Source organism: Pinus tabuliformis, chromosome 4_1, assembly GCF_031772625.1.
Source record: "Pinus tabuliformis cultivar Carrire ecotype Pingquan chromosome 4_1, CPIR1, whole genome shotgun sequence".
NCBI classification, from domain to species: Eukaryota; Viridiplantae; Streptophyta; class Pinopsida; order Pinales; family Pinaceae; genus Pinus; species Pinus tabuliformis.
This window is the reverse complement of record NC_142303.1, coordinates 151,911,547-152,199,904: the sequence shown is the minus strand read 5'-3', so window position 1 is coordinate 152,199,904 and position 288,358 is coordinate 151,911,547. Positions and strand designations below refer to the sequence as shown.

The 288,358-nt window shown below is 39.0% G+C and overlaps 1 protein-coding gene across 1 annotated transcript; it reads right to left on the bottom strand.

The window, feature by feature from the left end:
- Positions 1 to 120,630: 120,630 nt before the first annotated feature.
- On the bottom strand, positions 120,631 to 226,263 carry LOC149174642 (zinc finger protein CONSTANS-LIKE 9-like). The gene is made up of 5 exons (XM_089419368.1): positions 225,202 to 226,263; positions 193,784 to 194,176; positions 174,301 to 174,528; positions 121,275 to 121,600; positions 120,631 to 121,104 (listed from the first exon to the last, which is right to left on the bottom strand). The coding sequence occupies exons 1-5, from the start codon at positions 225,769 to 225,771 to the stop codon at positions 120,975 to 120,977; spliced, it is 1,647 nt and encodes a 548-aa protein (XP_089275494.1). The 5' UTR covers positions 225,772 to 226,263; the 3' UTR covers positions 120,631 to 120,974.
- Between the last annotated feature and the right edge of the window lie 62,095 nt (positions 226,264 to 288,358).

Sequence of the window (288,358 nt, the reverse complement as noted above, 5' to 3'; positions counted from 1 at the left end):
AGAACAAAAATTTGAGCAACACTTCCACATCAAGTGAACAACTACAAAGGAACATTGTTGGTAAAGGACATAAGGCAAAAGAAATGGATAATCAATCAACAACCTATCAGAAACCACACTTCTTTAGAAGACATGATTATCAAATTTCAAGATGGTTAGATTCTCAAACAACATCCACTACTAGGTACAGATATTTGTTTTATGGATATTTTTACTGCTGTAAAAATTTTGGACATAAAGCCATAAATTGTAGAGCTTATGTTAAGAGAATTGATTTTGGAAATTTTAAGATGAGAAAGAATGGATTCACAAATGTTAAAACAAATATGAATCTAGACAAAAATGCATTTTCTCCTCTCCTTAATATCACAAAATGTTTCTATTGTCACAACTTTGGTCACAAGTCATATGAATGTCAGCTTAAAGACAATAGATTAACATCTCAAAATATGCATAAAACAATTAGATGCATGCAATGGAGAAATAAGGTAGAAGAAAAGAAACCTGACAAGTGTGACCTAGTTATGTATGCTCAAGATAAAAATAGTAAATGGTATGTGGATAGTGGTTGCTCTAGACATATGACAAGAGATAAAAGTAAGTTTGTTTCCCTGAATGAACATAAAACTAGAAATGTCACATTCAATAATGATGAAGCAGGAAGAATTAGAGGAAAGAGTATAGTCAGTCTGAACAATGGAAAAGAAAAGGCTCAAGATATATTGTTTGTAGACGGTCTAAAACATAACTTGTTGACTGTAATTCAAATGTGTGACAAAGGTTGTGATGTTCTTTTTAGAGCTCGAGGCTATGAAATCAGGTCAACATCTACAGGGAAGGTTCTGTCTAAAGGAGTTTGAACTGAAAATTATGTATACATCTTGAAAGAAGAGTATAAGGAATGCTACATCAACAAACAAGATGAATCTTGGCTATGGCATAGGAGATTGGAGCATCTCAACTTTGATCACATCATCAAAATCAGCAAGAAGAAAGCAGTCAAAGATCTACCAACAATAGAGAAGCCTCAAAACATTATCTCCAACTCATGTCAAATAGGCAAACAAACAAGAACATCATTCAAAGTCAAATATAAACTATCAAATAGTAAGCATTTGCAGCTAGTTCATATGGATTTATGTGGGCCTTCCAGAATAGAAGCACCAGGAGGAGAACAATATTTCATGATGGTAATCGATGAATATTCAAGATTGACTTGGGTGGAATTTCTCATAAATAAGTCAAAAGCATTTGAGAAATTTAAAACATTTAAGGAATTGGCAAAAAATCAAACAGGGTGCAAGATAAAGTGCATAAGGTCAGATAGAGGAGGTGAAATTACATCAGATGAGTTTGTAGACCGATTTAATGAATTTGGGATAAAACAACAATATACTATTGTAGACACACCACAACAGAATGGAGTCGTAGAGACACAAAATAGGCCTGTTCGGCAAATAGCTAGAGCCATGATGCAAGAAAGAAACATTGCTCAAACTTATTGGGCAGAAGTGGTGCATATATCAGTACATATTCTCAATAAGGCACATCTCAGACCAAATTGTGATAAGACACCTTATGAACTGTGGCATGGGAAACCAGCAACAATCAAACATTTTAAAGTATTCAGAAGTAAATGTTATATCAAAAATAATGATGAAAATCTAGGAAAGTTTGATGCTCGATCTAATGAAGGAATATTTTTTGGATATTCGTCAAAAAGTAAGGGATACAAATGTTATAATAAAAGATTGCATAAGATTGTGGAATGCATAGATGTAAAGGTTGATGAAGAGCTACCCAATAAGAACAAGAGCACAGGTTTTATCAATCCTCCAAATCATCATCATCATATCAGTAAGGAGAATGAAGTACAAGATGAAGAATTAGAAGATATTGAGACTCATTCAAAAGGACATTCAAGACACACTCAAAAGAATCACCCTGAAAATCAAATTATTGGAGATAAAAGTGAAGGAGTACAAATGAGGAGGCAACTAGCAGAAAAATATGAGCAAGTTCATATAGCCATGTTGTCATAGATAGAGCCAAAGAACTTTGAAGAGGAAAGTAAAGACAAAATTTGGATAGATGCTATGAATGAGGAGTTAGACCAAATTGAGAAGAATGAGACTTGGGAACTAACACCAAGACCTATCGAAAAGAATATCATTGGCACAAAATGGGTATTCAAAAATAAGATGAATGAACAGGGTCAAGTTGTTAGAAACAAAGCTAGACTCGTGTGTAAGGGTTACTCACAAGTAGAAGGACTTGATTATGAAGAGACCTTTGCACCAATTGCGAGATTGGAGGCAATCATGATGTGATCCGAATTGGATCCATGAAGATTATCAAAGTGCCATGACCGTATCAAAATAGGACAGACTTCGAATTTATGAACAAAAAGTAATCATGAAGACCTCTGGACAGTGGCAGTTTGCAGCCAGCAAGGTATGACCAGGACCTCGGTCAAAGCGCGCTGACCGAGGCCCATGGAGGCCGCACAGGAGGCAAAACTGGCAGTTAGGAAGCCCAGATCGGGAAACGAAGGCCATTTAATCGCGCATCGCTGGGCAAAACCCCTCGAGAAGGAAAAGCCCCGAAGCACTCGGTCACATGGAAGCCGGGAAAACCGTGGGGAAAGCGCTAAGGTGAAAGGCGGGTCCTGCGCTCCAAAACTGGCAGTATATCGGGGGCACCCTTGGGCGGTAAGCGGATTTGGCTGAAAACGAGCGATTCCATTCAGCGCACGATGCGTGTTCGGCAGATGAGAGAGAAAACCACCTCTCATCGCGCGCTAACGGTCGAGCAAGTCAACCACGCAAAATGAGCGAACACCATAGGCTTTGGAGGCTCTAGATCTAACGGCGGAGATTGCGCCCAATGGAGGAATCGAATTTGACAGGGGATTAAGCCGCAATACATAAAAGTCTGAATTCCGATTTGACCGTTGAGTTGGCAGATGAATCATTTCACAATGTAACCGAAAAACCGAACCGTCGAGGAAGAGCTGGCACAGTTTGTGAGAGGACAAGTGGCCACTCCCTGTGAGACGTTGGCGATGACACAGAGGCAGGGAACTCCAAGCGAACAATAGCAGGCAATACGAAGGGGTGGAAGAGGAAGCAAACAGTCAAGGACAGATTGGCTTTAAGCATGAACAGACAGAGAATAGAACAGGAGAGAAGACAAGGAAGAAGCCGAGAAGGAAACAGTGAAAGAAAGATGAAAGAGACAATGAAGCAAGAGGCAGAAAGACAGAGGGCCGAGCTAACCTGCAGCATAGGGCAGCATCGAGCAGATAGAAAGCTTGAGAGATTCAGGCAATCCCTATCAGGATCTGTTGGGAATTAAGTACCATATTGGGCTCCTCCCATTAAAGACCAGAGAGGTTGAGACTTGGTAAGGAAAAGAGTCTGTGCACTATAGTGGCTTAGGGAATCCAAGAACCACCCTACTAAGCATCCTTTGTTTCAGGAGACTCAAGTTGAGCTCCTCATTGTAAATCTCTGCTTTAAAGACACAATAAAAAAAGGCCACCACTGAAAGCTAGATCGGAGACGTAGCCCTGGAGAATAGGGTGAACTCCTTATTAATTTGTTGTGTTCTTGTATTTGCTTACTGTGTTTCTCTTACTGTTTTCCATTTTCCAGTGTCTGTGTATTTTGCAATCTGATCGATCTGTTGCCTAAAATAACATAGACACACACCAACACATGAGTCTGTAATACCTTCATTCATTAATTAATTAACTGAGGTCACTCAAGAGTGATTTTCAGATCAAGTGGTATCAGAGCTTTAGGCTGTCAAGGTTAGACAAGCTTGTGTTGGTTTAGCTGTTGAATGCTAACTAGATCAAAGCTCAAATTAGGAGAAGGAGAGTTGGTTGAAACTAATCCTGAAATTGGGAGAGTCTATCCTCGGAAGACAATGTCAGAGGAAGGTTCTATGGGACCAGATCCTCAATTCATAGATACTTTCCTAACCATAAAACCCATGGTAGAAGAAATGTATAGGGACTATAGAAAACATAAGGATGAAGATTCATCAAGGTCTAAACAAGACAAAGGAGAAGATGAATCTCACTTCCATGACCACTAAAAAGGCAAAGGGAAAGAAGAAAGCTTTCTCACACCTCCTAATAGCCCTGAACATAAAAATAAGGCATCTTTGATTAAACTAGATGTTACATTTGATTTACCTATATATGATGGAGAGTTGAATGCAGAAAATCTGGACAATTGGATTAGAAAAATTGATGTTTATTGCAGAGTGTAGAATATCGATTCAGACAAGAGCAAGATTCAGCTGGCAAGCCTACGCCTTGGAGGCACTGCCTTGGTTTGGTGGGAAGGCAGGACCCAAGCTGACATGAAAAGACATGGTAAGACTATCTCTGTCTAGAGTGAATTTGTTTCTGCAATCAAAAAGAAGTTCTATCCATTGGCCTACATGTAGCAAGCCATGATGAGTTGGAAAACTCTTCGACAGTTGAAAGGGCAAAGTGTGCAAGGGTACACTCAAGAATTTAGAAAGAGATCATTGATTCTAGGAATCTCATTAGACTCACCTGAGACTCTGTTGAAGTACATTGGTGGTCTACACAGCTACATGAGGCACACTATCCTCATGTTTAATCCCACTAGTATAGATGAAGTATCTGTACAAGCTACTCATCTAGAAGCTAGAGGAAAGAATGGGAGTCCAGAAGTTGGGGGATCATCCCAACTCACTACAAGCAAGAATAAGGAGAAAATCAAAGCTTCATGCACTCACTATAAAAAGGATGGGCATGATCATGAGCATTGTTGGATTCTGCATCCAGTACTGAGACCTAAGAAGTTCGAGGGAAAGAAGAAGAAGACTGCTACAGCTATTCAGAAAGATTTGGGGTTAGACTCAGGAGATGAAACAACTATTGCAACCACAGGTATAAAAGGTAAGAATTCTGAAGCATCTACTAGTAATTCTGCACAATCTATTATTGATGAAGAAAATGAGAGAAAAAGACATGAGCTTTTCCATATTCGAGTTATTTCCAAACATCAAAAGATTGATACTTTGTTTGATAGTGGCTCACAAGTAAATTTAATTTCTGAAGCAATTGTAAACAAGTTGGGATTAGTAACTACACCTCACAAGAAACCATACCCATTAGGATGGTTGAATGATAAAGCACAACTACAAGTGACTAGACAGTGCAAACTCAAGTTTTCTTTTGGGTCAGCATTTGTAGATGAGGTTGAGTTAGACATAATTCCTTTGGATATATGTGGAATTGTTTTAGGAAGTCCTTACTTGTATGACAGAAAAGCTATTTTCTATAGAGCCGAGAACAAGTATCTACTTGTTAAAGATGGAATCGAATACTTTGTAAGAGCTCATAAGCTCAAGAATAATTATACTCTCATAAACTCAGGGCAGATGAAACGAATGATAAATTCATGTAAACAATTCTTATTGATGGTTGTAAAGAAAAAGAAACCTGATAAAACCAATGTATTTGAGGGCTGTAATGCTGAACAACAAGCGAATTTAGAAAAGGTTGTTTCAGAGTATGATATCTTGTTTCAAGAACCAAAAGGTCTGCCACCCAAAAAGGAAATAGTACATGATATTATTTTGCAGCAAGATGCTCCATTGCCTAACATTGGAATGTATAGGTTGTCTGCTTTAGAGGATGTTGAAATCAAGACGCAGGTGTAGGAGTTGCTCGAGAAAGGGTTCATCAGACCTAGCACATCACCATGTGGGTCACCAATTGTCTTGGTGAGAAAGAAAGATGGCTCATGGAGAATGTGCATTGATTACCGAGAATTGAATAAGATAACAATAAAAAATCGTTATCCCCTTCCTCGCATAGATGATCTTTTAGATCAATTGAAAGAAGCTGTTTATTTTTCCATGCTAGACTTGCACAGTGAATACCATCAGGTCAGAGTTGCAAAGAAAGATGCATGAAGACTGCTTTCAAAACAAAGCAGGGATTGTATGAGTGGTTGGTTATGCCTTTTGGCTTAACTAATGCTCCTGCTACTTTCATGAGATTAATGAATGATGTACTCAGACCTTTTCTTGATGATTTTGTTATCGTATATCTGGATGACATTCTGATATTTAGCAAAACATGGGAAGAACACTTAAAGCATGTTAAGCAGACACTAGATGTTTTGAAAAGAGAAAAACTTCATGTTAAACTCTCAAAATGTGAATTTGGCAAAACATCTTTGAATTATTTGGGTCATATAGTATGGGGTGGTGAATTGAAGATAGATCCCTCTAAGGTGGCAGTGATTGTAAACTGGCCTAAACCCAAATCTGCTACAGAAGTAAGAAGCTTCTTAGGGGCAGCACAATATTGGAGAAAGTTCATTTCTAACTTGTCCTTAATTGCAACTCCCTTACATGCTTTAACAGGATTGAACAAGGTGTTTTAGTGGGGAGGCAAACAACAGAAAGCCTTCGACACCTTGAAAGAAAAGATTAGTACAGCACCTGTACTAGCACTGCCTGATCTTCAAAGATCATTTGAAATCCAAACAGATGCCAGTGACTATGCCATGGGAGCAGTGTTGACACAGCACAGTAAACCTATCTGTTATCATTCTGAGACATTTAATTCTGCAGTAGTTAACTATCCTACATATGATAAAGAATTGTATGCATTAGTACAGAGTGTGAAAAAGTGGAAACATTACTTAATGGGCAAAGAGACAGTAATACATACTGATCATCAACCACTTCAATATCTGCACTCCCAAACTAAGTTGCAACAATCAAGACACTATAGATGGATGGGTTTTCTACAACAGTTTCATTTAGTCATCAAATATAAAAAGGGCATACACAATAAAGTTGCAGATATGTTATCTAGACCCATTATAAATGCATCTACTATACTTAAGCATAACTCTGTGTTACATGAGAGATACATTGAACAGTATGCTCAAGATATAGACTTTAAAGATGTATATGAAACTTTAAGTCAAGGCAAATGAGTAGAAGAATTGGATTATCATGTAAAGTACTAACTCCTATATCATTGTGGGAAGTTATGCATTCCACAAACTGAAAGAGTGAAGATAATTCGAGAAGCACACACTTCTATAATATCAGGTCACTTTGGGGTAAGTAAAATAGTTGCACAGCTACAAAGATTTTGTTATTGGCCAAAAATGAATGAGACAGTTTCTAGATATGTAAGAGGGTGTACTATGTGTGCTAAAAGCAAGCCCAACAATAGAAAACTAGCCTTGTACACTCCATTGCCAGTTCCTTCTCACCCTTGGGAAAGTGTTTCCGTGGATTTTGTTGGAGGACTGCCTAAATCTAGGAAAGGTCATGATTATCTATATGTTATTGTGGATAGGTTCAGAAAAATGTGTATTTTGATACCTTGTAATAAACAAATTACAACTGAACAACTGCAAAACTATTTTTTGAACATGTATGGGTTCATTTTGGATTACCCACTTCCATTGTATCTGATTGAGAAACCTGATTTGTGGGGAAGTTTTGATCAATTTTGTGGGAACTGATGGACACCAAACTGAAGAAGAGCACAACTTTTCATCCACAAACTGATGGCCAAACAAAAGTAGTCAACATGACAGTGATCCAGTTGCTCAGGGGATACTGCAGCAAGCATCCTAAGCTTTGGGATGAACATTTATGTTATGTGCAACATGCTTACAACAGAGAAAAACATTCTTCTACACAGAGATCTCCTTTTGAGACTTGTTTTGGTTTCACACCAAGGTCTCCTTTGGATTTTGTCTTTGGTAAAGACACCACAGTTGAGGGACACAGCGATGTGGACAGGGCAACTAGGTTCATTGGACAGATCTAAGAGATCCACCAGGCAGTACAGGAACAACTGGAAAAGAGCCAAGCCAAATACAAGGCAAGGTGCATTAGATGGAGCATAGTTTCCAAGTTGGTGACCAAGTCTGGCTGTATATCAGCAAGGACAGGATTCAAGGTGAAGGTAAAAAGCTAAATACTATCAGGTATGGACCTTTCAAGATACTTGAGAAGATTGGTGAGAATGATTTTCGCCTTGATCTATCAGCTTATATGCACATCTACTCGGTCGTAAATGCAGATTTCTTGAGATTATTTGAACCTTCACTAATTGAGGATCCCGAAGAGTAGAGTCAATTGCCTTCTATTAATGACCTGTTACCTGAATATCTTAATGAATTGTAGGAAGACACAGTTCTGGACAAGAAGGTGAGGACAACGCGCAGAGGAGATCTTGAGTACCTCAGAATTGGGCTCAAGGGTTCAAAGCTGAGTAGTGCAAAGTGGATTGAGATTGGACAAGTGAGACAATTGTACCCTCACTTAGTCGATGCTTGAAAAGCAACTTTTGGTGGTCCAAAATCTTTTTCAGTGGGAAGGCCGTGATCCGAATTGGATCCATGAAGATTATCAAAGTTCATTGACCGTATTAAAATAGGAAAAACTTTGAATTTATGAACAAAAAGCGATCAGGAAGACCTCTGGACAGTGGCAATTTGCAGCCAACAAGGAACGATGAGGACCTCAGTCAAAGCACGCTGAACAAAGCCCATGGAGACCACGCAAGAGGAAAAACTGGCAGTTAGGAAGCCTGGATCAGGAAACGGAGGCCATTTAATCGTGCATCGCTGGGAAAAACCCCTCGAGAAGGAAAAGCCCCGAAGCGCTCAGTCGCATGGAAGCCGGGAAAATTGTGGGGAAAGCACTAAGGCGAAAGGCGGGTCCCGCGCTCCAAAACCAGCGGTATATCGGGGGCACCCTTGGGCGGTAAGCGGATTTGGCTGAAAATAAGAGATTGCATTCAGCACACGACACGTGTCCGACGGATGAGAGAGAAAACCACCTCTCATCGCGTGCTAACGGTTGAGCAAGTCAACCGCGCGAAATGAGTGAACAACGTAGGATCTGGAGGCTCTAGATCTGATAGTGGAGATTGCGCCTGATGGAGGAACCAGATTTGACAAGGGATTAAGCCGCAATACATAAAAGTCTGAAGTCCGATTTGACTTCTGAGTTGGCGAATGAATCATTTCACAATGTAACTGAAAAAGTGAACCGTCGAGGAAGAGCTAGCGCAGTTCGTGAGAGGAAAAGTGGCCACTCCTTGTGAGATGTTGGCGATGACGCAGAGGCAGGGAACTCCAAGCGAACAACAGTAGGTGATCCGAAGGGGCGGAAGAGAAAGAGAACAGTCAAGGACATATTGGCTTTAACCCATGAACAGACAAAGAATAGAACAGGAGAGAAGACAAGGAAGAACCTGAGAAGAAAACAGTGAAAAAAAGACGAAAGAGACAGTGAAGCAAGAGGCAGAAAGACAGAGGGCTGAGCTGACCTGCAGCATAGGGCAGCATCGAGCTGACAGAAAGCTTGAGAGGTTCAGGAAATCCCTATGAGGATTTGTCAGGAATTGAGTACCATATTGGGCTCCTCCCATTAAAGACCAGAGAGGTCGAGACTTGGTAAGGAAAAGAGTCTGTGCACTCTAGTGGCTTGGGGAATCCAAGAACCACCCTACTAAGCATCCAATATTTCAGGAGACTCAAGTTGAGCTCATCATTGTAAATCTCTGCTTTAAAGACACAATAAAAGAAGGCCACCACTGAAAGCTCGACCAGAGACGTAGCCCTGGAGAATAGGGTGAACTCTTTATTAATTTGTTGTGTTCTTGTATTTGCTTACTGTGTTTCTCTTACTGTTTTCCATTTTCCAGTGTCTGTGTATTTTGCAATCTGATCGATCCGTTGCCTAAAATAACATAGGCACACACCAACACATGAGTCTGTAATACCTTCATTCATTAATTAATTAATTGAGGTCACTCAAGAGTGATTTTTAGATCATGATGTTTTTGGCCTTTGCATGCTACAGTGCATTAGGGGAATTTTGAGGTCTAAAATGAGCCTCCTAAGAAAAATGTACAACTAAAATAAACTTTATAAGAACTAATAGGATTAAAGATGATGATGTCAACCATGGGGGATGATTCACCATTTTTGGAATTAAAAAGTACAAAGATTAAAAAATAATAAAATAATAAAACTATTTTTTCAACTCGTATTTTCAACTTATCTCTTAGTTTTTACTCAAATTTCAAGCGGGAGTACTCGTTGGATGAAAAATTTAATTCCTCATCCAAGGAGTACTCATGTTGCATACTTTCGATGGACCCTACTACACGAAAAATGAGAAATACATGAAACAACGTGATTGCAATCACATTTTTCATGTATTTCTCATTTTTCGTGTAGTAGGGTCCATCGAAAGTATGCAACATGGGTACTCCTTGAATGAGGAATTAAATTTTTCATCCAACGAGTACTTCCGCTTGAAATATGAGTAAACCCATAGGGGGATAAGTTGAAAAAATAGTTTTGCTTTTTTCCCTCTAAAATTTGATGATGTAATCTAATCTTATTTATTATTTCCACTATTATTTTATAATTTCCTTAGGAGGCCCATTTTAGACCTCAAAATTCCCCTAATGGATTTCAAGGTGTATCAAATGGACGTGAAGTATGATTTCCTAAATGGTGATCTTGAGGAAGAAGTCTATATGGAAAAACCTGAAGGTTTCTCATTGATAGATAAGCCTAATCATGTCTGTAGGTTAAAGAAAGCACTATATGGTCTTAAACAAGCACCACGGGCGTGGTACTCTAGACTGGACAAGTACATTCAAAAACAAAGGTTCAAGAGAGGAGGAGATGACAATAATATATACATAAAAGCTAATGGAGATGAGTTATTGATTATAGTTGTGTACATGGATGATATTATGTTTGGTAGCAATAAACATCATCTAGTAGAATGGTTTGCTAAAGAGATGAAGACCGAGTTCAAAATGTATATGATTGGAGAACTTACCTTTTACCTAGGGCTCCAAATCCTAAAAAACTCTGGAGGCATATTCATTTCTCAAGAGAAACAACTAAGAGATATCTTCAAAAGATTCCAAATGGAAGATTGTAAACCTGTCTCAACCCCCATGACTACGGGATGTAAGCTATGTGCAGATGATGAATCACCTAATGTGGATCAAAAGCTATATAGACATATGATAGGAAATATGCTATACCTAACAACTTCTCGACCAGATATAATGTTGGCAATCAGATTAGTAGCAAGGTATCAATCAACACCCAAATAAAGCCATTTGTTAGTGTTATGAAACCAGCTCATAAAAAGATAGAAAAGATAGATCAACGACTTAAAAATAAGCCTCTTTGAGGGGGCAACCTCCTTTGCATTACACAAATGAACAATTCTTGGATGATACAAATTAGAAGACCTCCTTTCTATATATAGGAGTCTAAGGGGTCCCAATACAATCAAAGCCTACATAACAATAATATTGTAGGGGCACAACAATAAAAATAATGGTCTTCTATGGCGCATAATAATAACAACATGGGGACTATATGGGCACAATAATACAATAAGGGGGTTGCACTAATAACAATAAGGGGTTACACTAGTAGTATAGGGACCTAACATGCCCCTCTCCTTCAAAAAATGTTGTCCTCAATGCTTGAGTAGTTTTGGATGCTTTTGTATAAAATTCTCATCCTCCCATGTGGAGTCTTCAGTGGGTAAGTTCTTCCACTTGATTAGATACTTTGAAATTGATCAATTTCGTAGTTGTCAGGTTCTTGTTTCCATGACTGCTTCAAGTTCATGTATGATTTTTCCTTCCTCGTCAAGTTCCGACAATATTGTTTGAACTGGGACCTTGTCACCTATAACCTTCTTTAAGCATGAAACATGGAAAACTAGGGGCACTTGGGAAGATGCAGGAAGCTCCAATTTTTATGCCATAGTACCAATCTTTTGCAATACTTTATAAGGACCATAGTACTTTGGTGATAATTTATTATCCTTCTTAGCTTGCTTGAGGGACATTTTTTTATATGGTTGTAGTCCTAAAAATACACAGTTGCCTATGTCAAAACTTCTTTCGTTGCGATGTTGATCTGCCTGTTGTTTCATTCGATTCTGCGTGAAAGTGAGGTTATCCTTTTTCTTTTGATATGTGCTTCTATCTTGAGAGTTTCAGGAGTGGTAATTCTTGCCAATGCATTACAATATATGATCGGATTGATTTCTTCTTTCTCTGGGGTTGGTTCCTGGTGTATATCCTCTTATTTTGACATTTCTTAATCCTTTTCTTCCTCCTCTTCACAATCAATGTAAAATAATTTCTTCTCAGCACACTTATGACCTTTAGTGTATTTTCTATCACAACTGTAACAAAGGTAATTTTCTCCTTTTTCTTCCAATTGTTGCGGTGTCAACCTTGTAGGTTGCAGAAGGCTAGGTGAGTGGTAGGATTTCTTGTTGCCATAATTTTTCTTTCAATTTTTCTTGCCAACCTGAATGCCTTCTCCAATGAATCAAGTTCCCAAAGACGAATCTCATGTTGAATGTTATCCTTTAAAGTCCCTATGAATACATCAATCCTTTACTTCTCTGGAATATCATTTACCCTTATATTCGATTTTTGGAAGTCTTGAATGTGCTCTACCATTGAACCCTTTTGTTTGAGATTTATCAATTGGCTAAAGAAGGTGTTGTTCTTTGTATCCTCATAATGTGATATCATTTCCTCTATGAAAATTGACCAGGTGACAAGTGGTTTACAAGAAAAAATCTCTTTATACCATAAAAATTGATTCGGTTCTAAATATAAAGATGCAATACATACCTTTTGTAACGGTTGCACATCATGCAGATCAAAATATTTCTCCATCTATATTATCCATGTTATGGGATCCTTGCCATCAAACTTCCTCATATCGATCTTTGGAATATGTTGGGTCTTCAACGTTAGATTCTATGAAATCATGATTAACATTACTTTTGTTCTCATCATGAGTTTCTTCTACTACCTTTTCGCCATTAGGAGGCCTTTCTTGTAGCAACTTTGTCCACCTTCCTTCAAACCTTCCATGTATCTCTTCAAACCTTCCATATCTTTCTTCCAATATGCTTCCATACCAATGATATTAGCTTCCATGCCATAGATAAAACTATTTATCTTAGCTTCGATCACATTCTTCAAATCATCCATCCAATTTTGATTACTAGGTGTTTCTATTTTCTTGATTCGAGTCATTCTTTTTCTTGCTTTTAGGATATCAATCTTGAATCTGTTGTATCTTTGAAAGTTCCGATCTCCAATGTCTGGAATTTCAACCTGCAGTAGCCCTCTGTGTCCTCCTCCCAATGCCACAATTTTGATCGAAATTGGATTCTCCAAGAAAGAGTTATGCCCAATCTCCCAAGATGACTTGATTATATACTTTTTCAGTAGAGCAAACTTGTACGAAGTGCCACGTGTCATTTTTTCGACCTTCGGACTTGAAAATGATACAACGAGCAGTAAAGTCTATCATATTTTTGTAAATTCTTACGAAATTTCAATCAGATGCTCAGAGATAAAGTTATGACGATTTTCCCAAGGTCACATGTTTGGGATGTAATTCGAGAGCCTGCAAAAACCCTTAATGTCTTGGACTATATATCTGAAAATATAGTGAAACAAGATCTGAAACAAAATTACAACGAAAATTCCATGATGACTGTTTGAGATGGAATTCTGGAGCTTGCAAAAACCCTATCTTCCTCATATCATATCTCTGAAACTATAGCAAGACAAGATCTGAAATTCATATATGAAGTTCAAAACAATTTATGCTCAAATCGATTTTTTTTTTAGCTCCTGAAACTTTGTAGTGAAAAAGGTATAGCGAAAACGCCATGATGACCTGTTTGGCGCAGCGAAACCCTAGAATCCAAAGCTCTGATACCAAATGTTATGAAACCAGCTCACAAAAAGATAGATCAACAAATTAAAAATAAGCCTCTTCGAGGGGGAAACCTCTTTTACATTACAGAAATGAAAAATTCTTGGATGATACAAACGACAAGACCTCCTTTCTATATATAGGAGTCTAAGGGGTCCCAATACAATCAGAGCCTACATAACAATAATATTATAGGGGCATAATAATACAATAAGGGGGTTGCACTAATAACAATAAAGGGTTACACTAGCAGTATAGGGACTTGACAGTTAGCAACAAAAACAATATTTAGGTACTTGAAAGGGACTACAAGCTATGGTCTATGGCATCTGAAAAGTAATGATTTTATATTGACAACATACACAGCTGCATATTGGGTGAGTTGTGTGGATGATAGAAAAAGTACAAGTGGTGGTGTATTCTACCTCAAAGAGTATTTGGTGGTATGGCTAAGAAAAAAATAAACCACAATTTCTCTATCTACTGTGGAAGTTGAATTCAAAGCAACGATAGCCTATTGCACACAAGCATTGTGGATGAAACAAACACAACAAGACATAAAAGTAAATTTTAATGAACCTATATCTATCAAGTGTGACAATACAAGTGAAATAAGCATTTCAAAAAATCATGTGCTCCATTCAAAGACTAAACATATCCATATAAAGTACCACTTTCTTAGAGAACAAGTGGTTGAGAAAATAATGAAGTTGGAGTACATACCCACAAGGGAACAAATAGCAAACATATTTGCAAAACCCCTTGCTAAAGAACCATTTGAATATCAGATAAACAAGTTAGGGATAGTACCTACTGACTCTTTTCACTAATTTGACTTCAAAAGGAGAACCTAAAATACTGTAGAGTATATGAAATTGAGCACGATCTAAGGGGGAGATTATAGGAGCAAGAAGGAGTAATGAAGAGGAACACGAGGCTTATGATCATATCAAGAATTTGAAGCAGTTAAAGAAGCAACAAGAACAAAAGCATCATCAAAGTGGGAAATCAAGTCACGTTCTCTAGGAGCTAACAACATCAATCAAGTTCACCATTCAAAAGTCCATTCTTCAATGATTTTTTTTTTTCACATGTATATATCTGATACATAAACATGTAAATAATTTTTTGCAAGTATACACAGTACTAGTACTGCTAAGACAATTGCATATCTATTCAAATCATGTTGGAAGCTAATTGTATAATTGCATCATCATTTTTTCTCAATATTCTTCATTTTATGAATGCATCAATGTACATTATGATGATCCACATTAAACATCTGATGTATGAAAATTTGAGAGCCATTCGACGATAAGCATGGAATCAAAAGCAAAGAGATTGAAATCAAAGCAGAGGAACGAATCCTATATATATGCAAGAAAAAAGGGGGGTATTTCCATCAAGCCGAGGAGAAGACTCTATATATGTTTATGTTTGGTTTATAGATGCATTCATCATGTATCATCATGAGATCTACATCACAACCTTATTATTGGCAATCTCCATGTGAAGACTTTTATCTTAGCAAGTAATCAAATATTGTACCATTTTCATTGCATCACTAGGATTTTTTTAAATCCTTCAGCACTATTATTGTGAACAACTATGAATGCTTGAAGAAGTAAAATGAATTTATCAACAAAAGATGAAATTTCTGAGGTACTTCAACAACTTAATTGAAAAAAGTACAATCTATTGAAATCCACATGCTCATAGGGACAATGCATCAAGATCTCATCAACGCATCAAGATCTCATCTCTATGTCCAGTGAAATCAACAATATCAGCGGGTTCTTGACATCAGTATATAATCAGAATGACTAATTTTTTTCAGAAAAGAGAATAAGATCAAATACAAGCAAAGGCTATTTTCAAAACCTCTAAAAAGACATTTTTTATTGGCACAATACTTTGTAGACCCTTGAAGCAAATGAACAAGTTAATGGAAGCCATAGTTAATAAACTCATTTAAAAAAATACAGATATTGAAAGGAAAATTCTAAGTGCTTGCCAATGGAAATAAAGAACCAAATGCATTACTCTCTAGCTGCATTGGATACATTTTTCACAAAAGAACTTGGAGAAATTCGATAATCCTGAGAAATTCCATCACTAATTGGTTCCCGAAAAACAATATTGTTGACATAGATTTCAATTTCAAATATCTATCACCCTGAAATTGTTGAAAGAGTCAATGCATACTTGTATACTCGGTGGTGAAATCAAACAAGGTCAAATGGTAATAAATAAAACAAACTGAGGACAATGGAATGTAATGCATGAGGAGCAGGAGCAGGAAAGATATGGGTTGAACAAGAGCGGTTTTACTCCAGGATTAAATGCAGCAGCATGGACAGGGTTGATTCATCCATTGGCAATTGCAACGAATTAATAGTTGGTTGAAGAGCATTACAAATTGTGCGCGGCACTAAGGTACATCTGCAGGCGTTAGCGGTGCTAAGAAATAAGAATCTAATGTGCAGCTGTCATTAGTAGAAGCATGGACAGGGTCGATTCATCTGTTGGCAATTGCAACTAATGAATAGCTGGTTGAAGGGCGTTACAAATTATGCAACACTTAGGTACATCCGCAGGCATTCACAGTGATGACGAATAAGAATTTAATGTGCAACGGTCATTGGCATGAGAGAAAATAAAATTGGAGCAGCGTTGGTGGTGTTTTAGGGTTTTATGCCCTAAGACGTGGCAGGGATCATTCGTCAACGCATGGTAGTTTGATCATCCAGGTGTGATAATCTGATAATCTGGAGCATTGGCCCATTGTTCTCAACGCCCAACGCATCATCCCATACACACCCATTGCTAGATTGCCTCACAATCCATAAGCACATACGAGGCCATAGCCATCAAACATTCAATTCAAGAGCCTCGGATCTCCATAAAGACGTGTAAAGGAAATTGTATTCTTGTCATTGTCTAAGAAGCCCAAACTTCTCGAAGAAAAACTAGTGCCTTTGCCCCTATGGAATTATATGAGTTTGTATTTCCTTTTTAATATGCATTGGGGACAGACCAAAGCTTATGTTGTGATATATATATATATATATCCCTTCTTTCATTTGCTGAGACACCAACTTAGGCTTTGTTTCCGATAAAGTAACCGTAGGTGGTTCAGAGAAAAGGCAGTTCTTTTAGTATGGGCATGAAAGAAAGTGTATCGAACGGGGCTACGGAAAGCGCGGCGGTTATAGGTTTTGTGTTGAATGGTTGTTGGGTTGCCCAGGAAGATGAGCTTTTAAAGGGGAATGACCACTGAACTCACAAATTCTTGGACGCCAGCTGATTCATGACGAATGACTATTTTTTAACTTCCAACAAAGTTGGAATTAAATAATTACAAGCTCACTTGAGGCTGGACATAATACAAAACAAGGAGGCGATAAGAATAATGGAGGACCACTTAAACCAAGGCTTGTGGCACCAATAACTATTTGAGTGTATCATATGCATTCATTTTGATATATAAACGTGTATCTGGTGGCATTGATAAAGTGGAGAAAATACGATTCTGATTGGTAGTTATAGGATAGTGGGCTCCATCGTAGTTAATGAAGATGATTGTGTGAATAATCGATTCCAATCAAATGGTTGAATTAAAGTGCAGATCTGAAATAAAACACAAATAAAACATAGGTTTGAATTAAACGCAGGTTTGAGTGTCACTTGGCATTACACAACAACGTTGAAATATTAATGGTATCACTTGGCATTACACAATAGCGGTGAAATATTAATGGTATAACTTGGCATTACACAACAATGTTGAAATATTAATGGTATCACTTTGAAATATTAATGAGTTAATGTATTGAACTATCACTTTGAAATTTAATGCATTGAACTATCAAGGATGGTATCACTTTGAAGTATGTGTTAAACATTGAATTATTAATTAAGTTTAGCGAGGGTATTGTATTGTTAACCGAATGAGATCTTCGATTCTGGTATTGTTAAACTCAATTTTAATCTGGCCAAAGGAAATCTTGTAGGGTCGGTTGATATAAAGGAGTGTGTTGCCGCGTCCAAGTCGTGCGGTGATATATGTTTAAGTGATATTGTTTTGTTCTAGAAAGGTATTAATGCGTTGAAGTATTATTATTGTTGCAACATTAATGCTGAGGGAATGCAGTGCGAAGTAGTGAATGCAGTGTGAAAACGCACTGTGAAAATGAAGAACGCAGTGTGACAACAGGGTCAACATGTTATTGTCGACATATGTAGTGATAATATTGCACTTTTATTATTACAATGCATTATTATATTCCAGCTTTCATTGCAATCACTGAATTAATATGCAGACATATTATTATTATTATTATTATTATACCTCTTATATTCAACCATGTTTTCAAAAACCTTATAAAGCCATCAATGCAATGCCTTACAAAGTGTTCTCCCAACAAAATTCTTACAATGATTTTACAATGATTTGCAATGTTTCTATCCAATTCATTCTTTCTACTGTTAATATATGTTGAAGAAAAATTGGAATAACATTCATTTTCAAGTAGAAATCTAGAGCAACCCTAATTTTTCATTTGTAGCAGTGTTCATTCAAACAGTGTGTCAACAATTTGATGGTCCAATTATCTAAATTCCATAGTGCTCAACATAAAGAATTACACAACATGTGAATGAATTTACATTGAAGGAGCATTACATTGAAAGTGCATTACAACTTTTGCATATGCAATGTTAATTTCCTTCATTATTATATGCAACGTTATTATATATGCAACATTCTTGGGTTTCATTGACCGTCCTGGCAGCATTCCTTACTCATTAATATTCTAAGGTGTATTCATATTCACATGCTTGGTATTCCTAGGTGTATTCATATTCACATACATATGCTTCAACACATTCATATGCAACATTATTCGGATCTTTGAGGGCATGGAACTCAGAGACTAATTCATCACAGCCACTCCGAGTCATTGATGTCAAAAGGGGAGGCATGAGACAGATGGAGGCAGAAGAAGAGATATTATTTTTTCCCAGGAGGAAGAATAGTAGTGTTTCCATCAATGCCAAAGGGGGAGAATGTTGAAAATATTGGCATTGATGTCAAGTTAAGATGATTGATTAAAGTCAATGAATGTTATTGATGTCACTAAACACATTGGTGATAATTTATGTTGAATGGAAAGTGTACATAAATGTTGAATGTTGAATATAAAAGTTTGAAAGTGATGTGAAGTGCAAAGGCTATGCTAATCAATGTGAAGGCTAAACATTGAGACAAAAGTTGAAATACATATATTTCTTTGAACAGAAAATGTAGATAATACAAATTTGATTTGTCTCTTGTAATTATTACTAAACGAGATATTAGTTCAACTCTATTTTATATTACAAATAATTTTCAGAACTGAAAATGAAAAGGGAAGATACCTCGAGGAGATTTACTTCCATAGTTGTAGTTTTCTCCATTCCTTCTACAATATAGGGGCCTAGAATATATTGATTCTGATATGCTTGGGCTGAGGACTTCCCTTCCAATGCGATATTTGAATTTTGTACAATATTATAATATTTACGCTGAAAGGGTTCTTGCAAGAACCATTCCTTGAAATTGTAGACTTTGGAAGGGTGCAAGCATACCCCTTTTTTCATTAATAAGAAGTTTGAGAGGAGATAGTAAGAGATTCTCTTACCCAGAAAGTCGAGCACTTCTCGCAAGAACTCTTAATAAAGATTTGAAAATGAGAATTAATAATTTTCTCTATTTATGGAAGTGAAGTCTTAGTTCGAAGCAAAATGTAAGGTGCTTTGTGATGAAAAACCATCGAAGGGGGTCAAAGAGGGAGAGCCACCCCCACCCCTGAAGTGCTCAAAATCGTGCATACAAACGGGATGAAGGAAAAGGGTACATGGGTCGGTAGAAGACCCACTGGAATAAGCACCCATTCATTTGGACACAACCATCATGCACATATATTGTAACCCAAGGAAACATTCAGAGTAGTAAAATGGTAAAGAGTAGCTACCGACATAGGAAGGAGATGCCAACAGATAAACCTCCCATAAATGACCATGAAGGTTAATCACACAACGTAGCTTGTGAGAGAAATATCCCTTGAATTCCTCGATAACAAATGAAATGTGACTTTGAGCACTTGATAACCATGTATCCATTATGGCATCCATGGTGCAAGCACCATTGACCTTGTGACAACATGAAAAGAAAATGAAACATGTGAAACCCTTCTCTCCATCAAACCCTCCCACCAAATAGAGGAAAGTTGATACTTGAACCAAAAGTTATAATTGAAATTCTCTATCTCTTCAGAATATAACCATTATGGAGTACCTAATCAAGTGGAAGAATACACCTCTATAATAAGCTACATGGGAAAATGAATAGTTCATCAAGAAACACCCTTACTTATAGGTTTTCAAGCCAAAGATTTTTTAAGGAGGGGGATAGGTTCAGACCCCTAAATCCCTTATGTTAAGTCCCTAAGTAGCATTCATGATTAGTTATAAGTCAATATTAGGTTGGCTTAGTGGTATGCTACATTGTGGTCATGTTATCTCATATTTAAAAAAAAATCATTTATATAAGCATATAATTATTGGATTCATTGTAAATAAGGTTCCCCTGTCGAAGTGGATCATGATTAATTGACTTCTTTCATCATCAAGGCATGGAGTTTATTATTCTTATTATTTTTATAATACTTGTGAAGTTGGTCCATAACAAACACAGTGACCTTGTTGGTTAAGAACCCATATCACCATGGAGTTCATCTTGACTTCATTAATTAATATTATTATTAATAATATATAAAAAATCCATTATGAAATATTACACATATCTTAATTATTAATATCAATATTAATTATCCTTAGTTTATATTAATTAATATTATTATTAATATAAATTAATATTATTATTAATATAAACAATCATTATTTATATGTTATATTTCCATATTTTACGATTCTTTCTATATTGGTTTTTTCCCACCTAATCCCCCTTCCATTTCCTATTTATTACTACTTGGCATGATCATATTTTTTCTCACATTCTCATCCTAATGATGAACCTCATAAGAAGGTTTGAAACATCGAAAATCCAAACTCTCATGTGATGGATCCAAAAACGAATTCACAAGTAGTTTATGACTGAAATTATTAACTATGATCAAAATTCCTTGAATTCTATGGATTATGGAGCTAGTAAATCAAATAAGAGGGAGTAAATTTCACTGTTAATCAATCCAAAAGGTTGAAGACAAGCAAGATATACATTTAACAATTGAGATATACTACCAAATACATTTTACCTTTATTTCAAAGATGTAAAGTACTATAAAGTTTGGGGATATTAGTTTCATTTAAAATCTCTTGAAGGGGTGTCAAAAAACTTCCAAAGCACCTTCTCCCATCAATTCTTAAGGATGAATTCACATGAACAAGGCATATGACTCCATTGTTTCTCATTGAAAATATGATCTCTCACACTAATAACTCAATAAAACAATTAACAACAATAAGATCTAACCTATCTCCTCACAACCCCTTTTCCCTTTATAGAATAGACATAGAGGTTTACAAAATATCATATATTTTCACAGGGAATAGAACCATCACATGCCAAAGAAAATCTCCTCCAAAGAGGGCATATGGGCTCCTAAAGGGGAAGGTATTATCCTGGTTCAAATTTTGATAAAGTCAAGTTTTCTCTTCAATGGAATTTATTTCTTGAACATGATGTCCAAAGAAAAAATAGGAAAGTTCACAAAAGTAACCCTCTTCCAAAGCACAAAATATCTTCTCAAAGCATGTACATCACGAGAACAATAAACACTAGTGTTTCTACAAAACATCTCCTTTTAGCATGCACTTGCTTAATTGGATGAAAACATCATTTGCAAAGGGAAATGTCCACAAAAGAAGCAGCCTTTTGTTGATGCATACATTTTCTTCCTTAATGAAAGTCTCCTTAATCCATGTGCTACACTCCCCACGAAATGCTCTAATGTGTGGTGTGAATCATGACCCAAGGATGTAAGACCAAAATACAATGTACACGCCAACTAACCACACCCCCCACCCTTGAAAATAAAACCTCCTTAAAACCCCTGAAATTTGGCCAAACATCAACCTTCTCATAATGTGGTGAAATCTAACCCACATTCCATATGCCATATAAGGTTTTCAAAACTAGTGATAATCCTAAAAAATCACATTTCTAAAAATAATCCAAATTCAACAAGTTTTTATAGCCACAAAATTTCATCCCTACACTTTACTCAATATTGGGTCTTCAAAAATATGATTATATTTTAACATTGAAACTTTATACTTTTAGAGCTTAGATTTGACCAAAGTTGACCAAATTTGACCAACGTTGATCAAGGCCAAAAACATGTTTATACTTCACTAAAATGGAACTCAATGTAAATATCTATAATGGGTATCCAAATCCAATTTACATTTCAAGAAAGATGAAATTTTTAAACCTATAAACTTTTAAAGATTGTAAATATTGAAATTATGGAAGTACCCATTTGAAGAAATCAATATTCAATCACCAAAACTATCATCGACTTATGAAAAAGATAATTTTTTTAATAACAAGATATTCTAAAAGTAGAAAAATCAAATCCATACAAAAGACTCATTAATTACCATGCGCCGCTATACATCTTCCAATAAATTAACTTGGGGAAAACTGTTAAAAATAAGATTAAAACAATGCTAAAATAGCATTTCCAAGTTGTGCCCATGGAATATTGTTCTCCAAACATCCCCAAAAACACATATGTTACAACTCTTGAATAAATTAGTTTTGGAACAAATCTCTCCAACTAGGTATCCATATGGCTAAACTACTTATGCACTATCAATCTTGAATAGTGAATGATGTATGTTGAACTAAATATGAATAATATCTGCAAACATATGACAGGAACTAACTTTCAAATCTAGGTAAGCAAATTTGATGTTAATCTAACCCATATTCATGGGGTTTATCTTGAGCTTGATCCCCATATGGCGCTTGTACATCACTACGAGTTTGAATATAATTCCATGGCTTGAATTTTTACCAATGGCATGGGTACCTTATTGAATGCCTGATTTGGGATTTTAGTTGGACCCATATCCACAAGAATTTGGTCTTTAGTTTCAATGTGAACATGCATATAAAATGACATCAACATTTACTGTAGTTCCTGTATCACTCAAACTAGCAAGGCACCTAAGAGGGAATCCTAAAAGCTCTATTGTTAGATCAAGGGAAATGATGGAGACATAACCCACTGTCACCTCAGCTAAGGCTCCCTAATCTTTACGGATTTTCACCTATGGGAGGAGAGTCACTTGTGAAGGATAACAACAATGGATATGAAGTGACCTCAATGATCCTTTCCTAGAATGGAGTCAAGAGTGGGGTTTGCTTGATTCCTAAGAAAGGTACAAGGCTTTCAAGGAGGAGGGGATGATTTAAGATCTAGGTTAAAGGACTGTGACTTGTGAAGGAGCTACCCAATCCCTAAAATCCTTGGAAAACTTGGATTCCTAAGTGATCTTTGAAGAATTTATTTTGATGAGAAATGGGATCGCACGGGACCAAGTGGACCCATCTTAGGTTAAGAGGAGGGAGTTTAGCAATCAATGATGATTTTAACCTAAACAAAGAGGGGAAAAGGATCAAAGAAATAATTTCCACTTAAATATTCTAAATGATCCTATGAGGTGCTAGCCTTAGGGAAACCAAGGGCAAAGTTTGATCTCAGGGCTAGGGCTTAGGATATCTCACAATACCACCGTCGTAATTTATTAAAATTTCGAGGAGAACTTGAGGACACACCAACGCAAGAGACGCCAAGAGATCAAAATTTTTCTATGGGTATTTTTTGGGGAAAATGATTCCCTAGGGACTCGGCGTGGCTAAAACCAGAGAGAAGGAGGAAAAGGTGAAAAAAATATGCTTTAAGGTGATCACCTATGGAGGACCAGTGAATAATTCTTTGGGAGAGATGGAGTCATGGAAGATCAAGAGTTTGGATATATTTCCACTTGTCAAGGAGGCCCAAAAAGCAACTTTGTTGGGCATTAGGGCTTCATGGAAAGAGCTTCAAGGGCTTTATACTTCGTTCAACAATATTTCGTGACTTATCAAGAAACAATGTCTCTAGGAACATTCATTCATTCAAACATGGCACATACATGATATATCACTATTTAGAGATTCAATTTCCACAATTTCATTCTAAGAAAAGCAACAAATTAACCCTAAAATAGCGAAAATCCCAATATCATGAATGCAATAACATAAAAATAAAAATAACATTAACATAGTACTTATATGTAAGAATAATATATCCAATCACCATGATATACCAATCAAGAAGCTCAAAGACAAAGAAGATTAACCAAACATCGAAATTCATCCATTCATCCCAAAAATCCCATCCTCAAAAGATAGTGAAAATATCACAAGTAGATATGATCCAATCTAAGTGATGATTCAAAATGAATTCACCTCACTCCTATTTATACCCTTCTTAGGAGTTCCAATTACCTAATTAAGCCTGCATTATGCCCTAAAATGAAATAAAGTGCAAAATAACTAACTTTTGGTGACAAGCCCACCAAACTAACTCAAAAACAAAATAATAAGCCTCTCAAGAGATCAAATGATGAATAATACATGTCGTTGGGCCCTCCAAGAGGTCTGATGAAGTCCATAAGTGACATACTAATGAATAGGACACTAAAAAGTGATGGATAAGGGGTTGGCCCCTTGTTCTCCAAACAATATACCTGTGGTGCTCCTAGTGGGCGTGGGGGCACCCAAATAACCTCATAGATCTCCAAGTAGATCAAAGATGCATGTAGACCATCTCTAAGGGCACAGATGATTGGGTCATCTGCCAAGTGCATGGTACAACTATGGGGTCGACTAGGCATGATGAACCAAATGCATCCTCCTCGACTAATGGGTGAATCTTGAGCAATCTCCTACCATCTCTAGGGATCCATATAGTGTTGTCTACTATTATGGAGGTCCATGGCTCTCTACACCACCCTACATGTGCCAATGTAACCCTCTGGAGAGTTAGGACCCCGCATAGGGAGACCAAACTCAGAATGGAAACCATCTTCAATCCTGCATAAGATCCAATGCGTCCCCTAGCCTTCCAACACAACAAGTCATTAAAGTAATCGTATAAAAGAGCTTACAAACCATGGACAAGAAATGGACACTTCATAATTCTATGCCCTTCCATAGTGGGCGTTGGCATGTGCTAATGTCTCCAAGCTCAAAATGGGGTTAACCAAGCACCTTATTAGGTGGTTTCTACCTCTAGAGGGGATAATATGTCCAAAGTAAACCCTTCAAATGGTGGTGGCTTCTGAAAAAGGGGTGAATGGAATAGGGAATGAAGAGGGGCAATCTTGGGCCACATATCGAGGCAGAAGGGTAGCTAGAAAAAGGGAAGCCCACACTTGGGTATATATTGTATAAGAGGGAGAAATCGTGGTACACGAGGTGCCCCGACCTTGATTTTTCCACCCTTATTTATATGCCTTTTTCCTTTAATGATTTTTCTTTTATTAACTACTCAGGGCTCAAAGGATAAGGGCATGATGTGTAAGATATATTAGTGAATACCCCATTTAAGGTAGGGCAGTTCATTACCCACCAAGGGTTGGGACAATCGTGGGTTCCTGAATGATAAAGGAGGCTCATCTAGGGCCTATGGAACCAAGGTTATGACCATGGATATTGGGTAGAGCTCATCTATTGGTTTTTTCCCACATGCTAAATATATTTGTCTCGACCATATTTTTCATATTTTGGTACATTTTCCTATTGAATGTGGCCATTTATGCTTTTATTTTTTTCTTTTCAGCTGCTTCAACCTCCGAGACATCATTCCAAGCCTAGCCCAAGGTGGGGGCAAGGGAAAGGGGAGACTAACCATGTGTGGACCCAATAAGGAAATGTGGACCCAAGTGGGAAAGATGATGAATGGGGTTATAATAAATGGAAGGGGAGTGATATACGTGGATGAGGGAGCGAGAACACGCAACCAAAATCGGGGTTTCCCATGTAGTACCACCCTAAAACCAAATGGTCAGTGAAGGAGGTACTACGGGACTAAGACCCAAGAGTAACATCCAAAAGAGGTCTAGGGGACATAAGCACAAAACTATCCCATTATTTCTGTCAAATTCCCCCATTAGTTCATGCCCAGAAGTGTTCATTATAAGTAAAATCAATACTCAATTACCAAATGACAAGACATATCTTTAGGTTTAAGAGGCCCACCTAAAAACATACGATCAAGACAAATGGGTGAGGGACCACATGGATGGCTTAGGTGGTGAAGAAATGGCACAATGAGCTAGTTGGTGGCTACAATGGGGTTGTTGGTTGTCGGTTGAGGACCACCTTGGAGAAAAAAAATTCTCCTAGGGATATCACCCACGAACTGGTGTGTAACAGTTCCTTCTTTGCCTTCACATATAAAGAGATCTCGAATTGTTCATGGTTCATGAAGACGCTCTACTCCTATGTCACTTTCTCTTGTAGCTAACCAAATTTATTATTATTATTATCATTATTGAAATGCTTCATATATTACTTTATAGAACAAACAAGTACATCAAAATTCAAGGTGGTTATAATATAGCCAATAAATTTGTTAAGGAAAGCCACTATACAAATTTGTCGATGTATGAACCAAATCTTACACAAGGAAGGACTTAACATCATGAAAAAATGCACTAAGATCAAGTCTCAGGAGTAGAATCAACTCTTGCTTAAAGCTCCTCAAATCCCCTAGATTAAGGTGGCTAAAAAACTCATCAAATGCAACTTTACAACAATGTTTTCACAAAGCCAATTAGAATCAACAAATTGAATGCCAAAGAAATTTGCAATTGTCTTTAATAATCCAAGGATCCCCGAGGAGGGGCCCCTTCCATAAGAGTAGAGTTATAAAAGGGGAATGGAATTCAACATCAATCCATGCCCAAAACATCATGATATTCCAACATTTCCAAAAGAACATGTTGAGCTATCTAATCTTTACCAAAATATGCCCATACTAATTTAATAATGCCAACTTTTTGCAACCTACTTTTGACAACTAAACCTTGATGAAGTGGTAGCATCTCCAAAATTTTATGTTTAATGGAGGCATGAGCCTTTCAAATGCACTAATGCCTCCTCAGTGAACACTCTACTAAGGGCCAATTCCTCATCTTTTATTTAAGCGAGTACCTATATTGGAGGAGTGTGTAACCAACCAACTCATAAAGATTCTTCATCTCATAGATATAAATTGGTTTCCTACTTCTCCATCGTCAATCCTTGCATACAAGGGCATCCTCATGCATGTGTTTTCTATATAAACAACTTTCTAGAATCATATAATATAAACCCTCCAAAACAATATTTCCAACACCAAATAGCTTTGAGCACAATTAAGAGTCATCTACATGTAGCATTATTAAATCTATTTCCACCAATCCTTCCCAAAAACCAATACTTTCCTATCCAACCTTTTACTTGCATTATTTGTTGAGTGTTGAATCAATACACTGAACACTGAAAGATTCAGATTGGTCAAAATGCCAAATCTCAAGCATCATAGAGTCCCTCATACTACTAATAGAGAAATCCAAAGACTATATACCAAGTTGTCCACACCCTCTCAAATAGAATTGAACTTTGGATTGTAAATGCATTTACATTATCAATAATGTCACAACTGTAAAAATAACCCTATAATCCCTCAAATACAAGTCCTTCCAGATTCAATGACACACTAAATGTTATGCAACCAACTCACAAATAGATAGATCAACGACTTAAAAATTATCATCTTAGAGGGGGGAACCTCCTTTACATTACGTAAATGAACAATTATTGGATGATTCAAATGAAAAAACCTCCTTTTTATATATAGGAGTCTAGCGGGTCACAATATAATCAAAGTTGACATAACAATAATAATGTAAGGGCACTCTGGTTTTTGCCTTAAACATGGGTACTAGTCTTATGTATGGTCTTCCTTTGGTTATGATCTCGGGTTATCTGTTTGGTCTTTTGCCATGTCAAACTAGTTTCCCCAAATATGGGGCAATTTAGACTTTTATGATGAACTCCAGTGACATCAGTTGAGGCAAGGCCTCGTTGTAAATATATATTTTTTTGGTTTTTTAATAGAATTAGCCTTACGGAGAAAAAAATAATAATAATGTAAGGGCACAACCATAACAATAGTGGGCTTCTATGGTGCACAATAATAACAATATGGGGACAACATGGGCACAACAATAACAATAAGGGGCTACACTGATAATAAAAATGAGGTAATACGCTAGTATTATAGGGACCTAACATTACCCTCTCTTTCAAAAAAGTGTTGTTCTCAACGTTGTTGATCACTGATTATCATTGATGTCAACCTAAGCAGCACCAGGGGCTACCTCGATCTTGCATGGGAATTTTGAATTGACAACTTACTCTATTCTGAGTCAAAGATTTATATATGGATTCTACTCATCTAGATGTTTCCATTGATATATGGCACGCCACGTAATTCTTTAGGATTTGAGAGATATTTGTGTTTGAAGTTAGTAACCCTAGTTAGTGGGCTAAAGCCCTATGGGGTTGTGGCATGGAACTCATAATTGGTTGTCGTCATTGAATAATCAATAATCAATAATTATTTTTTTCTCCTAAAATCCCTCCAATGTTCACTTGTTGAGGACCCTCTCAAATCAAGAGATTCATCTAAGTAGTGACCCTCATACCCTCCTCCAGTAGGGATTTTGTGGCTTCAAACAGGTCACCGTGGAATTTTCTCTATAACGTTTTTTCTACAAATCTACAGACGCTGAAATGAAAACCCATTTGAGTCCAAATCTTAATGAACCTTGTGACCAAATTTCAAATCTTGGTTTGCTATATTGTCAAAGATATGATCTGAGGAAGTTAGGGTTTTTGGAGGCTCCTGAATTCCATGTCAAACAGGTGACATTAGGAAAATCGTCAAATATTTCTCTCTGAGCATTGGATTCAAATTTCGTAACTAGTGACAAAAAGAGGACGAACTATATTTTGTTGGGTATCATGTTCAGGGCCGAAGGTCGCAATAGTGACACGTGGCACTTCGTACAAGTTTTCTTTACTAAACTAGTCTATAATCAAGGCATTGTGGGAGATTAGGCATAACTCTTTCTTGAAGAATCCAATATTTATTAGACCTATTGGGTTGGAAAGAGGATTCAAAGGGCTACCATGGGACAGAGTTTCAGACCTTCGAGATCCGAAATTACATAGATACAACAGATTCAATATCGAGCTCCTAAAAGTTAAGAAAAAGCATGCATTCAACAATTACTGTAGTAAGGACCACACATCAACAGTCGAGGGTAAGTTTCCTACAACAAGGTATGTATGATTACTGTTTACATTTGAATTTTTAGTATCATCTCTGACATATGTTTTTTCAGGACAACATAAGCATATAAAGTGTCTCAGTCATATCTCTATATCTCTGTATGTCACAGTTTGTTTTGATACCACATTTCAAATGTCCTCTTCTTGATACTACATATTTGATGCTACATATTCTTGATGCTACACCAAGTCAACTAAAACCATATGATGTTGTAAGTTCATGTTAATTGTCTTGTCATAGTTGATCGAATCGTCCCTATTGTTGTACTTAGAACTTGTTCCATCACAAGCCTAGGGTTTGTCATCAGTTTTTATTGTATATATCTTTAGGTCAGTTTTAGATATAGTCTTGCATAGAGTCCAGGCCTATATCAGGAGTGGAAGTCATTGTCTATTGCTACAACAAGTCAAAAAAAAAAATTGACAAGCACACTTCAGGTACACATTTTAATTTTAATTTGTATTTATTCATTATTATACACTTACATGTGTTTACGAGGCAAAGGTAAGTTGAAGGGTATTTCTTTTTGTTTCGGGATTGGTTTTGCTAAGAAAATGTTGCATGCAGGTAGAAGAAGATTCAAGTACAATATCAAGAAAGAATTCAAGAGCAGAAGTATCAAATCAAAGGAAGCATTACAACGAGACATCCTTGAAGGCATGACAACCATCCATATATCGTGAAGTATTGTTAAGGCCAAGAGTCATCGTTGTAAAGTTGTAAAAGATTCATTTATAAAAGAGTCATCATTGTAAAAGAGTCATCATTGTAAAGTTGTAAAAGAGTCATCATTGTAAAGATTGTAAAAGAGTTATTTGTGAAAGATTCATTTTTCCTAGGGTCGAAGAGGCAGTTTTGGGAGGTATAGAAGTCATTGTTGGGATGATGTCATGGTTGGGTTGCAAGTCATAGAGTGATTGGGTATTTGTTCAAGTACATGAAAATAATTGTACATCTTATTATATTGTGGATTTTTGTCCCTCGTTTGGGAATCCACAATCTTGTCTTATTTCAGTGATTATAGGATGGCAGGGAGGTGCTAGGCAAGTGTGTGAAGTCACCCACAGGTTGGGTACTATGAACATGTCAGTGTGGTAGGGTGGTTCTGCGGTGAGTTGTGGATCGCTAGGGTGTTGGGGCATCCATTCAGTTGATTTTTGAAGAAACCAACATTGGGGCATCCTTCCAGTGGGAGCTGCAAAAAAATGATTTTCTAGAATTCTAGGAAGTTTTTGCTTTCATTTCAGTTGGGGCTGAAGATTAAAGAATTTATTAGAAAAGTGTTTTGTGGTTTTTGACCCAAAGGGAGTTTTCCACCTAAAATTCGTGTGCCTACTGTGTACTTTTATTTGTTTTTATTAATGCATAAACACTAATAATAATTGAAGATTGACTAATGCTCTCAAAATCTTTATAAGTTGTAATCGTTGGAAATACTGATTTACCCCCCCCTCAATATTTCCAATAATTGGTATCAGAGCTTGGTTCCTTCAATAGCAGTCTAACAACTTGAAGGAGATCATGGAGTATACTAAGAATAGAGTTCCTTTGTTCAATGGAAATAACTATGCACTTTGGAGTGGAAGAATGCAGGTTCATTTGTTGGCGCAAGGATACGAAGTATGGGAAATCATTGACAAAGGCTTAACACCGACCCAGGATAAACAAGGTAAGAAAAATATGGTATATGATGCAAAGGATAAAGATCTTATTATCAAGGGGCTTATAAAATCTTTTTATCTTAAGGTATTGAGTTTCAAAAATGCTAAGAGGTACGGGGAAAGCTTTAAAATATATATTCACGTGACTCAAAGGTGAAAGAAGCAAAGCTTCAAATTTTCAGGGCAAAATTTGAGGAACTCAAAATGAGGGAATATGAAGATATTGTTGCATACTTTTAGCATGTTGATGAAACAAAAAGTACATTGGAAGTTTTGGGAGAACATGTTGAAATGAAAATTGTTTTCTAAAAGATCCTCATAACCTTGCCAACAAGATTTAACCCTAAGGTATTTGTCTTGGAAGATAGATCGAATCTGACCAATCTCAACATAGATGAATTACATGGAATTCTTACGGCATATGAATGAGAATTCAAGAAGAGGATGTCACATATCACTTAGAAAAAACATTTTTCGCATCCAAGAAGAATAGTAAGGACAAGCAGACTCCGAAAGAAAAAACTTGCAATTGTAAGGATGAGGAAAAAGAAGAATATGAAGAAGAATTCTCAGATAAAGAATTTGCCTACTTCACGTGGAAAATGAGAACAGGTATGGGAAAATTCAAAGGTAAACTTCCATTGATATGTTTTGATTGTGGTGAGGTTGGGCATTTCGTAGCTAAATGTCCTCAAAAAAATGGGGGTGTTACGAAAGAGAAGAAAAGTCCTAAGAAGTTCATTGAGCAAGGCAAGATGAAATGGTTTAAGAAAAGTTTCTTCTCCAAAGAAGATAGTTCCTCATCTGAAGAAGAGAGTGATAACGAAGAAAAATTCAACGAAAGAGTATTATTTATGGCCAAACACAATAAACAAGAGTTACCTCAAGAAGAAGGAGACAAAGAAGAAGAAATGACTGAAGTCGAATTTCAAAACGAAGTAATCAGGGTTGTCAAAGAGCTCAAGGCTGAAAAAAATGCATGTTAACACTCTTGAAGACGAATTGAATACAAAAAGGGAACAGGTCTTCAATCGTAAAATCAAGTTTGAAGGATATAAACGAATTGAAGAATCTCTCAGGAAAAGAAGTGAAGGAAAACAACAAGGAGAGAGAAGAATTGGAAGCTGAAATAGTTTTTCTGCGAAAGGAAGTAAAAAGTGGAAAAACTCTTCAATACTACGCCAACATTTCAAAGTCTTTAGACAAACTCATCAGCGACCAACGATCATACAGTGACAAGATTTGTCTTACTTACAAAGAGAAATCCGAAAAGGAGTCAAGTCCTTTTATGACAACTAAAGAAAATGGATATGCAAAAAGGGTAGATCCCCCAGCTAGATCAAGAGATCAAGACTCATAGGAAGAACCTTGGAAGACAGTTCCTCGAAGAATATTTCCTCCCAAGTATCAACCTATCTTTTATGATCATTGTTATTCATGTGGAAGGTTTGGACATAGAGTTGTAAAATGTCGCATGTATGTTTGAAATGAATATAATTCCAAGAGATCCTTTAGAAATGGATATTCCAAAACTCAGCATAATATCAACATATTTAATCATTTTAGAGATGATGTCGAATGTCACAAATGTAACATTTTTTTACATATGGCTAGGGATTGTGAAGTTCCAGGTAGGTATAAATATTATCGGCAAAAACCTATAAACAAATTTGCAGGATCACAAGATAGACACTAAACGAAATCTTCTATGAATAAAATCGAATGTTACACATGTCATAACTATGGACACATAGCTCGTAACTGTAGGTACAATATGGAATCAATCATGAATGAAAATCTTGAGGACGAGAATTAGAAGGTTTGGAAAGGAAAATAGGTACATGATGAACAAGTATAAGATGAGCAAGAAAAGAAAGAAGGAAATAAGGTCCCAACAGTTATGCTTTCACAATTCATAACGGATTGTGAGGAATCAGCATTTACTTCAGTTAATGACTCGAGTCAAGACGGTCCGTTAAATGACACACTATTATGAACAATTCAGCTTATCGACTCCTTGAAATTTGAAGATGAGTCCATGCAACAGTATATGACACAAGTCTACGATTGACAGATAAGTATTTTGAACAAGATGGCAGTTTCATTACATGTTCACAGGGAGAAGAATAGTTGAAGTAATACAGATTCAAGAAAGGAAGCGTTGACAAAAAATCTCAATGTGAAAGTGGATTAAGACAATCTAACGATTATCAAGATATCTCAACAGGATAAAGGAATATTCATATATATCAAATCAAGTACATCAAGGAAATGCTCAAGAAATTCCAAATGGAAGATTGCAAGTCAGTCCTTACCTCCATGGTAACAGGTTGCAAGTTAAGATTAGAAGACTCATCAAAGGTTGTGTACCAAAGATTGTATAGATCCATGATTGGTAGTCTCCTGTATGTGACAACCTCTCGGCGAGATGTGATGCAGGCAGTTGGACAAGTAGCACGATTCCAAGCAACACCAAAATAATCTCATATCATTGTCGTCAAAATAATTCTTCGATATCTTAAGGGCACAATGTAATATGGTCTCTGGTATCCCAAAGGACATGATCTGGTCATCCAAGCTTATACCGATGCAGATTGGGTAGGAAGCGTTGATGATCGTAAGATTACCAGTGGAGAAACGTTCTACCTAGGTGGTTTCCTTGTCTCATGGTTAAGTAAAAAGAAGTATTCAATCTCATTATCCACAGTGGAAGCATAATACATTGCGGCAGAAACTTGTTGTACTCAAGTTATCTGGATGAATCAAACCTTGAAAAATCTTCAATTTAAGTTTGATGAGACTATTCCCATCTTCTGTGATAACACCATTTCCATTGGTATCTCCAAAAATATTTTGATGCATTCCAAAACGAAGCACATTCTGATCAAATATCATTTTGTTAGAGAGCAGGTCGTCGAAAAGAATATCAAGCTTAAATATGTTGGCCTAAAAGGAACAAATTGTTGACATCTTTTCCAAACCATTACCTCGTGAAGCATTTCAGTATCTTCGCCAAAATCTTGGGATTCTCCCAAGTTCTCATTAGAATCTTTCTCTTATCTAACTAAGTAGAAAGGGGGAGTGGAGGTGTGTACAGGTCCACAGGATGACAGTTTTTCAGGGGGAGTTACCCTTTTCCATTGATGACAAAGGGGGTGAGAAGGCAATAGGAAGAGGTGTCATGATCAAAGGGGGAGTACTTGTGTTGCCATCAATGCCAAAGGGGGAGATTGTTGATTAGTGGTTGTCATTGATCTTAACACAAGAAGGACCGGGGGCTACCCCGATCTTGCATAGGCATTTTGACTTGACAATTTACTCTATTATGAGTCATGGATCTTGTATATGGATTCTACTCATCGAGATGTTTCTGTTGATATATGGAACCCCACGTAATTCTTCACGGTTTGAGAGATATTCGTGTTGGAAGTTAGTAACCCTAGTTAGTGGGCTAAAACCCTGTGAGGTTGTGGAATGACATTCATAATTGGTTGTGGTCATTGAATAGTAAATAATTAATAATGTTGTTTTTGCTCCTAAAATCCCTCCAACGTTCACTTGTTGAGGACCCTCTCAACTCAAGACATTCATATAAATAGTGACCCTCATCCTACTTTGGTAGGGATTTTGTGGCTTCAAATAGTTCATCGTGGAGTTTTCACTACAAATTTGTTTCTGCGAAGCTTCAGAAGTTGAAATTAAAACTCATTTGAGCCAAAATCATGATAACTCTCATGACCAAATTTCAGATCTTGGTTCGTTATATTGTCAGTGATATGATCTGAGGAAGTTAGGGTTTTTGCAAGCTCCCGAATTCCATGTCAAACAGGTGACGTTGGGAAAAACATCATAACATTCTCTATGAGTATTGAATTCAAATTTCGTAAATAGTGACAAAAAGAGATCAGACTTTAGTTTGTTGTATATCATTTTCAGGGCAGAAGGTCACTACAGTGACACATGGAGCTTCGTACAAGTTTTCTCTATTGAACAAGATTATAATCAAGTCATCGTGGGCGATTGGGCATAAATATTTCTTGAAGAATCCAATCTTGATCAAACCCATGGGGTTGGAAATAGGTCTCTGAAGGATACCACAGTACTCAATTTCAGACCCTAGAGATCCGAAATTACATAGATACAACAAATTCAATATCGAGCTCCTAGAAGGCAAGAAAAAGCATGCATTCAAGGATCACTGCAGTAAGGACCACACATCAATAGTAAAGAGTAAGTCTCCTATATTAAGGTATGTATTATTATTGTTTACATTTGAATTTTGAGTATCATCTCTGACATATGTTTTCGCAAGACAACATAAGTATATACATGGTCTAGGTTATATCTCTATGTCTCTATATGTCACAATTAGTTTTGATACCACATTTCGGATGTCCTATTCTTGTGTGGTTATGTCTTCCGGATCCATCGCATTTTACTGTTTTTTGTATCAACGTTTCGAACCATCCTCTGTGGTTCAATCCTGATGATGAACCATGGAGGATGGTTCGAAACGTCGATACAAAAAATAGTAAAATGTGATGGATCCGGAAGACATAACCACACAAAATGCAGATTGCAGAAGTCTCAAATCTATTATTGTCCTATTCTTGACACTACACATTTGATGCTACACCAAGTCTGCTAAATCTATATGATGTTGTACGTTCATGTTACTTGTCTTGTCATAGTTGATAGAATGGTCTCTGTTGTTGTACTTAGAACTTTGTCCATCACAAGTCCAGGGTCTATCATCAGTTTTTATTGTATATATATTTAGATCAATTTTGGATATAGTCTTGCATAGAATCCATGCCTATATCAAGAGTGGGAGTCTTTGTCTACTGTTGCAACAAGTCAACAACAAAAGTTACAAGCACACTTCAGGTATGCATTGTAATTTTAATTTGTATTTATTCATTATTATACACATACATGTGTTTTGCAAGCAGAGGTAAGTTGAAGGGTATTTTTTTTTGTTTTGGGTTTGGTTTCGCCAGGGAAATTTTGCATGCAGGTAGAAGAAGATTCAAATACAACATCAAGCAAGAATTCAAGAGCAGAAGTATAAAATCAAAGGAATCATTGCAACGGGACATCCTTGAAGACATGCAACCATTCAGATATTGTGAAATATTGTTAAGGCCAAGAGTCATCATTGTAAAGTTGTAAAAGAGTCATTTATAAAAGAGTCATCAATGTAAAGTTGTAAAAGAGTCATCAGTGTAAAGATTGTAAAAGAGTCATTCTGCCTAGAGTCGAAGAGGCAGTGTTGGGAGGTATAGGAGTCATTGTTGGGATGATGTCAAGGTTGGGTTGCAGGTCATAGAGTGATTATGTATTTGGTCAAGTACACAAAAATAATTGTACATCTTATTGTATCGTGGATTGTCGTCCCTGGTTTGGGAATCCACGGTCTTATCTTATTTCAGTCATTATAGGGTGGTAGGGAGGTGCTAGGTAGGTGTATGAAGTCGCCCATAGGTTGGGGCCTGTGAGCACTTCAGGGTGGTAGGGTGGTGCTAGGGCAAGTTGTGGCTTGCGAGGGCGTTGGGGCATCCATTCAGTTGATTATTGACGAAACTATGGCATTGGGGAATCCTTCTAGTGGGAGCTGGAGAAGAATGCTTTTCTAGAATTCTAGGAAATTGTTACTTTCATTTCGATTGGGGCTAAAGCTTAAAGAATTTATTAGAAAAGAGTTCGGTGGTTTTTGACCCGGAGAGGGTTTTCCACCTAAAATTATTGTTCCTACTCTGTTCTTTTATTTACTGTTATTACGACATAAACACTAATAATTATTGAAGATTAACTAATGCTCTGAAAATATTTAGAAGTGTTAATTGTTGGAAATACTGATTCACCTCCCCTCCCAGTATTTCCAACAATTGGTATCAGAGCTTGGTTCCTTCAATAGCAGTCTAACAACTGGAAGGAGATCATTGAGTATACTATGAATAGAGTTCCTTTGTTCAATGGAAATAACTATGCACTTTGGAGTGGAAGAATGCAGGTTCATTTGTTGGCGCAAGGATACGAAGTATGGGAAATCATTGATAAAGGCTTCACACCAACCCAAGATGAACAAGGTAAGAAAAATATGATATATGATGCAAAGGCTAAAGATCTTATTATCAGTGGGCTTATCGAATCTGTTTATCTTAAGGTATTGAGTTGCAAAACTGCTAAAGAGGTATGGGGCAAGCTTGAAAATATATATGCAAGTGACTCAAAGGTGAAAGAAGCAAAGCTTCAAATTTTCAAGGAAAAATTTGAGCAACTCAAAATGAGGGAAAATGAAGATATTTTTGCATACTTTTAACATGTTGATGAAACAAAAAATACATTGGAAGGTTTGGGAGAACCTGTTGAAACAAAAATTGTTGTCTGAAAGATCCTCAGAACCTTGCAAGCAAGATTTAACCCTAAGGTATCTATCTTGGAAGATAGATCGAATCTAACCAATCTTAGGATAGATGAATTGCATGGAATTATTACGACATATGAAATGAGGATTGAAGAAGAGGATGACACATCTCACTTAGAAACAACATTTTCCGCATCCAAGAAGAATAGTAAGGACAAGAAAACTCCGAAAGAAAAAACTTGCAATTGTAAGGATGAGGACAAGGAAAAATATGAAGAAAAATTCTCAGATAAATAATTCTCCTACTTCACGTGGAAAATGAAAACAAGTATGGGAAAATTCAAAGGTAAACTTACATTAATATGTTTTGATTGTGGTGAGGTTGGGCATTTCGCAGCCAAATGCCCTCACAAAAATGAGGGTGTTACGAAAGGGAAGAAAAGTCCTAAGAAGTTCAACAAGCAAGGCAAGAAGAAATGGTTTAAGAAAAGTCTCTTCTCCAAATAAGATAGTTCCTCATCCGAAGAAGACAGTGGTAATGAAGAAAAATTCAACGAAAGAGTATTATTTTTGGCCAAACACAATAAACAAGAGGCACCTGACAAAGAATGACACGAAGAAGAAGAAAATACTGAAGTCAAAAGAAGTAATCAGGGTTATCAAAGAGCTCAAGGCCGAAAAGAAGCATGTTAACACTCTTGAAGATGAATTGAAGACATAAAGGGAACATATTCTCAATCTTAAAATAAAGGTTGAAGAATACAAATGAATTGAAGAATCTCTCAGGAAAGAATTAAAGGAAAGCAACAAGGAGAGAGAAGCATTGGAATCTGAAATAGTTTCTCTGCGAAAGGAAGTAAAAAGTGGAAAAACTCTTCAGGACTATGCCAATATTTCAAAGGCTTTGGACAAACTCATCAGCAACTAGTGATCAAACAGTGACAAGACTAGTCTTGGTTACAAAGAAAAATCTGAAAAGGAGTCAAGTCATTCTATGACAGCTAAAGAAGATGGATATGCAAAAAGGGTAGATCCCCCAACTAGATCAAGAGATCAAGACTCGCAGGAAAAACCTTGGAAGATAGTTCCTCGAAGATGATTTCCTCCCAGGTATCAACCTATATTTTATGGTCATTGTTATTCATGTGGAAGGTTTGGACATAGAGTTGTATAATGTCGCATGTATGTTTGGAATGAATATAATTCCTAGGAGATCCTTTAGAAATGGAGATTCCAGAACTCAGCATATATCAACAAATTTGATCATTTGAGAGATGATGTTGAAAGTTACAAATGTAACAATTTTGGACATTTGGATAGTGATTGTGAAGTTCTAGACAAGTAAAACTATTATCAGCAAAACCCTAGAAGCAAATTTGCAGGATCACGAGATAGACACCAAACATAATATTTTATGAATAACATCGAATGTTACAAATGCCATAAATATCAACACATAGCTAGTAGTTGTAGGTACAAGATGGATTCGATCATGAATGAAAATCTTGACAACGAGAATAAGAAGGTTTGGAAAGTAAAATAGGTAAAGGATGAACAGGTACAACATGAGTAAGAAAAGAAAGAAGGAAATAAGGTCCCAACAATTATGCTTTCACGATTCGTAACGGATTGTGAGGAATCAACAGTTGCTTCGGTTAATGACTTGAGTCAAGACAGTCTATTAAATGACACACTATTCTGAACATTTCAGCTTATCGACTCTTAGAAATTCAAAGAAGAGGAGTATATGCAACAGTATATGACACAAGACTACGATTGATAGACACGTTGTTTGAACAAGATGGCAGTTTCAGTACATGTTCAGGGGGAGAAGAACAGTTGAAGTATTATAGATTCAAGAAAGGAATTGTTGACAAGCAATCTCTATGTGAAAGTGGATCAAAACAATCTAATGATTATCGATATATCTCAGCAAGATAAAGGAATATTCATATATCAAATCAAGTACATCAAGGAAATTCTCAAGAAATTCTAGATGGAATATTGCAAGCCAGTTCTTACCCCCATGGTAACAGGTTGCAAGTTAAGCTTAGAAGACTCATAAAAGGATGTGGACCAAAGATTGTATAGATCCATGATTGGTAGTCTCCTATATGTGATAGCCTCTCGGTCTGATGTGATGCAGGCAGTTGGACAAGTAGCATGATTCCAAGCAGCACCAAAAGAATCTCATATCATTGTCGTCAAAAGAATTATTTGATATCTTAAGGGAACAATAGAATATGGTCTCTTGCATCGAAAAGGAAATGATCTGGTCATCCAAGATTATATAGAAGCAGATTGGGCAGGAAGTGTTGATGATTGTAAGAGTACTAGTGGAGTAGTGTTCTACCTAGGTGGTTTCCTTGTCTCATGGTTAAGTAAAAAACAACCTTCAATCTCGTTATCCACAATGGAAGAAAAATACATCGTGGCAACAACTTGTTGTACTCAAGTTCTCTGGATGAAGCAAACCTTGCAAAATCTTCAAGTTACGTTTGGTGAGCCTATGCCAATCTTCTGCGATAACACCGGTGCCATTAGGATCTCCAAAAATCCTGTCATGCATTCCAAAACAAAGCACATTCCGATCAAATATCATTTTGTTTGAGAGAAAGTCGACGAAAGGAATATCAAGCTTAAATATGTTAGCACAAATTGTTGACATATTTACCAAACCATTACCTCGTGAAGAATTTGAGTATCTATGCCAAAAGCTTAGGATTCTCCCAATTTCTCATTAGAATCTTTCTCTTATCTAATTAAGTAGAAAGGGGGAGCAGAGGTCTGTACAGGTCCGTAGGATGAAAGTTTGTCAGGGGGAGTTACACTTTCACATTGACAATAAACGGGGAGAGAATCCAGTAGGAATAGGTTTCATGATCATAGGGGGAGTACTTTTGTTGCCATCAATGCCAAAGGGGGGGATTGTTGATCAGTGGTTGTCATTGATGTCAACCCAGGTAGTGCCAGGGGCTACCCCGATCTTGCATGGGAAATTTGACTTGACAAATTACTCTATTCAGAGTCAAGGATTTTCTATATGGATTCTACTCGTCGATATGTTTCCTTTGATATATGGCACGCGGCGTGATTCTTCACGATTTGAGAGATATTCATGTTTGAAGTTAGTGGGATAAAACCCTATGGGGTTGTGGCATGGCACTCATAATTGGTTGTGGTCATTGAATAGTAAATGATTAATAATGTTTTCTTTGTTCCTCAAATATCTCCAACGTTCACTTGTTGAGGACCCTCTCAACTCAAGACATTCATATAAATAGTGACCCTCATATCCTCCTCTAGTAGGGATTTTGTGGCTTCAAACAGGTCATCGTGGAAGTTTCGCTATAATGTTTTATCAGAAAAGCTTCAGAAGATTAAATTAAAACCCATTTGAGAAGAAACATTGATGATATGAGGAAGTTAGGGTTTTTACAGGCTCCTGAATTCCATGTCAAATGGGTGATGTTGGGAAAATCGTCATAACTTTTTCTCTGAGCATTGGATTCAAATTTAGTAAATAGTGACAGAAAGAGTATGGACTGTAGTTGTTTGGGTATCAATTTCAGGGCAGAAGGTTGCAACAGTGACACATGGCACTTCATATACATTTTCTCTACTGAAGCAGTCTATAAGCAGGCCATCATGGGAGGTTGGGCATTACTTTTTCTTGAAGAATTCAATATTGATCAGACCTGTCAGGTGGGAAAGAGGAATCATAGGGCTACCACAAGGCTGAAGTTTAGACACTGGAGATTTGAAATTACATAGATACAACAAATTCAATATCGAGCACCTAGAAGTCAAGAAAAAACATGCATTCAAGGATCACTGCAGTAAGGACCACACCTCAATAGTCAAGGGTAAGTGTCCTACAACAAGGTATGTATGATTAGTGTTTACATTTTAATTTTTAGTATCATCTTTGACATATGTTTTTTCATAACAACGTGAGTATATATAGGGTCTCGGTTATATCTCTATGTTTCTATATGTCACAATTAGTATTGATACCAGATTTCAGATGTCCTATTCTTGATACTACACATTTGATGCTACACCAAGTCAGCTAAATCTATTGATGTTGTAATCTCATGTTACTTGTCTTGTCATACTTGATAGAATGGTCTATGTTGTTGTCCTTAGAACTTGGTCCATCACAAGTCTAGGGTCTGTCATCTGTTTTTCTTGCATATATCTTTAGGTTAGTTTTGGATATAGTCTTGCATAGAGTCCAGGCCTATATCAAGAGTGGAAGTCTTTGTCTACTGCTACAACAAGTCAACAACAAAAGTGACAAGCACACTTCAGATACGCATTGTAATTTTAACTTGTATTTATTTATTAATATAAAATCACATGTGTTTTGCAGACAGAGGTAAGTTGAAGGGTATTTTGTTTTGTTTTGGCATTGGTTTCATCAGGAAAATTTTGCATGCCGGTAGAAGAAGATTCAAGTAAAACATCAAGCAAGAATTCAAGAGAAGAAGTATCAAATCAAAGGAAGCATTGCAGCGGGCCATCCTTTAAGACATGACAGCCATCCAAATATTGTGAAGTATTGTTAAGGCTAAGAGTCATCATTGTAAAGTTGTAAAAGAGTCATCAGTGTAAAAGAGTTATTTGTAAAAGACTCATCATTGTAAATATTGTAAAAGAGTCATTTGTAAAAGAGTAATTGTGAAGGTTTTCAAAAGAGTCATTTGTGAAAGAGCCATTTTTCCTAGAGTCAAAGAGGTAGTGTTGGGAGGTATAGGAGTCATTGTTATAGACATTTTTGTGCCTTACAACTCCAAGCATGAAATGTCCATAAAACAAGGGCTCCTAAGTCCCTAAAAGTGTTGTTCTAACCCCTAAAGGAACAAGGTCAACAGATTACAGCTTCTCCTAGAAGTTCTCCACCTGAAACTGCTCATAATAAGTCAAAACAGGATCATTTCAGCTGCTCCACTGGCTAGGTGCGTTGCATTGCACCTAAATACACTAGCTAGGTGCGTTGCAATGCACCTAAATACACTGTGAGGGTGCGTTGGGCGAGAAATGACAAATGGCAGTGTCATTCCGCGAGGTGGAGAGACAATGGAAGCTTCCAGAATCTTCTCCTATGACACTTGCCTCACTGAATTCGACCAAGGATGAGTAAGAGGCCTTCAGTCTCCAAGTGGAAGCAAGAACTGACAAAGAGAAGACACTAATCAAATCACAAGCTGACTCATCCTCCTTACACATATCTATATAGGGGCTTCTTTTCTAGGAGGTTGATGCTGGGTCAGGAACCATCGGTTGTAACTCCTCCTGGATCTTTCCTTGTTTATCAGTAGAAACTATTTGAGTTTTTCCTCCATACTTTTGTATCATTGATGCTTGTTACATTTGTATGGTTAACTTAAATCTGATCCTAAGTTGTTTATGAATATAGATCCATGTCTTTGTATAGTGTTCTTCTTCTGTGATATTACAGGTACTTGGTGAAGCCGGGCAAGTAAGGGAGTAGGTAGCTGGAAGCTGTCAAAGAAGAGAGGGATTGGATCAAAGGATTAGCGCAAGACACAGGTTGGTTCTTTCTATTCCTCTCTATCTATAGTTCATAAAGGAAATACAAAAGTAGTTTTTCTCTGTTTGTTTCTAAGGCAGCTGTCACACCTTAGTGGGATAGAGCAATTCTAAATAGACACTTTTCCCGGTAACAAAATGGCGACTCCATCGGGGAATGTCTAATTAGTTTGTTTGTGTATCTCTTTGTTGTTTGTTTCATAAACTTATAAGTAGAATTCGAACTGCATTTGCCATAACAAATGCAAAGTAGACATCTGCTGCTTCAATCCATTCACTGGATCTGTTTATGATTTGAATAGCTGATTCACAAACTATCTGATTGCCCTTGTGATAGCTCTTAGACCCTCCTTAGATCTACCCCTGATTGTGCATTACTGATTGCTTTTACTCGGCCAAAAACCAAAGACTGAACTGCAAACTATGACCCAGAACCCGGACAGATTCTCGTTTCTGGCCCAGCGCAGGTACTGTTAAGAGATCCTGAATTTCAGCGCACTTCCCGAAAGGGCAACCTGCGCTGCATTGCAGTTTCTCTGTGTTACAGGTGCGCTGATCAGACTAGCCCTGTGCAGCTGTGGTTCTTGTGCTTCATTCTTTCCAGTTCTGTCTCTGAATTTTGCTGCCTGTGATCAGTATATGTCTGTTTAAAACCCCTTTTCCTTGTTGTTATTCCGCCTCCTTTGTACAAAAGAACTGTAGATGTTTTTGTGTGTTTGTTGAGTCGTTTACAGTTTTCCATTGCAAAAGTAGAATAGTCGTACTGTCGTCCTTTGATTTAGATCTGTCGCAAGTGTCGATTTCGATCATAGGAGAAAGTTTGATTGCTGTTGATGGTCGATTATACTTTTACTATTGCCTTTGGTCTGAATTTGTGATTTTCTAGTGTCAAGTACAAGTGTTCATTTCAAAATCGCAAGGTGTCGTAATCATCTCTATCTTTTGATTTCGAAAAGAAGCTTGTTTGTGTTTGTCGCTTGAAAGCAAATTCAAATTTGTACATCAACTTTCTTTTTAGAATCAATACTAAGAAAGTCGAAAACAAATACATGCATGTGCATTTGCATATAGGCAGTTTGTTTGGCTTGATTTAGGAAAGTGCATTTATAGTGTGCTCTTTGCTCTTTGTGAAAAGATTGTGTCTTTCTTTTCCTCTAGTAGCTAGGATTTTCATTGCACAAAAGAGATAAAAGTTTGTTTATCATCTTTAGATTGCATTTTAGGAATTACATCTACATCTCGTGGTGAACCCAAAAGGAAAACTTCATAAGCAAGATCAACTTAAAATAAATTCAATGAATCTAACAACGCTTTGGAACTTAACGCACAACATTTAGAGGTATAGGCTAGAGACGTATTCCGACGTCGTAAAGCCTGGTAACTGTTGTCCTCACTGATGGTTGGGTGATTCCTCCACTTTGAGACGATAAGTGCCAGTACGGACTTGTGCTCCCATGTACCGTCGAGTATATTTTGGGAGACCCCTATAGGCTTAAATCCTTTATCCATAGGAATCCGTGTCTACTGCCCTATCGATCGCAATGCACTGAACACAGCATTCGGGAAGATTGACTGCCGTACCGTAAAAAGGATTCTGCAGTTTTTCGATTGGTTTGGTACTCCCTCTACCTAGACCTCCAGAGCAGTCCCTTTCATTCCTTTTCAGACTCCTTAACGGAAAAGGTCCATCTGAGCACTTGTCACTTCAGGCTCATTAAATATCGAAGGAGACTAGAGTTATCTTTTGTTTTTTCTCGACTCTTAAAAACTGAAAAAACAAGTTGTGTCAAAGCGTATAAAAATTTATTTTAAACGGAATATTCATTACCCTTTCCTACGTTGATCTTGGGTTGAGAAAATGGAGTCTACCAAACAAGGAATTCCCCTTGGAGGAAATCCTAGTCCCTTCTCCTCTTGGGGAGATGTTGGTGCGCCCCATATGGCCACATTGTCGCTTCCAGGGCTGACAATTGGTTTGCCTGTATGGCTCTTCTCAACCTCTATCGTTCAGAACACCACTATTCCTGAACAATCGAATCAGCAATTAGACGAGTCCAGGGTTGCCCACCAACCTTCTACTTCCTCTAATTCTGCCTATCCTCCTTCCTCTTCGCTTGATGGGGCTGGTAAAGCCAAAAGTCAAGTTCCTGAGGAGAAGAAGGAAAAGAAGAAGAAAGAGAAGAAGAAGAAGGAGCCAAAGGCGAATGGGGGAAAACGAGTGTCATCTAACGAAAATCCACACACTGCACCGACCAGGCCTAAATCGCCATGTGTCATTTGCAAAGGAGACCATTTTCACAAAGATTGTCCTTGCATCCCTCGGATCTTAAGGGACTGGTCTCCTCGTTTGCACAACACGGTGTCGTCAACCTCTCATGATCATGTTGAAAACACACCGTCGACTAGTGAAAGTGAAGCCCCAAGACAAAAAGGAAAATATAGATTTCCTTGTAAAATGTGTGAAGGCGATCATGTCGTTCACCATTGTCCCTTCATAGACGAAGCTAAAAGAGTTTTGGATGATCGTCCGGTTTCACCGTTACGACTTCCTCCTGGATATAAAAAACTCTTGCCGAGTCCGTCACTAGTCGAAAATCCGGCTGACCCGCTCAGGTGGTCGGCCGAAGCATCTGTCATTGAAGATGAACCATCTAAATCCACACTAGACAAAAGTCAAAAGTTCGAGGCGGCAGTTGACCCGGTTTTTCCTTCAGAAGTTCCATCTTCAGATGATACAATCACTGAAGAGAACAAGGATGACACTGTCCAAATTCTTTTCATAAGCACAGACTCCAACGAACATGGGGGCAATTTACCCGTTCCTTTACCGCAGGAAGGAAGTTCGTCAGAGTCGTACCCGGCCGTCTATTTGGTCCCACCTCCAAGCAACCTAGTTGTCTCCTTCAACTGGAATCAACTAGGCAGACCCCGTTTACCAGCTAGTGTACCATTCCGAATTATTGTTCAAATATATAGAATGGTTATGGCTGGTACCATCATAGATGAAGGGGCTTCTGTGAGTATCCTTTCCTCAACTGCTTGGAAAGCGCTTGGTTCGCCATCGCTTTTGCCTGAGATGAGAAATCTGACAGGCTTGGATAAAGGAACCAGTCGACTGTTAGGGATCCTTCCCGATGTGCCCATAACATTGAGAGGGAAAGCCGTTCGCATGAATGTGATGGTAGTTCAAGGACCCCTGGATTACAATCTACTCCTTGGATGAGACTATATTTATTGCATGGGAGCCATTGTCTCCTCACTCTTTAGAGTAATGTGTTTTCCGCATGAAGGAAGAGTGGTCAAGCTCGTGGACCAGCTTTCATTTCCCGGATCATACAGAGCAAATAGTCATATACCATCCCTGAATGGTCTTTTCACGCAAGAAATGTCTCAATCTCCAGTCCGTCCTCCCGATGAGCGCGAGTAATTCAGAGGGATATGACTGAAACCCAGGGGGCATGCACCCTGGTCTGCTTCGGCAGGAAAACTCTGGGTATAGGGTAGGTTTCCGCGAGAGAATATGACTAGTCTGTACTCCCGTCCGTGATTGGAAGAGGGGGTTATTCTGGAACAAGATCCTCTTGTCAAAGTTATGTCAGGGACGGTCACACCATACCATCCACTCACCTTTGTTTATCTCGGTAGACATTGCCGAAGAAGTCTTTTGTTTGTGCTGTGAATAGAACAATCTTTGGGTAACCTGTAAGAGGTATACCCTTCCTGATAAAACAAATGTTTTTTCAGCTCGAATAGAGGGTGACCTTGAAACTCTGTTTTATACCTGGGGGCATGCAAACCTTTTGGAGTGCAAGCAAAGAGCGATTATTTATCTGTTTTTTGGATTAGTCGTTTCCTAACTTGCATAAAGAAAGGATGTGGGTCAAAACTCTAAAAGTTTCCGTTTTATATGAGACATTCTTATCATACGACTGGATTAAATGAGCAGTTTTAGCACATAGTTCAAGCTCGTTAAAAAATAAACATAAGACATGAGCAAATGTTTCCACCCGCGTTTAAGCTCATTAAAAAATGAACTATTCCCCCGTAAATAACCACTGTGAATGTAGTACTTCAGCCATTAAAGCCTTGGTCGTGTTTGCACCGTCACCTCCACTTTTTCATTGGCCGATCATTCACCTCCACTTGATTGTTTACCCATTTTTAGGAACAGCTGCGAAGAGTGATTTCACTAGCCATCCTTGTGACACTACCGTGATTGGAAAATTCCAAACCTTACCCGGAATCAGCTGCTACCCGTTTTATCACTCGTTCCTCAAAAGACGAGTCTTCTTTAAGCTCTTTTCAATTGACTTGTAAAATATGAAAAGATTGCCGAGTCCTTGGCCTTCCAGCTCGTTAAAGGGATAGGAAGTGCTATCCCTCATCTAGATTTTAATCTTTTTGGACCTGAGGGACTATTGCACAAAAATATCGAGCGCTTGTTTTGTTCGGCTCGTTAAAACTATCGAAAATTCATCCCTTCTATATTGTTTTATACTTTTTCGGACTTAAGGGATTAGATGACGAAAAAGGATTTTTGGAGTTACCTTTACGTACCTTTTCAGACTCTCTAAAATTGAAAAGGACCAAGTTATCTTTGTCGTTAAACTCGTTAAAAAGATTAATAGCGACAAACTTGTCTTTAGACGAGAACGAGTTTCACTATCGCTAGGCTCGTTAAAACATAGCGATGGGTTTGCCCGAAGGGAAAATTATAGAACAAGCATATGTTATCCTCCTCAAGCTTGACAAAAATAAAGAGGTACTAGTCGGCAATGACTAGGGAAAAATTGGGAAGAAAACTCAAAGAATCTTTATTGGTAGCAAGTCGCTCTTGAACATGACACTTCCACTCCGTGTTTGAGTCGGGTTGGGTTGTTTCATTCACCGGTCACATCGCCATGGTCACACCATACCATCCACATTTGGGGTTAATGCTACCAATCCATCACATCAGTGTCGCCGACATGTTCAAGAGAAGTCATTCAGAGAAGCCACCTGTGTCTCACCCACTACCATACATTATACTCCATTCTTTCATGACCGCCACCCTGAACCGTATATCATCAGATCGTTTTCACCTCCATCAAAATCATTTTCTCCGTTCCATGTCATTGATGTGGGATTCATTAAGGCCCTCCTGTGACGGATCACTTCTTGTCGACATCAGCTCATTATCCAAGAACTTGGTCTAGGAACACCCCATTCAGTACTTTGAAGCTTGCATGCCTCAATGGAAAGTTTCTCACTTCCGGCGACAGGTTTACGTCAATGACCTTCGACCGAAAGATTTTGCGTGGTGTTCGACGCCAAGTCCTTTATTCACACCACGTGAATTGTACTGCAGTACCTTGAGGATCATTATCATTATCGGTGATTCCTCTCGCGCTTGTTAACAGTTTACATCATTGACTGGTAATCAAGCGATGTCTTTCCATGTTCGACTTCGAAACATTTCTCACATGGATCAACCTGTACTTTGAGTGAAGATCGGACGAGATTGAAGACCCCGGATCTAGTTTCACCCATCCGGGCTGCGATATATATTCAGGGAAATAAAGACATTAAATGTACAGCATTGCAGCACAGATAATCATCCTACCAAAAGGATGATGGCTCTATCAGAATCATCAGTCTACACTCAGACGATTGTCTGTCCTATGTACATAAAAATGAATTTATAAAACTGAGCATGGGAATGCCCGCCTCAGCTAGATCATGAAAACAGTATGAAGATAATGTATTGTATTGTATCTTATTACAGGTCTCCTCCCAGCATTGAAATAACTTCGGATCCTCATAATAAATCATTTCACCCGACACCAAAAGGTTAACGGCCTCATGCTTTAGGGGGCAACTGTTATAGACATTTTTGTGCCTTACAACTCCAAGCATGAAATGTCCATAAACCAAGGGCTCCTAAGTCCCTAAAAGTGTTGTTCTAACCCCTAAAGGAACAAGGTCAACAGATTACAGCTTCTCCCAGAAGTTCTCCACCTGAAACTGCTCAGAATAAGTCAAAACAGGATCATTTCAGCTGCTCCACTAGCTAGGTGCGTTGCATTGCACCTAAATACACTGGCTAGGTGCGTTGCAATGCACCTAAATACACTGTGAGGGTGCGTTGGGCGAGAAATGACAAATGGCAGTGTCATTCCGCGAGGTGGAGAGACAATGGAAGCTTCCAGAATCTTCTCCTATGACACTTGCCTCACTGAATTCGACCAAGGATGAGTAAGAGGCCTTCAGTCTCCAAGTGGAAGCAAGAACTGACAGAGAGAAGATACTAATCAAATCACAAGCTGACTCATCCTCCTTACACATATCTATATATGGATCCCTCATCCCAGAGATCCAGAGGCTGGAATTTTGCACATTGTAAGGAATTGCTGTTGGTTTTGAGACAAACATCAGAGTATTGGGTGATCTATGCTTTGTTGGAGGTGAAGAGGGGCTTATTTGCTGGGAGGTTGATGTTGGGTCAGGAACCATCGGTTGTAACTCCTCCTGGATCTTTTCTTGTTTATCAATAGAAACTGTTGGTATCATCCCATGACCCCCTTTTTCCTCCTAAAACATATCATTTTCCCATTCCTTTTCATCATATATCTCTTAGAATCCTTGAAAATTGATTAGTTAATAGTCCTATAGTTATTAAAATGCATTGAAATTGATTTAGGAAGTTTATGTTAAAGAATTAGAAGTTTTTGGTGAAATGGTTACAGGAAGTTCCAACATCCTGTAATTAGCTCATTGTTCGACATGTGGCACAACAGCTGTGCTAGAGCGAAAGGCATGGATGAAAAGTAGAATGTCCAAGCATGGACGAATACCTATCCCACAGCAGAATCGACCCTCCTACATGCGCGGTCAACACAGGTCAAAGCATGGCACACTGGCGACAAAGGCAACAACAACAGCGCATTCTAATTTGATTTAGCTTTTGTTCTTTTTGAAATCAGTTAGGATAGAAACATTTTGAAAATATCGATGTAGTAAAAGCGGCAACAACCATATTCCGAATGTACATTCATTTTCGAAATAACATGGTTGTAATGGACATATGTAAATACAGTTCAATGTAAGGAACGATGGTTAATCGTTGTATCATTCTGAAACAGAGTTTTTGAACTTAATACTAAGAATCCAGTTACAGTTACGACTCGTGTCTTGTGCATTGATTTGATCGTCGGTTGAATATAGTCCAGTATACCTCTGGAACGCGGACGGGCCCTGCGTTAAACCGGTACACTGTCCTTTTCATTTTATTTGCACTTAGGGTATCATATGGTTTGCACAGTAGTTACGATTGGTTTCCGATTTCAATAGCTCTTGATTTCAATTGAATGTATACGGTTTGCGTTTATGGTCATGCTTGAACAGTCATCGCTGAGATCTTGAAGCGCGTCCTGTAAGGGATTCGATCCCTGTGTGTCTTTTAAAAGCAATGTCATGAACCTTGTTTTCATTTCAAAATCCATTTATGATCTCTGTATATTTTTATCTTGTATAAATATTAGTGAATGTTGGGTGTTTGCAGAACAAGGGTTTTATGTGTGATGTCTCTGTAAGGAGATCGAAAACTTGGTTTGCAGCGATACACAATGTTTAGGTTCAGTATTTAATTTGGTAAAAGCATTTAGTGATAGTATTGTAATCAGGTATGGTAGCAGAGTGACCTGAGTGTTTGCATGATAGGTAACATACCCCAATCTTCCGTAAAGAAGTACTGTGACCTACATCATAACCACTTAGTCAACAATCCTTTATGTCTATATACTTTAGACGCATGCCTCTAAGCTTACGCATCCTGGTCGATAATAAATATAGTCTAGTCTAGTACCCTAGCTAGAACACTACATTTTGGCGCCGTTGCCGGGGAGGCATACTTAAAGGATTCAGACAAAAAGAAAAATTTCAACACACAAAAATAAACAAAAAAAAAAAAAAACACAGTTAGAAATCATGTTCATTTATGCATAGATTTAGAGACAGTCAAGGTAGATTTGTAAAAACCCCCCACCATCTAAAAACTAACCCATCATCATCAGGAGCAGACTCTCTAGGGAACACAACACCAGTCGAGGAAGTTATCCAAACATTGGAAGAAAAATTTTATTCAGGACAGAAACTTACTCTTATTGAGAGGGAAACTTTATTCACACATAAATCGCAGAAGAAGCACTTTCCTAGACCTTCTACACAAGGAGAAAGTAGTACAGTTACCGAACAATCTTCCTTTCTCCTTTTTCCACCAAGTGACACTGACACAGAGAGATCAATTAGAATGGTTGAGGAAGGATCTGGATCAGTACCACGCCAAGGAGATGAAGAGGAGTCAACTTTTAAGTTCCCTATACATGAACCACAGGAGGATGAGGAGATCAAAATGAAAAACATACCCCCATCTGTGCTACCAAATTTCTATGGTATGGCTTCGGAGGATCCAGACTCATTCTTGTTCGAGTTTGACATTGTATGTCGAACTTATGGCTATACAGATGATGCCCATAGGCTCAAATTGTTCCCAGCCACATTAAAGGCATCAGCCTTAAAATGGTTCATGGGGCTTGGTGAGCATGCTATAGTTGATTGGGATGGCATGAGGAGAATATTTCTAAGGAAATATCAGCCTTATTGCAGATCCAAAGACTCTAAAGATGATATCTTTAGAATGAGCCAGCAAGAGGATGAAACCTTAGAGGAATATTTAGAACAGTTTGTCTACAACTTACAAAAATCTAAACACCGAACTATGCCTCCTGATCTGGTCCGCACAATATTCTTGAAAGGTATCCGAGAGGAATACATGGATGATCTCAACTTGATGGGCAAAGGTGAAATTTCTGCCTTACCCTTTGAAGAAATCGTTGAGTTGTGCGAAAAGTATTCGAGTAAAGCTAAAATGGGAAAGAGAAGCCTGTCATCAAGGGTCACAAAATCTGCCTCTGCAAGTGTCACAAGGGCCAAAATAGGGAATCTTTTAGAAGAGTTTAAAACAGATCTGTTAAGCACTCTAGGGAACCAAATTGACACTTTAAAAGCCAAGAAGAAACAAGAAGATGAAGATCATGTCATGGCTATCTTCTGCCCAAAATGCCGAAAGAAACATGCATTAAAAGATTGCCCTATAGAGAACATCCAAGTTTGTGCTTTCTGTACTGAACATCATGATATGTTTAACTGTCCTAAAGTTAAAGTTTTGCAGGACTGTAATATGGCAGCCAATATAGAGATGGAAAACGTGTATTACATGGGCACAAAGCGACCATGGCAGCCAAGGCCATCACCCCAAGGTATGTTTCCAAATCAAAATTTGCAATTTCCTATGAATGATCAAATGTATGCACAAAACTCATGGAATGTACCCATGCCATGGCAGCACCAAAACCAACCACAACACCAATGGAGACCGTCTCAACAGTACTCCCAATCTTATCATACATATCCTCAATCATACCCACCTTACTCACAACCATATCAACAATACCAACAGCCGTATCCATCACATTCTCAACCATATCAGCAGTATCCTCAGCAAGTTGTCTATCAGCCCCAACCTCCTCAACAAGCATTGCCTGCTCCTCCACCAATAAATGCACCACAACTGCAATTTCCAGCTAACTCACAATGTTGTGGGGAAAAATGCCTATGCAGGACGATCCTATCCACCTAAGGTGTGACAGCTCCTTAGCAACAAACGAATACAGCTATTATGATTTCTTCCTTTATGAAATGTGAAAGAGGGGAGATCGGCAGACTTACCGTTGTCTTCCGGTTGTCCCTCGATCTAGATCCTCTTCTCTTTGTGTGTCCACAGCTACTCGTCTCCTTGCTTGCTCAAGAGAATAGCTACTTGAATCCCACGAGGTCACAAGAGAACAGCTACCTGTGACAAGAGAACAGCTACTTGCGACAAGAGAAGAACACAATGCAAAGGCAAATATACATATTCATAAATGATTCAGGATTAGAAGTAAATCAAATACACTAATGCAATCATACAAAATACACCAGCATATAGGAAAGAATCAAGATAGCTTTATTAATAAGTAACAGGGTTCAGGAAGAGATACAACCCATAGGGCTCCAATCCAGCATCTCCTTCCCAGCAGAATGGAATTCCTTCTTCAGCTCCCTTCAAAGCATTAAGCACCCAATGTTTCCAGCCACAAACCAACAGCAATTCTTTGCAATCACAAAATTCCAGCCTTTAGATCCCATGGAGGAGAGATCCATATATAGATGTTTGGAGAGAGGATGAGTCAACTTGAGATCTGACTAGTGTCCTCTCCCTCTCTTAGTTCTTGAGTCCACTTGGAGGTTCTTGCTTCCACTTGGAGATTTGGAACCTCTTACTCATCACCAGCCGAATTCCCTGATCCAAGTGTCATTTTGGAAGCTTCCTGGGCATTGACACCTTGAGGAATGACTCTGCCACTTGTCCAAACTCGCTCAGCGCAGGTACCCTTTGTTGGAGTTGACATTCAACGCAGGTAGACAGTGGAGCAGTTGACATTCAGCGCAGATGCTCAGTTGAGCAGTTGACATGATCCAGAATTGGCTTGTTTTTTAGTGTTTTCAGGTGGAGAACTTCTGTGAATTGCTGTGGTTAGTTGGCCTTGTTCCTCTAGGGGTAGGAACAACATGTTTAGGGACTTTGGATCCCTTAGATTATGGACATTTCATGCTCGAGGCTGTAAGGCACAAAAATGTCTATAACAGTTGCCCCCTAAAGTATGAGGTCGTTTATCGGGTGAAATGCTTTATCCAGGAGGGTCCGAAGTTCATCCATCTGCTGGGAGGAGACCTGTAATAAAATACAATACAATACATTATGATTCATACTGCTTTCATGATCTAGCTGAGGCGGGAATTCCCATGCTCAGCTTTATAAGTTCATTTTTGTACATAGCACAGACGATCGTCTGATGGTAGACTGATAATTTTGGCAAAATTATCATCCTTTGAGTAGGATGATCATCTGCTGCAATGATGTACATGTCAAATGTCTTTATCTTTCCTGAATATATATCGCAGCCCGGATGGATGAAACTAGATCCAGGGTCTTCAAACTCGTTCGATCTTCACTCTAAGTACAAGTCGATCCATGTGAGAATTGCGCTGAAGTCGAACATGGAAAGACATCGCTTGATTACCGGTCAATGATGTAAACCGTTAACAAGCGCGAGAGGAATCACCGATAATGATAATGACCCTCAAGGTACTGCAGTACAATTCACGTGGTGTGAATAAAGGACTTGGCATCGAACACCACGCAAAATCTTCTGGTCGAAGGTCATTGATGTATACCTGTCGCCGGAAGTGAGAAACTTGCCATTGAGGCATGCAAGCTTCAAAGTACTGAAGGGGTTGTTCCTAGATCAACTTCTTGGATAATGAGCTGATGTCGACAAGAAGCGATCCGTCAAAGGAGGGCCTTGATGAATCCCACATCAGTGACACGGAATGGAGCTAATGATTTTAATGGAGGTGAAAACGATCTGTGACATATGATTCAGGGTGGCGGTCATGAATGGATGAAGGATAATGTATGGCAGTGGATGGGACCTGGTTGACTCTTTCTGAACAACTTCTCTTGAACTTATGGCGACACTGATGCGATGGATTGGTAGCATTACCCCAAATATGGATGGTATGGCGAGACCATGGTGATGTGACCGGTGAATGAAACAACCCAACCCGACTGTGGTACGGAGGAAAAGTGTCATGTTCAAGAGCGACCTACTACCATCAAAGTTTTCTTGATTTTTCCCCAGTCATTGCTGACCAGTACCTCTTTATTTTTGTCAATCTTGAGGAGGATAACATATGCTTGTTCTATAACCTGCCCTTCAGGCAAGCCCATCGCTATGTTTTAACGAGCTTAGCGATAGTGAAACTCGTTCTCGTCTAAAGACAAGTTTGTCGCTATTTAATAATTTTAACGAGTCTAACGACAAGGATAACTCGGTCCTTTTCATTTTTAGAGAGTCTGAAAAGGTACATAAAGTTAACTCCAAAATTCCTTTTTCGTCATCTAATCCCTTAAGTCCGAAAAAGTATAAAACAATACAGAAGGGATGAGTTTTCGATAATTTTTAACGAGCCCAATAAAACAAGCGCTCGATCTTTTTGTGCAATAATCCCTCAGGTCCAAAAAGATTAAAATCTAGAGGAGGGATAGCTCTTCCTGTCCTTTAACGAGCTGGAAGGCCAAAACTCGGCAATCTTTTCATATTTTGCGAGGTAGTTGAAAAGAGCTTAAAGAAGACTCGTCTTTTGAGGAACGAGTGATGAAGGTTAGCAGCAGATTCCAGATACAGGTTGGAATTTTCCAATCATGGCAGTGTCACAAGGATGGCTAGGTGAAATCACTCTTCGCAGCTGTTCCTCAAAATGGGTAAACAATCATATGGAGGTGAACGATCGGCCAAATGAAAAGTGGAGGTGGCAGGTGCAAACACGACCAAGGCTTTAACGGCTGATAAATTACATTCACAATGGTTATTTTACCGGTACTGGGTTCATTTTTTAAAGAGCTTGAATGCGCCAAAACACTGCTCAATCTTATGTTTATTTTTTAACGAGCATGAACTATGTGCTAAAACTGCTCGGATCTTGCGTTTATTTTTTAACGAGCATGAACTTTATGCTAAAACTGCTCGATTACCCAGTCATATGATAAGAGTGTCTCATGAAAGATCCCATTTTTTATAGAGCTTGCGCCTTACCAAAGCTATGCTCACTCTCCTTTCTTTATGCAAGTTTGGAAACAACTAATCCTACGAGTTTAAAGGGTTAGAGGTCCTAAAAATTTTAAAAATAAATAGTTGCCCCTTGCTTGCACTCCGAAAGGTTTGCATGCCCTCAGGTATAAAGTATGATTTCAAGGTTACCCTTCAATTTGCAGATAAAACATTTGTTTTACCGGGAGAGGCCTACCTCTTTCAGGTTACCCAAAGATTGTCTCGTTATTCTTTCAAACAAAACACTTCCTCGGCAATGTCTACCGAAATTGACAAGGGTGAATGACTAGTGTCAAACACGTAACTTTGATAAAAGAATCTTATTCTAGAACAACCCCTCTCCCATCCACGGACGGGGTACGGACTAGTCATATTCTCCCGCGGAAGCCAACCCTATACCCAAAGTTTCCCTGCCGAAGCAGGCCAGGATGCATGCCCCCTGGGTTCCAGTCATATCCTCCTGGATTACTCGCGCTCATCAGGAGGACGGACCGTGGGTTGAGACACTTCTTGCATGAATAGACCATTTAGGGATGGTACATGACTATTTGCGATGCATGATCCGGGAAACGAAAGTTGGTCTACGAGCTTGACCATTCTTCCTTCATGCGGAAAACACATTACTCTAAAGAGTGAGGAGACTACAGCTCCCATGCAATATATATAGTCTCGTCCAAGGAGTAGGTTATAATCCAAGGGTCCTTGAACGACCATCACGTTCATTTGAACGGTCTTCCCTTTCAATGTTACAGGCACATTGGGGAGGATCCCTAAAGGTCGACTGGTTCCTTTATCAAAACCTCATAGATTTCTCATCTCAGGTAAGAGTTCTGGCGAACCAAGCGCTCTCCAAGCAATAGAGGAAAGGATACTCACAGATGCCCCCTCATCAATGATAGTGCCAGCCATTACCATTCTGTATATTTGACAAATAATTCTGAATGGTATACTGGCTGGCAACCGGGGTCTGCCTAGTTGGTTCCAATCAAAGGACACAACCAGGTTGCTTGGTGGTGGGACCGAATATACGGCCGGATAGCGCTCTGATGAACTTCCTTCCTGCGATAAAGGAATGGTGGCATTGCCCCCTTGATCACCAGAGTCAGTGCTGATGAAGAGAATCTGGACGGTGTCGTCTTGATTCTCCTCTGTGATGGTGTCATTCGAAGATGGAGCCTCTGAAGGCAAAATCGGGTCAACTGCCGTATCAACCTTTTGACTTTCGTCAGGCATGGATCCAGACGGTTCATCTTCAATGACAGGTGCTTCGGCTGACCACTTTGGCGGGTCAGCCGGGTTCTCAACTAGTGAGGGACTTGGCAGGAGTCTTTGATATCCAGGAGGGAGATGCGCTCGTAAAATCGGGCGATCTTCCAGAACTCTTTTTGCCTCGTCTAAGAAGGGACAACGGTGGATGGCGTGATCGCCTTCACACAGTCTGCAGGGAAATTTAGCTCTCCCGCTCTGTCCTGGAGCTTCACTCCCACTAGTTGATGGTGAGCAGTCGACATGGTTATCAGAGGTCGATGCTACCGAATTGTGCAAACGGGGGGACCAGTCCCTTAGTATCCGGGGGATACAGGGACAATCTCTATGGAAGTGGTCTCCCTGGCATATGACGCATGGCGATTTAGGCCTTACGAGTGCGGTGTGTGGATTTTTGTTAGATGACACTTGTTTGCCCCCAGTCGCCTTAGGCTCCTTCTTCTTCTTCTCTTTCTTCTTCTTCTCCTTCTTCTCCTTAGGAACCTGTTTTTTAATTCGACCAGTTCCGTCAAGCGAAGAGGAAGGAGGGGAGTAAGATGAAGTTGAAGGCTGGGAGGCAACTCTTGTCTGATCTAACTGTTGACTCGACTGTTCAGGAATGGTGGTATTCTGAACGACTGATCCGGATTTAAGCAGGAACGCAATAGATTACAGAGATAACCATAAATACAGAGATGCAATAACCATAAACACAAAGATGCAGCGGAAATAATGCTTCATTTCATTAATGGAAAATACTGAAATATGCTTACAAATAGAAATAACCCAGCTAGGGCGATGGTAGCTTATCTCTGAGAAGAGATGTGTTGGCTACATGCCTCTGAACTGTTTCGAACTGTGTTACAATGAGGCTCGAAGGCCTATTTATTGTTGAGAAACAATGAAAAACCCTTCACATCCCGAAACCTAACCCTAGAAGATGAAACGCCAAATTGTGGGCCCCGTTTGGGTAAATTGGTACATCAATTTCCCGGGGTCGTAACTTTGGCATACGATCTCCGTTTGACGCGTACGATAGCTCGTTAGAAAGATCTATCCGAGTACTACCACTTTGGGAGGCAACATGGGTCCATGGACCCATGTTGCCCTAGAATCCCAAAAAAACGTCGTTTAGGGCCTCAAAACGGCTCCGGAAGTTCAGGACCCGAAAAACTGCTAAAAATAGTAAAATGTGCTACAATTTAGGAAACTGAAAAGACTGAAAGAGACAGTTGTGAGGGTCCAAATGGGTTGGTGGGTGGCCACCAACATCCACCTGGATCATTCCTCCCCCCTTAGGAAGCAATGGTCCCCATTGCGTTGAGTTCCTCCATCTGCTGAACTTGTCCTGCAATCTCTGATGTGTCCAGTGATGGTGGGAAGCATGGTCGACGATGGTCCACGTTGAACATTTGGTGCAAGCGAAGGAATGGAGGAATGATGTGCTCCAAAGCATTGTTCCCCATAGCCTTGGTACTGCTGTAAGGACCATGTCGGAGTGGTCTGAGCTTCTGATGGGTTCTGGTAAGGCGTTCTTTCTGCAGATGTAACCAAACTTTGTTGCCCACCTGAAACTTATGTGGTACCCCTGTGGGTGAGGAGAAGTTGTTCCTGTGTGTTGTCATGACCGTATCCCTTTGCTGCTGCTGCTGCGTGGAGGAACCCTTTGCAGGGGTCATGGATGTAGCAACGATCTTCCCCTTACTTTGGGAGTGAACCAGACAAATGAATTTCCTGGTCTGTGATATGAGCTTGCTGCCTTTCTTGGTAGTAATCAAAGATGTGGCGGTAGGTGGGGCTACCTCCGGTATCCTGTATAATGAATTATTCAAAGAAATAATGACAGCACGAGGCCTGGACTCATACACAGCATGTCGCCTCCACAAGTATGGCTGGCCTAATAATACATCACAAACATCCAGAGGTGTAACATCACACAATACCTCGTCTATGAAGGGCTTGATGCTGTAGGGAAGGCGGCACTGTTGGCGAACTTTGAGATCTCGTCCTTCATGAAGCCACCCGATACTGTACGGCTGCGGGTGCGGTGTAGTCGGTAGGCCCAACCGCTTCACAACCTCTGCTGAAATGAGGTTCTTTTGGCTGCCACTGTCGACAATGAATTGTAGCGGCGAACCCTTCACCCACATCTGTGAGTGGAAAAGACGCTCCCCCTCTTCTGGATTTTCGGGCTCATCTTTCTGGATCTTGGCGGTGGCAACTGTGGCGCTGGGATCCGCATCGATGATCTGCTTCCCTTTTCCATTCCCCTTGTCGGGTTCTGGCTCAGGGTCAGAACATGCATCTGATTCGGAAGCCTTCAACTCAGCCACCAGCGACTGCTTGGTCCGACACTCACTTGTGTTATGAGTGGGACTCTTGTGGAACTCACACCACTTCCCTGTGTCCTTCTTCGGCTTCATGGTGTTGTTCGTTTCTTGCGGCTTCGACGGGTTGTCTTGGGTCACCCCGCCTTGGCTTTGTCCTTTGGGCTTCGGATTTGCAGATCCAAAGTCTCGCTTCTTCTGTTTGAACTTTTGCTCGATTTTGACAGCGTATCGGTATGCTGTGCCGAGTGAGGAGATGTTCAAGAACACCATCTCTTCCTGGATGTATTTGTGCAGGCAGCCACGGTATTTGAGTACCAGATGCAGCTCTGAATCTTTGATACCCAACTGTGTGCGAAGGGTATGAAAAATGTTTGTGAACTCTGGCACATCTTGGTCTCGTCCCTGCCGCAGTGTGGTCCATTTGATGTATTTGTCCTCATAGCTTCCGACAGGGTAGTACTGCTCCTTGATGGCATCCCGGAAGTCATTCCAAGTGGGTGTGGCTGAAAATAGTGAGCCTGTACTTTCATTCTTCTGCTCACAATAGGTTTCCCACCAGTCCTTGACGTGGGGAGCTGCTTTGAGAAGAGCAAAAACAATCTTTTCCCGACTTGAAAATTCGTGAACAGAAAAATACCCATCTAGCAGATTTAACCATTTATCTACGGCATCTGCGTCTATTTGACCCTCGAAGATGGGGATTTCAAAATTAACTTGTACCTTGAAGGGTGTGGCATTTCCAGAGTCGCTTTTGGAAGCCGATGCGTCGGCTCTGGGTAGCCGCTGAAGGATCTGCGCAAAGCTATCCATCATCGCGTTCCTTTGCCGCTCGAGCGCTTCTTCGAGCAAGATTCTGATAGGATCTCCTGCCCCCTCGTCTTTCTTCTCGTCCGCCATGGGAGGCCGTCGGGATTTGCGAGGCTGGTCTTGCAAAGGTTCAACCAGTTCAAGCCCTAACTCCTTATATCCCGACCTTGTTGGGGACATGCAAAGAAAAACAGAGAAAAAGCAGACCGCTCTGATACCACTGATCCGGATTTAAGCAGGAACGCAATAGATTACAGAGATAACCATAAATACAGAGATGCAATAACGATAAACACAGAGATGCAGCGGAAATAATGCTTCATTTCATTAATGGAAAATACTGAAATATGCTTACAAATAGAAATAACCCAGCTAGGGCGATGGTAGCTTATCTCTGAGAAGAGATGTGTTGGCTACATGCCTCTGAACTGTTTCGAACTGTGTTACAATGAGGCTCGAAGGCCTATTTATTGTTGAGAAACAATGAAAAACCCTTCACATCCCGAAACCTAACCCTAGAAGATGAAACGCCAAATTGTGGGCCCCGTTTGGGTAAATTGGTACATCAATTTCCCGGGGTCGTAACTTTGGCATACGATCTCCGTTTGACGCGTACGATAGCTCGTTAGAAAGATCTATCCGAGTACTACCACTTTGGGAGGCAACATGGGTCCATGGACCCATGTTGCCCCAGAATCCCAAAAAAACGTCGTTTAGGGCCTCAAAACGGCTCCGGAAGTTCAGGACCTGAAAAACTGCTAAAAATAGTAAAATGTGCTACAATTTAGGAAACTGAAAAGACTGAAAGAGACAGTTGTGAGGGTCCAAATGGGTTGGTGGGTGGCCACCAACATCCACCTGGATCAACAACATTGGTTGAAAAGAGCCAAACTGGTAGGCCAATTGTTAGTCCTGGAAGCCACAATGTGGCCATGTGGGGCGCACCAACATCTCCCCAAGAGGAGAAGGGACTAGGATTTCCACCCAAGGGAACTCCTTGGTTGGTGTGCTCCATCTTTTCAACCTAAAGATCAACGCAGGATTAAAGGGTGATTGTTCCATTTAAAATAAATTGTTAACGACGCTTTAGACACAACTTGCTTTTTCAGTTTTAAAGAGTCGAGAAAAAGCTAAAGATGACTCTAGTCTCCTTCGATGTTTTAACGAGCCCGAAGTGACAAATGCTCGGATGGACTTTTTCTGTTATAGAGTCTGAAAAAGGCCAAAAGAAACTGCTCTGGAGATCTAGGCAGAGGGTGTGCCAAACTTTTCGCAAAACCACAGAATACTTTTTACGGTACGGGTGGTCGATCTTCGTGAATGCTGTGTTCACTGCATTGCGATCAGTAGGGCGGCCGACACGGCTTCCTAAGGATAAAAGATATATGACTATAGGGGTCTCCCAATATATACGCGACGGTACGTGGGAGCACAAATCCGTACTAGCGCTATCGTCCCTCAGGAGGAATCACCCACCTTCTCCGAGATCGACAGTCACTAGGCTTAACAATGCCGGAACACGTCTCTAGCCTAGACCTCTATGTTGTGCGTTATGTTACAAAGTGTTGTTAGGTTCATTCAGTTTATTTTAGGTTGATCTTTTTTAAAGTTTGCCTTTCAAGATTCACCACGAGATGTATGATACAAATTCCTAAATGCAGTCTAAGATGATAAGCAAGCTTTATTATCTTTCAACTTTGAAAATCCTAGCTACTAAGGGAAAAGAATAACACTATCTTTTCTCAAAGAGCAATCAACACACTCTAATGCACTTTCCCTAAATCCAACATGCAAACTATCAAATGCAAAATGCACAATGCAAGTGTTTGTTTTCCACTTTCTTAGTATAAATGCCTACAAAGAAAGCTTTTTGCACAACTTTGAATTTGCTTTTACAATGATCAATACAAACAAATTCACTTTCTTCGAAATCAACAAGGGTAGAAGAGATTACAATCACTTTGCGATTTTCGAAATAAAGACTTGTTTTGACACTTTGAAAGAGACAAATTCAAACCAATAAGCAAAAGTAAATCTATAATCAATCTGCAAACAGCCAATGAACTCTCTTCTAAGATTACAATCAAATCTGAATCAAAGGCTACAGGATGACTACTTTACTCATGCAAAGGAAGACTGTAAATGACGCCACAAACACATAAAAACATTCACAATCTTTTTGTACAAAAATGAGGCGGAATCTAAGCAAAGAGAAAGGTTTATCAGACTGGTACCTATGCTGGTTAAAGGCTGCAAAAACAGAGATCAAAACAGGGCAACAGAGGACAAAGAACCCCAGCTGCACAAGGCCACACTGGTTCAGCGCAGGTCTAACACTGTCAGTTTGACATTCAGCGCAGGTAGCCCCTTCGGGACCTGCGTTGAAATGCAGACTGCCTTCACAGTGTCTGCGCTGAAAGAGAAAACTCTCGTTTCCCTTGGTTTCTGGGTCACAAAATGCTCAAAAATCAACTGTTTCAGGCCAAATCAGAAACAAAAGCAAGGTATAAACAGAGGGATGCTTTGAGAGGGTACTAAAGACTATCACAAGGATCATAAAATCATTTGTGGATCTAGTTTAGATCATAGACAAGTCCAACAACTGGGTCAAAGTAGCAACTTTCTACTTTGCATCCGGGAAAGATGCAGTTCAATAGTTGCTATCAAGTCTATGAAGTAAACAAATGACGGAAACACAAATGAAATGAATAAACAAGTTCTTCCCCAGCGGAGTCGCCAATTTTTTGTGGGGAAAAATGCCTATGCAGGACGATCCTATCCACCTAAGGTGTGACAGCGCCTTAGCAACAAACGAATACAGCTATTATGATTTCTTCCTTTATGAAATGTGAAAGAGGGGAGATCGGCAGACTTACCGTTGTCTTCCGGTTGTCCCTCGATCTAGATCCTCTTCTCTTTGTGTGTCCACAGCTACTCGTCTCCTTGCTTGCTCAAGAGAACAGCTACTTGAATCCCACGAGGTCACAAGAGAACAGCTATCTGTGACAAGAGAACAACTACTTGCGACAAGAGAAGAACACAATGCAAAGGCAAATATACATATTCATAAATTATTCAGGATTAGAAGTAAATCAAATACACTAATGCAATCATACAAAATACACCAACATATAGGAAAGAATCAAGATAGCTTTATTAATAAGTAACATGGTTCAGGAAGAGATACAACCCATAGGGCTCCAATCCAGCATCTCCTTCCCAGCAGAATGGAATTCCTTCTTCAGCTCCCTTCAAAGCATTAAGCACCCAATCTTTCCAGCCACAAACCAACAGCAATTCTTTGCAATCACAAAATTCCAGCCTTTAGATCCCATGGAGGAGAGATCCATATATAGATGTTTGGAGAGAGGATGAGTCAGCTTGAGATCTGACTAGTGTCCTCTCCCTCTCTTAGTTCTTGAGTCCACTTGGAGGTTCTTGCTTCCACTTGGAGATTTGGAACCTCTTACTCATCACCAGTCGAATTCCCTGAACCAAGTGTCATTTTGGAAGCTTCCTGGGCATTGAAACCTTGAGGAATGACTCTGCCACTTGTCCAAACTCGCTCAGCGCAGGTAGCCTTTGTTGGAGTTGACATTCAACGCAGGTAGACAATGGAGTAGTTGACATTCAGCGCAAATGCTCAGTTGAGCAGTTGACATGATCCAGAATTGGCTTGTTTTTGAGTGTTTTCAGGTGGAGAACTTCTGTGAATTGTTGTGGTTAGTTGGCCTTGTTCCTCTAGGGGTAGGAACAACATGTTTAGGGACTTTGGATCCCTTAGATTATGGACATTTCATGCTCGAGGCTGTAAGGCACAAAAATGTCTATAACACACAACCTCCCAGACCCACTCAAATTCCTGCTCAAACTGTCCCAAATCCTAATAATAGAGCAGAGAGGCCAGCCTATAATGTAGAAGAAGGAACCTCATATTCCACACTGCCTTTGCAAAACATTAATTTGAGGTCTGGTAGGGTGCTCCACAAAGATTCTCCAATAACAGATAAGCAAGAAGAAAACTCAGAAAAGGAAAATGAAATGACAAATCAAACAAAACCAAACAATGATACCAAAGATAAACAGATGCAACCACTGCATCCACCTTTTCCAGACCGATTGGTCCAAATAAAACCACCACTGTCTATACCACAGTTTGATGTCTTAGATGAACTCAAGAATGTCTACATAAAAATTCCACTGCTGCAAGCTATAAAAGACATTCCTATCTATACCAAAGCCATCAAAGACATGTGCCTCAAGAAGCCTGCTAGAAAAAGGATTGATCCTCAAACCATTCATGTTTTAGGAAATTTAGCAGGCCTTATGACCAATACCATCTCCATGGAGAAGTATGTTGATCCTGGCATCCCCAAAGTGACCACCATCATTAAAAACATACGAATTCCAAACACTTTGATAGATCTTGGAGCCGCAATCAATGTCATGACGCTTGAAACCATGAGAACACTCCAGCTCATAAATTTGCAACATACAACGATTGTTCTAGAACTAGCTGATAGGTCCAAAGTCATTCCTGAAGGGATTTTGGAAGACATCATTGTCTCACTGGACTCTTGGGAGTATCCAGTGGATTTCTTAGTCCTTCAACCCAAATCCAATTTAGGAGGACACCCTATCATCCTTGGTAGGCCATGGTTAGCGACTGCTGATGCATTCATAGGATGTCGATCGGGCAACATGATCATTTCAAGAGGGACCGAAAGAAAACAACTCACCCTTTATCCATCGGCACAATCACCAGCAGTAACACACAATTTGTGGCTTGATGATAAATTTAATGATAAAGAAGAAGTACAATCTGTTTTTAGCATTGACCAAATCTATGATTTCCAGGAACAAGACAATAATGATTTGGTAGAATTATTCCTTTCTCAACCTGATATGTCTGAAAATTTGAGAAGTGAACAATACCATGCTGCAGATGTACTTTTGGCCCAAAACTTTCAGGAAACATGCACCATCCAATCTTTGCAAACTACATTTCACGACATTTTTCCAGTTCAATCCATCACCAATACACAGAGTCAGATCATAGAGATTAGTCCAGGGAAAACTCTGAACATAGGCAATCACCTAGACTCATCTCAGCAAGAGAAATTGATTAAACTCTTGAGAAATTACCAAAAAGCCTTTGCTTGGGACTACACCGATATGCATGGGATTCACCCTGACACATGCACTCACCATATTTATACAGATAGCACCATTAAACCAGTGAGGCAACCACAGAGAAGAATGAACCCCATGCTCCAAGATATTGTCAGAGAGGAATTGCAAAAACTTTTGAGACTTAATTTTATATATCCTATTTCTGACAGTCAGTGGGTATCCCCATTGGTTATAGTGCCCAAGAAAAATGGTAAGTGGCACATTTGTGTTGATTACAGACAGCTAAACAAAGCAACGCTCAAAGATTATTTCCCACTGCCATTTATTGACCAAGTGTTAGACACCCTAGCTGGCAAATCATCATTTTCTTTTCTTGATGGTTTCAGTGGCTACAACCAGATCAGGATCGCCTCAGAAGACCAGGACAAAACCACATTCACCTGTCCTTGGGGCACCTATGCTTACAATGTTTTGCCATTTGGACTTTGCAACGCTCCAGCTACATTTCAGCGAGCTGTGTTAGCTATTTTCGCTGATTTAATTCATGATTGTGTTGAAGTTTACATGGATGATTTTTCAGTATATGGCAATTCATTTGAACATGCATTAGAAAATCTTGAGAGAGTTTTGAAAAGATGTATTGAAGCTAACCTGTCCCTCAGCAATGAAAAGTGCTTTATGATGTTAAACGAAGGGATAGTGTTGGGCCACTATATTTCTTTTCAAGGCATCCAGGTTGACCCAGCAAAGATCCAGATCATTGCTGATTTGCCAATTCCACAGAATCAAAGAGAGGTAAGAAGTTTCCTTGGGTATGCAAGCTATTACCGGAGATTTATTGAAAATTTTAGTAAGATAGCTTTACCTTTGTTTAAACTTCTAACCAAAGATGTACTTTTCAACTGGAATGAGAACTGCCAACAAGCATTCGAACAACTCAAAAAGAAGTTATCAACCGCACCAGTCTTGAGAGGGCCTAATTGGAGCCTACCATTTCATATCTTTACAGATGCATCTGACACTGCAGTAGGTGCATCATTAGGCCAAAAAGAGGAATCTTGTACTTATGCCATTTATTTCATTAGTAAAAATCTAACACCTGCAGAGTTAAACTATACAGTTACAAAAAAGGAAACACTTGCCATCATTTATGCTGTGAATAAATTCCGACATTACATAACTGGTTATGAGGTATTTGTACATACTGATCATTCGGCCATTAGACATTTAATGAATAAACCAATAACTAGTGGCAGAGTTACCAGATGGTTACTATTGTTACAGGAATTTAACATCACAGTGTTAGATAGACCAGGCAAAGAGAACCAGGTGGCAGATTTTCTCTCTAGACTGCAAAATCCAGGTGAGGTTGTTCCAGTTGAAGATTCTTTTCCAGATGAAAACTTATTTGCAATTTCCATAGTAACTCCTTGGTATGCTGATTTGGCCAATTATTTGTCTACAGGAAGGACACCTCCACACTTTACTGCAAAGGAAAGGAAGAGACTAGTCAAACAAAGTGCTAGATATTCATGGCTTAATGGCGATTTATTTTACACTGGTTATGATATGATTATTAGAATATGTGTAAGAAATGATGAGGTAATTGATATTTTAAAATCTTGCCATGATGAACCTTGTGGTGGGCATTTTGCAGCGAAGCGGACAGCATTCAAAGTTCTTACTCTTGGATACTACTGGCCATCCATTTTCAAGGATGCCAAGAAGTATGTAAAGAGTTGTGACAGCTGCCAAAGAATGGGCAGGCCCACAGTTACCGATGAGATGCCCCTTCAGCCCCAAGTTCACTTAGAGCCATTTGAAAAATGGGCTCTAGACTTTATAGGACCCATTAACCCAACCTCCAATGGTAAGAAGTACATCTTAGTATGTACTGATTACGTCACAAAGTGGGTTGAAGCAAAAGCACTGGTTAGAGCAACCGAACACACAGTAGTAAATTTCCTTTCTGAAGAGATTTTTGTGAGGTATGGAGTACCAAGGGAAATTGTGACTGATCAAGGTACTCAATTCACCTCAAAGCTAGTGAAGGACATCACAGACAAATACCAAATCAAGCATAGGAAAATTACCCCTTACCATCCACAGGCCAATGGGCAGGTGGAATCAACAAACAAAACCTTGGAAGGCATCATTACTAAAACTGTTGCAATGAACAGGAAAAATTGGGAAGAGAAGCTCAAAGATGCACTCTGGGCTTACAGGATTACCTGGAAAGATACTACAGGATTTACACCATATCAGTTGGTGTACGGCAAAGAGGTAATGCTTCCTATTGAGTTCCAAATACATACTTTTAAACTGGCTGCAGATTTACAAATTGATTTGGACCAAGCACAAAAAGAAAGAATTCAGCAGTTGAACCAGCTGGATGAGATGAGGCAGTAAGCAGAGGAAACCACAATCCTCATGCAAAAACAAAGGAAGCAGTGGCATGATGCACATATTAAGAAGAAGCAGTTCAAGGAAGGTGACTGGGCTTTACTTTTTGACTCTAAATTCAGAGATCATAAAGCCAAGTTCACCACCCATTGGATGGGCCCATACCAAATTGTTCAGGCTTATGACAATGGTTCAGTCAAGCTCAAAACTATTGATGGAGAGGGTCATTCCTTTACTGTCAATGGTCATCGCCTAAAACTATACACGAAGCCCATCAGCAAGCAAGATTTTCTCCATACACTATCTCAGCAAAGAGAGGTTGAGATACTGCAGCCCTCAGCTGCAGTACCACTGCCTTAGTTTCTTTTATTTCAATTTCAGAGTCAAAAAGAAATAATAAATAATAATAATAATAAAAAAAAAAATTATATAAAACTAAAAAAATATATAAAAAATATTAAAAAAAAAATAATGGGTTAGATGTGAAAACCAGCCTCTGGCACACTCTAACCCCGAATTCCTACTTGAAAACCAATTCGTTGGTGGGTAAGAATTCTCTTTCTTTTGTTCACTGTTTGATTTATCAGCTGAATCATGACTTGAGGACAAGTCAAAATTTTAGTCGGGGAGAGAGGCATCAGCATTTTGTTCTTTTATCTCTCCATTGTAAATTCTTAAAGATTTCTTATCCTATATCTTCACTGTAAATTTCCAAAGCAGCTTGTTCCAGCATTCCAAACTTCAATAAATAAGTTGTTTTGTCATTGTTTTATCTCAGAGGGACCTGGTTATAAACATTATGCAGGGGGACCTGTTCTGTCCAGACATCTATGCTACCAACACCAGCAGTAAGGGGACCTGTTTAAGACACCCAGAAGGGACCTGTTAAAGAGATTGACACCAAGGGCTACTTCAACAAAGTTTTATCAAGTTTCTACAAGGATTTGGGCACCAAGACTCCATCAAATGCCCAAGTTCAATGAACCTGTATACATATAAGGAGCTGCATGAACATCTTCAAATCTTTCTCAAGGGACCTGTTACATCTTCAAATATTTCTCAAGGGACCTGTTACATCTTCAAATCTTTCTAAAGGGACCTGTTATATCTTCAAATCTTTCTAAAGGGACCTGTGCATTCAATCTTTCTTAGAGGACCTGTTACAACAAGCAAAAGAACAGTCAAAAGGGACTAGTCCTACTCAGCATGTCAATACAACAACAACCAACAAAAGAGTAATATGTTTCTTATTCTTAAACATTTAATTTCTTAGATTGATTTTTAATGTAAATTTGATGACTGTGAACTGTTATGATCGATTTCAAGGACACCTACATTTCCTATCATCCCTTATTCCACCGATTCTCATCATTTCTCATACTTCAACCTATTCATACTTCTAAACCCATTACCAACACATCAACCTTGTCATACATCCTACAGTCATACCAACATCCTCCATCTGACCGAATACCAACCGAAACAGGACACGTGGTGGATTGTGTTTTTAAATAAAAAGGGAAAGAAACAAATGTAAAGCGGCCTGGCTATTGTATTCCACATGGCCAAATCATGACTCCACCACCCAACGTACCCAAGTGATTCAAGGGACTCCCCGAAATCATACCCAGCATTATATATATACGCTCCCAGCGCTCTTGTGGTGACATCTATGCAAGCGTACAGCACTCCTCTGTTCTAAAAAAATGAATACGCTGTGAGTAAGTACAGCTGGTTATCCCACCATCATTTTCGGGTTATCTTACGTTGGCATTTGATTTCCCGTGACTTTCAAAGTAGAATCAGAAGCAGTGAGCGCCGAAAGAAGTATTATCATTTGGGTTCGACTTACACAGTGAGGATTGGAAGCAGTGAGCGCCGAGAAAGGGAAATATAACCACTCTGTTTCGACTCCCACCACAGTCATGAGACAATCGACCGACCGAGCATCATATTGAAGATTAAGGGAAGCGATACACCAGGTAACAAATTTGAAATTTCTTTGTTGAAATTGTAGAAACATAAACAGAGAAGGGTTAGAGCATGACCCTCTGCCACTATGACTAATAGGGTCGAGCCGAGTGTGTTCGACAGTTCACAATATCATGAAGATTGCATTGAAATTCTCAGAGAGATACAGTGGTTACCATTCTTAGAGAAATTTCATGGAAGTAATGAAGAGGTTACCAAGCAATTTGCTTTCACCTTCAATGGAGAAAAAGCCCTGATAGGTAACTTCTCATTCAGGGTTTCAGAGGATACTATAGCTCAGTCAATAGGGATTAGTCCAGAAGGGGAGAAGTACTTTAAAACCAAGCAATTTAAAGAGAAATCGTGGACACAGTTTATGTCTAGATCCAGAGTCTCATCAGTTAACTGGAAGAAAGGTGTTCCCAGAAGTTGGTTGATGCATCCCTGGGATGAGATGGTCTACATCCTTCAAAAATTCATAACCTGCGAAGGTCGTTACAGTATTGTCTATCTATACCATATTAAACTACTGCTCCACTTGAAGAAACAATGTGTTATCAGTCTACCATATTTTCTATTACAAAGCTTAACCAAGATGTCCAAGACTATCCAGAAGCAGAAGGGGAATGAAGACAAGAGCCTATATCACTTTGGCTTAATTAAAATTCTTATTGAGCATGAATTGCAGAGAAGAGGGAAACCGTGGAAAGAATTCCTAGCTGCTAATCAAATTAGAGATGAGGAAGATAAAGAAGAAGTGCAAGAGGACTCAGGGTTCATGAAGGACATTGATGAATAAATCCCAGTATCCAAAGCCAGCAAGGCACCTCTACCTGTGGGCAGCATATGGACCAGGAACATGAGAAAGGAAGATGCTAAGAGGGCCGAACAAGATAAAATTTTCACCACTTACTCACGAAGAACAAGGAGGACACCAAAAGCCCAGTTACAAGAAGACCAGCTTGTATCCAATGCACCTGCACAAATGGATGTTGAGAGTGGTGACCACTCACTACCAGGACCAGAAGTTGATATAGAGGTAGAAAGCAATAACAAGCAGGAAAAATGTTTGCCACCTCCCATTAAGAGACAGAAGAAATTGGAGAAACAAATTGAAGAATTAAAGGAAGAGCTCATGGAGGCTAATATGCTAGAAAAAGTTATCAAGAGAGAAAATGAAATGCTCCGGGCGCAGAGTAAAGAAACTCAGAAGAAGAATGAAAAGTTAAGGGAGAGAATCAGTGAACTGGAGGCTGAGCAAACGGAGATTTCTAACTGGGCCACTAAGTGGTACAATCAGAAGAAGACCCTCAAAGAAAAATACAAAAGGTTAAAACAGGAGCTCAAGGGTCAGAAAGATAACCAGGTGAAAAAGAATGTGGACACATTGCTCAAGGCAGCAGAGATCCAGGCAGGGACAGGGTTCAAGGTAAGCACTTTGGGGATAGCGTGAGGACATGCTAATTCCTTAAGTCGGGGAGAGATGTTGGTATCATCCCATGACCCCCTTTTTCCTCCTAAAACATATCATTTTCCCATTCCTTTTCATCATATATCTCTTAGAATCCTTGAAAATTGATTAGTTAATAGTCCTATAGTTATTAAAATGCATTGAAATTGATTTAGGAAGTTTATGTTAAAGAATTAGAAGTTTTTGGTGAAATGGTTACAGGAAGTTCCAACATCCTGTAATCAGCTCATTGTTTGACATGTGGCACAACAGCTGGGCTAGAGCGAAAGGCATGGATGAAAAGTAGAATGTCCAAGCATGGACGAATACCTATCCCACAGCAGAATCGACCCTCCTACATGCGCGGTCAACACAGGTCAAATCATGGCACACTGGCGACAAAGGCAGCAACAGCAGCGCATTCTAATTTGATTTAGCTTTTGTTCTTTTTGAAATCAGTTAGGATAGAAACATTTTGAAAATATCGATGTAGTAAAAGCGGCAACAGCCATATTCCGAATGTACATTCATTTTCGAAATAACATGGTTGTAATGGACATATGTAAATATAGTTCAATGTAAGGAACGATGGTTAATCGTTGTATCATTCTGAAACAGAGTTTTTGAACTTAATACTTAGAATCCAGTTACAGTTACGACTCGTGTCTTGTGCATTGATTTGATCGTCGGTTGAATATAGTCCAGTATACCTCTGGAACGCGGACGGGCCCTGCGTTAAACCGGTATACTGTCCTTTTCATTTTATTTGCACTTAGGGTATTATATGGTTTGCACAGTAGTTACGATTGGTTTCCGATTTCAATAGCTCTTGATTTCAATTGAATGTATACGATTTGCGTTTATGGTAATGCTTGAACAGTCATCGCTGAGATCTTGAAGTGCGTCCTGTAAGGGATTCGATCCCTGTGTGTCTTTTAAAAGCAATGTCATGAACCTTGTTTTCATTTCAAAATCCATTTATGATCTTTGTATATTTTTATCTTGTATAAATATTAGTGAATGCTGGGTGTTTGCAGAACAAGGGTTTTATGTGTGATGTCTCTGTAAGGAGATCGAAAACTTGGTTTGCAGTGATACACAGTGTTTAGGTTCAGTATTTAATTTGGTAAAAGCATTTAGTGATAGTATTGTAATCAGGTATGTTAGCAGAGTGACCTGAGTGTTTGCATGATAGGTAACATACCCCAATCTTCCGTAAAGAAGTACTGTGACCTACATCATAACCACTTAGTCAACAATCCTTTATGTCTATATACTTTAGACGCATGCCTCTAAGCTTACGCATCCTGGTCGATAATAAATATAGTCTAGTCTAGTACCCTAGCTAGAACACTACAGAGACTATTTGAGTTTTTCCTCCACGCTTTTGTATAATTGATGCTTGTTACATTTGTATGGTTAACTTAAATCTGATCCTAAGTTGTTTATGAATATAGATCCATGTCTTTGTATAGTGTTCTTCTTCTGTGATCTTACAGGTACTTGGTGAAGCCGGGCAAGTAAGGGAGCAGGTAGTTGGAAGCTGTCAAAGAAGAGAGGGATTGGATCAAAGGATTAGCGCAAGACACAGGTTGGTTCTTTCTATTCCTCTCTATCTATAGTTCATAAAGGAAATACAAAAGTAGTTTTTCTCTGTTTGTTTCTAAGGCAGCTGTCACACCTTAGTGGGATAGAGCAGTTCGAAATAGACACTTTTCCCGGTAACAGTCATTGTTGGGATGATGTCATGGTTGGGCTGCAGGTCATAGAGTGATTGGGTATTTGGTCAAGTACACGAAAATAATTATACATCATATTGTATCGTGGATTGTTGTCCCTAGTTTGGGAATCCACGGTCTTGTCTTATTTCATTCATTATAGGGTGGCAGGGAGATGCTAGGCAGGTTTATGAAGTCGCCCATAGGTTGGGGCATGTGAACGCTTCAGGGTGGTAGGGTGGTTCTAGGGCGAGTTGTAGCTCACTAGGGTGTTGGGACATCCATTCAGTTGATTATTGAAGGAACCAGGGCATTGAGGCATCCTTCTAGTGGGAGCTGGAGAAGAATGTTTTTCTAGAATTCTAGGAAGTTGTTGCTTTCATTTCAGTTAGGGCTGAATATTAAAGAATTTATTAGAAAAAAGTTCGGCGGTTTTTGACCCGGAGGTGGTTTTCCACCTAAAATTATTGTTCCTACTGTGTTCTTTTATTTACTGTTACTTCTGCATAAACTCTAATAATAATTGAAGATTAACAAATGCTCTGAAAATGTTTAAAACTGCTAATTGTTGGAAATATTGATTCACCCCCCTCTTAGTATTTCCAACAATTGGTATCAGAGCTTGGTTCCTTCAAAAGTAGTCTAACAATTGTAAGGAGATCATGGAGTATACTAAGACTATAGTTCCTTTGTTCAATGGAAATAACTATGCACTTTGGAGTGGAAGAAAGCAGGTTCATTTGTTGGTGCAAGGATATGAAGTATGGGAAATTGTTGACAAAGGCTTCACACCGACCCAGGATGAACAAGGTAAGAAAAATATGGTATATGATGCAAATGATAAAGATCTTATTATCAGTGGGCTTACCAAATCTGTTTATCGTAAGGTATTAAGTGGCAAAACTGCTAAATACGTATGGGGAAAGCTTGAAAATATATATGCAGGTGACTCAAAGGTGAAAGAAGCAAAGCTTCAAATTTTCAAGGAAAAAATTGAGCAACTTAAAATGAGGGAAGATGAAGATATTTCTGCATACTTTCAACATGTTAATGAAACAACAAATACATTGGAATTTTTGGGAGAACCCATTAAAATGAAAATTGTTGTCTGAAAGATCCTCATAACCTTGTGAGCAAGATTTAACCCTAAGGTATTTGTCTTGGAAGATAGATTGAATCTGACCAATCTCAACATAGATGAATTGCATGGAATTATTATGGCATATGAAATGAGGATTGAAGAAGAGGATGGCATATCTCACTTAGAAACACCATTTTCCGCATCCAAGAAGAATAGTAACGACAAGAAAACTCTGAAAGCAAAAACTTGCAATTGTAAGGATGAGGAAAAGGAAGAAGATAAAGAAGAATTTTTAGATAAATAATTTGCCTACTTCACGCGGAAAATGAGAACATGTACGGGAAAATTTAAAGGTAAACTTCCATTAATATGCTCTTATTGTGGTGAGGTTGGGCATTTCGCAGCGAAATGTCCTCACAAAAATGAGGGTGTTACGAAAGGGAAGAAAAGTCCTAAGAAGTTCAACGAGATAGGAAAGAAGAAATGGTTTAAGAAAAGTTTCTTCTCCAAAGAAGATAGTTCCCCATCCGAAGAAGATAGTGATAATGAAGAAAAATTCAACGGAAGAGTATTATTTATGGCCAAACACAATAAAGAAGAGGTCCCTGACGAAGAAGGAGACGAAGAAGAAGAAATGACTGAATTTGTATTTCAAAACGAAGTAATCAGGGTTATCAAAGAGCTCAAGGCTGAAAGGAAGCATGTTAACACTCTTGAAGATGAATTGAAGACAAAAAGGGAATAGGTCCTCAATCTTAAAATCAAGGTTGAAGAATACAAACGAATTGAAGAATATCTCTCAGGAAAGAAGTAAAGGAAAGCAACAAGGAGAGAAGCATTGGAAGCTGAAATAGTTTCTCTGCGAAAGGAAGTAAAAAGTGGAAAAACTCTTCAAGACTACGCCAACAGTTCAAAGGTTTTGGACGAACTCATCAGCAACCAAGACCATACACTGACAAGACTGGTCTTGGTTACAAAGAAAAATCTGAAAAAGAGCCAAGTCCTTCTATGACAACTAAAGAAGTTGGATATGAAAAAAGGGTAGATACCCCAGCTAGATCAAGAGATCGAGACTCGCAGGAAGAACCTTGCAAGATAGTTCCTCGAAGAAGATTTCCTCCTTGGTATCAACCTATATTTTATGGTCACTATTAGTCATGTGGAAGGTTTGGACATAGCGTTGTAGAATGTCACATGTATGCTTGGAATGAATATAATTCTAGGAGATCCTTCAGAAATGGATATTCCAGAACTCAGCGTAATATCAACAAATTTGATCATTTGAGAGATGATGTCGAATGTTACAAATGTAACAATTTTGGACATATGGCTAGGTATTGTGAAGTTCCAAACATGTACAACTATTATCAACAAAACCCTAGAAGCAAATTTGCAGGATCACGAGATAGACACCAAATGGAATCTTCTATGAATAACATCGAATGTTACAAATGTCATAACTATGGACACACAAATCGTAACTGCAGGTACAACATGGAATCAACCATGAATGAAAAGCTTGACGATGAGAATAAGAAGGTTTTGAAAGAAAAATAGGTATAGGATGAACAAGTACAAGATGAGCAAGAAAATCAAGAAGGAAATAAGGTCCCAACAGTTATGCTTTCACAATTCATAACAGATTGTGAGCAATCAATAGTTGCTTTGGTTAATGACTCGAGTCAAAACAGTCTATTAAATGACACACTATTCTAAACAATTCATCTTAAAAACTCCTAGAAATTTGAAGATGAGGAGACTATGCAATAGTATGAAACAAGTCTACGATTGATAGACAGGTATTTTGAACAAGATGGTAGTTCTATTACATGTTTAGGTGGAGAAGAATAGTTGAAGTATTATAGATTCAAGAAAGGAAGCACTCACAAGAAATATCTATGTGAAAGTGGATCAAGACAATCTCATGATTATCGAGATATCTCAGTAGGATAAAGGAATATTCATTTATCAAATCAAGTACATCAAAGAAATGCTCAAGAAATTTCAGATGGAAGATTGCAAGCCAGTTCTTACCCCCATGGTAACAGGTTGCAAGTTAAGCTTAGAAGACTCATCAACGGATGTGGACCAAAGATTGTTTAGATCCACGATTGGTAGTCTCCTATATCTGACAGCCTCCCGATCATATGTGATGCAGGAAGTTGGAAAAATAGCATGATTCCAAGAAGCACCAAAAGAATCTCATATCATTGTCATCAAAATAATTCTTCGATATCTTAAGGGCATAGCAGAATATGCTCTCTAGTATTGCAAAGGAAATGATTTGGTCATCCAAGCTTATACAGATGCAGATTGGGCAGGAAGTGTTGATGATCGTAAGAGTACCAGTGGAGCAGCATTCTACTTGGGTGGGTTCCTTGTTTCATGGTTAAGTAAAAAGAAGTCTTCAATCTTGTTCTCCACAGCGGAAGCAGAATACATCGCGGAAGCATCTTGTTGTACTCAAGTTCTCTGGATGAAGAAAACTTTGAAAAATTTTCAAGTTAAGTTTGATGAGCCTATTCCCATCTTCTGCGATAACATCAGTGCCATTAGTATCTCCAAAAATCTTGTGATGCATTCCAAAACAAAGCACATTTCGATCAAATATCGTTTCGTTAGAGAGCAGGGTGTCAAAAAGAATATCAAGATTAAATATGTTGGCACAAAGGAGAAAATTGCTGACATATTTACCAAACCACTACCTCGTGAAGCATTTGAGTATCTTTGCCAAAATCTTGGGATTCTCCCAAGTTCTCATTAGAATCTTTCTCTTATCTAACTAAGTAGAAAGGGGGAGTGGAGGTGTGTACAGGTCCGTAGGATGACAGTTTGTCAGGGGGAATTACCCTTTTCCATTGATGACAAAGGGGGTGAGAAGGCAGTAGGAAGAGGTGTCATGAACGCAGGGGGAGTACTTGTGTTGCCATCAATGCCAAGGAGGGAGATAGTTGATCAGTGGTTGTCATTGATGTCAACCCAAGCAGCATTAGGGACTACCCTGATCTTGCATGGTAATTTTGACTTGACAACTTAATCTATTCTTAGTCAAATATATTATAGATGGATTCTACTTGTCAAGATGTTTCCGTTGATATATGGCACACCACGTAATTCTTCACGGTTTTAGAGATATTCGTGTTTGAAGTTAGTAACCCCATTTAGTGAGCTAAAACCCTATGGGATGGTGGTATGGCACTCATAATTGGTTGTGGTCATTGAATAGTAAATAATTAATAATTCTTTTTTTTCTCCTAAAATCCCTCCAACTTTCACGTGTTGATGACTCTCTCAAGTCAAGACATTCATATAAATAGTGACCCTCATATCCTCCTTTAGTCCTCCTTTTAGTAGGGATTTTGTGGCTTCAAATAGGTCATCGTTTCGCTATACTATTTTTTCTGTGACGTTTCAGAAGCTGAAATTAAAATCCATCTGAGCCGAAAGCTTGATGAACCTTGTGACCATATATTAGTTCTTGGTTCACTATATTTTCGGAGATATTATCTAAGGAAGTTACGATTTTTGTAGGCTCCCGAATTCCATGTCAAATAGGTGATGTTGGGAAAATCATCATAACTTTCTCGTTGAGCATTGGATTCAAATTTCATAAACAGTGACAGAAAGATGATGGAATTTAGTTTTTTGCATATCATTTTTAGGGCAGAAGGTTGCAGCAGTGACACGTGGAACTTCGTAAAAGATTTCTCTACTGAACTAGTCTATATTTAGGTCATCATGGGAGATTGGGAATAAGGCTTTCTTGAAGAATCCAATCTTGATCGGACCTATGGTGTTGGAAAGAGGTCTCAGACAGTTGCTACGGAACACAATTTCAGACTCTGGAGAGCCGAAATTACATAGATACAACAGATTCAATATCGAGCTCCTAGAAGGCAAGAAAAAGCATGCATTCAAGGATCATTGCAATAAGGACCACACATCAACAGTCAAGGGTAAGTCTCCTACAACAAGGTATGTATGCTTAGTGTTTACATTTGAATTTTGAGTATCATCTCTAACATATGTTTTTGCAGGACAATGTAAGTATATACAGGGTCTCGATTATATCTCTATGTCTCTATATGTCACAGTTAGTTTTGATACCACATTTCAGATGTCTTATTCTTGATACTACACATTTGAAGCTACATATTCTTGATGCTACAACAAGTCTGCTAAATCAATATGATGTAAGTTCATGTTACTTGTCTTGTCATAGTTGATAGAATGGTCTTTGTTGTTGTACTTAGAACTTATTCCATCAAAGTCTAGGGTCTATCATCAATTTTTATTGTATATATCTTTCGGTCAATTTTGGATATAGTCTTGCATAGAGTCCAGGCCTATATCAAGAGTGGGAGCCTTTGTCTATTGTTGCAACAAGTCAACAAAAAAATTTACAAGCACACTTCAGGTACGCATTATAATTATAATTTATATTTATTCATTATTATACACTTACATGTGTTTTGGAGGCAGAGTTAAGTTGAAGGGTATTTTGTTTTGTTTTGGGATTGGTTTCACTGAGAAAATTTTGCATGTAGGTAGAAGAATATTCAAGTACAACATCAAGAAAGAATTCAAGAGAAGAAGTTTGAAATAAAAGGAAGCATTGCTGCGGGACATCCTTGAAGACATGACAACCATCCAGATATCATGAAGTATTATTAAGGACGAGATTCATCATTGTAAAGTTGTAAAAGATTCATTTATAAAAGATTCATCATTTTAAAAGAGTCATTTGTAAAAGAGTCATCATTGTAAAGATTGTAGAAGAGTCTTTTGTGAAAGAGTCATTCTGCCTAGAGTCGAAGAGGTAGTGTTGGGAGGTATAGGAGTCACTGTTGACATGATGTCATGGTTGGGTTGCAGGTCATAGAGTGATTGGGTATTTTGTCAAGTACACAAAAATCATTGTACGTCTTATTGTATCATGGATTCTTGTCCCTGGTTTGGGAATCCACAGTCTTGTCTTATTTCAGTGATTATAGGGTGGCAGGGAGGTTCTAGGCAGGTGTATGAAGTCACCCACAGGTTGGGGCCTATGAACACTTCATGGTGGTAGGGTGGTGCTAGGGCGAGTTGTGGCTCGCTAGAGTGTTGGGGAATCCATTCAGTGGATTATTGAAGAAACCAGGGCGTTTGGGCGTCCTTCCAGTGGGAGCTGGAGAATAATTGTTTTCTAGAATTCTAGGAATTTGTTGCTTTCATTTTAGTTGGGGTTGAATATTAATGAATATATCAGAAAAGCGTTCGGTGGTTTTTGACCTGGAGGGGGTTTTCCACCTAAAATTCTTGTGCCTACTGTGTTCTTTTATTTAGTGTTATTACTGCATAAACACTAATAATAATTGAAGATTAACTAATGCTATGAAAATATTTAAAAGTGCTAATTGCTAAGGAATATTGATTCACCCCCCCCCTCTTAGTATTTCCAGCAAACGCTTGAGTAGTTTTGGATGCTTTTGTATAAAATTTTCATCCTCCCATGTGGAATCTTCAACGGGTAAGTTCTTCCACTTGATGAAATACTTTGAAATTGATCGGTTTCGTAGCTGTTGAGTTCTTGTTTCTGTGACTTCTTCAAGTTCCAATATGATTTTTACTTCCTCGTCAAGTTCTGGCACTATTGTTTGAACTGGGAGTTTGTCACCTATAACCTTCTTTAATCATGAAACATGGAAAACTGGGTGCACTCAGGAAGATGTAGGAAGCTCCAATTTGTAAGCCATAGTACTAATCTTTTGCAACACCTTGTACAAACCATGATACTTTGGTGATAATTTATTATCTTTCTTAGCTTGGTTGAGGGGCATTTATTTGTATGGTTGTAGGCGTATAAATACGCAGTCATCTACATCAAATCTTCTTTCATTGCGATGTTGATCTTCTTGTTGTTTCATTCTATTCTGCGCCAAAGTGAGGTTATCCTTTAAGAGTTGGAGAACTTCTTGTTGGTGTTTGATGTGATCTTCCACTACTTGAACCTTAGAATTTTATCTTAAAGATTATGTGATGGATAGTGGATGATATCCATAAAGTTCCATCAATGGGGTCATCTTTGCTGCAGTATGGAAGGAAGTGTTATACCATCATTAAGCCATAGGTAACCACTTGACCCACTGTGTATGTTTATCAGATACAAGCAACGAAGATATTGTTGCACACATTTGTTCACTATCTCAATTTTCCCATCAGATTGAGGATGATAATATGAGCTATGAGCTAACTGAGTACCCAGACAAGAAAATTATTCCGTCCAAAAATTTCCATTGAAAATGGGATCTTTGTCGCTTACAATAATATTTGGGTTTCCTTGTAGCTTTTGAATTGTTTCCATAAATGTAATATCAAATGTATTGGCTTTAAATGGATGAGATAATGCACAAACGTGTGCATACTTGTTAAGTCTATCAACTACCACCATGATGGCACTCTTTCCTTTAGACTTGGGTAAACCTATGATAAAATCCATTGAAACCTCCTCCCAATGTTGACTTGGAATGGATAAAGGTTGTAACAGACCTGGGGTCTTAATTATCTCAAATTTATTCTGTTGGAAAATCAAACATTCCACCACAAAGTTTTGAATATCAGATTTAAGGCCATCCCAAAAAAAATCTTTCTTAACCCTATGGTAAGTTCTTAAAAATCCTGAGTGCCCTCCTAATGGAGAGGTCTGCAATTCTAGAAGAATCTTTTGTTTGAGTTGGGAATTCTTACAAAGGTATAAGCAATCTTTGTACCATAATGAATCATTTTTCTAGCTAAATGTATCAGATGTATTGGGATCTTGTTGTAACTTTTGAATGAGTGCCCACACTTCTTCGTCATTCTTCCATTCATCCCTTGCTTCAGTTATCCAATTTGGTTGGATAATAGAAATGGCACAAAGAAATGCTTCCACATCCTCATCCTTTCTTGAGAGTGCATCTACAACAACATTTTGTTTCCCTTTTTTGTAGATGATTTCAAAGTCATAACCCAACATCTTTGTGACCCATTTTTTCTACTCTTCTGAAGATAATATTTGTTCTTAAAATTATTTAAGACTATCATGATTCGTTTTTACCTTGAAGTGTCTTCCCATTGGGTAAGGTCGCCATTTCTTAAGTACATGTAGTATTGCCAACATTTATTTCTCATAAGTAGCTTTGTGTAAATACATTCTTTTGATTGGATGACTTTCAAAAGCAATGGGTCTTCCTTCTTGCATTAAAACAACACCAATTCCATTTCTTAACGCATCACACTCCACAATAAAGGCTTTTGTGAAGTCTGGCGTAGCTAAGACCGGTGCTTGGAACATTGCCTCTTTAAGATGTTCAAAGGCCTTAGTTGCTTCTGGAGTCCAAGAAAATGCATCTTTCTTCAATAACGTTGTTAGAGGTGCTGCTATTCTCCCATAATCCTTAATAAACTTACGATAATACCCTGTCAACCTAAGAAATCCTCGCAGATTCTTTATGGATGTGGGGATTTTCCATTCCTTAATGTATTTAATTTTGCTAGGGTCTACCTTAACACCATCATGAGATACAATATGACCCAGATATTCCACCTCCTATACTCCAAAGAAACATTTGGAGGTTTTTGCATATAAGTATTTCTCCTCCAATAGTTTGAGCACCATCTCAACATCTAGAACATGATCCTTCAAAGCCTTGCTGCAGATTGGTATATCATCAAAAAATAATATATAAAAAATTCTAAGGGTTTGAAAATGGAATTCAACAAACCTTGAATGTAGATGGTGCATTGGTAAGGCCAAAATGCATGACCAAAAATTCATAATGACCCTCATGAGTTCTAAATGTTGTTTTCAGAATGTCTTCAGTCTTCATTTTGATTTGATGATATCTTGAACTAAGATCCAACTTGGTGAAGTAATTTGTTCCATGTAATTCATCCAATAATTCATCAATGACAAGAATGGGAAATTTATCTTTAATAGTGATCTTGTTGATCTCCCTATAATTTGGACACATGCACCATGATCTATCCATCTTGTGCACCAATACTACTGGAGCACAGAAAGAACTTTGACTAGGTTGAATTATACCAGCCTCTAACATTTCTGCAACCATGCGTTCAATTTCACTCTTTTGGGCATAGGGATATCTGTAAGGCATGATGTTTGGAGGAACACTTCCTAGAATCAAATGAATAGCATGATCATGATCACGAATATGTGGGAGGCCTTTGGGAGTCTCAAATACCTTCGAATGATTGTCCATGACTTTTTGGAGATCTGGAGAAATAGATGCTTTCGATGTGGGAACCTCTAGTGAACATAATTTTGCAATTACACCTCATTTTTCTTTCTTTATATTAAGCTTTATCATGCCATTAGAGCTGATTATCTTTCATGGTTTCCCTGCAATACCCCTTAATTCAACTTCCTTTCATTTCCAAAAAAAATTCAAGAAAAGTTCTTGAAAATTAAAAGTTATCGTACCCAAAGATTGTACCCATTGGACTCCTAGTACAACATCAACACCACCCATTGGAATGGAAAGCATTGGAATATTTAGTACATATTCTCCCATGGATAGCTTGATATTATGGCACTTTCCAGAGCAATTTATGGTTCCTCCTGTTAATTTTTGCAAATAGGTTCAAATTATATATTGGACAACTTAGATGATCAAGATAATATGTGCAGTAAATTCCTCCTTTTGAGAGGACCAAAAATGACCTAAAGATCACTTGATTCAGTCAAGCGGAAGTTAAGTTTTAAATTATTTTATTAATTTATTCATTATGGAATGGGTCGGCTCTAACCACATGAGTAACTTCTTGGGTCAATCTTAACCCCAAGTAAACCCTCAAGAAAAATTATAAAAGGAAGAGACCTAAAGCTCATTTGGACACACTCAATTAAGACATGTTTTGTTCTTCTATTTTGTTTTGGCTCGCACAGGTTCATCGATAAAAGTTCGTATTAGGTCTGAAATTACATGCATAAGGTTCGCTCTGGGTTTTGGTAATTCAGAGCTCGTTCGTTGTCATAGATCGGAAGTTTTTTATCCACGGTCGCAAGCACAAAGTGGTCAAGAGAGCGACTTTGGATTTTTGGTCACTTGGACACAGTTCAGAGGGAGCAACTCTGAGTTCTGAAGGCTTCAGTCCCTAGTCGCTCGCACCAGGAAGCCCTAGGTCGCCGACTCTGACAGTGCGGTCGGTGGAACAACTCATCCAGAAAGTGACTTTGGCCCTTTTGTTCGCTTGCATAACTCCTTTAGGGTGCGACTATGGGTTTTTACAATCCGTGGCTAAGGTCGCACACACAGTGACCTCCTGAGAGTGATTGTGCAGTTACAGTCGCACACATACAACCTTCATGAGATTGACCCTGAAGTTTAAGATGCCTGCAAACAGTGTTTATGAGGGCGACCCAACTCAAATCTAAGTTTTCGACATCTCGGCTTCAGTTATCTTCAATGATCCATTAGATCTAAGTTTCTCTGTTGTTCTTACAGATCTATAGATCTAATCTATTATTTTCTGCTACAAATTATATGTATTGGGATAATTGTAATCTCTGTTGTAAACTTTTCATGACGATCTACTAAAGAAGAAGATTTGAAAGGGATTCCCCTAGTGGGGATTTTCCCTCATCTTGGACCAATCTGTTGTCTCTTATGGTTGTGTTGTTGTCTTCTCTATCACTGCATATATTTTTCTTTCTTCAATTACGTTTATGATTGATTATATTGCTAACAAATTGGATGCATTGTTAATGAAAAGATAAATTGGGCTAAAGTAACTGATAAAACATTGAACAATCTGAAAATTTGACATGGTACCAGAGCTAAGGTGAAAGTGAAGCCCAAGAGAAGACAAATCTTAAAGCCCTCTCCTTCATAAAGAAGACTGTCTGATTCAAAGTTAAGATGTCATCCTCCTCAAAATAAATCGAAGGCTTCTAGGTATGAAAGTAATGCAGTAAATAAATCTGAATACATTCTCATTTCTGCTCTTACTAGTTCTTCTCCACCGGATTTGTGGGACAATTGGTTGGTTGATAGTGGGGCCACTCATCATTTCTCTGGTTATAAAGAAGTCCTCCCTGATCTGGTAGAGAGGGAGACTAAGTTAATGATCATTCTTCTAGACAACTCTACTCATCCCGTGAAAGGTTTTGGGTCCATCAAATTTCAGCTAAATTCCAGGGAATCAGTTTTGTTGCATGATGTCATGTATGTACTAGGATTAATGAAGAATCTAGTATTTGTATCTTCATTGGAAGACAAAGGGATGAGGGTTGCATTCATCAAAGGTAAATTTGTAACTTGGCCTGTTGATTCACCTATGAAGGATGCCTTCACACTAGGATCGAGATTTGAAGGACTTTATAGGGTCACTAGAAGACCTCTCCTTACATTAGCTCATAATACAAATTACTTGAGAGAATTATGGCACCGCAAACTGGCTCATCTTCACTATTATGCACTTCCAAAATTGAATAAATTGGTCTCAGGTATACCTGATGTTCAAACTCATCATGATGGAGTTTGCTCAGGTTGCGCAAGTGGAAAGAAAACAAGGGGACCATTTCCCTCAAGTAAGAACAAGACTCATGAAATCCTTCATCTCATTCATTATGATATATGCGGTCTGATGCCTATACATTATGTTGGTGGTCATCTCTACTACATCACTTTTATTGATGACTTCTCAAGAAATACATGGAAATATTATCTTAAGCACAAGGATAAATCCTTTGAAACATTCAAGGAATTCAAAGCCTTAATCGAAAATCAATCAGGAAAGAGAATCAAAGTCTTCAAGTCCGATAATGGAGGAGAATACATGTCAAAATAATTCATAGCATTTTGCAAGAAAGACGGAATCAAGAAGGAAACAATTATGCCATATACTCTTGAACATAATGGTCTAGCCGAAAGAAAGAACAGGTCTATATTAGAAGTTGTTTGTGCTATGCTACATTATCAAAAGGTACCAAAGTTCCCTTAGGCTGAAGAAACATCTACTGTTGTATATGTTTAGAACAGGGTGCCTCATCAAGCATTAGAAAACAAGACTCCTGAAGAAATATTCACAGACACTAAGCCTGATATCAACCATCTTCATGTATTTGGATGCCCAGTATATTTTTGTGTACCGAAAGACAAAAGGAACAAACTGGAAGCTACTGGTAGAAAAGGTACGTTTGTAGGATATTGTGAAAATTCTAAAGCACATAGAATTTATATTCCTGGTCAAAGGAAGGTTGAAATTAGTAAGGACGTAACATTTGATGAAGATGCATCTCTTTGTAAAGCAAGAGATCTTCCTCCACCTCCTCCTCCCAAGGAAGAGAATGATGACTGGGATATTCCGGATGGTCCATCTGCACCTAAGTCCAATATGGTTGATGATCCCATAAAGCCTATGGATCCATTAGATCCTCCTCCAAGTGATCCTCCCTCCAAGAAGAGACCACTTTGGCTTCGTGATACTTTACAAGGTACTGAAAGAAATGTCCCCATTCGCAGATCATTCAAAGAAAGGAAACAAACATGAAGGTATTAGGGATATGTTGTTGCAATGAGTACTATGATTCATGTTGAACCGTCCTCATTCGAAGAAGCAGTAAAAGAATAAGTTTTGAAGGATTCTATAGTTGAAGAATATGAATCAATTTGAAAAATGATGTTTGGGATATTATACCTAGACCAAAAGGGGAGTCTTGTAGAACTTTCTACAAATCCAGTTCTGATACCATGTAGAAAATCTGATATGTAGTTTAACCCGATAATGCAATATAAATCAAAGCAGAATACTATAACCTACTTATACTATCAATTTGCGGAAGCTTAAAGATAGATCTGAACAATATAACGAGAAGAAGAAGAATCAATCGCACAATACACATGAAAATACTTTGGGGAAAGCCTTAGCTAAAAACCCCACTATCTGTATTGTCATACAAGGTGGAAATACATAGGAATTATACAAAGCCTTAGCTCTCACAGCTAGCCAGCTCTCAGTACAATCCTCACAGATGCTCACAGGAAATCTTGGTTGCTCTCTAGCCTTCCTCTCTGCCCTCCAAGCTCCTACTTCCTTGCGTTGTTCCTCTGGGATGATTCTCCTTCAACCAAGTGGAACATTTTGATTGCACACACTGTCAGAACTACCTAATCCTCAAGGAATGATGCCTTGACTGCATGCATGAGTTTTCTTTATAAGAAAACACGTGAAACTGATAGTACATTGTCCTTGTCTTTAATATCAACTGTGTCTTTCTCAGAATAGACATGCATGGGTTTCTGATGAGGGAATCTTCAGTTAACTGGAGTACACTAGTTGAGTGCATGCATGCATCAACTTACTATTAACTCTCTATTAGTTCCTCAAATAGTTTGAAACTAATTTAACTGGACTTAACTCAGTAAACTGAGTTAACTAATTACAACTCAAATATAACTCAATCTTATCTCCTTAATTTAAGGCTTATCTCTTTAATTTAAGGGATAACTCTTGCATGACTTCAGAAAGACTTCTAACTTGAATTTATCCAACTAATTAAGTCAAATAACTTAATTAATTAATTCCAAGTAGTTGTTAAGACTAAATTCGATTTTAATTCATAATTTAATTCAAGGATAAATTAAATTGGAATATTCTTGTTGCCACATTTCAACACTCCCTCTCAACAAGAAAGGGATTATCTGCCACCTCGATCATGTCTCTATGGAACTCGAATTTACACTTTGAAAATGCCTTTGTCAAAATGTCAGCATCTTGCTCCTCTGTCGAAATATACTGCAACAACATGATCCTCCCATCATCAGCAGCTTGCTTTACCTTGTAAAGCTAATGGGAACTCACAAATGACTTGTTCTCCAGTCTCGGAACCACGTCCCAAACACTGTTATGAACTATGGAGTCATACTCCTCCACCATAGCATCAATCCAAATCGGCTGCTGCACTACTTCCTCAAAGGAAGATGGCTTGGTCTCAACACATTCCCTAGCAAAGGCCATGTATCCAGTGTACCTCTTAGATGACCTCCTCTGTCTGCACTGAAAAGATGGTGCTCCCACATTCTCTCTTGCATCCTCCAACAATCTGTCAGCTTCTCTTGTGCGCTTTCGTCCATCTCTGGAAGACTCTGCTTGAGTGGATGTCTCCACTCATAAAACCTCTGCATGCGGCTGCTCCACATCAGTATGAGGCTCCTCCTCCTTAGGAACCAACAGTTCCTCCACAACCTGTAGTTGGAGCTCCCTCTCAAGGGAAACTCGCATGGCCTTCTGCTCATCAAACTTGAGATCTCTGTGAACCACTGTCCTCCAACTGGTAGGCAAGTACACCCGATAGTTGTGAGGTGTATCAGTGTACCCCACAAGTATCCCCAACTCTGCTGTCGGCTCAAGATTCTTCCGTGCATCCTTTGTCACATGGCAATATACCGATGAGCCAAAGATCTTGAAGTGACCCACATCTGGTCTCTTACCGGAGAAATATTCCTCTGGTGTCTTCATCCCAAGTATGCGATGCGGGCTTCTATTCTGCAAATAGACTGTTGTGTTGCATGCCTCAGCCCACAAGTGAAATGGTAGGCCTTGGTCATGCAACATTGCCCGTGTTGCCCCTACAATAGTTATGTTCTTCCTCTCGGCCACCCCATTTTTTTGTGGGTTATGAGGTTCCATCAACTCTCGTTTAATTCCCTCTGCTGCACATAAGTCCTTAAACTCTTGAGAGACATATTCTCCACCGTAGTCACTTCTCAAGGCCTTGATCTACTTCCTTGGCTCTTTCTCGACCAAAGCTTTGAACTCACAAAACTTTGTGAAGGTAAATCCAGCATTTATGAGAATAGTCATCAATGAAAATCACATAATACCTTTGCTTCGTTGTGGACTCCGTTGAGAATGGTCCACACACATCAGTATGAACTCGCTCCAAGATAGCCTCTGCTCAACTGTCTTGATCATGAAAGGAAGACTTGATGTACTTTCCCAAGGTACAACCTTTGCATGTTTCAACTTGCTCAAGTTTACCTTTGGGAAGTCCTGTAGATATTTGTTGCATTATCTTCAAAGCCCCATGATGCAAATGGCCCAACCGCCTGTGCCACAACTCGCCAATGTCTTGGCTTTGCACCAATTCCGCTTTTGTACTCAATGATGCACAATCATCTACCTCTAGTTTATAGAGATTCTTCACCCGAATCCCTATCCTCTTGGTCTGACCCATGGCTATGTGTCTTAGGAACGCCTTTCCTTTACTGAAGACAACATCATAGCCTTTGTCCTCCAACATCGCGACCGATACCAATTCCTTCGTTAGTCCAGGCACATACATCACATTTGTCAAGGTGAGAGGAGCTCCATTCTCCTTCTGAAAAGCAACCGTGCCCACTTCTGAAACACTATACCTTCCGTCGTCACCCATCTCTATGCGCATCTTGAGGTCTTTCTCCTCCAAGGCATTGAATAACTTTTTATCACCGGTCATGTGGAATGAGGCTCCACTGTCAAGATACTAGACACAAACCATCATCGATGACACCATGCATGCGATGAGGGTAAAGTCCATTTCGAACTGAGAGGCTAATGCCTCACCTTCCAATCCTCCCGAGGATCCCTTCTTGGACTTCTTCGATGGGCATTTAGTCACATAATGTCCCATCTCGTGGCAATTAAAGCATCTCACTTTAGACTTGTCACCCTTCTTCCCTCCATGAGAAGAATTCGATTTGGAATGGGAAGCCTTCCCCTTCCCTTTCCTTGCCTTACTTGCTATGGCCAGATTTTCTTCTTCATCATCCTTGGATGAAGAACCATCTTGTGTGCTCCTCCTAATCTCCTCCTGCATGAGATCCAACCACAGTCGTTCCCAATTCGGCAGTTTCTACCCTCCATTCATAAAGTCTTGGTAGCTATTCCAACTCTTTGGAAGGCCAAGGAGAGCGAGGCTCACCATATCTTCATCGACAGTAGTTATTCCCACACTACCAAGCTCATCTCTACAAGTGGTGAGCTTGTTCAGATATGTGGAAATAGTATCGCCCTTCTCCATCTTGATTCTTCGAAGCTTATCCTTGAGCGCCAATTTCCTCTGGTCGCTATAGTTCTGGTAGAGGTCCTTCAATGTCTTCCACATTGAAAATGGAGTATCCTTCCCATGGATACTCGAAACAATATGGTCTTGAACTCCCTCAAGGATGATCTGTCTCGCCTTCGCCACACACTTCTTCCACTTAGCCAACTCTTTTGCATTAGTTGAAGCTGGCTTTAGGATTTCTTGATCAATGAATTCCTTCAAGCCATTGTCTTCTAATACAACCTCCCTTCTATCTTTCCATGCTATGTAATTCGAGCTACCTTCCAAGGCATACTCGAGTCTCAAGCCATAGGACTCCATTGGCCAACCTTGAAGTATGATATGAATTCGATTTGCACCGGCAACCCCGAAATTCAAACTTCGAATTCTCTTCTCAGTATACTGTTCACAGCTCCGATAAACTTGGCTTTGATACCATGTAGAAAATCTGATATGTAGGTTAACCCGATAATGCAATATAAATCAAAACATAATACTATAACCTACTTCTACTATCAATTTGCGGAAGCTTAAAGATCAAGCTGAACAATATAACTAGAATAAGAAGAATCAATCGCACAATACACATGAAAATGCTTTGGAGAAAGCCTCGACTAAAAACCTCACTATTTGTATTATCATACAAGGTGGAAATACATAGGAATTATACAAAGCCTTATCTCTCATAGCTGGCCAGCTCTCAGTACAATCCTCATAGATGCTCACAGGCAATCTTGGCTGCTCTCCAGCCTTCCTCTCTGCCCTCCAAGATCCTATTTCCTTGCGTTGTTCCTCTGGAATGATTCTCCTTCAACCAAGTGGAACACTCTGACCTCACACACTGTCAGAACTGCTCAATCCTCAAGGAATGATGCCTTGACTACATGCATGAGTTTTCTTTATAAGGAAACACATGCAACTGATAGTACATTGTCCTTGTCTTTAATCTCAACTGGGTCTTTCTCATAATAGACATGCATGAGTTTCTGATGATGGAATCTTCAGTTAACTGAAGTACACTAGTTGAGCGCATGCATACATCAACTAACTGTTAACTCTCTATTAGTTCCTCAAATAGTTTGGAACTAATTTAACTGGACTTAACTTAGTAAACTGAGTTAACTAATTACAACTCAAATATAACTCAATCTTATTTCCTTAATTTAAGGCTTATCTCCTTAATTTAAGGCTTAACTCTTGCATGATTTCAGAAAGACTTCTAACTTGAATTTCTCCAACTAATTAAGTCAAAATAACTTAATTAATGATTTCCAAGTAATTGTTAAGACTAAATTCAATTTTAATTCACAATTTAATTCAAGGACAAATTAAATTGAAATATTCTTGTTGCCACATTTCAACAAGTCTGTTGTGACTTCAAAATGGTTGTTTAAAATCAAGCATGGGAGTGATGGCAGCATTGAGAAATATAAAGCAAGGTTCGTGGCTCGTGGCTTCTCTCAAAAAGAGGGAGAAGATTATGATGACATATTTTCTCCTATAGCTCAATATATAACCATCCATTCTATAGTTTCCCTTGTTGCAAGTCAGGGATGGACTCTTCATCAGATGGATGTAAAGACATCTTTCCTCCATGGCATGTTACAAGAAGAAGTATATGTTGAACAACCTCAAGGATTTGAAGTGAAAAATCGAAGAACACATGTTTGCAGGTTGAAGAAGGTATTGTATGGTTTGAAGCAATCTCCCCGAGCTTGGTATGCATGTATTGACAGTGACTTAGTGAAGATGGGATTCACAAGAAGTAATGTCGATCCCAACCTCTATTTCAAGGTAGTCCAAGGTATGCCATTGATTTTGGTTTTATATGTTGATGATCTATTTTTGACAAGTAGTGAGCATCTGATGATTGAATGTAAGAGGAAGTTAGCCTCTGAATTTAAAATGAAAGACCTTGGTCTCATGCACTACTTTTTGGGTCTTGAAGTGTGGAAAATGTCTAGTGAGGTTTTCCTTTCGCAAGGAAAATATGTTGTAAATTTGCTGGAAAGATTTGGAATGACTGAATGTAAATCTATGGTCACTCCAATGGAAATGAGCTTTAAGAAATTATGTGGAGATGTTGCAGGACAAAACTTAGAAAATATGTCTCAATACAAACAATTTATTAGGGTTGTAATGTTCCTTGTGAACACTCATCCAAATATATGCTATGTAGTAAACACTTTGAGTCAATTCATGAATGAACCCCACCACTCACATTGGATAGCTGCTAAACACATATTGAGATATTTGCATGGGTTGATTACACTTGGCCTGAGATATTTTGCAGGAAATGTTCAACTTCATGGATACACTAATGTTGATTGGGTTGGAAACGTTATTCACTGAAAGAGTACATCTGGATGCTGCTTTAGCCTTGGATCTTCCATGATATCCTGGATGAGCAGGAAACAAAATTCTGTATCATTGAGCACAGTTGAAGCAGAATACATTGCTGCAAGCATGGCTAGCTGTGAAGCAGTCTGGTTGAGAAAGCTCTTTAGAGAGCTACTTGAACAGGTCCTAGATACTATAGTGATATATTGTGACAACAAAAGTGGGACCCGTTTGGCAGAAAATATCGTGTTTCATGACAACTCCAAGCATATTGAGATTCGATATCACTTCATTCGAGACATGATACAGAGAGGAGCTATCAAGCTCCATCATATATCGACAGATGAACAGATTGCTGACATTCTCACCAAGGAATTACCTAAAAAAAATTATTGGTCTTCAGAGAGCAACTTGGACTGATGGATATGGCCCCTCCGGATAAGGGGAAACACTGATCGAGAACACTGAGCCAACTCTTCCCCCCTGTTAGATCTCCTAGGGTGAGGAATTGAGGGAAAAGGGCTCCTGGGGTTTAGGGAACTCTGGACAATAGGGCACTCCCCTACTTGTTACCAATAGGGTTGAGGGTTTTACTCCAATGTCTAGTCTTTGCAGAGTATACGCCAGTTGGCATCATACCCACAAGAAGGGCTTGTTGGAAATTTTACTCTTCATTTGGCCAACAAGTTGAGGGTGCACTTGGGGTGTACAACCCAAGATGATTATGATGTAGGTGTTCTACCACATGACTTCTAAGAGTCATTTCTGGGAAGATTGGTAGGCAATAGGATTATGGGTTGAGGGTAAATCTCCCCGTTGAAATGTCAGGTTGAGGGTAAAGCTCCCCAATGAGATTCCAGGGTTGAGGGTTTACTCCCCTATATGATGAGTTATTCTATTGCTAGATAAGGGTGGAAGCTATTGCTCCTCAATTCTTCTTCTAGATCCGAGAAAGTTTCAGCATATAGTGTTGAGCAGAGACAGTCTTGACAGGTTGATCAGCTGACAGATATTGAAAGGTGGAATTCTTCCTAGTTGAGAGGGAGTGTTAATTTTTGCAACTAGGGTCAAATTCCACATTGGACAACTCAGATGATCAAGATAATATGTGCATTAAATTCCTCTTTTCGAGAGGAACATAGTTACTGATCAAACGGGAACTATTACCTCAAAACGGGTACTCGAGCCCAAAAATCCCAAAAAAACACCTTGAAATCAAAAAGTGTTGATGCCGGAATAAAGTTTTTTTTTTAAAGTAGATTTTCAATATTTTTTAAAAATAACAGTAAGTAACAATAAAAGCCATTTTGTTTGGTGCAAAAAACAACTTGAAATCGAAAAGTGTTGATGCCAGAATAACTTCTTCTTCTTCTTTTTTTTGCCCAGGGTACATTTTCAACACTCTTTAGTAATGACGTTAAAAACAAAATATCATGACTCTGAAAAACTTTAAATTTCCAATGATTTTCAAGCATGACATTAACAATAAAATATCACGTCTTTGAAAACCCTTAAAATTTCAACGATTTTTAAGCATGACATTAAATTTAAAATATCACGACTTAAAAAAACATTAAAAATCTTGACAATTTTTCAACAATGGAATTAAAACCAAAGATTATGACTACAAAACAATCTTAAATTTTCAAAATATTTTAAGCATGACATTATGGAAAAAAATTATGACTAAAAAAACTTTAAAAATGAACACCTGAATGAAAAAGTTATTATACCAAGAGTAATTTTTTTTAAATGTTAAATGTATAGCGATTTTGAAATCTTAGCCTAAGACAACTTGATACATTGCGAAAAAATTTAAAAATCAACTATCAAATTGACACACAGTGTAGGTGAGCTCAACCCATTGTAATGAAAACTTAAAGACCAACCATGAAATTAACACATTGTGGGGCAGACTTGATTCATTATAACGAAAAATTTAAAATCAACTATCAAATTGCACATAATGGGATCGGGTTGCTAGACAAGCATCGACACATACCCTACATATATATATATATATATATATATATAAGAAAACAAAAATTCAAAAAAAAAAAAACATGATAAAAAATTCAAATATAAAAAATATATAGTAATGAGATAAATATATATATATATATATATATATATATATATATAATGTAAAAAAAATAACTATACGTATAAAATTAAAAAAAGAAGAGTAAAATAAAATAAAAACTAAATAAAAAATTTAAAATTTAAAATAAAAATTACAAAAATGAAATACAACATTAAAAAAAATTTAAAAACTTAAAAAAGAATTCCCCAGCGACCCCGAGGCCCAACTGGCTAGGGGTGACAAGCGGACGATTCATGACAAAAAATAAATTAAATTTCATAAAATATATAAAAAAAAAATCAAAAAACAAAAAAAAATACCATAAAAATGTGAAAAAAAAAAACAAAAAACAAAATTAAATTGTAAAAACGAAAAATTTAAAGAAATAAATAAAACAGTAAATAAATAAAGATAAAAAATAAACAAAATTAAAATATATATATATATATATATATATATATATATATATATATAAATTAAAAAAAAAAAAAGAGACAATTGTTTAAGTTAAAAATAAAAAATAAAAATATCATTTAAAAAATGTTAAATAATTATCCAAAATATATATATATATAAAAAAAAAAATTAAATTATATTTTAAAATTTAAAATATTTTAAAATTATATATATATATATATATATATATTTTTTAAATTTAAAAAAAAAAAAAAAAAAAAAATTAAATTTAAAAATAATAAAAAAAAAGAAGAAGAAAAGAAAAACTTCAATTAAAAAAAAAAAGCAATTACAAAATACAAGCTCCTCCCTCTTCCTTCCCCTTTCCCCTCTCTCCGCTCCCCTCCCCCACCTGGCACCTACCCCTTTTTCCGCCCTCACCCCCCTGCCCTCGACTGGCGGAGGGGAGAGGGGAGTGGAGGGAGGAGGAGGGGAAGGGAGAGGAAGGAGCGGGGTGAGGTGGAGGTCAGGTTGGGTGGGATGGCGGAGGGAGGTGGAGGAGAGAGGAGGGAGGGCGGTGAGGGTGAGGGGTGCAGTGGGGACCGAGTGGGGGAAGTGAGGGAGGAGAGGAGAGAGGGAAGGGCCGACGATGGGGAGGAAAGGGATGAGACGGAACGGGCGAGAGGGGAAGGGTTGGGAGGATGGTGAGGGAGAGCAGCGGGCCAGATTTTTTTGGTGTTCTTTTTTTTTTTTTTTTTTAAATTGTTTTTTTTAATGGATTATTTTTAATTGTTTGTTTTTTAAATTGTTCTTTTTTAATTTTATTTTTTTTTAAATTGTTTTGATTTTTTAAATTGTGTTTTGTTTTTATTGTTTTTATTTTCATTTTTTATTTTAATTGTTTTGAATTTTTTTTAATGTCTTTTTTTTATATATATTAAAGGTTATTTTTTTATTTTTATAATTTTAATTAAAAAAAATTCTTAAATTTTTATTTTATTTAATTTTTAATTTTTAATTTTGTTTATTTAAATTATTTAATTTAAATATTTTTTATTTTTTATTTCAATTATTTCTTTTTATAGTTTTAATTTTTTTTTGTAATTATTTTAAGTTTTTTTTTTTTTTTTTGGTAATGAGGTTTTTTTTTATTACTTTTTTTAACCTAAAATTATAATAATTATTATTATTATTATTATTTTGTGTGGATCAATTTGTTTTTCTTTAAATTATATATTTTTTTTGCAAAAAAAAAAAAAAAATCATTTTTTTTTTTCAAAATTTTTTTTTTTTTTGTCGAATTAATTTTAGCTTTTTTGTTTTATTTTGCTTTTTTACATTTTTATAGCTTTTTTGTTTTTTTCTTTCCTTTTTTATATAATTTTTTTGTATTTGATTTTTTTTGTTATGTTTTTTATATATTTATTTTTATGTTTTATTGCTCACATGTTTTTTTTTTTTTACTAACATGTCTTTATTATTTTTATTTTTATCATGCTTTATGTTTTATTTTTATGTTTTATGTTTTTTTTTTTTTTTTACATTTTTATAGGTTTTTTGTTTTTTTTTATATATACATTTTGTATTTGATTTTTTTTGTCATGTTTTTATTATTATTATTTTTTATGTTTTATTACTAACACGAAAATCACCAACATTTAAAAAAATATATCCACACTTAATTCATTAGAAAATTTAAAGTGTAAAAACTAAGCCCTCTAAACCAAAAGGGTTGATGCTCATTAGCACTTTTCAAAATCAAGATGAAAATCACTGACAAAAGAAAAAAATATTCACACGATACATAAAAAAAAATTAAAGTGTCAAAAATAAGTTCTCTAAAAAATTGTGTTGATGTTGCATCAACACTTTTTAAAATCAACATGAAAATCACTAAGATTTTAAAAAATGTGTTGATACTACATCAACACTTTTCAAAATCAAAATGAAAATCACTAACATCGAAAAAAAAAGTTCGTACTTGATACATAAGAAAATTTAAAGTGCCAAAAATATGTTAAAAAAAGTGTATTTTGGCATCACCACTTTTCAAAATTGGGTGATTTTTTGTTACCTCAAAAAAACGGGTACCAGTTCACTTTCTCATTTGATCGGTAACTATGTTAAGGACCAAAAACGACCTAAAGATCACTTGATTCGGTCAAGCGGAAGCTAAGTTTTAAATTATTTTTATTAATTCATTCATTATGGAATGGGTTGGCTCTAACCACATGAGTAACTGCTTAGGTCAATCTTAACCCCAAATAAATCCTCAAGACGACTATAAAAGGAAGAGGCTTCAAGCTCATTTGGACACACTCAATCAAGACATGTTTTTTTCTTATATTTTTTTTTGGCTCGCACAGGTTCTTCGACAGAAGTTTGTATTGGGTCCGAAAGTACATACGTAAGGTTCGTTACGGGTTTGGGTAATTTGGATCTCGATCGTTGTCACAGATCGAACATTTTTCGTCCACAGACATAGGCACAAAGTGGTCAAGAGAGTGACTTTGGCTCTTTGGTCAATCAAACATAGTTAAGAGGGAGTGACTCTGAGTTCTTAAGGGTCCAGTCCCAAGTCGCTCGCACCAGGAAGCCCTAGGAGCGACTTTGACAATGTGGTCGTTGGCACGGCTCATCCAGAGAGCGACTTTAGCCCTTTTGATCGCTCGCACAGCTCCTTAAGGGTGCGACTGTGGCTTTTTACAATCCAAGGTTGAGGTCACACGCACAATGACTTCCTGAGAGCGACTGTTCAGTTACATTCGCACACATACAACCTTCATGAGAGCAACCCTGATGTTTAAGTTGCTCGTAGACAGTGTTTATGAGGGCAACCCAGTTCAGATCTAAGTTTTCGGCATCTCGGCTTTAGTTATCTTCAGTGATCCGTTAAATCTGAGTTTCTTTGTTGTACTTATAGATTTGTAGATTTGATCTATTTTTTTCTGCTGCAAATTATATGTATTGGGCTCATTGTACTCTATGTTGTAAACTTTTCATGATGGTCTACTAAAGAATAAAATTTGAAATGGTTTCCCCCTAGTGGGGTTTTTCCCTGGTCTTGGACCAATCTACTGTCTCTTATGGTTGTGCTATTATCTTTTTTATCACTGCATATATTGTTCTTTCTTCAGTTACGTTTATGATTTATTACACTGCTATCAAATTGGATGCATTGTTAATGAAAAGATAAATTGGGTTAAAGTAACTAATACAACATTGAACAATCTGAAAATTTAACACCTCCATTTGCAACCATCACTTGACACTCTGGTGTTGGATATAAGAAGCAATTCAATACCTTGGCTATCTTACAATGAATAAAATTATGGGTACTACCTGAATCAATCAACATTATTACTGTTTTCTTCTTGATATGTCCTTCTATCTTGAGAGTTTGAATGGTAATTCCTGCCAATGCATTACAAGATATGGTCGGATTCATTTCTTCTCTCTTGGGTTGGTTCCTTGTGTGTATCCTCTTCTTTTGACGTTTCTTGTTAATTTTCTTCCTCCTCTTCACAATCTATGTAAAATAATTTATTTTCACCACACTTATGACTTTTAGTGTATTTTCTATCACAACTGTAACAAAGCCCTTTTGCTCTTTTTTCTTCCAATTGTTGTGGTGTCAACCTTGTAGGTTGTGGAAAGCTAGGGGTAGCAACACTTCCATATTTATAGTTGTGAGTGACAAACTTCCTTGTTTCCATAATTTTGCTTTCAAATTTTCTTGCCAACCTGAATGCCTTCTCCAATGAATCAGGTTCCCAAAGGCGAACCTCATGTTGGATGTTATCCTTTAAAGTCCCTATGAACACATTAATATTATGCTCCTCTGGAATATCATTTACCCTTATATTCAATTTTTTGAAGTCCTCAATGTGCTCTGCCATTGAACCCTTTTGTTTGAGATTTATCAATTGGCTAAATAAGGTATTGTTCTGTGTATCCTCATAACGTGTTATAATTTCCTTCGTAAAAAATGACCAAGTGACAAGTGGTTTATGGGAACAAATTCATTGATACCATACAAACTAATTGGGTTCTAAATATAAAGTTGTAATGCATACTTTTTGTGTGTCGCACATTATAAAGACCAAAAGACTGTTCCATTCATAGTATCCATATTACCGGACCCTTGCCATCAAACTTCTCATATCGATCTTTAGAATATGGTGGGTTTTCAATCCAATGTTAGAGTCTACGAATTCATGACTAACATTTCTTTTGTTCTCATCATGAGTTTCATATAATACATTTTCACCATTAGAAAGCATTTCTTGTAGCAACTTTGTCAAACCTTCCATGTCTGCTTTTAAACAGTTTTTCAAATCTTCTATGTTTCCTTTCATATTAGCTTTCATGCCATGCATATTACCTTTCATGTCATTCTTCAAACCTTCCATGTCTGACTTTAAGCTATTCTTCAAACCATCAATCTTAGCTTCCATTTCATTTTTGGTTACTCTTTGTGAGAGCGAAATGTGTTGCACTTGGTCTCGTAATTTTGATATATCATGTTTCATTTCTTCTTCTTATTCTTCTCCATCCGTCATAGTAGAGCTTTTTGGTTTCTTACTAGGTGTTTCCATTTTCTTGCTTCGAAACATTACGAAATTAAACAATGATATTTATGCTTCACTATGCCCTTTGAATCACTTCAAACTAATTTTTCAAACAAAAGTTATGCAATTTAAAAAAAAAAATACATATTTCTCTTTCTTTTAAGAGCTTGATCTTGAAATGATTGTAACTCTGTAATTTCGAATCTCCAAGTTCTGAAATTTCGTCCTGTGGTAGCCCTCTGAGCTCTATTTCCAACCCCACAAATCTTATCGAGATTAGATTCTTCAAGAAAGAGTTATGTCCAATCTCCCACGATAACCTGATTATAGACTGGTTCAATATAGCGAACTTGTACGTAGTTTCACATGTCACTGTTTTGACCTTCGGTTCTGAAAATGATACCCAAGAAACTACAATCTGTCATCTTTTGTCACTTTTTACGAAATTTAAATCTGATGCTCCGAGAGAAAGTCATGACGATTTTCCCAAGGTCACATGTTTGAGATGGAATTCTGGAGTCTGCACAAACCCTAACTTCCTCAGATCATATCTCTGAAAATATAGCAAGACAAGATCTAAAATTTGTACACGAGGTTCACCAAGATTTCAGTTCCACGTGATTTTAATTTTAGCTTCTAAAGCTTCGTAGAAAAAACGTTATAGCGAAAATACCACAATGACCTATTTGAAGCAACGAAACCCTAGAATCCAAAGCTCTGATACCAAATGTTATGCAACTAGCTCACAAATAGATAAATCAACGACTTAAAAATTATCCTCTTCAAGGGGGAAACCTTATTTACATTACCTAAATGAACAACTATTGGATGATTCAAATTACAAAACCTCATTTCTATATATAGGAGTCTAAGGGGTCATAATATACTCTAAATTGACATAACAATAATAATGTAAGGGCACAACCATAACAATAGTGGGCTTCTGTGGGGCACAATAATAACAATATGGGGGCAACATGGGTGCAACAATAACAATAAAGGACTACACTGACAATAACAATGAGGGAATACACTAGTATTATAGGGACCTAACACTAAAACCTACCAAGGAGCATTTGCTTCTACTCCCTTTATTACCCATTTTCCAACTAGAACCACCCCCTAAATAAGGGATAAGGTGCATACATCTGAAGCCCCAACAATAGGGGCATCTTTGTCCCCTCTTATTTGCCCCATAAAATTAATATTATCACATAAAAGAACATAAAGTTGAAAATCTAGACTTTTAAAGAGAGCATAATATTGGCTGAATATTAGAACTTAACTCCATGTTTACTCGGAGATAGCCCATATTCATGCTAGCATTGATTTCAAATGATATCGCAATTATACAAATCTGTCTTGGTTGCTTCACATATATATTACTTGCAAACACTGAAGTATGCTTTAACATCTGTTTCATGCTTTGTGAGTTGCGACTCGACTTAGCGGTACCTAAACTTGTTCATACCAACATGTTGTACAAAAGAAAATTATTACCAAATGGTTGGTTGAATTCACCTTTTCCCTAAACCATAGGTATACTGATTTAGATATTTTGCTTCAAAGATGCAGACATAATTGCATTTAAAATGTAATGTAACCATAAGATGCATACACATAAAAGAAGCGGAAATAAATGACAACCATGAGAAGAAAAGATAAAAACAAGTTGATAACAGATTTCACCCAGTGTGGGTTACGTCTCCAGGCCCAACTCAATGTGGAAAAACATATTTTATTAATCTTCAACGAAATCAAATTACATGCAGGTACAAAAAACACCTTATACCTCCACTTTTGGAGATGGCCTAAAAATGCACACTTATGTTGAAGAAATGGACTACATCGTTGAGTTCTTGGCGAAAAATGGTGAAAAGTCACTATAAATCCCAACCCCTTTCTGCTTTGGTCAAAATTTGGTCCCCCCCAAGGTCATTCCTCTCCACTAAGGAGATTTTGGTCCTCCAAAAGCATGAACATAATCTACAATCTGTTGTATTGTCTTGTCTGCATAACAAATGTCCCGACAGCGCACACTTTCTTCTCCTTCACCTTTGTTCTTCAGAGCCCCAAGTGATGAACCTAATATTGCATTCTCTGCAAACCTGTAGTACAATATTTGCAAAATACATGTTCAATTACATGACCAATCATGACACAAGCATCTTCATACTTGCCAAGAGTTTATAACACACACTCTTTGGTCAAGTGTACATCTTAATAGAAACCAATACCCCATCTTTTTTATTTGGGGTAACATCGAATGTGCTCTAGCCACGAAAATTGGTGGAGAGGCTAAAGCACATGAAATCTCCAATATCCATAAATGATTTGAGCAAAATCTACCCCATTTGGGAGATATTAAAATAATTAATATTTTTAATGGAGTGCCTAAGTCTAAACTTAGGAAAAATAAAATATTAATGTGAATTAATATAAAACTGTGTTAGAATGGTCCAAAAGTCAAGGATGAAGCCAGAGTTAATCTTAGTCGTTGATTATGGACTTAATCTCGGCCGTTGAATTTTCAACGAGAAAAGTATAAGAGAAGGCTTGAGGGTCACTTGAAGAACACATCGATGTTAGATGATCCAAAAATACAATTTTATCATAGGTTATAAAATTAGAATAAAATAATTATTAATTTAAGATATTACATTAATAATTATTATTCTAGAATGTTTAATTATTTAATGGAGACTTTTAGAATTAGCATATTGTTGTAACTAGATATGACTCTCCAAATGTGTCGTATCTTAGGCTCTATTTTAGGAGATTAGTTAGCTAGTTGGTTTGAATAGCATTTATTGTAAATGGACACTTGTTATTTAATAAGTGATCCATAATTAGAGGTAGTTAGGACATGGAGCTTATATATAGCTCATTGCAAGAGTATTTGTGTTGTTCGGGTGTAAACTCTTGCAAAATCAATTATGTAATTATTTTTTTTCTGATTAATAAAATTACGTGTCTGAGGACACTTCTGCCATTATTGTGGTATCAGAGCTCCAGTAATGCTGCAGTGGATGTGAAGAGGAGATTCTAGCTCTACAAGTTTGTGGAAGACTCCCTTGAATTGATCAACAAATCACTGGTATGAAATTGGCCAGTTTTGTGTTCAACAAACAAAAAAAAAAATTATTATTGCTAATCTGCAAATTGATTTGGTTAATTCTTGGCTGCTGGAACATACGCCCATGCTAAAATTTGATGCAAAGTTGGATAGTATTTTTTATTGAATGTAATATTGAAAGCGCTCGTACCATCTCATCATCGGACTGGTTACTGTTCAAACAATCTGATAACTCAACCAAGACATTCGAGAAGTTTCTACCCAGGAATTTCTCAGGCGAAATGGATCAGATCTTTTTCCATGACAGAAAGGCCATGGACCAGATTAAACCATAGATCTTCCGTCCATGCGAAGGCACAGGCACAATACCCCGAGGTATCTGCAAACGTCGAGGGCTCGGTGTCAATAGTTGACGGTCTTGTTGATTTTCTGAACGAGTCTTGGACGCAGTTCCATGCCACAGCTGAAGCAAAGCGGTTACATGCAATGCTTTCAATACAATATGCAAATTCTTTAATTTTTTCAGTGATTGAATGTACAATCGATTTCTGGGTAAGTGAAGTTTTAAATTTTGAATTGCATTTGCTATCGATGCAAATTTATGGCAAGATTCGTTGTATAGAATAAGATGAAGGTAGATTTCATGTCAATTTTAATAAACCCAATTCCAGAAAGGTCGAGCTAGAAGGTTGAATATGTTATCCTGTGTAAAGTTTCAATACTTATTAATGGAGTTCCGATTTTGTTTCACAATGGAGGAAGAGCGGATCCGATTGTATTCGATCCATGCTACCACATAAAAATTGATTTGTTTGGAAAATTGACATCGATTTGTGAAAGACTGTGTTTGCAGCAGCGATCTTGTTTAATTGAGGAACAGCGTTTGCAGAAGCCGATTCAATGGAAGTTCTAAATCGAATTGCAGTTTGGGATCAACGGTCAAAAATCCAAGTCTGTGTTGAAAATTTAATGCAAATCATGGAACAGTGAATGCTGGAGAACGCAGAGACATAAGTCTGGCAATTCGTTGAAGGCAGCTTTGGTAAGTATGAAGTTCTGGCATTTAATTTTAACCGGTTCATATGAAAATCCTGTTGTATTGATGGCGTATTGAGTAAATTGGACAGTGAAATAGCATAGCACGGTAATTCGGACCTTCAGAAGTTCGAAGATTTTTTGCAGCTAATCATATCTCATATAAGATTTGATATTGTGGATGGAAGTGTTGAAGACGCTGGTGAATTTGCGGGGTGTATAACAGTAAGCATAGAGATTGATGGAATAAAATGGATGCAAGCTCGTTTTGTAACTCAAAGTAATTTTTACTTTGAGGGGGGGTAATTTTTTTTTACTAGATTGTGCAAAAGCACCATTGTAAAAATCAAATTTTGAAAGTTGCCTTGTAAAATTTGAGAAATTGACTAGAGCCAAGTGCAAAGCTCAGTCAATTTTCTCTTGTTTTGACGACTATTCGAGGGTCAAGGCCAAGCCCCGATAGTTCGTTTTTTTGCGTCGTGTGTTGTTGTTGTGTTGCGCATCTTGAGTTTTTTGGATCTTGATTCGTGGTGTGAAGTCTTAACACTACAATGTCTAAGTTGATTAATTTGTTTTCTCATTCCGACAAACTAGAAGGCGCCAAATCTTATAAAACATGGCACCGAGTTGATCAAGAATTTGATTTTCTGGGGTAGGGCTAGCTAAGGAAATCGAAGGAGTGATCAAAGTTGCAGATAAGGGGCGGTGAATGCAGTAGCAGAGAGGTAGATATAGTACCAGGAGTTTCAATGCAGAAGCCGAGAGAGGGTTGACGCAGAGCGAGCTAGAGGCCACGTAGAAGCAGCCAGAGGCCATGTAGAGGTAGCTAGAAGTTGCGCAGAGCCTGAGGAGGGCCAACGTGGGTGACACAGAGGCTCCAGAGGCTAACGCAGAGCCCAGAGAGGCTGACGTTGGGCAGGCGCTGGGCCAAAGAGCTTGACGCATACCCTATAGGTTGACGTTGGTAGATTTCGTGGGGCAGATTGGGGCTGATATTTGTCTCCGACTGAAAGGTACTATTGTCGAGGGCATTTTCTATTAGGCAAGCCATTTCTGGCATCCAGATTATATTCTGAAACTACTTAATAATAAAACCCTTAGATAGCTGCACCGATTTTCCCACATTAGGTTTTCCAGGGACATTAGTCCGAAAATAACAGTGTTACTTGTGTGATTGTTTTTCCTTCAGTTGATGATTTGTATGTGTTGAGATTGTACTTGTATTTATTTTCAGTATTTACATGGTAAATAACTTGTTAATTAACAGAACAAGTAGAAAGAAATAAATTAGAAAGTACATGAAGGATTTCTAACAGTTAGACTTAGAAATTCCAACATGGTATCAGAGCGTGGTTACAGATCACAAGATAATTGATGGCATCAACCGAGCAGAGTAGCAGCAGAAACAGTTGTCCGGAGTGACAGAAGTTGTTCCTAATGGAAAAGCAGCAAGGAAGGGGTGATGCAATTGTTAGAATATTCCGACAAATAGGAAATAGTTAAGTATAACTTGGTCTAGTGTAGAGTTAAGTAAAGTGTGTTTCTTTACTATGTACTTTTGTAACTTACAATCTAATGGTCACGATATGTAGTGATCTGACGGTTCATTCTCTCCTCGGTATTACCGACACTTGATATGTGGCTTAACACCCGATTGGTCCATGATCTCTATTTAAAGAGCATGGAGGATCATTTGTAGGGTAACCGTCCATGAGAGAAGCTTATGTAAATTTTCATTCTTTTATTAATAAATTGCCTAAAGTGGTCGTGTTGGCTCAGGCCCTGGCCTGTTTCCCTCTTTGAGGGTTTTAACCATGTCAAGAACATTGGAGTATTGTTCTATGATCTATTTATGAGTGGTGTCCTTTGGTGTTCGGTCTGAGGAACTTATCCTGTAAATTCCTACATGGTATCAGAGCTATTTGAGGGCCGCATCCACTCGTGATCCAAATCTGAAGCCAGTAGAACTGCATCCGACTGTTGTTTCCTAGATCTACTGTTTCTGACTGCTTTCGGGCCGAGGGGACTACTCTATTGGTTAGGAGCATCTGTTCCAGTGAGGAACCCCTTTTGTTTGATGTGAAAAAGTTTCTGGTAGCCCTAGCTACATCATTTTTAAGATCTAGAGGTATACAGTGTTTATTTGCAGTTTTTAGTTATTTTCTCTATGTTTATTTCGGTTTATTTAACTCTTTGTTTCTTATTACCAGATCTATACCTTTCATTTCTGTGTATGCTCTTTGCCCTACGACTATGTGCAATCTGGGAAAATCAGAAACAGAAAAGAAAGATTTTTCTCATGTGTATGCTCTTTTTCGCTGCGCCTTACAGTGATCTCAAAAAATCAGAAACATTGAGGAAAATATTTAGTCTCCAACTAAAGCTAACTTTAAGCCGTAAGGTTTGTTTTTTTGTTATGTCCGTGTTAGGTTTTTTGTTTTGTAGGAAAAAAAGAGCTTTCTCAAGTAAGCACGCACCCCAAAGCTTCAGTGACAAAAAAAAAACCTTCATCTTTTCCAAAAATTACTAACCTTTTAAACTAACGCATTGGTCCAAAGTTACTTTATGAAAATAAAGGTTTTGGGTTCAAGTCTTTCTTTTTGTTGAGTTACTTTTTCAAAAAACACATGTAGCTTATGTTTTAAAATTACTTTATATAAAAGTGTTCTCACCCATTATAAAAAGTGAGTCACTTATAAATCTAAAGTCTCTTTATCTTTTATTTAAGTTACAATTTAGTGGGTAGCTCATAAAGTACCATTGTAAAAGTGACTTTCACTTATTTATAAATGAGTCACATAATTTTTTTTTTTAAGTGAGCTAATTAGATTTATGTTTGGAAAGAGGAGGGATTTTTTTTAAATGTAACATTATCATTCATTTCTGCACATTCACGCATTTCGTCGGCATCTTCAATAACTTTTCTTCAAAAAACCATAACTTCTTCATCCGGAAGCCGTTTTTTTTTAATCAGCCTAATTTTTTGAGATCTTTCCATTGGAACACTTAGTTTCAACATCTACAGCTTCAGTTTCTGTTAAAATGGAAAGTCAATGCCAAGTTATTCTTGACAACGCCAACTACTTCCAATGCTGGTCCTACATTGTGGATTTACTTAGAAGTAAAGGTCTTTACAGAATAGCCTCAGGCCAAGTGATCCAAAAATGGATCCTAGATAAACCTCTAAGTCTAAAAGACTTCACATAAGAGGTAAAAGGTGCCAAATGGCACAAATCCTTTGTAAATCAGAGGAAAATTAAAGTCGCACACTGCTCTCAGAAATAATCTCATTTTAGAGATCCCTTCATTCTGAATCCAACGCAACTTGAATGGGCAAAAATAGACTTCAGATGGAGAAGTTATTACAAAAAGAAGTTCCCCTTTGTTCTTTGGGAAAGAGGCAAAAATCCTTTAAAAATGGGCAAAAGACCCTTATAAGGGAAAATCTCATCGCAGGAGGCCAAGAGAAGGACTTAAAGTCGGGCAGAAGGCACCCCCGATCAGCGACCTCCGATGGTCGGATCGGACGCAGGCGGTGTATTCCCAAGGCAAAGGTCCTGGGCCGATGCGATAGTGCAATCACTGAAATCGGCATATCACAATCGGCAATGCCACAAGGCAAAGGCAGGACCCCAGGTGATGCAATATCGCGATCGCCGATATCAGCAGATCGCAATCGGAGCTACATAGAGGAGCGGCGATAGACACATATATATATGCGCGATGCAATTCACCAGACCCGGTGGAGTTCCGAAATATAAATGAATAATATTTCAAATCCACCATAAGGCCGTTTTGTGGGAATTTGCAGTGTTTTAATGTATTTTAAAATACAAAGGGGAAACCGTGAAACATGGGCATTGCGACTTGCAATACGCCGATAAGGCGCGGACCCGATAAGATTATGGACGTGATTTCATAACATTTGAAGTCCGGCTAAACAGCCAAAGATGTGTTTTTCACGCGTTTCTCTATGTATTGCATTATGTGTCCATTTCTGCACAGGAAGGCAAAACGACCAGTTTTCTCGTGCGTCGGTCCCTTTCCATTGGAAACCGCCATCACACCTGTGCGTTATGAAGCTTAGAGAGCCACAGAGGCGAAAGGGAATGATTCCTCATGATTGGGGACAAAGGAACGGATGGAAGCCGCAGAGCCGAGGTTCCTCAAAGGCCATAGAGCCAAGCGAAGGAGAGGAAGGGAAAAATAACCGGGTTGCCCAGGCCGCCGGTTCCTTTCCATTTCAAACTGCTTCTTGTGATGAAACAGTCGGTATTCAATGATGGAGGCGGACTGTAACCGATGTGTTACAAAAAGCACAGAGAACATAGTTAAAGGGACACAGAAGCGCGGGTAGAGGGATGCTCGGGGAGATCTTAGAAAAGTCGGAAGCTCACGTCAAAGGAGGCAGAGAGCTCAATTGAGAGCAAGTTGAATGCTAAAAGCAGTTGCAGAGCCGAGAGGGCAGAGAGAGCCGAAGAGCTACTGCGCAGAGCAACTGAGGGAGCCTTTGGGGTCACTTGAAGTTCAAGTGAAAAGCCAGAGAGCTGAAGGTTGCAGAGGGCCAAGAAGCCAGAGCTGAAGAGCCAAAGCCAAAGCCAGAGCCGAAGAGCCAGAGCCAAGGCCAAGAGCCAGAGCCAGAGCGAGAACCGAGAGCCAGAAAGCCGAGAGCTTCAAGAGCCAGGGATAAAATGGTGTCTAAATCCATCATTTCTATGTAAAACAGTGGAGTTGAGCCAAGAGCTTGTAAAAAGGACCTTGCCATAATCCTAGAGAGCCTAGTTGAGTTGACTAGAGCTCACGGAGATGTAGCCCAAGAGTTTTGGGTGAACTCCTAATTAAATTGTTGTCTTATGTGTGTGTGTTATTCGCTGCATTAGTATTTATTGTATGTATTTACATATCGGCATACATAGCAAATTTTAAAGCACATAAACAATCAACAATAAATATAAGCATACGCCTTTATTTCAAGCATATTATCAATTCCGCATTGGTTAATCATAGGGACTTGGGAATATTTAAAGCTTTGGAAGTGGGAGAGGTTCTTGTAAGTTAAACAAGAAGCCTAAGTGCCCCATTTTCAGATCACTAAGAAACCAAACCTCAAGATGAAGATAAGGCAGCTAAATGGGAAAATAGGCAAGATCAAGCACGTGGGTTGATAAGGATGTCTATTTCTCTAGAGCTTAGATTCCATATCACATAACTTGATACTCCTAATGAAGCAATGAAACAGCTCACTAAAGTTTTTAGAATTAAAAATGAAATTAGAGCCCATCAACTCGAAAATGAGTTGCTTACATTGGGCCCCAATAATTTTTCTTCCATTGAAGATTTTTTGTCTAATTTCACGACCCTTAGACTTCTCTTGGAAGGTGTTAAGGTTAAGAAAGAAGATGGTAGTCTTATCTATTCCATTCTTACTAAGTTGGGACCAACCTACTATGTGTTTGTTTCCACTTTCCATTCTACAAGAGAAGCCTTCATTTCTCAAGGACAAGACTACAAGAAAAACTCTTACATCTTAGTCTTCTTAATTTTGGAAACTCTTCTAAGAAAGCCTTAGCCGCCCAGCGACAACCAAATTCAAAGAATCCTAAGAAGCAGTGTCCTAAAAGGAATGGTCCTAAACCAAACAAGGGTCCTAAGCAATTTCAGCCTCAAAATGAAAAATCATTTCAACAAAATGATAAGGCAAATAAAAACAAGGAAAGAAGACTAATAGACATTGCCACTTTTGTAATCGAGATGGCCACTTAGAATCCAAATGCTTTAAAAAAATGGAATCCTTGGAAGCAGCAATGAAGAAGCATAACATTCATTTGGAGCACTCTTCTACTTCAACCTCATCTTCAAGAATAACACTTTCTGCATGTGGTTGTCAAGCATCTCGGTCGGGTTATGCACTAAATGTATCTTCTTCTTCTCATTCTCATGAGTGGCTCATTGATTCTGGAGCTTCTTATCACATGGCCAAAAACAAAGCCATGTTTTCTTCTTTAAATGATTGTAACACCAAAAATATATATGTTGGTGATGATAGATTTCTTAGTGTTGTAGGGACTGGTACTGTTCATCTAGACAATGGTCAATTTAATGATGTATTATGTGTTTCAAACTTATCCTGCAACCTTCTATCTGTATATCACATAACTCATTCAAGTGAAGGTAAAATCATTGAATTTTCACCTCACGATGTTGTAATTAAGGACTTAAGAGATCCTAGACAGATTTTAGCTACTGACATTGTTGATGATTCTATAAGGTTATATAAGTTTAACAACTTTGGGTCATCAAATCTTTCCTCAGTGTTTGTTGCTCATAATGATGAAGTGAGCAAACTTTGGCATGAGCGATTTGCTCACTTAAACTATCGCTCCCTTCAGAATCTATGTAAAGAAAATATGGTGACAAGTCTTCCAATGGTATCTTGCAGAGATGGTGAGTGTTCCAGATGTGTACTCGGAAAACATCATCGAGGTAGTTTTGAAAAACGTGCCTCTTAGCACGCCTCAACCCCTTTACAGCATAGTGATTTATGTGGTCCACTTCTAGTTGTTTCATTCTCTGGCTACAAGTATTTCTTAACTTTCATTGATGATTTCTCCAGACGCACTTGGGTATACTTCTTAAAACTCAAGAGTGAAGTATTTAACATGTTCTTGGCCTTTAAGGCCTTTGTTGAAAAACAATATGGACATCAAATTCTTAAGCTAAGATCTGACAATGGTGGAGAATATGTTAACAACAAATTCATCAACTTTTGCACTGAGAATGGAATTCAAATGCAACATACTGTTCCATATACTCCACAACAAAATGGTGTAGCTGAAAGGAAGAATCGCACCTTAAAGGAAATGGCTAATTGTATGTTTCAATCTAAAGGACTTAATCTTAATTTTTGGGCATAAATAATTAACTGTGCAAATTACATAGTAAATAGCACTCCTACTAAGGTTTTAAAGAATATCACTCCAGAAGAAGCATAGAGCTCAATTAAACCAAATGTAAGTCACTTTCGTGTTTTTGGAAGTGAAGCATGGGGCCATATTCCAAATGAGAAACATAAAGCTTTATAACCTAAGAGTGAAAAATGTATTTTTGTTGGATATTCTGAAGATGTCAAAGGATATAGACTTATTCCACTTAAGTCCAAAAATGTTATCATTAGAAGAGATGTAAAGTTTGTTGAAAATATATCGGCCTACGAGCCTAGTTCGGCGGATGTGCCACCTCTCTCTATCCCTTCTACTTCTGAAAAATATTTCTTCTTCAGATGATGACAATGAGGATGACAATCCACCCCCACCTTCTCAGGATCCTCCTTCAGCTCTTCAGCTTCCAAAATGGGTCTGTGCTGCTCGGGATGCAGCAGGTGCTCTTGCCAGTGATCCTACAGATCAACAACGTACACGTTCTCAGTTCGATAGAGCCTCTTCTTTACTGGATCAAGCTTCAACGAATTATGATCCTGACACCTCTGCAGAAGCTTCATGCCATCCAGATTGGGACGCAGCTATGAATGAAGAATATCGTTCATTATTGGCAAATGATACATGGGATCTTGTTCCTCTTCCAAAGGGACGAAAACTTGTTAGATGCAAATGGGTTTACAAAACCAAGTATGGACCAGATGGAAAAGTTGATAAACATAAAGCTCGTCTTGTTGCTAAGGATTTTTCACAAGTTGAAGGCATTGACTATACTGAAACCTTCTCCCCTGTTGCCAAAATGAACTCTATCCGCCTTGTTCTTTCCCTTGCTACCTCTTTCAAATGGGAAGTCCATCAGATGGATGTTAAATCTGCCTTCTTGCATGGGGACTGGCATGAAGAAATCTATATGGAACAACCTACTGGCTCTATACAAACATACTCCAGTGTTGTATGTTGGCTTAAGAAATCCATTTATGGTCTCAAGCAAGCCCCTCGGGCTTGGTATGCCAAAATGGATAGCTTTCTTTTAGAAACTGGGTTTTCTAGGTGTCATTCTGACAAAACTGTCTACACCAAAAATGTGGGCAAGTCTCTTATCATTCTTGTTCTTTATGTTGATAATCTTATCCTTACTAGTAGTGATCACAACCTTATAAACCATGTGAAGCCCAACCTTAAAAAGAAGTTTGAAATGACAAATTTAGGACATTTGCATTATTTTCTTGGTCTTCAAGTCTTGCAATCCAAGGAAGGTATTTCCCTTTCCTAGTCCAAGTATGCCTGTGATCTTCTACACCATTTTCACATGGAAGACTGTAAGCCAACCCCTTCTCCCTTTTAGTCTAGAGCTAAACTTTCAGTCACTTGTATTTCCCCTAAAGTTGATGCTACCTTATATCGTCAACTTCTAGGAAAACTTTTGTATCTGACCCATACTCGTCCTGACCTTTCCTTTGTTGTTGGCCTTATTGCTCAGTTTATGCAAAACCCAAATGAAATTCATTGGAAAGTAGCTAAAAGAATACTTCGTTATGTTTGAGGTACAGTTCAATTTGGGATTCATTACAGTGCAGAAGCATCTCCTCTATTGGTTGGTTTCATTGATTTTGATTGCGCTGGTGACCCTGATGATCGGAAGTCTACTACAAGTTATGTGTTCACTCTTGGTTCAGGACCTATTACATGGGCTTGCATGAAACAAAGTTCCATTTCTCTTTCTTTAGCAGAAGCAGAGTATCGTGGTGCTATAGAAGCTAGTAAGGAAGCCCTGTGGCTTCGTCAGATCCTGTTAGAGTTTGGCTTTCAGCAACAACATCCGACTACACTTCGGTGTGATAATCAAAGTGCCATTCAACTATGCAAAGATCCAGTCCAACATCAGCGCAGCAAACACATTGAACTGCACATGCACTTCATCAGAAAGCTCATTCATGACCATGTTCTTGAAGTGCAATATCGTTCAACAGATGATCAAGTTGCAAACATCTTTACAAAGGCTCTCATAGAGGCGAAATTTACTAAACTTCGATTTATGGTTGGAGTTCAAGAAGTTGTCACTAAGGGGGGATAAGCTCTAGTGCCTCTTTCCTTCTCCTATTGTGTCACATTTGTACATCCTTCAATCCTATCCCAAGTTGTTCTTAAGGGGGGATGTTAGGATATTCCGACACATAAGAAATAGTTAAATATAACTTGGTCTAGTGTAGAGTCAGATAAAGTGTGTTTCTTTACTATGTACGTTTGTAACTTACAATCCGACATTCACGATATGTAGTGATCTGACGGTTCATTCTCTCCTCGATATTACCGACACTTGATCCACAGCTTAACACCCGATTGGTCCATGATCTCTATTTAAAGAGCATGGCGGGTCATTTATAAGGTAACCGTTCATGAGAGAAGCTTATGTAAATTTTCATTCTTTTATTAATAAATTTCCTAAAGTGGTCGCGTTGGCTCAGTGCATGGATTGTTTCTCTCTTTGAGGGTTTTAACCACATCAAGAATACTGGGGCATTGATTTGTGATCTGTTTGTGAGCGGTGTCCTTTGCTGTTCTGTCTGAGGAACTTACCCTGTAAATTCCTACATGTTGAGATTGTACTTGTATTTGTTTTCAGTATTTACATGGTAAATAACTTGTTAATTAACAGAACAAGTAGAAAAAAATAAATCAGAGAGTACAAGAAGGATTTCTAACAGTTAGACTTCGAAATTCCAACATGGTATCAAAGTGTGGTTACAGATCACAGGATAATTGAGGGCATCAATCAAGCAGAGCAACAACAGCAGAAACAATTAGTCCCGAGTGACAGAAGTTGTTCCTAGCGGAAAAGCAGCAAGGAAGGGGTAACGCAGTCTCTGCATCATCAGTTTGAGCTGGGAAGAGGATCAATGCAATGGCAGAGAGGAGCAGACCTGACCTATGCAGTGCCCGGTCATCTTTCTCAGTGAGGAAGGATTGACGCTCGTGGCCAAGAGGTGCGGATTTTGCTGGTGTCGGGATTGCGTAGAGCCTAGAGGCTCTAACCTTCAATTTGTTGGGGCATAGGAGGTTGTGGGTAAGTTGCAGAGTGAAGCTGGTGGGGTATTGTGGTCAGAACAATACCTAACAAGGAAAGACCAAGGAGGAGGGAGTTGTTGTTGAGGATTTCTAGCCAAGAAATACGGATCAGTGGTGCAGCTGCACTAACGATCGGAGTGGGGGAATCTAGACATTGGCAGAGGGGTTTCTAGGAGGGAAATCGAGGCTCAGAGGGAGTCACACCGAGAACTTCCAGGAGGGAAGTAGAGAAACTCAGAAGAGTCGAAAGTGGAGCAGCGAAATGGCAGTAAATGGGGTAAGAGATCAAGACAGACTGGACAAAGCCTCAAACTTCGTAGTCTGGAAGGCCATGATCTTGTCCATTCTAGACATGAATCGTCTCAAGCACTTCGCCTTGAACACAATAGTGGTCCCAATTGACCCGGATGAGAACGAAAAGTACTAGGAGGCAATGGCAAGGGCCAAGAGCATAATCCTTGACGGGGTCAAGGACCATGTAGTACCACATATTGTCGAAAAGGACACGGAAAATGTGATGTGGGAGGCCCTGGCGAAATTGTATCAGCATACTTCCGTGCAGAGGAAGATGCTACTGAAAAATCAGCTACGGTCATACCAAATGCAGAAAGGAGAACAGATAAACACCTTCCTTGGTCGATTAAAGGCGATTCAGGATCAGTTGACTTCCATAGAGCCCACGCCGAGGAGATGATGGTGAGGACCGCATTGAACACAATCTCAGAGGATTGGGAGGTATTTGTCCAGATCATACTAGGTAGGTTGACCCTTCCAAATTGGGAGGAAGTGTGGGCGGCTCTTCGTCAAGAAGAGATCAGAAGGCTAACAAAGGCGGGAAGCAACGGCAAGGGGGTCAGAATCAAGGAGGAGGAAGAGGAGGATGCTACCCTAGCATCTAAGAGAAAGCAGGGTAAATGGAAGAAGAAGGACCTCTCCAAGGTCAAATGCTTCCACTATGGGGAACTGGGTCACTATGTGAGCTAGTGTCCGAGGAAGAAGAGCAAGGGAGAGGCTTCTGAGACCAAGGCTGAGCCAACAAGGGCGGAGAAAGAAGTGGAGATAGATGATGACTGTGCCATGAGTCCTCATATGCCACTTGAGAGGAAGTGAGGAGACATCGAGCTGTAGTCAGACGAACTACAGGGGATGAGGGGCAGGATCCTCGACGTACCCAACCTCTTTGATTATACCTTGCTATGGGAGCCCCAAAGAGGAGTAGCAGGAGTGGTGGATGTCGGTAGAGACGGATGCAGATGGAGAGACAGAGAGAGCTACAGTGCAGGAGTCCTAGAACAATGTGAGGCAGCAGTGCGAGATGCACAAAGTTGTTGCAGCAACACAGAGGTCAAAGATGGAGAACTTGTCAGTGACAGAGGGAGCTTCAACATCCGAAGTGTTTCTAGCCCGATGGAGATGTCAGAGTTGGGAGATCAGTTACTTACTTCTTAGTAACTGAGTTGCAGTGCAACAGTCAACAGTGGCAGTGCTATGGGAAACACGATGCAGCATGATGAGAGGGGTTGCAGTGCAGATGCAGCGATGGCAGTGGCAGGGCCATGGGCAGCAACAGAAATGTAGAGGGAGCTGTCGTACAGAAGCAGCAGTGGCAATGGCAGGGCCATGGGTAGCAGTGCATGATGCAGCAATGCAGAGGATGTTGGGCAGCAAGCTTAGCATCAGTAGAGAGACCGATGCCGGATGGTCAAGGTGATACTCAGTGAGGAGTATTACTAAAGCACGGTCCTTGATAAGAGGGAGTGTTGATTTGGGGTAGCATCGAATGTGCTCTAGCCACGAAAATTGGTGGAGAGGCTAAAGCACATGAGATCTCCAATACCCGGAAATGGTTTGGGAAAAATCTAACCAGTTTGAGAGATATTAAAATAATTAATATTTTTAATGGAGTCCCTAAGTCTAAACTTAGAGAAAATAAAATATTAATGTGAATTAATATAAAACTGAGTTAGAATGGTCCAAAAGTCATGGATCAAGCCAGATTTAATCTTAGTCGTTGATTAGGGACTTAATCTCGGCCGTTGAAATGTCAACAAGAAAAATATAAGAGGAGGCTTGAGGATCACTTGGAGAATACACTAAGTTGATCAAGAATTCGATTTTCTGGGCTAGGGCTTGCTAAAGAAATCGAAGGAGTGATCAGAGTTGCAGCTAAGGGACAGTGAATGCAGTAGCAGAGAGGCAGAGATAGTACCGGGAGCATCGACGCAGAGGTCGGGAGAGGGTTGACGCAAAGCCAACTAGAGGCCACACAGAAGTAGCGAGAGGCGACACAGAGGCAGCCAGGCGCTGCGCAGAGCCTGAGGAGGACCAGCGTGGGTGATGCAGAGGCTCCAGAGGCTGACGTTGGGCCAGAGATGTTGATGCAAACCCTAGAAGTTGACACTGGGAGATTTCGAGAGGCAGATTGGGGCTGATATCATTCTCCCACTGAGAGGTACTACTGCCGAGGGCATTCTCTGTTGGGTGAGCCATTTCTAGCACCCAGATTGTATTCTGAAATTGCTTAATAATAAAACCCTTAGATAGCTACACTGGTTTTCCCGCATTGTGTTTTTCCAAGGACATTAGTCCAAAAATAACGGTGTCACTTGTGTGCTTGTTTTTCCTTTAGTTGATGATCGGTATGTGTTGAGACTATACTTGTATTTATTTTCAGTATTTACATGGTAAATAACTTGTTAACGAACAGAACAAGTAGAAATAAATAAATCAAAAAGTACAAGAAGGATTTCTAACAGTTAGACTTAGAAATTCCAACATGGTATCAGAGAGTGGTTACAGATCACAGGATAACTGAGGGCATCAGCCGAGCAGAGCAACAGCAACAGAAACAACTGTCCTAAGTGACAGAAGTTGTTCCTAGCAAGTTTTGGATGGATTTAGTCAAGGAACCCCAAGTCAAGTTTAAGGGGGGAATTGTTAGGTAAAATTGACTCGAGGTTTGAGTCAAGGTGCCTGGTTAAATAGTAGTGGTTTTGGGCACATGGTATAGTGTACCCATGGTATTATGGTATGTGCTATTGCATGTAGTGGAGCCTATAAAACGTTGGAAATATTTCGTTGTAATGTAGGCCTGGAGGTGAGCAGTGAAGGTTCACTTGGCCAGATTGGCCAGGGTTTTGGCCAATGCTAATAAGATCTCATTGGGTTGGGTTTTCCCCGAATTTGGGTTTTTCCTGGATAAATATTATGTGTATGATATTTATGTGTATTGTTGTTCGTTATTTTATTATTCCTCTCTGTAAATCTCAATAATAATTTATCTCTTTGCAATAAATTTCTTAAATCAACAAAAGGAGGCCAAAATATCATCATGTTGTTTTCATAAATGATGGAAAATACATCATCACTTTTACAATCATTTTGCAACATATGATTTACAATAATATGGCCACGACAAACTACTATATCTAATAAAACCATTTCACTCAACAAAGTGAATGGGTCATCTCCCTGCGGCTGATTCGCTTGTTGAACATCTTCACCATTTGGTTCTTTCATAGGTGTTTTCTAGTCATGAAGTTTTTGACATGTGGTTCTTTGATTTCCATTCTTGTTGCGATGAATACAATGATTCTTTATCCTCCAAACTTTTTGGACCGTCTTGCAATGCTTATTCTTGGTGCGCCTTTGATGAGTGCCCGTGGAATCCTTACTATCATTGGAATGTGATGAGGTGCTCCCATCATCCATCGTTGGTTGGTCACTGGTTTTCTTGGAGCATTCTCCAACCTCTTTTTTGACATACCCAAGTCCTGCTTAATGAGGAAATTCTTCCACTTTGATGGAATTCACAATTCCCTAGCCATTAATGTCAAGGCCCTTCCCTTGATACCCCATATTCTTCAACAATTTCGATCCAATTCCTGTAGTATGTTTCTCAAAAGCAGCAAAATCATCATCATAAAAAGAACATGAAATTGAAGAATCATTTTTTACCTCGGGCTTGTTACGCTGCAACTTTTCCAAGGCCTCCTTGGCTTGTAACTGATGTTGCAACCTTTGTTTCTCCTCCTCTGGTTTTTGTAGGAGTCTCTTAATTCTACATTCTATGCCTGAATGTTTTGATTGATCTCTTCGAGTTCTTGGAGCCATGCAGTATTTGGTGTCTCCTCATTTTTGGCACAACATCTGCTGAAATATTTGTCTCATCGTCTGAATCGAAACCCAAGTCGATAGGTCCATCTTCTACAATCCAAAGCGCTACAATCTTCATTTCATCGCTCGAGTCTGATCCCAGGTCAATTGGTCCAACACCGACAAATCTTGTAGTTGTGATCTTCTCATCATCCTCTGATTTAGATTCTTGGTCTTGTTGCATAGTTGCAATTGTCTTCTGCTTCTCCTTCCTACCATTCCTCTTTGGCCTCAATTCCGGATGTAATTTCCAACAATGTTCCTCATCATGCCCTTCTTTCTCACAATGAGTACAAGAGGGATTTGCTTCATTTCTCTTAGTTGTTGTTGTCCTCTTTGGGCGATCATCTTGCTCATACTTCCCCCTGCGTTCAAGATGTATAGCCTTCACACTTGTTTCATCAAGAGTTTTAGGTTCAAATAATAACAATGAATGACACAAATAACTATGCAAAAAGCCAATACATTTCATCAACGTTTTAAGAGAGTCTAGTGGAACATTTAATGCTAATACTTATTTTCTAAATTCCTCTATAAAATTCTTAACATTTTGAACTTTACTTTGTTTCAAATGTTACCATTCCATCATGGCCTTTTGTCTGTAACTCAATCGGTAAAATTGTCCTCTTAAAGTAGAAATGAACTCAAACCAAGATGAAATAAGTTTACGACTACTCTTACCACATTTCTGCAGCTTGCCTTTCCACCAGACGAGAGCAGTGCCACTCAATTGAAGGGATGCTAGCTAGATCTTGGCTTCATCCTCTTTGATTCGTTGTACGCACCAACATACTTCAACTTGTCTGATCCAGTTATCTAGCGTTTATGCATTAGATTCTCCACTAAACACAGGCAAATAAAACTTGACATCCAACTTGAAAAAGAGCCTTTTATGAGTTTTTCTACCTCTACAATGACGAGAAGAGGAAGAAAAAGAACTTTCGTTGAAAGATGGAGGGAGGTTCAAGAGGCTCTTCTCCTCCTCCTTCATGATTCATCGAGGCATGATCATCTGGTCCTTCTTTCTTCTCTAGTTTCTCCATTGTCTTCTCATACTTGGAAAATAATTTGTCCACTTTTTCTACCATGGCATAGAAGGTCTTGCGATAATTTCACTCTTCCTCCAATCGAGCATCTTCATCTGACATTTTCCTTCTTTGTGTTGCACGCCCCGCTTCTGGGTCAAAGGATTCAAGTTTTCCTTCTCCTCTTTGGAGTTTTTCCCTGGTTATCATACACTTGCAATTCACATCAACAGAAGACTCATTTTGATACCAAACTTGATCCGAATATCTTCGCTTCAAAGATGCATATAGAATTGCATTCAAAAGAGCATGTAACCATAAAATGCACACATAAAACAAGCAGAAATAAACGACAACCATGAGAAGAAAAGACACAAACAAATTGATAACGAAATTCACCCAGTGTGGGTTACGTCTTCGAACCCTGCTCAACATGGGGAGGCCTCTTTCATTAATCTATAGCGAAATCAAATTACATTCATGTACAAAATACACCTTATACCTCCACTTCCAGGGATGGCTTGAAAATTCATAGCTTTGCTGAAGAAATGGACTACATGAAAAATCACTGTAAACTCCACTCCTTTCTGCTTTGGTCAAAATATGGTCCCCCGGGAATCTCAAATATTCTCCAAAGATTTCTTCTCACGAGTTGACTGAAATTCAGCTGCTCAGATGAAGAATTTAATCACATCATCACATTCCTAACGAAAAACTGAAAAATGAGTATGAAATTGGACTGGCTCTGAAACTATCAATTTCCGGCCTCTAAGGAATCTCTAGGATTCCATAAAGATTCGGTTTTGTAGGTTGACTGAAATTTTGTTGTTCAGATGAAGAATCTGATTACACCATCAAACTCCTTGTGAAACACTGAGTAATTTGAGTATAAACTCAAGATAACTTTGACATTGAAAAATTGGCCCTAAAGGAATCTTTTAGATTCTTTGCATATTCCCATGCGTTAGGGTTTTGCTCCTCAGTTTTCGTGCCCTTTCAGGGTTCCACCTCTACATTGGGTTCCACACTCGTCCTCCTTTGTCCTTCGTTGGGCGAATGACAAATTTTGAGTTTAAATATAAAAAATGGGTGAATTTCCCAACACGCCCAGCGGGTTCCTTGGTTGGCGGACTAATTTAAAAAAATTGTTGACTAGACGATCGGGTTTCCAACCATACCGACCCCCCCATATGGCATTTGGCAGTTTGTTGGGTGGTGTTTTGTATTATTTGGAAGTGGTAGTTGTTTTAAATTTGGGATCGCCTGTTAGCGGGCCAGCCCACCTAGTCAAGCGGGTTCGAACTCGGCCGACCCCCCATTATATGGTAAGGTCATTGAATGGCCGACCCACCTGGGCCATTTTAATATAACATTTTATATTATATTGTTGGAGGTGGCGGGGGTTCTTAATTTTTTTTTTTTTTATAATAAATTGGTCACAAAATTCCAACCTAATTTTTGTGGTCAACGGTTTTTTTAAGTAGGCGGCAATTTTGTCAATTCCGGCACTAGAAACCATCACCATTAAGTGTCAAATTGTTGCCTCGTTAATTCGTGCCAAATTTAGCCTCTCCGCCAGATTCAGTCGGGCTCCAAATTTAGTTGGCACTCTACTAACTTTAGCGAATGGGCCAAGTCGACCAAAACTTTGACTGGCCATAATTTTCACATACGAACTCGGATTGAGGTGTCGTTTGTGCCATTGGAAAGCTTGCGATGAGCTCTTTGATCTGACCCTGGTTTCACTGCAATCCAATAACTTTGATTTTTTAAGTCTTCCTAAGCCCTTTTTGATCAAGGAGTGATTCTGGAACCACCTGGATGATATACAAAAACAAGAAATGTACTTTACTTTAGTCAATTGCCAGAAGATCAAGTGGTTGCATTGCAAGTACACTAAACCAAATGCTAATATGTTATTCCATCAAACAAGGCAGATTTTTAAAAGATGTCCTCTATAAAACGTCATGAACAAGGTTCAAAAAGGTGCAACTTTCTTTTGAGCAGAAGCTGCTCGATATTTGATCACCGTTTGAAAGAAGAAATCTCCGTATGTACAAGAGTCAGCAGAAGAAGTCTCTGCATGTACAAGAGTCAGCAAGGCATAATCCAATTGATGAAGGAAAGCAGTTTTCAAAAATTTAAAACGCATTCAAACCTTATGGGAGAGAAAGTAAACTACCAGGTTTCTTCTTGATTTGATTTTCACGAGTTTGCAAATTATAAAACTGAATTATACTGCATATGACATAAAAAGATTAACATTCAGGAACAGTTATACAATATCTTCAGACACTGACGTAGTTAACTACGGTTATAATGCTAAGCCAATTTCAGGACTACTGATTATTATTCCAATTTCCAACAAATGGAGCAGTCGTTGAACAGAAACATGAAAACAAACTCCATAAAATTCATTTTCAAATGTTGCTTGAGACATCACATTGTTTGAGTGTCCAATAAAAAATCATTTGAAATCAAAATATCTAGTAGGATGATATTTAGTGAGTGAAAAATTGCAAGGAAAATATGGAATAACATTGAACATCTTCCAGGACATCTTTGGAGGCTGTTAATTGGAGAACGCCTGTATCTAAAAAGCCCAGAGGTTCTACAAGAAACTGGATTGAAATTTTTTCTTTGTTCTCTGGCTCATATTTGTATCCTTCCTAGGGTTGTATTTGGTGGTATTGAAGAAATTTTTTTGTTATGTAGAAGGATGATGGATAGCTTAGCAAAACAAAGCATTATCTTCTTCCAAATTATTTCAGATGCTGACCTAGAGACTCAGTCAAAGGCTGGCCCTCCTTGCTTAGGTAGGGAAGGTAAGCAAAGCTTTGTCAAGCTCCTAACTCTGCTTTTTGTGATTTTTTTTGTACAAATATATTATAATGTCTTCCCAAAATGTTAAAAGGAAAGGCATATTAGAATAGTTTTGCAGTAACAACTGTTCTTTCCCACAGACATGCTGTTCATCGTTTCAAAATCCCAACTCTTCATCATCTAGTACAATCTCAGTTCCCAAGTCATTTTTTGAACAGCGTACAAACCAAGTGACTTGACATACATAGAAATGACTACTCACTCTCCATCATCACACTGTAGACATGAACAAAATACAACAGTAAAGCTTTCACTCTTAAGCCATGATGATCTGGTCCATTACCAAAGTAAAATAACAAAAGCCACTTTGAACTGGGTGCAAAAACAAAATAAGTGATCAGTGAAAATTCGAGTGACCAAGATACATGAACTGGAGCTGGTTTACCCAACCATGCTAGAGGCTATTTGACAATACAATAATCCATTTACATAAATGTTGCTCAGGTTTATCAAAACATGTAGATATCTTAGAATCCAAATGGCACTTTTTTATGCTGCCAAGTTGGAAACTAATTGAGAGTTGAGACTGAAACAGTCAGGAAAATTAAATACAGACGGCACTAGAAATTGCTGAAAGTTTAATAAAACCCAGTTGTAGCTAAGGGATCGTAATCATATGCTTCTCCTGCCTTCACAAAACGACCTTTTACGCGCTTTCGTACATCTGCCCTAGCCTTACGAGAAGCATAGCGTATCTTTTTTTCATACCTGTTCTTCAAGGAAACATACCAGATAGTTAATTACTATATTTTCGTGGAATGTTACAACTTCTAACCCTGTAGATAGGGAACAATGCAAAACCTCAAATTTATGAATTAAAACGATCCAGAGAAATTTCATCAGTAGAAGTTTAAAAAGGCATATAAAAGATGACATACATGCGGGCCTTCTTTTTCTCCTTGTATCTGATCATTGCATTACCCCTAGCATTCAAAAATGCAGAATCGGTGTTTGTAGATCCCCATGGAGGCTCTACCTTCAGAAACATAGTGGATACACCACAGTCATGATAATCAGCAACATTGCCATCCCCACTATAGCTTGAGAGAGACTGTGGCAAACAAGCAGGCGCTGGCTGCACATAATGTCTAATATTGCTAGGTACATTTGGACCTGGCACACCTTGAACTGTTCTTCCAGTTACAGGACGTGAAGTTTCTCCGGATGATAAAACTGCATAGCAACCTGCAGGTGGAGAAGATGCCTGGAGGAAAACATCATAAAGTATTAAACATCAGTAAAGTAGAAAGGGATATGCAACTGAGATATATTGTGACAATTTTCTAATGCACGTCAGGTTAGTAAATTATTGAAGCTGTTGGAATGGTTGGATTTTGTCTACTCTCGTAGCAAACTGAACAATAACGAGTGCATAGCAATTTCCACTCCAGAATTCTGTATAAACAAAAAACCAAGATCAGAAGATCAAGCTTCTTAAAACAATTAATGCCAAAAGCACAACTATGCTGTTGATAGCTGCAGAATGCACCAAAACATCATAGACAATAAATTTGGGAGATATGAGTGGGATTCGAGAACTCTGTAGATATCACTTTGCACATTTGATGATTAATGCCGAGTGCAAATGAATGATTGAAAATTTGAATATTTAAACATCTGTCTAGGTGAAGGTGTACAGCCCTGATGTGGTCTTTTTAATATGGTTACTGTTGGGCTGGCAATACTAATCATTCAAGATGACAAGGTGGCTACCAGTGTGGCTACTGCTCCCTTGAATGCAATCATCTCTTCGTTTAGATCTGCTTTAATGTGTTTTAATCCTCATATTGTATGAGGTTCCACAATGTGATTTTCATCATAATCATGTAGATATGCAGCTGGTATCATGGAAAATTGGACTGGCATGGGAGGATACATCTTCATGGAGCTCCTTCTCTTCATAGAATTGGATCATTTGATGGAGGTTGGGGGAATCTGACTTGTCCTCGGTCAGATGATTATGCTGGCTGGTTTGGTTGTCTTCTCACATGGTTCCATATTTGATGGTTATGGAAAATGCTATCTCATTTGGAGTGGTTTTGGTATACTTGTACATCTTGGATGCGCTACATCTCGTTCATGCATGATAGTTCTAGCCCCACCAAGGGTGTAATGATGGTGTTAGGAGGTAGATGTTTCATGATGTTGTTGGATTTTCCTAGTAACTATTACACACCAAAATGTGGGTAACCTCATGGGAGAAAATATGTCTCCTTTGGACAGCCAACCAGCCAGCAGCTCTACATGTGAAAATTCCTTGAAATGCAGCAACTGGAATTAATTTTCCTAATTGATTATCAGTTTATTAAGTTTTTGATTAATATCGAATTAATCACACTGCAATTTCTTTACAAATAAAATAAACACTGCAGAAATTAAAATGCTGGAAACTGAGAAATGCTAGCACACACAAAACTTATGACACTATTATTTTTGGACAAATGTCCCCGGAAAAACCCAATGCGGGAAAACCAGTGCAGTAAATGAGGGTTTTATTATTATGCAATAGCAAAATTTCTGAGTACAATAAAATGTCGCCAAACTAGTGAATCTACCCAAGAGAAATACTGATAAAAATATACTGAGGGACTTTACCCTCTCTCCGAACAATCCCGACACTTTATTGCCTCTGAAAAGCAAGCCGCCCAACCTGCTCTATGCAAGCCCTATGTCACCCTTGCGCAGACCCTATCACACTCAGCATGGAACTACTGCCAATCAAGTTGTCATGCCTACTGCTCACTGGGAAGCTGTCTCTCCGACACTGGAAAATTTTGCTGGCCACTGGAACTAAAAACACGCTTTTCCTCAGCAAAATCGAATTGCTCAATTGAGGCTCTGCGTCGCCCATGCGCAGCCTCTTGGAGATCAATTTCAGCCTCCTCTTTTTTACTCTCCGACACTCAAATCTCCTACAGAATATTGCTATGCTGCCCCTCTACCACGTGCTACTCACCCACTGGCTCGATCTCTTCTGTTGAATCACCTGCACTAAAAAATTGAACTGCCTAGGCAACTAAGTATCTCCACTGGTGTATTCTCCATCTACCCATCGACCTCTTCTTATAATCTCCAGTTGGGACTCCAACGGCCAAGATTGAAACTTAATTGATGGCTAAGATCATCTCCAAGTCAATCCATGTAAGTCTCTAGAGAATTTTCACCTTTCTCAATTAATTACTATTAATTAACCATTTTTCCTAAGTTAGACTTGGGATTTTTTTAATTTAATTGAGCCATCTCTAGGTGGAATTTCCATAAACGATTTCTAGGTTTTGGAGAACTCCTGTGTTTTAGCCTCTCTACAAAGCTCCAAAATAAAACACCATCCGATACTACAAAAACTAACACTACATTGCTCAGTACATGACATTGTGCCATGATCCTCCATCATTTCCACCGGTCAAACATCTTTCACCATACAACATTCCTCTTGAAGGAAGGTTTGTCATCATTCGATATGTACTTTAACCATCTTGCAATCATGTTCTTTTACTTAATGTTTTGGGCTTTCTAACATGGATTAAGGGGTGATATGGATCACTGAATGATCTTGACTGTAAATCTATTCTCTCACTTTACCAAGGAGGTTAGTCTTTTTTGTCCCTAGTCTAATGGGATTACTTTTGAGGCATTCGGGTTATAGGAGGGGCATTACTTAGGAGACTTGGATTGAAGCAGTGTGTCCATGATATTCCATACTTACCACCTTCCATCATTCCCATGATTTCATCTCCATTCCTTGGGCTTGTGGTCGTTGGTTCATTGGGATTGGCAACCTCTTATCCTCATCCTTGAGTTTGGGTTGGAAACTTTGTCTTTGAGGTAAATGCAGCTAAAAGAAAGTTAAAAGCATAAAATGGCCATAACGAAAGAAAAAGAAAAGTTAAAATGCAAAAGATGTTCGGGAAAATAATTAGCACATGGGCAAAATCCTAGCATGAGCTCTACCCTCCATATCAGCCATCACCCAATTCCTTGAGAACTTGATGCTCCATCACATAACAAAGGAACTCTTGATGTCCCAACCCTCATGAGCAAGAAAATGACTCATCATTAAGGGGTAAACAAATGCTAAATCATTAAAAACAATTTTGGGCTTCTAAGCTATGCTCCCATTCAAAGAATTATCAAAAAGAAGTAAAAGGCGCATTGGAGGGATGGAAAAAGCAACCCAAGGAAAGGGATAACTCATGCTTCCATAATTGCTCCCTCCTTACATCTATACACTTAGCATGATGGACCTCCATTAGTTGGTCCCATAGCCATAACACCTTGCCCTGAAGTCCTTCCCCTCCATTGCAACTATTATTACAAGAACCTATGGATTGAAGGGTTGACCTAGGATATGTCACCTTACCTTAGGGGCTAGAAACACCTAATAAGGTTGACCAACTAGCCATCCCTAACACAAGTAGGAAACACTTTTATGGGACTTGGTCTAGTTAGATATTTGAAGATGATCTCAATTTGAAGTGTTATTATGCCCCTAACAACTAAGCATGGTCCACTATGATGCATCTATGGTCATTGTCCCTAATGATTGGTGGCTTTCACTTGATCTTGAGATGGCTTTTCTAGGTGGTTCTTCATATAGCAGCAGAGGCCTTTGAGGGCACATTACATTATTCCACTGCACAACATTTCCCAAAGGTTTTGCACCTTGTCGAGAGTAGTTATGACCTTACAGATGCAACGTTGCCCCTCCAAAGCAGAGTGATGGGCACTTTTGTTGGTTGATGTAGCTTGGACAGGTGTTCTAGCCTCAGGTGGTGTCAGTGAGGCTAGGAACATGAGCAGAAAATATCTCAAAGCCCAAGTTATTCATTTGAATGTAAATGTCTTAATTAAATTAATTAATCAATTTTTATTATTTTCCTAAGTTTTAACATAGTGAAACGGATTAATTAATTAGTAATAATTGAGGCATCATCGATTTTCCTGTAAAGACTTCTAGTAAAGTTTCTAAGTGATTTTAGCCATCAATCAGATCATTTCAAATCTAGATCTTGCTCGTTGATTTCTCAACGAAAGATTATAAAGGAAATAGATGGGAAGCTTTGGAGATCATAATGATCATTCGAATTTGGTACCAGTAAGGGTTTCAACAGCGATTGAAGCAGTGAATATTTTATGGGGTTTTCTTTCATTAGTGTTCTTCTAGTTTCCAAGATATGGAGGAGGAATTCTCCCAACATTTTTCTATAGACATGGAGGAAGAGTTATTGAGGCCGAGTTATTGAGTTATCATTGTATATCGATATGCCCTAGCTTGTAGTAGTGCTTATCCAATCTAAGGTTAAACTCCTTACTCCTTTATAAAGTGTTGAATTTTCTACAAGGTGCATAGTAGAAACCAATCTTCTAATCTAATAATTACTACCTAATAATCTTCATACAATTTATCTTATGCCACTGATATTATAGAGCAATTATACACAGAATATTTCAACACTAATGCAGTGAAAATAGTAAGAACATAAAGAGACAACCATGCACAATAGAGACAAGAAATTTACACCAGGAAACCCAAACTTGGGAGAAAATCCACCAACTTTTCTTCTAGGAGAAATTATTCTTAAGCCAAGTTTACAATTACAAAAATTGTCTAGAAATTTGTGCCAAAATCAAAGTCCAAATACTAGACAAACTTGGTCAAATTCAAGCTAGTCAATGCTAGCCAAACCAGCCAAGAAATCAAATCTAGTCAACTTAGCCCTTGCGGTCAACTAGGACTTGTTGTTGACACCGTACTACGGTCAATTCTAGTCAAAAATCTGTGGTCAAAGTCTGCACGTGCAGCCTCCTATTGCTCAGTGAAATTTGGTCAAATGATAGCTTTGTAAACTCCATCAAAACTCGATCAAATAGTCAAGAGACTAGCTCGGTTATACCTCCAAATCTTCTTCTTTGACTTCGTATGTGTCGCTGGAATAGAAGAGAGATTATATGATGAATCTGAATTGGTCAAAGTGGAGTAGCACATCATGTATTTATATAAGTCAAATGAGTTTGAATTTGACCAAGGGACACACCCTTTCATGGTGGGGCTGACTTGATTTCTTGAGCCTACATGATGCTTAAAATAAAATTTATTTTATTTTATTTTCACAATTTTCCTAAGCTGACTTAGAAGATCTCTTGGCATGCAGGAATACCTCCCAAAGCTACAAAAAATCAACACTCCCTTTTAGCGAGGGAGGTATTCTCCTTGGCTACAACAAATTTCCCCTTAGCTGAAATTTCTCCTCCAAAAGAAGAGTTTGTCATGTTGATGCATGTCTATAGATAACTCCATCTTGGAGTGGGCAATGTAACTCCTCACATGCACATCTATAGATCACTCCATCCTGGAGTAGGCAATGTGAGTATCCAGGGCCTTTTACCTCTGGCCAAAGTCCTTTATGGCTCCTTAGGTAAATGTATCAATCTCCTCTTGGTCAAAGTCCTTTATGACGCAATCAAGTCCTTTTAGCTTCTTAGGAGAGAATCTGCCCTTGGAGCATTCACCCTTGGCCAACTAGCCCAGCCAAAGTCCTTTATGGCTTCTCAAGTGAATTACATCTATCTCCTCGGGTCAAAGTCCTCTATGACCCAACCAAGTCCTTTTGGATTCTCAGGAGAAGATCTATCCAATCCTGTAATTTCCTTAGGCCATTCACCTCTGCAAAGTCCTTTATGACCCAATGAAGTCCTTCTGGCCTCTCAGGTGAATGTATCCATCTCCCTTGGTCAAATTCATATGACCCAATCAAGTAAAAGAGCTTACAAGTCATGGAACCAATGGTGCACTTCATGGTGGCATTCCCTTCCATATCAAGCTTTGGCATGTACAAATGTCTCCAAGCTCAATAAGGGGGTTAATCAAGGACCCTATTAGGTGGTTTCAACCTCTAAAGTGGGTGACATGCTATGTTGCGGGGGAGCGCCCCCCCCCTCGAACCCGCTCCCAATCCGCGCTCCGGGCGGGAGCGGGTCGGGAGCGCGCTCCCGAATAAAAAAATTTCGCTCCCTGCCAATTTAGGAATCGCTATTGGGAGCGTCGCCCTCGTCGCTCCCGAAGCGAAAATTACAGCCCGGGAGCGATCGCTCCCGACCACTCCCGAATTAAAAATTTTCAATCCGGGAGCGAATCGTTCAGCGCCGGGAGTGATCCGGCGGAGAAGAAAACAAAAAAAAAACCACGGACCCGAAAAAAATCAAATTTAAATAAAATATAAATAAATAAATAAATAAAAATAAAAATAAAAATTTGTTTTAAAAGCCTAATGGGGCTAAAAATATTTCATTATCACTTGAATGAGTTGAGTTAGAGCTGGAGAGCAAGAGCAAAGGAGCGAGGAGCAAGCGTCGAGGAGAAAGGAGCAAGCCTGCAAAGAGGTAAGTAATTTAGTAATTTAGTTAGTTTAGTTAGTTTAATCTAGTTTATTTAGTTTATTAATTTTATTAATTTTATTTAGTTTAAAAATCATGAATCTAAATTAAATTAATTAATCTAAATAAATTAAATTAATTTGCAGATTCAAAAGCCTAAATATCAAACACCATGGACCTGGCTATATTTCTTGGCATTTTCCTCTTCTTAGTCCCTTTTATGGTTATTATGGTGCTGGAGAGTAGGAAACGGAGGGGCCAAAATGAAAAGGGGGATGAAGAAGCTGGAGAAAGTTGAATTGATGAAAACCCCGGTGAGGAGCTGGAGGAGGGTGAACATGACTCTCAAAAAACTAAACAAGACCAAACCCCATTGTGGAAATATGTTAACAGGGCTGAAACAGGGAGAGGGGGTGGAACCACTAAATTTCATTTCCCCCATTGCAACAATGATTACACAGGTTCATACACCCGTGCCAGAAAACACCTCTGCAGGAAAAGGCCATGGGATGGAGACAAACAAATAGGAATCAAAACTTGTCCAGCGGTGTCAGCAGCGGATAGAGCCAAATACATAAGGGAAGAGGAGGAAGCCCAATACAAATCAAAAAAATCAAGGGGTTTCTTTGAACCAAGCTCACAACTACAAGCACAAAGAACTCCTTCAGCATCCTCCCAAGGCAGTGGATATGGAGGCACAGGGTCATCATCTTTAAGGCGTAGAACCATATCAGATTTCCTTGATGAGGGGTGTAGAAATGATGTGGATTCAAACATTTACAGGTTTCTCTATGCATGTGGGATACCATTCAATGTTCTTCGCTCACCTTATTGGCACGAAATGGTTTCTGCCATAAATGATGCGCCTAACGGATACAAGAGCCCTCGGTATGACAAGGCAAGAACCGTTGTACTTGATCATGAAAAAGCAAAAATATCACATTCTTTGAATAGAATGACAAGTGCTTGGACTGACCATGGGGTGTCCATTGTATCTGATGGATGGACAAATGTAAAAGGCAAGCCATTGATAAATGTTCTTGCTGTCTCTATTAGTGGTGCCATCTTTCTAACTGCACATGATTACTCAGACAAGTTCAGGACCGCAATCAACATTGCAGAAGCATTACTTGAAACAATTGACCGTATTGGGCCATACAATGTCATCCAAGTCATCACTGATAATGCTGCTAATTGTAAGGCAGCGAGAGCAATTATTGAGGATAAATACCCCAACATATTTTTGTCTGGATGTTTGGTTCACACATTGAACCTTCTGATGCATGATGTTGTCAAGAACAAAAATGCACAATACCAATGGATTGGTGATTTGTACAAAAAAGGCAAACAAATGATAAAATTTATTACAAATCATAGCAATACCCATGGCCTTTTCCGCAATCACTCGAGATTGGAGTTGTTGAACATTGTGAAGACCAGATTTGGTAGCTATTGCCTCACCTTCAGGCGCCTCTTGAAGGTAAGAAAGTCAATGGCTAGCATGGTATCAAGTCCACATTGGCAGGTATTAAAGGAAAGGGCTACAAATGCAGCTGACAGGGAAGGTTTTGAACTAGTGGAGGAGGCCGCTCTTGATGGTCAGTTTTGGACAAGTGTGAGGCAAGTATTGGATTTCACCAAGCCCATTTATCACACGATTCGGTTTGCAAATACAGACAAACCAGTGATTGGCGAGGTGTATGAGCAAATGGATACCATGTTGGGGCAAATAAAAGATATTGTTCATAACAGAGATCCCAACTTGTACAACCTGATTCATGATTGTGTGTGTAAACGGTGGAATAAACTTAATCTTCCACTACATTGCTTGGAGTATATCCTTACGCCAAAATACTACTCTACATCTTGGTTGGGCCAACCTGCACCAGGGGGTGGGATTAGGACCAAACCCCATTTAGATCCAGAGGTAACTAGTGGATATTTGCAAGCATTAGAAAAGTTGATACCTGACAGGGAGGAATGCGCAGCGATGCACCTTGAAATAGGCAAATACTTCAGTGGCACTGGTTTGTATGGTAAATTCCATGCAATGGACAACAGAGATAGATTTGATTCTCTCACATGGTGGGAAACATATGGCGGCCATGGACTTTTGCCAAAATTGGCAAAAAAAGTTTTTTCGCAGGTTGTAAATACTTCTTCTGCAGAGAGGTGTTGGAGCACCTACAGCTACATACATAATGTGAAAAGAAACAGACTCAATGAAAACCAAGCAGAAAGCTTGGTTTATGTGCACTACAACTTGAGGTTGTTGAGCCATTACTGTGATCGGGCTTATGAGGATCCCACATATAAAATTTGGGACAATCACCCAGAGGATGATAATTTGGAGGATGGCATTGTACATCTTGAAGAACTGGAAGAGGAACTTATAAGGGATGAAGATGAAGCAGCGACAGCAGCCATGCCACCTCCACCTCCACCATCCAGTAGCAATGCTCGAGGTCCGAGTCTTGTTCCTTTGCTGTCGCCACCTCCATCTACAGCCTCACGTGGAGGGCATGTGCCTTCTAGTTCTGGTCGTCGGTCTGTGCGGGAGACTCCTAGAAGACCACCACGACCTGCTTATACTCCTGGAGACTCTCGTGGCAAGGGCCACATGTAGATTTACAGTTTACTTGTATTTTCTAGTTTCTATTAGACTTTAGTTTTCATAACTGTTGAGTTTTGAGTCCTTGACTCTTGACTCTTTCATATCATAATGATATTTTTTGTAAACAATATATGACTGTGACAATGAAAATTTGAAGTTTGAAGTTGGCTTGCCTTATAACTCATTGGTAATGATTGTGAATTATGAAAATGATGCTTCGTGAAAGGCTAAAGTTGTTTCATTTCATTTCATTGTTCATGTTTCATGTTATAACATTTCATTTCATGTTAACAGTTAGAAGTTAGGACTTAGAAATATCTAAGATATTACTTCTTGTAATGGTTAAACTTAGCTTGCAAGTACAACTTTGGTGATCAATGATGATAAATGTTATATATTGAATTTTCAATTTTGAAAGCTTGAAGTTGAAACTTTAAGATTGAATTTGATGAATCATGATTCACGAGACTCAATATGTCAATTGTAATATGTATTTTACTAACTTGTGGACATGGTCGATGAAGATTATAATTTCTAGATGATTGATCATTGATGTGATACGGTTCAATGATCAATGATCAATCTATGTTTTTTTATGTCTAATTCATCATTCTACATGTTTTTGTTGACATATATGTATCAAAAATTAAAAAATATAAAAAATATATATTTTTTTTAAAAATCTCTCCGGGATTCGCTCCCAAACCGGGAGCTTCTAAAAGGGTCACTCCCGCTCCCGCTCCCCGCTTCCGCTCCTGCTCCCAAGTAACATAGGTGACATGTCCATGATACATTCTCCAAGTTGTAGGTGGAAAATGATATAGTAATGGAACGAAGTGGGGATCAAGGGAAACATCCAAACCACATGTCATGGTACAAGGGTAGCTATAATAATGGAAACCCACACCTTGTTGGGTTGTGTTATATTCTTTCCGTGACTAGCCCATGTAGTTAATCGGGGCTTAGAGGGGGGGAGGTCATAGGGGGTTTGAGGGGTACCTGTAACCCCACTTTATGAGGTCCGGGGCAGCGCCCTGGAAAATTTTGGTTTTGGACCCTATGTTAGGTTGGGCAGACCCACCTATGGTTTTGTGCATGATTTTCGCACATGTTTTTTGGACACGATGGGTTTTGGTCCATGGTTTTGGACGCGATGGTTTTCAGTCCATGGTATTGGATGCTTCAGCATATATAAATATGTATTGTAACATTGAAAGGAATATAATGAAAAATCAAGCTGGTAGTCCCGGTTTTGGGATCCAGGGGAAAATCTCTATGTATATGTGTTTTATGTGTTATGCTCTTGCATTGTTTATTTTATGTGTTTTAGAATTCGTATGCAGGTAATTTCTGTATGGGGTTAAAACCTACACACCTGGGTATATGAGTGTAGGAGGGAGCAAATCGCGGTACATGAGTTACCTTGACCTTTGTTTTTCCACCCTTTTTCATATGCCTTTCGCGTTTGACTGATTTTTCTTCATAATTGCTCGGGGCTCCATGAGATGAGAGCATGATGTGTAATATATCGCAGTGGATACCCCCTTAAGGTATGGCAGTTCATCGCCCACCAAGGGTTGGGACAATCATGGGTTCCTTAATGATGGAGGGGGCTCATCTAGGGCCCATAGGAACCAAGGTGATGGCCATGGATAAGGGGGAGAGCTCATGTTTGGCTTTTGCTCAGGTGCTAAATTTGTATGTCCCAACGTTCATTTGCATTTTGTGGTACATTTCCTATTGAGAGTGGCCAAATTATGCTTTTCGTTTTTCTTTTAGCTGCATCAACCTCTGGGTCATCGTTCCTGGCTCAACCCAAGGTGTGGAGAAGGGGAGGGGAGGCTAACCCTATGTGGACCCAGTGGTACATGTGGACCCGCATGGGAAAAGAGATGAATGGGGCTAAAATGAGTGGAAGGGGTGAATGTATGTGGTGTCGGGGAGCAGGACCACACAACCAAAGTCGGGATTTCCTAAGTAGTGCCAACCCTGAAGCTATGGGCTAGTAAAGGAGATCCCACGGGACTAGGATACAAGGCTAACCACAGAATTGAGCACTAAAGACAAGGGTACAGACCTAGCCCACTCTTTCTGTCGAATCCCCCCACCAATCCATGCCCAAAGTGCCCATGACAAGTAAGAAAAATTACTCAACTATACCAATGAAAAGTCATACCTTCGGGGTCGAGAAGCCCACATTCAAACACATGATCATAACAAGTGGGCGAGGAGACCACATCGTTGGCTCAAGTGGCGGAGATAATGGCACATCGAGCTATCTGGTGACTGCAAGGGGTTGTTGGTCATCTAGGAGAAAAAAAATTATCCTATATATACTACTCACAGGTGGTGGGTAACACAGTGAACACATGTGCTCGAGTTGGGGTTAGATGTTACCCATCAAAATGTGGGTAACTCCATACGAAAACAAAATTCTCCTACTTTGGATAGTCGACCAGCCAACAACCATACATTGCTCAATACATGATCTTGTGCCATGATCCTCAGCCATTTGCATCGGTTAGACACCTCACACCATCTGGCCTTCCCCTTGAAGGAAGGTGGGTCATCATTTGGTAAGTACTTTAACCATATTGCAATCATATGCTTTTACTTAATGTTTTGGATGTTTTAACGCGGATTAAGTGGTGATCTGGATAATTGACCAATCCTCACCGTAAGACTGTTCTCTCATTTTACCAAGGAGGTAAGTTTTTTGGCCCTGGTCTAGTGAGACTTGTTACCCACCATTTTGTAGGTGACATCCCTAGGAGAAAAATTTCCTCCAAGATGGTCCTCAACTAGAAGCCAGCAGTCCCTTGCAGCCACCAACTAGCTCATTGTGCCACTTCTCTGCTGCCTGAGCCAGCCATGTGGTCCTTCACCCATCTGTCATGATCATATGTTTGAAGGTGGGCCTCCCAAACCTAAAGGTATGCCTTGTCATTTGGTAATTGAGTATTGTAGTTGCTTATCATGGACACTTCTAGGCATGGATTAATGGGGGGATTCGGTGCAAAAATGGGCTAGATCTGTGCTCTTGTCCCCTAGACCCCCTTTTTGGAAATTAACATGGGATTCTAGTCGCGTGTGATCTCTTTTATTGACCATTTGGCTTTAGGGATGGTATTTCACGGGAAACCCTGATTTTGGTTGCATGGTCTCACTCCTTCATCTGCATATATTACCCCTTTTCCACTCATTATTACCCTAATAATCATTTCTCCCACCTGGGTCCACATTCCTCCACTGGGTCCAGATGGGGCTAGCTCTTCCCTTCCCCTTTCCCACACCTTGGGTCAAGCCTAAAATGATGCCTCAGAGGTTGATGCAACGAAAAAGAAAAGTAAAAGCACAATTGACCACATTAAATAGGAAAGCGTACCACAAAATGCAAAAGATGGTCGGGACAAACACATTTAGCACGTGGGCAAGAGCCAATACATGAGCTCTACCCCATCATCATGGCCATCATCCTGGTTCCTACAGGCTCTATGAGCCCCCTTCATCATATAAGAACCCATGATTGTCCCAACCCCTAGTGGGCAATGAATTGTCCTACCTTAAAAGGGGGTATCCACTACTATATCTCACAAATCATGCTTTTATCCCTTGAGCCCTGAGCAGTTAATTAAAAAAAAATCATAAAAAGGAAAAAGGCATATAAAGAAGGGTGGAAAAATCAAGGTTGGGGCACCTCATGTACCACGATTGCTCCCTCCTATACATTCTATACCCAAGTGCAGGCTTTCCTCTTACTAGCTACCGTTGTACACAAGCATGTGGCACAACGCTTCCCCTTCTCACTCCCTAATCCATTCACCTCTTTATCACATGCCACCACCTTTTAAAGGATGTACCTTGGACATATTATCCCCTTTAAAAGTAGAAACCACCTAATGGGATACTTGATTAACCCCATTTGGAGTTTGGAGACATTAGCACATGCCAAAGCCCATTATAGAAGGGTGGGCCATTATGAAGTCCCCATTTGTGGTCCATGGTTTGTAAGCTCTTTTACTCGATTTCTTTGATGACTTGTTGTACTGGAAGGCTAAGGGACGCATTGGATCTTATGTAGGATTGCAAGTGGTCTCCATCTTGGGTTTGGTCTCCCTATACGTGGTCCTAACGCTCCAGAGGGCTACATTGGCACATGTAGGATGTGTGTTGAGAGCCATGGACCTCCACAAAAGTAGACAACAATCCATGGATCCCTAGAGATGTTCAAATATTGGCTCGAGACCAACCTATTGGATGAGGAAGATGCACCTGGTTCGCCTTTGCCCATCCAACCCCATAGATGTACCCTGCACTTGGCAACTAACCTAGGTCTTGTAGGATGATGTGTCATCACCTACACCATCATTTGAGCCCATACAGATGGTCTACAGGCATCTTCGACTCATTTGGTGACCCATGAGGTTATTATTGTGCCCCCACACCCACTGGGAGCAGTGTTGATAATATCGGTATCAGCAAAATATCAGTGAGGGTCCAGAAAACATCTTATCGACAATATCAACAAAAATATTGGCAAAATATTAACAGGCATAAAAAATGCATAATATATTCATTTTTTTTCATATTTTTAAACATATAAAGCAATAACAACATGAAATAAACACGGTGGCATATAAATATTAAGACAGCACTGATATATATGATGTTGACCCCTGATAATTGTCCAATCAAGGACTCAAATGTGGAGAACCAATACAAAATAACATCACATATATAAAAGTATCTCATCATCATGAGTTGTATGTATCAAAACAAATAAAACTAGCAGCTATCTATCTGAAATCAATGCCCTTTCCCCCTTTTACAGGAAAACATGGTGGGTTGTTTGCTAGGCCAGCCCCTAGCAATAGAAGACCCTGGCCCTGCTGCTGCACCTAATGTCAAATAATGAGTGCTAGGTATGGAGTTGTGCTCTCCTATATCTATAACAGATGGTGTTGATGCTGATGCTCCCACAGTATCCTCCTCCTCCTTGTGTTGCTCCTCCTCCGAGTCCTCCTCCTCTTGCTGACCCTGTTCTAATGGATCATATGGCTTTAACCATGAAGGTGAATCCTCCAAGATGGGCACCTCAGACTCCACCCTCCACTAAGACAATACATCAATATTGTCTAAGGGCATGGCATCTGGATCCATTGGTGCTTCTATTTGCTTCACTCGAAGTCGGATATTGTAATGCACATACACTAAATCATTGAGGCGTGCGAACTCCAACCTGTAAGAGTGTCAACAAAACTAATGAGTCTTGACTCTTGACTCCTGACACTTGAGGGTCATAAATTAAAAATTTTAAATTACAATAAATGTAATTGCTCAACTGAAGGCTGAAGCTTAAAGTTATACATGTGTTTTTTTTAGTGTATTTTCTCAAATACACTCCAATTGTGTTCACACCCTCAAGAGCTACATGTTTGACTTAGGATTCTTATGGCCAATTTCTGCAAATTTGGTGCCCTTGCACCATAGCTTCGCCACCAAATATCTACAACAAAATAAAGAAATAAAATGGTCAAAAACTTAAAACATAATTAAACTTTCAAATAAAAGTTACATAATTGAATTTTAAAATCTAGAATTATAAGGAAATTCTAAATTGAAAATTCTAATTTCTAATGAGTGATGACTTGTCACTTACGTGGCATGAAGAGGGTCCTTTCCCTAATAGCATCATCAAAGCCAAATAGGCCAACACAATCTCGATAAAACTGTATCTCGCGATTGATTTTACTACAAAGCTCAAGATCAAGTACCATCCTCTAAATACAGGAATGGAGCCCTTCCATCACCTCGCCATCAAAATCAAAGGCACATTTGTATGAAAATGCGAGGTTGAGGAAGAGTGTTGCTACATGAATGGGTCGATGAAGCATCCCTGTCCACTAACTATCAATCACATCCCATAACATCATATGCCTATCAAGCCCAACAGAGCCCTTGTCTGCATAATAATAATGAATGGCCTCCTTGGCCCTATCCATGGCCTCATACAAATAAGCCATTGCAGGCTTCTCCCCATCTACCAATCTCAGAACCTTTAGTATAGGTTCACTAACTGAGCATGCTTCTTTTACTCCCTTCCAAAACGTGTCAGAGCACACCATTTTTGCAATGGTTCTCCCATCCTGTCTCCTTTTGTATCTACAATCACGCCACTCATCAGAAACAAACACTTGCTTCAACTCGAACTGGCATCGAAGCAAAGACTGAAGAGTAAAGTTGGTGGCAAAACATGCAATTGCAGGACGTCGCAACTCCTTGTTTCTAGTGTACCTCCTCATGAGGCTAAAGAACAAAAGCATGGTTATAAATAAACTTGGGGACGCTCCTAGCCATATCAATCACCTCCTTGATGAAGGAGAGTTTCCCCATATCCCCAAGCAACAAATCAATACAATGTGTTGCACACGGAGTCCAAAACAATGTGCGGTGCCTCTCTGTTGAATTTTCTAAGTCTATCCATTAGAAAATTAATCTGTAATCAGCTGGTTTATTTCTTCTACTTGTTTAAAAATCGAACAAGTTATTTAATACATTAAATACCGAAATAAACACAATACAGTCACAACCTCTACAGATCATCAACTGAAAGAAAACAAGCACACAAGTGACACTGTTATTTTTGGACAAATGTCCCTGGAAAAACCCAATGCGAGAAAACCAGTGCAACTATTCTGAAGGTTATATTATTATGTAGTCTATCTGAGTACAACAGGTTGCCTAATCTGGCTCACCCGACAGAGAAAAATACACGACAGCAATACCTCTATATTCGGAAACAGATATTTAGAAAACCTATCCCACGAAACCCTCTCCGGCACAATTGAAGCTCAACGCTGGCATTTCTGGCCTCTGCGTTAGCCCCAGGACCCTCTGTGTCAGCCCTCTGAGGCATTATGCAGCCTCTAGGAGCCTCTGCGTTACTCCCTCTGCCCTCTACATGGATGATGCAGTTTCTCTGGGCTCTGCGCTGCCTCTGTTGGGCTCTCCATAGCCTGGATTGACTGCTACTCTCGCTCTCTTTGCTTTTGTGCTGGTCTCCCAGTATTGTCTCTGCCTCTCTGCCGCGTACTCACTGCCCCTCGTTGCTGATCACTGATTCAACTTTGCTTAGCAACCCTGCTCTAGCAAAATGAATGATTGATCACTCTAGTGTATTCTCCAACTGACCCTCAAGCCTCTTATTCTTTTCTCGTTGGTCCTTCAACGCCCGAGATTAAATCTCTAATCAACGGCTAAGATTAGATTTGGCTTGATCCATGACTTTTGGAACCTTCTAACCCAGTTTTATATTAATACCCATTAATATTTTATTTTTCCTAAGTTTGGACTTAGGAACTCCATTGAAAATATTAATTATATTAATATCTCCCAAACCGGTTAGAATCCGTCCAAACTATTTATGGGTCTTGGAGATCTCATGTGCTTTAGCCTCTCCACCAATTTTCATAGCTAGAGCACATACGATGCTACCCCAAATCAACACTCCCTCTTAGCGAGGACTGTGCTCTAGTAATACTCCACACTGAGCATCATCCTGATTATCCGGCATTGGTCCCTGTGCTGATGCTAGGCCTCCCTACCCAACATCCTTTGCAATGTTGTATCCTGTACTACTGCCCATGGCCCTACCACTGTCACTGTTGCATCCATATGGCAGCTTCCTCTGCATCCGTGTTGCTGCTGGTCCATCCTCCCAGCATTGCATCTGCACTACATCCCCCTCCATCATGTTGCATCGTGCTACTGCACTGCAACTCAGTTACTGAGAAGTACGTCATTGATCCACCCAACTTCTGACACCCCTGTCAGGCTAGAAACACTCCCGATGTTGAATCTCCCTCTGCCGCTCACAAGTGCTCCCTCTACTGACTTCTGCGCTGCTGCAACAACTCCCTGCATCTCGCACCATTGTACACCCCTCTGTGACATCCTACATTGGTGCAACACTCTCGTGCCTCTCGCACTATTGCAGCCTGCTAGCCTCGCGCTGTCCCAGGACTCCTGCAATGTAGCTCTCTATGCCGCTCTATCTGCATCTGTCTCTACCGACATCTGCCAGTCCTGCTACTCCTCTTCGGGGCTCCCATAGCAAGGTATAATCCAAGAGGCTGGGTACCTCAAGGATCCTACCCCTCATCACCTGTAGTCCTCCTGACTACAGCTCAATGTCTCCCCACTTCTTCTCAAGTGACACATGAGCACTCATGGAACAATCGTCATCCTCCTCGACTTCTTTCTCTGCCTTCGCTGGTGCTGCCTTCGAGTCAAAAGCCTCTCCCTTACTCTTCTTCCTCGGACACTGGTTCACAAAACGACCTAGATCCCCACAATGGAAGCACTTGACCTTGGAGAGGTCCTTCTTCTTCCTCTTCTCCTGCTTTCCCGCAGATGTTAGAGCCGCATCCTCTTCTTCCTCCTTCTTGATCCTGACCCCTTTGTCACTACTCCCCACCTTGGTCAGCTATCTGATCTCTTCTTGACGAAGAGCCGCCCACAGTTCTTCCCAATCCAGAAGACTCGTCCTGCCCAGTATGCTCTGGACAAATACCTCCCAATCCTCGGAAATTGCGTTAAGTGCGGTCCTCACCATTAATTCCTCATCCGGCGTGGCCCCTATGGAAGTTAGCTGGTCACGGATCTCCTTCAACCGACTGAGGAAGACATCTATCTGCTCTCCCTTCTGCATCTGGTATGCCCTTAGTTGATTCTCCAGGAGCATCTTCCTCTGCACAGAAGTATGTTGGTACAATGTCTTCAAGGCATCCCACATCTCCTTTGTCATTTCCTTCTCGGCAATATGTGGTACCACAGGATCCTTGACCCCATCAAGGATGATGCACTTAGCCTTAGCCATTGCCTCCTCATACCTTTCATTAGCTACCGGGTCAACTGGGAATCACTCTCGAGACAAAGCCCTTGATATGATGTTTATCTAGAATAGACAAGATCCTGGCCTTCCAAACCACAAAGTTTGACACTTCGTCCAACCTATCCTGATCTCTCAACCCATTCACGGCCATCTCACTACTCTTCTTTCGACTCCTTTGAGTCTCTCGACTTCCCTCCTAGAAGTCCTCTGTTCGACTCCTACTGAGTCTCTCAACTTCCCGTCTGGAATTTTCGGTTCGACTCCCTCTAAGTCTCAATTTCCCTTCTGGAAATCCTTCTACCAACATCAAGTTGCCCCACTCCGATCGTCTGTGCAACTACAACACTGATCCGGATTCCTTGGTTAGAAATCCGCCTCAGCAACAACTCCCTCTACCTTGGTCTTGCCCTGTTAGGTACTATTCTGACCACAGTACCCCATTAGCTTCGCTTTGCAAACTACCCACAACCTCCTATGCCCCAGCAACTGAAGGATTGAGCCACTTGGCTCTGCGCAATCCCGACACCGGCAAATCAACTCCCTCATCCAACTGCGTCAGCGCTTCTGGGCTCTGTGTGGCTTTGCGTGAGCCTAATTCTACCTCCCTCAGCCTCTACGCTGGCCTTTCTCTAGCCCAAACTGATGACGCAGTTCCTCTGCGTCACTCCTTCCTTTGTCGCCTTCTGCAAGGATCAGCTCTGTCACTCGGGACAACTGAATCTGTTGCAAACGCTCTGCTCGGCTGATGCCTTCAATTCTTCTCTGTGATCTGCTAAATCCATCTGCCATTAAATTCAATACAGTCGTTAGACAAATTAATCGTGTATTCTGCTGTTTATTTCTCTACTTGTTCTAAAATCAAACTTAAGTTACTTTAATACATCTAAATACCGCAAAATAACAATACAGTCAATAACAATCTACATCATTCGATCACTGAATCAACTAAGAAAGATGACTTGCACACATTTGCATGCACCAAATCTCCCAAATGAACCTACATGTTGTGCATATCGTTGTTGCATTTTGATATGTGTTGATGCATCCACTACTTTAATAAACATCGTACCTTTAGGACAATGTACCAAGAAATTTAGAAGGGTCCTACCCTTCCTATCTATCCAACTATCAGACATCACTATGTATCCAGAAACTTCCCATGTTTGTTTCAACTCCACCAATCTAGAGTTGTTGTCTTGCCTTTCTGCTTGAAGAATTGGCCCCCGCAACTCCTCATATGTAGCACTTTTGTACCCTGGGCCCACAATAGCAATAGCATCACACATTGGCTACCAAAATGGATTGGTTTTGGTGATGCTGAGAGGTAATTCACTCCAGAAAAGACACCTCCCCATAACTCTACTTCTTACTTCTCCTTTTTTTTAACAATTGATTTTATGGAAGGTTGTGTTCCATGTCCTGTTCATGGAACAAAAAATGATGACCTCGCACTAGCAGTAGCAGGTGATGTTGTGGAGCCCCTCCCACTACCCTCAACCTCAAAATCAGAAGAAGATATCCCGAAAGATCTACCTACATGTTCAACCTTGTTTCTTTCGGCCTCTTCCTTCTTTCTGTTTTTTTCATCAATTGCTTCAAGAGCTTTTTGTATAAGCTCTGGACTAGAAACTGTGCAAAGCCCAACATCATGTCCAGGGAGTATAGCTAGATGGTATTTCAATCGTGTAACCCCTCCTGTCATCATGATCCCACACAATTTGCATGATAAATATGCCAGATTTGTTCCACCATTAGGCTCCCCATACTCCCAAGATGGGTCCAAGGCTTTTGGCATATTTGTAGTGAGCTAATTCAAACCTAGGGCACCAAAAAAACAAAAAATTGGAATTAATGATTAAAGTTACTCTGCCCATACACAAAAAATAATAAGTAATAAACACCTCATTTTACAAAATAACTTTTTTGCTACATTATTTGCAATGTGAATTCAATGAAAAATGACAATAAGAGGGTGCATTTGAAAGTTCAAAAAAGAAATCGAGTTTGTTGTCCAAATATGGAGAAAACCCTTGCATTGGCTCATGAGCATGAAAATCATAGCAAATGGAAAAAAAAAATTGTTGGTAGGCAAAGAGGCAAGCAAGAATAACCCTAAATCTATCAAAAAAATCATTAACATAGGGGTTTTTTAGAACATACTTGTTAATGGAAGAAATGAAGATTGTCTCACTGTTCTTCAATCTTTGATCAACAAAAAATTTGTTGTTGGTGGTGATAATGGCTCTTCAATCCTCAATTCCTCCTTGACAAGAACCACAATGCTCTCCTATTCTCCAACACTCAGAAAACAAAAATGAGCAAAAAAAATCGATAATTTCCTTTTCTAGCCGCAGCCCAGCCGGCCCGACAATATTTCATATCGTTGCACTATATTTTCGCGAGATATCGGCGATATCTTGGAAATATCGTGATATTTTCGGGGAGCGAAAATATCACGATATTTTATCGACAATATTTTGGCTCCCCGAAAATATCGTGATATTTCCAAATATCACTGAATATCGCCGATATTTCAGCGATATTATCAACATTGACTGGGAGCACCACAGGTTTATTGTTTGGAGAACAAGGGGGTGGTTGTTTGGAGAACAAGGGGCCACCCCCTTGTCCATCACTTTTGAGGGTCCTATTCTTCACTATGACACCTATGGACCTCATCAAGCCTCTTGGAAGGCCCTATGACATGTATTGTTTATCATTTGACTTCTTGAGAGACTTATTATTTCATTTATGAGCTAGTTTGGTGGGCTTGTCACCAAAAGTTAGGTTATTAGCACATTGTTTTATTTTTGGGGCTTATGTAGGCCTAAGAGACTAATTCGAACTCCTAATTAGTGTATAAATACAAGTGAGATGAGTTCATTTTCTCATCATCACTTTGGATTCAATCATTCTTCTCTTTAGAGAATTTCGCACTTTTTATGGGATGAAGAATTGGAGCATGGATGAATTTTGATGTTTGAATTGGAGTATTTTATCTTGGTGCTTCTTTATTGTCAAATTGTTGATGGTTGGATATGTTCTATTACTTGTAAGTACACACCTTTAATGTTATTCTTGTTTTACTTTTGTCATATGCATTGAATGGGATTTTCACTATACTAGGGCTAATTGTTATATTGCATAATTGTGGAATTATTGTGTCTATATAGCATCTCTTGATGTTTGGGCCATGTATGTGAATGAAATCTCCTAGGGATAATTCTACCGTTGAATTTATCTTGATAAAGCATCTATTTTTCCAAGCGAAGTATAAAATCTTTGACGTCTCTTCTTCTTGCCCTAAAGGCCAAGTGAAGTAGTCCTTGAGGCCTCCTTTACCGAAATACAAATTCCTTTCTCATCATTCTCCTCGACTCCATTCTCCCCAGGGGATTAGGCACTGATTTGCCAATAGATGATCACTCAAAGAACATTTTTCTCAACCTTTCCCTTTCTCTTCTAGGTCTAACCAAGTTGGGTCATCTAGGGCATCATTTTCCCTAGCCTCCCCTGCGCTGGTGTGTTCTCAAGGCCTTCTCCAATTTTGAAACTATTCCGATGGTGGAGCTGTGAGATAACCCAAGCCCTAGCTCCAAGATCAAACTTTTCCCTGGTATCCCCAAGGCTAGTGCCTCATAGGATCAATTTGACACCTTTAAGTGAAAAAATTTGCTTTGATCCTTTTCCCCTCCTTATTTGGGTTAAGAACATCATTGGTTGTTAAATTCTTGCCTCTTAACCTAGGTTGGGTCCACTTGGTCCCGTGTGGTCCCACTCCTTTGGAAAGACAATTCTTCAAGAACCATCTGGGACACCAATTTCAATAGGGATTTTAGGGATTGGGAAAATCTTTCACAAGTCATATTCCCTAAACCTAACACTCAAATCCCCACATCCTTCTCCTAGAATCTTTGTACCTTGCTTAAAGAGAAAGTAAGCTCCATTCTTTATCCCCTTCTAGGAAAAGGATCATTAAGGTCACTTCACATCCATTTGTTGATTCGTCCTTCACAAGTGATTTCCATATACCGGGTCTCTTCCCATCAATGAAAATCCATAAAGAGTAGGGAGTCTTAGCTGAGGTGACAGTGGGCTAAGTCTCCATTGCTGCCCTTGACCTAGCAGTTGTCCCTTTAGAAGTCTCTTTTAAGCCCCCTGCTAGTTTGAGCAGTAGCAAGACCTGTTGACCACACTTTGTCAACGATCCGAGAATGCAGAGTACAAAGAAGCGGAGAAAATATTTTGAAGATCAAAGTCATCAGTTGCCATCATTCATCATTGTAAACCCAATTTCTACAAAGTTTATTATAAATTATGCTAGCATGACCATATAATTATGTAACAACACCTAGGTAAGCCTCTGATTCTGGCAAAGAATTTCAGTCTAGGAAGATTTTTAATCTCCCTTAATTATGTGTGTTTGTAAACACGCATAACCAATAGAGTTTTTCTTCCAACGTAAACCCCAAAGCTAGGGTGGAATTTGTTGACAAAGTCTTAGATGAGTCCTAGTGTTTTATTGAATCCGATGTAAAAGTGTGTTTAAAAATAGTTTCAGTGCATGGTCCCTCGTAATCAGAACACCGTGGCTAGATTATTCACACTTGGTTTCATACTAGATCATATTGTGTCGCAGAATTGGGTAATGTCTCGAGGGTCTGGTCTTAATGTGTATTTTCTCTTCTAAGGGTTGAATTAATTGTAATGTTTTGATGTAAAAATATTTTAGTGCATGGTCCCTCGCAATCAGAAACCATAGCTAAAATATTTGAGGGTGGGAAAATAAATAAATCCCCTCTAAAGTCAATTAATTAATTTTTCTAGAAAAATTAAATAAAAAACCTAAGTTAGAAAATTAAATAGTTTTGAGTCAAAAAATAATTATAGAGAAATTAATTTCTTTCCACGTGGAAAATAATCAAAAAATTGTGGGTCAAAAAGAAGTCAAACTTTGGAAGTCCGCCAAGGGAAAAATAGATATTTTAAGAAAATTTGAGTCCTTCGACCTTGGTGGTTAAGTCAAAGTCAATTTTTTGAGGAAATTGATCCAAAATATTAATTTTTGGATTAATAAAAAATGGTTTTTAAGATAAATTTGAACTTTTCCTCGAAAATAAAAATTCGATAGTGGAGATTAAAAGATGATCAAGTTATTTTCGACGATCAAGATTATTTTGATGAGGATCGAGCCAACTAGCCATTATTTTCCACTTTGAGGGGTTTTCTCTATATAAAAGAAGCTATTGAGCTTCTTTTTCCCATCTTTGGATGAGGTGATTTTGTAACGGATGTATTGAGTTGTTGCTCTGTAGGAAACATTTTTCTCATAATAGAAAGACTTTGGGATTCAATTCATGGTATTCTTCTATCTGTTGATCTGTGGTATGTGCTAGTTATGTATTTATCCTATACACTGTGATGCATATTTATCTGTTATTTCATTTGTCGGTGATAAGAACATTCTATTGGTACGAGTTATCTTAGGTGATCTGATTCACTATATGATCTAACTATTTATCTTGAGATTTAGTAGAGATTTACAAGTACACTAGCCCTTGGGCTCCAAGTTCATAGATTGTGGGGAAGAGCCAACCTTGTTTGGGCTCTAAGATTTCATTGTGACGAATTATTTTGCAGGAGGGATTTGGTTGGTCTATCTTTCGAAATCATTCATTCATAAAATTTATTCGAAATTTTCTCAAAACATCTATTTGATCTTGTGCTACAAAGAATTCACTTGCTAATGAGAGCTAATAATTTTATTTTGTAAATATTGTAAATATTTGTAAATTATTCTAACTCTTGTTTTATTTTGTAGAATTTGGGGTTTTTGGGGTTCTAAATTTTTTTTGTATATTTTTGGGGTTTTGGGAATTCTTTCATTCGTTTTTGCGAGTGGATCTTCAAGCCTCCAAGGATATCGAATTTTTTTGAGGAAGAGAATAACGCTAAAGCTATGGTTTGAAGGGTTTCAATAATCCAAGTGTGATGTCCATCCTTCTTGAGCAATTTCACTAGGGTTAGAGGAGTGCTTGTAAGATGGTATGAGCGGGGTTTGCAACACTCCAATTGTCACGAAATAAAGATGGTGTTAAGAGGGTTTGGTTCGGGAGATTCAAGCCAACTCATGAATCCAGATGTTGGGGGTATATGGAGCAATCTCAAAGAGAAATGGTTTCTTCTTCTAGTGGCCTACACATGGAAATGAGCTAGCTTGAACTAAAGTTGAAGTGGTGAAGGAGAGAGGGAGGAGAACGAGGAAATCAAGTGCAGAGGGTTGTAATAAACAAAGTCCTCAACCACTGTATTTCAACAGAAACATGAGAGATTAAGAAGGTGGAATGACAGCGATAGGATGAGTTGATGTAAAGCTTCAGGCTTGCATAGTAATGGGTATCAATCTCTGTTCAACAATTGAGGTAAGTTTGAGCCACCACAGGTACTATAAGCTACTCACAGACATGAGTAAATCTAAAGGATGACAGGTACTGCATGCATAAAGATAACAGAAGTAATTTTGTGGTCTCGCATAGGTACTCTCTTCTATTTAGCAGTGAAGAAAAATCCATTTATCAGCCAGAAACATAACAGTTGCCTCAACATTGTTTTAAGGAAGAAATACAAAATTGGAAAGAGGTTACAAAAGGGAAAACTTACTGCACATTAACATGTTGGGGATCAATCAGGAAAATATCATTTATCTCAGAGAAGCCAATAACTAGTCCATACATTCGGCAATGATATCAGTGAAATCCCATGAATACAACAAATTGAACCAAAATGGCATCACAGAATTCAGCCCTCACAGGTCAGAATATCCGGAACCAGCCCAGAACAAACCCCCGAACCCCTCAAACGCAGTCTTGCATCTGCCTATTTATAGGAAGAAGGGGAAGGTTTTACAATCATGACACGGTAAAAAATATCCTTGGGCTGAGTCTCAGTTGTCAGATCAACTAGCTGTCTCAGCCAAGGTGAAGCACTGTTGCCCCCAAAAAGATTACAACGGGATCCCATCCCTTTCTTGAAGAAATTAGACATTAATACAGAGGGAAAGAAGATATAGAGAATTAGGAGGAGGTGTCCCTTTGTCATTTCAGTGGGTGCCTCTTGTCAAGCCACATCCCTGCTGTCATAGATTCTTTTCGGCTGTTTGAGGTGGTTCATTTATACAACAACCGACTTAAGTCAATTCTACCATTAAAATTCCTTCGGCGCCAACTTATAGAAGCGTATGCAAGCCATCTTTACACAAATCTACCCATACTCCTCATTAAACGCCTAGTTACCGACCCATCGATCTTTCAAAACTCTCTATACAGTGCTATCAGTGCATCATGGCATGGTATTTCAATTCATTTAAAACAGTCGAACAGATGGGCGTTTAATTAACTCTTAGGCCCCCTTTATTACAACCCCTTTTATGAATTTCCTCATAGGACCACAGGCGGAGACCAAGGGCTCATCTTAAAAGCGCTTAAGGCCTTGACTTGCTATGTGGGGGCCTTTTTCTTTATAATGCATAAGTCCCTCATCGTCTAATTTCTTAGACCCGAAATCTTTGTAAATCGCAGCTTATGAAATATCGCATCTGGGGCCCTTCCTTATCGCCGATAAGCCCAAAACCAAGAACCGTCAATCGTCGATAACCTATTGACATCATCACTGCCATGTGTCACCCTGTGAGTGGTGCCACGTGGCGTCTGGAAACAACGCCGTTGGACCCCTGAAAACGCCAAAAACGAGCGACATGTGTCCACCGCCACATCATCATTCGTACTTGCCATGTCATTGTCTGTACTTGCCACATCATTGTTGACGTCATCCACCACATCAGCTCTGAGGACCAATCAGAAGTCGCCATGTGGCCCCCCTAGAGGAGAGAGAAAGAGGCCGATCAGGCCTTGGTTTTGCATGCTTTTCCTTTGTATTTAAGAATCGGCCTCCTCGGCGATTTTGGTCCATATCGCAATATCGGCCCCCCTTGGTTGTTTCGAGACTCAAACCTCGCCGAAATGCGATAATGTTGCACTGCAAGACCATAATATCAGTCTTTGGCGTCGATAATCCGTCGATAAATTGTTCTACCTAGACCCGGGACCCCGCCGATATGTGAAAATGCGATGCGCCTAGACCCGCTGACGCCGATATGCGATTGCAACAAACTGTCCCAAGTTCCGATTGCTAGGCTTTTCCAAGGTAAACTTCAAAATGCCTCAACTTCTGCTCCAGGAATCCATTTTTGGACTTCCATATACCGTTGGAAAGATATTTCCAAGCAATACGCAATGGAGATGGACTAATTAAGCTCTGATAGCTTCTGTGGCTCAAAAATTGGCATCAAACTGATCTTATGTTCTTGAGGCAATTGAAGACTGATAAAGCAGTGAGTGACAACATTGGCTCCTACTAGGGACGGTGCCTTGCTGGCAAGGTGCTGAGAACCTGCAGACTAGTATCCTTCACCATTGGGCATGGAGTTAGTAATAAATGAATCTTTGTAATCAGCAAAATCTCCATGGGACTTTCCTCGTCAATCTAAATGCAGAAACTAAAAATTCTAACAACTGAAAAGTAAATGCTCAGTTGGTGAGCTTATTTATGTACAATACTACTTATGCACAGTACTTAATTCAGCAAAGTGAGCTCAACCCTCCAATGGAGCCAGGCCAACATTAGAGTAGCAGACCTCATGCCTTCATACTGCTGAAAAAGAAAGATTAAAACAGGCATGCAACATGAAAAATCTGCAGATATGGAACCTAATACATGCTATGAAAATAACCTCTGTTGTTGGCTAAAGAATAGGTTCATGTACTCAGCCACATGGTCATGGAATAGACAATGAATGTTTGCAACAGCCTCTTCTTCACATACAGTCTGCTGACCAATATCCTCTTGGCCAGGGTAGCCACAAACATTATCCAACTCCTCAGCTTCAGCCTTTTCAAGAAAAACTGGTTGTTGATCTTTCACTGCCCATTTTTCAATGGGGCCATCTTCTTGGAAATCTGCAACAGACTCTTCACTGTCTGAACTGTAAGAGTCATAGATTGGAGGGTCTGTTGAGATTGGCAGACATCTTGCTGCAGCAAGCAACAGCAAACTCTGCGTGGTCTTTTAGCCTTGAGTTCTTCTTGAAACACTTGTTGTTGGGAGCTTTCTCCCCACTTGCTAGTAAACAGCTCCTTCTACACCTCCATGACCATTTCCTCCTCCTCTGAATCATATGAATCATAGATAGGAGGAGGTCCTTGATCCTGCTCTTCATGTGAAAGATATGCATCATGGACTGGAGCCTCTTTGCTGACCTCCTGATGGGCCTCTTCTTCTTGTTCAGCTTCCCATAACTGGGAGTATGGTAGCTCTGCCTCACTAGACTCTCCATCAGAGTCATATTCATCATAAGAAGGAGAAACATCAGACTCAACTGAATAAGTCCTCTGAGAGTTTATTTGCAACTCAGTGGTGTTTCCTTCTTCTCTTTCTGGCTCATAGGGTGATGCTTCTTGATGTGAGTAGATGCTTCTTGGAGAGGAGCTCCACTAACATCTTCAACAGATTCATCAACCTCAAGATTGTTTTCATCATTACAAAGTGTGCAGCAATCTTCAAGAAGAGCATTCTGTGGATAAAATCTCTTATAATATTGATAGAATGTTGTATGGAAACATTTCAAGGAAGATATGTTGCCATGAGGTAGTGTTTTAAACTAGACCCTAGCATCTCCTTCTAAAGACAATTTGAATAACTTCATTTGTACATATTCAAGAAGAATACCTCGTTCCTCCATGCATTCATGAAATTCTTTGAGGTGTTGGTCAGGTCTTTTCTCTGAGTTCTCAATGAATTTAGGCAAATAGGTGTTCCACTCATGATATGGAGGGACATGATTGGGAAAACCAACAATAGAAGAAAAATCCAGTGGTGCAAATTGGTTGGCCAGGAATGCAGGAAGGGCCATCTTGAAAACCTCCCTATATGATTGATTTCAGCTTCAAAAGTAGGGAGAGTTTTGGGCTGTTGTAGCATCAGAGTGAGTATGAGGATGCTTAAAAGGTCAGGATGATCAGAACAAAGATATGGACAGTGGAGTCGCCAAGGTTATTTACCATAGATTTGACAGTGGAGATGCCAAGGTGAGAGATCTTCAACCCACACTTCCTATGCTCACCTAACAGAGGAAATGAAATGTTTTGTCGTACCTAGGGAAAAATATTATAATCTATTCCCCGGCAACGGCGCCAAAAAGATGTTGTAGCTAAATCTTGCACCTGCAGCACAAGTATAGCAAGAGGCAAAGAAATCTCCCTAGAGACAGCCTATGGGTTGATTGCAGACCAATGCTTAGGACATCTTAAATAGAGGAGTGCTTGTAAGATGGTATGAGAGGGTTTTGCAGCACTCCAATTGTCACAAAATGAAGATGGTGGTAAGAGGGTTTGGTTCAGTATGCCTTTAATGAGGGAGATTCAAGCCAACTCATGAATCCAGATGTTGGGGGTATATGGAGCAATCTCAAAGAGAAATGGTTTCTTCTTCTAGTGGCCTACACATGGAAATGAGACAGCTTGAACTAAAGTTGAAGTGGTGAAATAGAGGGGGAGGAGAAGGAGGAAATCAGGTGTAGAGGGCGGTAATAAATAGAGTCCTTAGCCACTGTATTTCAACAGAAACGTGAGAGAGTAAGGTGGAATGACAGTAATAAGGGGAGTTGATGTAAAGCTTCAGGCTTGCATAGTAATGGGTATCAATCTCTGTTCAACAGTTGAGGTAAGTCTAAGCCACCACAGGTACTGTAAGCTACTCATAGACATGAGTAAATCTGAAGGATGACAGGTACTGCATGCATAAAGATAACAAAAGTAATTTTGTGGTCTCGCACAGGTACTCTCTTCTATTTAGCAGTGAAGACAAATCCATTTATCAACCAGAAACATAACAACTGCCTTAACATTGTTTTAAGGAAGAAATACAAAATTGGAAAGAGGTTACAAATGGGAAAACTCACTGCACATTAACATGTTTGGAATCAATCAGGAAAATATCATTTATCTTAGAGAAGCCAATAACCAGTCCATACATTCGGCAATGATATCATTGAAATCCGATGAATACACCAAATTGAACCAAAATGGCATCACAGAATTCAACCCTCGCGGGTCAGAATATCTGTAACTAGCACAAAACAAGCCCCTGAACCCCCCGGACCCAGTCTTGCATCTACTTATTTATAGGAAGAAGGGGAAGGTTTTACGATCATGACATAGTAGAAAATATCCCTGGGCCGAGTCTCAACTGTTAGATCAGCTAGCTGTCTCGGGCCAAGGTGAAGCACTATTGCCCACAAAAAGATTACCACGGGATCCCATCCCTTTCTTGAAGAAATCAGACATTAATACACAGAGAAGGACGATAGAGAGGAAGGAGGAGGTGTCCCTTTTTCATTTCAGTGGAGACCACTTGTCAAGCCACGTCCTTGCTGTCATAGATTCTTTTCCACTGTTTAAGGCGGTTCATTTATACATCAACCGACTTAAGTCAATTCTGCCATTAAAATGCCTTCGACACCAACTTATAGAAGCATATTGCAGGTCGTCTTTACATAAATCTGCCCATACTCCTCGTTAAACGCCCAGCTGTCGACCCATCAATCTTTCAAAACTCTCTGTACAGTGCTATCAGTGCATCACGGTGCGGGATTTCAATTCATTTAAAACAGTTGAACAGGCGGGCGTTTAATTAACTCTTAGGCCCCCTTTATTACAACCCCTTTTATGAATTTCCTCATAGGGCCACAAGCGGAGACCAGGGGCTCATCTTAAAAGCGCTTAAGGCCTTGACTTGTTGTGCGGGGGCCTTTTTCTTTATAACGCATAAGTCCCTCATCGGCCGATTTCCCGGACCCGAAATCTTTGTAAATCGCAACTTATGAAATATTGCATCTGAGGCCCTTCCTTATCGCATCACAATTGCCGATAAGCCCGAAACCAGGAACCGCTGATCGCCAATAACTTGTTGACGTCATCACTGCCACGTGTCACCCTATGAGTGGTGCCACGTGGCCCCCGGAAACGGCCCCATTGGACCCTTGAAAATGCCAAAAACAAGTGACAGGTGTCCATTGCCACATCAGCATCCGTACTTGCCACGTCATCATCCATACTTGCCACGTCATTGCTGACATCATCTGCCACATCAACTCTGAGGACCAATCAGAAGTTGCCACGTGGCCCCCCTAGAGGAGAGAGAAAGAGGTTGGCCAAGCCTTGGTTTTGCATGCTTTTCCTTTGTATTTAAATATCGGCCCTCCCCGGCGATTTTGGTTCATATCGCAATATCGGCCCCCCTTCGCTATTTCGGGACTCGAACCTTACCAAAATGTGATAATGTGGGACTGCAGGACCATAATATCGGCCTTCAGCGCCAATAATCCGCTGATAAACTGTTCTACCTAGACCCGGGACCCGCCGATATGTGAAAATGCGATATATATGCGATGCGCCCAAACCCGTCGACGCCGATATGTGATTGCAATGAACTGTCCCAAGTCTCGATTGCGATTTTCCTTCAACACTTAGCCATTTTCTTGGTTCGCTGGGCTTTTCCAAGGTAAATGACGCAGGAAAAACCACCTAAAGGCAATTTCCCTGGTTCTCATAATCACCTTACGTAAACCTGTGGGTTATGGCCCACCTATACAAATCGGAAGCATTACTTTGGTAGGTTTTAAACAAAAAAACCCCACCAATCACTTAACAGCAATATAACACATAATCCGTCAACTAACGTCGTTCCCACTTGAATGCATACGACCGGACCTCAAAGAGATTTAAAAACCGCGTCCATAACTCCTCGAGTCCGCTCAGCAATTGAACAGCAATCCGTATTTGAACAGCACCCGGTCCCACGTTGACTTTCCTTTTTTTTCACAAATCTTATTGGATTAATTCTCCACCGTTGATCTCCTCATTAATCCGACAGTTGATAGTCACCCGATCATCGCACATCGCATATCGCAATTTCTTAAGCCACAGTTCATTCACTCATGAATGATGTGATGCGATATTAATCCAACGGTCAACAACAACATTGATCCAACGGTCTGCGGCCCTTCACTAACACACGAGTTACCAAACAACTTAATCCCCGCAGTTGACTATGACGTAAGCGGCTGAAAATGCGATCGATGGCTAGGATTTAACACGACGCTTCAACCCCGATCAAGACACCCGTAGACTCCTAACCTCCGCAGCTACGCATTTCACTTTGGCTTGTTTCACTTTGCTCCAATTCCTCAAGAACCAGATCTCCATGATAAATCTTCATGCAGTTTATAACATACCAACTCCACACACGCATATCTTCCCATCTGTTGTTCCAGCAAATTATAACACATTTCTGCTTTCCTTTGGCACTCAAACTGTCGACCAGATTATACCTCTAAGCTTTGCGTTGATTTCTTTAATCGGATTCATATAGTTCGACCACTATCCTCCTTTGTATTCCTTAACACCACTTCGAACTGGAATACATAATACTCTCTGTATTATTTCTCTTCTAGATTTTGTAATTCGTTCTTTACTTGACCTGTACATACATCTATTAAATCCGAACTGGAATCACACGGATTCTACCCAGACGGTAAGTCTTTTGTCACTCAAAAAGACTTTCAGAAATTCAACTTGAATTCATTCATCATGGTTTATCACACAGAAACCATAAATTCACAATTATGGATCACTCAGCACATAAAAGGAATGACACACAGTCACAATGAATTCAATTTCTTCATTCATTAAACAAATGTACAAATACAAATAAAAACCTGTTTACAATCTAGCTTTGGCCTGATCTACCTTTACATGGTCTGTATCAATGGCCCTTTCTCATTTCAATGCTCGTAGGCTCACAATCCAACCTTCTTGTCTTCTAACTCTCCCTCTAACTAACTAACTAACCCACCCCTGACTATGCCTTTTAGGATTCTATACAAAGGATTCTATAACCAATTTTGGTTCAGATCCTCAATCTTCTCAACTGAATCCTAAAAATCCTCTAAGTCCTCAATTAGTTCCTAAAATATCTTCTTTATCCCTTGAAGATCTCAACTTTCAACTAATTCTAAGGATCCTCCATAAATCATGAACTACTTTCTAAGATTTACAATATCTCAATCCATACAAATTGCTCATCATCACTCATGTTCTCCCACATTCGAGAACATTTACAAATATTCTAACAATATTTAATTAACTCCTATTCTAAATGTCTCACCTAAATCACTCAAAATATTTAAAATTACATGAATTAAATACTTAAGAAAACCACTCTTTCGAAAACACAAGACCACCTAGATTCTACTAAATATACACATTTTCGGAACCATGATGCTTCTGCATCAGAGTTCCAAAGTAGAAAACAATCATGATCTCCAGATCATGTGCTTCTAATCTTTGTCCTCCTGGATCCCAGACTTTATTTTGTAATCTGTCTTTGCTTGTCAGTTGTTCTCCAGGTCTCCATACCTTATGCTGCAATGCTCCACTTGCTATGCTCTCACATTCTTCTGTTGTCTTCCTCTTGTTGTTGCTTCTTTCCTTTTTTGTTGTTGCTTCTTTCCTTTCTTGTTGTTGTCTTCTTCTGAGACACTTTCATCATTAACCTTCTTACCAACTCAATTTCTTTGTCCAGTATATCCTCTGTGTTAGGGTCCTATAATAATAGGATTCATAATTTTGAATTGACTATGGTCAGTATTGTAATATTATACATACCTTTGCTTTCTGCAAATGTCTTTTATATTAGAATTAAAAAATGTAAAGACGGTATGTCCTAAAAGAAATGTCAAAAAACAATAAGAAATAGAGAAGGTCAAAAAATGAGAATATATGAACCCCAAAAAACAAAAAGATACCATGAAAGTGTGCAAGTCTAAATGCCACTACTATTTACTTGATGCATAATAATGATTGTGTGCAGCTTGTCACACATGCCACAACCCATGGCAGTCAAACTTCTTAATCTTGACTATGTCATGCTTTGAATTTTATGTTTATAGTTAGAGAATAAAATCTGACCAAACAACTTAATCTTGGCAGATCAGTAAATAGGTAGAGAAATAAAAAGAGCTCATCAGTTTAATCTGAACCCTTGGAAGATATAAGGTTAGAAGTAGATAGTTTGTTTTATAAAAGAAAAGGAAAGAAAAAGGGTATGCTAGCCTAAATGCACCCAAATAAATAAAATGAAGAAAAAATGTTAGGGTAAGTAAATGGGTAAGTAGAAGAAAGGTTACTGAAGTATAAAGTTGATTGGATCAAAACACATTCATTATGCTTAGACATATGTGCTAATATGTATAATCAATTATAAAGGCAAAAGCAAAGGTTTACAAGTTAATTTAATTAACTCCCCCTCAGTAATTTTTCCCTTATACTTACTAATTTCCTATCCACAAATATGTTCTAATACTTTAAATCCTTCAAGTCAAAGAGGCTCAGAGCATTTCTCTGACTTTTGGTGGGATCGGACCCTCAGCTTAATGACTTATGGACATCAACTGTTATAACCCCCTTCACAAAAGTCATCCCCCTTTATTCCCTTAATAAAACTCTTTTTGCTAAGGTTAAACTCCATTAGCCTATGAAAAGTGAGAAATACCATGTTAAATCCCATTTCATTCAAAAACCCACAAAAGATTTTATCCTAAGTTAAGTGTATGTAAAGGAAATGTACAAATATTACATTACACTTAATACTATTTTCATCTCCGCTCATTTCATTTCATATTAATTTCTAATTTAATTATATAGCTCCCATAATCCCCTGTTTCTCCTATATAAATAAATCCCTATGTATTATCCCCACCCATAGTTTAACTATAAACTATAGTTTTATTCTATTCCCCCCAATGAAACCCACTTAACCCATCAATTCTTCGCGGAGTTAAGTTAAACCTTCATTAAAACCCGTCTGATCCCCTAACCCCATGATTAACCCCGCAATAATCACAATCCGCCATAATTAAAGCCCCTGGGCCCCCCCTAAACCTTCGTCCATTTCCTCCGCGCTAGTCTGCCACCCGACTACCATCCGATCATCTGCGCCCAAATCAAACGGCGCACAGCCATATCGACCGCGCCCGATGGCCGATCGTTACCTGCCCAATAAAGCGGTTTTCTCCCAAACCCCAAATGCTACGTGTCAGGCGCGGAGGTAGATCGGGTGACCCCTCCTCAATACCACCTTCGCCACAAAAGCGGTGCGATGGCTTGGAAAACCGCCTCCCCACATAAGACAAGACCGTCACTGTTCACTTAACTAATCCCGCGCCAAATTTAAAAAGTTGCCTGTTAAAACCCTGAAAACCCTTGTTTTCATTCCTTTTGCCCCGTTTCACAGTAAAACCTATCAACCCTTCTGGCGTCACCCTGAACCTCTGCAATGCAATTCAACCTCCGATTACTTTCAAAACATTGCCACGACTCCTTCCCCAAACATCCCTGTACAATAAAGCCATCAATTACCTTTCATGCCAACCTATGTTTTCTTAATGATTGTTGTATTTTGCAAGAAGACCAAACCTTGGATAAACAGTTTTGATACTAGTCACAAAACTTGTTTACTCCAAGACTTGAAAGGAAATCTATTTAAAAACCTTCATTCAGAAGAAGAAAACAGTTATACACAGAACAGAGAAAGAAATCATTCACACAGAGACATTCACTGTTAAAACAAAGGAACCAGACAGAGCATATAGTCAAAAGACAAACAGATCAAACATACAGAAAGTTTATCAATATCCATTACCTTATGCTGATACATATAAAAAACTAAATGATTTACTGTTGAAATACACAGTAAAAAGTTAAAATGTACAGTAAAAGTAAAAACATAGTAAAGGATATTGACAGATCACCAAAGTAAAAGTGTATCAAATGAAAGAGTATCAATAAAAGTGTATCAAATTGAAAAATCAAAGTGAAGATAAAACAGAGCAGAAATGGTACATTTTCTAGAAATTTCCTGTTTAATTCATAATTTTGCAGAAACTATTGTGGCCAATCCAAAATGCATTTTGAGAAACTTGAGAAGGTTTGTGTTCCTAAAAGGCCAATCTACAAAAACCTATCTCACTTTTTACACAGGTATTACAACAAGGGAGATAAATGCATATCTTCAGAGCCTATTTTTCAGATGGTTCAAAGTCCTGTTTTTGACATCTTTTTGCAGAAAATATTGTGAACAGCGGGAACTAAATTTTGGGAAACTAAAAGAGGTTTATCTCCATAACATACTTATCTACAATAACCTCTTTCACTTTTTACATATCTATCTCGGATTGAGATATACAAAGGTATCACTGGACCCTAATTTTGCAGAATTTCTGGGGCAAAATGCACAAAGGAAGGAGGCAGTTAGTGACTTGGAAGCCTCATCATCAATTAAGAGTTGCTATCAAATTCGACTTTTTCTTCTTTGTCACCCTTAATCCATAAATATAGTGCCAAATAGATTCATTAGTTTTGAGTGTCCTTTATTTAAGTTCTATTAATGTAAAACAGTTTGAGATATTTGTAAAACTAATCTTGATATTTTTTCAAGATATTTCAGTTTAGAATTTGTATAAATACTTCTTCATTTGAAGTATTTGAGTGTGGATTCTTAGACATTTCTATAGACTTCTTGATCAAAAGACTGTAAAGCTATTGTATCACTGATTGGACCAGCAAGCTGGATTGATGAATAAAGACGATATTTCACAGGAATAATGTGTTGAGCGAAGTGCAGACAAGTATTTTCTCACGTTGTTGTTATCTTTCTTAAAGTTTTCCCACAATGTATATCTGAATCTGAATGATATAACTGGAGTATTATCTCAAAATTTGTTTAATTACACTCTGTTTTAACAGTTAGGCATATAAATGTTTTCTACTGATATCTAAGTTAAAAAATTCTTCACCCCTGTGAGCATCACCCGATGCAATGAGTGCTAAGTGAACTATTCAAAAATCATGAGAAATTAGTCAGTTACGACTACCTCTCATGGAAATGGGTCATACGTGAATGACTTACTTAACGCAGTTGAATCCCAAAATGATATCTAATATAATACACTGCGTAAATCCCCCATACTTAAATTCAAAAAGAGTCAAGGGATCTCTACTTGAATGGTTCATGAGGCACAATACTTGCTAAGGTTTTGCAAATGGGGTAGCAAGCTAAGTGGGCTTGATTGTGGAAAAACTCCACAGTTAAGCGCGCTTGAGCCAGAGGAGTTCTGGGATGGGTGACCTCCTGGGAAGTCCTCGTTACCGGGTGCAAGCCCCGGAAGTGATGATTGATGCTATGTGATTCGTTCTCCACATTTCACTAGTTTCAATCCCACTTCTTCACCCCTGTGAGCATCACCCGATGCAATGAGTGCTAAGTGAACTATTCAAAAATCATGAGAAATTAGTCAGTTACGACTACCTCTCATGGAAATGGGTCATACGTGAATGACTTAACGCAGTTGAATCCCAAAATGATATCTAATATAATGCACTGCGTAAATCCCCCATACTTAAATTCAAAAAGAGTCAAGGGATCTCTACTTGAATGGTTCATGAGGCACAATACTTGCTAAGGTTTTGCAAATGGGGTAGCAAGCTAAGTGGGCTTGATTGTGGAAAAACTCCACAGTTAAGCGCGCTTGAGCCAGAGGAGTTCTGGGATGGGTGACCTCCTGGGAAGTCCTGGTTACCGGGTGCAAGCCCCGGAAGTGATGATTGATGCTATGTGATTCGTTCTCCACATTTCACTAGTTTCAATCCCACTTCTTCACCCCTGTGAGCATCACCCGATGCAATGAGTGCTAAGTGAACTATTCAAAAATCATGAGAAATTAGTCAGTTACGACTACCTCTCATGGAAATGGGTCATACGTGAATGACTTACTTAACGCAGTTGAATCCCAAAATGATATCTAATATAATGCACTGCGTAAATCCCCCATACTTAAATTCAAAAAGAGTCAAGGGATCTCTACTTGAATGGTTCATGAGGCACAATACTTGCTAAGGTTTTGCAAATGGGGTAGCAAGCTAAGTGGGCTTGATTGTGGAAAAACTCCACAGTTAAGCGCGCTTGAGCCAGAGGAGTTCTGGGATGGGTGACCTCCTGGGAAGTCCTCGTTACCGGGTGCAAGCCCCGGAAGTGATGATTGATGCTATGTTATTCGTTCTCCACATTTCACTAGTTTCAATCCCACTTCTTCACCCCTGTGAGCATCACCCGATGCAATGAGTGCTAAGTGAACTATTCAAAAATCATGAGAAATTAGTCAGTTACGACTACCTCTCATGGAAATGGGTCATACGTGAATGACTTACTTAACGCAGTTGAATCCCAAAATGATATCTAATAAAAAATTCTTAATTGCTCCTTAGTTTAGGTTGTCTCTTTATAATCTATAGCAAAGGATTCTTAATTGCCCTTTGTTTCCGATTACCCTTTGTTCCTCGTTTAAGTCCCGGTCTGAGAATTCTTAATTGCTCTCTCACCCTGATTCAAACCATTTCACCCCTCTGGCCCAAGAGCCTGCACTCTACTCTGCTATCTTCCCCTTTGAACATTCCCTTTAATGAGTTCATCCAGTTCTGCTGCCCTCCTGTTGACTCCATAGCCCAATGGTCTAAATACATCATTCTATCCATCTGCTTTAAGGAACCCACCAACCAATCTTCAATACAAATCAAAAACCCCTTGAACATTTAGAACTACCCTGAAATCTCAGCAAACAAAGCTAAATCACATAGAAAGAGCCCTCTCTGAGCCATAGGTTGGCTAGAGCCTATGCTTAAAAGTTGATTTGTGGTTACCTCGGTGATTTCTTTCTTTAACCTTGAGAAAATACTGAGTGATAACAGTCTATCTGCTGATTGCCTCCAACTCTTAATTGTTGAACTCTCATTCTTGCTAACGCCCTTTTATCCTCACTCTCTTGTTCACTGTTGTCTTTTATAGAATTTCGCACCTTTTCTGTTGTTGCCACATTGTCTTCCAAGACCATTTTCTGCTTCTGTTTACTGTACCTGTCAACTTCTTCTTGACTGTCATTTATGACAATTTCTTTGTCATCCTTCATCAACAATTTATCCTGAACATTTATCCTTTGCTTTTCCAACTTTCTTCTTTGAAGGTCTAACTCTCTATATAACTCAATGATTTTACTTGGAGTAAAATTTGGAAATTTTACACAATCTCCCATTTCTTCATTTGCTATTGACCAATCATCAAATGGTCCTTCTTCCTCTGCTAAATCTTCCTTAACATCTTTTAGTAGATGTTCTTTCTCTTCTTCTTTCATTTGGTTGTCCACCTGTGCCAAATATGTTCCAGTTTCTGCAACAAAATCTGCAATCATAAGACAATTATCAAAATAAAAAATATAAGGCCTTTGTACCTCTTCTTCCTCTGGCAACCTTTCAGTACGTTGCTTTAATCTTTCCTTTAACTCCTCTGTCAGCACATTAGTATGCTGATTCAAACTCAAAGAATTCTTGAGACTGTCAGCAAGTCTCTTTTCCACACCATCTGTTTTAATGATGCCTCTCTGCACTTGTTCACTGTAGTGAACTGTTTCTTTTCCAGTCTCATTGTCATACTCTGCTTCAAAACTTCTGTCTTCATGTCTCAACTCATATCTACTATTCCAATCTTTACTGTTACCAGCTCCAATATTCTGCTGCGTATTTCCATGAGACCTTTCTATCTCCTTTCGTTTATGAGATCTTGCTATCTCAGTCTTAATCTGAACAGATTTCAAATTTTGCTCCTTCTTAACAAACTCTGAAGTTTGTTCATCACCCTGTGTTGTACCTGCAATCATACACAAATCATTAATTTTAAAAATACAAGACCTTTCGGTCTCGGTTGATGCTTCAGACATCAGGTCTTCTGGTTGCTTTGAATCATTCATATGATTCAACTATTCTGTCCCTTCATCACTTTCAAAAAGTAATGGTCCATGTTCTGGTTCACATACCAAAACTTCAACACCTTCTCCAGCGTTTTCCTTTTGTTGTAGCTCAACTCTTTCGAGCTTCTCTGTCTTCAATTTGACATCTATAATCTGTTCAAGCTCCCTCAGCTCCTTTATTAACTACATATTCACTTCTTGTTCTCTCTTCTCTTGTAGCCTCTGCCACTTCACTTTCTTCCTCATGACATAACCATATTTCTAGTCCTTTTCATTTCTCTGTAACATCTCCATTAATACTTCAAGCTGAACTGCCATCACAGCCATTTCTCTATCATATTTTTCATCACTCATTCTCATGCCATTTGCCTTGACATCTTTCTTCTTTTGTCCTCTGTTGTGATCTCTTTCAGAACCTCTGCTATGAGTGTCACTAGTCATCATGCTTTCCATTTCTATGAGTTCCTCACTCACTTCACTATGAGTTGCGCAAAGCCTCTGCAATAGCAAGTCTTCCCTATTGCCCCTTACCTCACCAAGCTTTCCTTAGGACTTGGTCTTTTGGCAAGTACTGGTCCTCTGTCTGAAACCTCATTGAGCATTTTCCTCTGCTCCTTCTAGGCGTCAACTCATCTGCACTTTAAGAACACAACTGTCCTTTCACAATGAAATACTAGGTTCTGACCACCTCTTCATTCACCTAGAAACTCTTACCAGTTTCCTTCATCCCTTAGCAATTCTACCCACATCCTCTGTGGAATTTCCTTTGTGAGCTGCAAAAAAATCCCTGCAGTAATAAGTCTCCTTCTTGCTACATATGCCTCACTAAGATTCTCTCCTCTGAGCTCAGTATGTTAGCATTTCTCTGGTTCTTTCCTCTGGAACCAATTGAGCACTCCTTGATCCAGGTGGCTGCAATCTTCTCACCTTCTTATGCTGCTATCTACGCAACAATATAAAAAACCACAAACTCTCCAATCTTCAAATCAAATTAAAATAAAAACATATCATCTCACCTTCAAGATCTCTGTCTGATCTTGTCCCCCCATTCACCTGCACTTTGAATGGATTGTTCTTTTATCCAGCCTTCAGTTGTATCTTCAAACTCTGCTACTTCAAGAACTTGCAAAAGTCCCTCTTATAGTTTAACTACTATAATCTTGCTCTAAATTCTCACTCATTCGATTTCTGCTAATCATTAGACAAACTTGCATACCATCACCTGTCTTCAAGATCTCACCACTCCTGCAAATCTGTTTCAGCAGATCTTCATACTTCCACTACACAAATTTTCAACATTCAGCTACTGTCAATCAGATTTAGAATCTGATTCTTTCTTTCAATCTCCCAGCTTTATCTTGGTGAAGCCTAACTGTCAGCAACAATTACTCCTTCGCTGAGTTTTCTTTCACTATTTCGTTCTTGCTCTAAGTTTCTTCAAAAACAAATTTACCTGTTCCTTTTGCACGCAAAGTCTTCTTTCTACTCGCAGGAAACCTTTCCCTGCTTTGATACCAAAATGACATAGGAAAAACCGCCTAAAGGCAATTTCCCTGGTTTTCATAATCACCTTATGTAAACCTGTGGGTTATGGCCCACCTATACAAATCGAAAACATTACATTGGTAGGTTTTAAACAAAAAACCCCACCAACCACTTAGGAGCAATATAACACATAATCCGTCAACTAACGTCAGTCCCACCTGAATGCATACGACCAGACCTCAAATAGATTTAAAAACCGCATCCATAACTCCTCGGGTCCGCTCAGCAATTGAACAGCAATCCATATTTGAACAGCACCCGGTCCCACATTGACTTTCCCTTTTTTTCACAAATCTTATCGGATTAATTCTCCACCGTTGATCTCCTCATTAATCCGACGGTTAATAGTCACCCGATCATCACACATTGCATATCGCAATTTCTTAAGCCACGGTTCATTCACTCATGAATGATGCGATGTGATATTAATCCAACGATTAGCAACAACGTTGATCCAACGGTCTGCGGCCCTTCACTAACACACGGGTTACCAAACAACTTAACCCCCGCAGTTGACTATGACGTAAGCGGTTGAAAATGTGATCGATGGCTAGGATTTTGGTGCAGGGTCCCCGACATATACCCATACTTAGCCAAACTGATGCCAGGTTACCCAGCATATACCCACAGTATGCTTTCAACAATAATGCATCCACAACTGTTCCAGGTGTCTAACTCTACAATGGAGTCAAACCTTCAGACCATAAATGGTCAAGTGGCCCTCTTATACAGTTCCTTTGTAACGGAACTTCAATCACCCCGCCGAACCTTTCTATCAGGAATCAAAACCCTTCAGAACTTTAGTTCAAGCCTTTAGCTGCATATATATAACCAGTCGTCTCAACCTTTGGTTAATACATATTTAACATATAAATGCTTTATCAGCACCTTTTCTCATAAAACCCATTAACAAAGAAAATGTCCACAGACATATCTTCCGCCTTTAGTACGATTATTGCACAGAACCCGAGGTTAAACCTCATCGCAATCGCTATCAGCTATATTCCCCGGCCTTACCAGATATTTGGTTCATCACCCCTCCTCCGACTCTGATATGACTATCGGAAGTCGTTAACATATGCTTTTGCGTTAAAAGGTCGTGCCATATAAACTATTGAAATATTAAACACTTGGGAATATAAAGGAATTTTTGCTCCTACCGCATATGCCGGATTTCAAATCTTATAGATTCGCATTCACGAATATCATCGGGTCCGCCTTCCCTTTACACTACTCTTTCGATCTCCGAACCTTCCAACGCCCAATCACCGATAAATCCGACGCCAATCGTCGATATGCGATTAAATCATGACCGTTGATCTGGCCACAATCCAACGGTCCACGATTAATCATTGTTCACTCTTCGCAACTCTCCAAGGCTCGTTCCGATCACTTTAAAAAGGGATTTCGCCAATGCGACACAATCTCATTTGTTGATCTATGAGATCTGACGATTGTTGTGTATCACTTTACACTTCTCTGCAACTTCCTTTTACTTAGAAATTTTCCGCCATTTCCAATTCCTGTGGTTTTTGGGTTTTCACGAGGTTTCTGTTGCTCAATTCATTCTCATTTGAGCTTAACTCTACGGACTCCTTCAATCACTGTCCTTTGGGACTTTAATCGCTCCCTTGAATGGATTCAAAGGTTCATTATAACTCTCTGTTTTGCTGCTTCGCTTTGTTGCTTCAATTAGACTCGATGGTCCATTTCAATTCTTCTGAATCAATCTCCTCTCTCTCTACGCGTTCCCCAGAACTCTGTCTGTAACCCCTTGTCACAGAGCCTACGAGTTCACATACAAATCGACACTTAAAACACGCATTTCATACATGCTGACATAGTCAGGAAAACTCTGCATATATTAATGTAAAAACACAAGATTACATCCGAGACTCCTCAATCTCACACAGGCCTGATTTCTACTATTCGTGGCCTCCTCTTTTGCCCGTAGGCTTACATAGATTTTACATGGGAACTTTGGATTGGATTACTATGAAGGACCTGATCCCATCCTTTAACAAAAGCCCTAAAGCTTGCAACATGCATACATATGTGGCAAACTTTATCCACTCTATCTTTTTCTCTACTTTAAAACAGAAAAGTCCCCTTATCAGCGCAATGGTCCACTTCTACTCTAATTAATTCCTAAAAGCTCTCTCTTGCTCCTAGGATCATGGAACTACTCATGTTCTCATTTATTCGTTTTGATAGCATTTACATATTCTCCCATTATCTAATTAAATCACACTTAAAAGCCTAAATATTGCATTAACTTGATACTTAGGAAAACTATTTCCTAAAATGCATGACCCCCTATGTCTACTATTTACAATGATTTTCCTTGGGTTGAATGCTCCTGCATCAGACTCCCAAAGTAGAAAATATTCATGATCTCCTGATCATGTGTCTTCTGATCTTGGTCTTCCTGGATCCCACACTTTGTTTTGTAACTCTCCAGATGCTTTGTTCCTTTGTTGCTGTTGTATGTCTACTGTCTTCTTCTTCTTGTCAATCAGGTTCAAGTTCTGATTGATCTTGCTTGTTGCCGCTACCATTTTCCTCCATTTAGTCTACTGCATCATTAGCTCCCACATTTCTTCAATTTCTATGTCCAGCATATCTTTGGGCTGGTCCATATTCTGCTTCATATTTCTTCCTCTTTCTTTGTGTTCTAGGTTGTTGCTGTTGTCTTCTACGCTGGCTTTGCTTGCTGCCATTGTAGACATTGTTGTAGACTTTGCCTCCACTTTTTCCTTGCTTGCTATGCTGACTCCTATGCTGACTCTTGCTTGGCTTGCTATCATTTTTGTTGCCTCCCTATCTTCCTTATCTTATTTCATGATTAAATCATGACTATTCAGCACTCTTTCTAGCAAATTAACTTATCTATTCCATGGATTAAATTTTCCCATGGGGACTTCTTCTTCCATCTTTATTTGACTATTCCCCTGTGCCAAATCTCCTCCAGCATCTGCAACAAAACCTTCATTCACAAAACACTTGTTAAAATTAAAAACATGAGGCCTTGGTGCCCCTTCTTTCTTTGGCAACATTTCAGTTTGTTGCTCTATTTCCTCCTCCTTTGTCAGCATATCAGTATGCTGATTCGAATTCTCAGCAGAATTCGTGAGACTGTCAGTTAGTCTCTCTTCCACACCATCTGTTCTAATGATGTCTTCCTGCTTGGGTTCACAGTAGTGAACTTCTCCTCCTTTAACCTGCTGCTGGTTATCTTCACTTTGAAATTGTTTGATTCCTACTGCCTCTTTACCATCTTCAAACAATCTTTGCTCAATCTCTTTGATCACATACTCATTCACGTTGTTTAATGAACCTGCTGACAAATTATTACACCTTCCTGTATCCATGACTACTTTAGTCACATCCTCATCTTCTTTAGAAACTATAACTGCATCTTCTGTTCTACCGTCAGGTTCTCTCATCAGTTTTTCCAGCAGTTTAATTTCTTCTTCCCACTTAGCAAGCACTTCATCATAATGATCTCTTCTTCCAGCTTCATCCTTCACATGCTGTGTTACAGTATTAAAATACTGTCTTCCTTCGACCCTTGTACTCTCAAGGTCTTTCTGCTGTAGCAAATCACTACTTCCCTCATTCAAGAGATCTCCTCCATCATACTCTGTTCTCCTAGAGTACTCCTCCAGAATTTCGACATCTTCAAAAGACTGTCCATCCTCTGTAAAACACTCCTTTGTTAGTGTTCCTTTTCCCAAGGTTAAATCCTTTGCATAGGGTTCCTCCTCCTTAACATCTTTCAGTAGATGTCCTTCTTCCCTAATGTCTATCTCAACAGTTTTCATGGCTATCTCCACTGTGCCTATCATCATAGTGAATTGATGATCCTTTACTATGTTTTCAGCTAACATAGTCTCTTCCTCAAGTTTGCCTTTAGTCCCTTGTTGTTTACCTTCTCTGAAGATATCTTCAAATGGCTGCTTTTCTCCTGCAATATCTACCATCATACACAAACTATGAGTTTTAAAAATATAAGACCCTATGGTCTCATTTGATGGTTCAGCCACCATATCTCCTTGCTATTCTAAATCCTTCATATGATTTAGAAATTCTTTGATAGTCTCCTCTTCAATCTCTTCAAGCCCTTCACTTGGTTGCTTGACATCTTTCTCCAGCTGTATATGAGATCTATCTATCTCATCTTTTTCCATAACAAAATTTTGATTCTGCTGGTCTTCTTCCTTCTTCATGATAATATCAGCCAATTGTCCTTCTTTACATGTTTCACCTGCATACACACATAAATTGTCAGTTTTAAAATCATTAGACCCCTTGGCCTCACTTGAAGTTTCAGTCTTCAAGTCTTCATCTTCACTTTCTCCTAGAAATTCTCCTTGTTCTGGTTCACAAATGGATTCTTCCATTTCTATTTCCAACTCAACTTCCTTGAGTTTTTCCATCATCCATCTCACTTGCTTTTGTTGTAGCCTTCTCTGCATCTCATGCCATTCCACTTGGTTCTTCCTTAAGACCCAACCTAGTCTTTGGCTTTCCTCAAGCATTCTCCTTAATGCATTGAGTTGTTCTTTTAATTCAGCAACCTCTTTGTCAATTTCTTCTTGACTCATCCTCTTGCCATTTGCTTTGGCATCCTCTTTCTTATATCCTCTGTTGTGGCTTCTCTTTGAACCTCTGCTATGACTATCAGTAGTCATCTTCTTCTCTTCTTTCTTCATGAGCTCCTTTGCAACAAGCCTTTGCAACAGCTAGTCCTCCTGGCTGCAATCTTACCTCACTAAGCTCTCCTCATTCAATATTTTGGTAAGCATTATGGTTCTCTCCTCAAACCTCTTGCTGACTAACAATTCTACCCAACACTTCTTTTGCTGGAATTGTTATCTCTAAGACAACTCTACGCACAATCGCAACTGTGGAGTTGCCTCAACAACTTCTACCCAACCACAATTGAAAGTTGTTCTCAGCTTCTCTTGAGCAACACCTTTGCTCCTTCTAGGTTTCTGCAATCTCTCACTTCCTCTTTTGAGAACACTTCAACTATCCTCTCTGTCCAATCTCTTGTTGGATTCTTCAAGTTCACTGCCACTTCTTCTTCAGAGTATTCTCCTTACTCTGTCTTCAAGAACTCACCTGGTTCTTCTCTCACAGCTTCTCTTGCTGTCACTTGTGCATTAGTATAAAAACACACATTCTTAATTTATAACAGAACACATTACCTCGCCTTCAAAATCTCAGCGTGATCTTGTTTCACCCATTCTTCTGCACTTTGAATGGATTGTCCTCTAGTTGGTTTCCAAGTCCTCTTTCCTTCAGAACTTGCATTAAGAAATCTTGCTTTCTCTTTCCTTCAAGGAATCCTCTGTTCCTGCCTACTCCAAGCCTTTGCTGGAATGCTACAGTCTTCAAAGAACTTCAAAGTTCCCTCTTACAGATTACAAATCTGCTCTGATACCACTAATGGTGCAGGGTCCCCGGCATATACCCATACTTAGCCAAACTGATGCCAGGATACCCAACATATACCCACAGTATGCATTCAACAATAATGCATCCACAACTGTCCCAGGTGTCTGACTCTACAATAGAGTCAAACCTTCTGACCATAAATGGTCAAGTGGCCCTCTTATACAGTTCCTTTGTAACGGAACTTCAATCACCCTGCCGAACCTTTCTATCGAGAATCAAAACCCTTCAGAACTTTAGTTCAAGCCTTCAGCCGCATATATATAACCAGTCGTCTCAACCTTTGGTTAATACATATTTAATATATAAATGCTTTATCAGCACCTTTTCTCATAAAACCCATTAACAAAGAAAATGTCTCCAAACATACCTTCTGCATTTAGTACGACTATTGCACAGAACCTAAGGTTAAACCTCATCGCAATCGCTATCGGCTATATTCCCCGGCCTTACCACATATGTGGTTCATCACCCCTCCTCTGACTCCGATATGACTATCGGAAGTCGTTAACATATTCTTTTGCGTTAAAAGGCTGTGCCATATAAACTATTGAAATATTAAACACTTGGGAATACATAGGAATTTCCGCTCCTACCGCATACGCCAGATTTCAAATCTTATAGATTTGCGTTCATGAATATCGGTCGGGTCCGCCTTCCCTTTACACTACTCTTTCGATCTCCGAACCTTCCGACGCCCGATTACCGATGAATCCAACGTCGATCGCCGATATGCGATTAAATTGTGACCGTTGATCTGGCCACAATCCAACGGTCCACGATTAATTGTTGTTCACTCTTCGCAACTCTCCAAGGCTCGTTCTGATCACTTTAAAAAGGGATTTCGCCGATGCGACACGATCTCAGCCGTTGATCTATGAGATCTGACAGCTGCTATGTATCACTTTACACTTCTCTGCAACTTCCTTTTACTTAGAAATTCTCCGCCATTTCCAATGGTTCCTGTGGTTTCTGGGTTTTCACGAGGTTCCGACTTCCATTATTTTGCTGCTCAATTCATTCTCGTTTGAGCTTAACTCTCCAGACTCTTTCAATCACTGTCCTTTGGGACTTTAATCGCTCCCTTGAATGGATTCAAAGGTTCATTATAACTCTCCGTTTTGCTGCGTCTCCAGAGCTTCGCTCTGTTGCTTCAATTAGACTCGATGGTCCATTTTGATTCTTCTGAATCAATCTCTTCTCTCTCTGCGCATTCCCCAGAACTCTGTCTTTAACCCCCTATCACAGAGCCTACAAGTTCACATACAAATCAACACTTAAAACACACATTTCATACATTTTGACATAGTCAGGAAAACTCTGCATATATTAATGTAAAAACACAAGATTACATCCGAGACTCCTTGGTCTCGCACAGGCCTGATTTCTACTATTTGTGGCCTCCTCTTTTGCCCGTAGGCTTACATAGATTTTATATGAGAACTTTCGATTGGATTACTATGAAGGACCTAATCCCATCCTTTAACAAAAGCCCTAAAGCTTGCTACATGCATACATATGTGGCAGACTTTATCCACTCTATCTTTTTCTCTGCTTTAAAACAAAAAAGTCCCCTTATCAGCTCAATGGTCCACTTCTACTCTAATTAATTCCTAAAAGCTCTCTCTTGCTCCTAGGATCATGGAACTACTCATGTTCTCATTTCTTTGTTTTGAGAGCATTTACATATTCTCCCATTATCTAATTAAATCACACTTAAAAGCCTAAATATTGCATTAACTTGATACTTAGGAAAACTATTTCCTAAAATGCATGACCCCCTATGTCTACTATTTATAATGATTTTCCTTGGGCTAAATGCTCCTGCATCAGATTTAGCACGGCGCTTCAACCCCGATCAAGACACCCATAGACTCCTAACCTCCGTAGTTACACATTTCACTTTGGCTTGTTTCACTTTGCTCCAATTCCTCAAGAACCATATCTCCATGATAAATCTTCATGCCGGTTTATAACATACCAACTCTGCACACGTAGATCTTCCCATCTGTTGTTCCAGCAGATTATAACACCATTTATGCTTTCCTTTGGCACTCAGACTGTCGGCCAGATTATACCTCTGAGCTCTGCGTAGATTTCTTTAATCGGATCCATACAGTCCGACCACTATCCTCCTCTGTATTCTTTAACACCACTTTGGACTAGAATACATAATACTCTCTGTATTATTTCTCTTCTTCCAGATTTCGTAATTCATTCTTTACTTGACCTGTACATACATCTATTAAATCTGAAATGGAATCACACGGATTCTACCCAGGCGGCAAGTCTTTTGTTACTCAGAAATACTTTCAGAAATTCAACTTGAATTCATTCATCATGGTTTATCACACATCAAATATAAATTCACAATTATAGATCACTCAACACATAAAAGGAATGACACACAGTCATAATGAATTCAATTTCTTCATTCATTAAACAAATGTACAGATACAAAGAAAAACCTGTTTACAATCTAGCTTTGGCCTGATCTACCTTTACATGGTCTGTATCAATGGCCCTTTCTCATTTCAATGCCTGTAGACTCACAATCCAACCTTCCTGTCTTTTAACTCTCCCTCTAACTAACTAACTAGCTAACCCCTGACTATGCCTTTTAGGCTTGCATTTATACAAAAGGATTCTATAACCAATTTTGGTTCAAATCCTCAATCTTCTCAACTAAATCCTAAAAATCCTCTAAGTCCTCAATTAGTTCCTAAAATATCTTCTTTATCCCTTGAGGATCTCAACTTTCAACTAATCCTAAGGATCCTCCATAAATCATGAACTACTTTCTAAAATTTACAATATCTCAATCCATACCAATTGCTCATCATCACTCATGTTCTCCCACATTCGAGAACATTTACAAATATCCTCACAATATTTAATTAACTCCTATTCTAAATGTCTCACCTAAATCACTCAAAATATTTAAAATTACATGAATTAAATACTTAAGAAAACCACTCTTTCGAAAACAAAAGACCACCTAGATTCTACTAAATATACACATTTTTGGAACCATGATGCTCCTGCATCAGTAAACTTCAAAATGCCTTAACTTCTGCTCCAGGAGTCCATTTTTGGACTTCCATATCGTTGGAAAGCTCTTTCCGAGCACTACGCAATGGAGAGGGACTGATTAAGCTCTGATAGCTTATGTGGCTCAAAAATTTGCATCAAACGTCATTGCTTTTGTGTTCTTTAGGCAATTGAAGACTGATAAAGCAGTGAGTGACAACATGGTGCTCCAAAGTGGCTCTCGGGCACAAACACTGGTCTCATGGATCTCCTGGTGAAAGATATGCCTATAGATTGCTCAAAATGAGGGCACTGACAATGGTGCTTTCCCTCCCATGTCTCAAGGGTGAGACAAACCTCCTCTAGGCTTTGGATTAGCTGCAAAACCATGTGTACATTGTTAAGCCAATTGGGGGCAATGCAGGTCTAAATGCATCATCTCGCGAATAATGTGGGTCAATGAACAAGCTGCCGAAGGTGCTGAGGGTGCCCATGAGATGAGATAATGTTTTATCACATGACAGAGTCCCATGACTCTCAATGCATCCTCTACACGTGTCAATATGATCCTCTGGTGGGCTTGGGCCCCAGTGAAGTTGCCCAACGCATGATGAAACCACCTGCCAAAAGTTGTCCAAACCATGATGAAACCACCTGCCAATTACATATAAGATTCAATGTGTCTCCTCGCCATCAGGTACATTAATTCATTAGTGCATCTAAGTGAACCAAGTTTGTTAGTCGAGGGCACAAATGAGACTTCATAATGGGCTTTCCTTCCAAATTCGGGCTTTGAGCATGTAATATTGTTACCTCCCTACGTAGGAGTGATTAATAAATAACCCTATTAGGTGTTCCTAGCCCCTAAATGGAAAGACATGTCCAAGGTACATCCTTCAAGTGATAGGGGTCATGTGGACGATGATGAGGTGGATTGGGACACAGTGGTCTCAAGGCCAAATGCCATGGGTTCAAAGGTGGTAATGATGAGAGATGTCCACACGTTTGGGTGTATAGACTATTAATGTAAGAGGGAGCAATCATGGTACATGAGTTACCCTGACCTTTGTTTTTCCACCCTTCTTCATTTTCCTTCTGGCTTTTCTTGAATTTACTTTATAATTGTTCCTCGGGGCTCCAAGAGATTAGAGCATGTTGTGTATGATATAAGCAGTGATTACCCCCTTAAGGTGGGGAAATTCATTGCCCACCAAGCGTTGGGACATGCATGGGTTCCAAAATGATGTAGGGTGCCCTCATGAGGCCCTAAGAACCAAGGTGATGGCCATAATGAAGGGGTAGAGCTCATATTTGGCTTTTGCCCACGAGCTAATATAATGTCCCAACCATCTTTTGCATTTTGTTATATTATTTTCTTTTGTATGTGGCCATGATATGCTTTTTCTTGTAGTTGCATCAACCTCTGGGGCAACGTTCCATGCCCAACCCAGACATGTGGACAAGGGGAGGGGGAGTGCTAGAGCCTTGTGGACCCAAAGAGGGAAGATGATGAAAGAGGGCATGTAATGTGAGGAGGGAAGTGAAAAATGTGGGACAAGAAAATGGTACCGTGCCACCAAAATCGAGGTTTCCCAAGTAATGCCCATCTTGAAGCTATAAGCCAATAGGGGAGATCCCATGGGACTAGGGTTGAGGATTAACCCCCCATTTAAGGTGAGAGAACAAGACTACAATCAAAACCCTTCCTCCTTCCAAGTCACCCAATAATCCATACCCAATGTGCCCAAGGAAAAACAAGCATAAGCACCTGATTGCACAATGAAAGACATACCTTTAGGATTGGATGGCCCACCTTCAAACATATGCTCTCGACAAATGGGCGAGGGGACATATGACTAGCTTAGGGAGCGAAGATCAATTGGCACATATATCAGCTACACTTTTGGTTGTCAAGGGTTGTTGGCTGTCGGCTAAAGACAAATCTAGGAGAAAAATTCTCCTATGGGGTAACCCACTAGTGGTGGGTAACATTTGGCTCCAACTGAGACATGAGCTCTTTGTAGACTGATCGAACCATGTACTAGAACGGGGAGCTCAAGAGAACACCAACAATGCTTTGGGACCGTAGACCTGTATCTTTCACATCACAAACAATTGTTGGAAGCATCTATCCTGGGTAGACCTTTATCACCTAAGTTTTCATCAAATAATAAAACTATACAAAAATTAAATCTATTCTAAAATGCAAGTTTAATCTAAATGCACCTATTCTAGCATGAGAAAATGACACGATGATGTTAGCTATGCAAAAATTAATATGCAATGCATCCTACTCTATCATGCATATAATATACAATGTCAAGTACCTTCGGGAAAATACTCTTTAAGGAACTGCCCATTCACAGGGAGGGGAATGGATTCTCCACTAAGAGTCTCTAGATGATAGGAATTTATACTGGCTATGTCAACTATCTTATAGGGACCTATCCATAGGTTATCTAATGTTTATGCATACCAAGTTTTCTCTTCTCTTGTCCCATAAGAGAACTAACGTTCCAAGCTCAAAGGCTTTATTCTTGACATGTTTATCAAAGTATTTTTCATCTTTTCATGATTCCAGCCAAGCTGGTCAAGGGCTTTCCTTCTAACTTCATTACACTCAATGAGTTGATCAATTCGTGCTTGTACGGGATCTTGTTGATCAGGGAAAGCCTTCAAACATTCAAGGACAGGCAATTGGAGTTGGACTGGTAACTTAGCTTCAGCGCCATAGACCAATTGAAATGGGATATATCCAGTTGAAGCCTTGTGGTGGTGTGATCAGCCCACAGGGCATACGTGATCTTACTATCCCAATTTCACTTGTTTTCTCCCACCGTTTGCTTAATGATTTTTATGAGGTTCTTGTTACTTGATTCAGCCTGGACATTTCCTCGAGGGTAGTAGTTAGATGAATATGAGAGGATTATTCCATACTTGTTACACATTGATGTTAGCGCCATAGAGTCGAATGCTTTGGCATTATCAGTCACAATCTTGGCAGGCACACCAAATCTGGTAACTATATCCATGACAACTTGGTCAATCGCTTTTTTTGTGGGTATGGCCTCTACCCATTTTGTGAAGTAATAATCAATGGCAGTAAACATTGACCATGGTTAAAAATTATATATTGATAGTAAACATTGTCATTGTAAATAATTCAAAATGGTTGCGACAATTTTCAACTAGTTGAAAAAATTAAAATTTATGAAGACATATGTTCCAAGTTGCAACATAATTAGATATTGAATCTTCTTATTTGTCTATATTTGGAGCAATAATACCTACCAAAAACTGGAAAGACAAATGAAATGAACATCTTTGGACAGAAGAATTCAAAGTTGAGGGACCTAAGAAGTACAATATATATAAAACTGGAAAGACAAATGAAATGAACATCTTTGGACAGAAGAATTCAAAGTTGAGGGACCTAAGAAGTACAATATATATAAAACTGGAAAGACAAATGAAATGAACATCTTTGGACAGAAGAATTCAAAGTTGAGGGACCTAAGAAGTACAATATATATATATATATATATATTGTACTTCTTAGGTCCCTCAACTTTGAATTCTTCTGTCCAAAGATGTTCATTTCATTTGTCTTTCCAGTTTTTGGTAGGTAATATATATATATATATATATATATATATATATATATAATTAGATATTGAACCTTCTTATTTGTCTATCTTTGGAGCAATGACACCTATCAAAAACTGGAAAGACAAACGAATGAGCATCTTTGGACAGAAGTATTCAAAGTTGAGGGACCTAAGAAGTACAGTATATATATATATATATATATATATATATATATTAACAATCACTATTCTCATGGCAAATAACTGCAAATCATTCACAATTGGAATGGTTAGATAAAATAAAAATCAGAAATACATGTTTTGTAAGATCCAACATAATAATGGTTTTTATTTGTCTAACTACAGAAATCTAACATCTACCAAAAACCAGCAAGACAAACAAAATGAGTATTGCAGGATATAAGAATTCAACCTTGAGATTGTAATTATTACATTCACTTGGATCGGCAACAGAAACAACTTTATCCATGGAAGAGCAGGCGGCTTCTAGATCCTCAAACATAGATGATGATTCAACTTGGGGACCACCAAATATATCTTCATAGTTTTCAAAGATAAGATCGACATCAGACACATGTAAGGCATCACAACAATCATCATCTGCACATATTCCAAGATCTTGCATGTTTTGATCCCATAGCTGCAAAATTTAATGACAGCAGAACTTGAGACAACTATTTTAGAAAGCCGAGAAAGTATCTTAAAAACAAATAGAAAGCACATATCAAATTACACTTAACTCCCAACTACAAACAGATTATGCAACCCTTCCTGCTTTTCTTTTGGAAAACATACAAGAGGATATAAAAAATTTAACCTCACACTCTTGGTTAGCAGCTTAGGTACTACAGAAAGGAATAAAACACATATCTTCATTAACGTTTCATCAACATGCACATACTTCTATAAAGGCCTCATTATAGATAATGTGAGTACACAGATCATCATGTGTTAAGGTTCAATTATGCCAACTTTCTAAATTTGCCATTTTCGTACAATCTAATTTCCTACATTTAAAATTCTATAGGTATTGTGGAAGGTGGAGTTCATGAGATGCATTTGATAATGAGGTATGATCACATTTTGTAAAATTGCTGATAGGATCTGTGCTCTAGTATACAGAAGCAAGGAATTGCAAAAGGTTCAATAAACATACTTTAGCAAATATATATGCTAGGTTTGTTCCAGGGTTAGGCAACACATTATTATTATTTTATGTAAATATGCTAAAGTGTTTATTCTATAGATCTTCTCCGAGCATTTACTGAACTTTTCTTTGCTTCACACTCGCAAGTTCTTTAAGGATATGTCAGTTGGAAAGACCTTTTATTATATTATAGTTTGCATACCATAGTTCTATGCCATTAGTATTTCACTATATTGCAGGAAGTTCCCGACCCCCTGCATTTAAAGCCCCTAAAATGACAGAAAACATAAATCAGATGTGCTGGAAACACGGTCAAATATTTCACCTGGTGTTTCATGCTTTGGAAATGCTAGCAGAAACACAATGAGGAATTTTTAGGTGCATTTCAACGTCTACAGCCAACATTTAAGCCTCTAAAAAATATATTTCACCTAGGGAACTGGGACCTACTCAAATAACTAAACTTGTTATTTAACCTTTGATAATGATGTTTAGACAATAACTTGGCAATGCTATGTACCTCAATCGATATGAAAATATAACATAGAAGAAACCCTTAAACTTCAGCAAAAAAACCAATCATTCACAAAAGAATGAACACAAGAGAATAATAGACAAAACTCTTGATGCAGGGTAACCTTATGGAAGGAAGAACTCCTAAAGCAATTTTTACTTGCTACAATTACAATATATTTCACCATGTTCTATACATTTCACAATTACTATATATTTCACCAATATATAGTGAGTTTGTGAGGTCAAATTCCCTTGTTGAGGCTGACTTGGTGGAGAAGGCCTAGAAGACCTATTTTACATTAAAATAAATTTCTTTCTTGACAAATAAATCCCAAGAAGGGTTCTTTACATTATGACATGGAAAAGGACACTTGACATAAACCCTAGAAACCTACAAGGAGGCTTTGACCTATAAACAATTGACCCAAGCGTGAAACCCATGCTTTAATAAGTCAATTTCTTTAATAATAATTTTTTTTCTTTCTTTTGACAGATTCATGCCTTAAATACAATTATGAAGACTGACACTAGTTACATTCTTCAACAACATTCACTTGTACAATTTGCGCGATAACATGCCTCACCATGGGAGACGAAGGGAGGGCTTGCATCATTGTTCCAGCCCTTGCAGATGGGATACATGCTTGTTCGTTTTAGTTGGAGACCCATGACGATGATTGTGTGCCCCCACAGCCACTTAGGGGCACCACATGTCATTTGCTTGGAGATAAAGGGGCCATCCCCTTCATCATAATTTTTGGAGCCCTTTCATTAATTTTGGCACATGTTGGACTCCATTTGGCCTCCCAACAACCCTCCTAGCTACTTGTCTATCATTTTGGCCCTCTTGAGAGGCATATTTTTCTTATTATGGAGCTATTTTGGTGGGCTTGTCATGAAAGGGTTGTTGTTTGTACATTATTTTATTGTTAGGGGCATCATTAGGCCTAACTAGGCAAGTCGAATCACTTAGAGGATCATATATATTTATGAGAGGTTCATTTCATTCCTCATCATCACTTGGATTTGTATCTCTTAGGAGAAAAGATTTCGGACTTGCTATTGCTGGATGAATTGGAGATCAATTGATGCATTCTGATGTTTGGAAATTTATTATTTGTCTTAGAGCTTCATTTTTGCAAGTATAATGGATGGATATAATCTTCATGTCATGTAAGTGCTTTCTTTTATGCAAAAATTTGCATGCTTATTGTCTAATGTGTTGAACACTATTGCTATGGTTATTTTGTGCCATTATTGTGATGTGAAATTCTTAAACACTTGGTAATCTTGGTTCATTGCATATGTCATTCATTTTGGCAAGAAGATTGAAATATTCCTAGGGGTGGGTTGACTCTTTGCACCTTGAAACTCCATTACTTGGCAATTTGAAGTATAAATCTTTCTTGTGACCTTGTAGCTGCTTCTCTAGGGCATGCGAATTCGTAGAAAGCTCCTTCGTAAAGAAAAAATCCTTAATCAATTTCACTTTGACTCCATTCTCCACAATTGGCTAGGCACTAGTCTCAAGTCCTTGATGATCACCCTAAATTTTTCCCTTTCTCACAATTTTTTTGCCCTAACCCTAGACGACCTAGCTAGGGCATCCAACGAATTCCATTCTAGGCACCAGTTTGTTGAGCGAGCTGACAAGGAACTGCATTGGGTTGCCTTTCACTAGCCCTCCAAGTTTGAAGCAAATCCCACAGTCAGTTTGTGAGATACACCAAGCCCTAGCTCCAAAATCACTTGGATTTAGGTCTTTCTAGGTTAATGGCTTTCTAAGGGATATCCTATGCTTGAAAACTCAAAGGAAGTTCATCTATTACTGATCCCTTCTTCCCCCTTGCTTGACCTAGGCTCTTTGTTTGAAGATTCACATGAAATCCTAGGTCTTGTTTGGGTCCCCTTGGGCTCCTTTGGGGTCCCATACATCTACCATTTCTTATGTCACAAAGCCACTTAGAAACCTCTTATCTTTAGGAATCTTGGATCTAAGGCATCCCTTGTCAAGATATATTTCTAATCCCTAGGTTTAGGCCTCCTTTGAGCCTTTCTTAGAGAGCCCCACACCTTGCTTCAAAAGCAAGCAAACCCTATCATTTTAGTCTCTCTTGTGAATGGGCACTAGAGATCACTACCTATCCAATCATTGACTTATCATTCAAAGTGATTTCCCTCATAACGGAACTCCTCCCATTGTTTCCACTCGATCTAGTAGTAGTCCCATATGAACCCTTCCTAGGACCCCTACTAAATTGAGCGCTAACATTTTTGGCATTGTTGCCAAAGACACGAGATGTGTGTCTTGTTTCCCTTACGAAATCATCGATATATCATTTTGGCGACTCCATTAGAAGAACGAAGCCCTAGTTCTTCATCGAACTTCAAAGTTTAATGCTTGTAGGGTGAAGCAAGCATCTATCAAGGCATCTAGAATCTACATTCACCCAAGCGATTCCATTTTGATCCTAAATGCAAAATCATGAAAAATAGCTTGTTGTGAAAAAGAGACCGCTCTTCGCTTTCCTTTCAATAAACTTGATCACGAAGATCTTTAAAAATTACAAGAAAGCATGGATTTGTTTGTTGAATATTATGGATATTTAATTGAGTGCAAAGATAGGAATTTCGTATTCGAATATTGTAGTATGAAGAACAAGGATCTCTACCTAGTACAATGTGCCTATGAGAAAGATCTTGATTGTCTCTTTGAGTTCGCTCACTATACTTGTGCTTTTAAGATCTTGATTGAGCCAGTCAACGAAATATATTACAATTTTCAACAAAGTCATCCCACATAAGCCAATGAATTAGATGATCGAGATAGTCCTGAATAAAACCCACATGTGGGCGACCCACATAAGAATAAGGGGTATATGGAAGAATGGAAAGATTCGGAGGAAAATCATGATGACCAAGCAAATGAAGCATTCATGAAAGATCCTTGGACTGCAGATTTCAGAATTAGGTACGAATATGGTATGAGTAAAAGCACTATTGAAACCCACAAAGATGAGCATGATGAAATGGGGTCTTTCATTCAAGAAAGTGCACTTGATGAAGATTTTAAGAATTTGGGTATTGTAGCTCCCTGTGAGGTTGACATTTCTGATTTCTTATGCATCAACAAGGGAAAATGGGAAGTTGGCAACCATCGTTTTAGCAATGACCCTATATATGATACTGACAACGAGGTTGAAATTGATTGTCCCTTTCTTCAGGACACTACTCACAATGGTCTATTTATTCACACCATGGAAAGGGAGGATGATAGTTTTCCCATACATGAAGAAGGGTCGTTGGAAGTAGTTGGCCCCGTCTATGATATTGATAATGACCTTCCCATACATGAAGAAGGGTCGTTGGAAGTAGTTGGCCCTGTTTATGATACCGATAATGACCTCGACAAGAGCCCTACTTTCCCTTGCATTCTCCAAGATCCCAATGACTTAGTTGCATTATCCATGAACCCTTGCTTTGCCCTTTCTCATACCATCACTAATATTAATGAACCCTTTCCCCCTCCTGAGTATGATGTTGAAGAGCCACTCCATAGAAGTATCCCTTCTTCCCAATCATACCCTCAGGCTTATGAGCACACCATCGTTGCCCCTTTCCAATGTGACCATCATATCGAGCAACCTGTTTGGTGTGCCCCTTCATTTCCTCGGTCCCATTTTCCATCCCGTCATGACTTTGTGATGACCACGAAGCACACCATTATGAACAATGATCAAGATGGGGAGTTCTTGAGTTGGTCATTCATTCTTCCATTTTGTGCTTACAGGAGAGGCTCAAAGCCTCCAAGTCGATGTCTTACCCCTCATTTAGGACTCCTTTCTATCTTATATGGATGTCATATTTTCCCTCCTCCCACCCGCATCATCCTTCATGTGATTGTTTTTGTGTTGCATTTTGGGTCAAATGCATGAGTAATCATATAGGCAAGCATGTTTATGTTGATCTAATAATATGTTGGTTGCACCGACTCTATGATTACACTTAGTCTTTGCCTTAGATAAAATGCATGTTAGGGTAGGAAGCATAGCATGTCGATTTTTGCATTAGATCTAACAACATATTCTTTATCATGCTAGAGTAGGTGCATTTAGAATAATAAAAAAAAAAATCTTGTTGATTTTGATGGCCTAACAAAAGCATGGGAAATCATAGGACACCACAAAAACATGTTGCCCCATGTTCTTGGTCTTTGATGTGCAGGTAACAGGTCTATGGTCCAAAGAGATTGTTGGTGTTCTCATGACCTCCCTGTTCGAGTACGTTCATGCACTCTACCAAGAGATCATGACCCAGTTGGAACCAAATGTTACCCAACACCTGTGGGTGACACCCATTGGAGAAATTTTTCTCCTAAATTGTCGTCAGCCAACAACCAATAGCCCTTTGCAGCCCCCAGATAGGTCGATGTGCCACCATATCTGCCACCTGAGCCATCCATTATGCACCCTCGCCCATCTGTCATGATCATAGTTTTAAAAACCGGCCGCTTGAACCGAAAACCAGTCGAACCAGCTGGCTCATTGGGTGACTAGGTCAAACCGACCAAAAAACCCAGTTCATGGGTCCATTTCGCCTAAATTTCAAAAATGGCACTGGTTGGTTCGTTGCCAAGGCCGTGGCAAACCCACACGACATGGTTTAGGAAGGCTAGGGAGAAGGCCATCCAAGATGAAATTTCAAGGAAGAGGGAATTATTAGAAGCCATGAAAGAGAGTGGGTATGGTGATTATGAGATTCAAGACTCCTCTTCTATCCCTTCCACCAATGACCCCTTTCACTATGTTCCTCCTGCTCTTGGCCAACAATCTAAAGGAACAAAGAGAACAAACACATCTAGAGTTATTTCTCATCCTCTGCCACCATTGCCTCTGCTAATCCCACTTCCTCTTAGCCAAGTCATCAACCCACTTTGGATCAACATTGGAAAAAACAATGCAAAGAAACTTCTCCATGTGCTGCACATTGCATAGAGCTCATGCTTAACGACATAGGCAATGTGGAGTGGGTAAAAAACATTGTAGAGCATGCCAAGTGCATTACAAAATACATTTACAACCACTCATGGGTATTGAGCCTAATGAGGAAAAACATTGGGGGGAAAGAACTTGCTAGGCCTGAAATTACGAGATGTGCAACTCACTTCCTCACATTGCAATGTCTCAATTCTCAACTGAAAAAACATGCAGAAAATGTTTTCTTCTGATGATTGGACTGAATCTCGATGGGCTCGTAGACAGGATGGCAAAGACACCAAAAAGAAAGTTTTGGACAATTACTTTTGGAAAAGGTCTACAGAGCTTGTGAAAATTACCGAGCCCCTTGTTAAGGTGCTAAGGATGGTGGATGGGGAAAAATTTGCCATGGGCTACATTTATGAGGCTATGGATCAAGCAAAGGAGCAGATACAGGCAGCTTACAAGGATAGGTTAGCTAAATATGGTCGTATATGGGAGACCATTGATAACAAATGGAACAATCAACTCCATCGTCCTATACATGCAACTGGGTATTTTTGAACCCAAAGTATCATTAGAAAGCTCAGCAAGGAGATCTGCAAGATGGGGAGTTTAGAGCTGGATTGATTGATTGCTTGGAGCGCATGGTCCCTATCCATGCAGACCAGTTGGAAATACATAAACAACTTACTCTTTTCAGTATGGTAGCTGGTACCTTTGGAAAAAGCTTGGCAAAGATGGCAAGAGATGTGGTAACAGTGAGCCATCACCCCATTGTTGCCACTTGGTCTAGTGATAGCCTTGTAGGGTTCTCCAAGGCCTGCTAGATTTTGCAGTAACAAGGCCCATATGGAAACTCCAATTGTGCATTTCCTATATTTAATTTCTCCCTTCACAAGAAAAATAGTTAGGGTTTTGGCAATGGATACCCTAGCCATTCCCCCATACTCCATCAAAGTCTTTCCATGAAATTTAGCCCTAGAAGAATCTATTAAACCTTTGTAGGAAAAGGCAGTAATCCTTGGTGTGTTGATCATCCATAAAAAATAAAAATTAATGTCATCTTCTTTCTCCCATTTGTAGACATCTAGGGATAGCCACTAGGGATTTTAGGGCATATTTATGCATAAAAGTGAATTTTTGATGGATGGTTGTGGCTTATAATTTAGGAATTGCATCTATAAAACATATAAAGGCAAAATCTAGCATAATGCATGGTTGATCCATCCTATTTAGGGTTGATGTCACACTCTTTTGTTGTTTATGCATACCTAACAGCCATAAAAATCAATTTCCTAACCCTAATCCTAGTGTCTATTGGAAGGTCTTTCTTCCTTTGTTGTTGATTATCCTTAGAAGGTCTTTTCATTGGCTACCATATGACAATGCACACCTTATTATTGCATATCAATCAAACCCTAACTTATAGCAACCATATCTCTGGTCTAGGTATAAAGTATATGAACCTCGGTATAGAACATCTAAACCTCTCTAGGCTTCGACAAGACTCTATCTAATATTTTAGACCTCTTATACATCACCTCGATCCATAGCATTAGAATATCCTTTAGGCAGTCTAGGGAATCCTTCCTTGTGGTTAAATACCACTAAAGAGCAAGAGAAAGGTTGTTGAGGTGACAGTGGCAATCATTTCTCTTGTTGCCATAAGGTATGGCCCAGTCGAGTGAAGCTTTGCACCATGCCTACTAGATTTTGCAGTAACAGGGATAATGGCTCTATTACCCACTACTTGTGGGTTGTATGCATATGAGAATTTTTTTTCCTAGATGGTCCTCAACCGGCCGCCAACAGCCTCTTACAACCACTGGATAGCTCAATGTAACATTTTCTCCACCACCTGAGCTAACAATGTGGTCCCTCACCCATCTGTTATGAATGTATGTTTGAAGGTGGGCCTCCCGACCCCAAGGGTATAACTTTTCATTAGTTTAGTTGAGTAATTTTGTTTACGTTTCATGGACACATTTTGACATGGATTGGTGGGGGGATTCGGCAAAAAGATTGGGCGAGGTCTGTGCTCTTGTCTCCTCTGCCCGATTTGGTGTTTAGCCTTGTATCCTAGTCTCGTGGGATCTCCTTTACTAGCCACTAGCTTTAGGGTTGGAACTACATGAGAAATCTCGATTTTTGTTGTGTGGTACCGCTTGGCGACACCATATACATCGCCCCTTTCCGCTCATTTTAACCCCAATCATCATTTTTCCCATCTGGGTCCACATAGGGTTAGCCTCCCCCTCCCCTTGCCTACACCTTGGGTCGGGCCTGGAACGATGCCCCGAAGGTTGATGCAGCTAAAAAAAAGAAAAAGCGTAATTTGGCCACTCTCAACAGGAAATGTACCACAAAATGCAAAAGATGACCAAGACACACAAATTGAGCACATGCGAAAAAGACAAGCAAAAGCTCTACCCTGTATAGATGGCCATCACCCTAGTTCCTATGAGCCCTAGATGAGCCCCCTCCACATTGAGGAACCCATGATTGTCCCAACCTTTGGTGGGCAATGAAATGCCCCACCTTAAAAGGGGTGCCTGTTGCTATATACCACACATTATGCTCTCATCCCCTGGAGCCCCGAGCAATTACAAAGAAAAATCAATAAAAAGAAAAAAGCATATGAAGAAGGGTGGAAAAACCAAGGTTGGGGTAACTTATGTACCATGATTGCTCCCTCCTACACTCATAAACCCATGTGTGGGCTTCCTTCATTATAGCTACCCCTTTGTCCCATAGCATGTGGCCTAGATTCTTCCCTTGACCCCACTCCGTTCCATTATTATATCACTTGAAACCTTCCATTTGATGGATGTACCATGACATGTCACCCCCTTTAAATGCTAAAACCACCTAATAGGGTGTTTGGTTAACCCCCTTATTGAGCTTGGAGACACTTGTACATGCCAAAGCCCACTATGGAAAGGCATGCCACCATGAAGTGTCTCATTGATTCCATGATTTGTAAACTCTTTTACTTGATTATTCTAATGATTTGTTGTATTGGAGAGCAAGGGGACACATTAGACCTTATGCAGAATTGCAGGTGGGTTTCCATTTGGGGACTTGGTCTCCCTATACGGGGTCCTAGCCCTTCAGAGGGCCACATGGGAACTTGTAGGGTGAGCGTTGAGAACCATGGGCCTCCACCATAGTAAAGATTACTTCATGGATCCCCAACACCGATCATTGATTTCTCATTTTCTGCCTTTTGGATGAGGATGATGCACATGGTTCACTATGCCCAATCAGCTCCACACTTGCACCATACACTTGGGAAATGTTCCAGGGTCCAAAGAATGTCTCCCGCTACAGAGGGAGGGCTTATGTCGTCATCATAGCCCTTATAGATGGTCTACAGGCATTTTCGATACACTTAGAGATCCATGAGGATGTCCTTGTGCCCCCACACCCACTTGGGAGCACCATAGGCTAATGCTTGGAAAACAAGGGTCCAACCCTGTCCACTATGTTTGGAGTCCATTTTCACATCATGGCACCCCTTGGACTTCATTAGGCCTCCTCAAAGGCCCAAAGATTCACTATATTGATCACCCTGCCCCCTTGAGAGGCTTATTCTTATGTTATTGAGCTATCTCGGTGGGCTTGCCACCAAGGAGTGTTATTATAGCACATTATTTTAGTATTTGGGGCTTAATTAGGGCAAATTAGCTAAATTGAATTCATTAGAGATTGTATAAATATATGAGAGGTGATTCATACTTTGAGCATCACTTGGATTGGGTTATTATCTCTTGTGATATTTTCACTACACCTTTTGGAGGATGAGTTTGGATTGGATATCTCTCTCTTGTCTTGGAGCTTTTCTATTGGCATAATTTGATGATTGGATATACTCTTATATACATGTAAGTGCTATTTTCATGCTTATTCTTGTTATTTACTTTTGTCACATGAATGTTGTTGGGATTTTCGCTATACAAGTCTGAAATTTACTGTTTTTCTATACGAATTGGTGGAAATTGCAATTTTTTATAGTGTTGCATCATGTCATGGGCCATGTATGAATGGGTGAATGTTCTTAGAGATATTTTATGTTAAATACATCTCGAAAAGTCATCATTTATTGCAAATTGAAGTATAGAGACCTTGAAGCAGCTGCTCTCATTCCCTAATGCCATGCGAAGTTATTTGAAGACCTCTTTGATTGGGTGAACTCTTTCCAAACCATAAATTCTCCTTGACTCCATCTCTCCCAAAGGACAAGTGTTAAAATTGGCAACTAGGGCCAAACTCCATGTGGGTCATCTTATTTAAGACCGCTGATATTTTTCTTGGATCCCTCTCATCGAGAGGTGTAAGATTGATCTAAAGATCATCTGATTCCGATAAGTATTCATGGAGTTATGAATTTATTTGTGTTATAAGACAATTCGTCAAGGTTGGCTAGCAACTAAATAACACCCACATGTGCTCAACGTTTTAGTATAAAAGGAGATGACTTGAGAGTCATTTCACACACACTTTACTCTTGATTTCTCTCCATTTGTCTTGGGTTTTAGTGTGAGATAAATCTAGGAGGAAGATGCCCTAGACGATGTCCTAAAGAAGCCCTAGACGATGTCGTAAGGAAGCCCTAGCCGCAGTCCTAAGGAAGCCCTAGCCGCAGTCCATTGTGCAACACACAATATTCAGAAAGGAACTCGTTGAGGAGGATAACTTTTGAGTTAGGCCGCAACAAAGAAAGGAAATTCCAGCATGGATTTCAGGACTATCTTAAGGGCAAACAGGGGTCCAAAAGTGTTGGAAGGGCGCTGTGATATTCATTGGGATAGCAGCAATAGGATGGTGCTGCTAACACATTGGAACAGCAATAATAAGATTGGGACAGCAAACACATTGGGACAGCAAGCACAATTGGGACAGCAGCAATGACATGTGGCAACAAAGGCACAATTGGGACAGCAGCAATGACATGTGGCAGCAAAGGCACAATGGGACAGCAGCAAGGTACAGCAAGGCTACAATGGGACAGCAAGCAATCATAGGAGCAGCAGTCACTAACAGTGGGACAGCAGTGCTAGGAATGTGACAGCAAGGTGACACATGAAGTTTGAATGCATGATAGTGCAGCAAGATGCATGGGCAGCATGATAGCAATGATGGCATGGTACAACAATGTTACAATGACAGCATGATAGCAATGATGGCATGGTACAACAATGTCACTAACAGTGGGACAGCAGTGGCTAACATGGTGCTGCTATGGCACATGGGACAATTGTGGTATCTTGGTGTAACAATGCCACAGTGGGACAGCAGTGGCTAGCATGTTGCTGCTATGGCACATGGGACAGCTGTGGTAGCTTGGTGCAACAATGGCACATGGGACAGCAGTGGCAGCATAAGGTGCAACAGTATGATGTGTGCAGCATGGTTATGAGGTCCAGCATAGTGATGATAGGTGCAGCAGGGTGAGGTGCAGCACAATGATAGGAGTCACCTTGGAGAATCAGTTGAAGCAGCATGTCTTCAACTGAGTTCAGCTATCTCATGTATCATCTTCTTAGAGATAATCTATGCTCTTATTTAGATAAGTCAAAGTGTTGACTTTCGTTGTAAATGTTCTCTCTCTCTCTCTGCTGAACTATTGAAGAACATATAAGAAGAATTGATCAAGGGTTCCCCACATTGGGATTTGTCCCTAGCTAGCGCCACATCTTGTGTCCTCTTGTCTTGGCTTGTTTTCTGTGATCTATGTTTATGTTCTATCTGCAATTTACTTTAATGCTGATGTGATTGCTAATCTAGAAAAGATATTGAGCTAACTGTGAAAATTGAAATAAATTGCTCTAAGCATAGAACATACGTAAAATTAACAAGGCATTAATTCTCTGTAGGTGATCACTTTTAAAGCTTATTTCTCTGACCTCCCTTCCTTTTCTAGGCTTAGCCTCCATAGGTCGCCTAGGGCATCACTTTTCTCACGATTTAGCCATCAAAAGAATTTGATCTCTTGCGCACAACTGCGTTGGTGTGTCCTCTAGAAGCCCTCCAATTTTCATAAAATTCCGATGGTGGGATCTTGAGATATCTCAGGCCCTAACTCGAAGATCGATTCTTGCCCTTAGTTTTCCATTGGCTAGTAAACTCATTAGGATCATAGCATTAAATTATCAAAGGAATATTCTTTCTTTGATCCTCTTCCCTTCCCCAATTAGGTCAAGCCCATTCTTGGTAGATTAACTCCATACCCTTGACCTGATTGTGGGTCCACATGGCATTTATGGTCTCGCAACTTGTTGCTTCCAATTTCACAAAGATCGCATAAAAGCCAAGTCTCCACAAAGATTCCTATGTCTAGGAACCATCTTGGCATAGCATACTCTCATAACCTAGTCCTAAGGATCTTCTTGGCCCTTCCTAGAGAGCCCATCACCTTGCTTCCAAAGCAACCAAGCCATACAATTGAGTCTCTCTTGTGAATAGGCCTTGGTAATCACCTTTCATCATTTTCATCGACATATCCATTATCTTGATTCCTCTCATACCAGGACTCCTTCGATCGGTGAAAGTCCAAAAAGAGCAAGGAGCCTTAGTCGAGGTGACAATGGATTATCGCTCCATTGTTGCGCTCGACCTAGTAGTTGCTCTATAGGATCCCCTCCTAGGACCCCTGCTAGTTTGAGCAGTAACATTTTTGGCGCCATTGTCAGGGACACGAGATGTGTGTCTTGTTCCTCATACAACATTATTGACATATCATTTTGGCGACTACATTAAAAGAACAAAGCCCTAGTTCTTCAATGAACCTCAAAGTCAAAGCTTGTAGAGTGAAGCAAGCATTTATAAAGGCAATTTTAGTTCACCCTGGCGACTCCCATGATATCAATATATAAATATCAATGGCTTTTAAAAGGCTTCATGAGTGGTTTCCTGCCTTGGATATCACATGGGTTCCAGGATACCCAAATGGCCTGGATTGGAAGTTCATGCGAAATATGCCACAATTTGAGGGTGATCCATCCACAGCAATTGACCACATAGCAAAACTTATCAAGCATGCTTCCGAGGTTAATGTGGTTCATCTAGACAGCCTCATGGAGTTGTTTATTGCTTCTATTGAATACAAGCACCGAGGTTGGCTTGACTCGTGTGAGTCTAAAAGCATTTCATCTTTTATAGAGTTTATCAATATAGTCTTGAAGTATAAGGGACCGAAATCCCAATCTAATGAAGCTGCTTGTGAGAGCCTAGAGGCAGCCCTCCGAAGGGAAGGTCTCATCAGTCAAGATGAAGAGGATGGAGATAAATTTTAGGATCTAATTCATGAGCAGGAAGATGAGTCCTTGTTGAGTCCACAACATGGAAAGGATGATTTTGAGAACACGTGTTGAGAAGGATGAGTCTATGGAAAGTGAAATTGAGACTAACCTTACCTTTCTCAAGGATATTACTCCCGATGACTCTCCTTTTGAGAACCTTGAGGAAGGTGATCCCATTAGCCCCTTGGAAGATGACATTGGAGATTACTTCCACATTGAAAAGGAGAAATGGGAAATTGTTGGTCCTCAATTTGATTGTGCTCCCATTTATGATGTCGACAAGGAAGATGAGGTTGAGAGTGGTCTCCCCTTTCTCTCGGGCATTATTTCTGATGACATATCCATTGATACCCTTGAGAAGAAGGATCATTATTTTCCCTTACACGAAAAGGGTCAGTTGGAAGTAACTGATTCTCCTTTTTGGGAAGACCCTATCTATGATACTAATGATGATGGAATTGATAACGTTCTTGCTCCTACCTTCCTTCATTACGATTCTAGGAGTATATTCAAATCACGTGAGCCTCTAGAATTGGATTTTCAGGAAAAATATCCAATTGAATACAATACTTTGCCTTCACCACCTCCTTCCCTTCTTGTTCATCATTTTAAGTCATCCATAAGTGATTCCCTAACCCCTTGTCATATGATATCTAGTGACCATGAGCCCTTTCCCCCTTCTAGTATAGCGTCAAGAAAGAACCCCTCATTGAATATATTTTACCACCTCGGACACACCCTCACGATTATGATCACTCCATAACCATCCCTCTCCAATGTGACCGTCACATTGAGCAACCCACTTATCGCACTCTTTTCTTCCCTCGTCCTTCTTTCCCCTCCCATCATGACCTTGTGGCATCCACAAAGCATAATATTATGAACAATGATTGTGATAGGGAGTTCTTGAGAGTGATCATTCATTCCACCATTGTGTACTTAGAGGGAAAGCCCCGCACTTCTAGATTGACTTATTTTCCTTCACCTAGGGTTCCTCTTACCTCGCATGGGGATCATATTTTCCCACCTCCCACTCGCTTCATCCTCCTGGTGATTGTATCTGCATTCGCTTTGGGATTTGCTACATGAGTAATCATATAGGTCGGCGTATTTATATTGATTTGATGATATGTTGGTTGCACTGGCTTTATGATTACACTTAGTGTTAGCTTTGTACCATATGCATGTTAGGGTAAGATGCATTGCATAATGATTTCCTCATTAGAAATAATATCATATGATGTTTCCAAGGTAGACTAGTTGCATTTACAATAAACTTTATTTTTCTATTGATTTTATGGCCTAATACTAAGCATGGGTGATCATAAGACACCACAAAAAACATGTTGCCCCGTGTGCTTTGTCTTTGATAAGTGCAGGTAACAAGTATGTGGTACCAAGAGATTGTTGGTGTTCTCATGACCTCTCATTTGAGTAGCTTTGTGCGCCTTTCCAAGAGCTCGTGTCCCAATTGGAGCCAGATGTTACCCACTACCTATGGGTAGTATGCATAAGAGAAAAAAATTTCCTAGATGGTCCTCAGTCGGTAGCCAGCAACCCCTTGTAGCCACCATATAACTTGATGTGCCATTTTCTCCACCACCTGAGCCAGCCATGTGGTCCCTCGCCCATCTGTTATGAATATATGTTTGAAGGTGGGCCTCCCAACCCTAAAGGTATGAATTTTCATTAGTTTAGTTGAGTAATTTGTTTACATTTCATGGACAGTTTTAGTAATGGATTGGTGGGGGAATTCGGCAGAAAGAGTGGGCAGGTCTGTGCTCTTGTCTCCTCTGCCCGATTTGGCGTTTAGCCTTGTATCCTAGTCCCGTGGGATCTCTTTTACTGGCCACTAGCTTTAGGGTTGGCACTACATGAGAAATCTCGATTTTGGTTGCGTGATCCCGCTTCCCGACACCATACACATCGCCCCTTTCTACTCATTTTAACCCAATCATAATTTTTCTCGTCCGGGTCCATTGGGTCCACATAGGGTTAGCCTCCCCCTCCCCTTGCCCACACCTTGGGTCGGGCCTGGAATGATGCCCCAAAGGTTGATGCAGCTAAAAAGAAAAGAAAAGCATAATTTGGCCACTCTCAACAGGAAATGTACCACAAAATGCAAAAGATGGTCGAGACACACAAATTTAGCACTTGGGCAAAAGCCAAGCATAAGCTCTACCCCTTATATATGGCCATCACCTTGGTTCCTATGGGCCCTAGATGAGCCCCACTACATTGAGGAACCCATAACTGTCCCAACCTCTGGTGGGCAATGAAATGCCCCACCTTAAAAGGGGGTACCTGTTGCTATATACCACACATCATGCTCTCGTCCCCTGGAGCCCCAAGCAGTTACAAAGAAAAATCGATAAAAGGCAAAAGGCATATGAAGAAGGGTGGAAAAGAAAAGGCCAGGGTAACTTATGTACCACAATTGTTGGCCAACGTAACTTATGTACCACGATTTCTCCCTCCTACACTCATATACCCCAAGTATGGGCATCCCTCATTATAGCTACCCCTTTGTCCCATAGCATGTGGCCTAGATTCTTCCCTTGACCCCACTTCGTTCCATTCTTATATCACTTGACACCTTACATTTGATGGATGTACCATGGACATGTCACCCCCTTTAAACATTGAAACCACCTAATATGGTGTTTGGTTAACCCCCTTATTAAGCTTGGAGACACTTATACATGCCAAAGCCCACTATGGAAAGGCATGCCACCAAGAAGTGCCTCATTGATTCCATGATTTGTAAACTCTTTTACTTGATTATTCTAATGCTTTGTTGTATTGAAGGGCAAGGGGACGAATTGGATCTTATGCAGGGTTGCAGGTGGGTTTCTATTTGGGGGCTTGGTCTCCCTATACAGGGTCCTAGACCTCCAGAGGCCCACATGGGAACTTGTAGGGTGAGCGTTGAGAGCCATGGGCCTCCACCATAGTAAAGACTACTTCATGGATCTCCAGCACCGATCATTGATTGCTCATGTTCGACCTTTTGGATGAGGATGATGCATCTGGTTCACTATGCCCAACCGGCTCCACACTTGCACCATATACTTGGCAGATGTTCCAGGGTCTAAAGGATGTCTCCGCTACAAAGGGAGGGTTTATGTCATCATCCTAGCCCTTACAAATGGTCTACAAGCATTTTTGATCCACTTGGAGATCCATGAGGATGTCCTTGTGCCCCCACACCCAGTTGGGAGCACCACAAATTCTTGCTTGGAAAACAAGGGGCCAACCCCTTGTCCACTATGTTTGGAGTCCATTTTCACATCATAGCACACATTGGACTTCATTAGGCCTCATCAAAGGCCCAACGACTCACTATATTGATCATTCTTCCCTCTTGAGAGGCTTATTCTTATGTTATTGAGCTATCTTGGTGGCTTGTCACCAAGGAGTGTTATTATAGCACATTATTTTATTATTTGGGGCTTAATTAGGTCAAATTAGCTAAATCGAATTCATTAGAGATTGTATAAATAGATGATAGGTGATTCATTCTCTGATCGTCACTTGGATTGGGTTATCATCTCTTGTGATATTTTCGCTATACCTTTTGGAGGACGAGTTTGGATGATATGGATGAATTTTGATGTTTGGATATCTCTCTCTTGTCTTGGAGCTTCTCTATTGGCATAATTTGATGATTGGATATACTCTTTTATACATGTAAGTGTTATTTTCATGCTTATTCTTGTTATTTACTTTTGTCACATGAATGTTGTTGGGATTTTCGCTATACAAGTCTGAAATTTACTGTTTTTCTATACGAATTGGTGGAAATTTTGATCTTTTATAGTGTTGCATCATGTCATGGGCCATGTATGAATGTGTGAATGTTCCTAGAGATATTTTATGTTAAATACATCTCGAAAAGTCATCATTTATTGCAAATTGAAGTGTAAATACCTTGAAGCAGTTGTTCTCATGCCCTAATGCCATGCGAAGTTGTTTGAAGGCTTCCTTAATTGGGTGAACTCTTTCCAAACCATAAATTCTCCTTGACTCCATCTCTCCCAAAGGACAAGGCAGTAATCCTCCATAGGTGATCACTTTTAAAGCTTATTTCTCTCACCTCCCCTTCCTTTTCTAGGCTTAGCCTCCATAGGTCACCTAGGGCATCACTTTTCTCATGGTTTAGCCATCAAAAGAATTCGATCTCTTGCCCACAATGCGTTGGTGTGTCCTCTAGAAGCCCTCCAAATTTCACGAAATTCCGACGGTGGGATCTTGAGATATCTCAAGCCCTAGCTCAAAGATCGATTCTTGCCCTTGGTTTCCCATTGGCTAGTAACCTCATTAGGATCATAGAATTAAATTATCAAAAGAATATTCTTTCTTTGATCCTCTTCCCTTCCCTAATTAGGTCAAGCCCATTCTTGGTTGATCAACTCCATACCCTTGACCTAATTGTGGGTCCACTTGGCCTTTTGTGGTCCCACAACTTGTTGATTCCAATTTCACAAAGATCACATAAAGCAAAGTCTCCGCAAAGATCCGTGGGACTAGGAACCATCTTGGCAAAGCATCTCATAACCTATCCCTAAGGATCTTCTTGGCCCTTCCTAGAGAGCCCATCAGCTTGCTTCCAAAGCAAGCAAGCCATACAATTGAGTCTCTCTTGTGAATAGGCCTTGGGAATCACCTTTCATCATTTTCATCGACATATCCATTATCGTGATTCCTCTCATACCGACACTCCTCCCATCGATGAAAGTCTGTAAAGAGCAGGAAGCCTTAGTTGAGGTGAAAGTGGGCTATCGCTGCATTGTTTCCCTCGACCTAGTAGTTTCTCTATAGGATCCCCTCCTAGGACCCCTGCTAGTTTGAGTGGTAATATGCTCAACTGAGAAAAATACATTTACACCATACCCTAGATCTGATCTAGCAGATTAGGCCCTAGATTTGTCTTTGATATACTTGGTTGATCTGATCTCCAATGTTGTACCCCTGCGCCTTCCTCGGACCCAACACACTTGAGTATCTCACTTTTCATTTGAGAAAATCTCTCTCAATGGCTTGTGCCTCTATATGGTGTGTCTTTCTCCTTTCCTTAGCCTTTCTTTTATAACTTTAGATTGAGCTAAATCCCTAGCCTTAATCTCCAAAGTGATTGATGGTAGAGATTAGATCTCGCCTCACTTGAGATCGACGATTGAGATTGTTTTTCCTAATTTAGACTTAGGCTAAGTTACAATAACAACTTACTCATATTTGAGCAAGTGTCCTACGGAGACTTTGGGCTACTTCTGCACACCTAAACACTTAAGCCTTTGCAGAAGTACCTACCCAAGCTACAACTATCAACACTACCTAAAAGTTACATATCTACAGAGCATTGTATTACAAAATTCACATCATGGAAAAATATTTCACTATTTCATGTTTCATTTTTCATTGTAAACTAGCAATTTTCTCATGATATAATAGATATTAATCTCTTATATACGTGTCGTGGCAGCACTACCACTGGTTTCTTTCTCTCTATATGTTACTTTTAGCATTTTTTTAGGAGATGTGCTTGCACTCCCACATTGTAGTCATACTGACTGTACACTTCTTCAGTCTCATTGACCTACTTTTGTGGTCATCAGTTGGACATCAATGAATTTACTTGATGCAAAGTCTCCGGATTCAAGTTACTGCCAAAGCTAATATTTCCTCACAAAAACATAGAAAAGCTTTATAATCAGGAACACAATTATAAAAAAAAATTAATATCAGAGACCAAATACACTTGGTAATGGAAAATTTACAAGTGCCCATATTCAAACAATTTAACATGAGAGACTCCAGTACATTACAAGTTAAAGTCAAATCTCCCTTCTTTTATTATAATAATTTACTATGGTTGAATGGCCTACAAATCCTCTTGTATAATTCCATTCAATGATGCATCTATAGTCTCTATTTATTTTAAGCAGTACCTACCTGGTTTGTTTGACTTGCAGCACTACAGCGCCAGAAAGAGTCCCCTTGGATGGCCATTTCCATGTTTGTATCTGACTTAAGAGGCTCTGACTCAGGTATAAGTAAAGAAACGTCCTGCATTTTCTGCTCTTGGAGATTCTGTTTCCCTTGTTGCTGGTCTTTCTGCTGCCTCTGTAAATGCTGACTTTGTATTTGAAAATCATCCTCCACTGGTCTGGAAAGAGAACTTTCCATGGATTGCACCTCCACCTGCACCTGTGATGGAACATAAGCTTGCACTTCTTGATGATTTTGTACTTCAGTTAAAGCCAAATGCTGTGACTTTTGCAAATCAAGTAATTGCTGAATAACCGCATGCTTTTGTTTCGACTGTTGTTGCTGCTCTTCACATGTCTGCAAAACCATGACAAAGGAAATTCACATGGAAATCCAACTCTAACCATTTACATCTCGGGATTGCAGTTTCAGAATAAATGTAAATGTTGTCAGAATAAGGCTTATTTAAAACCAAACATTCCATATTATAGGACAAGAAATCTACTCATCAAGAATGCAAGAAGATTACAGTTAAAGAAAAAGACCAATGTAAAATTCGAAGAGTAAATTCTCAACCTATGTTGGCTGCATTATAGTGAATGTTGAAAATGTAGTTCTCTTTAAAGCCTAAATTTGAACTTTTCTGCGTGTGCCTAGGCCCTAATGAAAAGCATATTTATAGTGCAGATATTCACATACATTGCTTTTGAATTTTTAGAACAGACAACTGCAGGTAGCAAAACCTTTAGAAAATGGAAAAAGGAGAGTAAACTAACACAAATTGCATCCCAAATATACGTAGCCAAATATAGATCACGTATAAACAAGACTATACTCTGAAAATCACTCAAATTATCATTCATAAATAATCAACTTGATCTGATTGCCAGGCAATATGAACTCCATTGTAAAAGGTCAAATGCAAACATGAACTGGACCTGCATTAGGATAATAAGCATGAATATTCAACATATATCATACAATTGGTTCTAATAATGGACGAGTAGCTGCCACTTGATGTGCCACACGAATTCAAATATAGCAATTTCCCAAATCATTTTCAATTTCAACATAATAAGAGTTTGCAGAAAGTTGAAAGATGAAATCATGGATCAGTAACATATCCAATCTCACCACCAACGTTGTACCTCTTTGGCATGTTGAATGTGTATGTTTGAGCCATACTGTCACTTCAAATATTACACAACTCAATTTCGATAGTTGCTTGAAACACACAATATAGCAGTTTCCAAGACCGATCCTGATTTGATCACTTCCATTCTTCTAGAAAAAATGTGTTTATAATGTTACACAACCATTTTCTGAATGCATAACATACCCATTCTCATAGCCAAATATTTAATATATCACCAGTATGGCCAAGGTACAAACCTTGTTTATGATACCAAGCCCGTAGGTTACCTGTGTCATATCCCCAACAAATAAATTTTGCTAAGGTGTAATTCCATTTTTTGCAATTTTGATAATCCCAAATGTTTTGACTTGGGAGAAAGGAGTGAAAGTATGAATTAATTTTGTGGAAGAGAAAGGTTGGCTAACTTAGGAGATATAAGAATTAGATAGATGGTGGGTTGTGGGGGCCACCCAAAAGGAATTTGAACCCCTTAGAAGAAGTACGCACCACATGAAGGAGGCAAGAGAAGAGCTAGATTTGGTGGGCCCACAAGGAATAGAAGGGGCAGCAGCTAATATATGAGGAGGAAGCTCACTTTTGGTGTCTTTTGATTGTCCATCTTTCACATGAGTTTCTTTGAGTTGTTGAGCCAAGTCAACTAGTGTTGTTCAGCACAGGGAATTCCAAGGAGAAATTCCCAACTCTCTCTCGGTGAACCCCAAGTGTCACCCTAAGGTAGAGATTGTAGCTTTTAAGAGGGATGAATTTCTGGCTATTGTGAGCCATTTCAGAGTTTCCTTCAGCCAGTGCGCGTTTTTCAGGACACAGTAGCATATTTCGTGGTGCTGGGTTGAGGGTCTTCCCGGGGGAGTTTCACCAAGATAAATTGTAGAAATTTTCCTTGTGGAAGGACAAGCTATTTTGGAGAGTTTCAGGACTGGAGATTGTTGCTCCTGTGAGAGTTGAATTCATCATTTCTAGGGGCCTGCACAAAGGTCTCCCGGGTAGAATTTGTGGGTCAGATTTGGAAGCAGGAATTGGGCTGGATTAGAGTAGGGATTTCATTCTTAATTTCAGAGAGGATTTGCAAGGGTTTTCCACCTATTGGAGGGAGGAACCAAGGCCAAACTAGCAGCAGTTCTTTGGGTGGGACGCAGAACCATTCAGAGGGACATTCACTCAAATTTTGGGTAACTCCCGGAGGCCGGAATTAGCCCAAAGCATTTCTAGGTTTCACTAGTCTGGGGTTGGAGAGCCTAAGTCTAATTTTGCAGAATTTTTGGAGCAAATCTGAGGTCCCAAATCACAGTTTGCCTCAAGCAGCAGCAGCAGAAAATTCCTAAACAGAGCGTACAGCCAGTGAGCCCTTTTCAACGTGGAGTTTCCTTCATAATCACCTTGGTTTTGCATGCTTGGTATAGCAAGCCCAGGTGCACTAATTCCACTATATTTTGTACCCAGCTTGTTATTGGAAATATAATAAAATGGCTCAGCTCTATTATTTCTGCCCAATGGTTTCTGATTTTTAATTGCATGGGTGAATGTTCATATTTGCATGTCATATTATTTGTTGTAGCTAGCTCATGTTTTGATATGGCACTATAATTCTCTAAATAGAATATTACAACCTGCATAAAAGCATATGGCCTATTGTCAAAATGGATATCAACAATATGCCAAGTGATCTAAAATTTAAGTTACTAGTTTACACTTGGAAACCAAATACTTTCAATTTGATTAAATTGTTTTTTAGTCCTCCTTGTGACTTGTGAGGGCTGCAGGTGAGTCCCCCACCCCCCCCCAAAAAAAATCCGCTCCTGAAGCATTCTTTGCTCGAGCGCAGATCCAGAGCAACCTCTGGAGCGCGCTTCCTAAAAATATTGTGATCCCTACCCTTTACAGGAACGAACACGGGAGTGGTTGAGGAGCGATCACTCCTTGACTGCTCCTAGAGCGATTTTTTAAGTTGAGGAGCGATCGCTCCCGACCACTCCCGTGCGCCAAAAACGTTCCCCAGGGTAAAAAAAAACACGCACAAGCTTTTTAATTGGAGGAAGGAGAAGGGCATAAGAAGTAAAAGCCTTCCTCCCCTCCCTCAATGCATCATTTGCATCATTTGGTGAGTGAGAGGAAGATTGAGAGGGTTGCTTGAGGATTGCAAGGGAGATTGAAGCTTGGGATTGAAGGCACCATTGGAGAGCCAAAGAGGTAGGGTCTAGACTCTAATCTAGCATTTGTGTTTTTTATATGTTCATTGTTAAATGAAAGATGTTCTCTTCTCTCTTTCTCATTCCCATTCCTCCATTTTATTGCAAGCAAGAAACTATAACTCCACCAAAGTTCAAAACTTCAAACATCATGGCTATATGGCTTGGCATTCTCTTGATGTTGGTTCCTTTTTTTGTTATGATGGTGTTGGGGAGCAGAAGGAGTGATGAAGAGGATGAAGTGGGTAGTGGATTTGAAAACCCTGGAGAGGAGTACCAAGAGGAAGAAGAGGAGGATAATGAGAGTGGAGATGATGAGGCCAAAAAAACCAAAGTAGACCAAACCCCCTTGTGAAAATATGTTACTAGGCTTTCAGGAGGGAAAGAGGGTGGAACGAATAAATTTACATGCCCTCATTGCAAAATCACTTTCACAGGTTCATACACCCGTGCCAAAAAGCATCTTTGAGGGAAAATGGCATGGGATGGAAATAAACAAACATGAATCAAAACTTGTGGAAGTGTGTCACAACAACAAAGAGCCAAATACATAAGGTCAAAGGGTGACTTTGAACATGACACCACTAGCCCACAATCACATAGACTAAGAACTCCATCAGCATCCACCCATGGTAGTTGATATGGAGGCACAGGCATAGACATCCCTTTAAGGTGTAGAACCATATCAGATTTCCTTGATCAAGGGTGTAAGGATGATGTGGATGCAAAAAAAATCTAATTTCTCTATGCATGTGGAATACCATTCAATGTTCTTCACTCACCTTATTGGCATGAAATGGTTGGCACCATCAATAATGCCCCTAAAGGATAAAAGAGCCCTGGGTATGACAAGGCTAGAATCGTGGGAGTTGATCATGAAAAAGCCAAAATAACACATCCTTTGGGTAAATTGACAAATTCTTGGAATGACTATGGGGTATCCATTGTATCTAATGGTTGGAAAAATGTAAAATGCAAGCCATTGATAAGTGTTCTTGGTGTGTCTGCTAGTGGTGTAGTCTTCCTTTCAGCACATGATTACTCAGAAAAGTTCAAGATCACCATCAACATTGCAAAACCATTACTTCAAACAATTGAACGTATTGGGCCATACAATGTCATCCAAGTCATCAGTATCACTAATAATGATTCTAATTGTAAAACAACGGGAGGAATCATTGAGAATAAATACCCCAACATTTTGGTCTGGGTGTTTGGTTGACAAAATGAACCTTTCGATGCATGATATTATTAAGAACAAACAACCTCAATACAGATGGATTGGTGATTTGTACAAGAGAGGCAAGAGAATGATAAAAATTATTACCAATAATAGCAATACCCATGGGCTTTTCCGCAGTTACTCAAGGTTGGAGTTGTTGAAGCTTGGGAAGACTATATTTGCTATCTATTACCTCACCTTCTGGCGCCTTTTGAAGGTAAGAGAATCATTGGTTAGCATGGTATCAAGTCAACAATAGTAGGTATTAAAGAACATGGCTCCAGTCACACTTGACAGGGAAGGTTTTGAAGAGGTGGAGGAGACTGCTCTTGACGATCTATTTTGGGGATGTGTGAGGGAAGTTTTGCAATACACCAAGCCCATTTATAACATGATTTGTTTTGCAGATACAGATGCACCAGTGATTGGGGAGGTGTATGAGCAAATGGATAACATGTTGGAGCAAATAAAAGATATACTTCAGCCAAAAGATCCCAACTTGTATGATATTATTTACAATTTTGTGTGTGCACGATGGGATAAATTTAATGTTCCACTATATGCCTTGGCGTATATTCGTATGCCATAATACTACTCTTCATCTTGGTTAGGCAAATCTGCACCTAGGGGTGGGGTTAGGACCAAATCCCATACAGATCCAGAGGTACAAAATGGGTATATGACAGCATTAGACAAGCTAGTCCCTGACAAGGAGGAGTGTGCTAGATTGCATGGAGAATTAGGCAAATACTTCACTAGCACTAGAGTGTTTGGTTCTTTGCATGCAATGGAAGATAGGGGCAGATTGGATGTTGTCAAATGGTGGGACATGTATGGCAGCCAAAAAACTTTTGGCAAAATTTGCAAAAAAAGTGCTTTCACAAGTTGTAAATACTTCTACAGAGAGGTGTTGGACCACCTATGGCTTCATCCATAGTCTGAGAAGAAATTGCCTCAATGAAAACCGGGCAGAAAGCTTGGTTTTTGCGCACTACAACTTGAGGTTGTTGACACATTATTGTGAGTGGGCTCACGCCGATACATCATATATGACTTGGGACAACAGCCCAGAGGAAGATAATTTGGAGGATGGAGCTATACATCTAGACGAATTGGAAACAAAACGTTTGAAGGATGATGATGAAGCAATAGCAGCAACCATGTCACCCCCATCATCCAATAGTAGTGCTTGAGTTCCACAAGCTTTGCCTTTGCTACCGCCACCTCCATCTACATACTCACGTGGAGGTCATGTACCTTTTGATTCTAGTTTTGGACATGGTCGTCTGACTATGCGGGAGGAGACTCCCAATAGACCACAATGAGCTTCTCAGAAATTAGATATTTCTCGTGTCAAGACCCAGAGGAAGCAGTGGATAATATATTTACTTGTCTATTCTAGTTTCTAGTATTTTTTATAATTGTTGACTCTTTCATATTTATTATGATATTTTTCGTAAACAATATTTGACAATTTAAGTTTGAATTTTGAAGTTGAAAAGTATAACTCATGGGTAATGAATTATGAATATGATGCTTCGTGAAAGTTGAAACATTTCATTTCATGTTTGATATTTCTTTGTTATAGTTTGGTTAATTGGTAATGGTAATGGTAATGGTTACAAGTACAACTTTAGTGATCAATGATGATAAACATAATATATTGAATTTTGAAAGCTTGAAACTTTAAGATTGATGAATCATGAGACTCGATCTGTTGTATGTTACTAACTTGTGGATGTGGTAGATGAAGATTATAACTTCTAGATGATTAATGTTATATGATTTAATCCATGTTTTTGTGCTTTTTATATCTAATTCATCATTCTACATGCTTTTGTTGACCTAGATGCATCAAAATATATAAAAATTTGCTCCTAACACGGGAACTTTTGAAAATGTCGATCCCCGTTCCCACTCCCAAGCAGCGATGCTCCTTGCCAAAAAATGAAACTGGAAGGATGGGCAAAGCGCTACCTCCAAACTTGAGGAAAATGGGATAATAATCCACATTGTCCTGTTGACATTCAAGTCCTCGTAGTACCATATTATTGTCTTCAAACATAATTTTGTACCTTGTCTAGTATTATATCTACGTTGGAAATCAATGTCACAAAGTTCTTGTCATTTTCCCTTTTAAGGTCTATCAGTTAACCTCACTAGTTTTTCTCTTCATAAGATCCTTTTGTAGACAAGCATAAAAGATTCAGTTTGGGAATAATTCAATAATTTAAGACTGAAACTTTACAATGCAAGCTAGACATGAATAGGGAATGAGATTTTCTCTCAATGCAGATATACCTACAGCAAGCTTGCTTAAGTAGACAAGCATAAAAGATTCAATTTGGGAATAATTTAAGACTGAAACTTTACAATGCAAGCTAGACATGAATAGGGAATGAGATTTTCTCTCAATGCAGATATACCTACAGCGATCTTGCTTAAGTACAAGTCCATCAAATAGCTCAATAATGTAAAGATAAGCCTCTCAAGAGGGTCGAATGATCAACAAAGTCGTTGGGCCTTTGAGGAGGACTGATGAAGTCCAAGGGATGCCATGATGTACAAATGGACTCCAAACATAGTGGACAAGGGGTTGGCCCCTTTTTTTTCAACTATGTTGCACGAGTTTCCGGTACGTGGGTACTTTGGGTACGTGGGAACAAGTATCCGATACAGCTAGAAGCTTTGCCCAAATTTATGGGAAACGTCAAGTAGACAGCTGAAAAAATATAATATATTAAAAAATAAAATTTAATATATTTTTTATTAAAAGTTCTTTTTTTTAAATAAGGTGTAAAGATTAATTTTTTTTGTACATACCAAATTGAATTTTTAAAGGATTCAAGACCATAAAAAGTTAAAGCCAAAACTAAAAGCCACCCAAATCATATTGATGTTCATACTAGAAAAAAAGGAAAAAGCCTAAAGTAGTACATAATTCAAAATGCCCAAGAGCCAAAATATAGCAACAAAAATACAAAGCTTAAGATGATCATAGAGTACGATCTTCAGCATCAAGGAGATCCATATAAGCTTGAGCCTCACTAGGTACTGAATCAACATAATCATCATCATCATCAGATGCAACAATGTCATCTAAAGGTATGCCAACCAATCCTGCATTTGGTAAAGGATTGTCATCATCATCATCAATTTGGGCAGCATCTTCAGCATTCACATCCCATCATGCAACAGGTCCTTCTAAATATTCAGGTAGCTTCCTTGAACAAAGTCGAAGACTACTATGCACATAAACAAGTTTCTCTGCTCTCTTAGAGGTAAGTCTATTCCTCTTAACAGAGTGTATGAAACTATAAGTGGACCAATTCCTTTCAGCAGTTGAGGAACTAGCAACCTGAGATAGCAAACGTGAAGCAAGCTTTTGGAGCTCTGGGACTTGGCCCCCATACATTCTCCACCATCCAAGGGGTTTCTTTTGAGCATAATGCTTGATGTCCCTCTTTACATCTTGGCTGAATGCAGGAGGGCTTAATGTACCAAAATCAATAAATTTCTCCCATATCACACTTGGTTCATCAACAGTGTACATCTTAGCTATAGCATCAAGAAACCCGTGTTTTACTTCTTCATCATCAATAGGAAGAATTCTATTTGGTCTTTCCATATACCACTTCGGATTAAGGGCATATGCAGCCATGTGAAGGGAGGTATTGAGTTTAATCCATCTTTTCTCTATCAGCTTGTGGATTTCATGGAAAAACTCCAAAGAAGGGTTTCTTTGGCGAATGATGTGTTTTACCTTGCCCACCATGGTATCAATACATTCATATATTTCTCCAAGAGCAGGAGAATCTGAATTAGCATACCTGATCAACTCCACTATTGGAGTTGTAAAAGAAACAACATATCTACAATCAGCCCACTAATCCTCATTAAGAAGCATTTCTCTTATCTTCTTTGCTTGAGGTGACTTCGACTCAGTCCATGCATTCCACTTTGAAGAAACAACAGTGGCTTGTAAAGGTGCATAGACCTCAACCATGCGCTCAAGCTAAATAAAGTATGTAGCATATCTTGTTTCTACAGGTTTTAAAAAATGCTTCTTTGAATACATCTTGTAAATTGCCAAGGAAAAATGGTGGTTGCAGATGAACATTTGTGTCTCCCTTGCATTTGAAATGATTTTTGCAATCCAATGTATTATACCAATGTCTTTTAAGAGATTGTTAAGGGCATGTCCACAACAAGGAGTCCAAAAAATATGCCTATATCGACTTTGGATCATCAATCCCGCTACTCTACAAACAGGTGCTGCATCTATGATGACATGTACCACATTTGAAGGACCAACCTCATCAATTGGATCCTTCAACATTTCAAACATGAAAGTAGCATCCTTTTTTTTCCACTACAATCAATTTCCTTTAAAAAATAAGGTCCTGCTGGTGATGTGACAATAACATTCAACAAAGGTCTTTGTTGAATATCTGTCCAACCATCCATGACAATTGAACAACCTGACTGAACCCAAGATTGTTCAGGTCCTCCATAAGTCCATGCATTCTTGTCACCCCTCTATCTAACAATGAAGTCCTCATTTTGTTGTATCATGGAGGTGCATATCATGTCCCTGCAGCTACGATTTTTCTCACCAATTTTTTATAGTATGGTGAACGAGTGACATTAATTGAAATTCCATTTGCCATAAAAAAATCTGCATCCCTATGCATGACATTGTACATCTTTTGAATGGATTCACTTACATTAGTCCTCCTAGAACTAGAACCCCCTTGATTAGTCTCAATTTGGATGTGACTTTGTTCATTCATACATTGGGATGAATCTTCATATCTACCTCTCTTATTAGGAGATACAATGCTACTATTGCATTCATTGCTTCCATTGACTTTCATGTGAAGCTTAGTCATCTCCATTGTTTGTTCAAGGTTGCATGTGCAAGCCTCCACTCCTAACCCAAGTATGTTCAAAAGATGATGTCATACTTTTGTATAGCTACCCTTAAAGACATGATCACACAAGGTGCATTTCCATTCCTCACAACCCCCACTATTTTTTGCCTTGTTCTGTGTTGTCTTTTTCATGAACTTCATTAAGGGCCTTTTGGAAATGTTGTTTGATTGTTTGTGGGTACCTATTGTTGTCTCTGACTCTCTGCATTATGTTCTTGAACTTGTGGGGATTGTGGAGGTAGTGGGGGCCTCATCCTATAGTTGGTGTCACCACATTCACCGCCCAATCCTCTATCCAAGGTATCAATATTGAAAATTTACATCAAAATACAAAAAAAATTAGAAGTAGAACAGAGAACTAGATTTTATCATTTTAAAATGTACATATATGACAGAGAATCAAAATACTAATAGTAAATATTTAATTTGCATAAAACAAGACAATTGTCCGAATTATTTTTAGCTAAAATTTAGTTACATAACTTCTATTTTAAAAAAAAAACTACACATTTACTGAACAGTGAAAAGTTATTGGCATTAAAAGAGTGGAAAATTGTAGAAAGGAACACCATAATAACTTAATAAAAATTTAAAATCAGAATGTCAGTGAAGTTTTGCTACATAAGAGTAAAATCTAATCTTTGAGTTGGTAGCAAAACAAATGTCTCGAAAATAACCACTGCATTGCGAGATAGATCATAGAAATTTCAGAATTTCTTGATTTAACTTTTATTTCAGAGATGGAACTCATAATCAGAGTAAATTACTTCTGTAAATCAAACCCATATTACTAGTTTTTATTAAATATAAATACTCACATGCTATTGCTTTACTCAGAGTCAATACTGGGATAAATAGGCAAGGAAAACGTTATATTGAATGCACTTAAATGATTCAGTTGATCGTAAGTCCTCACATAATATAAGGTAGAGGTGTAACATGATGAGAAATGAATAATGATCATAAGTCCTCTCATAATATAAAACTTTAAATGGGAAAAAAGAAATCAATCACATTATTAAAAGTTAAAACTAAATATAATTTAATAAATCCAAAACTAAAACTTTAAAGTTTAAACCACTGGAACTCTGGAACAAATGAACTCATCTCATAATCAGTGACTGTTTTCAAAATTAAGTGCGAGTCTGATTGTACACAAGGACAATTGTTACCACCAGTAAATCAACTGGTAACTGAGAATTCTACATAAGAGGACGTGTCTAATTTATCCCTAGAATCAACCACCAAAGTCAAATTTGAAACTGAACATTCATATTCATTTCAAAATTAACAAAATGTCGATGCTAATGGTGTCAAGTTAAATTATGTTTAGCACATGTTAAACTCACAGATAGATTGCAAAAAAAAAAGGAAACATCTCGCCTGTCACTAGCCAGTTAAAAATATAAAATTCGCCATTGAAACTGTGAATTCTTTGATTGCGAAGTACTCCATTACTGTGTGACCCACCAAGCTTGTGACGTCATAAAGTGTCAATGCAATTGACATAACATGATAGCAATTCAAATCAATCAGTTTGAAACCCCTGTGCCTGTGCATGGCTCAGCTCGCTTTTTTACCTCAAAATTAAAATCCAATGCGGATTCTCAGGTCGACTCAATTCATAATGACAATATTTGACTTCTATTCACCCAACGAATGTCTAGAGGAACGCGGACTAAGTAATTTAATATTACTGTCAACCAGTTGATCAAAACAGACATATTCGAAAAATTGCAGGAAATATCAAATAAGATATCCAATTCAGTCTCTGGTTCATAGTCTAGCAATGAGGATAAGCTATTAAGTACCATAGAATGGCCTACCTATGAAGATGTTTTAGTCAAGCGTCAAGAAAAGCCACAAGATACAAATCTTAAACATCATTACTCTAAAATATTGTCATTATGTTTTGTCGTGTGCGATACCAAACTCCAGAAACTAGTTACTAAGAGTTGCAGATATCCACAAATTACTGCATAAAGGTCGAAAGGCAGCACATGCATAAAACACTGAACAGTAAACTTTAAAAGGAACGGAATTATTTGTATTTTCTTGTGTATAAGTCATAAATTGAAATAAGCATTATTTCTCATTGGAAAATGACAGCAAAGTAACGAAAATCCTGCTTCTTTACTTGAACAGTGGCAGGCTGCAGTGTTTTATTGAGCCAAACTTCCAGTAAACAGACTCTTTCTCTTACCAAATTGCCAGTAAACACAGCGTCCCTCACCGACGATGAGGAACAGAGACCGAAAGCTGAAAGCCTGAAGGCTGAAACAGTGAACTGCAACAAAACACAAAGTTGAAAGAAGAACGAAACTCCTAAGAAATTCGAACAGATGGTTTGATTTACTCTGGAGAGGGATACTGATTATATAGGGAAATTGACGCAGAGAATGAATTTTTGCGACCATATTCCTGCCACCAAATATTTCGCACTAGTTTTTCATGGGGTTTTGTCTTTATGTCGGGTACTCACTGATCTGGAGCGTGTGGGAGCTCTGATCCAGCTAGGAGCTTCTAGAAGCTCTTCGTTGGATCGGAGCTGCCACATGCTCTAGATCAGTGTTCCCACTCAATACCAGTACCGGAAACGTTCGTTCATTCCCAACAACGCTCCAGAAAAGCTCCTTCGTACCCGACAAAGCTCCAAGTGTTTTTGGAGTGTTTCGTACCAACTCCCAAGCTCCCAGGAGCGCCGGAGCTTGAGGTACGTGATCTCCAAGGGTAGGGAGCAGTACCTGTGCAACTTAGTTTTTCAATCAAGAACATGTGATGCTCCCAAGTGAGCGTGGGGGCACAAGGTCATCCTCGTGGGTCTCCAAATGGATCAAATATGCCTATAGGCTATCTGTAAGGGCTGGAGTAATGACATAAGCCCTCCCTATGCAGCGGGAGGCATCCTAGAACATCTGCCAAGTGTATGGTGCAACTGTGAAGCCGACTGGGCATGGTGGACCAGGTGCATCATCGTCATCCAAAAGGTGGAACACGAGCAATCAATGAACGCTGCTGGGAATCCATGAAGTAATATTTGGTATGGTTGATGCCCATGGCTCTCAACACTCACCCTACAAGAGCCAATATGGCCATCTTGAGGGCTAGGACCCTGTATAGAGAGACCAAGCCCCAAATGAAGACCCACCTGCAATCCTGCATAAGATCCAATGCATCCCCTTGCCCTCCAATACAAAAAATCATTAGAATAAGCAACTAATAATGCTTACAAATCATAGGATCAATGTGGCACTTCATGGTGGCATGCCCTTCCATCGTGGGCTTTGGCATGTACAAGTGTCTCCAAGCTCAATAAGGGGTTAACCAAGGACCCTATTAGGTGGTTTCAAGCTCTAAAGGGGGCGTTATGTCCATGGCACATCCTTTAAGAGGTAGGTGGCAAATGATATAATAAGGGAATGGAGTGGGGATCAAGGGAATCATCCAGACCGCATGTCAAGGTGAAAGGGTAGCTATAATAAGGGAAGCCCACACCTGGGTATATGAGTGTAGGAGGGAGCAAATTGTGGTACATGAGTTACCCTAGCCTTTGTGTAACATGTAGTAGTGGATACCCCCTTAAGGTGAGGCAGTTCATTGCCCACCAGGGGTTGGGACAATCATGGATTCCTTAATGATGGAGGGGGCTCATCTAGGGCCCATATGAACCATGGGTGACGGCCATACATAAGGGGTAGAGCTCATGCTTGGGTTTTTCCCACGTGCTAAATTTGTATGTCCCGACCATCTTTTGCATTTTGTGGTACATTTCCTGTTGAGAGTGGCCAAATTATGCTTTTTATTTTCTTTCTAGCTACATCAACCTCTGGGGCATCGTTCCAGGCCCGACCCAAGGTGTGGACAAGGGGAGGGGGAGGCTAACCCTGTGTGGACCCAGTGGACACATGTGGACCCAGATGGGAAAAGAGATGAATGGGGCTCAAATGAGTGGAAAGGGAGTAATGTAGGTGGTGTCTGGAAGTGGGGCCACACAACCAAAATCAGAATTTCCCATGTAACCCCAACCCTAAAGATAATGGCCAGTGAAGGAGATCCCACGGGGCTAGGATACAAGGGTAACCATGAAATCAACCAATGGAGACAAGAATAAAAACCTAACCCACTCTTTCCGCCAAATCCCCCCACCAACTCATGGCCAAAAGTGCCCAAGACAAGGAAAATTACTCAATTATACCAATGAAAAGCCGCACCTTTGGGGTCGGAAGGCCCACCTTCAAAGAGGCATTCATAACAGATGGGCGAGGGACCACATGGCTGGCTCAGGTGGCAGAGAAAATGGCACATTGAGTTATCTAGGGGGTGTAAAGGGTTGTTCGCTGCCAGCTGAGGATCATCTAGGAGAAAAAATTTCCCCCATATACACTACCCACAGGTGGTGGGTAACATCTAGCTCCAACTGGGACATGAGCTCTTGGAAAAGTGTGCGAAGCTACTCAAATGGGAGGTCATGAGAACACTAGCAATCTCTTGGTTACTGTAGACCTATTACCTACACACATCAAAGACCAAGCACACAGAGCAGCATGTTTTTGTGGTGTCTTATGATCACCCATGCTTAGTGTTACCACTCAAACTAGCAGGGGACCTAAGGGGCACCCCTAAAGGGAAAATGCTAAGCCAAGGGCAACAAATGGAGTCTTAGCCCACTGTCACCTCAGCTAATGCTCCCTTCTATTTACGGACTTTCACCGATGGGAGGAGACCTGATATGCATGGAGTTACTAATGTGTAACAAGTCAATGGATATGAGTGACCCAAACCCTTTCCGAGAAGGTTTTGAAGAATGGGCTTGCTTGCTTTCTAAGCAAGGGGTTATGTGCTTCTAAGGAAAGGAGGAGGGTTTTGGGGTTAGGTGGATGAGAATAGACTTTTAAAGGAATTTCCCGCACCCTAAATCCTTGTTAAAGTTGGTATCCCAGATGGTTCTTGAAGAATAGTTCTGGGACCACACGGGGCCAAGTCGACCCGGTCTAGGGTATGAGGGAAGTATGAAATAATCAATGATTTTCAACAAGGTGGCAAAGATCAAAGAATGTATTTGACTCAATGATGTTGTTTTGACCCTGGGAAGTGCTAGCCTTAGGGATGGCAGGGCAAGTTTTGGTCCCAGATCTAGGTCTTGGCCTTTCTCCCAACTCCACCATCGAAATGTCTTCAAATCTGGAGGAGGGCTAGAAGAGAGGCCTAGGACATCGAATTTTTTCAGTGGCTAAATTGTCAGAAAATTGATGCCCTAGGCACCCCAATGTGGCTAGACTTGGGAAAAGGTGAAAGAGTATGAGTTTTGGTGACCACCCTGGTAGATCAGTACCTTCGTACTTGGGAGAATGGAGTCTATGTTGATTATGTGTAAGATTTCTTGTTTTCCAGTGAAGGAGGCCACAAAATTACTTCACAAACCCTCTAGGTCAAGTGAAAGCAATCTTGCAGCTTTAATACTTCGAATGCACAAGAGGAATTGTAATATTCCTAGTATACGGTTTACAATGATAACAAAGACATGCACAAATAAATAACACAGAAAATTTCATAAATGCATACACATAAACCAGAAATTTCTGCAAATCCCCAAACTGGCCAAATTTTATTAATAATATCTGTTGTGGTACAAATTAGTTGGAGAAATTGCACCTGGGCTTGCACAAGGCAAGCTACAAGCACCAGGAGATGAGTACGAGAAAGCCAAACCGTTGCAATAATCAACACCCCCAAAAAACTACACTGCTACCTGACTTCGCCCCCTAATTTTCCCACTTTAGAGTGCCCAGAAAATTCTATAGAATTAGGAGTGTACTCCTTGCCCAAAACCCAAAAAAACCCAGATAGGGTTTCCCTTAGTTCCAACTTTCGTAATTTGACTCTTCACAGCTTGGCCCTCCAAATTCGGATTCTGTTACTGTGGCTACTCCTGTCAATCTCTTCACTCCAAACTCTAGCAATCCTCCTCAAATTGCACTCCCAATGGTTTCCTAGCACCCCAACTCCAAACTTCCCTGCATGATGCTGCCCCAAAAGAGTCTTACTCCAATGACAACATAATCATGGAGGAGATGATGCAGTCCTGTGTATGATCCACAAACAACCAATGAATCCTCCCTTTATGCAGTGGTGGCTCTCAGACTGCGTGCTCTACTCCAGAAATGTGTGGGACCTGTAGTGGATGCATCTTCCAATCTCAGTGATGAAGGAAAGCCTTCCTAGGGTGGCACTCGAAGTCCACTGAAGAAAGGTTGAGCTTCTCTCCTTGGGAAGCTCTTGTGCTAAACAGCGCAATATTGGCTCAACTAAACAGCTAAGGCAAATTCAATTTTCAAATAGACAAAAGACCCCTATTTCTCCCTCATTCCTTCCTTTTATAATTGTTGGCCACGCATCCCTTGTGGGTCCCTCCAGCAATTCGATTTGCCTCAAGGAATTCGAATTCTTTCTTCCCCAAGTGTGTACTTTATGTGGGCCCCATATTCCATTATCAATTTAATCTTTCATTTTCTCTAATGTTGGTGGCCTCCATCTCCCCAAAAATTAAGTGGGGACTCCCTCCACCCACTTTTCCTAAGTTTACATGCCAAAATATTTCCCAACACCCAATTGCAAAATAGAAATTCATCTTAGCAAAATTAATTTAATTGGGGACATTACAGTCCTCCCCACCAAAAATTGCTTGTCCTCAAGCAATGCCTAAACAAGCACCCTCTCGATCGACTAACCCCAATAGTCTCTGCACACAATACCGGGGTCCCAAATGTACCACTCAGCCATCCCTGATCTCTAACTCATCTTGCCAGGATCCCAAGCCATCCTAATCAGCATGAGGCATCCCTTGCTCCACTTGCTGTCCAACTCAGCATAGGCACCAGATGTCCCCTGCATACTGCCACTAAGTAGAGCATCATGGTAGTATAAAATCTTGATCATCTCGTGAAACTGCTCTACCGAATAGTCTCTCTCGTGCACTTCAGGAGTAGACCCCTGAAGATGCAATCCAATCCTTGTGGGATGGGCCTGCCTGCGCTTCCCCTGATCTCCTCCTGCTGATCACCCTGCCACACTAGTGAAGTCCGCCACACCACCAACAAGTCACTAAAACCCAATGGAAGATATGGATGACCTTCCCCTATAGAAACCCACTCACCTCCACGGGTAGTTGAACTGCTAAGCCCTGCTAGGCCAAAATCCCAAGCTAGTCCAAAAGGGGTGCCACCATGATGTCGTTGTGCCACTCTGATCATGACGGTTTGCCCGTCACGCACAAGCTGTATCCCCCTCTCCTGGGACCTGATGGAAAAATATCTATGGAGTCCCAATGCATCTGGCCCAAGAATCCCCACGATGTCACGACCTACCCATCCAACACTCACTCTGATTTGTAGCAGCAACAAGGAAAACCAGTCTTGCCATGCGACAAAGGCCTCAACGCTCCCTCGCATGTCAAACCAAGTGGGAGTTGGGTCATCCTCTGTCCTACTCCCGCTCATCATGAAACAAAGTGTCCAATCAACCAGCCAAATCCCTGGATCCCACAACCAGAATGGCTGCGGCATAGTCCTGACAGCTGTTGGCGCCAACCCGTACCACATCTCAAGCCCCTGCATGCAATCGATATATGGCCTCCTTACATCACGAACCAATCTGGTGCATACGAACCTGCCCTGCGCCAACCATACCACACAGTGGGATCTATCATCTTGCCTCCTGAAAGCGCTCCCCAACACTGCCTGGAGTCTAAACATCCGCCTGCATGTAAGGTCCACAAACTGTTGTGGATGCTCCTGAGACACCTCGGAATGTCTCACCCAAAGGGGGTCATGCCTCTCCCTGAGTGTGGGCTCAAGTGCAGTGCAAGTGTTACCTCTACAGAAGATTGGACTACCCCCAAGCCTGCATCCACCAACCCACGCCTTGCCCATATGCCACAGTTGGAAAGCCTCTCTCCTGATGCACCGTGCCCCATCCAACTGTCTCAAATGAACCTCCTGGGTTTTGTTGCTCACAATGAGAGCATCAAGGAACGGTATCAAAGTCCCCGACATCAGTGTGCAATGCTGGTGAGTGATAAAGGGAAGCTCACGGTCGACCCTATGATCAACTCGCTCTCCAAATTTGAGTGTGCCAAACCCAATGGATTTCCTGATGCCTAAGTCACAGGACACGTCCTCCAAGGTCCCGTGTCCCGTATTTAATGTGTCGGACACGAAAACGGCACTAAAACATGTCGAAAACGTTTTTTATCGTGTCCTATAAAACATAAAACGTATTCGGACGTTTTAGGCATGTCCAACTCCTGGAAAACGAGTATTCGGTGTCTAGAATACGTTGCCCTAACGTTTTTTCTCCAGTTGAATACGTACCCCACGAAATCACTAGTTTAAAGCCCACGCAATTATTTTTTCGGGGTTCTTTTCCTATTTTCCTCCGCTGTTTTCCTCAGCCGTCGCTCTTCGTCGCTATATATTCGTCGTGTGGAGCCAAGTGTGGACCGAGTCATCTTCGTGGACTCGTGGAGCTATTTGGTCGCAGCGTGTGTGAGGTTTGGCAACTTGGCAGGTTGCAGCGTTCAGGTAAACCGTGGTCCGTCGCTGTATATTCATCGTGACGTGTTTGCTTACAGAAATTGTGTTAGTTGCTTTAGAAGCGATGCTGGCTCTCACGCAAGTTTTCTTTTAGGTAGCTTGATATCACTCTAGGTGGTTCAATTATTTCTCTATTTTTTGGTGAATGTGAATGATTATTATTTCTAATGGATTGAATGTGCTATCACTAAAATACATTTAAGCCTTAAAGAAATGTGCTTCGAAAACTTGTGTCAGTCTATCAGACTATTCTTTGAGATGGGCAATTCATAAATGTGGTCTGTAATTATAACTTTGTAATTGCTCGGTCGTAAAACAAAATACATCTTAGAATGGATAGAAGAAGAATTCTTTCCTAATGCTTACAGCGTGTATGAAGTGTGAATTCAAGTAGTTGCCCATCTTGTCATCTTTTAAGATCTGGGAACTTCTATGGTAATTTTATTTTGCGAGTAATGTATGATTATAATATCATAAAATGCAAGCTTCTTGACTTTCTCACCTATAATTCGAGTAAAACAAATTTCTACTTGTGTACTTGTGTATCATCAGATTTCAGATTAGGGCTATAAAAGTGGCATTGAAGGTGGCAGTCATCTTCCCAGTTCTCCCAGATTCATCAAATCTTCCTCAATGAACATTGAATATTCAAGAATCAAGACCAGGCATATCACATTCTAATTTCTAAATAGTAAATTCTGATTCTATTTATTTTTTTAAAATGAACTATGAACTTTGAAGTAATTATATTTTAATTTGATTAGATAAGTTGCAGCCTGCAATTTAATATGGATCAAAAACTATATTTCCGTATATATATATATATATATATATATATATATTTTATTAAATATATATAAAACGTGTCCCTCATGTCCTATTTCTAGGTCACTGCGTTTCGTATTGAATACTCGTATTTACGTGTCCTCCGTGTCTCGTGTCCTGGTGTCATGTGACTTAGCCTGATGCCCTCATCAAGAGATCTCTCTAGCGAAAACACCTCAATAAACCATTGTGCATCATCATGCTCTACTGCACACAAATACACACCCCAACACTCCACTACATAGCCTCGAACTCCGTGGCACAACTTCATGCACCACTGGATATCAACGCAAAGTGCCATGCCCCCATGTACCATAGGCCATCCCATATGTGCCCATGCATCTACCACTCTGCTAGTACACCCACCACGATGTGATCTACACCTCCTCATCTACCCAGTTACACCTATGTGGCTCAACTCCTCACATGCAATCGAGACTAACGCTACCATGTCGAACCTTAAGCTCTAGTGCCCAATACATCAATGAGAAAGCATTGTCTCCATATGATGCCTTGTCCGATGGCCTAACGATGCCACCTCCTCCTAGCAACTCCTACCAAAGTAGTCTAACCATCCTACAATTCCGTGTGAACCCAACATGCCATGACAACTCATGAAATCTGCCCGCTCCTCTGCCAATCCATCCTGTCACTAGTGTTGTCAGGAAATCTGAAGGGGATATGAAAAGGTGTGTGCACCCAACCACTGAGTCCATCACGTAGCTGCTACCATGACCTACTAACTCCACGATGTGATGGATGTGATGGAGAATCCCACCTAGATCCCAACAACAGTGTGGCCCTCAAGCTCCTCTGGTAATCCATAGCCTCCATTGAGTTGTGGCCATGGATGCATCTAACCTCCTAGCCAGCTCCACCAAATACCAACTCAATATCTCTCGCCATCCAACCCCAAGGGAAGGATTGAGAGCATAAACTCTCGTACATGGAACTAACCCTCCATCCTTCCAAGGATGCACCCTACGCAACTCATGTCGCCTCATCTCACCATCCTTGTCAACAAATAAAATATGTCGAGGTGGCTCTGCCTCTCCCTCTCCAATGTGTAGTAGTAGCCTGCTAGTGCTACAAGCCTGTAATCTCTGAGTAGGGTTGCCCCATCGCTCCAATGTGCACTCCAACTAAACCATTAGGGAACCCAACCGTTCCCCAATGTGAATTAGTTTCCCTATCGACTCGGCACAAATCGCTCTCATGCCCTCCAACTCCTTGTTCTACTATAGAATGGCCTCTCGCACTATCGTGGCCTTCTTTCTCAATGCTAGAAGGCTAGCCTGGAACTGATGAAACTGTGGAGGGCGACTATCCTCTGTAAAATCGGTCACCGCTCTGGACCCCTCCATCTCTTCTAGTACCTCCTCAATGACAAGTGTGCCTCCAGGCACCTCATCAACCTGTTGTGGGCAGCCATCATCTAGAAACTGGGTCATAGCACTGGGTACCTCATCAACTGTTGGCATCTCATCAATAGATGGCCCTCTGAGTGTATGCTCTACTCCCTCAACCGAGGTGTCAGCTGGAGCTACCAAAGAGGCCTCCAACAATGGTGACTCCTACACCACACCGGGTATATCGATGTGCCCCTCACCATCCTGCGTGTCCTCCTGCTCAACCTCCTCCTTGAGCTTCTGACATCTAAAGCCCGATCTCCACCAGTAGAAATGCCTCCTGGTCTCATCCTCTAGCTTTCCTCATCCTATCCACTCCCTTTGAGGGGGTCTGGTGTCCTTTCGGTCAAATCTCTCCACGAGCCTCTGTGTGAACTCTTTGTAGGATGTGATACGTACATGACCCAAAGGGATCAGCCCTCGGTACCACCATTCCATAGCATCTCCATCCAAGTGCAAAGTGGCATGTCTAATAGCGTCTACCTCCCTCATGGGGTTTAGCTAGAAATATGTGTCCAATTCTTGTACCCATTTTCTGACAGAACTCCTAGCTGAACCATCAAAGTGGGTGAGGGTCATTTTTCCCTCAATGATACTCACTCTCCCTTGAGCCATGGGTTTGTCTATAGTTCACCCATCACAGTGCATACATGCCCAAATCTTCCATGATCTTGCTGGATACTCCACAACTGGCCAAGATCATGCTCTAATATATTCCTAATAGAAGGTTTACAATGATAATAAAGACATGCACAAATAAATAACACAAAAAATTTCAGAAATGCATGCACATAAACCATAAATTTCTGCAAATCCCCAAACTAGCCAAATTTTATTAATAATATATGTTGTGGTACAAATTAGTTGGAGAAATTGCACCTGGGCTTGCACAAGGCAAGCTACAAGCACCAGGTGATGAGTACAAGAAAGCCAAATGGCTGCAATAATCAACACCTCCAGAAAATTGTGCTGTTGCTCCAAAACTGCATTGTTGCCTAACTTCGCCCCCTGATTTTCCCACTCTATGGTGCCCCGAAAATTCTATAAATTAGAAGAGTACTCCTTGCCCAAAACCTAGAAAGGGTTTCCCTTAGTTCCAACTTTCGAAATTTGACCCTTCACAGCTTGGCCCTCCACCAAATTCGAATTCTATTACTGTGGCTACTCCTGTCAATCTCTTCTCTCCAAACTCTAGCAATCCTCCTCAAATTGCCCTCCCAATGATTTCCCAACACCCCAGCTCCAAACTCCCTCGATGATGCTGCCCCAAAAGAGTCTCACTCCAATGACTGCACAGTCATGGAGGAGATGATGCAATCCTATGTATGATAAAGTGAGAGTTGCGTGTAGGTTGGTCCTCTTGGTTGTAGTTGCCCTCCACACTCATGAAAATGATCAAAGAACACCCCTGTAGCCTCTTTGGTCAATTCCCCAACAACCCAGCTTCGGCTGCAATAATCAACACCTCCAGAAAACTGCACTGCTGCTTGACTTCACCCCCTGATTTCCCCACTCTATGGTGCCCAGAAAACTCTATAGAATTAGAAGAGTACTCCTTGCCCGAAACCCAGAAAAACCTAGAAAGAGTTTCCCTTAGTTCCAACTTTCGAAATTTGACCCTTCACAACTTGGCCCTCCACCAAATTCGGATTCTATTACTGTGGCTACTCCTGTCAATCTCTTCTCTCCAAACTCTAGCAATCCTCCTCAAATTGCCCTCCCAATGATTTCCCAGCAAGACAACTCCAAACTCCCCCGATGATGCTGCCCCAAAAGAGTCTCACTCCAATGACTGCACAGTCATGGAGGAGATGATGCAATCCTGTGTATGATAAAGTGAGAGTTGCATGTAGGTTGGTCCTCTTGGTTGTAGCTGCCCTCCACACTCATGAAAATGATCAAAGAACACTCCTGTAGCTTCTTCAGTCAATTCCCCAACAACCCAGCTCCACAAACAACTAGTGAATCCTCCCTCTATGCAGTGGTGGCTCCCAGACTGCGTGCTCTACTCCAGAAATGTGTGGGACCTGTAGTTGATGCCTCTTCCAGTCTCAGTGATGAAGGAAAGCCTTCCTAGGGTGGCACTCGAAGTCCATCGAAGAAAGGTTGAGCTTCTCTCCTTGGGAAGCTCTTGTGCTAAACAACACAATATTGGCTCAGCTGAACAACTAAGGCAAATTCAATTTTCAAATAGACAAAAGACCCCTATTGCTCCCTCATTCCTTCCTTTTATAATTGTTGGCCATGCATTCCTTGTGGGTCCCTCCACCAATTCGATTTGCCTCAAGGAATTCAAATTATTTCTTCCCCAAGTGTGTACTTTATGTGGGCCCCATATTCCACTATCAATTTAATCTTTCATTTTCTCTAATGTTGGTGGCCTCCATCTCCCCAAAAATTAAGTGGGGACTCCCTCCACCCACTTTTCCTAAGTTTACATGCCAAAATATTTCCCAACACCCAATTGCAAAATAGAAATTCATCTTAGCAAAATTAATTTAATTGGGGGTATTATAGGAATGGCTTGTCAAGGTCAAATTTTACCTCTAGGGGATTTCAATTATACTACAAGGGCCAATGCATGGAGAGAACGTTACGATAGAGACAATCCCACAATATTAAGCAACAATTTGCATGTAGCAATTAGCCTTAAAACAACGAAAATCCCATCCAACATATATGACAAAGTAACAAAAATAGCATCAACAATTTCGTACTTACAATGCAGTAAAGTATATCCAACCATTCACAAATGACAATAACGAAGCTCCAAGAGAATATAAACCAATAATCATACATCAAAATTCATCCATAAATGCTCCAATTCATCCTCCAGCAAAAAGTGTGAAATTCTCCAGACTGATGATGAGAAATGATCTCACCTCACTTGTATTTATACACATCTAAGGAGTTTGAATTAGCCTCCTTGGCCTACATAAGCCCCAAAAATAAAATAATGTGCTAATAATACAACCTTTTGGTGACAAGCCCACCAAACTAGCTCACAAATGAAAAAGTAAGTGTCCCAAGAGGACAAATAATAATCTATGCATGTTGTAGGGCCCTCTAAGAGGCCTAATGAGGTACATGGCTGCCACAATGAAGAATATGACCCTCAAAAGCAGTGGGCAAGGGGTTGGCCCCTTGTAATAACCAGTGGTGCTCCAAATGACTGTGGGGGCACACAAGTGTCCTCATGGGTCCCCAAACAAATCGAAGATGCTTGTAGGTTTCCCCCAAGGGCTAGGATGATAATGTAAGAGATGCCACATCATCGTAGAAGTCATGGATCATCTACCAAGTGTATGGTGTACATCTAGGGCAGTTGGGCATGATGGATCAAGTGCATCCTCCTCGTCCAATAAGTGAACCATGAGCAATCTTAGAATGGTTGTGGGGATCCATGAAGTGCAATCTGTTGTTGTGGAGGCCCATGGATCTCAACGCAGACCCTGTATGTGCCACTGTAGCCCTCTAGAGAATTAGGACCCCGTGTAGGGAGACCAAACCCCAAATGGAAACCATCTGCAATCCTACATAAGATCTAATGCATCCCCTAGGCTTCCAGTACAACAAGTCATTAGAAAAACCGAGTAAATGAGCTTACCTAATCATGGACCACAGGTGTGAACTTCATAATGGCCTGCCCTTCTATAATGGGCTTCGGGATGTGCCAATGTCTCCTTAACTCCTAATGGGGTTAACCAGGTATCCTTTTAGGTGGTCTCTACTTCTAAAGGGGGTAATATAGTCAAAGTACATCCTTCAAAAGGTGGTGGCATGGAACAAATAAGTGAATGGAGTAGGGGATGAGAAGGGGCAGCCCTGGGTCACATGCTGGGGTACAAGGGTAGCTAATAAGAGGGAAGCCCACACTTGGGTTTATAATGTGTAGGAGGGAGAAATCGTGGTACATGAGGTGCCCCGGCCTTGATTTTTCCACCCTTTATATGCCTTTTGCCTTTTTACTATTTTCTTTGATTAACTGCTCGGGGCTCGAGAAGTTAGAGCATGATGTATAAAATATGGCAGTGCATTCCCCCTTTTAAGGTGGGGCGACTCTTCGCCCACCAGGGGTTGGGACAATCATGGGTTTCTATATGCTGAGGGAGGTTCATTGAACCTGTTGGAACCAGGGTGATGGCCATGATGATAGGGTAGAGCTTCATGTAATGGCTTTTGCCCACGTGCTAAATGTTTTGTCCCGGCCATCTTTCACATTTGTGGTACTTTTCCTGTTGAATGTGGCCATATATGCTTTTAACTTTCCTTTTAGCTACATCAACCTCCAGGCTTCATTCTAGGGCATGACCGAAGGTGTGGGCAAGGGGAAGGGGTGAGCTGACCCTATGTGGACCTGATGGAGGAATGTGGACCCGATGGAGGAATGATGGATGGGGTAATAATGAATGGAAAGGGGGTAATATGAGCGGATAAGGGAGCGGGACCACGCAACCACAATCGAGGTTTCCCCTAAAATGCCATCCTTGAAACCAAGTGGTCAGTAAAAGAGATCCCAAGGGACTAGAATCCAAGGTTAAGTTCTAAAAGGGGTCTAGGGGACAGAAGCACAGACCTAGCCCATTCTTTCCACTGAATCCCCCATTAATCCGTGCCCAGAAGTGTCCATGATAAGCAAACTACAAAACTCAATTTCAAAATGACAAGGCATACCTTTAGCTTTGGGAGGCCCGCCTTCAAACATATGATCATGGCAGATGGGCGAGGGACCACATGGTTGGCTCAGGTGGCGGAGAAATGGCACAATGAGCTAGCTGATGGCTGCAAGGGGTTGCTCGCTGCCAACTGAGGATCATCTTGGAGAAAAAAATTCCCCTACGGATATTACCCATAAAATGGTGGGTAACATCTGGTTCCAACTGGGACGTGATCTCTCGAAGAAGTGAGCGAAGCTACTCGTGTTGAAAAATATGTAACTAAGTTCGGTCTTCATAAGTATGAAATGTATTCTTGTAAATTATAAAATGAAAAGAAATTATTATTATTATTGGAGCATGGGTTTCATGCTTAAGTTCTTTTATTTTATAGGTCAAGCACCCATTGAGTGCTTCTAGGGTTTGTCCTAGGTCTAAGATTCATTGTCATATATTGAAGACCACAATGGGCACATTGTATCTTGTAAAGAAAAATTATTTTGTGTTTAAAGTGTCAAAATACCCTCCAAGATCAAGTCGGCCTAGAAGCTGTCAAGTCGGCCTAATTGAAGAGCCACGTTTATCCCTTGAAGAGGCCTATATAAAGAGAGGAACTCATCCTCCAAAGAAGCACTCACTCATCTCTCATTTCATGCGAAGAAGAGGACGAAGAAGAAGTCGAAGAAGAAGGACGAAGAAGAGATCGAATAAAGACGAAAGTGTTTGGGCTAGTTCTCTCTCTCACGTGCTAGACGAAACTAGGGTTTTTGCGCAAGGGTTCATATCTAGTTCAATCTTGGAAGGAAGAGAGGAAAGAAGGCAAGCGAAGGTCTCTAAGGGTATCTCTCTAGCCCTAAGACACAGGGAAAGGCAAGCAAAGGGAAGAAGAAGGCTCTAAGAAGAAGATCGAAGTTTTTCAAGTGTTGTAACAACAGTTGCAACAATTGTCGGGTAGACAAAATTTCGGATCTGCAATAGGAGTTCGAAGTTCTTGCAGCATGAGGCCAAGTTGGTGGTTGATCTTGATCTTGGACGGTATTGGTCTAAGTCACAATGTCTTGGTATTTGTCAATTAAAGGATCTATAAGAAGAGAAGAGATTTAAGGGTTTTCCCCTCAAGAGGAGGGGTTTTGGCCCTGGCTTGCAGCCTATATACTGTGTCACTGTTCTTATTGTTTTGGTAGCTGTTTGATGTATCTCACATTATAATAATAAGGAACAAAGCTAATAAGGAAAAAGGTAACACAAACAATTATCAAGTTAAAGAGAATTAACATATTCATTGCCCTATTGAGTTCTCAACAACTCAAACGGGAGGTCACGAGAACTCCAACAATCTCTTGATTACCGTAGACCTGTCACCTGCACATACAATGGATGAACAAAACACAGGGCAGCATGCTTTCACGGCGTCTCATGATCACACATGCGAATATGTTAGGCCATTAAATCAATAGAACTATAAATATATGCATATTTAAATCTAAGTGCAGCTAATCTATGATGAGAAATATCATATGACATTATTTCTAATGCAAAAATTAGCATGCGATGCATCCTACCCTACCATGCATATAATACAATGTCAAGTCTCAAGCAAGGAGGTGATACAACTTAATTTGACCGGCTCAAGCCAAAGTTCATCGTTAAGTTTAGCAATGTAGTAATAGTCATCCCCAACCCTTCCATGGATCCTGACAGGTACGGGATCCTTATCAACCAAGACTAAATCCCCAACCTTACATTCTTTTTTAGGCTTCCACTTCTCGCTTGCTTGGGAAATTGGTCTCTTGAGGATTCAAACTTTTTGGGTAGGGAGACTATGGGAAGGTCTCTCGCTTTCGCATGTCTCATAATATGGTCCAGACTAAATCCCCAACCTTACATAGGCTTCCACTTCTCGCTTGCTTGGGAAATTGGTCTCTTGAGGATTCAAACTTTTTGGGTAGGGAGACTATGGGAAGGTCTCTCGCTTTCGCATGTCTCATAATATGGTCCAGACTTGATCACATGTGCAAATAAGCAGGTTCCCTATAAAGGATAAAAGGCGTGCCATCGGATTATGGAATGGTTACGTATGATAAATCCATTTGAACATGTCCCCCAACGGTAGCTCCCCATTTCCGGGATAACAACATCCCCCACACATCAGGTATATCAATGACAATAACATCCATGAGGAGGGATATATCGAGATTCCTAACTAAAGAGACTTTAAGATCTTTGATGATGTCTTCCACTTCCACAGGTTTGGAATTAAAACCACACACCCTTTTATATGGTCGAGTGATGTTGAGACCCAATTGCTTCATAATAGTCAAAGGCATGATATTAGCGGAAGCACCGGAATCCAACATACAATTGTGTTGGAAGAGATCATTGATAGCCAAAGTGAGCTATAAGGGTTTGTGCCCTGGGTTTCGATCGAAGATGTGAATGTTTTGCAATTCTTCAAGTATTTCCTCATCTTGAATCCCAAGGGATGTCTTAAGTTGTTGTTGTTGCTCGGGAAGCTTAACAATTTCCTTTAGGGGAACAGGTATAGTCATTTTTCCTATGGCAGCCCCTATGTCTATGTCAAGTTTAACTTCCTTCCCCTTTTCCTTCTTCCTGTATTCTTTCCTAGTAGGATCCTCCTTTTGATTTACTTTTGGAGGATTCTTCTTGGGAGGAACTTTGGGGATGGATTCTTTAGGAGGGGCTTGCTTAGGTGAGGGATCTTCCTTAGGTGATTCTTTAAGAGGTGAGGTGTCTTTGTCCTTTTCCTTACGGGAATATTGGACACCTTTGAACCTTCCCTAGCTATCAACATTAAGAATGGGTTCTTCCTTTTCTTCCTTAAGGATGACCTCACTAATGGGGGGATGTGTGTATGATCCTCCTAGCAAAATGTTGAAGACATCAACTTCCATGAGATTGGCTTGCTCATTTGTTTGTTCATCCTCACTCTCTATATAACTGGGGCACGAACAAGCAATGTGGTGGTGTTGAAGAAGCCCATGGTGTGGCAATCAATGCTCTACAAGGTTGGAGGCCCATGACTTTCAACGCTCACCCTACAAGTGCCATTATGTCCCTTTGGAGGGCTTGGATCTCGTATAGGGAGGCCAAGTCCAAGATGAAAACCAACCTGTAATCGTGTATAAGATCTGATGCGTCCTCACCTTCTAGTACAATAATCGATTAGTGTAATTGAGTAAATAAGCTTGCTAATCAGGGGCAAAAATGGACACTTCATAGTGGCATGCCCTTCCAAATGGGCTTTGAACATGTACAGGTGTTACCTTCCCTAACAAGAGAGGTTAATAAAAGACCCTATTTAGGTGGTTTCAACCTCTCTATGGAAGTGATAGGTTCATGTTACATCCATCAAAATGGCGGGTGTCATGTGAAATAGTGATGAAATGGAGTGGGGGCAAGAGGGAAGACCCTAAGCCACATGCCATGGTACAACGGTAGCTATGATGAAGAAAGCCCACACCTTAGGTGTATGAATATAGAAGGGAGCAATCGTGATGCATGAGTTACCCCTGGCTTTTGCTTTTCCACCCTTCTCCATATGTTTTTTGCCTTTTATTGATTTTTCTTCATTTTACTGCTCGGGGCTCAAGGGGATGAGAAAGCATGATATGTAAAATGTAGCAGTGGTTACCCCCTTAAGGTGGGGCAGTTCATTGCCCACCAGAGGTTGGGACAATCAAGAGTTCCTTAATGATGCAGGGGCACTCATAGGGGCCTTCAGAACCAGGGCAATGGCCATAATGAGAGGGTGTTGAGCTCATGCTTCGGTTTTGCCCACGTGCTAAATTTTATTGTCCCAGCCACCTTTTGCATTTTGTGGTACATTTCCTATTGTATGTGGCCATATTAGGCTTCTAACTTTCTTCTTAGTTGCATCAACCTCTGAGACATTATTCCAGGCCCGACCCAAGGTGTGGACAAGGGAAAGGGGAGGCTAACACCTTGTGGACCCAGTGGACAAATGTGGACCCAAATGGGAAGTGAGATATATGGTATCGAGAAGTAGGACCACGCAGCCAAAATCAAGGTTTCCCATGTAGTGTCACTCCTAAAGCTAATAACCAGTAAAGGAGATCCCACTAGACTAGGATACCAAATTAACCCCCAAATTGAGGTAAGGGAACAAGAGTACAATCAAAGTCCTTTCTTTTTGCAGAATCCCCCCACTAATCCATGCCCAAATGTGCCCAAGAAAGCAAGCATAAACACCCAATTACGTAATGAAAAGCCATACCTTCGGGGTTAGAATGCCCACCTTCAAACATACAATCATCACAGATGAGCGAGGGCACACAATGGCTGGCTCAGTGGGGCAGAGAATAGTAGCACATCAAGCTCAGAGCTATCAAATGGCTACAAGGGGTTGCGCGCTGTCGACTGAAGACAAATCTAGGATAAAGTTCTCCTATAGGGGTCACCCACTGGTGGTGGGTAACAGGCTCTTCTCTGCAGCTGCGCCATGCTCCATTAACTATTACCGGTGTCGACCCATCCACCCATTTAAAGCTCTGTCCTGCACTATCAGTGCCTCGCTGTAGTGTAACAGCCAAATATCTCAACCGCGGGCCTTTGTACCTTTAAAACAGGCAAAACAGAGATTTTTCATTTCTCCCTTAGCCTCCCTTCATTATAGCCCCTTGCGTGACATCCCTCAATATAACCAAGGGCTGGGACCAGGGGTTTAGTCTTTTAAGCGCCAAGGCTTTGAACAGCTGTGCGGGGGCCTTTTATTTTATAATTCAAATTTGCCTCTGATTGCCTCTTACACCGCATCGGTCGATCTCCCGAACGCAAAAACTTTATGAATGTGGCTTATGAAATATCGCATCCAGGGCCTTTTCCTTATCGCAATTGTAGCTGGGGAGAAGTATCGGCGATAAAGAGCTTTACATTGCACGATCGTCGATCACCGATACCCAGGGGTGACGTCATCACTGCCACGTGTCACCCTGTGAGTGGTGACACTGTCACCTAGAAATGGCCCCATTTGACCCCTGAAATCACCAAAATTGAGTGACATGTGTCCACCCATACTGCCACGTCAGCATTGTACTACCATGTGTCCTTCGTACTGCCATGTCACTGATGACATCAACTGCCATGTATGCTCTGAGGACCAATCAAAGGCCGCCCCGTGGCCCCTGGTGGAGAGAGAAAAAAAAGCCTGCTCGACCCTGTATTTTCATGCTTTTCCTTTGTATTTGGTTTTCTCGACCCCCTCGCGATGCACCACTTTATCGCACTATCGGCGGTTTGCAAGGCTTTTTAAGTTGAAACCCCGCCAATCCCCGATGCCACGTGGAGGAGAGAGAAGGAGGGCATTCCGCCTTGGTTTTGCAGGTATTTCCCTTGTAAATGGCTTTAGGCCTCCTCCCAGAACTTTTACACCGTATCACATAATCAACCCCTGCAAGGTTTTAGAGTGTCGACCCATGGATTCGCCGGTATGCCGATAATGTGGGATTGCGAGATTCACTGTGCCTGGGGCCCCCACCCTCCGATTGCGATTGGCCTTGCTCCCTTAGTGTTTTATTCTTTTGCTTACTAGGCTTTCAAAGGGTAACCTTCAAAATGCTTTAACTTCTGCTCCAGGAGTCCATTTTTGGACTTCCATATACCGTTGGAAAGCTCTTTCCGAGCACTAGGCAATGGAGAGGGTCTAATTAAGCTCTGATAGCTTATGTGGCTCAAAAAATGGCTTCAACTTCACTGCTATTTAGCACTTTTAGGCAATTGAAAACTGATAAAGCAGTGTGACAACAAAACCAAAGAGCCTTACCACAAAATAATCCAAATTTAGTAGCCCCATCCATAAAAACCACAATATATTATTAAAATTGATTTATCAACGTACATGTGCATAAATATATTTTTCCCGCTATCAGCGTAAGCTTTCACAAATATCGACATATGGTTTTGCATTATTTTGGTTATTTTTTGGAGAGTAGATAGTCCAATCACGAATATTTTATAGACAAGAGATGCGTTATGCACTCCCCATTTGGCTACTAATACTGAAGGTACACTTGAATCCCATTGAAGTTCTGGATATTTTATAGAGAAGAGATGCGTTATGCACTCCCCATTTGGCTACTAATACTGAAGGTACACTTGAATCCCATTGAAGTTCTGGATATTTTATAGAGAAGAGATGCGTTATGCACTCCCCGTTTGGCTACTAATACTGAAGGTACACTTGAATCCCATTGAAGTTCTGGATATTTTATAGAGAAGAGATGCGTTATGCACTCCCCATTTGGCTATTAATACTGAAGGTACACTTGAATCCCATTGACTTGTTTTTGGTCCCCAGGGAACATACACATAGGTTCTTTATTTCAAATTTCAACTAGCAGACGGACTACTCAAATTAAAACGCTTACCTTCATGGTACCTGCGGAACCCTCTGAATCGAAGATCTTTGTATTCACATTGGTATTGCGCTGTGACGACGGAGGCAAACCAACTTTCGAAGAAACAGACGGTTCCATCGACGGACCGAATTTCTGTGCAAATCCCACATCGATGCCGGAGGCTAAAAGAGTCTCCAATGAAACGTCTTCCTTCCCTGAATTGCCCCACCTTGTACCTGGAACACTGGACCCTTGTTTATCATCACCACCCTGTCTATCCAACTCACAATTCCATAGCTCTGCAAGCTCTGCGGGAGACGGGCAACCCGTGTAATAACTAATCGACTTCCTCTTATGCTGCGGCGCGCTGGAATGGCTTTGCCTATCACAATCATGACAGAAGGACAATTTGTGGTTATTACAGCTGAATGCCGCGGGCTCGACGCTGCATCCATCGCAGAGAAGGGTGCGAAGATGCCGTTTCGAGAGGGCATTGGCGCCATGGATCTGCCCGTCGCACGGTAAACACAGAGAGGCAGCATCTGCTTTACAATACACTGTTGACCTAATTTCGCCGCAGAAATCACACATTGTCCCCATTTTTACCTGTAAACCTCAAATTCCCCTGACACTAACCTCTATGTACATATATGCCGTCCATAATCCGTCACTGAAGGACCTACCAGAAGATATGACTGTAAAATTATGTTTACCGGTAAAAACAGCCGTTTCGACGGATTGTAGAACAAATCTTTACCTTACTTAGGACCAAACCAACCAAAAATGTAGTAACTTCCGCCAAATATGAACCAGGAAAGGTCGACTACGACAAAACCGTCTCGCTCCGGAACCGATTCGGTAGCAGAAATGGCCGAATTTGCGATGAAATTCTAAATATTTTGGAGATTTCACCGAAGAATGAGATGAAGAAAGAGTAGATTCTCCAAAGACGCTGACAGCATGGTGTCTATTCCGACACTCTTTGTCCCCGCAGGGATTTGTAAAAAAATTGTTTTTTTTTACTTTTAATATCCTTCTGCCAGTTTCCCCTAAATGACTTAAAGTGCACCCAACTAATACGGCGATGTTTTGTGAAATGGGTGTTTTTTGAAAACAAAATCATCGATGTTTTGTGAAATGGGCGTTTTTTAAAAACAAAATCATCAGCTGTTGAAGTCATCAGATATTTCTCTCCTGTCCGCTAAGATATTTCTCTGCTGACTCATCGACTGTGCTTGCATGTCAGTCTTCTGCCCATCGGCGACCGAAGTCATAATATATTTCTCCCCTGCCCGCTCAGATATTTCTCTGCTGACTCATCGACTGTGCTTGCATGTCAGTCTTCTGCCCATCGGCGACCGAAGTCATCAGAGATTTCTCTGCTGACTCATTGAGTGTGCTTGCATGTCAGTCTTCTGCCCATCGGCGACCGACATAGACAGCGTACGCAACTGATGTCTGCGACATCCTCTTTTACACGTGTCGATAAATTTAATGTCAACGACCTTTAGTCTACAATCATCGGAATTTATATTATGTTCTATGTGCACGTGTCAAGAATCAACAGCCTCTACTGGCAGATATTTATGTAAGGGCGCGCAAGTGCCAAGATATTCCCACACAACATATTTTCTCTTGCATTCTATTAGTGGTTCTGAGTTCGTGTGCATGTCATGTGAAAATTTAACGGAAAGAAAACCTATATGAGGAAAGAAAGAAAATCTATATGCGGATAACTGATTTAATGAGCCATCCGCAGTTTCACAGTCTGCGGATAGTACAACGAACGTATTTTATTCTCAGAAACCACTGCCTTCGCTCATTTCCAAAGCATAATAATCGCGTGGAAAGAAAATCTATATGCGGATAACTGATGTAACGAGCCATCAGCAGTTTCACAGTATGCGGATAGTACAACGAACGTATTTTATTATCAGAAACCACTGCATTTCACGCAAAAACTAAGCTCATTTCCAAAGTCATAATAATGGCGCAGTTTACAAATGAAGTAAATTGCATAGAAAACAATGTGTTTTTTTTTTAAGATTTTGGTAAATTAGCAAAAACAAAAACAAAAATGGAAATCTCTAGATTGCTCTCAAGTTTTAAGATTTTGGGTATCATTAGGGCTTCAAGATGTTTTTAATGGTACTCGATATTTTTCTATTATAAAAAATAAGATTCAAATACTTTTATCAATAAATAAAGCAATTGTCTATAAAGCGACTTTTTGAAAGCTTTTTCGGCGGGTTTTTCCGGTCGAAATCCGAGGAATTTATTGGAATCGCAAGTTTGATAGCTATTTTCTGCACAATGAAAGCGTCCCACGGGTTTTTCAGGGTGTTGAATCCAAATATGAAGTTAAAAAACCATTTTAACTGCAACAAATCAAGATTTAACCTCAATTTCTTCAGCCGAATTCTGTCACCGGAATCTCCAAAAAGTCGCATTATAGACAACTACATAAATAAAAAGCAAATTCAAATCCTCCCCCAATTTACTCCATCCATAAACAACTTATTCAGAGTTCTCACTATAATCACTCCTCTCACTCCTCTAAATGTAAACAGTTTGAGCAAAGCTTCACAAAAAGGCCAATTTTTTAACCAAAATTCATGGCAAAAACACTGTTGAGGAAGTAAAGCTTCACAAAAAGGCCAATTTTTAATCAAAATTCATGGCAAAAAGATTCTTTTGCAGACAAACTTGTTTGGTATGGAGTTTAGGTCTCTTAGACGCCTTGGTCTCATGGACTTCATTAAAATATATTATCTCATCTTATCCACCTCGTGGTACAGCAGATAGGGACACCCCAAAGGTATCTCGAACATCAGACATGGACAGTGCGCTTAAATTACTCGTAAAAGGTTAGAAGGAGATATCTTATGTAATATTTAATGTTGCTTTCTGACAGCGGAAGCATTGCAAATATGCTTAAATATACTTACATGTTCACGTCGTTGAAGCATATAATTTTTTACCAGTTGATTCAAAATTGTATATAGCCGTGTCATTTTTCTCGTATAGACAAATGGGTATAAATGCTTTGGGTCGAAAATGTAATCTGGAGTCAAACATTCTTCTCCCAATTTGACTTAAATTTTATCAATTCTTAATTTTCTTGTTTCTATTAATTAGTTTTTATTAATTTATTTATTATGGTTTTTGAATTATTTTATTTTAATTTTTTTTTTTTAAGATTTTTGGATTATTTTATTTTTATTTTAATAGATGATAATTTTATTCTTGATTAATTATTATTTTATTCTATTGGTGAGTTTATTATTTCTTTTATTAATTATGGATTTTTTATCATCACCATCCATCATCCATAATAGGAACACATTTTTCTATTATTTTAATTGGATTATTTTTAATAATAACTAGAAAATTTAGTAAAATTATTTTAGTTTTATTTTAATTAAATAATATTATAATTCGTTTAGAAATTTATACATTTTATAATTTAAATATTTTTTTTTATTTTAATTAAATTAAAATTTTAGTTAGGCTAAACAATGCGCAGTGGAAATAAACTAAACAAAAAACATACACAACACATTAACAAATCACAAAACCATAACACACAGATTTAACGTGGTTCACCCAACCAATCTGGGCTACGTCCACCAGAATAGAGGCATCGGCAATCTTATTATTCAAAGGAGATTACAACAAATCTAATTCTTCACACATACTCTCAGCTCTCTCTATTTTCTCTACTTTCTCTACACACACTTACAATCCTCTACGGGATTACATTTCTATATAGCTTGAGCATAAAACTGAATCATAAATTCCCTCACAACAAATATAGGATGCATTAACTCCTCCTCAAAAAATACTGGAGCTAATATAGCAACTAATCCTATTGTTGTCACATACATGAGATTTTTCCCAAATTTAATAAAACAGAAAATCTCAACAATCTCCACCTTGACAACAATTAGCCTAATGCCCTGTTCATTTATTATTTTTATCTTTTCTGCAAGCCAAGAGAAGTCAGACACCAACGCAACTTCTCTAACAAAACTGGTTTTGTGAACATATCTGCACAGTTTTCCTTCGTATGCACCTTTTCAAGAAAAACACCCCTTTCAGTGATAACCTGTCTTACAAAATGGTACTTGATAGGTATATGCTTTGATTTACTATGATAGGCTGGATTCTTAGCCAAATGAATTGCACTTTGACTATCACAAAATAGCTTGATGTTGTCCTGTAACCTATCAAACTCACCAATCAAACCTTTCAACCAAACCGCTTCTTTGCAAGCATGTGAAGCAGCTATGTATTCTGCTTCAGTAGTGGATAAAGCAACAATACTCTGTAGCTTTGACATCTAGCTAATAGCTCCACCTGCAAGAGTAAAGACATATCCTGAAGTTGACCTTCTCTTATCCAAATCACCTGCAAAATCGGAATCAACATAACCGCAAACAAAATCACTACTTCTGTTATAAGTGATACAATAATCACTTGTGCCTCTCAAATATCGAAGCACCCATTTCACTGTTGACCAGTGTTATTTTCCTGGATTTGCCATATACCTGCTAACAACCCCAACCGCATGTGAAATATCTGGTCGAGTACAAACCATCGCATACATTAAACAACCTACTACATTGGCATATGGAATTCGAGACATATATTCCTTTTCTTCATTTGTATTAGGACATAAACTTGAAGAAAGCTAAAGGGACTGAAATAGGCTTCACATTGTTCATACCAAACCTCAAGAGTATTTTCTCAATATACTTCTGTTGTGATAGCCACAGCTTACCATTGCTTCTGTCTCTGAAAATCTTCGTGCCCAAAATTTGTCTTGCTGCTCCTAGATATTTCATATCAAATGTCCTAGCCATCAGAGCCTTTAACTTGTTGATCTCTGTTATGCTTTTGCTTGCTAAAAGCATATCGTCAACATACAACACTAAGATAATGAACATGCCATTACTTAATTTCTTAAAGTAAACACAATGATCATATTCACTTCTTACATAATTTTGACTCAACATGAAAGAATCAAACTTCTTGTACCATTGTCGAGGCGACTGCTTCAGACCATACAATGATTTCTTGAGCCTGCAGACAAATTTCTTGTTGCGATCTTGAACAAACCCTTCTGGTTGTTCCATGTAAATTTCCTCATCTAAATCTCCATGTAAAAAATGCAGTTTTAACATCTAGTTACTGTAATTCTAAATCAAGTAAAGCAACTAATGCTAATACAAGTTGAATTGAAACAATTTTTACAACTGGTGAAAATATCTCATGAAAATCAATGCCTGCTTTATGAGAAAAACCTTTCGCGACTAGCCTTGCCTTGTACCTGTCCTTTGAACCATCAACACCCCTTTTCAATTTGTACACCCATTTACATCCCACAGTTTTTCTGTCTTTAAGAAGTTCTACCAGATCCCATGTGTCATTCTTGTGTAATGCCATCATCTCGTCCTTCATAACTTCTTTCCACTTTTCGCTTTTGGAACCTTCTACAGCTTCCTGATAACACAAAGGTTCATCATCATTAGCGGTTAAAGCAACTGAAGTAACATAATCATCATACCTTCTAGGAGGACGTTTGATTCTCGTGGACCTCCTTAAAGATGTTTCTGGTACTTCCACAATTTGCTGATTATTATCTGTAGGAACTTCTTCACGATCTGCATCTGAAACATGTTCATTATCTACATCTGAAACTTGTTCATGACCTGTATTTGAAACTTGTTCATGACTTACATCTGAACCATGTTCATCTTGATCATCATCAATATTTGGACTAGTTTCAAATTGAATGTGTTGAAGCTTAGATACATTATCCTGTTTCAATTTATCATCTACATCTAAACTTTCAAGTGAGGATTCATTAAATTTAACATCTCTGTTAATGATGATCTTGTGAGTCGTAGGATCCCACAATTTGTATCCCTTAGTCCCATCACCATATCCAACAAAGATATACCTTTTTGATTTAGGATCTAATTTAGAACGCTGATGTTTTGGAACTAGAGCATATGCATCACAACCAAAAACTTTCAGTTTAGAATAATCACAAGGATGACCTTTCCATACCTCTTGAGGAATTTTGCATCCTATTGCAGTTGATGGTGATCGATTTATCAGATAGCAAGCTGTAGCAACCGCTTCTGTCCACAATTCCTTCTACAAATTGGCATTACTCAGCATACTTCTTGCTCTCTCTAAAAGAGTCCTATTCATGCGTTCAGCAACTTCATTTTGCTGAGGCGTATATACAGTGGTTTTATGTCTTTCGATCCCAACTTCCTTGCAATAATTATCAAATTCCTTTGAAGTAAACTCACCACCATTGTCAGATCTTAAACATTTAATAGTTCTTCCAATGATGTTTTCAACTAATGCTCTAAATTGTTTGAAAACGGTAAACACATCAGACTTCTTCTTTAACATGTAGACCCACACTTTTCTAGAGAAATCATCAATAAAAGATACAAAATATGACGAACCTCCATATGAGGTTGTAGGAGACGGACCCCAAACATCAGAATGGATATAATCAAGGATTCCCTTACTAGTATGTTTTCCAGTTTGAAACTTCTGCTTGCTTTGTTTTCTAAACAGACAATGTTTGCAGAAATCTAACTTAACAGACTTTAGACTAGGAAGTAACTTACGATCAGATAAAATCTTTAAACCTCTTTCGCTCATATGGCCCAACCTTTGATGCCATAAATGAATAGAATTACTTTCATTTTCAGACACTATAGAAACATAATCTGACTCTGTTCTTCCTTCTAACTGAAAAAGATTTCCAACCTTCTTTGCTTTCATTACTAGTAAAATTCCTTTATATATGGCCCAACCTTTGATGCCATAAATGAATAGAATTACTGTCATTTTCAGACACTATAGAAACATAATCTGACTCTATTCTTCCTTCTAACTAAAAAAGATTTCCAACCTTCTTTGCTTTCATTACTAGTAAAATTCCTTTATAAATTTTCATTACTCCACCTTGAATAAAGGTTTTATATCCATTTGTGTCCAGTACTCCTAATGAAATGAGATTTTTCCTTAGTTCAGGTACATGTCTTACATCAGTTAAAATTTTATTTGTCCCATCAAACATTTTAAGTTGAATAGTTCCAATTCCCACAATGTTGCATGTGACATCATTTCCCATGTAAACTACTCCATCATTGATTGGTTTATAAGTTTTAAACTATTCCCTATGAATACGCATGTGATTTGATGCACCAGAATCTAACAGCCAATGTTGATCATGACTAGACAAATCAACTGATAATACTTCATCACTCATACCTGTCTTGGATGCTGAACCTGTATTTGTCGTGTTTGCTTCTTGCTTCGCTGTTGAAGAGTCTTCTTTGGATGCTTGTTGTCTCTTCCAACAGTCCTTCTTCAAATGTCCCGATTTGCCACAAAACCAACACTTTACCTTACTCTTCTTCCCTTTCGATTTTGAACGCGAGTCGTTGTGCTTACCAGAGCGTCTTTCTCTAGAACGACCTCTAGCCATCATTGCTTCTGATGTAGAGGTTTCTGAATTTGACCTCTTCCTTGTCTCTTCGGACAACAAAGCTCCAACAACATCATCAAATTCAAGGGTTTCTGATATACTTAGACTTATAGAAGTAACAAAATGATCCCATGACTCGGGCAACGAGCACAATAAAGTTATAGCTTTATCTTCAGATTCAAATTTTACTTCTATACTTTCTAATTGTACCATGAGAGTATTAAAGACATTCAAATGATCAGTAATAGATGTACCTTCCTTCATGCGCAGACTGTATAATTGTCGCTTCAGAAGAATCCTATTGGTCAAGGATTTTGTCATGTACAACTTCTCAAGCTTTGTCCACAAACCAGCAGCAATTTTCTCTGACACGATGTTAAAAAAAACATCATCTGCCAAACACAGTCGAATACCGCTCAGAGCTCTTCCATCCAATTCATTCCATTCATCATCTGTCATGGGGTAAGACTGTTTGGATCTTCCCAACAGCGCCTTCGCCACGCCTTGTTGCACAAGCAGATCATGCATCTTCACTTTCCAGATCTCGAAGTTATTTTTTCCATTGAACTTCTCGATCTCAAAACGAGCACTTTGAGTTTTTGCCATGTTGTATCAAACAAACAATCTCCAATTCCAAATTAAAAAAGCCTCTATCGTACCGTGTAATCACAATTTGAAAAAGAAAAATAAAAAATTGCAAGTTTACCAGAGGGAAAAACTGTCGGGCGCTCCTTGACAGCGGAAAACCCGCGCCTAAAATACAATCCACTGCCTGGCGCTCCTTTGACAGCAGATGAACCGCGCCAGAACAAAATCCGTGTAAGTGACAAAATATTGGCGCTTAAACCAGTCGATTCCGCGCCAATCAGAATAATGAAGCTCTGGCGCGAGTATTAAACTCGGATCCGCGCCAATTGGCGCGTCTGTTCCAAAATAAACTGCGCCAACCCGTTCACTGTCAAAAATTGGCGCGACTGTCTCTGCCGAAACTGCGCCAATCGCCGGAACTCCACCTTCAACAGCTCTATCACACGCACCAGCTCCACAACCAGAGTCCTGTAGGTTATGGGCCCTCCACGCTTCCGTTGCGCTGCTCTGATACCACTTGTTAGGCTAAACAATGCGCAGCAGAAATAAACTAAACAAAAAACATACGCAGCACATTAACAAGTCACAAAACCATAACACACAGATTTAACGTGGTTCACCCAACCAATCTGGGCTACGTCCACCAGAACAAAGGCATCGACAATCTTATTATTCAAAGGAGATTACAAAAAATCTAATTCTTCACACATACTCTCAGATCTCCCTATTTTCGCTACTTTCTCTACACACACTTACAATCCTCTACGGGATTACATTTCTATATAGTTGGAGCATAAAACTGAATCATAAATTCCCTCACAACAAATATAAGATGCATTAACTCCTCAAAAAATACTGGAGCTAATATAGCAACTAATCCTATTGTTGTCACATACATGAAATTTTTCCCAAGTTTAATAAAACACAAAATCTCAACAAACATTTAATCATTTTTCTTTATCATTTAGGAAAGTGTTGAAATTTTTAAAAAAATTAATAATTTAATTATAAGATTATGAAAAACTTAATTAATAATAGTATCATCATTTTGGTCATTATATTTTATTTATCTCATAATTATTATTATGGGTATTTTTAATGGCTTAGTTTAACTTTTTTAACTTTTTGGCTATTTTTGTTTAAATTTGACAATATATTTTTGGCAAAATTAAAGTTTTATATTGCTTAAAATATATTTTGGAATACATCAATGGATTCAATGCCCTAAAAAACCTTTATTGCACTCACATTATGTAAAATTCACAACTTAAACTTATAGCTTATGGTTCTAAAAATCCTTGCCAAATTTCAATTAAAATTGATTGGAAAATATGTAGAAAAGAGGCCAAAATGTAAAAAATAGACTTTAATTTATTATTTTAATCTTAATTTATTATGTTTGAATGCTTTATTGATTATTTCTACTTCAGGATGATCATCTTTGATCTTTATTCGAATCAAATTTCTTAATCCGCAAATTTTCTTATTATTTAATTAAATGTGATGTATTAATTCCTTTGATCCCTAGAAGTGCTTGCTACATCTAGGTCTAAGATGGATTTAGGCTTGTATCAAAGCATCAATAGGAATAAATTTCTTAATAATTTTTTTTAGTTGTTGTCACTTATAGGAAGGTTCAAAATCATTACAACAAAGGTCATTACAACAAAGTTCATCATGTTCAAAGTCATTACAACAAAATTCATCACGTCACTTACAGTAATTGAACCTAGGTGGGGATGATAACAATCATTCCTCCCAACTACCCTAAATAAACCCAATTGTATCTATATATGTAGTTATTTATTTTTATTTTATTTTATTTTATTTTATTTAAGATGGAATCAACTTGTGTTTTTTAATTTTTGAATGTATCATATGATCCTTAATTCATTCATTTTTAATCTTCTGTAGCTAGATCTAGATCTAGATCTAATCTTTTTTGCGGTTAGATTCTAGATCTAATCTTCTGTGGCTAGATCTAGATCTAATCTTATCTTCTGCTTTATTTCTCTACCACTGGGTTCTACGGGCAAGTAAAATATGGCTCCCAGCTTCGCGAAAATAGCTGCTAGCTCATTTCCATCTGCTTCTGGAGGGTAAGCTCCTACCCATATCGTCAGTGAAGCCCCAGATCCCACTGTCCAGGTGGTCCAGGCCTCACTTGATGAGGCTTTGAAGTTTTTCGAAAGTGCCCTAATCTGTCGGTTCAATGGTTTTTTGCCACGGCTGACAGCTCTCCACAATTGGATCTCAGAGGTATGGAAGCCTGTCATTTCTGATGAAATTAATATCTACCCCTGTGCTAGGGGTTTCTTTATAGTAGATTTTGAAAATCCTGAAAGCAGAAAATGTATTCTAGATTCCGGCCCTTGGTTTTGGAAAAAAGCAGGCCTATTCACGAAACCATGGGACCCATCATTTGATCCGTCAACAGCAGTCATAACCTCAGCACCAGTTTGGGTGAGATTGCCAAGTCTACCCTTGCATCTCTGGAATCTTTCCTCGCTAAAATCCATTGGAAATGCAATTGGGGAATTTTACTGCAGGTGCCCAGAAACAGAGGAATATGCCAGAACCACCTATGCACACATCTGTGTAGAAATGGACTTCAGCGCCGGATTCCTAGCTGAAATAATCCTAATAAGTAAAGACTATGTGTGGAACCAGAAACTCGATTACGAAAGTGTCATCTTCAGATGTCGACGCTGCTTTGAGACAGGCCACCTAGCCAAAAATTGCCCAAAAGCCTCCAAGAAAAAGTCTTCTAGAAAAAACCACCACAGATCTACATGGTGGGAAGGAGCACAAAAAGAACACTACACTGTCATCAAAGAAGAATACTCTAGAGAAAACTCTGAATCACAAGAAATCGGGCAAGAAAGAAACAACTCTCAAGACAAGCAGGGAGAAAGCCCCGCCCAACAACAAAAAAGTGAACTCGACAACCCCTCAAGCATCAATAGTTATGAGGATTCGAATACTGCACAAAATAAATCTTCATTTAACAGCGAAGCAGATCTCCTAGACCAAACTTCTTCTCCGACTACCTTCAAAAGGACGAACACAATGGATCGCGAAGCTAAGACACCAATGTCCCAAGAACCAGAGGAGATGAAGGAGATGCAAGATAAAGGAAGTTGGAAGACTGTAGAGAAAAAAAAGAAAGCTACAGCACTAATCTCGCCAAGAAAGACAAGGAGCCAGATAATTAAAAACTAAGAAAATTATAGGTCCGATAGACCAATTTGGTCTCAGTGGACGTTAACCACCACCACCATCATCATCATCATCAACTTAGCCCATTGAGTTCTAAATTAGTAAAAATTATATTAGATTATAGAACACTAAATGTTATGATGGGTGAAAATTTCACACAAAATAATAAATGTTTCTAAAAAAATAAAATAAAAATTACATAATTTATCTCATACAAATTCAAATATCAAAAATAAGAAGTTACTTGGTTAAATTGGCTAATCTCAATACTTTATTAGGTCTACACTTACCCTTTCTTTTTAGTAATATACATTAGGTAAATTTTCTCTCCATATTGCTTGAAATCTTAATGTGATAGTAGGGCAAATGACACAAAGACATTATCACCTAAAGTTTTAAGTAATGATTTTGCATGGTGCTTATTTCTCACATATCTATATTATTTTTGTATCATATGTTTTGAGTAATGGAAAAAAAAAATATTGGACACAAAGACATTATCACCTAAAGGTTTTGCATGGTGCTTATTTCTCACATATCTATATTATTTTTGTATCATATATTTTGAGTAATGAAAAGAATAAAAAAAATTGTAGTAGATAAAAATGTGTTTCAAGATATCTTTCATGTATAGATGTGAATAAATATTATTTAGAGTGCAATCAAAGTGTACATATTTTACTTAATAATATCAAAATCTTAACACCAACACATGTACATTGGTGACATGCAAACAACATAACACTCACAAATGGGCACAGAAATCCATTAAATGGCGGGTGTTATGTGAAATAGTGACGAAATGGAGCCACTCTGAGCCAAAGTATGCCCTCTTCTCAAGGCCCCCATCATTAGAAAAATTGTTCAAAAGAATTCATCTTCCCCTCAACATACCTTTCATTATTGAGAGAGAGAACTTTCATTATGGAAAGGTTAGATGTTATTCTAATTTTACAATGGCAGGAGACAACGATCAATAAGGTCTTTTACAACTACCACCACCATAGCATAATTTGTAGATTCAATGTACTTTTCGCATTAGCATCCACTTTTTTCCAAGTGCATGACATGCACACGAGACATGGATTTTGGCATCCATTTTTTTTCAAAAAAACATTTTATGTATGTATTTTAAATAAATCTTAACAACCAAAAAATGACCATGGAAAAGGGGTTGTGATTTGTGGGATGACCTGACCTCTTCCTTAACTTTGATTTTCAAAAATCAATCTAGCAACCATATGCATTACCACCACCATGTGTGGATGCACACATTCAATATTCCCCCTTTTATATGGGTTCTACTCTCATGCTTGGAGTAATCAAAAATGTCATAAGGAGATCTTTGGATGTTAACATCAATTAGGTTTAAATTTGCATTATTAACTCAACTTGAGTTCAAATTTACTCAATATATTTTTTTGGGATTTAATGATTCTTTTTGGATTTATGGATTAGATAATAAGAACAAATATTTTTAATATAATAAATTAACGATTAACAATGGAAAATAGGTCATGATTTATGGTATGAGTTGACCTCTTCCTTAAAATTTGATTTTCAAAATTCAATCTAGAAACCATATCCATTACTACCACCATGTGTTGATGGACACATTTGTTGAGAAACCAAGTGTAGATTAAGAACTTGATTCCTCTTCATGATAATTACTTGTGAATGTTAGATAATCTTTTATTATGTGTTATATCTTCTTCATTAAGAAATTATACAAATGTTCAATCAACCAAGAAAACAAAGAGATAAAAGACGTCAAAAATTAGGCTCCAAACTAGGGCAAAACCCAACAAGGGGGGAAACCCAACAACAATCCTACTCCTATAGAATCATATCAAAATGAGATATCCAAGACCAAGCCCGAAACTGCCACCAATACTCCAAGTCTATCCCTCCTCTAGGTCACCTCCAAAATCATAGGTCAACATAAGTCAAATTGTCAACTCCTTGAAATTTAGGCCCTGAAAATTTTGAGCGTGCAATAGCACATAAAAAATCATCCTTTTTACAAAACTTTGTCCTCACATGTGTGAGTTGTCATATCAAAAAATTCAATTATCAAAAAGAATGATCTTCATGTCTTGTAGCTTGACTTTCTCTTTCCTTTTACTCGTCCTTCACTTCTCCTTCATTAGGTTCATATATGCTTCTTGTTGTGTGATGAGATGATCTAAATGAGTCGAATTGCTTCTTATATATAGTTGTCTAGGAGGGTCGAATAGGTGGCTCTTGGAGGCCCTTTTTTACTCTAATAAGCATGAAGAACATGCTATGACCAATAAATGAAATATAATAATGAATATGTTAAATACATTAATGCTACATTTGCATTACATTATGAAGATCGACACTAGTTACATTTTCAACAACATTCAATCTTCCCCCTTTGATATGGGTTTTACACTCATGCTTGGAGTAATCCATTACCATTACCATGTGTGGATGCGCACATTCAATCCTCCCCCTTTTATATGGGCTCTACTCTCATTCTTGTAGTAATCAAAAGTATTATAAGGAGATCTTTGGATGTTAGCATCCATTAGGTTTACATGTGCATTGTTAACTCAATTTGACTTCAAATCTATTAAATATGATGTTTTGGGAATTCAATGATTCTTATTAGATTTAAGAGTTAGATAACAAGAATAATATATATATATATATATATATATATATATATAAGATATGTCAAGATATTAGTAATTTAAAAGATACATGTCCAAGAACAAAATCTATAAAAAATAGGGAAATTATGAAACCCAAAATCTATAGTATGATTCATTGAGCAACTCAAAACTACTAATGGTTCATTCCAAGCTAAGTGCATCAACACAATCATGTTTTCACCTTATGCAACAAAGAATGTTCATGGGCTTTAAATCATTCAAATTGAACTAAATCCTAACATTTAGGTTATTTAGATTGATAATGCTTCAAAAAGGATAACACATACACACTACTCGCACAACATTGACCCACAATGAGACTAAGCCCATAAATATGAGAGGGATGAAATTTGAAATTTGCAAATTAGTTTCACTAAAACCTTCCCTACCCTTACAAATGTATATATATCAATGTTCAATGGCTCCAAAGAGAATATACAACATTTGGTACCATTTCTATATCAAATATTTTCTCATTATGTTCAAATATTTGTGTGTTTTAGCTATTTCAGATCAATGTGAAGGAGTTAAATAATAAATATTAAATCCTTACTCAATCCTTAAAAGATTATTCAATGAAATTTAATTATTTTATGTAAATTTTCATTCGATTAATATAATTATTAATATTTTATTAATGATAATAATAAATTATAAATATTTTTTCTAATATAAAAAAAAAATAGTATTATTCCATATTTTAAACTTTTTCATGCATAAGATCCTTATTGAAGGGTTTTTTTTTTGAAGTTAAATTTTCATTTAGGTAAACAAAATATTATATCAAAATCATAAGAATTTTTTATGGTTTGTCACTAGGGAAACTAGACTAGACACAAAATTTTAATTTCCATGATAGCCATATAAAGAGTTTGTTGAGTTTGAACCAAAACATAAGAAAAATAGTAACAAAGAATAGGCCACCGGGGTCATACTTAGTTAAAAAACTAAAGAAAACTAAGTATAAGGAATGAAAAACTAGCTAACTAAGAGAGAATTTAGGACTTGTCAAAGTCATAAGCTTAAATTGGGATGGGATTTATGCCTTATGGAGAGCAGTCTGGAGTAAGAGATAAACCAAGATGAGCTTTAGTTTCGTTTAGTCTACAATTCATGGAGCGTGAGAGCACTTGAATCTCATCCAAATGGGGGGTTTCTTCTCGAGCCTCATTCCTACCAATCAACATCCTTCCTAACAGTGTTTTTAAATGTCAATAAAGGTCATCAGTGTGCATGTATTAGTCGAACCGACCTCAAGAGTGGCTCGTATTTGGAACCCAATCCACCACTTTAGCTAATAATTTGAAATTCGCAAGCACTAGCATTCATCAACAATTTCTCACACAGATTGAGCAATTGTTTCTTAGATTTACAACAAATTGTGGGCACGAAAATGAGAAGTGAAACTTGCTACCTTTTATTGGGTCCAGAAGCCACCCAATTCACGATAGTTAGCTATGCCATGCCTCACTCTAGTGCATTGGCATGACATTTTCGGTCATTTAGAGGGGAGGGATCAAGTTCAAAATTGGCAAAGGCTAGAAAGTCGGGGTCAAGGATGGAGCAACTAAAGCTAGGGGGAGGCAAGAAGGGGAAGGCTAAAGGAAAAACACAGAGGGAGCTATAAATTCCAAGGGTAAACAACCATGAGAGAGATCAGACCTAGTGAATAGGCCAAGGGGGCTTGGGACCAAAAGAGGGGGTGAGCTCAAAGGCAGGGAGATAACTAGTAGCTCAAGAAGGAGATAGTTAGGGATTCCCAAGTTGTCTTTGAGATCGATGAGAGAGGATGAGGAACTGAACACGAAATAACAACGAAAGAGAAATTGAGCAATAAAAATACCTATAGCCCAATTAGCCAGTTTGTACTCAATTCTTCCATGATTAACCATAACCATCGAAATGAAATTACATGCCAAAAGAGATCAATGTGACTCGTGTGTAGGGAGGTGGTTTTGAGCTTTATGAAAAATTTATACCTCCATGAATCACCAATATGATTCTTGGGCTTATGCTCGAGTGTGGCAATCCACCAATGAGGATAGATGGAGTTAAGAAAACTTAATCTATGAGTGATTCATGAGAGTTTAAGCACTACCTGACTTTGTGTGTGCGGGTTCTTCATCATGTGTGCTAAGTTAAGGGACATGGTGATTGAGGTTGATGTGATGTGCTTCATTACTATCAAGGGGGGATGTGTTTCCATGTTGGCCCTCTATATTAACAAGTGGGATGGCAGCAACGCCTCCCCCCATGTCTCCTACAAAAGTCACCCCATTCTGGGTCATCAAAGATAATTTTGATAATCAATTGCCTATGTTTTTTGAAAAAAGTAAAGTTGATGTTTTCTTAAAAGACATAAGGAAGTAACTAGATCTCCTAAATAATAAGGACAACATCAAATACCTATATCCCAATATCACTACAACCCTTTCTACTTTCGTTAACAAGTTCTCTATCAAGGTGCCACATAAAAAACATAACAGAACTACCAACACTTGGCATGATAGTGAATGTAAAATTGCTAGAAAATCCATTAGGGATGCTTTGAATGAATCTTTAAAACTTGAATTGATAAATACATGCAATGCCCTTATTAAAAGGAAGGAAAGGTACTATATAAATAGAAAAAAAGAGCAACTTTTAAACCTTTCTATATCAAACCCTAGAAAGTTTTGGAGGAAAATTCCAATTTGTAAAAATAAAGAAATGATTCCCTTGAAGTCCTTGGGGTGTAGATTAATTGGCAATAAGGTGTGTTACTAAGGCACTCCTTGTGACATTGTTGGTTCAAACCCTCGATTAGTTTCGTGTTCCGCATGAGGGGTTGTATTGGTATGCCTAGAGGTTATAGTAGTAGCGATAAGAATCAACTATATGTCGCGTGAGTACAAGCCCAACTTGGTTGTCAATTTTTCCAGTTCACTAAAAAAAGAAATGACTCCTTGAAGGATTTGAATTTCTACCTTAAAAATATTCATAAATCCCATAATTCCACAAGCACCATTTCGAACATTTGTATAGAGAGTGAGATCTTTTCTTTGGAAGGCATAGAGTTTGGGGTTAAGTGGCTTGCAACTGGGAAAGTTAAAGATATTAAAGGCTACGAAGTGAAAAACTTTAAAATTGAAGGGTCTATCCTCATCTCTCCTATACATAAGTTCTTTAATTTGGCCATGAAACAAGTCTTTCTAAAATGTGAGAGACAAAGCAACATTATTTATATTTTTAAAATCGGGGATAAATGAATTCCCTCTAATTATAGGACCATTATGATTAGCCCCATTTTACCGAAGTTGTATGGAATTATTTTGAAAGAGAAAATTAATTTATGGCTTGAAAGCCATGAAAAAAGTGTTAAAGCCCAAGCTAGGCTTAGGAGATATCATTCAATTGTGGACTACATTGTTACTCTTATGATCATTGCAGAGGAGTTCCACAATAAAAAAACCAATCTCCTATGTTGTTTCGTTGACTTTAGAAAATATTTTGACATCATTCCAGGGAAAATACTTTGGAAGAGGTTGGAAGAGATAAAGGTTCCTTTTGAGTTGAGGGATCTACAAAAAATTTGTATTAGAATCTTATTGCCAAGTTTAAGATCATTGAGGGTTGGTCGAAACAAATTCACAGCAATATCAGAGTCAAGCAAGGGTGTCCCCTGCCCCCTATGCTTTTCAACATATATATTGTTAAGTTAGAAGAGTGTTTAAAGGAAGTAGGTTATGTTGTCTCGACTCTCACTAGTATAGTCATCACTCTCCTTCTTTATGTTGACGATATTGTTATTTTGGCAAAGAGTCCTTATAATCTTAGCAAGCAACTAAGGATCCTCCAATATTTTTGTTCCAAGACGGGTATGAATATTAATACTGATAAAACAAAAGTCATGATAATTAGATCTAAAAATATCACATACAACACTTTTGTATATAACAACAACAACTTGGTGGAAGTGCTTTACCACAATTATCTCAAAATTGATATCCATCACAAACTCAACTAGAATATACATCGAGAAAATGATTAATTATGGATGGAAAGCTTACTATGGGCTTGAAAACAATCATAAATCAACAAATGTTTGGATATGGAATAAAAGGGAACCCCTCTTTGAGACTCTCGTCACTCCTGTTATTTTATATGGATGTGAGGTTTGGGGATGCAATATATCCACAACCTTAGAGAGAGATAGAACAAATCGAGAAGCAAATTATAACCTATAATCTCAAAATTAACGGAAATGCATCCTATCATAATCATATCATATCCTCCTCATCGAAGCAAGCCTTTACCCCATTGAGAGCTTGGTTATAACCAAGTGTTTAATGTATAAAAAGAGGTTAAACAACATGGAAGACAAGAGGCTTCCTAACATTGCTTCACATTTTAGCCAAAACCACCTTTCTCTTGAGCAAGGATGGCATAAGGATACCCAATCTTGGCTAAACCATTGTGGGATAAATGAAGAAATCAGTATGTAAAACAAGGATAATATTAAAAATATTATTACCTCTAAGTTTAGAGTGAAATTGTTGTGTGATAATGAGTTAGAGGGAAAAATAAAATAAAGATATAAGGAGGTGACAACCCTAATATTAAAAATTAAAAATATCTCTTTGTCTTTATGAGTGTAAAGAAAAAGATCAACATTACCAACATAATAACTAATTCTCATGAGCTCCATAATGAAACTCAAGGTTGTTCCATTCTCAAAAACCCTTGGAATGAAAGAGTTTGTCACCTTTGTAAGACTAAGATGGTTGATGATGAAAAACACTTTCTCTTAGAATTGTCCTTCTTAGACTCATATTAAAACTAGATTTCATAACATTTATCACAATACCAATCTTCTTAACTTTTTTACTCCAAAAAACTATAATAAGTTTGGAACACATTTTTTTTAACCATAAAAATATAATTCTAAAACATTTCAAGCCATATCTTATCTTTTTAAAGTATAATAATTCGTTTTTGATGATCATCATCCTCAACATTTCATATCAAAAAGTTCTTATCTAAAGTACCAAAATAAATGTTAAAATAGTATAAAATATTACCGAGACTTTCCAAGTAAATTTTAACTATGTGCTTACCGTAGTAAATACTATCATTTGCACCAAGAGGTGCAAAGCACGCCCATAGAAATGTTTTGTTTTAATTTTTTTCCCTACTTAAAGATGTATTATAGAGAAATATCTTCTTCATTTTTTTTATTTGAATATAGTAAATCTATGGTAACTCACTAATTCACTAATGCAAGGTCAATTATCACCATTATTCAAGAAAAACCACAACACTTAAAATAATTGGATAGTTCTCTATAAAGACTTTCATTCCTACAAAATACCTCTAAATATAAAGTTATCAACTTGTTTTTTTAATCTAAAAAATATTAAAAATCATTTAATCAAAATTAAAAGACAATTTCAACCAAAAAAAATTCTCATGTAAACCAATCTCCAAAGCTAATTATCATTAAAACTTTCATTGAAAGAAAAAAAAAAAACATATATTTAAAAATATATAGATTTAAACTTAGTGATCAATACAATTTAATCTCATTTTTAAAAATTACAATAAATAAATATAAATTTAATTAAATATTACCCTTTTTATCCTTTACTTTTAATTTTACAATTATATAACTGCATAGAAATCGAAGAGAAACTTCTAATCTTCACTTGGAACTCACGACTTTTGAATGTTTAAGGATTTAAGCATTGGAAAATGAGAAATACATAACTCTTAATTTAGTGTAATAAAAGTCAATTATTTGGCACATTGGTTTTAATGGTATTTCAATGCCAAAATCGTTCTAATTCGGCAACGAGCATATTTTATCCCTTCCTCATTACATAGCTTCGTTGTGAATACATGAAGCTATGGAGAATAAGGTTCATTAGGATGGGCCAGAGAACATATCATAGCTTTTCCACACCTCAGGAAGGGGTAATCCATTCACTAACCATACTATGGTGATTGCCATTGGCTTTCATGTTGCCTGTAGTGGCGGTTTGCACTATTGATGATTTCGTGTTCTCACTTCACAATTCCTTGCTTGAGTTGATGATAAATTAGCTTAATGGGTTATTTTGCTCTAAGATGTGTATACATCTGTAGTAAATTTTTTGAATGAAGAAATATCAATGTGAGTAAATTCTACCATTATTCAGTTTTATAAGGGTTAGTAGTATTCTAAATATAATATCACAAAAATAGAATTTGATTCTCTTGTTACTCACCATTTTGTGGGTGATATCTCTAGGCGACAATTTTCTCCAAAATGAACCTCAGTCGACAACTAGCAACTCTTTGCAACCACCAACTAGCTCATTGTGCTATTTCTCTTCCACTTGAGCCAACCATGTGGTCCCTCACCCATTTGTCATGATTGTATGTTTGAAGGTGGGCCTCCTGAAACCAAAGGTATGCGTTGTCATTTGGTAATTGAGTATTTTAGTTTGTTTATCATGGACACTTCTTTGGATGGATTAATAGGGGGATTCGGCATAAATAATGGGCTAGGTTTGTGCTCTTGTCCCCTAGACCCCTTTTGGATATTAACCTTAGATTCTAGTCTCGTGGGATCTCTTTTACTGGCCATTTGGCTTTAGGGATGGTATTTCACGGGAAAAATTGATTTTGGTTATGTGGTCGTGCTCCATCATCCGCATATATTACCCCCTTTCCACTCATTATTACCCCATTCATCATTTCTCCCACCTGGGTCCACATTCCTCCAATGAGTCCACATAGGGATAGTTCTTCCTTTCCCCTTGCCCACACCTTGGGTCAAGCCTGGAATGATGCCCTGGAGGTTCATGCAGCTAAAAAGAAAAGTAAAAGCATAATTGGCCACATTCAACAGGAAAATGTAGCATAAAATGTGAAAGATGGTCGGGACAAACACATTTAGCACGTGGGAAAAAGCCAATACATGAGCTCTACACCATCATCATGACCATCACCCTTCTTCCTATAGGTTCTATGAGCCTCCTTCATCATATAGGAATCCATGATTGTCCCAACCCCTAACGGGCAATGAATTACCCTACCTTAAAAGGGGGTATCCACTATTATATCTCACACATCATGCTCTTACCCCTTGAGCCCCGAGCAGTTAATTAAAGAAAAATCATAAAAAGGCAAAAGGCATATAAAGAAGGGTGGAAAAATCAAGGTCGGGGCACCTCATGTACCACGATTTCTCCCTCATATACATTATATACCTAGTTGTGGGCTTCCCTTCTATTAGCCACCCTTGTACCCCATCATGTGGCTCAGGGTTGCCCCTTATCATCCCCTACTCCATTCACCTCTTCATCACATACCACCAAAGTTTTAAAGAATGCACCTTGGACATATTATCCCCTTTAGAAATAGAAACCACCTAATATGATACCTAGTTAACCCCATTTGGAGTTTGGAGACATTAGCACATGCCAAAGCCCATTATGAAAGGGCATGCCATTATGAAGTCCCCACCTGTGGTCCATGGTTTGTAAGCTCTTTTACTCGATTTCTATGATGACTTGTTCTATTGGAAGGCTAGGGGACACATTGGATCTTATGCAGGATTGCAGGTGGTCTCCATCTTGGGTTTTGTCTCTCTGTACGAGGTCCTAATCCTCCAGACAGCTACATTGGCACATGTAGGGTGTGTGTTGATATCCATGGGCCTCCATAGCAGTAGACATGACTCCATGGATCCCCAAAGATGTTCAAAGACTGCTTAAGATTCACTTATGGGATGAGGAAGATGCACATGGTTCACCTTTGCCCAGCCAACCCCACAAATGTACCATGCACTTGGCAGCTAACCCATGACTTGTAGGATAATGTGGCATCCCCTACACCATCATTTGTGCCCTTACAGATGGTCTACAAACATCTTCGACTTACTTGGAGACCCATGAGGTCACTTGTGTGCCCTCACAGCCATTGGGAGCACCACAGGTTTATTATGTGGAGAACAAGGGGCCATCCCCTTGTCCATTACTTTTGGAAGTCCAACTCATTATTTTGGCACTTATGGACTTCATCAGGCCTCTTAGAGAGCCCAACGACATGCATTATTGATCATTCGACCTCTTGGGAGGCTTATTATTTTATTTGTGAGCTAGTTTGGTGGGCTTGTCACCAATAGATAGTTATTTGCACATTATTTTAATTGATGGGCTAATGTAGGCTCAAATTAGGTAATTCAAACTCCTAATGAGTGTATAAATAGGAGAGACATGAATTCATTTGTATCATCACTTGGATTGATCATTAGCTCTTGTGAGAATTTCACATTCTTTGGAGGAGGATAATTTTTGGATGAATGGATGAATTTTGATGTTTGGTTAAATCTTCTTTGTCTTGGAGCTTCTCTTGTTGGCAAATTTGATGATTGGATATATTCTTCTTGCATGTAAGTACCTTTTAAATGCTATTTTTGTTATGTAATTTTGCTACATCATGATGCTGGGAATTTCACTATTCTAAGGCTTATTTACTGCATCAATTTATGTGAAGTTGTGGAAAATAAGTTTCTAAATGGTGTTGTATCATGATTGTGACATGCAATGAATGAATGAATATTCTTAGGGATAGATATTTCTCTTGATAAGTCATCGATTATGCTAAATGAAGTACAAATACCTTGGAGTTACTTCAAACTAGCCCTAAGCCTAGCGAAGTGTCTTATAGGCCTCCATGATAAGTTGAAATCAAGCCAAGCCATAATTTATCCATGACTCCATCTCTCCCAAAGAGAAAGGCATTGGTCTTCCACTGGTGATCACTTTAAAGAATATTTTGTTTATCTTCTCTCTTTCTTTCTAGCCCTAGCCTACATAGGTCACCTAGGGCATCTCTTATCTGACAATCTATCCATCCAAATACTTCGATTTTTGGTCCACAACTGCGTTAGAGTTTTCTCTAGAGGCCCTCCAAATTTGAGGCAAATCCAACAGTGGGATCTCGAGATATTGCAAGCCCTAGATCGAGGACCGTTTCTTGCCCTAGGTTTCCTTTGGCTAGTAACCTCATTGGGATTATTGCATCAAATTGAAAGAAAAATTATCCTTTAACCCCTTTCTCCCCCTCAATGAGGTTAAGCACACCTTTGGTTGATAAATTCCATCCCCTTGACCTAATTTTGGGTCCATTTGGTCTCATGTGGTCCAACAACTTATTAAAGCCAATTTCATAAAGACCACTTGGAATCCAAGTATCCACAAGGATTTTAGGAGCTAAGAGTCTTGTTGACAAGTTATATACTCAAATCCTAGCTCTTAGAATTCCCCTAAGCCCTTCTTAGAGAGCCATTCATCTTGCTTTCAAAATAAGCAAGCCATATATCTGAGCCTCTCTTGTGAATAGACTTCTAGGATCACCTCTCATCCTATCATTGATCCATTCCTTTTCATGATCCTTATTATAATGGATCTCCTCCCATCGGTCAAAGTCTGTAAAGAGTAGGGAGCTTTAGCCGAGGTGATAGTGGACTATTGTTCTATCGTTGCTCTTGACCTAATAGGGCCCTTCAAGGATCCCCTTTTGAGACCCCTGCTAGTTTGAGTGGTAACACCTCCAAACAAGTGCCCTATAACACAATAAACACTCTTCACCTATATTACCAAAAATGAGAATTTGGAAACAAAACAAGAAATGATAACAGGGCGAGAATCAAAGTTTAGAGGTTTCACATTCAAAAAAACAAGAAAAGAAAAGAAAAAATATGAAAAATATAAAACAAAATATTCATCAACAACATTCATTAAATAAAAACTTTTGAATACTAACAATTAGATATATTCTTATAAGTATAAACATATCCAAAAATAAAATGTAATGTAACTCAATTCTCAAAAAAAAGAAAAATAGATTATCTTAACTCTAATTTATAAATGGTTTTCGTCACTAATAATACATACATATTTCTATATTTGAATAGATCGTTAACTAAAATTACATTCATATTAAAAAACACTTATGTGAGTTGTTAACTACTACATGTATGTTTTGCAACCCAACATACTCTTACCCTTCTCATAGGTCCTCATCCCATATTATACATACTCTTACCCTTCTCATAGGTCCTCATCCCATATTATATATATGTGTTTGTTTATGATTAATTGATGTATTAGGCCTATAATAGTAGTTTTGTGCCCTTAAATTGTTAACTCCTTTTGCTACATGCATATTTTGCAACCCATCATACTCTTGCGCTTCTCATAGGTCCTCATCCCATATTCTATGTACATGATCGTTTATTTATTAATGTATTATGCTTGGGCCTTTGCTCTGATGTATTATGCTTGGGCCTTTGCTCACCTTATGATGGTTTGTACATGATCATTTATAATTAATTAATGTATTATGCCCATAATAGTAGTTTTGGGCCCTTGCTCTATATATCTTATGATGGTTCAATCATAGTCATGGCAGGAGCTTTCAAATATTTTCTCTTAACCCTTTTTAGTTTTGGGCCCTTCCTCTATATATCTTATGATGGTTAAATCATGGTCATGGTAGGAGCTTTTAGATATTTTCTCTTATCCTTTTATGGAGATGAAAGATGCAATTTATTATTTTATTATGTTTACCCAACTTTGTAATATAGGTTTCCTTTCCAATCAAACACCCTTCATTTAAATTTTGTTCCTACAATAGTTATGCACTTATATAGCTAGCCTTTCATCTTAATGAGTTGGCCTATGGCTAATTGCGTGGGGTCCACGACCTAGCTACATGGTTCGACTATCTTGATCCAATAGTCATTCTGCACATGATGTGATTTCACGTGATAGGATGTTGACTAATTCCGTGGACGGTGGGATTCACGACCTAGCCACATGGTTCGAGTACCTGACAATAGTCATTCCGCAAATGATGTGATTTCACATGATAGGATGTTGACTAATTCCGTGAGATTCAGGACCTAGCCACATGATTCGACCACCTTGATCCAAAGAGTCATTCCGCACATGATATGATAGCATATTGGTTTGTAACAGACGGTCTCGATTTGTTTCCGACAAATCAATGGTGTATCTGGTGCACTCTTGTTTCCTTTGCAGGTTTTAAACGCCGGTGGTCAGGTGGCGTTTCAGGGTTCTGTGCCCCTCGGTCCATTCTATTCGCACATCTCTTCTAGGTCGAGTATGATGTACCAGGCCGTCTAACTCTCCATCTCAGTAATCATTTTGAACCCCTTTCATATTTTTTTTGTTGCTGCATTTGATATTTATTTTCTTTTAGTTCATTGATACAAATCTTCTATTGTGGGCAGGGCGGATTTCACTAGGACAGAAGCACCAACTGGCGGGGACAAACTTCTCTTAACCGGTTGGATTTTGGCCCTGTTCCATCCTCCCTGGCAAGAAAATTCATTGCTAGCTCTTTTGCAGGGAATTTGGGTCTGTGTGGATACGATATTGCAGCGCCCTTAAATAATTTTTTATCAACCAAGTGGGTCTCCACCAACATCTCAAGCGAGCTCACAGCAAAGTTGGATTATTTGTTTAGTTTTTTAGTCAGTATGGGATGTTAGGAAAGATGGGTCTGATCTTTTTCGTCAAGACATTCCATACATTGTATTTTTTATATTTCTGCATTGTACTTTTTATATTCATGTATTTTATAGTAGATCATTTGGTTTTCCAGTATTTTATGGACATCATTATACTCAAAAGTCCCTTTGATCTACTTTGTGATCATTAATTAAATATAAATACAATTTTTTTTTTCTCCTCTTTTATCTTTTATTTCTTGGATCAGAAATCTACCAGCAAAGCTGCCCGAGAGAAGGGCACTGTTGCTCCATCCGCGGGGTCAAAGGAGAAAAGCCTGCACATTTTGATGGCCTCTGGTATTCACACCAGATAACCTACTTTGTGCAACTGCTTAAGTAATGGGCAAGACGCAACCAGTTTCAGGTTCCCACCACCTACGAAACTGAAGAATTATTCGCCGATGCAGAGCAGCAAGAACAAAGACGATTTACTAATTAGCTAAACCATTCATTCAATTTAAAATTGCGCAATTACTGGTATATTTCAGTTGTTGAATGTTGTGGTCGAGCGCGTTTTTATTATCTGGCTGTGCGTGTGTTTTTATTATCTAGCTGTAGGTATCCAGTGTGGTTTTTGTTTCGCTGCTTATTTCTTTGGATGCCACTGAGCTTTAGCTGTAGGTATCCAGTGTGGTTTTTTGTTTCGCCGCTTATTTCTTTGGATGCCACTGAGCTTTCGTGCAGAGAGGCTCACCGGAACTACAGAGCGGTTGAAAGCCTCTCAGTTTGAACAGTTGGCTGCGTTGCTTTGGTTGTAGCTGGGCATTCCTGCAAGGAGTCTCCTACCTCGAAATTGGAAATAAGTAATAATATTTGCGGTAACACTAGCGGCGTTGGCGAACTCGATGAAATCTAATTGACGTGAACCCCCTCGTCATTATGATTGATATTTAATATAATCCAATTCCCTACTAAAACATATGGTTGATATTTAATATAATCCAATTCCCTACTAAAACATATGGTTGATATTTAATATAATCCAATTCCATTCCAAAACATACCTTAAAAACTTCGTGAAAACGAAAGGTCACTGCACGTAGAGAAGAAAATTATCGGGAAAAAAATAAAAGTAACAAATATTTGAGTGTTGTGAACCTCTCACTTCGTTCAACATGGTGAGTGAATTACAACATTGGTAGAAAATAATTGGTTGTCTTTAGTGTGATTTTTAGGAAGTTTTTTCAATGAATTTTTTCAGGTTTAATTTCTCTAAAATCTAGCTAAAATTTATTGAAATCACAAATTTGATGGGTAACCTTGCACAATAGAAGTGCCCTAGGGTTTTTTAGGATGTTGAATCCATATATACAGTGAAAAACTCAGTTTAGATAACACAAATCAAGATTTACCTCAAATTTTTCTGCCGAGCACCGGAAAGTTCAAAAAGTCGCACTAAAGACAACTCCGAAAATAATAAACGATATTCATCTATCGTTGCCAATGAAAACACCCTTAACTAAGGGTATCAATTTAGTGATTATGGTCATTTTCGCAATAGAGACTTTTTAAATATTAACGCTGTGAGTGTTAGATAATCAATTTAAATGCATTGTTGGATATATCAATCATTAAGAACCATTAAGTTTTTTATTATGTTTTCTTAAAAAAAATTATAAAATATTTTTTGTTGTTGTGTTTGATAGATTTGAGTTTAAGATTGATATGGGCTAGTTCAAATATTTTAGATGTTGTTATACACCTGTGTAATTAATTAATTAATCATTTTAATGTAATATTATGGAAAAATATGTGTTTCTATTGGGCTATACAGGTCCCCATACTCTTAGTGTAAAAACTAAAATCAAACTTGTTACAAACCAAAGAAACAACCTTTATATTAGAAGGATTAGCTCTTAATACATATAATAAGCGGTTGGCAGGTAAGTTTCATACTCTCTCAATCCAAGTTCACGTCCCCAATGAGACATTTGACTCACTTTGATGGGGCTAGAAAGGTAGGCATTCTCAAGTGTGAGGTCCTCATGGGTGTTTCTTCGGATGTCTCAGCCTTTGCTAAGTCATAAGTTACCTAACTAATGTTAGATTACATGTTGTTGGTGCTAGAAAGATCAGGGGAGCCACTTCAATGACTCCCATTATAAATTATTTTACTAGTTTAAATAAAAATCATAACCCAATCCCAAGTTAAGGTGATTTTACGAGATGGATGGGTGGTAGGTCTTGCGCTTTCACCACTCGGGTTCAAATTGCCAATAAGACTTTAGCCTGTTGTGATAAGGCTAGAAGGGTGGATGTCCCTTTGATAGAGGTCCACTTTAGTGCACCTTGGGATGTCTTATCCCCTGCCAAGTCACAACTTGTTGGTATATCTAGCTTGTGCACTATTGGATATAATTTTGGGTTATAATGCATCAAGTTGGTTTGAATTTGTGCCTAACCCAAGTCACTCTTACAAGTTACCAATTCCTATGATTAAAGAAAAGAAAGATCATAACAAAACCTCACAACAAGTATAAGAAAACAACCCTTGGGCAAAAAAACATAGTTTTAAGTCTCAAAACGCTAGATCATGTAACACATTATATCAGGTCTCTAGAAAAAGCAATCTGAAGAAATGATATATATATATATATATATATATATAGATATATATATATATATATATATATATATATATATATATAACAACCCTTGGCCAAAAAAACATAGTTTTAGGTCACACTAGAACGTGGAACACATTATATCAAGAATCTAGAAAATGTGATGTGAAGAAATGTTTCAAAGGTGGTATATTTTATTATAACTTAGTTGTCAATTGATAGTGAAGACCTTTGTCACTCATTGCTTTTTGCAAATGTGCACCAACTCATCATCAGTATTCAAAAAAATCCAAACTACCTGAAATGACCCATTGGTAATATATATCGACACAAATTTCCACTCTTGCTAGAGGCCTCTTGGTCTTGGGCTACTAACATGTTCCTTATGTCCAATGAAGATGAACTCTTAGTGAATCATATGTAGTTTTAGGTCTTACTTTGGGACCAAAGGGTAGTTTCAACCTAGGTGGTATTTGTAGGAAAGCTAATACCCTTTGTAGTCATTGCTAAAGCTACGTTTAGTGGGGTCATGTGGTTTTAAATAATATCTAAGCTTAATACCATACGTAAGATTAGATACTACCCCCAATTGTTGTTTCAAATCAATTTGAAGGAGTTAAATAATAAATATTAAATCCTTACTTAATCCTTAAAAGATTATTGAGTCAACTTTAATTATTTTTATGTAAATTCTCATTCGAATAATATAATTATTGATATTTTATTAAAAATAATAACAAATTATAAATATTTTTTCTAATATAACAAAAAAATAACATTATTCCATATTTTAAATTTTTTCATGCACAAGATCCTTGTTGAAGGCTTCTTCTTTTTTTTAAGTTAAATTTTCATTTCGGTAAACAAAATATTATATGAAAATCGTAAGATTTTTTTATGGTCTGTCACTAGGGAAACTAGACTAGACACATAATTTTAATTTCCATGATAGCCATATAAAGAGTTCATTGAGTTTGAACGAAAACATAAGAAAAATAGTAACAAAGACTAGGTCACCAGGGCCATACTTAGTTAAAAAGCTAAAAAGAAACTAAGTCTTGTTGGAAACACTGAATCAATATTTATTTTTAATTATTCTTGTTACTACCAAAACATATATATATATATATATATATATATATATATATATATATATATATATATATAGATATATATAGCTGGAATTAATGCTTTTATTAACACAAACAGTGGAATATAGTATTTATTTTATTCCACTGTTTGTGTTAATAAAAGCATTAATTCCAGCTATATATTTCTGTGTTCCATATATATATATATACAATTAGCTGCCAAGCTCCAACTTGGACTTCAGTGAGGCTCAAACCTCCAGAGCACCAACTCTGTCTTGCAATAGTTCTGCACTTAGGAGCACCAACTCCCAAGGATTTCAATCATGTTCAACTCTGAGGCTCCAACCCAAACCTGGTATAAGCTGTTTTGGTGCAGTTCTCTGCTCCCAAGCCTGCCGAGCTTCTGCTTTTCTCCTGTTCTCTTGCTTATCTGCCTCTCCTGCCTCTTGCCTGTCCTTCGACTTCCACTCTCTTTGATTATCCAATGCCATTTCCTTGTTTCTCTTGCTTTTTGTATCCCTGATGCCTCTGACAGTTCGTTTCCGCTTACCACCACCTCTTTGGCTTCCTCCTCGGTTGTTGTAGTTTCCTTTGCCTCGCTTGATCCTTCGGCTTCCCTCCTCGGTCGCTGTGGCTTCCTCTGCGCTGTGCGAGTTCACCGACTCTCTGGGGACACGTAGATTCATAAGAGAGGTCCAACAATGCACAGAGAAATCATGTTTCAAATTACACTGTAACAGAACTTATTATTTTTTTAAATCATAATGGACATACACAGGATTTTACAATTTAACGGAGATGTCACATCTCAATCGCAGTCTCAATCGCCATGATTCAACCCACTGAACTATCATTCAAGCCTTCTGAACTATCGGGTGCGTTTTATATGCATCTTTGGCTGTAAAACCCCGCATAATGCATAAATTCAAATATACAGGAATATGAGAAAAACAGGCTTAAAACTCTAAAGGGTGGACTTCAAAAAAACATTTTACCCACATCTATTCCTATATTGGGTCTGGTCTTTATCACATCGGGACTTTTCCATTTTATTTCGGTCTTTACACCGAAACCCGCCAATACATTGAAAAACCTTTACACACAGAACTCAAGGTTTATACAGTTGGGTTTATACAACCCATCGGGTCCGGCTGTGCAATCGCAATCGGCAAACGAGGCTTCCGAGGGTCCTTTATACATCAACCCCATGACATCACCGACGGGCCGATCCTCCTGCGGATGCGATATAGCATTGAGTTGTGTTACAATCGGACCATCGGGTCCGTGACATACATCGCAATCGGCGCTCGGGAGAGTGACAGCCCTTTGTGTATTATTGCGATGGGCGGATGCGATATAGCATTAAACCATAGCACAATGTTGCAGCGGGTCCGCATGTATTGCAGTTGTATGATATACATATAGATATCGCAGTCGGGGGTTTTGGGGTGATGGCATGGTAGAACCCGCCGATTTCACTGTCGCCGATATATATATATATATATATATATATATATATATATATATATATATATATATATATATATGCGCCTATATACATAAACTTCTCTGCTCCGATAGTGTATTCCACTATAACTAAGTCTTCCGCCTCCGATAGTGTATTTGCCATATAACTAAGTCTTTCTACCCCCGATAGTGTATATGCAATACAACTAAGTCTTTCTGCCTCTGATAGTTTTAATGCATCCTTTGCTCCTCCGATAGCTCCCGATAGTGTAAATACATCCATTGTTCCTCCGATACCTCCCGATAGTTTAATTGCACACATATATGTGTGATTTCTGCTCCTGATAGTGTATTCTGCCTGCATATACACTATATTACTCCTGATAGCTCTATTTGCTCTGTTTGCTTCCGTTGGCTCTGTTTGCTTCGTTTGCTCGTCTGTTTGCTTCCTTTGGCTCCTCGAATATTGCCATATTGACATCAATGACAATCTATGTCAACAATCTCCCCCTTTGTTATTGATGACAATATTCTTCTGCTCTCCCCCTTTGACATCAATGACAAAGGAATGCACACGAACTCCCCCTGTCGAACTGCTCCCCTGTCCTGCAACCTCTTTATGAATGAACTTGAGTGATGCTAAAGACATAACCCCCATATTTTGACGTAGATGTCCAAATGCCTCTCAAGGAAGAGGTTTTGTGAAAATATCAGCTATCTGCTCCTTAGTACTGATATATTCCAAGACGATGTTTTGTTTAGCTACTTGTTCATGAAGGAAATGATACTTGATTGGTATGTGTTTGGTCTTTGAGTGCATCACTGGATTTTTGCTGAGACTGATAGCACTTGTGTTGTCACAATAGATGGTAATCGATTGATCTGTGCCTATGTTGACAGCTTTTAGAGCTTCCTTCATCCATAGTATTTGAGTACAACAGTCTGCTGCAACTATATACTTGGCTTCGGCTATGGATAATGATATGGATGACTGTTTTTTGCTGAGCCAGGATACTAAGCAGTATCCCAGGAAGAATGCATTTCCAATAGTACTTTTCCGATCATCTACACTTCCGGCCCAATCAACATCGGTGTATGCAGTTACAGTCAATGTTGAACTCTTAGGGTACCAAAGACTGAAATCAGAAGTTCCTTTCAGATATCTGAGAATTCTTTTTACAACTAACAAATGGGATTGTTTAGGCGTAGATTGAAACCTTCCCACCATTCCTATTGCCTGCATTATGTCGGGTCTTGTAGCAGTTAAGTACAGAAGGGCTCCAATTATTGACCTGTAATGAGTTGTATCTACTAGAGAGGAGTCATCATCTTTGCTCAATTTGCAGTTTGTGGTCATAAGTGTGCTCATGGGTGCACAATCTTCCATTCCATATCTTTTAAGCATGTCTTTTAGATATCTGGCTTGAGATATACGCAATCCTGCTCTGGTTTGAGATACTTGAAGTCCAAGGAAGTGAGATAGCTCTCCTATCATTGACATCTCAAACTCTTTTGACATTTTTTGAGAAAATTCATGGCTCATTTCATCATTATTGCTAGCAAAAATAAAATCACCAACATAAACAAAAGTAACTAGTAACTTACCTTCATCTGTCTTTATGTATAGATTACTTCCAGCCACTCCCTTTTTGAAGCCTTGTTGTTGTAGATAGTGATCCAATCTGGCATACCAAGCTCTAGGAGCTTGTTTCCACCCATATAAAGCCTTCTTCAACCTACAGACTAAGTCCCTTCCTTCTGTTAAACCAAACCCTTCTGGTTGCTCCATGTAGACTTCTTCCTTGAGTTCCCCATTTAGAAACGCTGATTTTACATCCATTTGATAGATTTTGAATCCTTTTGAGTAAGCAAATGCCAAGAACATCCTGATAGCTTCCATACGAGCTACAGGTGCAAATGCTTCTTCAAAGTCAATTCCTTCAATTTGTGAATAGCCTTTGCAAACAAGTCTTGCCTTGTTTCTGATAACTTGTCCATATTCATTCATTTTATTTTTGAATATCCACTTGGTTCCTATTATGTTTTTTTCCTTTAGACGAGGTACCAGCTCCCATGTCTCGTTCTTCTCAATTTGGGACATTTCTTCTTCCATGGCATTTACCCAATGAGGATCCTTGCTTGTGCAAATGTTTCTGGTTCTATCATGGATAGAAGAGCAATAACGTTTCTCTTTGGTGTAATTATCATCCTTCTTTGAGTTTGCATCCCTTCATCTCTATTGCCAATAATCTGCGCTTCTGGATGATATTTCTACAGAAACTTCATCTTTGAAGGGGTATGAGGGGGTTCTTTTTCCTCATCTATTTCTTCTTCTTTAGGTTCTTCTTCTTCAATGAGAAGATCATCTTCATGTTCTTCAATTTCTTTTTCTGGAAGGTCTTCATCAATCTTTACATCAATGCTTTCCACTATTTTCTTTAGTCGAAAATTGTAGCACTTGTAGGCTTTGCTCCGTGTAGAGTATCCAAGAAATATCCCTTCATCAACTCAAGAATCAAACTTTCCTGGTGAGCCATCATTGATTTTTATGAAGCACTTGCTTCCAAAGATCTTGAAGTACTTTACTGAAGTAGGTCTTCCTTTCCATAATTCATAAGGAGTTTTTTCACAATTTGGTCTTAATTGAGTTTGATTCAAGGTATAGACAGTTGTCCCGACTACTTCTCTCCATAATTTTGGCTGCAAGTCTGCTGCTAATAACATTGTTCTTGACATTTCTTGAACTGCTCGGTTTCTTCTTTCAACTACCCCATTTTGTTGGGGTGTTTTGGCAATAGAGAATTCCCTTTTAATTCCATGAATATTACAGAACTCATTAAACTCTTTTGATGTGAATTCTCCCCCTCTGTTTGTTCTGAGGCACTTAATGTTTGAGGCTTTTTCAGTTCCTACAAGAGCTTTTAGATTCTTAAAACACTCAAAAGTTTCAGATTTATATTTTATAAAATATATCCACATCATTCTAGTATAGTCATCAACAAATAAAACAAAGTACCTTTCTCCTTGGAGTGCCTGATTTCTAGTTGGTCCACACAAATAAGCATGGACGATCTCCAAGGGCTTTGATGTAGAGAGCTCCTTGGTCTTGTGGTTGGTTCTGATTTGCTTTCCATGTTGACATGGACCACATACTCCTTGATTTGGTTTGAGTAGCCTTGGGATGTCTCATACAACTCTAATCTTGCTGATATTGATCAGATTTTTGAAGCTTGTATGTCCAAGTCGCTTGTGCCACAACCAACTTTCATCTATTTGACTTAGGTAGCATTTATTTTCTTGAATCTTGTTCAGAATGTAAATGTTGTCTGGTGTTCTAACCCCTTTTGCCACAAGTTCCCCTGAGTAAGAGTTCCTTATTTCACAGTCTTTGGTGCTGAAGACAACCTTATGTCCTTGATCATAGATTTGGCTAACACTCAGGAGGTTGTGTTTGAGCCCGTCTACTAGTAGATCATCTTGAGCTTTTCCTTTTCCATTGATAAGAGTAACAGTTCCTTTTCCTGCAATTCTGCCAGACACATTTCCAAAGGACACATTTCCTTCCTTTTTGCTTAATGAGACAAACTTCCTTTTGTCCCTTGTCATGTGTCTGGAGCACCCATTATCCACAAACCAATGATTTTCATTATTTTGAGCATACAGAGCCAGGTCGCATTTATCCATGTTGGGTTTCTCACTACTCGCTTTTCTTCCTTCGAGTGGGCAGTTTTGTTCAAAGTATCCATTATTGTAGCATAATGAGCAAATCAGATCAAATTTGGTCAAGGGATCAAATGAATTGAAGGTTTTGATTTGTCCCTGCCTTTTGGGGGCATATGGTTTGATTATTTGATCCTTTAGCTTTGGTGTTTCACTTCTGCGAGCCATGCAATGTCTGGCTTGATGACCGAAGTTTTTACAGTGAAAACAATATCCAAGAAAGATAGTTTTGTACCTATTGTAGTAGCCACGGTTTGAGTCAATTTCCTTCCTTGGAATTACTCCCGCTTCATTCTTTGGATTTGAGATGGGCGTTTGATGGAATAATGGTTTGTATTTGCTGTAGTATCCAAGATTCGAATCCACATTCTTCTTTGGTGTTATTCTCTCTTCATTTTTTGGATCTGGGATGCGCCTTTGATGACATACTTTTTCTTCTTTTGGGTCGCTGGAAAGTGCATCGACATAGCTTTTCACATTGTTCTTAGTGCTTGATGATTCTCCTTTAAATCCTATTCCAGACTTTTCATGTTGAGGTTCTTGACTTTTTAGGATAGTCTCAAGTACTTGAGAGCTTTTCCAACCCTTTTTGACTTGCTCCAATTCCTTCCTCAGAGATACTATTTCGGCTTCACATTCTTCGCAAGTCTCTTCTTTTTCTTTTAGCTTTGTTTCCAAGAGATCTTCTCTTCTTCTTGTTTCCTCATTTTCTACCTTGAGAGAAATGATTTTATTCCGTAATTTCTCATTTTCTTCAATGGCACTTATTAACAGTTCATCTACATTTCCTTCTAGCCCTGAGTCATCTTCATTTGTGAATGCCATGAATAATGTTTCTTGGATTTCATCATGGTCACTTTCCTCATCTGATTTCCTTTTGATGACTACAAATTCATCCTCATCAGACTCATCTTGCTTAGAGAAGAAGTTCTTCTTATTGAACCCTTTCTTTTTGTGTGCCATTCTTTTAGAATTTCCTTCATCATCACTATCATGTTTATGAGGACATTTTGCAGCATAATGACCTATTTTTCCACATTTGAAACAGATAAGAGGGTACTTACCTTTTAGCTTAGATCCTCTCTTCATCTGTCATAAAAATTGATCCAATTCGGATTCCACATCAGAGTCTTCACTACAGTCATTCCTTTCTTTCCTCTTCTTTGATTTTGAAGCCTTGAATGCTGCATCTTTGGAGATTGGGCCACCTTTCCTCATCTCATAGGCAGTGAGGATTCCATGGAGTTCATCCATCTTGAGAGTATCTAGATCCTTTGCTTCTTCTATGGTGCTTATTTTGGAGTCAAATCTATTTGGAAGAGATCTTAATACCTTTTGAAAAATGGTACTTTCTTCAATCTTTTCATTTAGTCCTTTAAGGGAATTAACCACTTCAGCTACTCGGAGGAAGTATGATGAAATATCTTCTTCATCTTCCATATTCAGAGTTTCAAATTGCCTTCTATGAGTTTGAAGCTTTGCCTTCTTGACTTTAGAGTCTCCATCGTATAAGCCAACTAGCTTATCCCACATTTCTTTGGCAGGGTTACAATTCATGACTTTTGTGAACTCGGAATCATTGATTCCACTAGTGATGGAGTTCAAGGCTTTTGCATTTGCAATATAGGCTTTCCTCTTGTCATGATATGTTGGGAGAGTGGGAGGAATTTGGTACTCATTTTGAGCGAAATGCCAGACTTCAAGTCCAAGGGACATTAAGTAGTAGGTCATTCTCTTTTTCCAGAAACCAAAATTAGTGCCATCGAACAGAGGAGGTCTTCCTAATGCTTTGTGATTTCTCATCATGGATATGAATCCTTCTTCAAGCTGTTAGTCTAATATGAAGAAGCCCACTCCGATACCAATTGTTGGAAATACTTGGGGGTGGGGGGGGGGGGTGAATCAGTATTTCATTTTAATTGTTCTTGTTATTACCAAAACATATATATATGGAACACATAAATAAATAGCTGGAATTAATGCTTTTATTAACACAAACAGTGCAATAAAATAAATACAATCAATGTATATATATATATATATATATATATATAACTGGTTACAATTAGTTGCCAAGCTCCAACTTGGACTTCAGTGAGGCTCCAACCTCCAGAGCACCAACTCTATCTTGCAATAGTTCTGCACTTAGGAGCACCAACTTCGAAGGATTTCAATCTTGTTCAGTTCTGAGGCTCCAACCCAAACCTGGTATAAGCTGTTTTGCTGCAGTTCTCTACTCCCAAGTCTACTGAGCTTATGCTTTCCTCCTATTCTCCTGCTTCTCTGGCCTCTCCTACCTCTTGCCTATCCCTCGACTTCCACTCTCTCTGATTATCCAATGCCATTTCCTTGTTTCTCCTTCTTTTTGTATCCCTGATGTCTCTGACAGTTCGTTTCCGCTTATCACCGCCTCTTTTGCTTCCTCCTCGGTCGCTGTAGTTTCCTCTGCCTCGCTTGATCCTTCAGCTTCCCTCCTCAGTCGTTGTGGCTTCCTCTACGTTGTGCTAGTTCACCGACTCTCTGGGGACACGTAGATTCATAAGAGAGGTCCAACAATGCACATAGAAATCATGTTTCACATTACACTGTAACAACACTCATCATTTTTTTTAATCATAATGGACATACGCAGGATTTTACAATTTAACGGAGATGTCATGTCTCAATCGCAGTCTCAATCACCATGATTCAACCCACTGAAATATCTTTCAGGCCTTCTGAACTATTGAGTGCATTTTATATGCATCTTTGGCTGCAAAACCTCGCATAATGCATAAATTCAAATATACAGGAATATGAGAAAAACAGGCTTAAAACTATAAAGGGCGGACTTCAAAAAAACATTTTACCCGCATCTATTCTTGTATCGGGTCTAGTCTTTATTGCTTCAGGACTTTTCCATTGTATTTTGGTCTTTACACCGAAACCCGCCAATACATTGAAAAACCTTTACGCGCAGAACTCAAGGTTTATATAGTTGGAATTATAAAACCCATCGGGTTCGGCTATGCAATCGCAATCTGCAAACGAGGCTTCCGGGGGTCCTTTATACATCGACCCCATGACATCGTCAATGGCCGATGGGCTGATCTTCCTGCGGATGCGATATAGCATTGAGTTGTGCTACAACCGTACCATCGGGTCCGTGACATACATCGCAATCGGCGCTCGGGAGAGTGAGAGCCCTTTGTGTATTATTGCGATGGGCAGATGCGATATAGCATTAAACCATAGCACAATGTTGCAGCAGGTCCGCATGTATTGCAATTGTATGATATACATATAGATATCGCAGTCAGGGGTTTTGGGGTGATGGCATGGTAGAACCCGTCAATTTCACTGTCGCCGATATATATATATATATAGATATGCACCTATATACATAAACTTCTCCGCTCCGATAGTGTACTCCACTATAACTAAGTCTTCCGCCTTCGATAGTGTATTTGCCATATAACTAAGTCTTTCTACCCCCGATAGTGTATATGCAATACAACTAACTCTTTCTGCCTCCAATAGTGTTAATGCATCCTTTGCTCCTTTCATAGCTGCCAATAGTGTAAATGCATCCATTGTTCCTCTGATAGCTCCCGATAGTGTAATTGCACGCATATATGTGTGATTTCTGCTCCCGATAGTGTATTCTGCCTGCATATACACTATATTACTCCCGATAGCTCTGTTTTCTCCGTTTGCTCCTCTGTTTGCTCTGTTTTCTTCCTTTGGCTCTGTTTGCTTTGTTTACTCCTCTGTTTGCTTCCTTTGGCTCCTCGAATATTGCCATATTGACATCAATGACAATCTATGTCAACAAAGGAATGAAAAACTAGCTAATTAGGAGAGAATTTTAGACTTGTCAAAGTCACAGGCTTGAACTTGAATGGGATTGATGCCTTATGGAGAGCAATCTCGAGTAAGAGATAAACCAAGTTGAGCATTAGTTTTGTTGAGTCTACAATTCATGGAGCGTGAGAGCACATGGATCTCGTCCAAATGGAGGATTTATTCCCGAGCTTCATTCCTATCAATCAACACCCTTCCTGACAGATTTTTTAAATGCCAATAAAGGTTATCAATGTGCATGTAGTAGTTGAAGCGACCTCAAGAGTGGCTCGTATTTGGAACCCAATCTGCCACTTTAGCTAATAATTTAAAATTCATCAAGCACTAGCATTCATCAACAATTTCCCACACAAATTGAGCAATTTTTTCTTGGATTTACGATAAATTATGGGCACGAAAATGAGAAGTGAAACTTGCTACCTTTTTTTGGGTCCAAAAGCCAACCAATTCTCGATAGTAAGCTATGCCATGCCTCACTCTGGTGCATTGGCATGGCATTTTGAGTCATTCATAGGGGAGGGATCGAGTTCGAAATCAGCAAAGGATAGAAAGTTAGGGCCAAGGATGGAGCAACTAAAGCTAGGGGGAGGCGAGGAGGAGAAGGCTAAAGGAAAAACACAAAGGAAACTATAAATGCCAAGTGGAAACAACCATGAGAGAGATCAGACCTAGCAAATATACCAAGGGGGTTAGGGACCAAAAGAGGGGGTGAGCTCAAAGGCAAGGAGATAACCAGTAGCTCAAGAAAGAAACAGTTAGGGATTCCCAAGTTGTCTTCGAGATGGATTAGAGAGGATGAAGAACTGAACAAGAAATAATAGCGAAAGAGAATTTGAGCAATAAAAATACCTATAGCCCGATTAGCCAATTTTTACTCAATTCTGCGATGATTAACCATAACCATCGAAATGAACTTGCATGTCGAAAGAAATCAATGTGACTCATGTGTAGGGATGTGGTTTTTAGCTTTATGAAAACGTTATATCTCCATGAATCACCAATATGATTCTTGAGCTCATGCTCGAGTGTTGAAATCGACCAACGAGGATAGATGGAGTTAAGACAACTTAATCTCTGAGTGAATCGTGAGAGTTTGAGCACTAAATGAATTTGTGTGTGCAGGTTCTTCATCATGTGCACTAAGTTAAGGGACTGGGTGATTGAGGTTGATGAGATGTGCTTCATTACTATCAAGGGGGGATGTGTTTCCATGTTCATCCTCTATATTAACAAGTGGGATTGCAACAACACCTCCTCCCATGTATCTTACACAAGTCACCCCATTCAGGGTGATCAAAGATAATTTTGATAATCAATGACATATGCTTTTTGAAAAAAGGAAAGTTGATATTTTCTTAAAAGACCTAAGGAAGAAATTAGATCTCCTAAATAATAAGGACAACATCAAATACTTGTATTGTAATTTTACTACAACCCTTTCTATTTTTGTTAACAAGTTCTTTATCAAGGTGTCACATAACAAACATAATAGAATTACCAACCCTTCACATGATAGTGAATTTAAGATTGCTAGAAAATCCATTAGGGATGCTTTGAATGAATCTTTAAAACTTGAATTGATAAATACATACAATGCCCTTATTAAAAGGAAGGAAAGGTACTATATAAATAGAAAACAAGATCAACTATTAAACCTTTCTAAATCAGATCCTAGGATTTTTTGGAGGAAAATTTCAATTAGTAAAACTAAAGAAATGATTCCCTTGAAGTCCTTGGGGTGTAGATAAATTGGCAATAGAGTGTGTTATTAAGGCACTCCTTGCAACATTATTGGTTCAAACCCTTGATTAGCATTGTGTTCCAAATGAGGGGTAGTGTTGGTACGCCTAGAGGTTATAGTGGTAGCGATAAGAATTGTTGGACACCTAATCCTCTATGGGTTGGTGTAGAATGTGAAAAGCCACAAGAGTTCAAGAGACCTTGGGATGTGGAACCCAACGGTCACACAAATGTACTATAAATGTATATCATGTCAATAATAATGCAATTCAATGTTTATTATCCACCTTTATTTACATTCCATGTGACTTTAACATGGTATCAGAGCGGGAGTTCTCCTGCCCTGCTAAAATTTGAGCCATTGTTTTGTGGCCTTTGTAGATATGAGCACTCCTCCTTATCGGTTTTGTGCATTTAGGAACTTCTTCACTGTTACTTCGGTTCTTCTTTGCTCTGGATGCTCCTTTACCTGAAAATTTGGCTGTCCACTCTGTTGAGCTACCCAACGGCATAACTGTGCAACAATTGTCGTCTTCCATAACTGCTCCTGCATGAAATCATTTTCCATCCAAGCCGTTTCCTCACGGTATGCCTACTCTAACACTTTGAAATCTATGCCTACTCCTTGGCGTCGTTGCCAGGGAAACTAGATTGGCTAAAAATACCTCTACCATTCTGAGCTTGTCAGACCTGGGGTAACTCCTTTCATCACGGTTTTTTCTCTGCTATCTGCCTGATCCCTGGAATTCAACTTCTGCATATAATTGTACCAGTTTTCCTTACACCAGTCTGGGCTTCCTATTGCATTATTTTTACGTTGGTCATACTTGCCCATTACGAATAACTTTCATGCCAGTTCAGCCTGGCCGTTGCATCAGAGATTCCTTCAGAAAGAGCAACACAATTTAAATAGAGCTTGGGTGCTAAAAAATTATCAACATTCATTTGACAACACCATTTCTAAAGCTCCTCAAATGGTGAATCATCAATGCATGTAATGCATCGTCGATCCATTTGAGGTAGGAACTATTGTTCTGTAGCGGTATGTGGCAGGCCGCAACAAAAGTTTTGAGATTTTATATTCATAGATTTCACCATTGTTGATAAAAGGTTGGATTGATACAATTGGAGGTCTAGTGAACCAATTTGGGATTATTGCTGATAAGGATTTGTGTGTTGACTTACCCCTGTTTGATTAGAAGGAATCACCTTAACCGCTTGGTACCTTTTTCATATGGGAATCTCACCGCTCATTGCTCCAAAAACCAAGGGCTGGAGTGAACCCTAAGAAGCTAGTTGAATCCGTGTGGTTGAGCACAACGCTATCAATATTGATTATCAAAATTATTGTTGGTATATGGGCTCATTCCTGCGCTATGTATTTTTGAATGCGGTGCTTTTTGAATGCTAAGGTCAACCGAGAGTGAAGAGTAAGGAAAAAAATCAGTAGTGGAGCGGACCTAGGCCAAACAATGTATGATCGTTGTCCAATATTTTGTGATCGTTGTATGCCATAGCTTGAATACACTGCGTATAAGTTTTGCGTCCAAGCACAACGCATTATTGGCTCATCTCTCCTCTTCTCAAGTTTATGCACAAGTCGTTCAATATCTGTAATTCTTTTCAAACGTTGTCTCAAATCCTAGCGCAATGCTGTGTCCTCAATTCCAATAGGAACTCTTCCCTGAGAAAGAAGTGATGCCACTTCAACGTCTGTTTCATAGTAATCTGCGCCAAGCATCACTGCATCCTTCAACGAAACATCAGATTCTATCCGAGATCGGATACCAATTATAGAGTGCTCAATAGAACAGTTTTGCATGAAGCATCCATGGGACACGGTAGAATCCATGATCTTACAATTATCAACTTTGGTCGGTGGTACATTCCAGGGTGATGTATAAATAGTCTTTCTGCTATCAAAGTATCAATAGGTTGGAGTCCAATATTTTCTGCAAGATCCATTGGTACAACATCTAGAGCATCTACAAATGCCCGAACTGCATACTGCTCCACTCCAAGAATCTTGTCAGCAATAGCTTTGACAACAAGTGAACATGAAATTTCTGCAGATCCACCACCATGTACGATTGAATTATCACAAATCAAGTTTCTAGCAACACAAAGTGCATCATGAAGGCTTCGCTTTGTCTCTTCTATCATCATCTTGTTTTCACCACGAATAAAAACTGTCACTGCCCTTGAATTTGCACACTGTTCTATGTATAACATCCGATCCTTAGTTGTGCCAAATGCTTTCTCCCTCACAAGTCTAGCCTTCCCTAACTTCTCAAGTGTCAATTCATGAAATCGTGGTACTATCCACTGCCTCTCGAAGCCTGTTGGTGTTACACAATTTTTTATGTGTTTCTCTGCATTGCCATTGGCATTGAAAGTCTAGGAGGAATTTGTGGAGCGAGGATCTGCACTGCAATTTGCATTGAATGTGTGGGATGAGTTTGGGGTCCTTTTAAGAAGGAAATTGATATGCGCGTGACTCATTCGTGTATTGTTCAGTAGAGCACTCTGGGTAGCCTTCGATTGACTTTCAGTCCTATCAAACAACTGGTATTGACACCTCCTCCGCTGGGTATGATTTCCCTCGTTCTCTCTGTCCTGCTCTCAATTCTTATACAGTAACTAATAATTAATTTGTGTGAAGATTTTGTGGTGGCTCACACTGTGCCCATGAACGACACTTCATTTGGCTATAGCATCTAAAGGTTCAAATTCGATATTCATTTAGATCTATTAATTACCGCTTTGTAGATTTGAGATTCGGGTTTGAGATTTTTTGAGGGGTGAGGCACTTTGTGTTTTATTTTAATGCAACTTTCTAGAACAGAGGATATTGCAGTAACATTGAATTGTGAGTGACTGTTGCTACCAATAGTTGTGATCAGTTTCTTTAAAGTGTAAGTTTGATAATGAAGAAAATCACCAAACTTGATAATGCATTAGAGTTGTTAAATACTTTGATACATTCCACTATTGATGAGATGGTTAAGATCAACAAAACCTCTCTTTCCAATATTAAAATGTGTCTGCAAAATGCACAAGAGAATATTGAGTTTTTGCAGCTTGAGACAAAGCTACAACAAGAGGAGTTACAACAGAAAAAACATCCTTTTGAACTTGTTCAGAACAATCGCTTATTTGACTTTGAAACAGGATCCTATCAACAACCAGCAAGTCATCAAGTCAGTAATGTTGAGTTTGATCCCCATCAAGTGCCAATTTCAAGAGCAGTTTCGCATAAAGATGCAGAAATTCAGCCTGCACTTCCCAAACAAATCATCAGACCTTGGGAAGAGCTTGTCCACAACAAGCACAAAATTGGTCTTGGATATGACAAGGACGTGTCCTTCCATATTCCAGACTACTCCAAGCCAATCCAATTTCAAAGTGTTGGATTTCTTCGGGACAGTTCATCTTCACTTGCTCCTCATGACAATTCACCTTCAGCTATTTCAGATTCTGGTCCTCTTCCACAACAGCCACAACAGATTGTTAAATGCCAACATTGTGATAGAGTTGGCCATATGAAAGATCACTGTTTTGATCTTCATCCATGTAAGCACTGTCATAAAAGCAGTCATTCTTCAAACAGATGCTTCAGAAACAAACCTCCTGCAAGAATAAAGATTCATCTTGGATGGATCGCTTCTTGGCAATGGGCATCAACAACCAAGAAGATATTTCAGTCATATGTCCGAACTTCTTCTAGAGTATTGATGATCTAGGTGGATATTGGTGGCCACTTGCCAAGTCCACCTGGACCCCCACCATTGTTTCTCTCAGCATTTTTAGTTTCCTTAATTGTAGCACAACTTACTATTTTTAGCAGTTTTTCAGGTCCTGAAATTCCGGAGCCATTTTGAGGCCCTAAACAACGTTTTTTGGGAAATTTGGGGCAACATGGGTGGGTTCGTGGACCCATGTTGCCTTTAAAAGTAGTAGTGCTCGGATAGATATTTCTAACGAGCTATTGTACGCGTCAAACGAAGATCGTATGCCACAGTTACGACCCCGGGAAGTTGGTGTACCAATTTACCCAAACGGGGCCCACAGTTTGGCGTTTCATCTTCTAGGGTTAGGTTTTGGAATGTTAAGGGTTTTCCATTGTTTCTCAACAATAAATAGGCCTTTGAGCCTCATTGTAACACAGTTCAGAGGCATGTAGCCACCACATCTCTTCTCAGAGATAAGCTACCATCGCCCTAGCTAGTTTATTTCCATCACTGTTTGTAAGCATATTTCAGTATTTTACATTAATGAAATGAAGTATTATTTCCGCTGCATATCTGTGTTTATGGTTATCTCTGTAATTTGTTGCGTTCCTGTTTAAGTCTGGATCAATTGAAAAGTCTTGCAGTTGAGTTTTCTTCATCATCTCACCTTGTATCTGACAGGGGGGAAGTGATGGTCATCTAAAAGCTTCAAAGCCACATCAAGCGAGCCTGAGCCACAACCTACGATACCAGATTTTGAGTTGTAGCTAGAGACAAAAATGCCCCTAATCATGCCTTCAGTTGGTGATGCCTCTTCAAAGAATTGGGGACACTTCCTCTAGCAGAAGACTTTAGCTTCTTTCCAGTTTTGGAAGAGTTCCAAGAATTTCATTAAGCATTCTAGAGTTGTTAGTCATCCTTAAACCATCGTAGGTTGAGACCTCCCTTTTAAGGTTGAGGTTCTCCATTTTATGTGGGGTGAGACCTGCCTTTCATCAAAGAGCACTTCCTCTAGCAGAAGACCTGAGCTTCATGCCAGACTTGGAAGAGTTTCAGGAACTACACTAAGCATTCGAGTGTTGGTGGTCATCCTTAAACCACCCCCCTTATACCAACATTTCAGAGAGCACATTCAGCCTAGTGTTGCCATGCATTTTTGCACATTTTGTATTACAGCTCTCTTCTTGGACTTATACATACCCCTTTGGATTAAGAGGGGGGATGTTGGACACCTATTCCTCTATGGGTTGGTGTAGAATGTGAATAGCCATAAGAGTCCAAGAGACCTTGGGATGTGGAACACAACGGTCACACAAATGTACCATAAATGTATATCATGTCAATAATAATGCAATTCAATGTTTATCATCCACCTTTGTTTACATTCCATGTGACTTTAACAAGAATCAAATTTATGTCACGTGAGTACGAGCCCAACCTAGTTGTCAATTCCGCCAATTCACTAAAAAAAGAAATATGACTCCTTGAAGGATTTGGATTTCTACCTTAAAAATATTCATACATCCCATAATGCCACAGGCACCATTTCAAACGTTCATATAGAGAGTGAGATCTTTTCTTTGGAAGGCATAGAGTTTGGGGTTAAGTGGCTTGCAATTTAGAAAGTTAAAGATATTGAAGGCTACAGAGTCAAACAATTTAAAATTGAAGGGTCTATCCCCGTCTCTCATATACACAAGTTCTTTAATTTGGCCATGAAGAAAGGCTTTCTAAAGTGCGAGACACAAAGCAGTGTTATATATATTTTTAAAATTGGGGACAAAAGAATTCCCTCTAATTATAGGTCCATTATGATTAGCCCCATTTTACCGAAGTTGTATGGAATTATTTTGAAAGAGAAAATTAATGGTTTGAAAGCCATGACAAAAGTGCTAAAGCCCAAGCTTGGTTTAGGAGATATCATTCAATTGTAGGCTACTTTGTTACTCTTATGATCATTGCGGAGGAGTTCCACAATAATAAAACCAATCTCCTATGTTGTTTCATTAACTTTAGAAAATATTTTTACACCATTCCTTAGAAAAGACTTTGGAAGAGGTTGGAAGAGATAAAGGTTCCTTCTAAGTTGAGGGCTCTACAACAAATTTGTATGAGAATGTTATTAAGGGTTGGTCGAAATAAATTCACTGCAATATCATAGTCAAGCAAGGGTGTCCTTGTCCCCTATGTTTTTCAACAAATATATTGTTAAGTTAGAACAGTGTTCAAAGGAAGCAGGTTGTGTTGGATGTCTCACTAGTATAGTCATCACTCTCCTTCTTTATGTTGATGATATTGATTTTTTTTGGAAAAGAGTCCTAATAATCTTAGCAAGCAAGTAAGGATCCTCCAATATTTTGTTCCTAGATGGGTATGAATATTAATACTGATAAAACAAAAGTCTTGATAATTAAATCCAAAATATCACATACAACACTTTTTTATATAACAACAACAACTTGGAGGAAGTGTTTTCCCACAAATACCTCAAAATTGATATCCATCACAAACTCAACTAGAATATACATCGAGAAAATGATTAATTATGGATGGAAAGCTTACTATGGGCTTGAAAACAATCATAAATCAACAAATGTTTGGATATGGAATAAAAGGGAACCCTTCTTTGAGACTCTCGTTACTCCTGTTATTTTATATGAATGTGAGGTTTGGGGATGCAATATATCCACAATATTAGAGAAAGATAGAACAAATCAAGAAGCAAATTATAACCTATAATCTCAAAATTAAAGAAAATACATCCTATCATAATTATATCATATCCTCCTCATCGAAGTAAGCATTTCCCCCATTGAAAGCTTGGCTATGACCAAGTGTTTAATGTATAAAAAGAGGTTAAACAACATGGAAGACAAGAGACTTCCTAGCATTGGTTCAAACTTTAGCCAAAACCACCTTTCTGTCGAGCAAGGATGGCATAAGGATACCCAATCTTGGCTAAACCATTGTGGATAAAGGAAGAAATCATTATGCAAAACAAGGATAATAATAAAAACAGTGTTACCTCTAAGTTTAGTGTGAAATTGTGGTGTGATAATGAGTTAGAGGGAAAAAGGAAATACAAATATTAAAATGATGTGACAACCCTAATATTAAAAATAAAAATTATATCTTTGTCTTTATGAGTGTCAAGAAAAAGATAAACATTACTAAGATAATAACTAGTTCCCTTTGTGCTCCATAATGAAACTCAGGATTGTTCAATTCTCAAAACCCTTTAGGATGAAAGAATTTGTCACCTTTGTAAGACTAAGATGGTTGATAATGAAAACCACTTTTTCTTATACTTGTCCTTCTTAAACTTATATTAAAACTAAATTTCATAATTTATCACAATACTAACCTTCTTAACTTTTTTACTCCAAAAGACTATAATATGTTTGGAACACATTTCTTAATTTTTTTTTTTAATTATAAAAATATATTTTTAAAACATTCCAAATTGTATCTTATCTTTTTAAAATATATTGAACCGTTTTTTATGATCATCATCCTCAACATTTCAGATAAAAAAATCTTATCTAAAATATATCAAAATAAATGTTAAAAAAAATTCTTATCTAAAATATACCAAAATAAATGTTAAAATAATATAAAATATTAGCGAGACTTTCCAAATCAATTTTAACCATGTACTTACTATAATAAATATTAACAAAATTAACGTGAACCCCCTCGTCATTATGATTGATATTTAATATAATCCAATTCCCTTCTTAAACAGGTCTTAAAAACTTCGTGAAAACGAAAGGTCACTACACTGTAGAGAAAATTATTGGGAAAAAGAAAAATTTAACAAATATTTTAGTGTTGTGAACCTCCCACCTGGTTCAGCGTGGTGAAGTGCAACAATGGTAGAAAATAATAAATGATATTCATCCATCGTTGCCAATGAAAACGACCCTTAACTAAGGGTATCAATTTAGTGATTACGGTGTATGGTTATTTCCCCAATAGAGGTTTTTAAAAATATTAATGCAATAGAGGTTTCTGAAAATATTAATGTTGTGAGTGTTCGATAATTAAGGTATCAATTTAGTGATTACGGTGTATGGTTATTTTCTCAGTAGAGGTTTTTTTTAAATATTAATGCAATATGTTGAGATTTTCTGTTTTGAATAAAATAGGCAAAATCTCAGTAGATGACAACAATAGGAATTAGTTCCTAAATTAGCTCCAGTTTGTTGGGAGGGAGTTAATGCATCCTAAATTTGAGTTGAGAGGATTTATGAGGCAGTTAGATTCTCCTTGCTATATAACAGGTATTCATACGAATGGTTTGGGTGTAGTGTGAGAGTTTATGTAATCTCCTGTTTGATTAATAAAGAATTGCCGATGCCTATGTTTGGTGGACGTAGCCCAGATTGGTTGGGTGAACCACGTTAATTCCTGTGTTGCCTGTGTATGATTTAATTGCTGAGTATTTGATTTAATTTGCTGTGCATCTGATCTCCAACAATTGGTATCAGAGCATGTTGGAGGCTTGGCGCAGAGGAGGAGGTCATGCGTGTTAATGCTGGAGCTGTTATTCAATTTATTGCTGGTGCGTGGACCGATCAATTCAAGTGCTGGTGCGTGGCCGTATTGGATTGCTGTCCAACCTGCGTGGTGTATTGGAGATGCGTGCTGGAGGTGGAGCGCTGGTGATGTTTTTTGATTGAATGCTGGAGGTTTGCAATTGCTGTGTTGAACTGCTGTTCAGTTAAGTGGAACTGCGCACTGTTGCTGGTCGACCGTGGTGCCAAGCGCCATTGTGGCAAACCCGTGGTGCCAAATCCGTGAAGTGGTGCGTATAATCACTGCTGGTGCATATTGCTGCTTACTGATTTGCAGCGTGACACCATTAATGCGTGGAGCTGGGTGTTCTGCGAAAGAGTATTGGGTAACTACGCCTATCCTTTTAACTCAATTAAGGAAACGTTGTTATTGTTCAGCGTTAGAGTATTGGATGGAGACACGGAGAGTTTGCCTAAATGTTGACGTCTACGCTTATTTTTTAGTCCTCCATTTCCATTGGAGGTAGACCACTGAGTTTCAATTGCTCTCTGCATTTTGTACACATGCCTACAAATATACACACAGACATCTTCCCGGGTGCAATGATATAATGTGCTTTCATGTTTTCCACAACTGCTTATTGATCCCTGTTATCGTTTTTTTCTAAGCACGCATCTTCGCATTAATTGATGTAATCCGAGGGATCAAAACCCAGCATCTATTAAAGTAATACGAGAGACTAAAATCGCAGTTTCAGTTTCAGGTTTTCCACTTACAGGCAGTAAGAGTAAGATGACTCCAGGCAAATCATTTCGGTTTTCCATTAGAGAAGAATAAAGGTAACCAAGAAAGCGATATGAGTCGAAATAACGTGACTCTTATTCATTCTTAAGCCAGCGATTTTCTCTGCCAATTTTTTTTTTTTGTGTTTGCCCTGATATTTCATTCTATGAGGCGGCTTCTTTGGCAGGGTACAGTGGCCACGATTAATTTTTTTTTTTAAGGCAAAGGCAGAAAGGCATAGGCAGTTTGTTTTGTTAATTGCTGGTATTTAAACATTAGTTTTTTTTTGTGGAGATTATTGTGTTTTTTGCTGATACAAGATGGCGAAAACTCAAAGTGCCCGGTTTGAAATTGAGAAGTTTAATGGCAAGAATAATTTCGAGATCTGGAAGGTGAAAATGTACGATTTGCTTGTCCAACATGGTGTGGAAAAGGCGTTGTTGGGCAAGTCCAAACAGCCTTACAACATCACAGATAATGAGTGGGCCGAGATGGATGAAAGAGCGATAAGTGCTATTCGACTGTGTTTAGCTGATGATGTCCTGTTTAATATCGTGTCGGAGACAACAGCTGCTGGTTTGTGGATGAAACTGGAGAAACTGTACATGACCAAATCCTTAACCAATAGGATTCTCTTGAAGCGACAGTTGTACAGTTTGCGAATGAAGGAAGGTACATCGATTGCTGATCATTTAAATGCTTTTAATACTCTTCTTGTGCAATTACAAAGTATAGAGGTGACTATTCAATCCGAGGATAAAGCTATTACTTTATTGTGCTCGTTGCCCGAATCATGGGATCATTTTGTTACTTCTATAAGTCTTAGTTCATCAGAAACTATTGAGTTTGATGTTGTAGTTGCATCCTTATTATCGGAAGAAACAAGGAGAAGGTCGCATTCTGAAACCTCTACATCAGAAGCTATGATGGTTAGAGGTCGTTCGAAAGAAAGACACTCCAGGAGGCCGAGCGACTTACGTTCAAAGTCGAAAGGGAAGAAGAGTAAGCTAAAGTGTTGGTTTTGTGGCAAATTAGGGCATTTAAAGAAGGACTGCTGGAAGCGACAGCAACAAACTTCTAAAGCAGATTCTTCGACAGAGAAGAAGGAGGCAAATACGACAGATACAGGTTCGACATCTGGTTCAGGTATGAGTGATGAAGTATTATCAGTTAATGTGTCAAATCATGGTCAACATTGGTTGTTAGATTCCGGTGCATCAAACCACATGTGTATCCATAAAGAATGGTTTAAGACATATAAATCAATTGATGATGGTGTTGTGTACATGGGTAATGATGTAACATGTAATATTGTGGGAATTGGGAGTATACAACTGCAAATGTTTGATGGGACAACAAAAATATTAACTGATGTGAGGCATGTACCAGATTTAAGAAAAAATTTGATTTCATTAGGAGCACTTGATTCAAATGGATATAAAACTGTAATTCAAGGTGGAGTAATGAAAATTTACAAAGGTATTTTACTAGTTATGAAAGCTAAGAAGGTAGGAAATCTATTTCAGTTAGAAGGAAGTTCAGGGTCAGATTATGTGTCTACGGTGTCTGAGCATGACAGTAGTTCCATTCACTTATGGTATCAAAGATTGGGGAATATGAGTGAAAGAGGGTTAAAAATTTTGGCTGATCGCAAGTTACTTCCAAATCTAAAGTCTGGAAAGTTAGATTTCTGTAAGCATTGTTTGTTTGGAAAACAAAGTAAACAAAAGTTTAAAACAGGCAAACATACTAGTAAAGGCATACTTGATTATATCCATTCAGATGTGTGGGGTCCAGCTCCTACAACTTCATATGGTGGTTCGTCTTATTTTGTATCATTCATTGATGACTTTTCTAGGAAAGTGTGGGTCTACATGTTGAAAAGGAAGTCTGATGTTTTTTCAGTTTTCAAGCAGTTTAGAGCATTGGTAGAAAATAGCACTGGTAGAACAATAAAATGTTTAAGAACTAACAATGGTGGTGAGTTTACTTCCAAGGAGTTTGACAGCTATTGCAAGGATGCAGGGATCGAGAGACATAAGACCACGGTTTATACTCCTCAGCAGAATGGAGTTGCTGAACGCATGAACAGAACTCTTCTAGAGAGAGCAAGGAGTATGCTGAGTAACGCTGGGTTGCAAAAGGAGTTGTGGACGGAAGCAGTGGCAACAACTTGTTATGTAATAAACCGATCTCCATCAACGGCAATAGGCTGCAAGATTCTGCAAGAGGTATGGAAAGGACACCCTTGTGACTATTCTAAACTCAGAGTGTTTGGTTGTGATGCATATGCTCTAGTGCCTAAACATCAGCGAACTAAATTAGATCCAAAGTCGAAAAGGTATATCTTTGTTGGGTATGGTGTTGGAACAAAGGGATATAGATTGTGGGATCCTACTACCCGCAAAATCATCATCAACAGAGATGTAAAGTTTAATGAATCCTCTCTTGTACAGTTAGATGTAGATAATAGATTGAAACAGGATGATGTATCTGATTTTCAACACATTCAGTTTGATAGCATTTCTAATGATAGTCATGATGACCATAGTTCAGATACTAGCCATGAATAGGTTTCAAAATCAGATCATGAACAGGGTGCAGGTCTAGATCATGAACAGGTCTCAGATACTGATCGTCAAGAAGTTCCTACAGATGGTAGTCAGCCAATCGAGGAAGCGCCAGAAACATCATTAAGGAGGTCGACAAGAATCAAACGGCCACCGAGAAGGTATGATGATTATGTCACTTCTGTTGCAGTTACTGCTAATGATGATGAACCTCTGTGTTATCAGGAAGCAATAGAAGGTTCGAAGAGTGATAAGTGGAAAGCAGCCATGAAGGACGAAATGATGGCCTTGGGTAAGAACGACACATGGGATCTGGTTGAGCTTCCGAAAGGCAGGAAAACTGTGGGGTGTAAATGGGTGTTCAAGCTGAAACGGGGTGTGAATGATACGGAAGACAGGTACAAAGCGCGGCTGGTTGCAAAAGGGTTTTCTCAGAAAGTCGGTATTGACTTTCATGAGATTCTTTCACCAGTGGTTAAAATTGTTTCAATTAGAATTGTGTTAGCATTAGTGGCTTTGCTTGATTTAGAGTTGCAGCAATTAGATGTTAATACTGCATTTCTACATGGAGACTTAGATGAGGAAATTTATATGGAACAACCGGAAGGGTTTGTTCAACATCGCAATGAGAAATTTGTCTGCAGGCTCAAGAAGTCTTTATATGGCCTGAAGCAGTCGCCTCGGCAGTGGTATAAGAAGTTTGATTCTTTCATGTTGAGTCAGAAATATGTTAGAAGTGAATATGATCATTGTGTTTATTTTAAACAGTTAAATAATGGCATATTCATTATCTTGGTATTGTATGTTGACGATATGCTTTTAGCAAGCAAAAGCATAGAAGAAATCAACAGGTTGAAGGCTCAGATGGCAAGGACGTTTGATATGAAAGATCTAAGAGCAGCAAGACAGATTTTGGGCATGGAGATTTTCAGAGACAGGAGCAATGGTAAGCTATGGCTATCACAACAAAAGTATATTGAGAAAATACTTTTGAGGTTTGGTATGAATAACGTGAAGCCTATGTCAGTCCCTCTCGCTTCCCATTTCAAGCTTTCTTCGAGTTTATGTCCTAATTCAGATGAAGAAAAGGATTATATGTCTCGAATTCCATATGCTAATGTAGTAGGGTGTTTAATGTATGCGATGGTGTGTACGCGACCAGATATTTCACATGCAGTTGGGGTTGTCAGCAGGTACATGGCAAATCCGGGTAAAGAACACTGGTCAGCAGTGAAATGGGTGCTTCGGTATCTGAGAGGCACAAGTAGTTATTGTATCACTTACAATAAGAGTAGTGAATTTGTTTGCAGATATGTTGATTCCGATTTTGCAGGTGATTTGGATAAGAGAAGGTCAACTTCAGGGTATGTCTTTACTCTTGCAGGTGGAGCTATAAGCTGGATGTCAAAGCTACAGAACATTGTCGCTTTATCCACTACTGAAGCAGAATACATTGCTGCTTCGCATGCTTGCAAAGAGGCGGTTTGGTTGAAAGGTTTGCTTGGTGAGTTTGGTAGGTTACAGGACAACATCAGGTTACTTTGTGATAGTCAAAGTGCAATACATTTGGCTAAGAATCTGGCCTATCATAGTAAATCAAAGCATATTCCAATTAAGTACAATTTTGTAAGACAGGTTATCACTGAAAGGGGAGTCTCTCTTGAAAAGGTGCATACAAAGGAAAATTGTGCAGACATGTTCACGAAACCAGTTTTGTTGGAGAAGCTACGCTGGTGTTTGGCTTCTCTTGGCTTGCAGAAAAGATAAAATAATAATAACAGGGCATCAGGCGAATTGTTGTCAAGGTGGAGATTGTTGAGATTTTCTGTTTTGAATAAAATAGGCAAAATCTCAGTAGATGACAACAATAGGAATTAGTTCCTAGATTAGCTCCAGTTTGTTGGGAGGGAGTTAATGCATCCTAAATTTGAGTTGAGAGGATTTATGAGGCAGTTAGATTCTCCTTGCTATATAACAGGTATTCATACGGATGGTTTGGGTGTAGTGTGAGAGTTTATGTAATCTCCTGTTTGATTAATAAAGAATTGCCGATGCCTATGTTTGGTGGACGTAGCCCAGATTGGTTGGGTGAACCACGTTAATTCCTGTGTTGCCTGTGTATGATTTAATTGCTGAGTATTTGATTTAATTTGTTGTGCATCTGATCTCCAACACAATAGAGGTTTTTTAAAATATTAATGTTGTGAGTGTTCGATAATCAATTTAGATTCATTGTTGGATATATCAATCCTTGATTTTATTATGTTTTTTAAAAAACAATATATATTAAAAAATTATATTATTAGATTTGGTTTTAAGGTAGATATAGGTTAGATTTAATTATTATATATATATATAATTATTTATTTTAATGTAATATTATGGGAAAATATGTGTTTCGATTGGTCTATAGAGGTCCTCGTATTCTTAGTGTAAAAACTAAAATCAAACTTGTTACCAACTAAAGAAATAATCTTTATATTAGAAGGATTAGCTTTTAAGACAAATAATAAGCGGTTGGGAGGTAAGTTTCATACTCTCCCAATCCAAGTTCATGTCCTTAATGAGACATTCGACTCACTTTGATGGGGCTAGAAGGGTAGACATTCCCAAGTGATGGGCCTCATGGGTGTGTCTTCGGATGTCTCGGTCTTTCCTAAGTCATAAGTTACCTAACTAGTGTTGGATTACATGTTGTTGTTGATGTTGTTTCTCCCTTAGTCTGCCCATAGTGAGACTGCACATTGTGCAGTCTCTAGCCTCAAGCTGCTCCACTGGCTGTTAAGACTGCACAATGTGTAGTTCATGTAGCCAGTCCCTCTCCCTTCACCTCAAGAATTGCACAATCCTTCCCTTCAGTCATGTGGTTGCTGCTATGATCTTGCTTTGTGAGTCATTTTGCTGAAGCTAATTCATCTTTTCCATGAGTGCATTTTCCTCCTACAGGTATTGCAGTTGTTGAGCACTTCTCTTCATCAGTCATTGACATCATGGCACCAAAGAGATCTGCTTCAAAGGACACCACAGAAAGTAGCACCGGGGAGGCAGTTGAGAGTATGCCAGTGAACTTGCCAGTTTACTCAAATATTCAACTATTCATAGAGAAAGAATCAGACATCACATGGCAGAAAGTGAATGAAGCATTCTCAGCAAGAAGCTTCAAAGCATACCTTGAAGACTGACAGGTGTATATCAATGTCCAAAGGTTAGGGTTACATAAGGTTGCATGTAGGTACCCAACTTTCCCATGTGCAGACATTGCCAGCTGGATATTGTCTCATAGATCCAAAGAATATGACTATCAACAATGCCAGCAGACAAAGACTTGCTTCTTTTCTAGCACTGGATTACGATCTCATGTACCATTTTTCAGAACCGAAATCACTCATGGATTCTTACTTCTATGTTGCCACCAACTATTTGAGCACAAAGGGCATTATCAAAATCTGGGTGAGAGAGACAACAAAGTTCCGTCAGACACCCACCAACACCTACAAGACAAAATCTCTCAAGAGGGCCTATCAACTCTTGATAGTTCTATGTTGCAGAATCTATGGTCAGCAGAGCACTGAGACCTTCCCTGAAGGGTGGGCATTCTTACTGAACCAGGTTGTGAACGAAGGAAGACCATTCAACTAGTCATACTTATTGGCTCAACAACTGAGGATCCATGTAGCTAATTCCCTCAATCCTCCCAAGGGCAAGCAAGCTAGATTTTACATGTATTCCTATCTACTGGATGCAATTTGCACTCACAATGCATTCCATAACATGAATTGGACTTAGACACCACAAGACCTTGCCATGCATATTTACTGCAAGTTGTTTTCGCAGTGTAGCTATAGAGGAGTAATGGAAAATCTGACTGATCGCTTCTTTATTCTATGGTATAAGTTGATCTTTGAGGAAGAGCCACCTTGCATGTCACGTGGGGAAATGGAAGCAGTGTTGGAGATAGTAGATTGGTTTGACTCACCGGATGACACTTTCCTTAGAGTGTTTGACAGACAGAAGTCTCTACATCTTCTGTCAAGGTATGCCACCAATAAATTAGTCATGCAAGAAGTTGCCTACCATATCTCCACAGGGTTGTCAATAGTTTTGCACATGAAGAAGAAAGCACCTTAGCCTGCTCTCTTATGCAGATTGGATTATACAAAATCAAGAATCTGAAAGTTGCAGACACCAAAGGCAAGGTAATAGAGAAATTCAGATTCGGTCATTTGGACTTCAATCCGTACGATCCAACAAATGTTTGCAAAGACCATTGTGCGAGGATTCATTATCAGTGGCCAAGTGGGACCTTTCACAGACCTAAGGAGGAAGCATGGAATAATTGTTATAATGCCTCCAAGTCCCACAAACTGGTCAACTTCGTTGGAATATTGCAAGTTACTCCGTCGAAGGAAGTCACTCCAAAGGCAGTATCAGTAGAAGGGTGCAACCCAGTGCACAAAAAGGGAAAGAGGAAGGTTGCATATAGCCCAGGGGGAGAGCGAAGCTGCAAGATGAAAGCAGATCCAGTCATACTTAAAGCGGCCATAGTTGTAGAGAAGAAGAGGAAACATGGGATGCAAGAAGACGAACAAAAGTGGAGTGAAGAACAAGAGCAGAGGATATTAGAGGAAGAAATGCAAACGCAGGAGGAAGAAGAAGAAAGGCAAAGAGTAGAAGAAGAAGTCACACGAAGACAAGCTGAAGTACAAGAGCAGAACCGACAACTAGAGCCATAGAACCAAGATGTTAATCTGATGCCGAGTACATAGCAGGTCACCATTCGGTCTCCCCATCCTATAGCAATAGAGAAAGCTCCAAGCGAGGAAGAAGAAATTGTTCATCTTGATGAGGGTTCGGTTATGGACACATACAATTTGACTTAAGACGGGCTTCAAAAAAAGATTATACAAGCATGAAAGAAACATTTTCCGGACGACCTTACATCTCCCGAATTCATCAGAGAAAGGGTGATTATGATAGACATCAAAAGAAATCCAAGTGCCATTGCCGCAACCAACTTGGCCTTCACAGCTGTGACAAAGTCAAACACGGAGTATCTAATGGTCGAGAACAAACAGTTGGAAAATAACTTGTAGGCTGCAAAGCAAGAAGTTTAACAACTCTGAGCAGAGGTTCAGAACGCAGCTCCCGCGTAAGTTTATCTGGAAGAACTTAAGGCAACCATACTTGGTGAAGTATCAACATTGGGAGAAACTATGTGGAGCTTGTATGAAGAACTTGTCACTGTGCATAAGGTAGTTGTCCACTTGCACGACATGCAACATAAGTGTAAGGATAATGCCAAAGCTCTTAAGGTTGTCCATACAACCATCATTGTCGTGCATGAATGGTCAATGCAATACAAAGGGGCATCATCCGAATTGGCGAAGAAAACAAGACAACATGCATAGTTGGAGAAATCATAAGTGCGGATGATCATTCAAAGAAACAAACAACTCGCCTCATTCATCACTAATATTCAGGCCTCATATGCATGATTGTACAACAATGTGGATTTCATGGTGAAATCGCACAAGATCCCATCAATTGGCTCACTCACTGAAGCCAAGGAATCAGGTCAGGCAGGAGGTTGAAGAATACTTGGACCGGTTTAGACAGATTGCTACCAAGGAAGATCTTGAAGTAAACAGGCAGAACATGCAGAAGTACATTAGTGGCCCTGTCCAAATCAATACTATGATGCTCCTGCTAAAGAAGGAAATCCAGATTAGTTCCAAATCAGTGTACCTGGATGCCATGGAGGCTAGAGTCCACTTTTAGCTTGATCCCATCGCACTGTTTGGGGAATTCTCGCAGTACAAAGCTTGGCACCAACATGTGATTGAGAACCTACAATTTGAAGTTGTTGAGCTGGAGTTTCCCCAAAGTCAAGCTTGACTTCTGTCTTATTAGGTTGTCTAGTTGGCTCTACCTAATTTTGTCTTATATGGGTACCGAGCATATTGTAATATTCTTTTATAATTACTGTGTAAGTGAAATTCCAAGTCTCAATTGTGGAATGCGAAAGGTCATGATGTAATGAAGTTGAAGATTGATTTTGTAAAGAAGTTGAAGAGTCACGAGGGAAGTCCAAGAGTCACAAGGGGAAAGTGAATAGTCACCCATTGTTATAAATATACCCTCATAACTCATGCAAAGGGTTTATGGGAGACAAGTTTTTGGCTAGGCTTTTAGCTTAGGATCAGGAGCTTGGGAGTTTGTTGAGAGCCTTGGCTTCTTCGTAGCATATAGGGAGTATCTTTTTTTGGAGGAGTGGGTGTAGACTTCATGTTCCACTATTGGGGCTGGTGGTTCGTCAATGGTATATGTATACTTGGAACTTTCACATTAATAAAAACTCAGAGCTGACACATTTTCATGCATATATTGTGAATACAGAAGGATTATTCTTGTTATGTACGCAATTACGCCAACCAACCAACCAACCACCTCGCCCATATCCATATATTGTTCCAGATCCACCAGCACAAATAGCCGTATATATAGAAGATCCAAAGCTAGCACGAGGAGATCCAGGTCCAAATTCAGTCGTTGATCCAGTTGACCAAGTGAAAGCTTCAACAATTGCTTCTGTATATTCTGTTGATCCAGTAGCAGCGCTAGTCCATACAGAAGTAGATCATCCAGCAGTAGATCCAGCAGATGATTCATATTATCCAGTAGCAGGGGTAGCAAAGGCAAGAGCAAGGTTATCCTTGCACTCAGAAGCGCAAGACCTCCGGACCTTACCTTTCACCGGCCGGCCAGGTAGAATATCTAGTGTTTATAAGGATTGGTTATGTTATTTCACTTATGCTAATGCTTATGAACTATTTCGTTTGCATTAGTATGAATCTTGTTGGATGCATGTTGTTGTTTATTTCCATTGTGGTTAATGTGTAAACTATTCCGCAGGCTAACTTGTGATGTCTTTATGCTCGTGAGTTCCTTTCAAGTTGTGTACTATTACAGGCTTCTAAGGGAGTCACTCATTTTCTCCTTGTGTGTTAGAACCTTTCATACATTGCACTTGAACCTGCGCAAAGTCATACACTTGTTCACCAAAGTCATGAATACACCATTCTATGCATTATTACAGCCAAGGAACATCATTAAAATCCACTGCTTCGGAAACCGAGTCGTATTCTGGATGGGGCTCCTACACCAAATGGTGTGAGGTCTAATTGGGATTTCATATCGGGGAGACCCACCCCCAACGTTGGCAGGTCCAACACTTAAAACGTTTCTAGTGCTAGAAGGAAAGCCAGATAACAAGCTGAGCTCGTGAATTTTATTTGAACTTGTCGTATCTTTAATGGCTTCTTCCCATATATTAACCCCAACATGTTTTTCCAGAACTACAAATCTGAAAGTGCCCATGGGGATAATCAATGACTTGTCGAATTTGAAATTTGATGGCGAGGGTGAAACAACCATTCTCAAGCACACCGCTCGCTTTCTTGAATTTTGTATTAAATACAATATTCACTGCGAGGATGTTGCTTGCAGGTTGTTCATTCTCACATTCAAAGCGCGCGTCAAGGAATGGTGTTTCACATTGCCAGACACTTCTATACACTCTTTCGAACATGTTTTCAAAGAGATCTTCTCTCCTTTGACAGGTATGATTACAATTATTTTTTCAATAAAATCATGCGTTGACGAAAAACACGTGTTGAATCTCTTAACGATTTTCACGATCGTTTTATTCATTTTTGTTTTGAATTTTCCAAAGATGATATTGATTGGAATTTAATGAAAAATAAGTTTGAATTTCTTGTTCATATTTTGATGAATCTAAAAGAATATGAATCTTTCGAAAGTCTCCCAAAATACACTGGTTATGGAACTCCCAAATCTGCGATGAAAAATTTATTTTTCCAAGTGACTCTTCGTATTCCCCTCATCAAACAACTCCATTTACACAAGATGAGGTTGGATAACTTGAGATTCAATCCGTTGATATCCCACCATCTTCTCCAACCCCACATATTCAGAATTTAAACGCAAGTCTGGACTGCGAATCTGATTTTTCTGATGATGTTCTCTCTCCTTGCGCTCCATCCATAGTTTCTTTTGGTCCTCCCGATTATGAGTTGTTGTGTTCAACTGTGTTAACCGTTTCTGATGTTCATGAGGATCAAATTCTCAGGATGGAGTTAGTGTTGACTAGCCGAATTGTGATATCATTTACAATGAGTATGTGTGGGATTCTATTTCTGAACAAGAATCTGTGATACAAGTTGTTGTTTCTTCTTGTTCACCTCTCCCTCATTATCCTAACATCTTTCGTGATTTTGATACACTTGTTGAATCTTTCGAAGAATTAGTTTCTGACGATGTTAATTCTGGTCACACTCAGAACTCGTGGAATAGCAGTTTTACATTTGAACATGGGGAGGAAGAATCTTCTCTTCTTGATCTTTCCAATCTATCATTTGATATTTCTGTAGAAATAAATGGTGGAATTTATTTTTTCCAATCTTCCCCTCTTTACGATTCGTCAGATCAAGAGGATGCCTCTGTTTACGATGTCAAACTTTCTGATCTATTCATTGAATCATTTGGTCATGACTCTGATTTTTCTACTGTCTATCTTTCCAATCCACCAGTTTTCGATGATCCACCTTCCGATCTCTTGGAACTTCTGTAAGTCGTCGAGTACTTCATCCCGAGATGATGGTTATGTTAGGTTCTTGCAGTCTTGAGGCCAGTTCTAGTCTTGATTAGAATAGTCTTGTATATCTCAAGGATCCTCATCATTTGATGGCGCAAATCGAAAATCCATCTGTACCTCAAGTTTCACATCCTCCATCTGCTTTGCACGATCCTATCTCTCGATCATTGGAGGAGTCATACCTGACAAGATTTGTTACGAAATGTAAGTTTTTCTCTTTCTTCATGTTTTCCAAGTTTAGAAGTTCGAAAGATCACTCTTGCATGTTTTGTTGTTGCAATGTGTACAAGCACCATCATGCATCCGCAAAGTGTCTTGCATGTACCTTATTTTTCTATTTTTCTCTGTGTGTTTTAACTCTTCAAATGTTATGGCATGTATCGATTTATCTTTCTTATATGTTGTTGTGCTTGTATATATTTCATGATATGGATTCTCTTGCCTATTTAGGTCAACCTATGCATCGGTGGTTATTTTGGAAGTTTCATTTTACGTAATCCTGACCTATTCTCGGTTAGTTTAGGAGTATGATTACTTTGTTCATTTCTATATTTTATTTTGTTTGATTTACTTTCTGCCCTGCTCTTTTCTTTCTTTTACGTTGTAGGATAGCTTCTGCATGAGATCATGCTTGGTTTCTGAAGCAATCATGGTGAAGTTCGGGAGGAGATTGTGCTACTGCCAATGCTTGGTTATTTGTCTATTCACTCTCTTTGCGTGGATCTTGCACCTTTTAGTTGATGATACCCTAATGGAAAATACGTTCTTTTTCGAAGAAAAACATAGTGGAATCATAATGCTTAATCTTTAACTAGTACCACCTACTCTAATCGGTCTTATAACTATTTAGTTTCATCTTGTCAACTAAGTCAAGTAGAGTAAGGAGGGGAGGAAAATTTAACAAGTGAATTGTATTTCAGAGGTGTATAAATATCCTTCTCTGAAGGGACAACCTCTATTTTTCTTGATAAGTCGGGATCCTCTTTCACCTCATTAAATCAATAAGTTCCTATGCACAGTTCTTTGAACAAACACAAAATAAAAGAAATAATAAAAGGTAAAAGAAGAGAAAGGCTTCCTATGCAGAGAGGTGAAGCAAGCAACTCCGTCGGGGTGTTGTCTAGGCTCGCTGGCAGCGGAGCAATGTTTGTGTCCCTGAAGTGACTATGTTGGGGTACTGTCTAGGCCTGCTGGCAGCGGAGTAACACCAGAGATGAAAATCAAGACTCTGACAATACTGCTTCACTTGTGTATCTATATAATCCCCATTCCTAATCGAAACAACTCATTTTGGCTTGCCTTTGTAGTGTGCCATCGATGAAAATAATGATAGGGACTATATCCTTAACTTAAGCGAAGTAAAAAAGTTATGGTAATCAATGAACTGGACAATAATTCCTGAAGAGTTAGGCTTGTTTTGCATGAGCTAAGATCCATACAGAGAGATGGAGTTCTACCACTGTGTCACCAAGCGTTGTAGCTGCTACAACCACCATCCAAAAATTTTCCCATGCTTTGATTTTGGAGCCTCCCTTTTGTTGACAAGAGCTTATCTTTCACTGTTGTCAAGTATTCATGCTATGATAAAGACTTATCTTTTCATGCTTTGATTGTGATGCATTGATCCCGGTTTGAAATCTTTCAGACACAAACTATCTCTTGACTTGACCTTGTAGCATTGCGGGCTTGCCTCCAGAAACTGTGCAATATTGGAAGACAGGCCAATCTTGATGATCTGAACTACACAATCCATTTTCAGACATGACATTAAAGATAAAATATCACGTCTCTAAAAAACCTTAAAATTCTAACAATTTTTAACCATGGTGTTAAAGAAAAAATACTTATATATGTTTCAACCACAGCATTAAAGATAAAATATCAAGACTTAGAAGAACCTTAAAATTTTGACAAATTTTCAACCACGGAATTAAAACCAAAGATCACGACTACAAAAAACATTACATTTTCAAGATATTTCAACCATGGCATTATGGAAAAATTTTATGACTAATTTTTTTTTAAAAATGAACACCAGAATGAAAAAGACATTGTACCAAGGGTAATTTTTTTATAAATGCTAAAAGTATATCGGTTTTAAAATCTTAGCCTAAGACAACACAAATTGTAACAAAAATTCAAAAATCAACCACCAAATTGACATGTAATGTAGGCAAACTCAACCCATTGTAATGAAAACTTAAAGACTAACCATGAAATTGACACATTGTGGGGGCGGACTCGATCCATTATAACGAAAAACTTTAAAATCATCTATCAAATTAACACATAATGGGATTGGGTTGCTAGTCAATGATCAACATGGGCCTTGCAGAAAAAAAGAAAAAGAAAAATAAAAATAAAACAAAATAATAAAAATGAAAAATACAAAAGAAAACAAAAATTAAAACATTTAAAAAAATTAAAACAAAAACAAAAAAAAGGTTAAAAGTTGAAAAAAAATAACAAGTAAATAAAAATATATATTAAAACATAAAAATTTGGCACATAGTTTGTGTTTCCGTAGGGTTTGAAGGACCTACCGAATGTGTTGAAAGTGCTCTTCCCAAATCTTGATAATGATGAGGATGTCATCGAGATACACAACCACGAATGAGTTGGTAAAGGGACGCAAGATGTCATCCATCAACCTCATAAAAGTTGTCGGGCATTTGTCAACTCGAAAGGCATGGCCAGCTACTCAAAAAGGCCCTTATTAGATTTGAAGGTTGTCTTCCATACATCTGTGGGTTCTATTGGAACCTGGTGATAACTAGAATTTAAATCGATCTTGCTAAAATACTTGGCCACTTTGCACTAGTCAAGAAGGTCCTCAATCCATGGGATTAAATACTTGTTCCTGATAGTGATTTTATTTAGTGCTTGGTAATCAATGCAAAGTATCCAGGT

What these genes read in the sequence shown, in the direction of transcription:
- LOC149174642 (XM_089419368.1), bottom strand. Translation starts at nt 225,771, where the DNA reads ATGGGGACAATGTGTGATTTCTGCGGCGAAATTAGGTCAACAGTGTAT. An exon ending in GTTCCGCAGGTACCATGAAG is followed by an intron (nt 194,177 to 225,201) that starts GTAAGCGTTTTA and finishes ATGGTTTTGCAG; the next exon opens with ACATGTGAAGAGCAGCAACA. An exon ending in CTGCAAGTCAAACAAACCAG is followed by an intron (nt 174,529 to 193,783) that starts GTAGGTACTGCT and finishes TAAATTTTGCAG; the next exon opens with CTATGGGATCAAAACATGCA.